Source organism: Ischnura elegans, chromosome 1 (assembly GCF_921293095.1).
Source record: "Ischnura elegans chromosome 1, ioIscEleg1.1, whole genome shotgun sequence".
Classification (NCBI taxonomy): Eukaryota; Metazoa; Arthropoda; class Insecta; order Odonata; family Coenagrionidae; genus Ischnura; species Ischnura elegans.
Genome location: NC_060246.1, coordinates 56,228,100 through 56,516,457, shown reverse-complemented (window position 1 = coordinate 56,516,457; position 288,358 = coordinate 56,228,100). Strand labels below are relative to the sequence as shown.

The 288,358-nt window shown below is 38.6% G+C and overlaps 1 protein-coding gene across 1 annotated transcript; it reads left to right on the top strand.

Moving 5' to 3' along the window:
- Positions 1–145,207: 145,207 nt before the first annotated feature.
- Positions 145,208–286,702, top strand: LOC124160947. The gene is made up of 2 exons (XM_046537088.1): positions 145,208–145,865; positions 284,246–286,702. The coding sequence occupies exons 1-2, from the start codon at positions 145,801–145,803 to the stop codon at positions 285,546–285,548; spliced, it is 1,368 nt and encodes a 455-aa protein (XP_046393044.1). The 5' UTR covers positions 145,208–145,800; the 3' UTR covers positions 285,549–286,702.
- Positions 286,703–288,358: the final 1,656 nt, after the last annotated feature.

Genomic DNA, 288,358 nt, shown 5'->3' with positions numbered 1-288,358 from the left:
AAAGTACACCCAGAATGAAGTGAAACTGCTAATATTACATGAATTCTACGTGAATATTCCCGGGAGCGCGTTTGAAGCAGAGCGTCGAAAATTGCTATTACATGGTACTCATATGTTGGCAGAGGACAAATAAGTGTACTAAAAGAGACATCATACTTAATTGCCTGAAAAGAAATAACTTGGAATTAATAAATGAATGGGGGGAAAGAATGGGATAGCAAGGTAGGTAGTTATTCATAATAATGTTGAGAATTGATATTGGTTGCAGATCGGGGCTTTTACTTTCGGTTAGGGTAATTTTTGACCAAATTAGTAATGTGATTGTATTTTCATCCATTTTGTATGGTTTGTCAGAATAAAACGATGCAGATATTTAGTGGGGTTAGTGCTTGATTGCTTGAGTATATTAGTTGAATTGGAGAGACTTGTGCAATGGTATGAATATTGCGTAAGAGACAGAAATGAATGTGAGAAAAAAGTTTTTCTCTCACAGTTGGTATTGATTCAGTGCCAATCCAAATTGAGTTCTCTTTATTTTTTCTGGTCCTCGAAGCGAATTATAGCCAAAACCTGAGTGACTCTGCCCAAGACCGAGCATAGTTAGAGAGTGCTTTGTTTATTGATAAGTCACTTCACCATTCATAACGAGACGCTTGCAAGGAACACTTCAAGGAGAGATTTTTTAATGACAAGATTAACTATTATTTCATCTGTGAATGTATATTTATAAAAATGCAAATTTTAACCGTTGTGATTCAAATTTTAATAATGCAGGTTCGTTTGTTAATGATATAACACTATCTTTAAAGAAAAATCTTATTTTTCAATATCATTGAAACATGAAGGAAATATTTTCATTGACAACGGAGAATAGTAAATGGCATGCAAATTGTTCATCGGTGTTGCTGTTGCTGTTCATCCTGTTAGACGGTAATATGTAATATATTTTTCTTCATATGTGCATAAATATTACGAAACATATTTTAAGTAGATACATTAACAAGTGACCAGAAGATAATTGAAAATCTTTATCGAATTTCTCTGGATATTGTGGATGAAAATTAGACCATAACTTTTATTACAATATTTTTTTACGTATGGATCCTTTCCTTGTACCTATTTTTAATTTTATTAATTTCCGTAGTTTAAGAGTACTCAAAAATTTCTCAAAGTGCCACTCTTTTTAAAAACGTTTATGATGTGTAAATAAAGAAGAATGTTGGAGGCTACACTGTTTATCCTGATTGTACTTTTGTGTTTACAAAGATTAATATTGACGTCATAACTAGTCCTCTGCATCTACTTTAAGCATACTAATTTATTTGGTAAATTTTAAGCGTCGCACTTTCTTTTGCATTAACTGAAAGCTAAAGATTTGGAGGTTTTTAAATTGGTGACTTGGACCGATCTCTGTTCATTATCTGTAATGAAAACGTGGTCAAGAACCGATTTCCTCGACTAATCATCGGCGATTACAATCTTGCCGAAAATCACGTGCCGGATTCTTGACGAGAATCACCCATCTTGCTCTTGAAATCGGTGTTAAGACGCAGTTTCGTTAAAATTGGATGGGCCTTTGAAATTTAATGACGCCTAAATACACAGTCAAATTTATTTACCCTAAACACCACTATGCTGCACCACTGCAAAGCAGAGGCCTGAGGCTCATGCATTTGAATTAATTAGGTTGAACTTTAAATCCCATTTTAAAAACTAATTTTTGTACATAATAGTTAATTTCAAAATGGATGTCATTAATTTTTAGAAACTTAAGTCTTGATGAATGAAATCGATTCAAATCCATGGGAAAAATCAGAGGTAGAAAGGAATTATTAATTAATTAATTTCCATACGACCGAAAAGAGCAAATATTGGCCTTTTATACCGGGATTCATTAAATATTTCAACAATTACACGGGCTCGGACAACCATGAATTTTTATTAATGCCACAAAAATTCATCTTATTTAATATTGTTGCCGTACGTGATTTTTTATGCTGTTATAATAATTAATAATAATAATTAACTCATTTATTGCTCTAGGAGTTTCAACTCCTTTGGAACATAGAAATTGTTAAAGTGGTGAGCAGTAGAACCTACAATTAACATAGTACACTGGAATTAACATAGTAAAATTGGAAAAGAATAATTTCTTTTTCTAACAGAAAAACGAACATTAAACATACCAAGAAATAAATAACCCAACCTTAAAAAAGGAAAGTTAGCTTAACAAATGAAACAAGAACTAGATTACTACTTCTAACACAACAATAGGTATTAATCACATCAATGAGCAGATAAATGATTGCAAGATATTATAACAAGTTAGTTCCATTTTACAGGTGGTAAGATATCAAAAAGAGTTAGATGGAAGAAGGAACGAATAAAAATATGTTTAACTTATCACCATATAAACATGTATATCACTACAGTAGCTTCTTGTTGTATTCAGCCGTACATCATATCGGCAGTTTAGGTAGCCAAAAAAACTTAACTATCCTATTAATAGCCCGATGCATGCAAATGACCCAGCTAATTACTGCTTGATTAAAAAGCATCTAATGATATGGAGTGTAAATATTATTTTAATTTCCAAATGCGACCTACAAGAATAAAGGTATTTCAATCTACTCCCGTTAACATTTAGCCTCCCATTTCGAACGATTTTAATGGAAGAAGCTGGGCCGGGAACCTAAAATAACCTAAACGTTATGCTACTACTAAATTTTAATTCAATTTGATGGTGATGTGTTTGAAACTAAGAAATGTATTAAACCATGTAATAACTCGCCAATGTAAGTTTTTTGTTAAATTAGTTGCTTGTAGAACTGATTGAAATTGCATATCAAATTTCAAGAAATCGATTGCATCAAGTTGGTTGTACCATTTAGCAACTAGTGGAATGTTACCTTCAAATTCTGTACCTTAAATTTTCATCAAATGATCCAGAAGGTAAGATGGCATTGGGAATGGTGCAAAAAGAGGGAAAAAATACATTCAAAAATAACGAGAGGACTCAATAAAATCAATAGAGAATGAGGAATAAAATGAGGGCATAAAAATAAGTTGAAAGTTTGTGATTAAATACCAGGGCGGGGCAGTGGCACGAACGGGAGGTAAAGTGGAGAATGTGCACTGCGTAAGTGAAAAACTATGGAATTACAGATGCCTCTGGTACATTTCGTGAAGTTTTTCATGATATGAGAGAGAAGGTCAAGAAAAAGTTCCATATTCAGGTGTAATAAAATCACTGTAGATTTTTAATATTCTGTTATGCTTTAAGATATTGTAGGGCAATGGCGTTCATAAAAATAACGTAGAAATCGCAGGAACTAAAGCAATTTTAAGGGTGTAACATTTGAACTCGCCTTGATTGCATCTAAGTGAAAAACATGCGTAGAAAAGAGTCGTATCGTGTTTTACTGGAGTGGAAATTACAAGGGACCACCATAGGTAAAAAATAATGCTACATTATGGGATTACATATTCCATACTAGCTCTCTCACTTTAAAACCGTTTAGCTGCATAGCGCGCGTGTCAAAATCTATGTAGGTAAATGAAAGAAAGTCGAAAATCGTGTTAGTTACACCATTTATTACTCGAGTTCGGCTGTACCGGTTTTAATGATATTTGGTGTTTTAGATTTGTACTAGCCCCTGATAACAGAATAAACATTAAAAAATAGTAAACGTTCACGAAAAGAATTGATCATGATATTAGGGATTATTTTTTTAGGAGCTGGTAGCACTGCAAAAGCTATCAAGCTGGACGAAAAAACTAGTAATATATAAAAAAGAAAATTATCATAAAATAATTCTGCGTGCTATTTTATGAGATTACACCTCTTGTATAACTCTTGTAACTTTGAAGAAGGATTTGGTTCTTTCCCGGCGAATGCTGTTGATGAAATCTTCTCGGGAAATCAGCCGGGTGATGATGGCCATTGTTGCCAACGTTTCGATGGCCTTCTCTGCCATCGTCTTCAGGGCGAATCTTGTAACTTACATAGCGTTTAGCTACATTATGCTCGGGTATTTTCACTTTCACCATCAAGAGAGAGCTTGGTGGGAGTAATAAACGCGATGCTTAGTCTTGATTCAGGATATTAGGCCATGCATGGTGTTCTCTTTTGCGGTATTAGGGTTGGTGCGTTCCCTTCCCGCCGTATGCCATGGTACAAGCCCACGCACGAGGGGACGGAGGGCGTGGAGAGGTGAAAATCGAGGGAGACTTTCCTGCTTTCCTCCCACAACCTAGAGAGGGAAACGGAGAGAAAGAAACGACACTTCCACTTCGCCCAACTCCGGCGGGGGTGGCTCAGTGTGCGTCTGCGGGGGAGTGCGCGAATGGGGGAAAATGAGAGTGTGGGACGAGTCTTAACGCCGAGGCACGAAAAGAGGAGGAAAGTGAATTACGTCGAGCAGAGTCGCAGGTTTTTGTACCCTCGAGAGGGGAGTGGAGAGAGAGAGAGAGAGAGAGAGAGAGTGTGCGGTGGGGAGATTGTGGATGGGACATGTCTGGAAGGGATGTTGAGAGGGGTGTGAGGCGGGTCAGGGAGGAGTGTGCTGTATGGCGACGACCATACAGGAAACACAATGGGCCCGAAAGGTAGCTTGTGCGTGGGAGTTAAAGAGGAAATACATATATATACAAGAGCGCGCAAGAAGCCTTCGCAGTAACCAACCGAAAGCCGTGGCCAAAACTGATTGTGAGACTCCAACTTCCGCATTATAATAGAAAATGGAAACCCTTAGCAAAGTAAGAATTCAGCGACTGTTTTTTTAAAGACATTCTGATACCTCTTCTTCTTCGCAACTATTCACCTTAATCTAAATAAAAATTTTCAATCGATATAAATGAAATAAAAATTGGAAATTGTAGCAGTTAAAGTAAATAATTATGATTAAATTTCACGAAAATCCTGATACCCTTTCCCTTCTTTAGCATTCAATTTTATTGAAATAAAAATTTCCAATCGAAACTTTAAAAAAATCATGAAAACGAATGGTATCATCGTTGTTAGCCAATCAGACCCATCAGAAGAGTGCGCGATTTAGGGTTTTGTTATTTACATTTTGGTTCCATGCACAGAAGCTGGTTCGCACTCTTTTTACATGTATTTCCTTCGAGCGTCCAAGGGTGTGGGCGGAGTGCATTCACGGGGGTGAGTGTGTGTATATATGAGTGCGGGAACAAAGAATAAAAAAGGATAAGGAAATGGTGGTTAGGGCAGAGAGAGAGTGAGAAGAAATAAGAGAGGAGGAGGGAGATGCTGTAGAACACTCAGGAAAAGGTAGAGTGACGGTGGTCGGGGAAGAGAGAGGGGCGTAACCAAGGACGAAATCGTATTATTGTCATCGTCATCATGTTTTTATATTCTTTTCTCCCCTCTCCATGCACTCTCTCTCTCCCGTTTGTTTGTGCCACCGGCTGTCGAGTTATTACCTCTGAAAGAGTTTCCTTGCCGTCTGCTGCGCTCTCCGGCGCGGCTTTTGTTTGCAAAACAGAGTTAAGAGTGGCGGCACCGCGGCACTGGGGGCGGGGAATGGAGAGCGTGTTGACGGCGGGGTGAGAGAATGGAATGGGGGAACAGAGGTGGAGTCGGTTTTCTGGTTGGTCGAGGGAGTGTTATGTTGGAGGGTCAAGAATCGCATGCGATAAGCATGCACAGATGGGTCTGCAGAGGGAGAGAGATGATGGAAGAGGTGGGTGTAAGGCGTCGGGGCGTCGGCTTCGTTTTTCCCGCGCCACAATGTTTGCGATACCGCGCGGCCTCTCTCTTCTTTCTGCAATATTCTCTCGAGGGGGTCCCCGCCGAAGTTGGACATGGAGCCGGAGACTTCCCCCTGTTCCGCGCATCTGTCCCGCCTCGCCTCGTGTTCTTCATTTTTTTTGTGCGGTTCTCGTGGTCTGGTTCAGAATGGTTTCCAAAAAACAGCAACATCCGGAATCTCTATCCTACTGTTTGAGCATTAAAAGTTTTAAAGACCGTGTTATCATCACGCGAGCTCTGGCTGAGTTTTAGCGGTTATGTGTGGATGGTCTCCTGGACTGCAGAACGTGCAGTTCGCTGAACTCGCCAGCAATAAAAACTCTCTCATTTTACTAATGTACAAAGGTAGGGTTTCGCAGTCTTTTAAATTGCGAAAAATTACGGTGTCGCAAGATAAAGTCTGAGGACTCCTGAAAATTAAAAAAATAATGGCAGAGGAATAATAGATGTTTTAAGTTTGGCAATAAAAATATATTTTAAGCCTCTAGTAAATTGCAGCACCTTTAAATATGCTTCATTCATTTCTTTCGTAACAATTACACCAAATCGATGTATATTTCAAATATCACTCACTCTTTTTTGATGAAATAGTTTGGTTTCATGTTTCAAGATGCTTAAAACTTGGCCACTGCCAACTTTACGTAATTATCCTATATAAAACGAATCATATGTAAATTCATCGTCACGGAGAGTTGTTTAGGAACGTAGCCGTTTCCAGATCGATTTTTGATTGGTTTGTGAATGTTCATATGTTTTAGATTTTCTCTCGGAAAGAGAGATATGTCCAAATTTATAAGTAATCCTCATAAACGCCGAATGAAAAACCAATATACCTTACCAATATTAATGCCTTAATAAAAGATTTAATCGTGTAATTAGGGATAAATTTGTTGATAAGCCTCACTGTGAATGCACGTGCCCACAAGGCGCTACGGATGTTTATGTCTTAACTGTCTGTAACCTTTTGCGTAATATCATTTCATTTGTACAGAAACCCATTCCCACAAGAAATGCTCCTCTAGGCTCCATCACCATACTTAAGTCCGTTCACATTCTAAACTTTGACGCGAAAATTCCTAATTCCGTTAGAGCTTCATTATGCAAAGAGGGAAAGAAGATTCCCTCCGTATACTCATTAAAATCTGCGGAGCTAGGAGAGGATACAGACAGCTTGCTGTTGACGTTCGTGAAAGCGCCTAGAAAATCGCGAGATTCATTATTTGAGGAGTAATTTGTTTCTGAGAATACCCTTTCCCATTGAACACTATCCTAGTTTGCCGTTAATTAAATGCTCTTATAAAAATTAAGTTGCTCTCGCGCTGCTACTTCTCTTTATGACCTACTGCAAATATAATTTTATCAAAAGTCATGTTCTGCGTATTTTCTGCATCTCCAATTACCGCTGCCGTCCCCTCCAATTAACCTAAGGTATCATTTTTATGAGAAATTTTAAAAATGATGAATCAGGAACGGATCAAAATTCTTTTTTATGAGGCTGGTTTGAGGTCTTGCGATCTCGCAAAGATGCACAAATATATTGGAAGAAAAACGTCCCTAAATAATGTTAGCAAATCGTTTTCGTTGCTATGCTTGATTGATGATATGCGTCACTGCATATCATTACCTCCCCATGACTATCGGTATATTGAGGAACTTGATATATTAAGGAGGCTAATATGCCATCATTGAAATAGATAGGATAATAACGATAATTGATGCATTAAAGGCCATTTGAAAGGGGAAAAAAGGTGTTTCATAGTAAGAATAGGCAATCAAAAATATCGCACCTATCGCATATATACGGTGCTACGCTCAGTTGTTTATATGCGTCATTAAATATCTTTACTTTTATAAAAATATCAAACTATGTGAGCTTTGATGTAATCTAACTAATCTATCTAACATCTCGCTAATATGCCAACATTGATCATCCAGGAGATAGGATAATAACAAGAAGTGATGCATTAGAGACCATTTGAAAGTGGAAATTAGAAGTCTAGTTGAAAGAATAGGCAATCTAAAATATTGCTGCAAACAAGCATTTAGTTTTAATCTAATTGGTTAAATGTTATTGAAATATCAGATGATGTATCACGTGAAATATTTTTCCTAACACCCGAACGAATGTTCCGAAACGTATGGAACGAATCAGAGAGAGGGTGGGTAGGTAACTGGCGTCGACAAGCCGCAAGAATTATTGTGCGACGGGGATTTAGCGGGACGCGGAGTGGATGCGTTTCACGCGCCCAGGGCTCGTTAGATTCCAGCGCGTTGAGGAGCGCACGTTGTTTGCACGAGAGAAATGGAGTTGTTAAGCGATCTCCTTTGAAGACAACTATGGCAGCAGCGAGGGTTTGAACTTGGCAAGGCGAGAGAAGTCTTGGAGAGAGTTGATGACACCCCAAAGACGGGGGAAGGGTGAGGAGGGAGGGAGGGGTATTGACTGCGTGCGAGAGCTTTTAATGGCGTGTCTAATGGAGCTAGCAACTGGTGGCATGGGAGGAAGGGAGACTGCCGTCGGTGGCGAAAGTTGTAGGGGCTCTTATGGTCACCTTTCGTGGAATATTTGATTTATGGCTCCCTCTCTCACCCCCTCGCGGCGGCGTAGGAGAAGACTTCGGCGGAGCGGAACTATTCAAATACTACATGGTATGCTTATCGAAATGGTTCCTCTCCTTTAAATTAAGGGCGATAATAGAAATTTAGATTCGCAAAATTTTTACGTAAACTTATCCGATCGACTTGTATCTTTACGCAACGGAATTCAGGTTGAAAACTTTCACTGCCATCTTGAAACCGTCAGCTCTTATGCGGTGAACTCTTGCCAATCTTTACCTCTTTGTCTAAAATTCAAAATATTTACCCTATCATATTCTAAATTGTAAAATCTGTATGTTTTAGATACAGGAAAAAAGTTGAAAAATCCCCATTCCATATGCTCTGAATGCTTTAAGTTTGTAACGAAAATTTTCAACGAGTGATTCATCATGAAGTATGAAAAAACCCCATTAGTCGAGAGAGATGCACTTTTGCATCTCTTTCAACTGATATGCACTCTTAAAGTACATGTTATGTGCTCTTGAAAATTTTAGAAATTTTCAGCTATACCAGAAATTCCATTTGAAGAGCAGTATTTCGCATTTAGCATAAATTACTTAATATTATGTAGCCAGAAAGCACATTTTAAGGCGCCCCATTGAAAATGAAATGAAAGCTGTGATATAAATTTATTTACATTGCTTTCATTGCTTAGAGTTTGACTCTTTACTGCTACCTACTCTGTCTAGGAAGTGAAATGCTCTCAGGAAGTAGAATAAAAGGTGAACAAGTACTCTTTATCCTGCCTTTAAAATATTCTGAAGACCAAATGCGTAAAGATTTCAGTTTTGGAATGTCAAGTCAATAGACAAAAAGAAAGTGCCATCCAATGGAATTTTGTAGTTACTTTTTTTTAGTAACTTTGAAGAAGGAAAATAAATTTTATACCCTTCCATGAGCGAATTTATGATGAGTTTTAGCCTAATTTGGTCACATTTCATAATTATAGTATTAATGAATTTTAGAGATTGACGTATTTTCATTTTGAAGCAATTATTTTTTAATTTTGAAAATATTCTGAATGAAAGCCATTGTGGGATGCCGTGCGGAAATATCCACTTTAAGGAGAATAAGCTGAGAGCGTTGAACTGCGACCCGGAACTTCGCTATAGGCCCACAGCTCTTTCATATCAATTTCTCATTTGCGTTCACATAGTTTTAATGATCGTAATCAGATATTCGTTTTTAATCGAACTTTAAATATCGATCCTCGCATCGAAATCAAATTCAACTCGGCCGTTATATTTTTTTATCTTATTTGCATGGTAATATCCTTTTACGGGAAAAATAAGGGGGGGGGGGACATGCAAAAGACTAAAACTGCAATAAAGTCGTGAATTTAGATGAATATAATACACTATACACCTAGGCAAATTCTGGGTGCCGTTAAGTTTCGATTTCCCGAAACAGGAAAATGTAAATCTTAGGGCTTCCTATATTTAACTAAAGATGGCCAGCATGGAAATAGTTGTTATTTAGTATCAGAGCAATCAAATGAAATTATTGCATAATGTTAACTCATTGTTTACAATTCTGCCTCTTGATATTTTCTCCACGTCTCCTGGATATCCCTTCGACACGTTAGTCGTTTAAATCTGCTTCCGATTTGAGAAGACAATGAGGTTATCTATATTAATTCCTTCTTAGATTTTGCCTTTATTTTCTCTCTAACAAATCGCATTAACACACAACCATTACCTAGTTTGACATTGCATTAACTATGATAACTATAAGTTAAGTAGGATCATTCAGCTTTTATTCTGGAGTTAAATGAATGGGTAATTGACCTGTTCCCTCTTCTGACATTTGTTTTATACGTGCCCAAAACTTTTCTTTCCTTTAAGGTGAAAATTATATGGTTCATGCGAAATGGGCTACTACTTTTGATAATGATATGAATTGATAGAAATTTTAAGGCAATCTTTTATGAGTGATGAGTCAAATACATCTTTCGTACGATTCCTAGTCATTTTTACACGAATTATAGAACACTTTATTCTTAGTGAAATAAATCAGTTCTTGGTGGTGGGAGACCACACTGAAATTATGAACAAGTTTTTGCGAGTCTTAAGACAGTCGTGCGTGTCCAACACTTTAACAAGGGAAGTAATAAATTTTCTTTAGGACTGGGACACGGGAAGCAAAACGATAACGTGTCGCAATGTCACAGGATGGAATTCCGAGTTTCAACTCCCAATGGATGAATTGTGATTTCCGGTCCCTTTCCCAGCAAATTTTAATGACATTTTCCCACGAATTCTTTCTTATCCTTGACGTATCTTTAAGAGGGATTCCTAATTGCTTCCTGTAGTACTTTTACTTCTCTATAACAGAATATTTTTCCGTATTGCCTAACCGATTCTCTGAACGTTTTCAAAACCCTGTAAACGTTCTTCTAGCGTATCAATAAAATATTGAAGCCACTTTTAATCAACCGATGGGAAAATGACGTTTCATTCATGTATTCAGTTGAAAATTTTACATTGAGAATTTTAGAAAACGTTTAACGAAATGTAGAAGAATGGTTTTTAACATTTGAATTATTACGAAAACAACATTTTAGAAGGTTGATCTAGTAAAATTTGGGACATAAAAGTAAGTGACGCCCACACATTTGTAAAATTTTTGTCTTAAGGTGGTTAGAGCGGCATTGGCTGAAGTTAATTGATGCACCAGTCCATCTATTTTTTACGTAAAAGATTCACCAAAAAATTAAACAAAATAAAAAACAATTGGGGATGAAATTTGAATGCGATTTTGCACATCAGTATAGTGCAAACGTGAAACATGATTTTTTGAAAGACATTTACTGCAGTCAACTTGACTAGTTTCAACACTGCTTCGAACATTCGCACACTGAACGGTTGACGACACACCTTGACTAAATTTTAATCTAAGCGATAAGTACTAACTAAATATATTTATTTAAAAATATATATTTTTTTTAGATCACGAGATGTGGGTCAATTGTAAATATTATTTATTTTTTCCAAACTTTGCCTACGTTTCGGACATTATATTTGTCCATCCTCAGGGCTATAAAAATGATAATGTATGATACAAAATTAGTTAAATACAGGCAATTTTACAGTTGTTATACATTAAAATACATGGAAATACATATTCAAAATTTACCTTTAAGTCTGATGTTGTTTTTATTTATTTACAATTTGGTTGCTTGGATTTCTTTCTTTGTTGGTTATGTCATTTATTAAATTATTTGAAATTATTATTATTTATTAAATTAATTTTGTATCATACATTATCATTTTTATAGCCCTGAGGATGGACAAATATAATGTCCGAAACGTAGGCAAAGTTTGGAAAAAATAAATAATATTTACAATTGACCCACATCTCGTGATCTAAAAAAAAATATATATATATATAATAAGGGGTCGTGAAGCATAAAGTTTGAGTTTTTATTTAAAAACAAAAGATATTTAAGGCGTATTTTAATGCCAGGGAAGTAAAAATTTTTGCGCAATATAAGCGAAGTCGGCGTAGTGGTTTTCATTTTGCGATATTGGTAGCAGAGGTCCCAGAGACCATTTTGTTCATTTCAAGCTGTTTTTGCAAATATCTTTCTTATTTTATCATCAACTTATATTTTTCCCGTACTTTATTTAAATTCGTCTAAATATTTTGCTCCTAATGAATGCCCTCTCAACAACGTTTTCTTACAAACAGCTTCATTAGCTCGAAAAAACTGTTTGCTTTCGTAAAAGCCGATGTTAAATTATCCTAATTTTACCGTCAAATATATCAATAACAGCACACGGTATTCTTGGATCATTGAAAGAGCGTCTTTCAAAGAATATCTGACTAAACTTTCATCAAATTCTTATTACTAATACCGTGGCGCTGTAACTACCTGAATGTTGTTACTCTAAAAAAATGGCACTGTAGGTGATAGGGATTACGTGAGGAATCACTTCACAATGAATCCATTTTCTCTGTTCTTAAACCTACCTGTCAGAAGTCTTCAACAATATTCTACCCAGGGTGAGGAGGAAAAGAGTGTAGTTAAAATGGGAAAATAAAAATTTGAAATTGAAATGATATCCCATGAATGGTATATAGACAAAATCAAATCGCAGTAAGTGCTATAAATGACATATTTGAGTAAAAACTGAGTGAACTTGTTAAGATAAATATGAATATTCAATTTTAATATAAATTATGTGGGACTTACGAGTAAATATACCAATTTCCCGCTGAGGCATGCATTTTGGATTTTGACCCTCAAGTCTCATCCAAAGGTCTGTTTAGTGAAAATGCTCATTTGATCATACTTAACCAAATTGCATGAAAACAGAATCCAGCTTCTATTTCTTGTCGTTGTTGTTTCTGCGGCCTCGTCCACCGCGAACAATTGCATGCACAAGGGGACTACATAGAGGACGCCCGATTCTATCCCACTGAAGTTTGATTTTTGTCGCCTTTTCGATAGCATTTTAGTCGGCTTTCAAAATGTCCGCAGCGCGGTGATGAGTTTAATGCGATCCGCTTTTTTTCAGTATTAAGTAGAATAATGTTTTTTTATTGCGAGAAATGCGAGGAAATGAAGAGAAATGAATTTGATAAATAATATCATAATGAATATAAATTTTTGTTGGCAACACAAATCATTCCTTATTTTCCCCGTGAAACTCGGGTCAATTTGTCCGGCGGCGACGTGAGTGGCGACTTCTGAAAACAAATTTAAATGCGCGATGGGCGACAACATATTATGAGGCCGACTTGAGGATCCTCTATTGCAATATTCGTGTGCATGCAGTTCCACAGTGTAGTAAACAAGTAATCATCACTCTGATGCCTTGATCTTGTGCTCACAACTCTCTTCCGTCGGTCGCTCGGCGCGCCACTTTCTGCTTGCATTTCCTGCCGAGCCACTGACCTGCGAATGGGACCGGAATTGTCCGCGGGTGCGACCGCAAAGCTCATTCAAACACCACCACGCCTATCAGGGCTCCCAGCCAAGATGACGCAAAACCTGCTGGGGAAATGGATTTCTTAAAAAAAATAAAAAATAAAAAAAAACACTGTGAGATGGGACGCGCAGGAAGCATGGGAAGAAGTTGCGAGTGTGCGAGAAATAAAAGAGAGGCATAGGAAAACAGCTTTGCATGGAAGGGTAGGAGAAATTGCTCCTCGATTGAATAGCATTTGAGAAATTGTGTACTGCAATCTTCGAGTGAATGCAATCAGTGAGGATCGCAGACATTACTTCCAAATTTGAGGCATTTCCATCAGCAATTCATTTCGCATCGTCCGCCAAGGGAAGCTCGAAGTTAACGGTTATCGCGGATGGGGTGAATTCGATCCCTGAAAACTTGAGTTGGGTGATTACATGCTTTTACGTAGGGCACATGTGCTATTTTGGTCAAAATTCCTCCTTTTTAAGAAAGAGCTTTCAGAGATGGTCCGTGATTATGGCTGGTTGAAAAGAAATGGAGAAGCGATTATGTGGGCGGTGATTGGGTAATTAATCGGGAATGAGGCATACTTTGGGAACGATTTTTATCTTTTGAAGTAATTACAGAATTAAGCTTTGCACTAAAATTTGATGCAATTGCCAAAATTGCAGGTTTTATAATCTTTGAAAAAGTATGCTTTGGAAATTATGAGGATAACGTCAAAAGTTACTTCTTCACTCGGATCGGTTTGTGTGAAAAATATAGACGGATGTTTACAAATATCAAAATATGCCACTTATTTTCACAATTTTGCCATACGTTTTGGGCAGTCACCTCCTCTTTGAACTTACTCAGCTAACTTAACAAGCATTTTTCATAATGATAGACAGATAATAATCTCATAAACAGGCGATTGACTTTAATTACAGGTATATTTTCTCTCAAATTAATAACTGGCTTTATTATATGGCTGATAATAACCACAGCTGAACTTGAATGTATTTCTAAATAAAAGTTATATTATCAAAAAACTTACAAGGGTACAGTGTCTTGGGTTTAAGATTAGGTCCGAGAAAATTTTTATGCTCCCTTTTTAAAATCACTTGGCTATTCACTTGCGTTAGGTTTGCTACCAAGAGTATATATTTACGGCACAACTAAAATTCCTTGCCAAAACCAATTCAAAAAATTTAATTGCATAAAATCGGTGGCAAAATTTTGAAGGACGTTTTGCCATTGATTGTAGATAAATGAGACGGTGCAATGAGCCGTTGCATAAGTATGCGTGAAAATCTCTATTCTAGTCTCCAATGCGCATCGGGTGTTGAAGGTATCATGACTTGGAGATCCTCCCGTTAAGGAGATACGGTGAGATGATAAGGATGGGGGGCGGGATGTAGCTGCCTGGGAAATGAGAAAAGCACACGGTGGGCCTTAGTCCGGGTCAAAGGGCTAGGAATACAGCTTTTGTGCGGGACCAATACCTATCGTGGGAAATTCACAGAGCAGATTCAGCAGATGGGTTTCGCAACTGAATCTTCGCCAAAGAATTTCAATGAAGTCCTTAAGGATTTACAATCGGCCAGAAAACTGAATAGATTGCATCCAAAATTTATTTTATTAACTGAATTTGTTTATATATGTATTTGGGAATAAGTAACTTAATTGGGAAGGTAGCCGGGGTATTCTTTATACCGGCCTCGGTGGCGACAGGGTTAAGATCTCGCCTGCCAAACCGATGGTCGAGGGTTTGAGTTCCACCTAGGCATGAGTGTTTGTAATAGTGTTGTCTTATTATATTAAACTGATCGTAATCGAGGGAAACTGTGATGATTACAGACATTATTATTATGTATTATGAATAAATTCTACTAGTTAGATCCGGCGAAATAGTAATTTGTTTTCTGCCATGTTACGATAATTTTCTAGTTGGTTATTCAATCGTTGAAAAATAAACGTGAATCGACGTCGCAGTATATACCTATTTTATTTACGGTACCCAGCCACAAAAAAAACAGCCCAAACAACTCTAATTTCGTCACTTTTTTTATTTAAGTCACGCGCTGTAATTCATATTCCGTCAAGAATTCCAATAGGTCGAAATCGTCTTCTTTTAACTCGGAAAGCCTACTAACCTGGTTCATGCGAGTAATTATCACTCTGCCAGTGTTGCTTAGGGGGAATTGTTCCCTCGACTCATTTTAGGACAGCCACGAGGGGCCGCAGAGAACAGAGTCTTTCAGCTGACCGTGACTGCAATCCGCAAGAACCTTGCACGGCGTTTAGAGCAAAGCGCGTCGCTTGATTTATTACTGATATATTTTATTCCAGGTAAACGGTGGTTTTGACCTAAATAAATGTGCAAGCTGTGGTGTTTAGGACTATAAATGTATAATTTACACACAAAAACATAATAATTTGCCAATTTGAGAATAATATTTGTTTTAGTGTTTGGAGCTCTGGGGGGATATGTTCAAACAATATACCTGATTATTTTAACATGTTTACTACCCGCAAATAACTGTTAGAAGTTTAATATAGTATTCGAGAAGAAAAATACAATGAGACACGCCATAAAATTATGGATCAAGTTTGATCAATCAACTATACGAGTTGTCAATAGATAAAAGTGGTAAGCGAAATGTGAACAATATGATGGGAATGATATAGAGTAGTAATCAAATATCGTAAAACGGGCAATATATGCTGTAGAAAATTCCAGAATTAGTTTCATTAATAATTTTTTTAGATATTTGTCAACCTTTGGTGTTCAAGTTTACGGATAAAACGAAAGCTAATACCGAATAAAAGTGAAACACATTTTTCATCAATATGCAACCAAGCTTACGTAATATCGAGGTACATATAATGGATAGGTAAAAAGCACCTACCGAATTTTGTCGTGGAACGTGCTTTGAAGTTGTGGATTGACCACTGTTAACGGGACACCATGATCAGAAGTAATGTTAACGTTTCCAAAATGACAGCTCTTGTACTGATTAGAATCAAATCAATCACGCAACATAGTTATATTGCGTGACTAAGTATATTTGTGAAGTGGTGCATTTGTGTTAACATTCAATCAATGTCCAAAACTGTGAAGATTTAATCAAATATATCTGATTGAGAGAAATTCCATTAAATTAAATTATTTGGCATGTTCCCAGAAAAATATCGTCGTATTGGGTGTATTTACCTCCTCTTTAATATAAGACTCAAGAAAGAGCACAAAAACAAGGAAAAAGCAGTCAAATTGGAATTACAAAGGCTTAAGCTCGGCCGTAAATCTATTAAATCAAATTATACCCCACGATCATGGGGATTTGAAACCCTCAAAAATGACTCAATACACGGGAAGAAATTTTAATTATACGGATTCTTCACGGAAAAATGCCAAATATCTGTGAGGTTGGGGAGAAATGAATTATCAATAGCGTGATTTGAATGCGATGGAACAACAATGTGGACTTTGTTCGAGGATGACGTCACTGAGGATTCGAAGGGGTGAAACTTGGTGGTGGGAGTGGTCGGAAAGGGATACAGTAAATACGCTGGTTCCCCCGAAACAGGAAAACCCGATAAGCGATTGGTTATATGCTGGATTGAAACAAAAAATATCATATCATAAGTATCTATCGGTATGGGTTCTTATCGCGACGCCAAAAATCCGGAGCGTGACCCAGTGGAAAGTCAGAGGACTAACTTGACTCACATAGTTTTGTCTGAAAACTTGCAGAAATAGACAGTTTTACTGCAGAAATACTGCAAATATGGAAGTAATGAGAGTCTCAGTGATCAAGCGCTATTGGTTCCTTAATTAGTTTTTCCACATGAATTAAAATTTCAACTTTGTAAATTTTATCCAATCTAATTTCCAATCATGTATTTTATAATTCCACAAAAACGGGCAAACGCCTTTGTGTTTGGAATACTTTCATTACCAATGTGGTTTATACTCCTCATAGTGCTGTGAATTACATCTCCCAATTATTCATGTCCAGAGGAATGGTAATATTAAGCTCAAAATATTTTCTCAACTGTTCCTCGATTGGTGAAAGTAATTTTAGTTTACCACCATTTTTATGGAAATCCGAGAGTGTACTACACGCTGTATTAATTTCTCAGATAACATCCAAAAGGAAATGTTAGCAGTAGTCTTCATAGAAATAAAAGATGAAGGAAAGTACGGAATGATATTTGTCTCTCAAGTTGAAAACGGTTAAAGGGGAAATGACCATTCAGAAGAGGAGGTGTAAACTGAGGCACATCATTTCTAGTAGATCGATCGAAGAGAAGTGTAGCATTGAAATAATGATATAAAATTGTGAATAAATACATGTAAATATCTTGGAAACCCAAATTAAAAGAGAATGTTTCTAGGGACTAGCGCGCCCACTCTTCTTTGTCTGGTGAACTGAAGAGGGTGCCTTAGAAGAAGAAAGCGAACCCATTGAGTTATTTATGTGATGGTTTGAATAAAGGTTAGTTGCTAGGAAATAAGAGAGTAGGTAAATAATGATTCCATGGATTGAGAGGAATAGTGAAAGGAACAAAATAGGGTAAAATATAATGCAAACTCATATTCCATTGCTGGTGTATCCCAGACAGAAGCTGATTATAAATGACTTATTTTTTTGAGTCAATTAGAGATCAATTATTTTCCAGGAAAAAGTACGAGATTATACATATAATTTCACTGCGTTTCCAATTATTGAGGTTCACTTTAGTTTGCGGCGCTTTACATTGATGCGTTGAACCATATAACTGTTTTTGAAAAAGCCTTTCTTTATTCGAGACATTGGTAATTCTCGTTCTTGTCCATACGAAATAATTCTAATAATTTATCTTGTAAAGGGAGTAATGCCAATATAAAACGGCTATAAGCTGAAAAAGTATCTCCTTATGTTTAAAGCGCTGGATAAAAAAGGTTGCTGTAAGCAATTATGTTTTTAAAGTTATTATTATTTGGCCTGTGGCTGGTGTAAATTAAAAATTTGTAGAACATAGAAACCAGAGTTATCATCTTACTTATGCCATTAATCAATATAAATTCTTTCTGACTGTATGTAACTCTAGTAACCGTTTCCAAATGCTAGCCTTTCTTTACATCTTTCGTTTAAACCTTTTTTCTGTTGATGATGTTTGCTATCTTCCACTCTCTTCCTATTTGTAAACGCTAAAACAACAACAAATATCCTACACAAAATATCTAAAAGATACCAGTCAATATTTTGTTCCTCTTAAAATGCTCTGTACCCAAGTGCGTTTGAATTTGTTCAACCTACCAATTTTAACGAAGATGCTTCTATTCATTTTTCCATGCCTTCTCCTTCGTCTATTTAGCTTAAATTTCCTTAACTCAGTGTTACATAGTTCACTCCACACAATAGGTAAGGCGGTTTTAAAATATTTTACACCCGCACTTTGAGAAATAATTCTAGGAGCGTCGTGTGGGAAACCTCCCTTATTGCAGCATCATCATATATCTCATGATACCAACTTTTTTACACCAGCCGTAATTTCCCAGAAGACCACACGGTACTTGAGGAGCACCTTTAATATTTAACCGCCGGAGAAAAACTTATATATTTCACGGAAGCTGGTAATACTGCGGGGAGATATGATAAAAAACACTACGATTACCTGAGGACGAGGTGGCTAAAAAAACGCTGTTTTTAGGGGAGAGGTGTCATAACTAGAAATTTCAGTAGATTTATTTAGAGAGGTTATGGAGAAAGAAAAATGGAGGAGTTGCTTCAGTTTATCGTCCTTGTTTCGTTAGTGGTTATTCAGCTAACTGTATTGCAGCTTTGGAATATTGAAGTCTTTATTCTTATTAACCTTTTCAATAATGTTGTAAATATATGCGAAAGGAATTATTAAATAACTTTAAAAATGTCTCTAGACATTAGTAAAATCTTATCGCCATTCAAAGCAATTTTGTTTTCATTAAATATTGACGCTACGAGTTGCGACTGAAATAACCGATTTATAATTATTGTGTAAGCCATTTTTATCAACTTTAATGAAGACATTTATTGGTAACATTTTGTCAGATCTAACAATTTCACAAATTGCTTAGCGTGAACTAATGCTTTGTTATATTTTCACTAAGGATGATCTTACTAAGTGAATCTGATTATAAATCTTTCAAGATTATAAACATTAAAATACCATTCCCATTATCATAGACATAATCACGGTTCAAACTACCCATTTTTCGGGGAACAACTGATTAAAATAAATTCTCTTGGGAAATAAAAGTAACCCCTCCTCCATCGGACAGAAGGGATTTCAATGAAAATATGAGGAAATATTTTTTCAATTTCCACTAGGTCGCTGATCCTCTCTCACGTAATTAAACAAGCTCATAAGTCAGTATTTCACAAAGCGCGAGGCCATTAAGAGCAATTAACGCCGGAAAACCGCCAAACAGTGGGGTTGAATTCACTTATTCACTTGGTACAATCCCTTTCTAGGGCCTGAAATGAACCAAAATTTTGTTTACATCTCTCTTTTGTGCACCTCATCAGCATTTTATTATGCAAATATGAAGTGCGCACTCATAAGCTTTTTGTTTATGGTTTGAACGAATAAGTATTTCAAAGGATGTTTTTTTGATTTTCAGAATTATCCCGGAGAGATAACGTAAGTAGCCATAGAAACATTTGACAGAGCATCTTCTATGGCTAGTTTGTGTTTTCTTCTTAGGCATGCATGCACCTATTTAAATACTCCATTTCATTAGATAAGTAACTATCCGTTAAGTTGCCAGAGATCTAAAATTGGACTGAAAATATTTATTTTTTTACACGATTTAGGTTTCCATTTCATTGAATAGATTATTTTGAGCCGGAACATGTTAAAACATGTTGATCTCAAAAGGGCCAATTGGGAAATTTTTTCAATGTTATTATTGAATTTTACGAGGGAAATAGTTATATCATCAACGAGGTCTCTATACAAGTCTTGATTACATAGTGAAGAAAACTGAGGACATGACTCGCCAAGTAAACTGGCCAAGCGTTGAAAGATAACCCTGGGGATCAGTCATTTAGCTGTCTTCTGTGACTTTTTAGGCTAACTTTTGACCTCTGGATGAGGAATTACCTCATTTTTCATCTATCACATTATCATTATTACTATCAACTTTTTTATATCAAAGTACTGTTATTATAAACTTTTCAAGCTGCGTGATGCCCTCTTTTTGTACATACAGAATAATTTGATTTATTCAAAGGTACAGATGCGTGTGAATTGACATAAAATACTCGAATAGACAACCTGCGCAATACCAAAACTCCCTTACGAAGCAAATTTCGGTCCACGTGCCTTTGTCTTATTATTGTATATCCGGCATCAGTAGACTGCAATGCACCTGGCGGTGGTCTCCTACGGCGTTAGTCACACGGCGCCAGTAAAATAAGGTTAATATAATATTAATAAGGTTAAATAAGGTTAATGCCAGCCAATTGGAGAGCAATGATGCATACTGTAATGGATGCTTAATGTAGCTGAAAGTGGTCAAAAATGCACGAGGAATAGTGAAAAAACTTGACGTGATACAAGAAAAATAACCACAGTTTTGAAATTAGAATGCCTATTTTACCCCAGAGAATCTCAAAAATTGAAGTGAAATGAAAATAAATTTAAAAGTTTTCCCCAATGTAATAAATGAACGTGACGAAGTTTACCCACCTTCGTGTAGGCATTATGAATAATATCTTTACATCTCTCCGCGGGGAATCGCGCGAGTAAAAATCCATCACAGCCCACCGTGGCGGTGAAATATCAATACGTTCTCCCATAAGCCCCCAATTTTCTTCCGCCATTATTAAGTCGTCCCGCCCTCCTCCTCCGCTCCATTCATGCTCTGACAAGCGTCCATCACCTTCAACAAACCGACTCGAGCAGCAACACCCACCCATGCGAGCGGCCGCCAGCCACCGAGGACCCGTTATGACGCCCTCGGACGATGGAATGATCCGTCCATCCGCGGGGTAGGCCCCCCCTCCGGTGCGACTCTTGCCCCTTTTGGACACGCATAAAGGCTTTTGCGATACCCTTATAAGGACAACATCGGATCGGATAATACGCTCTAATGGCCGGGGCGAACGGACAAGAGAGAGAAAGAATAAAGCAATCGCTGGAGAAGGACCCGTTACGTGGCCCGGAAACGAAAAATAATGAACTTTTCTCGAAACATTTTCTCTCTCCTCTCATGCGAATGATGAGATGAAGAGGGAGAAGTGCTTCTTCCTCTTCTTGCTCGCTTGCCCCCATGACCGTGGAGCGAGGACAAAAAAAAATCAGAATAAATGAGCATCGACTTGTTCGTATCGTGGACGTTGCATGTGGTTCGGGACGAGCAAAAAAATATTTGTATTATGAAATGCGCCATCGCGAGACGGAATGAGTGATCTTCGTACGGCATTCCGGCAATTTTCCGTGTGAAAAGGTTTTAATAGACCGGGAGTCGAATCGTAGACCTTTCGCTCCATGGGGTCACGGTCAAATCACCTTGTACGCGTCTACAGTTGCTTTACCAGCTGGGAGATTCCATCGCGGCTGCAATTGTCAATTAAAATTCTTTGCGTCATGTCTCACACAAATACCATCACCTGCTGTAAAAGAGAGGATTAATATATATTGTATTTGCATTGTAAACCAGGGTTATTTATGCATAACAAATGAGGGTACAATTGAATCATGGGAGTTCAATTATCATGGAAAAGGTCGGCTACATCAAGAAATATAATTACTCAAATGGAATTAAAAGTATTAAAGTACCAAAAGTTAATCGACTTTGAGATGTGAAATTTTTGACCAAATTACTTTTAATTACAAATATTTTTAAATTAATTAGGTTTCCTTGAGTATCACACGTATAATCGCGTCCTTATCCACTATTTGGGCAGATAAATTCAAAATATGAACCTTTCCACCGAATACCATTTAATTTAACTTCTGTTACAGAATGGAATAATATTTCATTTGAATATTATATATTTTACTTTTAATAGCTAAATGTGACAAAATAATGATATCCTGGTTAATTATGCCTTATCCTTTCATTGTAAGTACTGTCAGTTCTGATTGAACTTGAAATCTAAATAGAATAATTCCTTTGGTAAATCGGCGCATTCCACTATCTTCACAAGAAAGAATAGTATTTGAACCGAGCATTACCAACTTTTGTTTTCTTTCGTTTGTTTGATGGTCGTTATGCCTACTGTTATCAAGCTCATAGGAGAGTAAATGAGTTTTTTTTCTTAAAAATGACACTATTCCCTCCGGAATGACGGCAGTAATTCCGTCACGGTGGACATCGAGAATGATTGTATGTTTCAATGCATGCATGCATCGTATAAAATGGTATTAATTTAATTCTAATTTTAAACATTTAATTTAAATATCCCTTTCACTTCTTGATTCGACACAATATCTGCAAGCGTTCTCTATATATCCCTCACATCATTTTCCACCCCATATATCACACATCCCCACGTATCACATCAAATCTCATTGTTTCTATTTCACTCCAGCCATTTCAGTCTTAAAAATTTTTCCACTCGGCAATATACGTTCGTCTGGCACACATGAGTTGTCTCTGATTTGTTTTTCATTTCCAATGCCTGCAAATTTCAAGGAATTGAATGCCTTAATAAACTTCATGATCCGCATTTATAGAAGAATATATGGTTATTAAGGTATTGAAAAAATTGAGATCGATAAAAATCAAGATAAAAAATCCGAAATTTTCCCGGCAAATGAAGTCGATACATTTCTTTTGGGTGAAAAGCTAGAACTGTATAACCATTCTTATCGATATTTCGATGGCCAACTTGGCCATCGAAACTCATCCCCGACAATCGAGACTCATCCAGGCCTGAGGAAAATGCAGGTCTCGCCTAACGAAACTTCGGCATCCTTACCCGGAAGCAAGCCCGATACAATTTATCGAAATCAAATTTGGCGGAAATTTTCTGGTTTTTCGCAGTGATAATGAAACCGTGGCACCGTACCTATGCCCTTCAAGAAGTTAACCTGGCGGTCGCTTACGGGTCGATTTCAGGAGGTGGGGTCTTGGCTGGTGGGAGTGGGAGGTATTTAAAGGATCTTCTTACTTATCCCCCGTTTCTATCGCTCACCTCGGTGCTCAAGCATGGCATGGTAGCGTGCTCAGAAGGATAATCCCCAGCTGGAGAAGGGAAACGAACGGTCGCTTGAAGGGAAGATTTGGGGAGAAGAATATGGGGCTTGGAGGGCAGGTGGGAAGGATTACGAGACCTCATGTTCAGGGTACACAAAAAGGGGAAATTGTTTAAGGGCAGATGAAACCTTTTGAAACTCCGAGAGGAAAAGATACCTCAGAAAAAGCATAAGCATTTTTTTTTTTCAAATTTAAGAAGTATAGAGCGGGATGTACGGAAGAAATGTAGGGACGATGTCCTTTCAACTTGCCCTCATTTTAATTTTAAACGTAAATCTCACAAATTTTTAGTAAGTACCTTTTGGACCCCATGGGCTGGTTGGAGCACGTTCAATTTCCCCGAGGCGCATAGCCACGATGAAAAAGTGTGCACCTAAATTAATGACTGGAAATTTCATCAAATGGTAAAATAAAACGGATAAAAATAATCTTTAAGAGTTAAATCCCTTAAAAATATTAAATTATGTAATTAAATAAGTTTATTGGTTTATCATGAATCTCATACACCGAAAACGTAGGTGAACTTACAAATCTCTTAAGCATTTTGTATGAACCTCAAGGAACACATGATGTATATAAATTTAAATTTAAAATAACATGAAACTCGTACAATATTTAGACTGATTCTGATGTTGTTTTTTTTTAATTTAATGGCCAATAATTTTAATAGTGGCCTCATCAAATAATCATTGATTAAATTTTTAGTACTTGCTTGGTTATTGGTTGATGTATTGTAATTATCAATGTGTATGTCTAATTCAACAGGGGAATATATTTTTAGTTTCCGTAAATAGTTTTAAATTTAGATATTTTAATAAGAAGAAAAGTCGTTGTTTATCCATGAATTTACATTTGGGTGGGCTTACCGTCAAAAAAGGGACATTGAAAGCGATTGTAAAAGTCAAGTTCGAAAGTTACGCCGTAATTTGCACGGTAGGTGACATTTGTGGGAAGTGCTTTAAGGATTGACGTCATAAGTGGCCACATGCGGTAGAAGACGAGGCGGCAACGTGACATTAAGTGTGAGTATGACGCCGGGACCTCAGAATGGGAGGAAGGGGTCGGTCGCCCCGCGTAGTATGATGATCCACTCGACTCTTTTAACGGCCGCTGTCTCCCCTGCGCGGGCGTGGCTTTACGAGGTTTCCCGTTAATCGTCACCGAACACCGCCGGGAAAGCGGATGGGGACGCTCTACCATTCGGAAGGATATGCAGCGGCGTTTTAGTGGATACTTTTAGAAGGGCGTGGCGGAAGAAAAGACATTGGGATGAGCCGTGGCGGTGAAATGTGGGCATCAACGTCTGCCGACGCTGAAAAATGAAATGCTGCTGAACGAATGGGCGATCGAGGAAGTGGCGGAGTTATGGACGGTACGGAAGTGAAAAGATGACTGTGAAAAAATAATTTCTCAAGTGAAAAAAAAATTTAAACTCAAAGTTTTACCTACATCATGTATCCGAAAGGAAATTACCCCATGTTCTTTAAAAATGCTTTGACGGGTACACAATTTCTTTAATGCCTCATCATCTTTTCAGTGATGGTCAAAAAGTAACATTTCAGTTCTAATTTATATCTTTTACGTTAGTTTGATGGTTTCTGGCGATACTTTATGGAATTTACTCATTTTGAATGAAAAATTGGACTTTTTTTCCACAGAATATTTTTATTAGTACACTACCATGGTTTCGACGCTCCACGTCATCCTCAGGTGAAGAGTATATCGGTCCATCATCTTATATACCCGACATATTCCGATCTCCACTGCATATTTATATCACATTCTATTATTTTATATTCCTATTGCGTTCATTTTATTCATCTACCATAGAGTATCAACGCATCAACTACCATAGAGTAAGTATATGGAATATACTTACTCTATGGCTCTACTATCCTATTTCGTTAAGTCGTAATCACAGAATACCACAGTTTGGGTTTCACGAGGTTATGTTTGTAAAGTTGTATTACGACTTGAATTGATTTTTATTTTTATCGTAATCGTGACGTACAATATTTGAACCCTAAATGCTCTCAACAGTAAGAGTACCATTTTTAGCATATGGGGCAAATTGTAGCCCCAAACTATTGTGAGATTTAATTTTTTGGTCTTGAATGACGACCTGATGTGCCGAGTAAGTATCGAAAAGAGTGATAACACGGTGTGACCCCGAGGATAATTGAAAGTTGCAGAGTATACTTCCAGGTAAAATGTAGTTGCAGGTTGGACCTACCTATAAACTACTAGCTGACCTGGCAAACGTTGTTTTGCCATGCAAGTTATTTCTAATGAATATTTTGGTGGTCAAATAAAAAATAACTGATTTATTTAATGTGTGTGGGGATGTAGTATTAAAAAGGAATGTAGCGCTGTGAACGATTACGACCTGTAAACATAACAAAACTCTAAAGATTCATGTTTTGAATGCATTGTACTTTTATTATCTTAATTCATTAATTTCAATTTACATCTCTCTTACAAATTATGACAATTAGAAAAATAAACATTATAAGTCTCTTTGCCCAATGGAGTGTACGATATTTTTAGTGAGTCCATCGTTAGCCAGCACAAACAAACTGGATGGTTTGCCCGCGTGATGGTATGCCACGTATATTTTTCCGTATAAAAAACACGGTGAACCCAAAATCTAAGCCGCAAACATACATCGTTTGACCTTGAGACTTATTGACTGTCATTGCGAATGTAAGTCTAATAGGAAAATGAACCCGTTTGAATTCTATTGGTACATCTGTAGGAATTATAGGGATTCGTGATAGTAATACATCTTTTCCTTGGAACTTTCCATTCAAAATGCTGGCTTTGGCAACGTTTTTGGTTAAGTTTTTAATGAATAATCGCGTGCCATTGCAAAGCCGTGGTGGATTCAAATTACGAAGAAAAATAACAGGAGATCCAATCTTCAGTTGTAAACGGTGTGATGACATGCCTGGCAAATCCAATGGGTGAAAAAACTCTGCTAGATAATTTACAGCTTCGCTGGCATCGCGAAATGTATCGATAGAAGAGATGTCAAACTACATCAACAATACTGACGGTCGTCAAGGGAACAGTAAGCGAAGAACGCCGAAATTTCAGCTCTTTGAATTTTATTCTAAATTCACCGTAAATCACGTGGAAAACGATATTCGAATGCAAGGATATGATTATGCATTTCTTTTTATTTCCAGTGGTATGTGTCTCAACTTAATTTGACCATTGTCACTAATTTAAAAATGCAAAAGAAAAAAGGTCTGCAGTTATTAAAAACGAAATTTACATGTATTTATTAAGGAAACGACTCGGAGCCTATTCCAGGGCCTTATAGTTTTTAACATATTCTCAGCCCTATTTAAAATATACGTCAAATTTCATAGGAATCGGTCCAACTATTTCCGAGGAGTTTGTCTACAAAAAACCGTGACACGAGAATTTTATATATTAGAAGATTGCATGATATTATGCTCTTACCTGGCAAGATATTATGCTCCGAGCATGGTGTTTACTGGATTTTACAAAGATTATTTGCAGGCTCATCTACGCCCTAGTGAAATTCACAGGCTGAACATCATGCTGCATTGTATAAGTTTATATTTTGAAACCTAAAATTCCAGACGAATTTTATTGCAAGTGGGATAAAAATAACAGTGCACACATAGCTGGAAGATATTAGATAGTATTGGATACTTTTCAGTACGCAGACAGTTGTTATTGGCAATTAACGAACAAAATTATCTTCCGATCTAATCATATCCCGTTTTGTGTTTAAAATAGTGTGAAACGTAATTAGTCTGTGTTTCCTCACCGAGTCACTATCTTGCTTTCCTACACATTACTTCATTATCTTACTTTAATGATTAATAAATGAGATAAACGGATACGTATGCACTTCACTTATCCATGAAAACGATTAAAACTTTTTTGTTATAAAGTATAGCTTAAGCTATCTTAATTACATTTATTCACTTTAGTTAGTATTTATTTAAACAATGATTTAAGTCATAATGGTCAAATTAGATTTTCGAAAAAATGTCTTGGATACATGCTCTGAGTAAACCTGTAAATGTAATTTTCACCATCACTCATTACAAATCAAAGGGATGGCTTGAGGAAGTCCACCACTAAAGTATTTAATCAGCTATTTTTTCTCTGATAAAGTCAATGACTTTTATATTATCAATTCCATTGTCTCGTTATCTTTTTCGTGATTCCAGCGAACAACTCTTTTTCCATCGCTTTCGTTAATGCCTCCTCATTGCTCTTTCTACGAATCCATTTTTTCTCCATCGTTCTTTTGTGCCTTCACATTTCCAAACACTCTCGCTCTACATTTGTATGCTCGTTTCAACGTGCTTGCGAGCTAGCAAAGGAGAAAAATGCTGCAGTTGTAGGTTCTGATGAATGGTTTCCTAGCTTTCACCCTACCATAATAATGGCACAGCATTAAATGGAAAAAAGCAGGAAAATTTCCTTTTGAAGTTTGATTGAAGTTGGAAAGAGCCGAAAACAGGAAGTAGAGGATTTTTTGCCATTGAGAATATTTCAATTTTTTATTGGGCAAACAAGAATTTTAGGACATTGTGACAGAGAAATTTGTTGGAAAAAAGGCATTAATAAATAGGAACGACCTTATAGAAGGTTGTTGTGCATGAGAGCTGAAAAAGGTAGGCAAAAAGTCTGATCTGGATTGTGGAGCACTACAGTGCAGACACGTGGACTCCGAAAATTGGGGATGAGAAAAGGGTCTTTCGTGAAATATGGTCAGAGGATAAAGGAGAAAGTGAGACAGATGGAGATGGAAAGGAAAAAGGAAGGATTTGACGCGGTGGCTGAAGAGAGAATGCATAATAATGGAGAAAATAAGGACACGCCCAGGGTGTGGATGGAACGTATTATATCGTGAGAGAGAAGGCTAATAAGAACGTGAATGGGAAGAATATGTATCAAGCATGGAAGAAGGGTAGGGAGAGATAAGGCTGAACGGATATGATAGCATACAATGGATCTGATTATAGTGTAATAAAGTTATAGTTCATTAAAGTTATAGTATAAAGTATAGAGATGAAAAGTATAAAGTTAAAAGTAAGTATAAGATGAAAAGTATATAAAGTTCAAGGAGGAAAGTTGGCCTGCCGGGTATAGCATTAATATAATGTTCCATCCAACCGAAATCGAAAGTTTACCGTTAATGGTGGTGTTTATCACGAAATTTAAAGAAGCATTTATTGGACGCTGACTTCCTTTTTATTCCGCGCTGGCATTGATTTTCAGTTGATGTAAATGAGAAAATATACGAGCATCATCCTCTCATTCATTAATAATGGTAATTTAAAACAAATTATTTCGCACCGCAGAATTTTAATTGCTGATGATAATAGGCGCTTCCTGTTTTACTTCAAGCAGTTTTCTTTTGAGGGAATTCGAGATCGAGCCGTGTTCGCCCTCAGTGAGGTAATATAAGGGAGTCGGTGCTTTCAATGAAACCGTGATTCCAAAATATTATGCAGAAAATTTCTAAATAGACGGAAAAAAGGTGGAATCTTCGATAGAATCGAAATAATAAGCATAATAAATTGGCAGTCGTGCTCGGAATTTTAAAGCATCAAATGCTCTTTTTTATCAGAGGGTAATCTCAATTTACTGGAAAATTTCCACGCAATCACGCTGGGCTGCTTATGGAATCTAATTTGAATTATATAGTAATTGAGAGTCATACATTATGTATGTGGGTGATCGAGCTAGATTTCTCTTCGCTTATGTTGTAAATGCAGAGCAAACAATAGATCGACCGCCCGACCTTTCCTGGTTCTCCAAATCCGGAGGATCCATTCTCATGCCTTGAGTGCATACTTCCTTGCCTCTAGGGAGCGTGGAGGACGTAGGGGTGGAGATACGTAATTTGAAAGATTGGTTTAGTGCGACGGAATAGCTCGGATCCCATGATTAACGGTGCATGAAATACGCATTATCTCCATGTAGGGAATTTTGAGATCGAGCCGTGATTGCCCGCAGTGAGGTAATATAAGGCAGTGAGTGCGCGCCCGTTCCGTCAGAACGTAGGTATAACTTTCCATTCATCCGCCGCCGTTAATTCTTCAGCCGCAGCTTTCCCATGGATGCACATCACTGAAACGCGAGACGACAGTAGTCCATCAAAGCATCCAGAAGAGGTAAAGACTGCATTGTGAGCGAGGGAAGACGAAGAAGAGATTCATAAAGGTAGGAATGATTTTCTTCCCCTCCTTTCCTCCACTGGATGACATCCGCTGGTTCAAGAACGAGTTGTTGCGGGCAAAAACATACCCACTCGAGAAACGAGAGAGAGAGGGATAGAGGAGGGAAATCCTACTATAGCGAACAGTTGGGTCGTAAATCACAGTCGCTGTTGTGATTTACCAAATCGGGCGGGTGTTGGGAAGCAGGTATAGTGTACGAAGTTTCTCTCTCTTTCTTCCTAAACGGTAACCTTTAAGGAGCGAAGAATCCTCTTGCCTGGGTCGGCACAAATAAATTAAAATTCACATGGTCGTAAATAAATCATGTAAAGATCAGGAATATTTCTCGTAAGCTTCGCAATTTTATTGCTCCTCCTTCCTCCTCCTTCTCCGTGGAAGTGGTTACGCGGAGCGATAAATTCACCCCATCAGCGTTTTTTTTAACGTGAAATATTCGAAAAATGGCCCATTCGAAGGAGGAGGGACGGCATCTAAGCGCACAATATAACGTCGATTGCGAAAATATTACCACTGCTCTCACGGAAAATCGGGTTATAAATAAAGATAACGAAGAGTAAATGTTTTGGAGATGGCGAGGAGATCGACGCTGCGGGTTCTTTTTGTGTTATTTCAAGGTATAAGTACACTTGTATGGATCTCAATAACACTACGCTCAGAAGGGGAATAAATTACTTCGTCGTGCCATTTCTTGGTATTAATTTCTCAAGCGTTCTTAGCAAAGCGGGTGGTTTTAGGCACCAGTAAAGTTTACCTGACGAAGGTATTTCTTTTATTGAAATTCTTACAAATATTGGGTTGAAACTTGGTTAATAATTTATTCAATCGACAGTTGTAGCAATTTTATGTGCAATATTTGAGGTGGTGGATTAATATATTAATATGCATTAAGGAATTTTTGATTTTAGGCATCTTTGAGTATAAACGTTGGTATTTGGAATAGCATCTACATTTCTCAGGAAATAATCGATTTTTAGGACAAACTAAATATTCACTTGTTTTACTCTATTATGAAGTAGAGAGATGCAAATTATTTCATCAGTAACTATAGAAATATGTCATTAAGAAGAAAGGCAGGAAATTTGCTCTACATGATTTTTTTTAACGTTGTGGAATTTTGATAGCATCACATTGATTTCACTGACGATTGTATGAAATTAGAATAGTCTTGCTATGCTTCCAAGTTTATACTTTTACTGGAAAATTCGCCGAGGGATTATTTTAGGGACATGACGTTTTTATTTTTTATCTAAGGAAGTTTGAATTTTTTTTTAAACCTGTATCATTTAGTAATGAAATCGCGTGCTGAAAAATTTATTTGCAGTCATTATTATTTATACAAGTATGCTCTTATTTTTTTGGACACCTATCCTAAAAATAATGAAAGAGATACGAGTTTATCGATTACCTTCCTAGTTAAGTTCATTTATGACAGTGAGACTAAAACCTGGGGCAGTGGCCAAATTTTCCCCACTCAAAGGGCTCTGGTAGCCAAGGTAGCTGTGCTGTCATATGTGACTTGCGTCGAATTGGAGCTGCGGTGCTGCAAAATCCACTTCACAGGCTCATCTACGGCCTGAGTGAGATTAAAAGGTTGAACCAAAGGGACTGCATATAGGAGGCCAAATTCCATCCCACAAAAGGTTGATTTCCATTGCCACTTCGGTCGAATGGATTGAGCATCAAACAGAAAAGAAATCTTCTCTTACTGGCTCTCGTAATTTTGTAACTGTCATCTTATCTTCCGTCGCGATACACCATTACATTTTACAATATTTCTTGGAGTTTAGGTCAATGTAAAACAAGTTATAGCCAACGTTTCGATTTATTTAAAATCATCCTCAGGGCTATGAAAGAGAAAACATGAACAATATAAAATACAAATATAACAACGATATACAATATTTTTACATAAAAATGTTACGATCGAGTTTTTATTCAGTAATATAATTTAAAGTAAACACATATATATACACACACATATCTTAACTTTGTACATATTTATTGATGTTGTGTTACTAAGGTATTGCTACACCTAGTTACCATTAATTTTGATTTTTTGGTGGCTATAAGTTGTTTTAAATTGACCTAAACTCCAAGAAATATTATAAAATGTATTAAACAAGGTCAAAAATAGAAGAGGAAAAAAAATAATAGTGATACACTATTATTGATATATCGGCTTAAAATTCATAAACAATTTCAGCTCTTAAATTATATTAAGGCGGAAGGCACGAGAAAAGAAACTGAATATCATCCTTTGATATCAATGAATAGCTATGCTTCATTTCTCTATGTAGCGTTTATTTAAAATATTTTTATTTTAACAATATACAAGGAAAGCAAATAGATACATATTGAATCTTGAGCCATTTACATATTTGTCCGACAGACACTCTCCCAAAATCTGATTTGATCGCCTCATTATCTATTTCAGCCAAAATGAGCGGCTAATACTATTTAGTGATCTCTAAAAGCTATTTATTTCATTAAATAATAACCGTTATAATTGGTACCAAGCAGCGCATATGATGTTTGAATATTGAAAAAATAATTATGATGAATGTCTTCTCCAGCAATCTATTCTGATAGTTTGATTTTATTTCATGAGGGGAATTTCTACCGTTAAATGGGATAAGATGCATAATAGAAGCAGTCATATGCATTTACGCTCGAGTGGGGTGTAAGGAAATATTTATTTTAGAAAAAGTTAATTTGTGCAATGTTTTATTGGATCAATCAAAGTAATTGGTTAGCGCACGATCTAACGGCGACTCGGAACACGTGCCACTAGCATTTTCATCCCCATATCCCATTTAAAACAATTGTTTCCTTCAATGTAGCTGTCGATCTGAAAAAATCAAATCTATTGCTCGGTGTTAATACTTGATGTCAATCCAAAAATTAGAGAATCATTTTTACAATTTTTAACGAATTAACTGTTTTGAATCAAAATTATTAAAATGTTAGCAATTTTATAACGCTTGTTCGTGTTACGTACTAGGTTAATGGAGTTTTTGCTGAATAATTATCGTAAAGCAGTTCTTTCATAAAAATAGTGTATATATGGATGATTAAATAATTAAATAAATTTCCGTAGTAAAGGCAACTCGAGTCTTAATCAGTCACATTGGTCTGGCCACTCATTAAAAGGAACAAATAGTACAGATCCTGGACAGTAAAGCCTTGTTCCTCTCGTTAGGGAAACTACCTTACCGTTAATAGTATATAATGGTGGAGAATATATTGAGAATTTAACATGTGTTGTGGACTAGAAAAAGAATACATAAACGATACCTTCTTGCTTATTTCGCTTATTTGTCAGCCAACGTTTATAACTCCTACCCTCAGCGCCAGGAGGAATAAGAAAGTAAACTCACGATCCCTAATTAAGGCCTAAATTATCCTCACTCGCGTGAACACTTATACAAGATCGAACCATGAAATGGCGCTAAATTCACCCCCTCCCTTCCATGCGCCTATATCAATTAGACGGCGAAGAGAAACCAGCACAATTAACTCGAAGCGACTCCTCGTAATGGGTCGGTCGTCATTAAACAGAATAACGTTTGCGAAAGAGTTTTCGCTGTACGAGAGGATAAAGGATGGGAGTATTTGGCGTATGAATCGTTCGCGAAGTGGGGGCAACCCGCCCCGAGGGTTCGCTTACACGTCTCCGCCTATATTCTACAATGGGAAGAGAGGGAGAGAATGGCTTACAGTCGAAGGCGGAGGTGCCAGCAGAGGCCACAAGTTACACGGGCTGTGGCGCCCGTGAATCTTGCCTCTCAGCTTCATCTTACGACAGAAATATCTAGACGCGCGGGTGCTGGAAGCAAACCATAAAGAGAGTTGGAAGGCGCCGGGTGAAGGTTGAATTGAAAGAATGCAAGTGTGTATACGGCGCCATACTTCGAAGTTTGGAGCGCCAGACTCGTGCGCTAAGGAGGATGCATCGGCTTGAGAAGTCAGTAGTGTTGTTAAGTTCCGGATGTCCAAAATCAATAACTCCCCTGGAGAAAATACGCAGCATTCGTAAATGCTTGGGTATGCTTTGCTTAAGGCGAAAGGTGATTGCCCGGTAAACGCGTTTTCTAATTTAAGCGGTGATAATGATATTGATAATTGGTTATCGTAACCCAAAATGGACATAATCTCTCAAAGCATCATTAAAAATTTATTTTGTTCTGAAATTTAAAGTTAAATTTTTTAAACAGGCGGATACAAACCGCGTATACGTTTTTTAACCTATAAAATAAAAACTATTTAAAACTGACTGAGCATGATGTTTTAAGTGAATTATAAGAAATTTTGCCCGTTCTGCAATTGAAAAAAATTGCTATTTTACTTTCGAATGGGCTAAAGTATATTATTTTACAATTCATCTTATATCAGGGTCAATTTCATCATGAGATGGACAAAAAATACTGAAACCTAGGCGTCGCAAATATAGAATTAAAAGTGAAATTTGCAAACATCATATTCTTAAGTTTATAGGAAAAAATCTATTTTAAAACAAAATGTTTTCAATTTTAAGATATTCAAGCTCAATAACTCGCTTAAACCATTAAATAATTAATGCTGTAGCCAATTAATAAATTATACCTACATTTTGGGTGTTAAACAAGGGAATTACAAACTAACGGTATAAATATTCGTTTAAAAGTTAGCCGTTAACCAGGCATTAATCGTTCCCATATCACTGGGAAGGATGGGTCTTCTAAAGCCGCAAGTCAACCGGCGCTTTCTCTGGGATTGAACTTAGCAACCGCACTGGTACTGAAGATTCTCGTAAAGCGAGTTAGAGGGCGCCAGATGAATGTACGGGAAGGAGTAAAACTGCACATACGACGACGACGGTTCGAGGCGTGAGCTTGGTGCAAGGATAAGGCGCTGCGGTGTCGGGAACTCGATGATCCTCAATAGGGATAAAGCTAACGGTCGGCGATTGTTAAGGCACAGCTCGGCGCGTCTAGTCGCAAGGAGAGTCTCCCGTTAAAGTGGATTTACCGCAGCCGATGAAGGAGGGGACGGCGTAAGAGAAATTGGCGGTGCGGGACAAATGACTCCAGAACGTGTTGCGATAGAGTCCATTGGGATTCATTCCCCTTCCTGTTTGCGGAAGGGCGGGTGGAAAAAATCAACAGATCATAGATTGGTGCGAAGAGTAAGATAGCGATTGCTTACTTTTGTAACCTTTTCTTCTAACCGTTACTATTTCAATGACATTACTTCTGATTCAGTGCAATGACATGCCCATTGTGATAAGAAAAGTAACTTGGTTATCGATAATTTCCACGCTTTGCTCAATGCCACGTTTTGGGTAATCTTTATACGCTATCGTTTCGTTTTCAAAAATGCATCCATTAATTTTAATGCATGCGTTATGGATGAATTCACCACTTCCTCTTTCCACATTGCTAACAAGCTTGGACATCCGCGATAACAAACAGCATACTTTAACGTCATCAGGGAAGTTTTGGTAAAATATTTTATTTTTTCATAATATATGAAAAGGAAGGAAGTTGTTCCTTTGCAGAACAATGCATCGTCTTCACGTGATACCATAACTATCGAAGAGTTTGGAATTAGAAGTAAAAGTAAATGGACCTGTTATTCCAACTAATTGCTTTTTTATTTCGTGCTCTTAGATGATAAAAATGTTGTAAAGTAGCAATAACCAAGCCCAGTTACTTTTAATTATCAATTTACTCATCTCTGCAACAAATTCAGTGTTCTTGGCACCTTAGGCCTTTCAGAGAGCCCACATGGTCGGAGTGGGGTGGTTGGAAACCTTGGGAAAGTGTGGTTAGAGATATTCCCTTCGTTCGCGAACAGCATGCTGGGGGCAACGAGAGGATTTAATTACAAACTCGAATTTAATTACTAACCACAAAGCTCCCATAATTGAGCCTTGTTGCTCCCTAATAAATGCTACGGAGCCAGACGAATAGAAATTTGAGGATTACACCTTCGAAGAATTCACAAAGATACGTACTCCATTCCCACAAGCTCCGTTGCAAGAGCTCGGATTTATGTTTTTATTGGTGGTCAAAGCTACTGTTAATTATTATTTATGCTGTAAAACAAGTTTCATCGTTGTTACTCTAAAAGGATTCATATGTTTCCATCGTGTGAAGTTTCTGTTTCCATGTTTGAAGAATACATACTCAAGCGTGGAATAATATCCGCACTCACTTCCACATCAACTACAGCGATAAAAAGTCCACTCAGTTACGAGCTCATCAAAATTATTTGGAATTTATAGTAACTCATTAATTCTCAAATTGTATTGCCTTTTATTTTTTGAATTATTAATTTGAATTTCCGGCTCGGTATATTCCTTTTTTCTTACCCAACACCACAGCAAAGTTTCTTATTCATTGCTGGCCCCTGTACGATAAAAAAAATTACCATCCTTTTTCTTCAGGCATACGAAGACGTTACCTCTCAGAAATTGAGACCAATATTACATCATATTCTTATTTTGCGTCCAAAAATCTTGTTGAATAAAACTGATATGTAAACACCCTATTAATGTTATTGTTGTCGTATTCACATGCGTATTATTTTGGGACATCATATCATTGAAAAAACATTGATAAATTGATTTTTTATTGAACTTTGTAGGGTGGGGGAATAAACTTAATATTAAGATCAATTAACTTGCAACTCGGTAACATGATAATAAATACCATTCTGTTTCAGAGAAGATAAGGTAAGAGGTCTGCTCGAGATGGTCAACAACTCCAAACATCAGTCATGCTGCTCTTCTTCTTTATTTTATCCATGATTATAAGGCATATTGACTCTCGGGTCTACAGTTTCAAGAAATTTTCCCTACCTTCTCGGTTTATTATTTCTCTCTGTTGAAGGGTAAGACGGGTTCTTACATCTGAAAGGGAAAATCTCCGAGTTTACGTAGACGTTAAATAGGGATGAAAGAACCCATAATTTATCTGACGCAATAGTGACGAAAGTGGTAACCTGCCATGCGTATATTTTTTATCACACCTTCTGGTAATGACGCGCCATATGTTTATGTTGTCATGATATATCCCTAATGACAGTAGCTCGCGGCAGCGAAAGCGAGAAAATTCTCCCGTCAGTGATGACCTTTGATCTCCCACAAAAGAGTTGAATGATTTCAGACAACGAAGTGTAAATACGCCTACCTTTTTCTTGGTGGAAAGATACAGGTATTTGTCTTTTTAAAGGTGATATTTATCTCAATTTTATATGTACTTGATAGTGTAAACGAGGTATTTGAACCATCAAGCTTTTTCATTTTTGCACCGATTAAGTCAAATAAGAAATATGATAATGTTGGTGGTGGTTCTCGGGTATTGCTGTGTAGGTAACATTTTCACTCATTGAAAAAAGAAGCCGTGAAAATCCTCAGACGAAAAAAAAAGAAATATGATACATCAAAGAGCATGAAAACGAAATCATGTTGTTGATGCCTTGACGGGAATGTTCTCTGCTGCCTTAGGTACAGTTTTATGATACTCCGCGAAATAAAGGTTAAGGTCCTTATAAAAGAGAAAATCAATGAACGAAAGAAAATTTTAAGGTAGCAGCTGGGGTTAGAAAATAGTTTTAAGACTCTTACACACAAACACACAGGTATTTTGGGGGAGTATTTCAAATAAAGGTTAAAAAAATGCGCATTAGTATCCCAATTTACACCTTTTTTGAGAAACTACGCTTATGGGCCAGCAAAAGCTGCTGAGGTAGATTAAAAACAGCTTTCCATAGCTCCGATATTTTATAACCAATGCTGAAAATTAATTTGATGGCTTACTTGTCGGAATATTGCGTATTCATGATTAAAGAACGAAATTTGTATGCTCCACAGATATTTTATTTGTTATCTAAAATTGCGTAACACCACACTGTGCCATATTCATGTCTCATAAATAAAAGGCGCTACAAATCTACTTCAGAACTCTGCATGATTTCAAAAAAAACTTCCATTGGAAACAAAAAGTTTGTTCTTTCATCATAAATGTTAACAAATGAACCTGATTGAGCGAGGAGGCGTGATTAACTTCTGCTGTAGACGCTACCATCACTCGGGTGATGAGGGCGAAGGAGGGGGAGGGGAGGGGAGGAGGAGGGGTGTGGGGGAAATGCACCCTTTGGCATTCCGTGCGGAGAGACGGGCGCCTGTGATCCGTGATTAAGCGCGTGGATTACCGGCGTTGTGGGACGATGAAGGATGCACGGGGGTGGGGTCCAAACATGCCTCTCGGGTTTCACGCTATGCGTGGTCACCGCCCTGCGGGAGAGAGGAGGGGGAGGAGATTGCATGCATGCACTGGGATGGATGCTAAAACGCCGGCGTGAGAAGTGGAAGGGGCGCTGGGGATGATGATATAACGGTCGTCGATTCAGAACCGCAAAGAGACACCCAAGGCAGAGAGCGATGTGGGGGAGGATTGGAGGGGAAGGAGGGGGTGGGGTGAGGAATGAGGGGAAGGGGGTGTATTTGCTGCGATGGGATCGAAACGATCATCGGCAGCCCAAACGCCGCCGGTGGCTGCAGGAGGCTGAGGGAGAAAAAATTAAATTGTTAATCAGGATGGTAGTTAAGGATATAAAATGAGTATTTGAGATAAGAAGATAGCAATTCCGATGTAGCTTAATGCGAGAGGAAAACATTAGTAGCATTATGTAATGCTAAAATGTGACGATTTTTACTCAACCGTTGTCATTCTGTTGGTAATTTTTTTTGGAAATAACACGTATGTATCCAGGTAGTTTTCATGAGGAGTGTAATTTTCTATTTTGTTATGCTTCCCATTGCACATTTGCTGAGGCAAACACGTAAAATACGTACACGCATTCAAATATGGTCGTATGATTAGATAATTTGGAGGTGTGAAAAAGCGTTTGAACTATGAATAGGATTAAATTTGGTAGGGTAAACCAATCTTCATATTGACCCAAAACGTACAGTGCATGTAATATTTGCACTAGGATAACTTTAAGATATTCAAGGTGCCAAAGAAGCAATGAATAATTAAAAGGCTATTTAGCGCGGTACCTACTTACTTTGCTTGGCACTATACGATTAACTCAACGTTTGCGTGTTTTTCTTTTCAATTTATTATTAGATACTCAGCAAACTATTTTCCTGTGAACAGCGCAAAAAGCTGTAAATTTATTCCAGAAACAGGTGCGTATTCAACTGGTTAAAACTTAATTCTTCTGTTTTTATTAATGGAGTCCTCAAAGACAAAAAAAATGGCAGCTGCAAAATGGTAAGTAATAAAAGAAACAAGCAGTTTATGTATTTAATTTCTAACTTTTTCTTTTCACTTTGCTCAAGGGAAAAGAAAAAATAATATAGATACAAAGCAACGGAGAATTTATCAGGGATAATTAGAAGGGTCACAAATTGAAGAGGGAAAGGTCGTTGGTAGTGATACAACAGGATAAATATAAATGTAGGTAGTCTTTAGTCTGATTACCAAAAATTGTCAAGACAGAATAGTTTTTATCATTAAAAGGAGAATAACGAACCTTTATCCATGCTTCTATAATTCACTAATTAAGTGTTTTTTTGGATAATTGTAATGGCTCTAGAAAATGACGGCGTTACTCACAGAACTCATTTAAGCTCGAGTTGTTGCATTGAATGAGGATGTATACAACTTTAAAGTTTTTTATTCTTATTAATAAATTTTCATTTCCACAAAGTTGAATCTTAAACTCTATTTTAATGAAATCACTTATTTAATTAAACACGCATCAGATGGGTCTCACATCACGGGCCGTCTCACGTACACGAAAAATTGATACTATTTTAAAACGTTAAAAAATAATATACGCTCTCTGAGAAATTTCCACGACTGTTGGAGAGGAAAGAAAAAATGGAAAAAAGACAAAAGTTCTGTTAATTAATTTGAGATGAAATGAATGCGATCCTTTAACAAGAGCGAGTGAAAATTTATAAAATAAATCATTTTTTTCCTCACATTTTTATTTTATTTGAATAAATAGCTTAATATAGCCGATAAAAATATACACAGTTAGTGACGTATATCATGGATGTGATAATATTGAACTTATGACGATTGCAAATAATATTTTTAATTCTTTGCTAACCATAAGGAGCAGCTAAAGACGATATGTATTATTTTCATAATGTGATTTTTTGATGGTATCTCTGAATAAAAAATAGGTATGATGAATTTTAGATTCGGATATACGTTTCAAATATGCTTTTTAAAGAACCACAAAGGATGTGTTATCAAGATTTAGATAAATTAATCACCAACTATGCTCCTTTCGGTCATATTTTGCATCAATGGCCTTTCAATGCTAGCGGAATTCTAGGTGGTTAGTTAATTTAACGTGCTTGCTACTTTTCTCATCATCCTCTGTCAGATAAGTTGTGGCATGCATTTTGTAGCGTTTTCAAGATAAGCATTGCATTCCGCTTTCAACTGATCAATATTCATAATACTCAATTTTTCTCCGGTGATAGATTCCTTTTTTATTTATGAAACATGTTAAAGCAAGTTTAGAGGTAGTTACGATGGATAATAGCACAGAGTCACATCACTGAAGACGCAACGCTGCATATGATTGAACAGAATATAATGCAAAACAGGCAGGTTCATAAATTTGGGACGGAAAGAAGAATTATGGCGCGTGGCTCATCAGCCCGAAGTCATTTGGTGAAAATAACAATTTTGAATGGAAATGCTATTAGTTGGAGTCTTCATCTCATTTTTCCCTCTTTTCAAGTGCTGAATTACTCCGTGTTCCATTTTAACTGTGCCATAGGCTTTATTGTATCTCAAAGGTGTTGCATTGACTGCAAATCCAAAAAGCACGAGTTGTTGGATTTGAATGAGGATGGATGCAACCTCAAAGATTTTTCTCCTTGTTAAGAAAAATTTCAATTCGATGAATTTGAGCTTTAAAATTGATTTTTACATAATCACTAATTTTATTAAATACATATCATATGGGTCTCATGTACACGAAAGGCCAGAGGGCAACCTTCAAAACTTCCGTCAACAAAATAGTCGACGGATTAGAGAGTACTGACAATAATTACAGTTCAAAAAGTTGTTAGATATCACTTAATTTTCCCTATCATTTAAGAGTGATAAACTTAATCTGAAAATATGGCTTCCCCGGTTATATTCCAGATTTAAGGTATGACATTCACCTTCAGATCGCGCAATGGCTCGAGTGAACTAATGTGGTGAAAGCGGAGAACCTTGTTATTTTTACTCGCAGCTGTTAATTTGCCTGGTGAAAGTGCTGCCTTTGCTCTTGTACCCCAATATCATGAAAACTTTTCGTTCGAAAGAACTTAAATAATGAGGTTTTTATCTAATTTATCTCTAACCTTGTCAACTTCTTCGTCGACGTTGAAACAAAATTATCCAAGTGGCATGAAAGTCAACTCTGAGAAACGACCTCCTATAAATTTGTGAGTAAAGAACGGGAGAACTCGAGAGAGGTACCATCATTTGATTCAATCACAAATTTACCATAAGGAACAAAATTTATGAAAACATTTTCCCTGTATCTCACTATATTTTGCTTTTTCAATATTTATTGCCGGCCACGGTGGCGGTGGGGTAAAGTCCTCGCCTGCCAAACCGTAGATCGTGGGTTCGAATCCCGCCTGGGTAGGTGATCCCTATCCATGGCATGGATGTTTGTATTGTACTTCGTTAATGTTGGAAACCCTCGTTGTAAAAGGCCGTTATGTGCTGTTTAATGGGAAATTGATAATAAATAAATAAATTTCGTAAATGCATACTTTACAAGGGTTGGTAACGATTTTACTAATTTAAATCGAAATTATATTGGATGATAAATTTGTATTTCGTCTGAGACTTATCTTCACTTTCCACAATGTACGGTATTAATTACTAACCTGTTACTTATTGTTGATTAAACCTGATAAGGTGCAGTTAATTTATGATATTCTTGGGAAATTGAATAAAAAAGCTCTTGTCAGCCTTCACAACGTTTGATGTTTTGTAATAAGGTAGTCGATGTTTTGAGATACGACTAGCATTTCATCATTAGTACATATTTTTCCCACTTTATCAGCATTAAAAGTCTTATGATGCTTTTCAATATATTTGTGTAGTCACAGAACATCACCCGGTGTAAAGCCAGGGAAATTTTGTTTGCGTCTTGAAATGGCTGGTGCATCCACTAAATCTACGCATCATCAAAATGGAAGTAATTTTGCATAAACTGAATCTGTTCAATTATTGGCGTTTCTCAGATCAACCATGGAAATGACGTACATTTATAAAGTTGATAAAGTTTTAAACTTTATCACGCCATCCAGATAGACGTCCTGCCGCAACTTTGTTGAACAAAGGCGCGGTTACATTCTCTGAAGGGTTTCTGGAGGAATGGCCTGCCGATTGTAATCTTTTATGTGGTGAACGTTTACAGTGTTACGGGAAAAGATGATCACAGTATTTTTTCACATGCTCTCATTTTCTTTAAGATCCAATATAATACTTTAATATAACTTGGTTCAATTTATGAACTGAAAAATCTCCCAATAGACTCAATAATTTAATAAATGAGAATAGTCTTCTGGGTATCATTTTGCGATACCACCAAGCGAGCCACTTCTCATAGTTCTGTCAATAGGCCTTGATGTACCAGTATGGATATGAAAGGAAATTCAAATGGGCAAGCAAGCTATTTGTGCGTTTAAACTCTGCCTAATTAATGCGCTATTGAAGCCTGCCTAATTATAGTCCATGGTGCAAGGGAAAATATATCAAATCTTGTTCTGATCAGTCTGTCTTCGTTCTGAATTTTTTTATTGAGCACAACAATTTAATCATGATCAATGATTTCTTCTGTATCACTCAGAACCACGTCTATTCCCAGAGCTTGAGCAACTTAAATCTGTCACCAGGGGCGCAGCTAGGAATCAAGGCTAGGGGGGTTTTAGGCCCAAAACACTGGGATGTCTGAGGGTGTGGAATACCCGCCAGGGTAAGCGGGAGGTGCGGGGGCCCTCCCCTAGAAAATTTTTCAGATAAATGGTTCAAAATGATGAGTTTTAGGGCCTTCTGAGGGCTATTTTATTAACATTTACATTATTATACAGGTAATATTAATCCATTAAGTGAAATGGATTAAACTTCAAAATTTCTCTGAGCTCTGGGGGAGGTTTTATCTCCCAAAACCCCCCCCCCTTACGCTGCGCCACTGCCCGTCACCGACATACTAACCAACCAACTACACCAACATACTCTTGGCTACTGATGCAGTCCTCCAGAAAGTGGTTCGGGCTATGTGTTCCATCGTAGTGGATTTTTAAAAGTAACTAATTATACTCTAGTCATCAGTATATTTAATTTTGCATTTAAATAGGTCTGTTAACCTAAGATGGCAAATACAAGTGCAGTTATAGACGCTTCTCTGACCTTTTCATCCGATAATCTTCGATGCAGTAGTCTTTTTCTTAATGAAGCTGATGGTTTCTGGCGATACTTTATGGAATTTATTCATTTTGAATGAAAGACAAAGTTTAATTTTTCAGTCCTTTTCCTCTTGCGAATTCTGTTCAATGTAACAAGGCTAGTGTATTGAATTATCTATTTAATTTAAGTAATTTTAAAGAAAACATACGAATTTTCCTTTTAAAATCGACGATAAAATGGCATTCAGTTTATTTATTGGTCGTCTATCAAAAATGAAGTTTTTACTCCTGATAGTTTCTGAAGTGTTTGGCCACAATAATTCCAAAAAGGGAGGAAATATATAATGGAGGAAAACGTGGTGCATATTGCGGTATTTTTGAAAAATCCAGTTGGTTTCGTAAGCGTATCTCAATTAACGTGTTAAGCCTGATGAAGAGGGATAAGTATGTATTTTTTGCCTTACAATGACCCTTGCATTAGCGCGTTAAGTCGAAGGTTTTTTTTTAACCTTTAGGCAGTTCTTTCTGCTGGGCTGGGAGAAGAGGATATAAAATAAAGTGACTCCTCGCGGCTTCCGAAACGCAATTTTTTTATCAAGGCTCCATGCTTCCCGGATTCCGGTGCGTGCCGTTGGTTGCTATGAGAAAAAACAGTTTATCATCCCGCCTAGCAGGCGTCTGCTGGTCGAAACGGTGCCCATTGCAATTTTCCCGACTACATAAAGAGGACTGTCTGCTCATGAGTCCTCGGTATGCGTACTATAATATATACTTCTTATTTTATGCGTGTCATAATTGATAAATGGACTTGAAAAATAGTAAATATGATGGAAATTAAGTGTAAGTCCAGGGGCGTAGCCTGGATTTTAAAATAGGGGTGGTTTGCCGGGTATTTCGGGGCCCTTCCAAGGTGTATGGAAAAAGAGGTGAAAGAGTCGGAGAAAGAGACCTTTTGTTACAGTCAAGATGAAAGCCATGCGCCGTACCTAGGAAGAAAACTTAGTCGAATAATGGAGACTTAAGAGTGATAAAAATGATAAGGAAATTCCATCTTCAAAGTAATTTCTTCTACGTCTGTGCACTCCATATTAATAATTATAATTTTCGACGTTTAGAATCAAAGTTTCTGTTGCGCTTAAGCTTGTCACTATTGAAGCGTTCCTTAATTGGGATCTGGAGTCGTGGTGGTACTTGTGACGAGGATACTGATTGCATGCCTAACTGCTTTAGCTGGGTAATGGTCGATCAGGGAAGCGACGCATCTAGCGGCGTTATGAGATCCATAAATCAAGGAATTTGCTCAACACGTGCTGCATATTCAGTCGTATTGGATCCTTGCATGGTTATATGAGTCCATATTAATAAGTGTTGTCTGAAGCAAGGTTGGATCCACATAAAATGCACGTACATTCATTCGATTAGGTATTAGTTTTGTTAAAAACTATTCACTGCTTTACAGTTTCGTGTACTTACTAATAATCATTATTCAAAGCCACCAAAAATCAAGCATAGCCAACTGCGACTATAATAGTGAAATAATAAATAATTTCCTTGAAATGCACCCCCAGAGAAATGTTAAATAACAGAGGCTGTGGAATGGCTACCTACTCTACAAATTTGTCTTTTCCTCCGTCGACACGCAAATAAAGGTCTCCTTTATTAAAGTAATTAGTATTTTTAAAAGTAGAATAAGACCTTACAATATTTGCACAGAATGTATATAAGTGCGACGCGTTTCCTTTTTGAAATAACATCATCAATTGCCTATGAATGTCAAAATTTAACGTTATGCTTTTTCTAAAAAATTCTGCTCAATTTTATGGACCTTTCATAAAAGTTTTGACTTTATGACCTTTTGAAATCATTCATGATTTCAAAATACCATTCATGAAAATCATAAATCAATAGAAATTTGATGAATTTTAAAAGCATGATGCGTAAATAGCATCAAAACTGCGAAGCTTCTCTGCAATTAACGTATGATATAAAACTAGATGGATTACTAGGTATCTGCTTAATTTAAGGATTTATTATAGTATTTACTTGCGAGCACTTCTTTCAGCATTCTCATTCCTTAGTAAAATTAAAACTCCCTTGCACAATTTCTCAGCAAAGACGGTTAAGGACGTGTCTGGTTAAGGACGATGGATTTAGATAATTCGGGGGGTTGAATACAGAAAAGTGGAGGCGAAAACTCTTTAAACGTTTCATATTCTGCCTTCACCCAAATTCTCCCTTGCATTCTCTGTTTTACCTACACCGCACATCGAGGGGAAGCTAAAGAGGAAAGGATGGAGTGGAGGTCTCGGGTTTTAGACCCAAGGAAGAGCGTGCTCTTGAATAATAAGATGGCAGAGTGTGGATGAGGCGTGGTGTCGGAAGGAAACTAACGTTCGCTTTAAGACCTGAGACAGGAGACGCGAGTGGAGGTTATGAGGAAGAACCCATCCACTCGTGAATTCTGGAGGAAGTGAAAAAAATATACTTAAATCTTCTCATTTTATCGTCTAATTTCCTTTTCTTTGCATTTATTGTTTGGAAATTATTCTGATACCCATCTTTATTTTTGTTATTCTTAGATTTCCGTTCCTTGGGTCTATGTCATTGTTTTTTTTACCTCTCTTCCCTCTCTCCTAAAGAAACGGAGCGTTCCATTATGTTGCCACTCCTCCTATTCCCTTGTCACTCCCTCTTCTCTTTTAGGATTTCTTTTTTCGAGAAAACGAAAGCACACTCAGGTGGATGCACTTCAAAAGGAAGACGCCTCATTCGGTGGCGTTGGAATGTAATTTTGCGAGCACACGGCTTGCCGAAGGGGGGAAGCGCTTTGCAATATGCGATCTGCTTGAACTCCTTATGTCTATACGCCTCCCCTCAAAAGATGGGAAAAAGAGGAAAACGGAAAATTTTTAATACGGGAGAGTTCGGTTGCTGTTGCATCATTGTTGCGCGCACTCGCAGCAAACTTGCGCTAGTAATTTATTCTCTCATACAAATGGTTGTGTAATTTTATATAAAAAATTGAGTACTGCATGAGTAGAGGGATCCATATACAGTGGAATTCAATTTGTCCCCCTAAATTTGTCATTTTTATTTTTCTCTCACATAGGTTCATCCTTCCAAATAATTTTCCTCCTTTGTATTAGCCATCCTTGCGTGTAAGCGGACACACTGCTTTTCAATAATGCTTTCTTGAGCGTTATCGACGAATGGATGGATTGGTATCGAGCCATTTTAAGATTTATCATGATGAAACGGAGCGGAAATGAAATAATCTGTGTGAAAAATACTGGCTGTTTTCCCGGAACTGTCATGATTTCCATGTAGAAATACCGCGTGAATAAGTGATTCTCCCGTTTTTTAAGATAATTAATATGCATCAGATTGAGGATATCTATTAATTACAACATACAAGCATTTTTAATATCATAATAAGTTTCCTTACCTCCAGTTGATAGCACTTCAAAATTATTTGAAACTTAAGACAAAAAAGTGTGTACCACCAAGTACACACTTTTTTTTTTTTCATATTATAGCCTTCAATCAAAAGAGATACGTTTTAATTGTATTTTCGATTTCCGTTTAAAGAAGTGGGGATTTGGAGTGTACTCTTCGATTTTTTGGGTAACAGGCCGTAAAAATTACTCATCGGACTATCTAGCAGTAATCAGATGGGCACGAACGCCAGGTTTTCCTCCAACTTTCTCCCCGGAAAAGTTTTCTTCCTCCACGTTCCTCCCTCTCCTCCGATGCGATGCTACCCCCATTAACCTGCCCATCTTATTCTTGATGACGGAAATGACTCGAGATGTCAGTCATCTTCCCAAATAACAGCCTCTCTTAACTACCTCTACCATCAATCAAATTCTCCCCATCCGAGAATCGTGTGCTCCCCCCATGCCCGCGAGTGTTCAGAACTGGACTTCCTCCTGAGAGAAAAAAATATTGATTTCAGAGACTAGAGATTGCCGAGCGTTTATTTTTACATATGGAAACTAGCCTGAAGCCCGATACATCAATCGAATATTAAAGACAAGACGAAAAAGCATTTCCCAAATCGCCAACCGCACAAGGCGAACATGAAACTTAACTAAATCGTGTGCACCCGAGGCCAGCGAAAAGAAGGAAGGAAAAAAATCACCATCACTCAGTTTATGTGTATACTAGCTGGCAATCTGGCGTTGCTCGGGGAGGATGCTACCCAATAAAGTAGGATTTTTAGGAAAGGAACCAAGCAAGTATGGTGACTGTGTATCGATTTCCGTATACCGCGCTTGTGATCAGCTGCTAACCCACTCCACAACATTGATCGTTATGTGTGTACTTTACGTGCGTAGACCAAAAATTTCAGGTGGGCGTATACCCCAGTAAAATGGTTTGCACCGAGTGGATTAATTGGTGAGTGTATTATCCTTTGAATTGTTTTCCCTTTGATAGTGTCAAGAGGTGCGCATACCCTCCAGGATTTCCAAGCACTGAAGTTGTGTGACGTGGCGTAAGAAACTGTAATGAGAAAAAGACGTAAATGGCACGTCAAACGCATCCAGAAGTAGCACAACGGGGTTTGGGAGCATGAGATATACGTATGTACCAGCTTTAGTCACACTCCGTGAAGCCGTATGTAAATGCATAGCGGACAAACAAACAGGCTAATTCTTTTACACATATAGATATATACGCATTGTTTCCCCTTTGATAGTGTCAAGAGGTGTGCCTACCCGTCAGGATTTCCAAACAGAGAAATTTTATGATGCGGTGTAACAAACTGCAATGAGAAAACGACTCAAATGAGGTGATGAACACAACTAGTAGTAGCTCTACGGCATTTGGGAGCATAATATGCATCTACCTATATATCTTGGTTGCAATCCGTGCAGCCGTATGGAAATGTATAGCGGATAGACAAACAGACATCCTCTTTTACATATGTATATAGATATGCATTTTTTTCTTCGAGAAGAAGCCAACTTAATGGGCATCGGTCGTGTTTAGCTATGACCGGACCCAAGATAAGCCCGGGCACGGATGTTGAGGGGGAGTAGTGGGGTGTACTGGAGGATTTGACCCCTGAGGGGGAACCGGTCACTGCCCACCCAGCGAGAAAGACGAGACGACACCTAACACCGGCCCACTCCTTCGACCACTCCCCCGCATAAATATTTGCCTTCCACCCCTCCGTCCCTTCCCTTGCCTTCCCCGTTGTTCCGTTCGCTTCACGGCGAGTTTCCCTACATTTCCTTCATATCCAGAAGAGAGAGAGAGAGAGAAAAGCATGAATTTTACCACCGGGAAATTTCTGCCTCAAGATATCAAATTTATACGAATATTATCTGCTCCCCTGGAGAAATCGATAAGAATGATAAATGGAGGTGATTTAAGGAGAACAGTAGCATCCGTTGTGTTAGGAATTCCTCGTGCAAAAATAACATAAGCTGCCCTAAATTGCATGTAGGTATTTAGTCCGTTCCAGTCGACTCAAAACTTTAAGAATGCAATTTAAGTTCATTGGAGGAAAAATGAATTCAAAACATTTGTAAATAATGTTTTCCATTGTTAGTTTAGAGAAATTAAGAGATAATAAGAAATTTTACTCTGGATACATCTTTGTAAAATTGTAGATTGAAAAATAGCTTAGGCAAAAATGTCATCAGGTTAATATGATACATTACGTAACCTAACCTCATATGTTATTACTGGTAGGCTCTTACGGTTAACGTATATTTTGAAGCTCATTTACATAAGCCTGTGCCAAACATAGTGTAAAAATAAGTTGTAAGAATGATTCAATATGGGTTTGGCCTTGTCTAGCCTAAATAATAAAAATAGCTGCTCAAGGTAGGCTTATAAAACTATATACACAATAAATGAAACTTCAAAATGAAATATAGTCTGGTATTCCTATTATTGTTTCCAATATCATTGGTCATTATTTTTTATTCAACGAATCATCTACCATTTAAATCAAGAATCACACCATCCAGTGTCTTTGGTAGCCTTAGAAATATTTGTTTATCTGCAGTTTAAGTCACCCGACATCATGCGAGAATGCGTAATAGTTGACTGTCTTGTTTTTTCAACTTTAATATTATTTTTTAAATACGTGGGATACAAGCTAAAAAGGTTGACGTGTCTAATTTATTTCGCAAAGATTTCATGTAAATAATTAAAGGGCTTACGAGTGATTTTACTAAAGAATCTTATATAGATAATATGCTAAAATACTTTTCGATGGAAATGACCTCATCGTAGCTAATTTTCTTTCGCGGATAAAGAGCTCTTGAATCCTGGACGGAAAAACTGTTTTCAGCAATGCCATTATTTTCTTTAGTTAATACCAAGTTTATGACGCTTCCAAAGTCAAGATATGTTATGAAAATAAAAATACCTTTGACTGTAACTTATGGAGAATGAACAATGAAATGCTTGCATTGAATAAATTGTATTCCTATGCATTAAATTTATGCTTATGAACAACTAAAAATGCCTCTTCTGTAGGTTGTATTTTTGAAACAATAACTAAGAATATGGAGAGGCGTGGCCACTGCACAATCTCATTTGCACCCTGTTAATCGTGATGATAGAGAAACAAAATATTTTTCCTTTCCTCTTCCTGAAGACCTTATAAGTTATTTTGTATTTTCATGGTTTTGTTTTTTCTGATCAAACTATTGTACCCAATATTTTTTGGCCATTTTATGCGTTAAAAAGCGGTGCCAATAATTTTTAATGGCAATTGCTGGGGTAGCTTGGCTATTAATTTAGTTGCTTGAATACTATATATTATGACTCATGATGTATTTTGGCGTTACGATATATGAATAACCCCAGACTTCAACCAATCACAAGCATTGCATCGAAAGGGATGTTAAGTATATTTTTCCCTTCACCAATTTTAATGACCAATACAGCAATAACTTTTTTCGATTCCTGTTTCTTCGGCACTTGATGAAAGCTAATTGAAGAAATACTCAAGATCTGAATTCAACAGTACGACGCAAAGCCGTCAGTGTGATACAATTTGATGCCTCGCAATTCCACGGGACTCCGTTATGAGTGCCATCATGCATCTTATGCTCCTGCGAGACGATTCGGAATTTGATTACGCCGAGGACGCATCTCGCTGCGCGTCGCTACATTTCGTGGTAGCCAATGAAACTGGTGAATCCAAGTGTTCCCCGAATGATTCATGGCTTTCTATGAAATTTCTTGCGAATTGATGGCCTTGGGATTTTGGACATTTCCAGCATTGTTCTCGCTTGTGTTTAATTCTCTGTCATTTCACTCATTGTTGCGGTCCCTTGGTTTCAGCACGTAATTTTCAGGAATAATACTGGTAATTAAGGAATTTATTTACACTTCATAGCTTTAATATAATAGATGAGCGCAGTCGACTCAATTTAGTTTGGGGTAAAACTTGAAAAATAATGCCAAATAATGAAGGTGAACACTTGATTACACTATGATGAACTTCTCCCCAAACTATGGATACCCAGGACGCATAATAAAAGATGCACTGTTGTATGTTCCACAGAAGTTCACTTAACCGACCCATTTCGACATTTCACTATGTCATTTTCAAAAGAGACCTTTGAAAATGACGTAGTGTAATGTCGAAACCTGGGTCAATTAAGTAAACTTTTGTGGAGCATATGACAGTATATCTTTTATTATGTTTTCTGTCACCAAGTTTCACCAAATATCGCCATCCAGCCTTAAATTGAGATGGATACCTATCCCACTTACTAGAGTAAATTAAGATAATTTGACGTTTCAAACCTTTTTATTTTAAATTTAGGGCCTCAAGTAAGTTTCCCTCCCCTTTTAGAGCCTTATCATGCAAGCTCTCAAAATGATTCGATGAGCTTAGTTGCTGTTTAGCCATTTCTAAATATTTATTCCAGTGGGATGGACATCTTGTTATTAATTAGCTGGAATTTTTCACAACGGAACTTAAACTCACGAATGCATTCTCTTTAACCACCGAATGGTTGATCCTACGGTTGTTATACCCACGCGATGCAAAATTAAGCTCAAATCCCGAAGCATGACCGATGCGTCCTACTGGTGCCAATCGCTAACGGTCAACCTTCTGAAATTCCTCTCTTCACCGACACGCTCGCTATCAGTAGGTACGATATCAAAAAATCCGTTTCAAAGGCAGTATAGCCTTCGGTTCGACACGAGGGACTAATTCCACGCATTCCACTCTCCACCATCGCATCGGTGCAAAAAAAAAAAATTCGGTAGAATCTTCATAGCGTTTCGGGGCATGCTCTAAATTTTACTCGCATTACAATGTATTCAGCGGCGGAGGCATCCTTTTTCAGTGTCCCCTCCAGAACGGCCTTTCGCTTCCATTCGTCGAGCTTCCAAATTGGGAGAACGGTTTAGCCATCCACCACCCAACCCCCACTCCTCCCTGTCGCCATTCCGCACCCTTCCTGCATTTCCCATCCACAGCTAGCACCTGCAATACATGTGTATACGATTCGACGAGCTCTCTCTCGCCGCTTATTGAGTTATCGTCGTAAATCCTCGCTGTGTCCTCCACGTGGTCCATCCCTAGACGGATGTAAAACGGACTGTCGCTCTCGGACGTAAAAGCAGAAATTCCGATATCCTCCTCACCGAATTTTGCATTTTGGTGAGTTTTGACTTCCTCTTTTCTCATTTTGAGGGCTTAGCAATTTCAATGCATCAGTCGGCTTTTTCAAGCTTTGACTCGGTTGTCTTTGCCTTAAATTTTGCACTACCGAAAAATAAAGATGGCTAACTACGGCTCTAGCAAGATATCTAACGTGCATGCAATTCATGGTTACAAGTTTTTGTCTCACAGCCATACTTTGACCAAATGCGTGGCCAGAGTCGGGATGAGTTTTAATTCTCCTCCTAAAATGTGGGGGACAGTTGCCTATATTGTATCGTCTCCTAATTTGTACCACCTCGTTAAAATGAAGAGACGTAGAATCTTGAAACTTCTGCCGTGCGCAGCTTCAACAAGGTCGTACTAGACCCCAAAATACCTGTCGCCGGCATAGTCAGTGGGAGAACGATCGGCGTGTGAGAGAGTTAAATACTTTGCTGTTTTAAACTATTTTTTCTCCTCGTGGCCGAGGGAATAACAACTACATGGTTAGTGGAAACAAACTGTATTACTTATTAGCTGAATACACGCATATAAACCTCAGTTTTCAAAAATACATGATTCTGCACTCTTACGGTTAGTTTGGAAGGAATTGACGTAAACAAAATGGCGGTGTTGCTTATATCACTATCAGTTTCCTATAATGCACCAGTATAGTTTAGGACACCTTACTAAGTACTATTAAATGATGATATAGCTGTTTTTTTGGTAAAGATATTTTAGGGTATATGCTATCGTTATTGCTATTAAATTTTAATGAGCTATTTATCGTGAGTAACTGATTGGCACTAGAGTTTGAGTCCAAAAGGAAAATATTGGAAGTGGAGCTTAGATGAACTACATTAAGCCGTAGCAGCATGTTCATTATATCTGCAATTTCCCAAGGTAAAATAATGAGTAGCTTGTACTACAGCTCTAAGACCTGGACAGGAAGCGTGTGGGTGGACTAGTCGTCTCTATAAGGAAGAACTCAGATCAGCGAAGGAGGGGAAGGCCAAACCTGCAAAATTGCTCGTAAAAAGGATAGGATGATTTAAAGGATATGACAACAAAGAACCCAAGAGATGGATCTGCGGTAGAATGTCATTGTAAACTGTGCGAGGAAGATAAAATGGAGGAGATGATAAGGTGTATAATATACAAAATATAGATTCATGCTAATAGCGCAGGGTGGGAAAAGGAGCGAAAACGTTTTTCTGTAATATCTGTAAATACATGTGTCGACTAGGAAGGTACGGTAAAATGCTTATATTAATTACACTGAACTGAACCGAAACGAATTTATTTAACTGTGACTACATAATTGATAAGAGTAAATGTGTGGTCCTATTTAGTAAACTACTGGTAAAATTTAGGAGACCAGTTTCCTAATTTGTACCACTTGCAGGTATTTATAAATTCAGAAATATTTTGCTTTTAACAGTGTGAATTTTAACATTTTACTATTTAATTCTATGCATGAAATCACACCGAAACAAGATAAAATAGTATCAATCACTGAATACCTTATTATTAGAGCTACATAAAATAAAATGTAAAAAGTGATACAATATAGAAAACTATCCCCTATTCAAAGGGGGGAAAATACTGTTGATTTATTCCCTTACAAATCCAGTTTGCGTTGAAGACATTTCAAGAGCTATGTGCGCTGAAAATTGATGATTAATTAAATGTATGTGTGCGGTCAATTACTTTTCTTTTGAATTTGATTTGTTTATAAGCGCTGGAATTCCATTTGGATATTCAATAAATCAATGGCCTTCGACAAATAAACCAGTGTAATTATCTAGTGAAATGATTTGTATAGTAATGGGACCTGCAAAATTAAATACTAAGAGCAACTACTTTAAGGAATAGACTCCATTGTTATTATATGGTATAATAATTATTCGGAACCGACTTACAAGGAAAATCCCTCAGGTATCACCACCAAATCTCGTTCAAATTTTGCTAGGTGATAGGAAAATAATATCCATGAGGTGTAATTTTTGTTTTAGCCGCCAACGCTAAGTAATTTTCGAGGTATTAGCGACGGAGAGTGCTACGCAAACGCATAAAATGCAACCCCCAGCCCACCAATACACCGTCAGTGCTCTTCATCCTAGCAATGGAGTATAATAGGCTATTGTTGCACTGCGGGTTGCACAAATTTAGATGATTCCCTGTTACCGTCGCTGATATCTCGAAAATAATTGAGCGTTGGCTGCGTAAACAAAAACTAAACCTCATGGATATTTATTTCCTATCGCCTAGCAAAATTCAAAGAGATCTGGTTTTGATACTTCAGAGACTTCCCTTGTTAGACCATCTCCCTAAAGCTGGTAAATCCTACTGAAGATCTTTTCTGGTTACGTAACTGACTGTGACCCTTGGTTTTATACCACAACTGTGTCTCGATTGCTCATATCTATTCTCTCAGGAATCACTTCTCCTCCCTTAAACTCGCAGGTTATTCATAGCTACGAAAGTACCCTATCAAACCACTCTAATCGTCTCTTGGAATTAAGATCTCGGTCATTTCCTTGGGAATTGAAGAGGAACGTAGAAAGAAAAAATAGGGCAAAGTTTGTTCGAGAGGTTGAATGATTGATCCCTGAGAAAGATTATTGATTAAACTGATCACCCTTTCGAAACCATCTGCTCGAATGCGAAAGAAAAAAGGCGCTTATTCTACACTCATATTTGGTGTTGGGGAACGATTTGTCAATTTCCTGAGGTATGCTCATTTAGTACCTAATTTATGCTCATAGCGTTGAAACAAGATACTCTCGAAATGAATTTAAGGGGAAAATATCATATTTTCTCTCTCACATTCGTAATGGATCTCCTGTTCACTACCAGATTGTTAAAATGGTATTCCAAGATTTGATGGAAATACAGCAAATTAAAAAAAACGAGAGTTGATCTTCGATGCTTTAGCTACGGCGTGGATGACATTTTATGGATCATTTTATTTAGTGACAGTGACACTATTAGTCCAAAAAACCATGGGTCGATCCTTAAATAAGAACACAAACATTGTAAAACCAACCATCTAGTTAATGAGTGATACATTTCCATCAATATAGAATGCGACACTGTATCTAAGTAAATTTCTCAAGAAACGTCTCTGAGGGACCTTCAGCTAAATCCTTCGCAGGTATACGCCTTTCCCAGTGGAATGGATTCTCGCGATCAAGATATTGTTAATACACTAGTTTGACTAGCATTGCCTCAATTCTGTAATCAACAATCTTTAATTTAGAAATGGATTCTTTCTATTTAAACGAGCGTTTTCAAATTTAAAACGATCGTCTTCCATCAATATAACGAATGTAACAAACAAAATACTTGCAATGCAAGCCTACGTGCTGATTATATGCGATTTTATTTCACACACGCCTCGGAAAACTAAATTCCCTTGAAATGAATTAGCTAGTATACAAATTATTTTCGTAGAGAAGCTCATTATCCATCAAATCTGCTATGGACCGGAAAGCACGCCGAACCGCAAGCATACAATATTGGAGATTCTTTGGAATTTCATTAACCTGTGTATAAATAATCGTTTCCTCGGAAAATATACTCTCCTGCTCTCTATTTTCTCTTCATTTTAGTCTCAATTGTTCGTGCCTTCGGTTCGTTTTTTGTACTGTTCTTAAATACCTCTTCCTCAGTGCCGAGGTAATTTTGGGTACCACTGAATTCGGAAAAAATGTAGAGACGCTGCACCTGGGAGGGGAAAAAAGCGCAGAATGTATCTATTGTCCATTCGTATGCGCAGTAAAATCATAGACGGATATATACATCGTTCTTCTCCTTGTTCACGAAACCAATTGACGTGTATAAACGTCGTAAGCAGCTAAAGGGTTGAGATGTGATATTATTTTTCATTCGGACGACCATTAATTGAGGTTTATCTCAGTAAGATTAAATAGACTCAACCGTCATATACATTCATTTATATTAGTTTTGCTTTATATGTAGTTAAGAAAAGAACCAAACATTTGCTTAAGAAGAAAATTACTTAAGGTTTAGTGCTACAGAACACCATTCATTCACCAAAACGTATGAAGGTGCTCCCCAATGCAGTGTTGGCAATGGATTTTGTACAATAATTATCACCGACTGCGGAGATGAAGTTAAGAAAAAAGGAATAATTTTCCAACAAGTTGTTTACTCAGAATCTTGGCTGGTGTATATTTTTTTCTGAATGAGAATTGACGCCCGTTTCCGCTTGTGGTTTTCATTTTCAAAGATGCAGTCAAAAGTAAATATTACGAGAACTGCAGTAGAGAACAAGAGAGAGTTAAAAAGAGGTAAAGGTGGGTAAAAGCTTCGTCGAAGAGACGATGGATGCACAGTAAATAGAAGAGATCAAATATTTACTCGATGGCACACACTAGTTAAACATATTATGTAAATAACATATGAATATATGAATGGATAACGCGAAAACATTTCTCAGTTACAGAAGAATAGGCTTTAACATAATTTGGTGCAATCCTTATAAATGCACTTCCAATACCCTTTCATACTTTGATATGATAATTCTGTAAAGTTGAGTTATTTTATTTAATGAAAATCCACATATCATTACAGTCACAATAGGAACAGTATTTTGAGGAAATTGAATGGTGATTTCATAACGCTTAATATTTAAACGAATAGACCTTTCCTACAGCACTGCGGCATTTCATGTTGTTCTTGAAACACCTTGCTTTCGACGAAAACAAGCTAAGCAATGCCTTTACGCACTGGTTCAGGTACTCTGCAGATACCTATAAAAACATTTATCTACCAAGGCGCCAATACTTGACTGCTATTACCACGTGAAAGTAATACAACTTATTGATTCCTTGATAAATAGTGGAGTGTATAATTAAATTCGAAGACAGGAGTATTTAAAGAATTAGTACTCGTATCTTTTCAATATTACCATGATTTACTATGAATTGTAACTGAAATCGGCTATCACCGCATGTATGCACTTTTCAGCGTACATTAAAACACTGTCGAAGCCTAACGCACTAAAATTCTTGTATGTATTGATCCTGGCGAAAAAAATTAAACCCCGAAGCCCATCATGTCAGACCGTGTCGAAACTTCTCTGTTTACTCAAACATCAGGTAAATCATATCAAACAGACCAAATTACTCAGAATTTTTAAAGAATTTTGAGCTGAATTTCGTGACAGCTAGAATGCCTTTGAATCCTGATAGGTGGGACTGAAAGGGTTAACCGGCTAACTTTGGCTTGTGATGCTTTCTGCGAACTCTTGAACTGTACGTCTAAATTATTAGACACACCTTACTCATGTCTCAGGTTTCCTTGGCGAAACAAACCGCGGAGGCCGTTCTGGGTAGCTGTGGCGCAGCTATTCTCTTCTCTGAAAATCCTTGAATTAAACCAAAGATAGCAGCATTTTGTAAGGGTCGCGTTTCATCGCTATCACGATTTAATCTGAATAATACCAACAACTACTACCTCTGGCCTCTAATAATTTTACGACGAATTTCAAGCTCTCCGTGGGAAATCCTTTGACACAGGTTTCCTGTGTGCGGAAAGTTTCCACACCGATACAATAAAACGTCCTGGGGTCCAACTTAGTGGGAGAGATTGTAATACGTCGGCGAACAACGGGAGAGCAGTTCTCAAAAGTGAGATGAGTGAACGGGTTGAGATGAGAAGTACGCTCACGTTGACTGCTACCTCGACGAAACGCAGCGCTGAAACAAGAGGGCGTGAGAGAGAAGACGGACTGAAGAAGATGGATGAAGAGATGCGTAGAAGGAAAGAAAGCGGAAGGAGTGGAGGGGTGAAGGAGGTGAGGATAGGGTGGGGCAGTGATGAAAAGCGTAAGCAAACATTCAGAAAGTGAAAAGAAAGAGTTGGTGATGAAAGACTGCGAGGAAAGAAGCCGGAAGAGGGGAGACAGGACGCGGAAGAGATGAAGGTGGGAGTGGATAAGTTTATGTTCACCTGAGGAAACTTTGAAGGCTTGGCGTATAGCGAATTACCCGGGAGACGTCGAAGATGAACGCCAGGAAGGAGATAAAAAAAATAAAATAAAAATTCACAAGTAAGGAAAGAAAGGGATAGGGACATATAATAGAAAAAAAGACAAGGGCAACGGTGCTGTCGAATATGGAAAAATCCAGAAATCAGAGTGTAATAATTCGGCTTTATATTAATATATATTATTATAATTACGTGTATACTATATAAAAAAAAAGGATGTCTGTTTGTTTGTCCGCTTTGCATTTCAATACGGCTACACTTAATGCCACCAAAATTACCACATAGGTACATCTCATAATGCCAAACTCTCTTTTTCTGCTTTTAGTGGAGTCCGACGTGTAGTTTGCGTCATATCCTCATTACTTTTGTTACGTCACGTCATACAACTTGTGCGGCTGGACATCCTTTCGGGTAGGCACACTTTTTAACACGCTCAAAAGGAAAACCCAACTATAATAAAAGTATTCTCGCGTAAGTAATAATCCTCTCGGTGTAAACCTTTTTGCTGAGGTATGCGTTCACACGACGTTTTTGGTCTACGCTCGTTCGGACACACAACGATCAATGCTGTGGAGCGAGATCCCGTGCGCGGCACGTGAATTCCAAATTTCAAGTTTCCCACTTCTCTAGGAACTATCCTTCCTGAGCAACGCCGGGTGGCCTGATAGTTAAGCGATATAACTCAGGTATTTACCCTACGATAGATGTTAATTTAGAACAGTTTGCAATTTCTTCCTAATTTGGTTCGATTGAATTCTGTGTTAATTAGAAGAGGAATAGTTATTATTCTGTGCCCCGAAACAGCAATTTAAATTAGACTTCCGTAGAAAGATGGTTTTGATGTGGGTGTTCCTTTCTGCATCTATTTACGGAACTTGAATGTTATCGTTGGAAATTCTGCTGCTAGCCTTTTTCATGGTTTGCCCCTACGCATTTTTCAGTGTAATATACGAGAAGAATTCTTGACTTTTAGTTTGAATCAATGGAAACAAATATAGTAGTATAATAGAGCCGTACAGTTTGTGTATTGCGTATGAATCTTCAGAGATTGAGTGTACTTAATGACATTTTGTAGGGATAGAGTTGGTATAAATTTCGTTTTAGCTCTAAGCTTACATATGTCTTTCAAGGTTTCGGTTATTCAGACCCACACGGTTAGAAGTAAATATTGCAGATTATTTCATTCAAACGACAATGAATTGCAATGCTGCTACCTCAAAATATTTTATTGAAAAAATATTTTCTATGTAATAATAAGCAAAACCAAGCTCATTAAGTTACTTAATATCTGAAATCTGAGCTGTATTAATTATGGAATAGGCCTCAATGTCCGCGAATTCGATGAACATAAAGGAAGGGAATCAAGGAAGATACGAAATTGCTTCGTAAAGTTAGAGTAGTGGATTCAAAGTTTCTTGAATAGGAAGGCCTGGAAGACTAGAGAAATAAGGGAATAAAAAGTCGGAAGGAGAAATTGAAAACGGACGAAAAATAGAGATGAGAAGTGGGACCGTGAACGCTTGAAAAAAGGGGAGAAAGTTGGAAAGTAGGAGGGGATGGGGCGTGCGGCATTGGCAGGGTAAACAGAAGAGGGAAGGGAAAGTGACAGAGGCTGGAGGAAGACGTCGAGAGGGCTTTTGGGTGAAGTTGGAAGATGAGAGCACAATACGGAAAGGGATGGAAGGAAAGAAATGAAATGACGGGGGAGGGTGAACAATTGGGACGCGACTTCGGGATGCCGAGTTGGGGCTTTTTTGACCACAGTGCGTCCAGGATCACGTGATACGGGGGAGAGATAGGGCTGAGGCATTTAATCAAATTTCCCAATTCGCGTTAATATTTTTAGAAAATTGGCATGCATAATATATTTAACATGAAATAGAAATGTTTAGAAATTTACAGGAAAGAAACTTCAGGTTCTCCATCTGCCTTTAGGTTATGCAAAAGTATTTCCTGTACCGATATTTTAAAGTCGAGTAACACACAATTTTAAAAGATAGTTTAGAGAGAGAATAACTGACTTGAATCCATACGTACTTTGGCCTATGCCAGATAATTGATCAACTTTGTATTTTGGTTCTAAATTATTTTACTCGATATTTTGTCGCAATTCTCATTAAACTGGAGATTAGACGTTTACACAGTTTAGATGCGTTTGTTTCTTAGTGTAGCTTCTGCATCCGGGGAAAATGAGGTGATCTGTAAATTTATTTGATAAACGAGCTCCTATGATACAAGGAACCCGGATGTTGAGCGAATTAGGCTGGGAGCCGCTGGAGACTCGGAGGCTGCGCGCTAGGCTTAGACTGCTTGAACAATTGAGAGTATATCTTTTAGAGCGACGTAGAGAACATCAGAACATTCCACTATAATTCCAGGTCCGATAGAAGCGAAAAATTAAAAGAGGTTTTGCCGAACGGATATATATGGGAATTTGTTTTTCCCTCGAACCATAAAGGATTTCAATAAATTCTAGTCGTAATTTTGCTTTTTATACGTGAACGGCGGGTGTCCTAACACCCCCTGACACACACCTCTTTAGGCGGCTTGCGGGGTAGTATGTAGATGTAGATGAAGGAAATGACATTGACCTAGCTCTAAGAGTGCAGCCCTGAGGAGGATGCGACCTAGTCGGCGGAGCAAAATATGCGAGTGACTCAGATTTAGCTGCATATTTTCTTGCCCGTATCGATGTCTTTTCCAGACTTCACCTCTCAATTTTGCGTTGCATTCAGGGGCGGATTCAGCATCAAATTTCTGACGGTCAGAATTAGCCTGCTCTTGAGGAAAGGCCCCAAGGGGACCAAGGCTTAAAGTTCCATCCAACGACGGAGTGCTGCGCTTGAAATGTCCTCCACACAGAATTCATGCAGGGATCAGGCAGTCTCTGTCAATTCTCTGATATCGCCGGGGTTTGAACCCGAGGACACGAGGTGGGAGGCAACACTCTAGCCACCACACCAACCTGATCACCCAGGAATAGAGGGGAAGTCGATATGGCGACCGCTCTTCCCCTCCCCTCTCTCCAACTCCCTCCCCCACTCCACAGGACCCCCCTCCCCTCCCATTCCCCTCGGCTCTCAGCGAACGTTAATCTTTCAAAACAATTCGGTGTCGCCAGCTTGGACAGCGAGATGTCGTGGATATGCGCGCTTAGCCGCATGCACTGGTAGCCTCTGCCTACCTTTCTCTCCCCATGTTACTTTCGAGAACACGTGCGCACTATTCATTAAGGCGCGCTCTGTTTTTCCGTGCTGATTACCAGCGAGGACGATGAATTTTCATCCATGCAGACAGGTATCGCAATGGAATAGCTGTTTCCCCACAGCGATGGTATTCATTTTCCGTAGACAAAATATCATATTTTTGACGAAAAAATTCTTCCATTGGCTCCCTAATGAGGGGCTCGTTAAGAAAAGTTGCCCCACATAAATCCATCGTTTCCCTATGGAAAAAAAAACATAATATACCTACTTGTTTTGACTCGGAAAGGTGAGTCCATTGCAGACCATATTCTACGCGCTCTCAAAATATGATCGTTGCCGTAGGTTCAAAGTTGCTGGAAAAGGTACAATATATAGAGATATCTTAAAGAGAATATAATAATATGATTACATTGCACCTAAAAGTCTTTGGATCATTTTTTGTATTCTTCTTCTGATAAAATTGCTAATATTAACCCATAACTCCCCAAACTGTATTCAGGGCCTTTAACTTCGGTTGTTTCGTATTTTCCGATCTATTTTGGCTAAATTAATATGAATTTTTGGAATAAAAATATTTTCATCTCATTATATGATTTTCATAATGCTGCTTATGCGCCACGCTCGGAGCACTCCGGTAAAAAAATACAAAAAAAAGTAATTTTTTTAAAACTTAGGTTGCATCTTTTATTTTTTATCTTGATTTGCACACTCGACTACTTCGCCGGAAGTTATGCCAAACAGCATTAGTCAGAAAAATACAATTATATGAATGAAAATGTTGGTGAAAATGACAAAATGAGAACTGGAGAGACTTTAAAAAAGTCAGTAAATCGAAGAAAAAATTATTCTGAAGTAGAAACTTGTACTGAGAATTAGGATTCAATAATGTTGCGTTAACGCAACTCTGGGGATTAATGGGTTAATAATTCCATTTAAATCAATGCAAAAAATTATTTGAATTGTGAAAAATATTTAGTTAGCATAATGCCAGCTTTAAGATAAGCAAAATTTACAGCAACCCACACCTATATATGTGGGAAAAGCGTTAACTTAATTTTTAACAGTGTTATGCCATGGTCATTAAAAAAAAAATATTTATAAAAATGGCAGGATACGAATGATATAAGGGAAGGTTTATAGGCATTTAGAATTTTGGTGGACAAAATGGATAGTACTTAACTGGTTTTCATTACGAAGAAAAGGTAAATGGACATGGAATGATTACCAAGCCATTTAATTTATATTGCATCGGGATGGATGGAGGACGATGTGATTTTCAAATGATTCGGCGGAAGAGAAAATAGGTAAGCCTCTGGGCGTGGGAATGGTCTATATGTGGGAAAAGCTTTCTGAGAGTGAAAAGAGTAGAACGCTACGCCGCCAGTCGCTCTAAATAATAATGAGGAGAGTAGCATAGAAGCTGAACGAGCTCTTCCGTGTTATTTTTCATTCGGGAAGCATGCGCCAAATGCACTGGCTCTTCTGCTCGTAATTGTTTGAAAATTGTCCAAAGGCAAGGTAAAATCAATTCCAATCCAGTGAATTCAGTTTAGGTTAGCAAATTCCTGTGTGTTGGCCCATCTAACCTGATGTGGAACCTGATTTTAATGAAATCTAAAAGTCAAAAGTGCAGTATCATTCGTCACACTCATTTTGGTTGCATAACACTAAAGGCAGGAATCAAATATTTAGTTTACCCAGATTTTTTCCAACAGCATATTTTAAAATTTTTTCCCATGTTTATACTCTAATTTTTGAGGATATTAAATTAATGGCACTGATTTGTTATTTTTTATACCTTCGGCCCGCATAAATGTGGAAAATATATAATTTGGCCCTTAAGTCGAAAAGTTTTGAGAACCCTAGGTTAGCGCAATGGATTGGTAATGTAAAAATATAAATTATTTTCATTTATAAATTTAAATTACATACATTAGCCGGAAAGACCATTATTTTCTGGATGGTTTGAGTGCTTAAATAGGGCTTCACTTATGCCCAAATGTAAGCGAATACAAAACTTACTTTTTATCGACATGATAGTCGATTTGATCGTTGAAGGTGACCTTTATGTAGTGAACGGATTTCTGTGGGATTCCGACGAAACTTTTTCTGGTAAAAAATGTTTGCAATGAAGTCTGGCAAATAATTCCTCGCAGCTGCAATAAGCTCAAGATGTGATGAAAAACTTTTCCCAAGGAGAAAGTTAAACTTTTGGAAAAAGATGTAACTCTGAAAAGGGCCGTATAAGGAAGGGTAAAAGAAGAATTTACCAACTCTCTGTTTGGCAGGGTATTGGAGGTAGTACCAGCTTCTATTCCAAAAGTTTCCGGTACAGATATTTTTCGTGTCAAAATAAAAATAATCTTTTTTTCCCTACTAAAAACGAAGGCCAGCCAACTTAATTTTCAATAAAGTTTTTCTTTGATGATACAACGGCTTTTGATGATTATTTTATGCACTCATAAAGGTTGTCAAAGATGATTTAAAAAAAATTATTTCTCGAAAAATTAACCCTAAATTTTCTCCTGACTTTGCTTTTTTGGAATCATATAATTATGTCCATTACTTCGGCTTCCGATGAAATTCTGGTGCATTACTTTGGATTAAATGTATATTATATGGACTTCTTAAACTTCCCAGGAATATCCATCAATTATCGTATTAATAAGTCAAACTTGCGTCGAATTATTCGTGAGCATACGTTTTTTCAGTATCAAAACATGACTCTCATATTCACATGAAATGTTGGTTATCCAGTTCTCCTTGTAAAAAACTTAAATTATTTAGTTTTAAATGCCTTCATAGCCTATAATAGACTCAAATGTAATTTTTAACCTCATCTAGCGACAATTACAGAGTTTAAAGCGAATTCGGGTTCAAATTCTGTCGCTGGGCGTGGATCGATATTTTACGACGTTACCCTTATATGATGATGGCAGAGTTCGTCTTCCAAAATGTTTTCCTTATTATATACAAAAATATTATAAAGTTTTTATCTAAAAAAGAGCCAAATAGTGATAGTTAATTCATTTTTAGATAAGGTTTCTATAAAAAGATACCAAACAAAATGAACAAAAAACTGAATCTAGATATAAACGACAAATTACAATTTGAACGCGTGAAAATAGTTTAAATAAATATGATATTGAGAGCCTAAAACTTCTTAATGCACGATGAGGGATTCTTTCTAGCATGATAGCAACTCGTTGCGTTGGAGAAGATTTAAAGAGGAAGTAAGTGATCCCTTCCAAGTCCCTTTATTCGGCCGATCTTATTTCCAATTCCTTTGGTCAAGTCAATTTAAATCAGTTTTCATTTTTCTTATTTGGTATTAGGAATATGGAGTCCAAATTACATAATTATATGGTTTGATTTTTACTGTTTTTGTTTTATTTTTATAGTTTTATCGTGTTTGTATGCTCAATTGGTCGTTTTGCATTGTTGTTATGCGAGTAATTATGCTTAAAATAAATAAATAGGTATTCGGGTTTGAACGAAAATAGAGCGCACATCGTATTGACTTCTGTGTTGTTATTTAGCCTTTTTATTTTTTTAATTAAGTTATAAGAAGTTACATTAAGTTCCCATCCGTGACGCCTATTCCTGTGTTCTAAATTTCCCTAACGTAAGGTAAGATTTTCAAAATATTTTATTTAACTGAACTATTCCAAATTCTTGTTTTAGAGAATGCAATGTGGACATACCGAACGACCACCTTCATTGAGCTACGTAATTTAATGGAACAGAATGATCGAAAGTGCTGCGGCTTCTCGGGAAACTCAACCACACTATTGAATTCCAGAGAAGAGTGAGAACGCATGGAAATTTATTGCCGTGACGAAATCATTTTTCACCAGCTTCCGAAATGAAAACTGATTTCAGATGTTCCCAGAAAACACGTCGAATTCCATCTCACTGCTGCCATTCACCGGGGCGAGGTTATTCCACTGCGCGGAAATTTAATTCACTCCAAATTGTTGAGAAAGAAAAAAGTCAGCGGTCTAAGATGTTTCCGTGGGCAATCGGTGGTTTTATAGATTGGCACAAAGGAATTCGTTCCTGCACAAAAAAAGGCACACGTGTGTGGTTTTGAGGAAGAGAATGCCCAAAATTAATATCTGATGTTCACCAGTGGGCGAAAACTCGATATCGGAAGGTATTATCGGTGAAGATATGAAAACGTTTATTTTTGTTCTATAGTCCTAAGAGTGAAGCCCTTCATTGCCTAGATATCGCGTCGTCGGTCAAGCATTCAGTGAAGCGGAAAAAATAGAAAGATTTTTCCCAGGAACTTATGATTATTATTGGTCAAAATCTCATGTAATACGCTACTCTTAAGGCCTGGTTACACGGTACATTAGAATGTACAAGATTCTGTACATTTTTCTGAATGGTTTTCTGAACAGATTCTTGTACATTCTCATGGACAAGATCCACGAGTAGGTGGTTACACGGTACATTTTTTCGGACATTTTTTCGTACATTTTAAATGCGCAACAAATTATTTCAACTTCAAATATAAACCAATGGGGAAGATGCAAACTTTTTTAAAAGCACTAGAACAATAAGATACTTACCTCAAATGCACTTGCCGAAAATTTCGCGGATGAATGATGTTTTATAGCTGAGATATGAGTCATTAAAAATAATCTTCATCGACTGTTTGAAAACACGTGACGGAGCGTGCGCACGTTACATCACGGCACGGTATCCACTGATGACAGGCCTAGGAAGTGGATAGAAAAACTGTCTATGTGGGGACTCAAACGCATATTTGGCGAATATAATTGCTGTTTTAACGTCAAACTTCGGATTGTGAATATTTTGGGTTGCAAAGGCGTTGTTGAAATAAATAAAGGCGATTGTTTGGGGAGCTTTGGAAAGGTTAAATCCAAATAAGTTGATTGCAGATTTAGATCTATGTTACATACCTACATCATTTCCTTAATTCAGTAAGTGTATTGCAGCATGGACCTTCAATAGAAAAACGTGTGAAAACCATATAAATAGTGTATCCTATAAAACCATATAATGTGCTCCGTCGTCTAGTACCTCTATTTACTCGCCGGAGAAGTTTTTTGCTTGTGTTCGAAAGGGCAAAAATAAGAGGAATAAGTGGATAATGATTCACAGAATGGAGTCAAATACATTATCTATATTGTCAACTGGATATCCTCAACGTAAGTACACTCTTAAATCATGGTTACCGCAGGATTTTATCAAGTTACTTATTTCACTTTGTAAACAACTCTATAAATGTACCTATCATTCTACCCATTGTAGGATCAAATTATAAGGAAAGTGGCTGTTTACGAGAATAAATACTGATTACGTTTAAACCACGGAGAAAAATAAGGAATGTAATGGGCGGCCGGCCTCTCGTCGAAAGGAGCCCCTAACAAGGATTATTCACGAAGTGTCTTTCGCCGATATCGTTCAAATTTTGTTGGGTAGTAGTGTTCCATAATAAAAGCACATTTTAAAATTTTCTCGTGCCCTTAAGCCTTGTGATATAAAAAACAGGACATAATAAAGGCAGCTGAATTTTAGTCTTGAAAGCGAGTGTGTCGTGAATTCCCTCCATCCTTTTCCTTTGAATCGGCGCACGCTACAAGAATATACTAGAAATATGAGGGCTTTTGCAAGGTAAATTCAATATTTATTACTGCGATGCCCATAGCGTTCGCTGCATGTCATCGCAACACCTAAAATTTCGACTCGTTTTGCAGTCGGTCTTGATTCAAAAACAGGAACTCGTGTAAATACAGCGTAAATAGTACTTGAAACTTATTCCTTTGCCCATCACATGCTTTTTATGACCTTTTAACGATCATTTGGATCTCATTCTTGGACAATTCTCGCGGTTCATACATTAATGGCCTTTCCATCTGATCCTTCCTTTTACCCATCCCCTTTTCTTGTGTTCCATTCTTTCGCTACCCATATCCAATCAGTGAGATGTCCAAGTCAAACAAGATCATATCAAATCCAAATAACTATCGGGGCCGTACGTAAACAAAGAAGTCGCCTATACAAGCCAGATGAAATGAATGTGTCGTTTTTGTAGTCTGCCACCAGGTGACTCTGAGTTCAAATTGTATGATTGTCTGAACGAAATTAGAGCAGGCGTTCAGAAATTCATACATTCTTACATTTTGCGTGGTTACTCGGTGCATTTTCGCGTTCATTCTGAGATTCAGACATTCTCACATTTTCTTGTACATTCTCATGTACCGTGTAACCAGGCCTTTAAGCGTATTTTTAAAAATCTGAAGGTCGCTCATCGTATACTGCGTAGTTGCATTCACAGTCTCATTTGCGAATGCCTCTAAAAGGAAAATTTTAGCGCGTGAAATTGTTATTTATCCACACAAGTGTGTATATGTAGTGCGTGAGAAGAGAATTAACCTTCATTCCATTCAAGTAAATAATGTATTTGGGGATGATCCATTTTGCAAAAGCATTTTTTGAATAACTGCCACCATCTCAGAAGGTCTTTATGCGGGGGAGAAAATTCCTAAAAATGGATAATTATTCTTTATAAAGCAATTACACTCTTACAGCCTTGACATTCCAACTTTGAAGGGGTACGAAATATTGTATTTCTCAGTAGAAATTCTGTGAGTAATAAGAGTGTTTATCATGACAAAGCAATGGAATAGTACTTCATACAATACCTTGAAGGCATTTGGTAAAATGAAGTGTATCGTCTCATTAATATTATAACGGTTATAAAATATAAAATTATATGTAATACCTATCACGTTTGATTGTCGGTCTCGTTTGAATTTTAAACAGCTTTAATGAGCTATAAGAGTTATTTAACAAGTAGAGCTAATTTTAGTCATGATTTGGGGACGTACTTATGTTAAAAGGTTTGTTACGTGGATTAAGAACATGAAATGGAGCTTTTAAAAGTAAATTTTATTGTAATATGGGAAAATCTTATTTCGGGTGAATAGCTCATAGCAAGGTAATTTATTCAATAATAAACTTCTCAACTGTTATTTATCATTATTGGAATATTATAATAGCTTTACAGTTGGTGACTTATATCCTTGTATTCTGCTGCCGGATTTTTCAACATTACGACATTTGTGTACTTGAAAACAGATTATGAAATACCTCACCACCTCACATCAGAGTACTCAAGTCCACGAAACATTAAAAAGAAATTACTCAAACTACTCCGGGAACCCTACCATTTATTAAGTAGATATAGCACGGTATTGCAGGAATGAAAATTTTGAACACAAACAGGAAAGTCTTATTTTCTCTTTATAATCATTTTTCTCAAACACTTATGTTTAACCTTCTTTTCTTCTGTGGTTGGTTTTTATTGATATATTCATTACTTTCTCATCGCCATTTTTTTCATTCGGGAAGGAATATTAAACAGACCCAAAGATTTGCAATAATGATGATGCAAGGTTGTATCCACAAGCTAAAATTTCTTATCATTATCAAATAATCAAGGAATAGTCTATACTCTTTTATGTATCTTTGCTTTAGTCAAACTTTGACAGAAACGGGTGGCAGCATTTTTATTCTCGAGAAAAAATTCGTTCGCTTACCTTTAGTTAATACCATTGTCAATATTATCACAGCCAGAGTCCAGTGGTATAGCATAAAGTCTTAAAAAGAACAAACAAGTGGTATTCATTTGTACCGCGAATAAATGAAAAATTGCGAGCTTAAGGAGGTTATTCTAAGCAATATCATTTTTAGTAAGTTTAACTGTTGGGGAGAAAGTAGAGGAAGAGAAATACGAAGAATCTGACGAGGCTCTTTGCTTGAGCTAACTGGAACATACTTCGCTTGAACTAAATGGGAAAGCTCGGTAAAGGTTAAGCGTTGGTATAAAATTGCCCACGATACATAAAGTAGTTTGCTTTAATGTACTCCCACGGCAAAAATATGCTGAGGTAAATTTTTCTTCTCATAACTTCATATTTCCTTGCACGATGGGGAATCGGCCGGCGGAAAACCGCAACCGTAAATTTGGTAATTTATCTTAATGTTCATTTAATCCGTACTCACGATCTGGAAATCCTATATCTCACAAGTCGTCGTATGTACGTGGCCATTAAAGGATTTGAGATTCGATATTCCAGGTGAGAGATTGGCTTTTATTTTGCAAAATAATATGGAAATATCGTACATTAATGGATACATTAAGCTGCCGCGTAAAAAGCGTCGTTAGATATGTGAAAGGTTGGTGAATTAATGCGGCTAAGGATATAGTTAACTATGGCACTTAAATCTGAGCGACCCCTTAGATGTGGAAAGGTAATATGCAAAAGTGGTCTACATAATTAGTCCAATATCCATTTATTTGACCTATTATTTTGGATATGATGTAGTTATGTAGCAATAAATAACACACCTTAATATTCTACGCAAGACAATAGTTTCCTATCGTGTTAACGGAAGCGTTAGTAGATATTTATTGGATTGGCATAGCGCAATGGGACGTTAATATAGATTTCCAACCATAATATTTTTTCATACGTGCTAGATGCGTATCTAAATGATTTTAAGGAGAATGTGACACCTTTTCCCGTGAGTCTGAGAGGCCTTGGCAGAAAAGGAGACTCACAGTCAGAAAAGCCTAATTTACATCCTCATTCCTGAATTTACTGCAAAACGACGTTCATTTTACCATTACATCATGATCTGGGAATTGAAATCATCTACACAATCACTTTAATCAATCATTTTAATCAATTGACGACGCGATGAAATTAATTAAAAATTTTCCATTTGCCGACGATTTCTGTTTGTGTTAACTTTATCGATTATTTGAAATGATTATATTAAAGGACGGTTGGGCTCCCATGGAAATTTATTGCTCACTCGAACGTTGCTTAATAAATCAGAATACACATCCGTTGAATTTAACGAGGGGCTCGTATTATTGCCTCGAATAAGATTGAAAATTATTGAATGACCACGAATTTTAAAAATTAAGCAATACATTACTTGCAAAATTTTCGAAGAGAAAACGCCTTGAGGATTTGAACCGATCATAAATTTCTCACCCATGTTCGAATTTGTAGCTTCAGCGTGTTTTCATGCTGTTAACCTTTTCCATCTTGGGCAAAGGGGAAATGAGCTCAGCTGGAAACCAGTTCCCATTGAGAAATACGCACAACACAAATGAAAATGCGCATTGCGATACGCAGTACAAATATGTTATTTGCGATCCTCAAAGATGTTCCAGAGGTGTTCACCAGCATCTGAGGGATCCCATTTGATTTCCAAAGATGCGTCAGCATTATAACCGGTTTTTAAATAATAGGCATGACACGATTTTCAGGAGAAAAGCGATTAACCGTTTCCCTTTTATGGTTTGACGTAATTTCAATGCAAAGGGCGTAACACAGGATTCCCATGTACTCACTTACCAGGAAATCTATCTCACTTTTCATTCAGCCAACTCAATGGGTAAAGGGAACTTGGATACGTATCCCAACTTTCACTCTCCCTACATTCATTCCATCAATTTGTCCAGGTGTCTAAAGAAAAAAATTTAAAATAACTGAGCAAAATTTCACGAGCCTGAATTATGAGGCTTCCAAGCGTTTTAGTTAGGGAGTAGCTTATGCTCTTAGAGGTAGGGAATGCCACCAAATTACGTACGTATACAAGTGTATATTTTACTGTAACAATATGTTTAATGTGTCAACGATCCTTTCTCCTTATTTATCACTGTGAAGAATTTAATGCAGCTTTTAAATTTAACGTGATAACATTAAAATAATTTGGAGCATGCTCGATCACCGGATGTCTCCATAGCCCATCCTGATAGAGTTAAAGGAAGAATCAAAAGCATTATCTTCCCATTTTTTATTTCTGAGGTTTATTAGTTTATTTATGTAAAATATTGGCTTTTTTATAACAATTTCTAAGAAAAAGGCCGAAAAATTTGTTGAAGCCATTCACCTCTCCATTGACATATTACTTGCGCAACGCGGTCACCTCGGATCGCAGATGACGTTGATAACTTTTCGAGAAGGAAGGAAATTATATGATTTTTTAATGTCAAAATTTAATGGACATTATATATCTAAAAATCCATGTTTCCTTTCACCTCGCGCGAATTAAGAGTGCGCCTTTCAAACCAGAACAACAAACACTCCCATGCTGCTAATGGGAATCATCAAGTCTTTTGTAGCATTATGTATTATCTGCATAGTGAAACTATGGGGTGAAAAATCGTCCCAAGGTTCCTAGAAGTTGAAGATAATGAGACACGTATTCCCCGAAATTATGAATCCATTTCTTTTTTAGGTTTAACCAGTACCTCCGCCAGTTTCCAGCCCACGCATTAATATACGCCGGTTTCCTGAGATTAATTGCCCTTAATTATTTATTCACAAAAATTTTGTTCAGAAGTTAGGGTGAACTCATCATGCTTAAAGATAATTTTGGTACGTGGTAAAATTGAAAACGGCTTAAAATTACCCGGTTAATTTCCATTAGATTTATTACTTTTGACTCATGCTAACTTATATAAAGCAATTTTAATAATGTTTATTTATATTCCTTTGATCCGAAGAGATTACGAAAACAGCGGTAGGATATTTGAAATCGATTAATGGGAACTAATCATGTGTAATACTGGTTTTGAATAGTTTTAAAATACATTTTATCTAAGTTATTTAAGAGTATGAAACGTAATGACTAATGAATTTTTATGCTCCATTTTGGATATATGTACCAGAGGCACTTAAATTTTCGGTCAAAGCGTAGGAAAAATTTTCCCGTAAGTGAACGGAATGTGAATAAAAAGTATTTTTACGAATCAATCGAGGATATCTCACGCAGTAGGTCTCAGCATTGTTCGTAAATGCCATTGCTCCGTTCTCTTAAACCTGAATAAACGACAATTTTCTTTCGTCGCGAAAAGTGATCACTAGAGCGATCGATCGCTTTCCGCGACGGGAAAAATGATCGCTCCAGGGATCATTTTTCTGAATCACACGGTCCCTCCCGCCGTCGCTTTTCGCATCACTTTCGATATCATAGATCGTTGTCATAGGACCCGCATCACGAAAATATATAGCGTGTTTGTTTATCTATGTCGTTCCCACGAGTGTCAAACGTTGCGCTGGAATCGCTCCAAACGGGCATGCGTTCTGATTGGCTGATATGGGGTTTTAGTGACGGTTTTAGCAACGGGAAAAGTGACTGGACGAGTGATGAAAAATAATGGTGGGAATCCTCATCGCGATCGAGATCGCGAAAAACAATTGCCGGCGACGATCATTTGCGAGTGATCTTTCTAGTGATCGCGATAGTGATCACAAGGGAATGACGGAAAAAATGATCGTGTGATTCAGGCTTTAGGAGAAACGAGCAGTGCCAGACTATCGTAGACACACGTGTTCAAGCCAGTATATTCGCATTTGAGATGCGATTGAAGGTGCTTGGGAAAAGATGGAGCTACGGTGAGGCGTTAAGAATGAGTGTATGGGGGGAGAGAGAGGTGGTATTGCAGGGGGAAGGGTCGATAGAATCTGTAGTGTTACGAGTGGAGAAGGATGCCTGGTGATGACTTCAACTTTATTCAGAAAGACACGAGGGGTAGCGGGATTTTCTTGGCTTTTGTCTCCAATTGTTTCCTTAAACCTTCGCCCACATAGAGGAGAACAGAATAATTTAGTGATATTCCTTAGCTCCCATTTTGCGAGCTTTAAGACACAATTGATGTGAACACAGCACCGTGAATAATATATTTCTTTTGTGTGGCTCATCATCAGGGATCGGTAAACGGCGGGTCGTATCCTGCCCATTAAACTAGTGGTGGGTACTTAATTTTAATTTTTACCGGAATTTGAAGTATTTCACATTGAAAAGTTATCAAAATAAGGAGAAAAAATTGTACAAATTGTTGCCAGGTGTTAAATCAGATCCTTCCATTTTTCTCCTGGAGACCTTCCCTTCGGCAAAAAAACGTCAAAGATTTACAAGCTAAAAACTAGCACATGGATTCATTTTTCTGGTGAAAAGATGAGAATGCATGTATGGAGTGTGTATAGCTTCCAGAACTAGCCCATTGACATAGCCTATATTTTCATATATTTTCTCGGAAAGTGGTAGCATTTTCACCCCACATAGCTTTTGCCAATTTGGAATTTGTCCCGCAGCCACTTCTCGAATTCAAAATGTATTCTATAGACATTATTGGATTTCCAAACTCTGTTCTTTCAGCCTAGCGAAGAGCATTGATCTTAATGTAAACAAGCATTTAATACGGTATTAGATTCAAAATTTTTTATTCGAATTGGGGTGGAAGTAGTAATGGCATATCATTTGTGATACAAAATGCACATAATTGCTTATGGACTAAAATATTTGTTTCCATCGATGAAAGCATTTTATGTGACTTTTTCCGTCATCATCAAGAGGTATCTCATGAGGAAAGTTTTATTCATTTGAAATTACCCCAATATTTTTACTCATATTTTCAGCGATAAAATATTGCGTCAATATTGGTTACCGTAATTTAAATATTCATTAAATTAAACTTCATGACGAGATCACAAACTTCCTCAGACTTACCCCGGTGAAAACGAAATCTTATTCCTTTCAAATAGATCCTTCATCACGAATGGGAAATGAGTGCTTTTTGTTCGCAGATCACATTATTTTCGTGTTTCGTTTTGTATCAATCTGAATTTGCATTTTTTGTATCTAAACCGAAAGCAGTCTTACAGTATTTCACGGAAAACTTTGAATTTATTTACCTAGCCACTGCAAATTGAAGCGACTTATTTTAAGCGTCTTGAATTCTGATATAGAATGAATATCATATCAAGTATACTTCGATAAATTAGGTGAGTTTATAATCCGCATTATTAAGTAAAATTTCACCTTGCTGAAGACCAGCAAGGAATTTATTTCACCTTAATAAGGTGTTTAGTTATTACCTTATATTGAAGCTAGGGAGAAGGATTTAGATGAAAGCTTCTAGTTATTTTATCGCCGTAGAGGCTTTCCGTGGAAAAATGGAAGGAGTTTCTGAAAAAATAGGAAAATGGTTCTTGAATTTTTATATTTTTTCAAGCAAGACGTTTTCCCTAAGTATACACCCGCCAGGAACAGTAGCTATCTTGGATCCTACGTATAGGAGATATCTCGTTACTCTTTTCCTCTGCTCCGACATCAAACGATCGTCCATAGCTCAGCGAGGAAAGACTGGGATGCAAGAAAATCCTTGAGCGTTCAAAGTAGGGTTTCATTTCTCTTAGCCTGTCACGAGATTAGTCGTGGATTTAATATTACAATCGAATCTCTGGATAGGCTTAAGTATTCTTCTGTCCTGGATCTGCATAAATAAAAAAATCAAGACCGGCTCAATACATGGCAGTGTTTTGCGCTTGCATGGCGGAAAAATTTCTTCCTCCAGCAGTGCTTACGTCGGGATTTGGTACATATTTCCTTTCGAATAATCTCCCATTGGGGATTCAAGTATCTCGGTTAGGAATAAAATATTAAAAAAATTGTGCATCAATTTTGCTTACAAGGCATACTTGAGAAGATGTGAAGGGATTGCATGATGGGGCTACTCAATATTACTCTCATTAAAAGGTAAATTCACGAACGTAATAGATAGAAGGGCATATTAATTTTAAATAAAGGTAGAAACGAATGTTTTTGAGGATTACCACCACTCTGAAAGTTTATATAGATCTTCTGAAAAAAATATGCGGAGGAAGGGGTCATTTTGACCGGGCATGAAATTCCATTATTCGACGGTAGAATTTTCGTTATACTTACCAATAAACTTAGTGTAAAAGAAGAAGCAAAATGTGTGTCAATTAGAAGACGAGCATTAAGTCTGCACAGGAAAGGAAAATGTAGCTACAGATCTGAAAAACTGCTTAGTAGGCTTTGCCAGACAGAAGCTATTAACTCACTTTTTGCATGTTGGGGCGTGGTGCGGCTCTATCCTTCGATAAATGGCCGTAACAGCTTAGTGATGATTTACCTAAAGACTCAGAGCTACTGTTTCGGATCTTGTTTACCCTTTATTTTACAGTAAGAGAGAATAATCAGGTCAGACCTCCCGGTATAAATATGGGCATGAATGAGATAGAATGATCCATTCCTTGGTAGGGAATTGGATATGACAATACTTAGCATTGTTTTTACGAATTTCTGCTTGGCGGAGGATGTGGATGCAAAATGATTTAATAATTTAGTTGATACAATGATTTGAATGGGATACCTGCACTAGTATTAGCGTTGAAGGCGTCAAGGCTTGACTGATAGATAGATGATGATGTAACTGTGTATCACGGTTATGCAGGTGAAAACTACATTTTTGGAAGTATTTAGAAAGTCAGAAAATTAAAAAAATCCTGTAAATTTAGAGAAATAAAAAATATATTATGGTTAAATTGGAAGCTGTTAACAAAATGGATCATTAGTCAGTTCAAATATTCAGCCGGATTTGGTCAAGTGAGGCGTTTACTGCAAAATCGTAGGCATGGCTGCCACCAGTACATCTAATTGCAATTTTTACTTTAGACTTTCAGATCTCACAGGAACGCACTGAAAAAGTGAGAATTCACCGCAAAGGGTTTTAATCAGACTTCAGTATGCTAATATCGTTCCTCCTATGAAAATGCCAAGTCATGTAGGAATATCATTTCTGAAAAACGTGACAGATAACTTTTCAGGCTACAGGATGTTTGGGGAAGTCGCTTTTAAGTTAAAATATTCCATTATTTATCTATTTTATCCCAGTAAAACATTTATTTGACCATTTGTTAGGAAAATTAATTTTTTTATTGGCTTAAAATGTATTAATACTTTTGCTACTATAATAGTAATAGTAATACTGTATATTGTAATATAATAATTACTTTTATAAAACTACCTCGTTTAAAAGCTACGTCTAAAATTTTAAAGCTATACTTAAAATAAACCAAAAAGTGGAATGCCGTTGTATTCGTATTTTAGTACAGCGACAATATCGATGCTTTTCGTCGATAAATATTACCACCGCAGGTTTATTACATCAGAATGATAATTTGGTTTAAAAATGGAGGAGAGGCCTCATACAGTATTGAATGATTACTAATGAAAGTTCGCCTTCATATTGTGAATTCTTATGGCCTTGCAGGTAAGGTTGTATTACACATGAAAGGGGAAAGAACAGTTACCAAGTGGAACTTTGTGAAACAAAGCTATGTGTAGCCAACATAAAAAAGAAAAGACCAGTTTTTGAAAACATTCGAGGTGTACAAGGAACAGGTTGTCAGCTAGGGCTAGCATTAAAATGCAAATAATCACTTTTTATTTCTCAATTTCCACAATTAAGTATTATTTTTATTATACAAAGTAATGAAAACAGTAATAAAAATTATGTCTTGGAACATTTTACGTCTTTTGCTCTAATTTTGGTGCACTGAGAAAATTTTCAGCAGGTCGTAGAAGGCCTTCTTGGAATTTTTTTCAGAATGATTGTACCAACGAGGTGTTGCAGCCTGCGCTTAATGAATAGTGTATTCGTGCATTAGAATGCACATATGTTAGCCGGGATCTAGTTATGTTTGCAGAAGAATAAGCAATGTCACGCCTGAAATGATGAAGGCAAGTGACATCCATTCAATGGCAAGCGTTGCGTTCAAGGGATATGATGTCGTCAAATAAATCATGGCTGCAGTCCCTTCCCCTTTAGATAGTACATCATTTTTCTGACACTCGAGAAACAAAGAGAGAATGAAACTCTCGAGGCGAAGCGAGCGTCGAGTATGAAAATGAAGTAACTGTGCGTGTCTTTTTTGATACGTCCACAATGGACTCTTGGCATGCGACACCATCCACAGAATTGAATTCTTAATCTCATAATCTTCCCTGCCAAGATATGCTTTATTGCTCCAGTTGCGTGGTAGGAAACAATTTCACACCTGAGAATTCTATTGTTTGTTCCTAAATCATTGACCTGCAAACAGACGGCCAAATTCATGAGTAATCAGAATAAGAATGCCGTCTCATTTTAAAATATTATAAAAATCAGAGCGATACAAAATTAAACGAATCTCTTTTTCTAAATAAATATATGAACAGAAGTAGCTCGCTTTAGTCGTCTATTTATGAATATAACTGAAAATATTTTAACAAACATAGAACTATTGTACAATCCGAGAGAGAAACAATTGTGAGAACCATTTTGTATCAACAATGTAATCAAGTAGTTCATTGAGCACATAAGCCGGGATACCCTCATTAATAGATGATGCACTCCCCTTGATAATGCCATCATGTTGGTGTTCTCTCGCAGGATACTGGCGAGTTGTCATGCTGGGGATATTATTGTCAATCTCGTGCTTCCTCTAAAGCCATGCGATGACAGCTCGATTGAGTTAAAAGTGTGAACCAAATTGATTCAACTTCAGATTAAAGCAAATTAGCCTGACAACGATACTATATTGATCATCTACAGGCGTGAGATTATAAAAGCTCAGTCCAGTAAGTTTGGAAATTAGGATTTTAGTCTGAGAATCAATCCGCCTCCTAATTCCAGTCTGAGCATATCCTGCGATCATTCCTAACATCTTTTGCTCAATTCCATTTCCACCATATCAATATAGAAGAAACCGATTCACGCTTTTTCCGGTAGTAAAATATTAATGCTTAATTTTTTTTGCATGATAATAGCGAAGTATTAAGGACAAATACGATGTGGATTCACGTAGCCTCCAAGGAGGTAGATCTCCAGATACTATCTACGATTCACGTATTTGAAAATCACATTCTTTTATCGCAAATAAAAACATTTTAAAGCCATATATATGACTACGAAAAACCTTCAAATCCTCAAACCTCAAATTTTGTGACCCACTTGTATCATGATAACGTTACTTCCGTTGACATATTTTACATGTATTTCATTTTCTTTTTCTTTAAAAAAATTAAGTAATTTGTCTCCTAAGGAATTACTCTGAACCCAAAGTGATATTTGGCTGTGGAAACAATATAGTCAGGGTCTATTGTGGAGAATAAAAAGGGCAGCTTTCGGAAATCTTCGGATAAATGGCCACTCTTCAATTCAAATAATTTATGGAACAAAGAGAAAATCATTTGCAATTATTAAGACAAAGATTAGATATAGATTTATTTTAGGCAAAGCATATAGGGGTGCGTAGGTGAACATCCTTAACTTTGGCCTGTTGACACTAACATTATTTCTTTCTCATGATCATAGGAGGTAACAAAACCTTGTCATTTATTACTTCTCAACAAATCACACTATAATTATAAACTATTCAAAACACGCCATGACATCAGAAAGCATGTTTAGTAAAATATTCGACTCCTATTACGGGTGGAATAAAATTTCGATGGACATAAGATTTCGAGAAGATTCTATGAATGCTAAGCTACTACACCTTTTTTTGATTGATGTCTAGGTAGTTTGATTAATACTGAAGACACATTAAAGCGTAGATTTTTTTCATGAAACTTCTGAAGAGTACAATCGCAGTAAATAGTGCCCGAATACGACTAAAGTGAAGCACCTATTGAAAGGAAACTATCCTGGCGAGCACACGTGGATAGACAAACTGCTAATCCCACACTAGTTATCCGATCCCATCTCTCAAGGCCCATCTGTCGGTGATGGAATTGGCTTCCACGTTGGAAGCTCGTGAACGTGTAACATTTCTCCCGAAATACATCACTGGAAAATCATCGAGATCACTTCTTTGAACCCTCCTCCTCGTCGGAAATATTCTTTTTCTTCGGCTCGTAGTCGCCGCGGCGGCACGAGTGAGCTGTTTCTCTGGAATCGTCGAGATGCGATCGGTGAAAGGCAAACCTCGGCGCGGCGAGTATCGGATTACTGACGCTTGAGCACTTGGCATCGATTGAGCGTTTCTCAGTATTCGATGGGCGTAAAATCATCGTCATTCGTCAGGAACAGTCAAAAATCCTTTGATTGATTTGACGGAACTCTCCGATCGATTCTCCCATCCGCGTTTCATTCTACACGTAAGTACTGTGGGCGCAGAAATTATGTTAATGTACCTGGGCCGACCGTAGGTGTACAATGAAACGCGGATAAGAGAATAGAGATAGCATTCCGTCGAGTTTGATTATGGATACCTAAGTGAATAACGAGGAAAGACGAAGAAAAATTATTACACTAGACCTCGATTGTTTTAATTGGAATTTTTTAAATTGTAAATTTTAACATTAAGAAACGTGTTTATTCCTTTTCTCAAGATTGAAACAAAGAAGTGCCCGGGTACAATCTATTGATCAGTTTGATGGAACTCTCCGTTCCATTCTGCTACCTTCGTTTCATTTTAAACCTGCTGACGGCGCAGAAATTCACCCTCGATTTTGAAGATGAATAAATGAATTACGAAGAGATACGAAGAAAAATTATTGCACTACACATTTTCTTATCCTCATTGGAATTTTTTGCATTGGCATTGGTATCCAGTGTAAAGTGACGCATAAAGAAACTCGAGTTTATTGCTTTTCTCTAAATTGAAACAAAGAAGTGCCCGGGCAATGTTAGAGCATTTGTGTAATGCGCCTACTTTGGCAATTGTAAGCAAGTAATTTACTTACAATTAAATTTTAAAAGCTTTCGCCAACTAAGATTTACTATGAAGTCTTTCAATTTTTTTATCGTTTTTATGAAAAAAGGTATTAAAAAAGACTACTCTGGTATTATAAGGACATTAAATAAATGTTTGGACGAAAATATGCGAATACTATAGTCTGAAACAATTAATCTCGAAAGGAATGGGGATGCGAAATCGTATCTTGATACTCGTTCAAAGCTCTCGTTTAATTAAGATCAAAGATCAATTGTTTCAGACACTTCTAATCGCACATTTTCGTCCAGTCTTAATTATTTTATGTCCTTGAAAATCCTGTTTTCCACAAAAAATGTCGAAAAGGATGAATACCCAAGAAAAACTGTTTTAATGGTAACTGCAAAGTATATCAAAAAAAATGTTTGCGTTACCATATCTCAGTAACTAAGGAGTTGCAACCAGTGGTGCCGTGGTACCGGTGCTGGTTAAATAAAGACATATTAGTCAAATAACACTTCTATCAATTTTGTGGGCTTCAAAATGTCTAATGTATACTAATGTAATTTTAACAAAAAATGTTATTTAATATAAATAATAACTTGTACAAAACAGGCAGTTATATTTCACCTCTAAAAAAGATAAGGATAGTGCGTTCAGGCACTGCTAATTTTGCCATGACGTCAATGGTTGCAACCATATTTTTTATGGACAAAAATGCTTAAAATTGTATCGTCTACCACCTCCTGAAGTATTGCAGATTCCACTGAAACACTCTGTATGTAATATATTATTTAATATTACCGGATAGGATTTTGAAGATATAACTTATTCACTCACAAATAGCATTTTTTGGAATAAATAAATAAATAAAGTATAATCCACAAAAAACCGTAGCAGTAGTTATTTAGTGGCAGATGTCCACGACTCTTTCAGCACATAGTTAAAACCAAATAATAGAACAATCAAATTTAATCAAAGTACAAAGTATGTTCTCTGAGGTATTGACACACCTTACGAGAATGTGTGTCATGCACTGAATGAGAGTTTTTTTGCCCCCATGAACATGAACTTCAAGAAAAACTAATATTTTTCTATGTTACCAAATTTTAGGCAAATATTTGCATCAACATCTATTCCAACTCTAATTAGTAATCGTCCTCTTGAAATTTGAAATTTTTAACTTCTGTCAACGATTACCGTGACTGTGACATTAATTATTTACTTTTTGCTTGGTTATTTTCATTTCATTCCCTTGGTCTAACCCTCGAACTCTGTACGATCCCAGTTTTTGTAATGCACGAAAACCCTGGATTGAAACCCTCCTATACTCTCCCGCGGAACCCTCTTCCACGCCCCATAAACTCCTACCTCACTCCCGTTGAAAGAAAGGGGGCGCCTATTCCCCCTCCGAAACAAACCACGCGACCCCACACTTTCAGCCATGGTAATTCGATTTGACGCCGTCTCCTTTGCCGTCACTTTTAACATCTCTCCCGACACGGGTGGTCCAGACGTTGGCCCTTGCATGCCCTCCCCCCGTTGCAACCCTCCCTGGAGACAAGAAACACCCCTAATGACTCCCCACCGTTTCCGCCCGTTTTCCTCCACCCCACACAGGGGATTCGTCATGGGAGACGTATTTTTTGTTTGTACCTCCAAATCCTCGTCTATTCCCATCTCGGAGAGAGAGAGGGTCACCCTCCTTCCCCCTTTTTGTTTGAACTCCTATCTCTCTTTAATGTTCTTCTCCCAGAGCTGTCTCACTCTCACTCTCTCTCTCTCTCTCTCCGCATTTAAATTCTTCTCGTTTGTGATGGTGTCGAGGCCGCTTTTGGAACTCATCCCGTCGCTGTTGATTTGATCGTGAGCGCTCGATTAGGGAGCCAGGTGGCAGGACGGATGGGCCGCTCGGAAATGTCTTTCCTTTCACGCGCGATAAGAATTGGAATGGGCGTATCAACATCGGATGAAAAAAGATCGGGCTCTCAACTCAGTGTATATAGGGGAACAGATACACTGAGTCTAATCAAAGGCAGGAAATCTCTGTTTGCACATATTTATACAGCCATTAGCTAGTAAGAAAAATAGCCGGTGCTCTGCGTTGGTATTGATATTTAAGTGATAAATGTGATTGCTACATCTATTTTATTAGTTTGTCTCGAAACGAGGATTTATTGATGGGTGATGTGTGTGAACATCTTTTTGGGCGGATGCATCACTATAAAAGGCGCCAGGGTGAACAAATGTGTTTATAAATGTGAAAAGAACATAAAGAATCATTCTAGTGCATGCTTGAACCTCGGATTTGCCACGAAATACATTCAAATGATCCATAGACGATAGGTTAGCTGCACTTCATAATAAAATTTCGGATAGTGACCGCTATACTGTCGTGATCGATATTATTCCCATGTGATTCGACGAATCAATGCGGCAAAGACATCATAATTATTTTGCCGCTCTTATTAGTTTTGTCTCACTCCTTGCAAATTCAATAATCGTTAAATTATTTGTTCTATTTTCCTTTGCTGTTAAAAAGAGAAATTCAATTTGATTATGTGCCACTTTTTCTTTCAAAATAGTTTTGTTTGCACTATTGAACCGCTTACTAGAGCAAGATCGTTATAGCTTAAGGACTGTGGACTTCCGTTAAGTTGAAGAAGATAGTAAAGAGGCAAAATTGAATAATTAGCCAACCCGATTCCCGATGGATATTATTCGGTTCTTTCCCTTAGTTGTTATGTAACAAAGAGCATATTTGAGGATTATCATCGTATATTTTCTCTTGCTTCCTGGGTGATAATGTTTACCCGTTTCTCAATTCCTTCTCGCAGCGGCAACCGACGTCTTCTATTTCGCACCCTCTTCTTGTCTCTACCCCCGCTGTAAAGTCGAAAACCTTCCCTGTTTTTTTGTTTGTGCTCTCCTATGTGGGAGGTGATCTCGACCCCTCGGGCGAAAGTGCCCACCCATACTCTCTCAGCGGTGGCGGTGGTTGTCCCGCCCTGATGCAGGGTCCTCCGTGTTCATGTGCGGGCGAGGACGACGCTTATCGCGATATCCGATGATCGGTGGCTCGTAACCCAGTCACGCGGTGCGCCTTCCATGCCTCCGTAGCCTCGCTATAAGATGCAGCCGCGAGATAGTCCTATCTCCCGATGAATATTCATGCAATGGGTTCGCCCCTTTCCTGCATCCCCCCGAGGCAAGGAGTAAATGCCCAAGTTGTAACATCTCAAGCATTGATAAAGTGCAACACGACGTTTACCTTTGCTTAAGCTTTCCACCTGCGGTATCACCCGAGTGCTCTCTCGCCAGATCAACGGCCTGCGATACATTAACGGGGTGCTCACTTTAAGTGGGGTCGTCGTTGGATTGCAGCCGTGATTGGGCGTTGGAGCATGACGCAAAGGGTGACGCGGAACAACGTTATGAATGAGTTCATTTGGAGTGAATTTCATGTCATAAGTGGAAGTAATTTTGATGGTAATGAAAGGCATAATTTTCATAAGCTCCTGTGTTTTTATCTGAGATGGCAATTGATTATTCCTTTTCACACGCTTCCCACACACTGATTCTTTCCCTACAATTTCCAAGATAAAAGAATAATTGAAAATACTTGCTATATGCGCTACATTTACTGGGAAGGAAAACTAAAGATTTTCAATATTTAATCTGTGTGACTCTAAATATGGAAAAAGTATCGAATTATAGGTACTTAAAAAAATATTGGCATAAAGTCACAAGCCTCCAAAGAATGCCGGAAAGCGTTGATAAAAAGATACTCGTGATGCTATCGAAAAAGTGAGATATTAGAGGAATCAAATTCAAAGAAAATAAATTCAGCTACATGCATGGACAACTTTTAAAAATATTTAAAAGTATCCCTAAGATAATCAGTCATTAGAAAGCAAGTTTCACAAATTTGCTAAAAATTAATACGTAATTTTACCAGTTAAACTCCAATTTCACTTTTCCTGAGTTTATAAAATATCAATTAGCTATCAACAATATCAATAGCGTTAGAATAAGAACCCCTTTAAGAAGCCATGGAAATTACTTGTGAACAAAATTTCAGAAATCTCTCGAGTGGTTATGATCTTTATTCCATTTATAGCACAATGGCGTACTACAATAAAGGACGCGAATGCAGACATGAATTAATTCTGGAGTTATTAATTTCTTCCCGTGGAATACGAGAGACTGCATTATGAAATAGGGATCTATTCCGGGAACCTTGAATTAGTGAAGTTTCATCTTCAGGGATTTCCCGCTTGGCAGAAATCTCGCGAACTCCCAGGAACCTTGTGATCTAAGAATCCAGACGTCTGATATCGTCGATTCAATCGGCAAATCAAAATTTTCATCCGAGAGAAAGAGAAGGAGACATGACGTCACGTCTAGGTATAACGCCTCTCATCAACATGTCAGAGAAATGTATACGATTCATCTCATCGCCATATGTTTTGAGGCGTGTCATATTCATCTCATCGCCATTTCCATCATTTTACGGGATCAAACACATCAGGCCCAAGCATCGCACCACCTTTCCCCGCTTCGATTTTGGAGGGCAATTACCAACGAGATGTCACTCACCCTCACTCACCTTCTTGACTTGCCCCTCCACCATCTTCCCGCTCCTTCAACCTGCCCCTGCCCCTCCTCCTCCTTGTTCCCTCTAAACTGTTCCATTTGGTCTAACTTTACCTGAGTGCCTGCCATCCCCTTCCCTGTCTCCAGTCACGTAGGCTACGGAAACGTATTTGAACACCCATAGGAAATTGTTTCAGGACCAATACGGATTCAATGGATTTTCATCTGCGACATAAAGTTTATGCGGAGAGAACACAGCGATTATCGGCGCATCGCAGCGTCGATTGAAGCTTCCTAAATTCAATTTTAATAATTTTAAAACACGGAAATTCTTATCTGTGAGTGGCCTTTGTGCCTATGAAATGTAATAACCCTCGGAATAAAAAAGCAAGCCTGCGTTAAAACATCTTGTTCAAGATCCTTCTAAAGGCCCCATCTCAAACATTACAAACTAACAAATTATCTTGGCATAAGTTAACCTAGTGTCATCCAGATTCTCACGTGAAATCTATTAACCAACACTCGTACCGTGTACCAATCCTAAAATCGACTAGAGATAACTTTCGATGCTTCGAATGACTGTAGAAAGACTTGACTCTTTATCTCTCAACTGACTCTTTTTGGAGGAATTTGTGATTTTCTCATCTAATGACTATTCCAAGTGAACCTGCTGCTTTAAGCGTTCCGAACCAGCAGATGATCTCCTCGAGTTTGCAACTAGTTGCACTAAGTTAGTTTACGAAATATTCCTTACACCCCAAAGCATTTTTTTGCAACGTGCCTAGTTCTCATCTTATCAGAGCGTCAAAATTAGTCATTTCTCTACACACAATGTAAAGAATATCACAAAGAAAACCTCCCCAGGTAATATAACCACCGAGGTAAGAATTTCTGCATTGAATTGTCTCTGTGTTTGCAATTTCTCTCCATCATATTCTTATTTTCAAGCTTCATGTAAATTCATGTACCTATCACCCACCTTGCATTGCTCTACACAAGTGACATTGATGATCACACTTAAGTTTGACCGCATTTACCTAGAAAATAACATAGCCTGTTCATCGATACCATCAAAGACCATAATATTTCTACGACATTGGTGCCTAAATAAACATGCGACATTACACAAACCTCAATAAACGTTGTGTCTGACTGGATATGTTTTTTATTGATCGGTTTAGTGATTTGTCTAGATTCGTCATTACTTCTTTTCGACTATGAATTATTTCATGATATATAGTAGTTTGCTAAATCATTGAAAAATATCATTGTGAAAAGTTGCCATAGAGCAATCGCGATGAAAATCTTCCCATTGGCGTATAATGAGGTTACAGGCTACGGATCAAATAGCTGACCAAGAATTTCATTTTTCACTTACGGTATTTCATCAATATGCTGCTGCTGCACATAATAAATGGGTGAAACTGAATCACCACAAGGTTAATGGATTTAATCTACACGCAGAATGAGTACATTGTATCCAAAAGGCAATGAAGTTGCTGCGCCATATCAATAATTGGTTCTGCTGTAAAATGACAAAGTTCCTTTATGGAATAAATCACAAACTGCACGCGGCCAGAATAATGCAAGTAAGATGCGATAGCTTCTATTTCGTTGTACGTCAAAAGACTCTTTGTCCAGAAAAGAAAAAATCCATTCTGTTCTCATTCCAGCAGTTTGCTTGCAAATGATGTCAAGAAGAAGTCATGTTTGTTTTATTTTTTGAGTTGTAGATCAATCTGTTTTGCAAAATTTGAAAAAAAAACTTAAAACTTATAATGGAACAGTGCACACACACTTGCGTTACACAAGACTAAATATAAGTGGTATCTGCGGGCATCCTTTCGAATGCTACTAAGCGGGAAAATGCATCGCCTCACATAGTGCCTTTAGTTTGTTAGTGTGAATCCTACTTCACTCTCACGAAATGCAAGACACTTTTGTTAAGAGGCTTAGGTAGACTTAGGATAAATATGACTAATCCTTTAACTTACCAGAGCATTTTTGTTTCTCAGATTTCATTTCCTGAAAATGAACAATTTATTTCCTGGATGAAGTGTTTGCTCGTCACACCAGTTTCTTATTTTCTTGGAACCTATGAACCTAATTGAGAATACTAAGGAAAATTTACATGCAAAATTAAAATTTTTATAATATTTATAGTTATTTTTACTATTTATAATGGCTGAGACATTAAATTTACACAAGGATTTTCATCCAGCAAAGGGATATCCCCTTCAATTTCCATCCCTCCAGAAAATATCGTGTTTCATTTTCTTTCAAATTTTCTTGTGAAATCCATCAGAGTTACCTTGAGCCAAACTTGATGGATTCTCGTGCTTAATACCCCCTGAGTTTTTATCTCTTCATCAGACTATACTTCATTAAATTTTCTGAGTGAGACAAGCCTGGATTTATCGTTAATGAACCCAAATATTGAGTTTTCCCCCTTCAAGGAGAGTTTTCCCTCTTTCTCTCCGTCAGCAAACATCCCTTCTGTTTAAGGCTGTTTTCTTCGCCAGACTCGTCTTTATCCTCTTAATTTTCCTCTCTTATATAAGTCTATGAGAGCACCTTATTAATTCCATTTGAATTCCCACTCAATACCTTCTTTATTGACACGGCTACTGTTTTCCAGCATTCATTCCAGCCATTAAAGTTACACAAGGAGTAAATCTCTTCATCATTAATGCTCATGAAAATATCTCGTGCCAAAACTGATTGCAGAATAGAGAAAGGAGGTTATAGAGAGCTGGAGGTGGCTCACACAGCTTTGGCTAATCAGGGGGTGAATATTACCATTCGAGATAGCGTTAAGGACATTTACTTAACTCCACCTCGTTGTATGTGCTTCTATATAGCTGCTAGATACTATAAAAAATATATGTGCTCCAAATGTATAATTGTTAACACTCATACATCTTTTCATCGGCATTATTCGTTAATATTTATGCCCATTTGTATTTTAAGTTGCGTTAGTAGGTCCCAGTATCAACCAAACCACTGGTATTAGACTTGGCACTTTTACCTAAGGGGAGCCCATTCAAGGTATTACTTTTGAATACAATTCAGCTGTTCCGAAATGCGAATGCATAATGAGAACCAATGGACGTGTGACGTAGTTCCAGAGCAAACTACTCATGACTCCGAAAAAATTTTCACCCTGGGAGCAACATCCACAGCAACGCATTTGTGTGCATTAGCGAATTTTCTTCATATTTTTGTCAAATACGCTAGTCCATTCGAAAGAATAATCGACCCATCCTTTCAAACAGCATTGCATAAATTTGCTAATTTCGGGTAGCTCATCTCTTACATTATTCCATGAAAGCCGAATATTAATTTCCCGTGTCCCATATGTTTCAGCGCCAATTGCACCCTCGTATTTGTAATTATTAGCTTAAATCATTTTCACGCGTTACTGGTATATTGAATTCTTCTGTTTCTCTTTCATCCTGTCACTCTTTATCCTTGACCCGATTTCTTTTTCACAGTCCTGGCTGGCGCCCGAATAATCCATGCCGCATGCTGCAGCGGAAATTACGTATGAAAACAATAGCAGGAGCATTTACGACAGAGAAAAAAGGGAACGTAGTCCTCGCAGGACCTGTACCTCGTTCCGTCACTTCTGATCTCTCACACTCCCTTTTTTTTCTTCTTTTCCTAATTCCTCTGCTCTTCCCAATATCCGCGCGCGCCCCTGGAGCCAGTACCGAAATGCCTTGATCACGCCAAAGAAAAGTTAGCTGGAAGACCGATAACGAAGGATCTTGGTATTTCTCGATGAACTTAAAGGGGATGTTTCGGTGAGCCATTTTCTTAGCCTGCACGAGAAATGCTACGTTATGGTAGCACGAGAGTTTCATATTAGTATCAAACACTTTTTTCGTGTAAGTGCCATTTCAGGACGCTCATTCATCATTGTAGCAAAGGGTCTGAGGTTTCAATTTTACAGGGAAAAAATGCGAAAATATCGTACTGCCTACTAATTTAAATTTCACAAACTTTGCTACACTTTTTTCAACTGACTTGCAGTCATATCAGATACTAATGGTCCAGATCGATAATATATCTCCCAAAAGTATTGGGAGGGGAAGGAGAGAGAAGGATAGATTTTGATATATTGCCTGGAATTGAAATTTTTCTTGGATTGTATTTTGTAATTGAAGTTAGTTTCTGCTGATGACTACAAGCCAGTTGAAACTCGTGTAGTTTAGTTTGTGAAAATAAATAAGTAGGCAGTACGATCTCTTATGTATCTTTTCAATATGTTGTTCTACGATATCTCTCCGACAAAAAGTGACTTCTTTCCAAGGAAAGTTATTTTTTGCTCTTTCGGCAAAATGTATCGTTCTGATCGTGAAAATGTGACGGTAGTACGCGATTATGGGTGGAGGGTGCTTCTAATAAATGGTCTAGTAAAGTTATTCCAGTGCCGTAAGAAGTGACGTGCTTCGCTTTGTGATGAGAGATGCTATATTCATGACGCTGAAACACTTTTAACCTACGGATGCAGTCTTTAGTCCAGCGGCCAGTGATCAAAGAGGTAAATTATTACACTATGCGTCTCCAGTTGGTTCGTGGCTGTACAATTAATTTATTTTTTAGCGCACCTGAGAGATACCTACTTCATCTCAACACCCGTTTATTTATCGTCATGGATTACAACTCATGGGTAGAAAAGATGGAGAAGTCTTCAAACACTATGATACATTATGTAGACTTCTCGCTTATTTTCCTAAATGTGTACATATTCATCTAAAAAAATATGATCATACCAGGAACAAAGTTTATCTGACATAAAATTATAAAGTGAAAAAATGGGTAAAGCGATAAATAAGTCATCAGAGGCACAGGGTGAATTGTAAAGTATGGCATGAATTATTGACCCTCGATGAGATTGAGACGTACATTTTTTGTCTTGATCGATAATGACTATGATTTAAAGCTGTAAATAACCTGCATCGACAGCACATCGACATGTGGCATTATCTCGGAACCGATTGAGAAAGCCAAATTTTTTCCACGGCATCACCGGAAGTTAAGCACTAGAGAGGCATCGGTTGACCCTCCTTACCCTCCAAAACGAAATGGCTGGGCATTGGCAGCCGTGAATGGCAGTTTTAATGGCCGATTTGGAGAATCGCGGGCCGACGTGAAAGAGTTTTCGTCCAATATCGAACGAATGAGCTTACCAGAAAGAAAACTCGAAATAAAAGACGAATCGAATCGGCTGTGCCGCGTTTTTACATCACTTTCCCCTTGTCTGCTTTACTTTAAACAGCCCGAGGCGTGGAAAGGAGAGGGTAACATCTTCCATGGTATGGCGAGACCGCAGCAGACCAACTGAGCCGACCTTCCAGGAAATGCAGCAGCACCACTTTTTGGGCTGTTTCGTTTTCACCCGAGGCAGGGGTTGGGGCGGGGGGTGGTGGTTGACGGCGAAAGGCATGCGGAATGGGGGCGGGAGGGTGGTTTGGATTGGCGGGGAAGCAGTCCACCCCATTTGCGAGAGTTTAGGCAAGAGCGGCGGCGTCCGGGCTATGGAAGAGGCATCTGAATTTTCGAGTGGCCGTCTGTTTAGTTTTCCGCGCGGTCCAGTACAACAGCGACCTCATCCCCCCATGTTCTTTCCGTCGGAATACCATCTCGCCTTGTTACGCGTCATTTCCTTTTCGGCCTTCCTCTTTTGCAAAAGAAAATCACACCCATGGTCGTACTTCAAACACAACCCATTTTTACAGAGTAGGGAGTCATTTTCTGTGTGGGGTTAACCACGTTGGGGTTCGTCGAAGGAATGTGGCAGGTCCGACATTACTGAGGCATTTTCCACGGGTAGTTCCTGCTTAAGTGGGGTATGATTCACATTGATCTTCACCTTGGTTCATGTCATAGACTTAAATCGATGGCCTTCAATATCGATATGAGAATTAGTAATGCGTAAGACTAACTGAGCTCCTGAAGGCTGAAAAGGCTGCTAAAATGCCCTTACTCGTTCCATGGCCACCTGTAACTGACATTTCTAAATATTAACAAAGGTTTGCTGCATGCCATTACCGCATCATATATTCGCAGTGTAGATCATGGGTGAGAACCCATTTCATACCTTTGGACTACATATTCGAAATTGTATTAATTGGAAGAAAATATTTGAATATTTTCACGATTTTTTCGGCGTATAGTAATGACAATAAAATATTGTTATAAATTAATATCTTATTATTAAAATAATAGCTATAAAATAAATATTATTTTTAATTACTCAAACGCAGCCCATATTTGAATAATAATTTATCATATGTTTAAGAGTGTCAAGAAGATTCTTTCGTGTTGTTAACTACTTAACTGTATCTTTATGCTTAGTGATGGAATGTAATCGTACAGTACGGCTAAATACGCCTATTGAATATTACTTCGGCCAATGGATTTTCAACCACATTAGTTTCTCCATCGACCACCAACAATCGATCAATTATCAATAGTCATCGATCATCGGTGATGGGATGCACAGCATTCAATGTATCATTGACAAAGAGCAGTCGATACTATATTCGAGCAAAGATAATCTACTATTAACTCAAAATATAGTGTTAAGTAATTTAGACTGGATTTTTGGAAGTTCCCATTATGTATGCCTACGTCAAAACATTGGTAAATTTTATGTTCAACAAGTTGCTATCGTTGCCCTTTTAGAAAGCAATGGGCATCGTTTTGAATAAAACCAATTGCATTACTTATTACACCTTGAGCATGCCTACTTAGTCTAAATCAATGACTTTTGTGGAGGAAGTTCGATAGTTTTACGGTTAATCCTTGACAGTTCTACTTACGTTTAAGTCTGAGGTCGTTAGCATTGTCTTTTATTTTGATACGAATTAAAAATGAGCGTTGCATTCGACATCAAATGTCACTATTGTAATTCACCATGTAATGCATCCTTGACTAAGAGCAGTCGATACTATATTTGAGAATAGATAATCTACTATTAACTCAAAATACAGTGTTAAGGAATATTAGACTGGATTTTTTGGAAGCTTCATGTATGTCAGCGTCAAAACAATGATAAATTTCATATTCAACAAGTTGCAGTATTTGCCCTTTAAGAGAGTAACTATAACCAAAACTTCGAACATGTTTCATCGAACCCTCGAACGATCCAAACTTCAGCTGCAAGCCTGATGCTCTCTCTGTGGAATTTTCCTCACCTTTGTTATCCTTATTCGTATGATATAACAGTTCCCCCCCCCCACCTTCCCTGTGCGTTTCCGAGTATCCGAGTTAGCCAGCCTGTGGCTGGAAGATAAGGGCGTTTTGCATTATAGTCGAGGGAGATAGAGACATTCCACCCCTTTCTCGCGAGAAATGGAAATCAGAACATTCTCAAAAACGCCTTCGTCACCTGCCCTCTGCCTGGATTAACATCTCCTTTGCGTACGGAGAGTTCCCGGTTGGTGCGGCTTTTCTCCGTTTTGGGCACACTGTATCACTGTGCGTGTGGCTTCTCTATTTTCGCAAGCTTACCACGATGCTTGAGGTGGCTATAGCCGCAATGGAGCCGGAATTCTTGAATGCTGGCAGCGCCGTCAGCATGTGTGCGGGAAAATTCAAAGGTGTTTCCGTGTGAACCGAGATAGAGGTGGGATAGCCTCACGTGCGAGATGATGGCAAAGAAAAATACCTCGAAGATAGTCGGCTGAAAAGAAGCTTTCATAATCTTTAAAGAGGATACAGCATCATGACTATCTGCTGATTATTAAAAATGCTAATGCAACCTCATATATTTTTTTCCAGGAAAAGTTCCGAATTGATATACTCAAAGGCGCCGATATTTTCTGCGAATCAGTGGTTCATTGTTAGTGCGTGTAAATGAAATAAAGAGTCACCGTGGGAATTTCGTGATAAATAGCTTACTTTGAATATGAAAAGAGGTTACAGAAGAACAATTTATTTTAAAACATCTCACCATTAAATCGGAAAGGTGAAAAAATAAATCATGATGTAATGAAGACAGCAATATACTTATTTTAAATGCACCGGCATATCAATATCATATGGTGCTAGTTGAATTCGCTTCGAAATTTACTCAAGTCATCAATAATTCTCGGTGAGTATGGGCGCTATAAATGATATTTCCAATGGGTTACATTTTAGGCGTTACTGTGTGGCACACACTATGTATAGTTCCCTACAGAACTGGATTGGTAGAAGTAATACGAAATCTGCATGCATTATTAAGTTATACTTCTTTTCAAACAAATCTAATGGCAAAATGGGTGGAAATTGCGTTGACATGGATTTTTTTGAGAGTGGGATTTGGTTGTATATTTCTCAACTGCATTAAAAGGCTCATGGGGAGGCAATTTAATTCACTGCCAGACTGATATTAAAGAGCATATAGTCGGCACTTAATGTGTGTTCCCCCTTCGGAAACCTAATGACATCGTAAAATTGGAAGTTTTATGAAAACTCATTCAAAATGTTTTACGCCAAACCATGAGCCAACGTTTAGGCGTACGACCGCGGAAACCGATTTGAGAAATGACATGACCCGCTGTAAATGGGTGAGCGTCGTTCACAGAGGACTGGCGACGTGACATCATTTGAATCCAAATTGCATCCCGCGGCTCATCTGTGGACACTTGCGCCGGAGCAACGGTAAATGGCCATCGTATTAGAGCCTTCCCATTAACACCATTCCCGCTCCGCCTAACTTCCCTAAATGATCCTTATTCCTCTGTGCAGTTGCATTCCAGGAAAATATGCTTGCTACATGGTGATGACTGTATCTGCCCACTCACAGAATATGATATTTGAATAAGTGCATCTTCCGCAACATCAGTGCTGACCAATGCACAGAAATCATGGAATTGACATATTTTTATAGCAGTATACGTACGTCATAATGTCTTCGCGACATGGGAGGAGAAAAATTGGAACTCTACTTGCGAAGTTTTAGTTTTAAGGTTATAATAAAAGGTTATATAAATGAATTATAATAGTGCATCTATTTGCGAAGATTTGTATGAATGATTAAAAATGACATCGGAGGTCCTAAAATATTGATATTTTCGTTTTTTTTACGAATTTGAAGAAGTGGACTTTATTGCAGATATGTACATGTAGATTTAGGTGGCCTAGTAAAAAAATGTTTTCTGAGCAATCAGTAAAAAGATGCACATTTCAAAATCATGCAGGGGCTTTCAATATCATCAATTTCCTGGTTTGAAGCTCGACAAAATCAGCTAATATCGGGAGATTTTTTTATTTTTGGAACATGAATACCGCTTGTATCGCTGTTTCAACCTCACTTTAAATTAACAAAAATTTTTTCTGCTGCGTTTTCAGTTGATGGAGAACTATTTACTTAAGCTACTTTACACCACTTACAAGTGCAATTATAATAATGGGTTTAGTGTCCACAAAATTTGCAAAATGAAATTAGCTTTCTCTGATCGAGAATCCATTCTTTCCCAGCTGTTTATCGAGTAGTAGGTAGGGCTTTAGGACTTTTGGGAGGCCATAATGCTCCAACTGTTCATTTTTCATGAACGCACATCAGGGGAAAAAACTTATTCGGAGGATTCTCTTCTTCCATTGACTTCAGAACGATCACAACATTTTCTAATCGAACTTGGCATGGCTATGGTGTTGATGGACAGTGGAAACGGAAGTAAACTTTTTTTTAATACGTCCTGAGAGGGACACGCTCCTGACCTCTCGTGCCACACTCTCTGACATGTCTACGCCCCACTCGCAAACACCAAAGGTGGAGAAAGCACTAGCCTATCAGTCACACGCTCGACTCTAAGCACGCCTCCTTCGACCTTCTTCCCGACACAGTAACCAGGAAAGCAAAGATTTGAAGTGGGAATAGAAGAAGAATATTTACCAGTGGAAGAGAGTGCCTTGAAGGACTCTTCCTGAAACCTGTCAAATGAAACGCCCTCTTCGAGTCTTTTCCAGCGCTAGGCGTGCCTCGCCGAACTTCTTACTCCTCATCAGTGGGGCTCTTCACCGCAGGCGAGAATTTATCGCTCAACGTCCACCTCATCCTACTCCCTCTAACATTCGCCCATGTAGGCCGGTGACCGAAGGGTTTCTTGGGGGGAAAATCGTATAGTAACAAGTTTTGAGAATTTTTGCAAATGATTAATCAACTTCAAAGGGCAAATTCAAAATATTGGGATATTTCACCGATTTCTCTTTAAATTTTGACAGTGTTTAAGAAATGAATTGCAAAAAGTTCTCAATCTATCAGTCTTTCGATACGAAAAGTCGATGGACTGCCGAACAAACATGAACAACCTTCTAAAACCTCTGACCCATAAGGGGTGAATGGCGGTCATCCCCTCAAAGAATGTTACTTTTTTACGTTTTCGTGCGATTCTACTCGAAATCAGATATTTGGAACGATTTTACACGAAATCCGTAAAATCAAGTGAAACATTGGAAGGATACGAAATTGAAACAAAAAATTATTTTCTACAAATTAGCCTTATATTTTTTCTGAAGGAGATGTTCAAGAGGGTTATGAGTTCAAGAGGATGTAAAATCGGAAATTTTTGAAAACCTTGTTACCATGACATCAAATAAGCGTTGGAACATGGAACTGATACCTTTTAGTATAGATTTGTAAAGGTCAGATTCATATTACGAGTACGCAAAAACAATTTGGAGTTTGTTGGTGCTTCAATTCTATAAAATACTTTTTTTCAGCAATTTCAGGTTAGATCATGCATAACTCGTAACTCATTTTTATGTATCCAGAAATATAAATATAAGAAATAAAATTCTTTCTGCCTAAGATTATATGCACAAATATATTAAACCAGTCTTAAGCGTTTAGGTGCAGTAAATCTCGTCACGAGGCACAGGGTGAACTAACTCTAACAGTGAAAAACACTTTAAGATCGCATATAGTGATGCATAAAGTTTATCCCTTCATGATGAAAAACTGAACATATATCTCTCTGATATTTTCCCTTCATATATCCTTAATTTACTTCAGTGATACAATTTTCATGAAGCAATAATGGGCATGGATTAAGTGTAATCAATTGTTTGCTATTTATATTTGCTATGTTTGAATACAAAGAAGCTGAATGAATCAAATCTTTTAATCGATTCGCATTATGATTTTATCATCTCAAGTCACATTCAAACCCAACTGCTTAAACCCACCAGACACCCTCTAATAAAAACAGCAGTGCATGGTAAATCAGGGAAATTACCATGTCCCCCTAATCTGACTATGTTAGAATCACAAGCCAGTGACTGAATCCGGGGTATGTTCTACCATCGCATATCACACCCAACTTAGAGGACTCATCTCTGTGTGAATTACTAAGTGATTATTTTTTTTAATGTTTCAATAGCTAATATATTTTGTCTCCTTAAAAATACCTCATCCCATCGTTTTCAAATCAATATACCCCCTCAAATAATTTAAGGATAACAGTCCGTATGGAAGCTAATAGTGACAGCCTGCGGGGAAGGCCGAGGAGCTCGCCTCCAACATCGCAATTTCCATTCCACATACATTTTTCTGTTCCTGCGCGCTGATTGTCATTGCAAACCTCTTTCTTCGCCCATTATCATCGCACCCCCCGCGACCTCAATGCCAAAAAGAATTTCAGAAGGCGATATTCAAGGACTGAACCGCAGAAAGAAAATTCCTCCCATGAACGATCGGCCACGAGTGGCACCGATGCTCCCACAGCAGCCGAGCGATTCCGCAAAGAGAGATTGAGAACTGGGGTAAACACTGCGGATGTTGAGGTGTGCCTTGGAAAGGTGAGAGCAATTTTCTAGGGAAGCTCAAATTGTTGATGATATTCCCAAGACTTTAGGGTTAAACGGAGGAGAAGAGAGTCATGGTTGGAAGGTAATGACGTAGGACGTGCGGCTGTTGTGGTTCACCCCATTTCAGCTCAGTCCGTGGGTAAAAGGAGGAGGAAGCAACCAGAGTGAGAATGAAGAATATGGAGAAGCTTGGTGCTATGATTAACCTACTTGAGAGGAATGGTACCTGGGGGTGGGTGCGATTTTTAGTCCTCACTGTGACCCACCCGTGCAATGCTGCTGTGATTACCACTCAAGCCTCTTTACTGTACCAACAATGAGCCCATTTGTCAGTAAAGAAAAATACTCCATGAATATGAAAAAAATAAATCAAATAATATGTGGATGGTAATAGTAATATAAAATACTATTTATAGATATAGTGAGGAGAGCATTGATTTTTCCAAACTTTCAGCATCAGAGCAAACCAAACTAAACTAACTAAAAGCGTAGATAAATTTAAGCCGATAAAAACATGATAAACCAGATTGATTGCTCGATTGCGATGCAAATTACTTGAAATTTATAGAAATTTTATGAAATTTAGAAAGAGCAGTTACATGTGCGAGGAACTTTCTGTTTATCGTGGGTGCTATTAAGCGACAAGTTAAGGCAGAGACAGCAAAGAGAGCTAGTTCATGATTCAGGGGATCCACACTACCTCTAAAAAAACATCATTAGGGAGGTAATTTGATGTGAAAAAGTGGCAATTAACACTGTTTTTGTCATTAGTGGACTTGAAATTAGGCTAATGAGTGCATGGAGATGTGCATGCGAGACTCTCTAGATAAGGCCCCAGTCTTTCCCTCCCAGCTAATCAAATTTTATCTACAGCTAAATATAAAAACATATGTGATTCACGAAAGAAAAAAACGAATAACTTATGAAATTAAAAAAATTAGAGTTGATAACCCAATAATAAAACACTTTACACTAATAAATTAATAAATTTGTGTATATAATCCGGGGAACTAATCATTGCAATCCAACCAAATAGAAACAATTTTAGTAGGATAAATGATGTATTTGGGTTTGTACATATTTAATTTCTTTGCTCAGTTGTAAGTTCATTTACTCCGTTTCTTGCCTTGATTTCCATTAACTTGTACTTTTCAGTGAAAATAACGCACCCCTTCCCTTTTCGGTCATAATACGTTTAAGGAAAAATGCTAAATTTCGCAGTAGATTTGCACATTCTCGTATTAAAACCATATGGTATTAGCGGTACTCGCTGGAAAGAAGTTATTGTTTAGCAGGTAGTTATTTAAGAGTGAGACATTTTGTCTGGAAAGCGATGCCTTTGTAAAGAGTTTAAAAATATTATAAAAACAATACTTAATGCAATTTCCGCTGTTCAAGGTCACTGAACCATTCGCTCTCATTGTTCCATAAGAAATTTTCACTGCGAATAAATAAAGTCCCTTGAATTAAAGCATTTACTAGATTCAACTCGAATAGTGAACGATAGAAGAGTTTAACATTAACGGATTTCTATTATCGTTGGTTTAATATCCTTTCGGAGGACCATCCTTGATAAGTCAGTGTTTTACGTAGCGTAAAATTTTTCCCAATCAATTGGAAATTTATTGCTTTTATTCTCATCATACATAAGACAAGGTGTATCGCAAAAAGTGAATCATCATTTTTCGTTTAGCTCTTTACTTCGCTTTAATTTCCATGTGTCGAGCATATTCAAGCCTCCTGGGACAAACCAAAAGCTCCTTTGCTCCTTTTTTCTTCAAGTATTTTAATATACTCTACCGAAGTACAGCGTTTCGGAAGGCTATGTGGGATTCCCACCGGGAGAATGTTGATATTGCACAACGATCACCCGTTGGGAAACCCGCATAGCCTTCCAAGACTCCTTTTTGGTTACTTAAAGTTACTTCACTGAAAGTCAATAGTTTTCGTATCCTGTGAGAAAGTTTGCCAATTATAATGAATTAGTTAAAGTATACAGGAGAAATATTGAAATGTGACTGTTATCGTTTGGTGCATTTGATAAGAACTTATCTGTATTTCCATAGGTTTATAAATTTGAGATTGAATTTGACTTCCAAATTATAATTTGGATGAATATTGAACTCATGGGAATTGTGTATGTTAAAATGACAAAAATAGATCATCACCTAAGATATTACTCGAATCATGGGATTGTTATTTGACCCAGCTCGCGCCTTGAACTTCATTTTTAAGGATTGACGCACTTTTCAGCTTTTTCGCCAACTGTTTTCAACTGCCTAATCATTATGTGTTCAAAGAGCCACTTGAAAATAAGCTTCGAAGAACGTAGTCCCGAATAGTACGTACAAAGTATTGTGATGTGGTATTACTCCCTTTGCTTTCAGGCTGCCCTCTTGGCGCCCAATGACCCCGGATGGGCTCCCTTAACGGCACTACCAGACGGACGGTATCGTTCAGGAGTTTTTGCTTCAGAGAAGTGAGAGAGAAAAACCTCTTGGCTACGAGTCTTACGGCGGCACCCCGAACCAAGGATAATTCACGGAACAAACTCATCTGATTTCTTATCCCTTTTTTGGCCAAACGAGAGACCTCAATCCGTTTGCGAGAGTTTCTTTCTTGAGTACGGAAATCCTCGCTGCCCACTATGTGAAAATGTAAGGAGGATTAAAAAAAAACGTTGAATGGAAAAGTATGGAGTTTCTTTCTTTTGTTTTTCTCGACTTGGACGTCTCGGGAGGATTGCGATGTAGCACGGTTCGTAATGCAGGAAAAAGGGAAATTTATAGCCCTTCCATTAAGAAGAGGTGGGCCGAGTCCTTAAGAATCAGCACCGGTGGGAGTGACCCATTAGGGCACTGATGCAAGTCTCGTCCGTGATGTCCGCTTTTCATTCGGGGTTTGCGCAACTAGGGCCCAATAGCTACGTCAGGGCCTGAATCGCATAGACCTGTCTGCGGTCCGCAAATCAGACCGCAAAACGACGCTAGAAGCTTGGGTTTGCAAAATAACTAGAGTGCTAAGGTTGTTATGGTGTAGTTAAAAAAATAAGCAGGTAGCTTGTGGCATAAAATTTTAATGGTAGAAAGGGTATTTTGAAATTTTGAGGAAGCTGGCAACAGGAAATTTTCAATATTCAAGGGATACGATTTACGCAAAATGGCATCAAAGAAACTTAGAGATGAGATCGCCATGCGACATATTTTATGTTGTCATTAAAAAAATCGCTGGTAAGATAGACAAAAACATTTTTATGTCTTATAATTCTGCTATTTTATTGTGACGTAGGAATAAGAATGATCGTGTAACGTAGTATTAGAGTCCCCTAGCGGTAGAGCTTTATCCGTCGACACGTATTATCTCCAAAGTTCGTGATGGGGAAATAAATTTATTTGCCTATGAGCAAAATTATGTGTATCGATCGATCAAATACAGATGTGGCCCAACTTTCAGAACTGTAAAATTGCTGAGACTTTTTACGGTATTTCTCAGCATTTCCTCATGATTTTCATGACAAATATAATAGGCACATAAAATTTTTCGTATGTGAAAGATCGCCTTACCCCTGAAGCCCGCATCAAAAACTTTTATCGCTTTTATATTTGCTCTCACATAAAAATTATTTATCTCGTATTAAGGTGCAAGATACTATTCTTTTAATACCTCTGTTATCACGAATGTCACTCTATTGTAGAAGTTAAACTTTGCTCCTAAAAACCTCAGTCTGACGATGAATCGCGGAGATAAACTGGGTCACTTTAGGGTTATTTTTCCATCGTGTGCCCCGATAACAACCTGACGATGAACTGCGAGCACCTGAAATACGTGGACGTTTCTGAAAATCGCATTTGAACGAATCACGTCGCTCAAATGCAGCGCAAATAGGGGTCATACTATTCAAAGGGTCCGTGAAATATACGCGCATTATCTGAAAAAAAAATAATAAGGGAAATTTCCGTGGCAGCGTTCGAGTCTGATGTGGGTGAACGGCGCCGGTCGAAAAGGAAAAAAAAGCGAGTCGGAGGAAGCGTGGGGAGATACGCCGAAATTGCATTAAAACCGCCTTGAAAATATTCTTCTACCTCGTGGCTCGCTGGAGACATTATTATTTCGAAATGGCGTGGAGTTAAGAGCCCGTGTGTGTGTATGTATGTGCTGCCAGGCCAATGCCATGGCGTCAGCAAAGGAAGCGAGGGAGACGAAGCGAGGCGGATATAATGGTGAATGGGGGAGGGAAAATGGGGAATACGAGCTCCATAAGTAGGCTTCGGCAAACAAAAGGTTTTTACGGAATTCGCTCCTCTTTATTTTTTTTTTGCCAGGGGAGGAAGTATGTAATTGAGGAATGGTGGGCGCCCAGTCGTTGTTTGTACGCTAGCGCGAAGGATAGAGACGAGCGGCGTCGGAGTGAGAGCGAAATCCACGCATAATGTATCGAAATTAAAGTGACGATTCTCGTGAAAAAATTTGCATAGGTGTACATTAGTAAAAAAATCCTAATAATTCAAATGCTACCTACAACTGTGGTATTTTCCAAAAAAAGTCAACATAAATGCTGATTAGTTTGCTATTCCCTTTTTTTAAAAACATATTTTTGCTCTTGTTTGATTCGAATTTTATCTGAATTAAGTGAATGAATAAGTTAATCAATAAACTCCTGCATAACTGTTAACATCATCCATGGGGCCATACAATTACCATTAATTCATGAAAATTGTAAGTCATTTACTTATAATTTCTATAAAAATATGATTTAATATATAATAAAATAATTATATAGTCATATTTTCCACCAAAAAATTACGTTTCGTCAAAACATGCCGAATTAATATCCTTCTTTGCAATAAATAAGGCCAGCAATAGAAGCTGATGCCAAAAGGACGTCCAATGCGATAATACAGCTGAAGTCCTGCTCTAGTTATTGAGAGCCAAGTGTTTTTGAATTTTTAAACATTGATTGCCGATAGAATTAGTTTTCAGAGGGATAAATTTCAAATTTTTAGTAAGTATTAAGATATAATTATACATTAGGTATCAAGTAACGACGTCAACTGAATTAAAGTAAAAAGCCAACACAAAATAGAGCGCCCTATTATTTTCAAGTATCTAATTATCGGGTGATATCGGGAATTGATACTCGAATAAGTCAGTACGCCTTAAATTTCGGCGGAATGTGGTACTTAAAGCATCCAATTTATTGCAGGCGCGATGTTGATGAAATTATGATACGGTATTGGCGAAGAAGAATTCATGTATTTCAATTTTGCTAGTATGGCTTCCTTCTACGTGATCGATGAGAGCGTCCCTAACGATGGGAGCGAGCTGGGACAAAGTACTATACTCCTCCTCATCAGCGCCAATCAAATAAACTGCCGGTTGCTGTCTCCAATAATCTGAAAGATCAAAAGTTATATTATAGTAAAGTAATATCATTAAATAGCTAATTATTACGTTTTATAATTTTTTCAGTGAAATCGAAATATTTTGAATGTTTAGAATTTTTTCTATTTCTTGACCGATCCTCATTTTCCACCGAATGGTGGCTTGTAAAAATCCATCTTGGGGCGTATCAGAACTGGCATTGTCTTCACGGATGAGAGTTGATATTTTACAAATTTCGTCAACGATTAAAATTGCTAAAAAGAGCGCCTATCATGTATATTTCCGTTAATGAATAGACTTTATTCGCGAGAAAAAATAATAATTCGATCCCTTAGTGGTTATATCCTTATTATTCCGGAGAGAAGAGACGTGAATGTACCGAGAGAACAAGAGATGGAGAATGATGAACGGGTACAAAAAAAGGCACCTGTGTGTGCATGTGGATTTTGCCCTTGACTAATGCGCTAGAAAATTGGACCCTCATTATTGAGAGGCGGGAGGAACGGTTGTCTCTCCAAAATGAGAGAGAGAGAGAGAGAGGCTGAGGAATTTCCCGAGAGATTGTGCGCTATTTCCAATCCTCTCTTTATCCCTCTCTTTCCCTCTCAGTCCATGGCGACCGCGTCGCGGGGCAACGAGGTCGGAAAGTGGGGGATGATGGGAAGGCGGCGTGGGAAGATTCGATCCGCGTAATAGAAGATGCTCTATCTCCGCGGACAGGTTACATGCACAGAAGCCCAAGTCGTCTTTTCCTCCCGATAATAACGCTTGAGCGAGCCTCATTTTCCAGCGACTAATGTTGGCTTGTGAAAATCACTCTTGCGGCGTATCAGAACTAGAATGATCTTCCCGGATGAGAGTTTTTCAAATTAATCTTTGGAGGGAGATATTAAAATCACCTGAGAGGGAATTTACAAATGATGAAAGCTCAAAGTGCAGGACGTCAGTTTTTAATTAAACCTCGTGTACTTGCCTGAATTGAATAGGTTTTTTGCATTCTCGCCGTCATCTACTAACTATGGAGTCTAGGTATTCATCATTAATTTATATTTAAACTCTACATTCCTCATCCAGGCAAATTGAAATCCAAATTCCTTATGCCACCTTATTTGTAAAGAAGCTCATGGGTATTTTTCTTAGTGAAGTCTTTGCGTAATCGTGAAATTATGTTATTTCCTTAAGGCCGTTTTACACGGTAGGTACACGGAATTGTGCAGGTTAGAGCTGCATTAATTTCTAAAATGGCGGGGAATTGCCACAATGCATGAACGAAATTAGAACAGGGGCTATTTTGCCGTCTCGCATCCACGCATTCTCGCATGTGTTCTAGCAATTCACCGCTTTACACGACGCAATTTTGATTGCGCCTTCGCACGTGCGTCAGACTGCGCAATTCCGTGCCCCGTGTAAAACGGCCTTTACATATTTTTGATATTTTTCTGTTTGCTGCACCTTTTAACGTGAAAATCCAACAAATACTCCCTCACGTTGCAGAAACTCGAGTATAGTGACTGAGGCACTTCTCTTGCTTCATCAAAAGTATTACGGAGACACCCTGGACTTAATACAATTGACATATTTTCGTGGAACTTTCCCACCCATTTCAAATAACTATATTTTTAATACATTCATTCACTCTAATGCTTTGCTTTTTTATCTAAAAATCATCCTGGACGTTCTCATTCTAATTGGTTAACATTTTAGGGTGATTTCATAAGAAAAGACAGACAAGCTGTTCGCTGTGCACCTAGGCATATAGATAGTTGTTCTGTAAATGCTTACCTCTAATTAGCGGCCAGTATCTGCCCTCGTGTATTTTTGAAACCACTAGCAAATATATTTAAATATATATCGAATAATTTCATTAATAGTTAGTGTGGAAAATCGCTTTAAATATATATCGAATAAATTCATTAACAGTTAGAGTGGAAAAACGCTTTTATATGGAATCAAATAGAATTAAATAGAAAGAATTTCAAAGGACAATTAGGCTGGAAAAGAAGCGAATCATATGAATTCCATTCAGTATGACATCTGAAGTCTACATACCACATCCTCTACTTAGAATTGATAATTAATTATCTAAACAGTTAATATCACATGAAACGTTGTAGCTGAAAAGAAATCAGACTTGATTCCTACTTGAAATTAACAAAATACAGAGGAAATATGTGCGAATCGTAAAAACCTGCTACAAGCGAACAGATAACGTAACATAGATTTTTAACAAATTAGGCTGGGCGTTCTGAGAGAAACAAAAAATTAACGAGAGAAGCAGTGGTATAGGCTTTTGTCAATTCCATGAACAATAATAGACACTATTGAATTCTTTATCGAACTCAGTACGTGAATTTTCTTTTCTTTTTCTTGTCTTTTTTGCTAACGGATGATGTCCAGACACCACCCGCTGCACGCATATTGAGGCAGCCTGCGGGGTTGTACGTACATTTAGATGTATACATTATGCAAATTGTTAATTTTACCCAGTCTGTACGATTACGAATACCTATTTCATTCGCTTAACCAATCCCATTAATATATTCAATTTATGCTTCACTATGTCCCGCTGTATTCGAGTGTTTTATCTAGTTTATATGTAAAACTATTCACCATGCCTCGTTGCGCTCTTTTGAAATTGAGCTAACTCTTCTCTTCATTATCAGTCCAGCATACCACACGATGCGAATACGGAATGTTGCACTAATGAGATTATGTGATTCCCTCTCGCAATTTACCGATTGTTCTTTATGCATTTTATTTCGGAATTAAAATCTTACCTCACAGTATCCCATCTACTGGTGGCCTAAATTCTTCATGCCTATTTGAATGAACATCAATCAATTCGATATGTTTTAATTCCTCCAGTTGGTTATTGCCCTTCTCGTGTGCCCTCTTACATTAAACGTGTTTCATCGTATTTTTTGTTATTTTTCAAAATAAACCGTTGAAGGGAATATCGATTCCACCTACGCTGATTTTATTAGATTTCGGAGGCAAAGCTAAAATTGAAGCTAAATAAATAAACGCTACGACTTTTTTCAGCTCTTTTTATAGCTTTCGATGGAGTGATTGCTGAAACTCAGTTAGGGAATGGTGCAGCATTCATTTTTTTCTCTTTTTGGTGGTTGCAGTTCATATAAAAGTGAAATATTCATTTATCAATCTGTGAAATTAATTTGACAATGAAGATTCATTGACTTTGACAATAGCCATGTAAAATCAATCTTCAAGTAAGGCACTCAAAAAATGTCTATAAATCCCTGAATTCCTTCGTAAAAAATGAGGTAAAGATAATCTTACCCCCATTTACTTTATTGTTTACACTAATTACATTGTGTAGGTGAGATGTGGATTCCATTCCTTCAATGTCCATATAGCAACTTACATCTCATTCACGATTTTTAAGAAAAAAAAATTTTCATACATTTTCAATGGTTGGTAATCAAACATTTTTTCGTATTTTCAAATTCATGTATTATTTGGTAAAATTCATAATTTACCAGAAAATCAAACGGAATAGAAATAATAATCTTCCGCCAAAGTGGTATAAATTTTCCTGTCTGGATTACTTTGAGACTGAGTGACAAGTCTAATGATAGCTTTCCTGAAAATGTGAGCCGTTAGAAAAACACACCATAAATACATAGGAAAACGACGATTAGCCTGCAATACTCCTTCATATCAATCCAATGTATCCACATAGTACTCATATTTATTGGCTCAATTTAGAGTATTTTTAAATTAAGCAAAGCATTACATTCCTGCATATTTCGAAACATGCATATTTCGAAGAAAATGTTAACACCAATTGTGGGTTGATCATGCTCACTGAATTTTCTAAAATAATACATTGATAATTTTTAAACCTGAGTGTTGATTTAGTGCGTAGAGCAAGTGACTGCTTTAAATTGGTGTCCCGCGTTCAAATTCCGGATGCAGCATTTGGCAGCAAAAATTCTTTAGGTGAGAGTTGACACACAAAGACGAACTGGCACTCTTGCAAGACAGACCTTTGGCTTTTTATGGGCTGAGCTCAACCCTCAACTGTGTAAAAAAACCTTTGGTTTGATATATTTGTTGAATTGAGAAGCTTTTGACCTATCAACCAATCAGCATGCATTATCGAACATGAAGTCAATATTGCTTCATCGGGGTCATCACGTTCCTATCTCACTTACTTATCTTACCGTATATCTACCTCCGATTATTTAAACTGATGTGGAATAAATATAAATTAATTGTTATGAAAATCTGTAATGAAAATAAATTTTGTAATGTTAGCTTGATGTATACAGTCATAAATACTGCAAATTTAATGGAGAAGCTCTCTGTACAATAGGCTTTATGTATGATAAAATGGATGAGACGGTAGGTTATCTCCCTTTAGGCTGATTTTAAACATATCATGACAGCTTGGAATATGCAAAATCCCCGTGTGAAATGGAAGCGTCCGGTAATAACCCAATGCAAGTAATTTGCATATTCAAGGGAAACCCATTCGAAACGCATTCCCATTAACGTCCCGTGGAAAACATTTTTCTGGCGCTCGGTTGCTTAGACTGGACGAGTTTTGATCAATGGAAAAGGAATTGCAAAGCATTCCCCGTGGCATTGCGCGGCCTTGCTCGAACTAAAATTAAATTTTAGATCCGTTAATCACGGGAAGGAGTCATGCAATGCACGTTTCGACTTTCGATAAAATCTGATTTCCTTTTCTCCTAACAAAATGACGTTTTAATGCCCGCCTCACTGCCGCGCTAAATTCGCCCCCCCCCGCCGTGAGCTAATGGAATTTATGGTTTATAGCAGTGGTGGGCAATTTGCCACCAGAGTTGGTTCCCTAAGTGCTCTTTGCCGCGGTGTTGGAAGAGCAGATCTCGACCGGGTACAACCTCTTGAATACGTCAACCTCCCTTGCACTCTTCAACGCAACGATTCGGTTGCATTAGCTTCCGAGAAAAAACACCGCTCTTACCCTTGTCGTAAGACAGTTTTCGCGGTCATGGCTTGTTTGAAAAACGTCAACCTTCGCAACGAGATTGGTGTTTTCATTTTTAACTTTTCAAATTATTTTCTCGGAACTACATATTCTTCCATGATGCTGTAGATATTATGAAGGGCATGTAGGACCTATATATGATACAGCTGATTACTTTAAATCCTCAAATGAAATGTTAAGACTTGCCAAAGACTGTCTTTTCTCACAAGAAAAAATCGAATATTTATTTTGATGATATTAATTTAAAACACTCATGTATTATTTACTGCATTAATATTTTTTATTGGCATACATTTTGTTAATTGATAGTGGCTCAATTCTGGTCCTATGACCTTGGAGACCACCTAAAGCTCCTTCTGATTATTATTTCTTGTATTCTGATATAAAAACAATATGTATAAGTAAATAAATTATTATTATTATGTTAAGATAATGTCACTGACGTTTACTAATTTTTTTTCCATTAATTTCAATGTTTACATGAGATGTAGATTCCATTCCATCAACATCCTCGTAGCAGCTTGGATCACATGGCATAGAAAACGTTAAGCATTTAATTTTTGCTCAAAATACTACCTTTGACCCCATTTTACTAAATTGTTCCATATATTTTCTCAATAAAACGATCAAAATGGGCATCTAGTAAAAAAAACTGTATGATAACATTGGGGAAAAAGTTATAAAAGTATACAATACACAGAAATATTCTGTAGATTGAATGGACAATTCTATTAATCAGTGTTATGCCAAAGGTTTTTAGTGAACTTTATTTCAAATGAGCATAACACCATTTCTCTCAATTTCCACTTGCTTTAACCCATCTGATTTAGTTTTTCGCTATAACAGTGTCCTAATACACCTAATATAGACTATTCCGTCAGTAGTCTGAAACTGATGTGATAGGAAAGGTTTTCAATGCCCGCATTAATGATTTGCAATTTCTCATATGGATAAGCGGCGATGATTTTGAATATTTCATGAAAAGTTAGCGTTGGTCGAGAAAATCTTGTCCAGCAACATCCTGTGGCTAACCTCCCGCGCACATCAAATCCCCTCCCCTCTTGGCACCTCAACCGCATGTCATTAACACGTTAACAGCCGATGATTTTTCTCTCTCTCCTCCCTCACGTAACCGGTTCGCGTATTTTGCATCAACGGTAAATGATTACGAGTGCCATTCATACCTAAGGAGGGCAAGTTCTCATGCTCGGAAAAGCCTTAAAACATGATCTCTTTTTCCTTAGCCGTTTGCATAATATTTCCATTTATATCGGTTTATATTATAATTAATACGAACCTTCACAGCATGCAGTTATATAAGTTACGAACTGAATATATGTAAATTTTATCTTTCTCAAGCCATTCATTTTATTCCCAAATTTACCTTTTTGCTTGAATTTGACAGATCGTGGGAGAATTAATTGTCACTGATACTAAAACTGCGTAAGTAGATGTATAAAAGCATTTCTTTATAATACTCATTTTATCGAAACAGGACGCAGGACGTAAGTAGCAAAAAAGAACTTCTGCATCCCTTCTGAGTTTAATGATGTTTAATGACCTTTTATCTATATTACTGAAACATATATGAGACTAAACTCAAGCTTAACTCCTGTATATTTTCCTGGAATATTTTTTTAACTTAACCATTGGGAGAATGCGATAATTCCAATATATTTAACTCCCAGTATCAGGTATTCAGAATTAAATAGTGGCTACAGAATGTAAAAATGTGTACATTTCGTTTTGTTGGCGTCAATGGGACCACAGAAGACTATAACTGGAGGTTTACAGAGGGCTTGCTGAAGTCCAAGGACTTAGTATATAATATAAAATAATTTGGTTTAAATTCACACTTTATTTATAAACAAAGCCAATTTTCAACGTAGTGTCAGTGCCATGATGCCTAAAGTAAAAATGGCTCCGTTTCTATTATGAGGCTTGGGTTAGTTATAAATTTAGCAATGGAATAAAATGAAGCCATATTTCATTACAGATGAGACAGGTTTCCATAAATTTAAGCCTGAAGCTATTAGTAAGTAAGAGATATTTTCTATAGTAAAATGTTATCTAGAATAAATTAGTGTTCAGGCAGTAATATCTTGTGCTTGAATAAAAATACCTATCTTCAAGAACCTTCACATAGAATTTTAGTCACAATGTTTGATAATCCGCTAAGTTAACGTCTGTATTAATTTGAGCATCAAACAATGTGATAAAAATTTTACTTCTTCACTGCGCACGGTATATAAGAATAACCTAGGATACCCCTTGCTGTCTAAATGTAACCAATGATATTTTTCAAAGATCATCGTTATCTATCTACACCTAAACTATTTCATACCTGGAGAAGAATAAACTAAATAATAAGAATAAAAGGTTTCAGCTAAAAAGGACGGATTATTTCCGTCAGATCTCCAGTTGAAACAAGATAATATACCGGAAATAATCTCTCAGCTGAAAGAAAAAAGTACACAAAATCATGATTGATTACCGTGACTTGCGTCGGATGCATCTGCCTGCAAATCCACGTTTCCATTAGCATCGGGATCACTCCTCGCAGTTTCACTCAGCACACTTTTCATGCCACGCTGCTTGCTCCTAATAGCACTCTCACTCATCCATCATGCGGCCAAACACACTCCTTTGTCTAATCTTTCTACTTATCTTTCTTTGAGCACAGCGAAATTAAAAACTTTTTTTTTCATTTCCTTTGTGATTGTCTCCACATACCCAGAGCGAGTTAGTTCCTCTCCGCTTACTGCACATGCTGCTGTGTTGAAGGTATCCCGCCTATGCTGTACACGTGCGAGCACTGATTTGAGGAATGCTGATTGTATCCTCTTTTCATCCGAGCACTTTCGTACTATCCGTGGAGTGGAAACTAATCAAACAGCCAAGCCCTGATCTCATTCGACTAGGTCGCGATCAGAGACTTTTAATTTTCACCGTTGCACCAAGAAATGTTGTGCGGTAGGGTATGAGAGAAGTGGGCAAGTTATGGATGGCGAAGTTGGGGAGGAAATACCCTCTACGCGGAACAGCAAGGGTCGCCGAGGGGCAAATTAACTTCAGGGAGGCGATCCAAATGGCCGGAAGTAACTACTTCCTCGAAGAAGGAGACTTGGGTAAGGTACTTCCATAATGGTGGAGAGTAACTCAGAAATCCGGTGCAAACTTATCCGAAGAAATCTAATGATATAAACAAGTGTCGTTAGGCTCAACCAAAAATTAGCAAACATTCTGATTATTTTTCCCTTTCTTCTTTTGAAAAATCTTCATTTTATCAATTTTTTTCATTTTATCAATTCAGTGAGAACAGATCTAAAAATCAATCACTAACATCCAAATCGACAATGGCTCCAAGAGGGGGTCATAGTATGCCAATTTTTTTCGGATAATTGATATAATAAAAGACAATGTTTTATGCTGTTAGGGATGTGAAAGTATTTTCCATTATATTGTAAGTCCCTTTTCTCTAAGAATATTTTTTTCGAGCATGCCAAAGTAATGTTATTTGATTTGTGTAAATTCTACGGGATGGAACGGAAACTGATGCCCCATTTAGGTGTTGGGCAATATTCAGTTATTTTAAATTTAATGCGAAACTCCACAGCATCAAATTCTGTTAGATACGATCGGAATGGATATAAATTATATATTTTTCAAGGCATAAATTTGCTGTCATGTCGAATCATCGAGAGCCACTTCGTATATGTGTGTTATTCTACCCAAATTCAAAGACGTGTCTGCCCCCTGTGTCATCAATATCTACCAAACATATCATAACATATCTGGCATATCGTCTGCATTCAATCAAGAGACGAAAACCCCGAAGGATTTCTTTAGGCAATGAAATGGTTTGAAAGACATTGAAATGATGTGAAACTGAAAATTTACAAAAGCGTCTTCGTATTAGATGTCATATCTCTGGATAAAAGGAAATCAAAAGAGCATTCAGTGATTCATTTTAAAGGTTTTAAATTGAAAAAGATATTTAGGGAAATTTTTTTAACGAAATTTCAACAATAAAATAAGGTTTAATACAATAACAAATTTTAAAATCGATTTTTGACAATATAGCTGGACGTTCGATTTTCCTAATTATTTATATGTTGTATACATTACAATTCATCTATTAGTTGAAAAAAAAATGGTAGGATAATATTCCCTTGAAGGAGGAATATTTTTTTGAGTGAACGCGTAACGTTGGCTTTCCTCCCTAGCGGCCCCCGCTTCACGTGCCGAGTGTTCAGTAACTGGCTATTCTGATCTCCTATTTACGCTTCATTCTCCTTTTTTTCGTTAGCGCGTAACATTTTTGAGGTCACCTTGAAAATGTTACGCGGAAACGAATCCATGGTTGGACAAAGTAAATCACCATGTGGAAAAAGCAAAATTTTCATCCCTCCAACCCCTACGATAAAGTATTTCCACCAAATAACGCCCGATACAATTACTTGCAAAAAAGTCATATTTAAATCTCATTTGGCATCCCCATAGTTATAGGTGCTGATTTTCCCTTTGGACAAAATTCTTTCCAAATAGGAATTGGGAAAAAATATTTAATTGGTAGCGAATAAAGTATTTATGTCGGATGAGCTTTTTCAATTTTCATTACTCTTACATGTGCGTAGTAGAATAGCGATTGCCATTATAATATGATCTACTTATGCCCTTTTGCTCCGATAGTATTTTTAGCGAAAGCCTCACAGTAACACATCCTACACGTGTATGGCTAATATAGAAGTATTTTCCCTTGCCCATTGCTTGAAAAGAACTTCATCTATTCATTTAGGTACATCTAGTTTTCTCTGAGTTTTCTGCAGTGATTGTTGTCATGCAATCTGTACTGCCTCTTTCTTAAGCGATATCATCACCTATTTCATCCTGTTCTCGCGGCATAGCTTATATGCACTCACCCAGTACGGATAATTCTAACGGAGGGTGATAGGGCCATCTCGATAGGTTTTGAGCAAATGTTCTCTGATATACAAATTTACTTGCTCCAACACATTCTCGAGTTTCTTAAAATGTAATTATGGTGGATAATGGAAACGCATATGCTGTGTGTGCCAGCCAAAACACCCTCAAGAGGCCTCTAAGTCCCGAATTAGGAACAACCTATATTTCAATTGGTATTTCCTTCCTAAAAGGCTTCGGGAGTACACTGAACTTTGGTGGCCATGGTGCTCAGTGCAGGTAAAGATCTTTCTCAGATCATAAATAATTTTAGACGACGAAAATGTTATAGGAAAGCAAAAGGAAAATGGCATGAAGTTACAAGGCGAGGTATTTTTCCCCGAGAACGGCCACTAATGGCTCTATGGTCGACTGTTGTCTGCTAATATAAAATAAAATAATGCGCTAAATTGTCGGCTCCCTGAAGATTCTTTAAGTAGACAACGGAGTAAGTGGGGAAATTGTAGACGGCGAAGTTGGTGGGGAATTATCCCAGGCAGAGAAGGCGAAGGGCCGCTAACGAAACATTCACTCTAGGGACGCGATCCTAATGGTAGGAGGTAGGCAGTATTTTCTAGAAGAAAGATCATTGGAGAATAGACCGCGAGGCCGGAAGAGAGGGGGGGAGAGTGGTCGGCTGGCGTAGTGTGTAGCGGAAAAAGTAATTGGTGCGATGGGGAGTGGGGTGAAGGGAATTGTCGATGGGGGAGAGGTTGGGAGGATTTTCCAGAATGTCAGGCGTCCTATTTTCTTCACCTTTTGTGTTCTATTGTGACAGATACATCCGCACCTTTCTCATTTATCGAATGAGGGTGAATTGGAGTCAAACGTGTTCCACGTGGCGAATTGCCATCCGCAGAACACAGCGTGATGACCTGATTACTGAAATATAACAGTCATTTGTAGCTAATTTTGGATAACTATCACTTTGGTGGAAGTGTAATTCATTAAATCTGAGGTGATGATTTACGAGTAAAAAACGGCACAAGTCCACTACGTGGCAATTTGGAATGAACAGTTTTCATGTATTCTTGACGCCAAGTTGATCTGTTTCTTCAATTTTTCCGTCATGAATGGCTGATTCACATAGTAAACTTCATATTAGTAAAATTTGAATTAGCTGTATATGGCAGCTTTGAAGGGAAACAGAAAAATTGTTAGGTATAAATCCTGACTGAATGGACTGGTTCTGTTTCTGAAATCGTGTTTAGAATCAGAACAAACGAAATGCAATTTACTTCTAATCGTTAATTATTCTTGGGTCCATTTACAAGCTACGACATTAAAAATAATTAACACTAGATTTGCTACCTTGCTAAGGACTTAAGTTTACTGTCATAGTCAGTTGTCAACAATTCTTATATTGGCTCGACGTAGGTCTCCACTGAATTCTCCTTTCAGCTAAGCTTTTCCCGCCTAGGTATTTACCCTTTTTCGCATCCTTCTTTACCACTTCAATTTAATATAATCAATGTTTTCCTAATCCGTACTCTTTCCTTTTAACGACTGTCATCATCATGCCATCAATCCTCAAGACATTGCTGACTAAGTAGTTCCGCCTTCCATGATTTTCATCGTTCATTTATGCGGCTCAAAAAGCAAATTTATCAATAACCTCTAGCGCTATACTTGAGTCGTTCATCGCATTCTTAATAACCACAATCTATCCCAAAGAAACTTTTAAACAAAAGGAGGAAAATTAATTATCATTCCCTAATTTCCTATCGAGTAAAATGACCATCCTCTAAAATGTAACCATTGCAATTTAGAATTAGCGGAGAAGTAATCATTAGTAGTAATTGGATTAATTTATGATTGCTAGCCGTGAGAAATAAGATTTTTGGTTGTAGCCTCCATGCAAATCAGAAATGATTGGTGAAATAGGTTTTAAACATAGTTTAATGTTAACTCTAATTTTATTTTAAGTCAAATCCATGCTATGACGAGAAAATATTTAAGCATGAATTTTCTTTTTTGCGCTTAATATGTCAATATTTTCCCAGAATTCAATATCTTAATAAATTTTAAATGACATCATTTCCAAGTTTTGAATCGAAGGGATGAAGTACTATTCAGTGCTAAGGGAGTAAAACATACGTCCATAATTATCTCTCGTAAATAAGTCGGTATAAGAGGCAAATGAATAAAATTTAATTGATAGAATCTATTTCAAGCGTCAGGTAATCAATTTATGGTGGTTTAATTCCTACAAGACCTTGATTAATATCCTTAAAGGATTATATATTCTTTACGCAACGTCCCGTCGTACTTCGATATTCAAGAGGACGAGGAAATATCTGAAAAAATGGTGCATCCATTTAATTCTAGCATATGGTGAGTGGGAAAAAAAAACATTTTGCTAATATCATGGCCAACTCTCTAACTATTCTTATTTCCAACAAGCTCTCAGAGTCCGCTGGCTCTAATTCAATACGGCACTGACTCTCGCAAGCATTGAACTTCCGTGCTACAGATATTTCGAGGATGGCCATGGAGCCAGGATAAAAACAATGCAAATAATCCCCTTTTCCTGTATGTGCGCCGTTGCAGAGTCATAAAACACTCCTGAGAATCCAACGAGGAAGCCACTGGTCATCCGAGCGGAATGCATTATTATTACGTTTCCGCATCGAAATCCTCTCACTTTTCGAGGAGAATCGAACCGTCCTTCCGTTATTGATATCCTACTCGTATTTCCCTCCACTCGTATCCTGGAATAAAACGTATCCTTGGGGTATCTTGGAATAAAATGTGAGCTCTGACCGGAATCGTCTGTAGTCATGAATTTATATGACATCCAAAATAAAAAAAAACTGGCGTTATCATTCAATAGGGAGATATCAATATAACGTATCTCTTCTTTCCCTCTCGTATAGGATCCACTCACAAAAAATTAACGGTATTCAAGAGAGATATGCCGTCGATCTCAGATGCATGCATACGAAGGAAAATAAAATGCAGGGATCAGTGGCGTAGCTAGGAATTTCGTTTGGGGGGTGGTCCAAAACCAAGGGGGATAATTTTTTAAAAACAGGGTACTAAGTATTGGGTTTTAAAGTAATTTCAATACTATTCACAATCGAAAAAATTCATTTATCAAAGACATATTTTGTAAATTCATGATTTTTCTACATCTCTATTTTTCTTTTATGAAGGAAAATAATTGTGTTTTTATATTTTCGGGGAGAGGATGGTTCGGATCCCTCGGACCCCACCCCTGGCTACGCCACTGGCAGGGATGTATTTCCTTAGATCTTGAGGATAGAATTAAATATGAATTGGAATAGAATCGAATTTAAAAAAAAAAGTTAAAAAGAGTTAAGAGTTACAAAAATTAATAAATACTCGTGTGATACAGTGGTGTGATCATTGTTAGTGTCAATAATATCCACGTTCGGATGAACGTGAATCATTTAAATTTTTTTAAGGAAATCAGTATTACACTTCGCTTTTCAGTTGTGTCTAAATCATCACGTAAAATAATTAGTGTAACAAGTTATCGATGGTTTAGAAGGGGAAAGGATACGTAGAATAGTTTCTTAAAGTATTTCGTAGTTGATGCATAGTAAGATAAAAATCCTTGTCATAGATTTAACAATGCAAAAATATATTCAAATTTATGCATTAAAATTTCACTGGGAACCCTAGGAAGCCCTGTAGTTGGAAAGCAAACAAAAAACCGTGTATAAATTAGAAACTACCCAAATTTTGGATTCTGAAGGTAATACTCGGCAGCCAATCACTTATAAATCCAGGTTTTACTTTCTTCTATTTACTTCAGGGTTTACTTTGACCGTGGGCAATCGGTAAAAGTTATCTTGAGAAGTATAACATAATTGCATTCAAAATCATTGACTGACACTGAACGGGAATTGAATTTATGCTTTGGAAAATTAATTTAATGTTTTTAGGTGTATTTTATAAAATAGATATTAATTATGTCATTTAATTGTAATTTTCGATGAAATCGGCAATTACATTAGCTTTAGATAATAAATTAACATGGCTTTTCACATATATTCAAAGTTTGCAGCGGTATTTTGTCATCATGAACTTGAGTCATCTTTTTGTGGAAATCAAGTGATACACGTGCCATATATTTTTCAGAAAGAACCCTAAAAGTAGGCTTTCCAGAACGTTGCAAGCAAAATGAATCGACTAGGTCCCACACCTGTGTCCTGACAAGACCGCCTGGACGAGATCTGGATCTTTTCTGCCTTAAATTTTCGCCATGCGGTGGAAAAACGAGTTCCCTCGTGTCTCTCGGCCCGTGGGACAGCCTGCGGTGGATACCACCTAGTGGTTTGACACGTCGCCCTACAAAGAAATGACGGCGATCGCCTCATCCCCTTGCCCGGGAGATGACATCACGCGAGGAATGCCGAATACCGTTGCGGTATCCCCCGAAGGTGTCCCGGGCGGACAGAGTGTGAGAATGTGCGGGGTGAGTCAGATCGAATTAAGGAGGTGATGGTCGGTGGTTTGGGGATATTACGAGCCGTCAGTCGCACCCCTTCCATTTCCCTCTCCGCCCTCGATTACCACTCAACTTCCGGCCTCTATTTTGTACCGATTTTTTTATCTAGCCAGTGAAGAGAGAACCTACTAACCTTCAACGATATTTAATTTTGCAACGGTCTGAAAATACGTGATTACACAGACCTCTAAAAAGCAGATCGTTATTTTCATTATCCAATTGCTTAAAAAGCGTTGCAAGAACGACAGGATAACAAATAAAAATGCTAGCGAAACACGGTCATGTAAAAAAAGGGAAATCTTGAACGTAAGCCGGATTTATCCAACCACCATCATCAGCTGAAGACTAAGACATATTGGTCGAATCATAAAGCCACCGAAACAATCAACATATCCCTTATAAGGGTCTCTTTGTTATGTACCTGTGTTTTGATAGCAATTTTAATTTATTAGATACTTGCATACATGAAAAAGTAAGGATTTTGCTACATATTCCATTTTTATTTGTATATATGATGTATACTAGTCTTTCAATGTTGCACGTTTTTTGTTACGATTTTTATCAGGGCATTATTTAAATTTAATTCGAAGTCTTTTTTAATCTGTCTGTAACTGATGGCATGTCGTGATATGAGTTAGGGTATACTTTAAAGGAGATCACTCTCGTTGTAATATCATGAATTTATTCATTTTTAGTACTTCCACCGAGAAAATGATTTGAGAAGAGTTGAACGTCGTAAAGGTCGATGAAAGCTCATCCACTTTCAATAAACCATAAGGTGGATTACATAACGTCGCATCTACAATTATGAATTCCCAAAACATACTCAGTGTGTTAGAACGTAGGTTTCCGCGTCGATGGTTTGATCTCTGCATTTCTTCAGGGTTTTCTTCCGCGTCAGCTTGTTTGTGGACAACAGTTTCGCTGGCTATCCTGCCAGCATCTTCAGGTCGAAGGTCAGCGAAACTATTGTCCATAAACAAGCTGACGCGGAAGAAAACCCTGAAGAAATGCAGAGATCACATACTCAGAGTATTCAAATATTTGACATCGTAGCTATTAAATATTATTTTTAATTGGGAATGACATACTCAAACATTCACGGTAGCGGGTGTCGTATGATCACCTAATCTCGTTCCGCTGTTCAACATAAGCACGTATGTATGATCGTGTAATGTGGTCGATATAAAAAGGGCAGATAAAGAAGATAATAATATCTAGTCAGGAAATTTTTTACAGAATGCTAAATCACTTGAGGTGCTAAAATTAGTGCGAAGTCTATTCATTTCTTGAGCCAGAGTTGTAAATTGTCACAATGATATGTAATGGCATTTGATACTATGATTTAAAAGTTACTATTCGACTTATAGTAAGTACATCCCTTCTCAGCCACCTACCTTCGTGAATTCATTTCCATTCATTAGTAATGAGCTGTAAATGAGTTAAGAATTTTTTATAATTTAAATTACACCCTTCAATTTCACATTTTCATCTTTCAATTCAACGTTTCGACGCATTAAAAGGCGTTGAAATGATTCATCAAATTATCTTTTGAAAAGGTGACATTGAGTTCTTCTAGAGTGATCATTTGCAATGGTTGCATTATTATTCATCAAAGTATTTTTGAATTTTATTGGGTTTGGTATATGAATAAGATTTCCTCAACAGGAAATCAGTGTCAAATACCTCTCCATTGAAATTCGGTCATTTTCCATTACCGTGAGAGGGTCTTCTACCATCGTGCAAGGATTGTATAATAATTTATGCATACAATCACTGAAGTTATTTTTATCAGCCTCATTACTGCATTGAAGGTTGACGTATGGCTGTAATGTGAGTCCCTATGAAATACACGTTAGTTGTAGCAACTAAAAAGTCGCCCGTGCGCGGGGCCACAGTCAATTCTTTGTGTTTCATTTGAACTTCCACAATTCAACTAAATAGTTGCTTTTTAAAAGTTGCCAGTGCGCGAGGGCCCTAATAGAATGAAAAATTCGTCTCTTTCCTTTTGGAAATTTAAGTAATTTTACCTTTGAGCAAAACTCCGTATGCAGATAAATCTCTCTAGCCTTAACACACGTGGAGCCAATACACGAGTATGCTTACGAGAACAGCGCGTCAGCTGCGTGGACCGTAGGTTAGGCACCACTGCTCTAGAAAGTCATATCGCATACCCTGGACATGTGCTGGACCTGAATCCGTCAAGTTGAGAGCTTACTTGCGGGAACAAACACGAGATGCTCATTGCACATATCCTCCTGTGTGACGCGGACCTAATAAAGCTCTTCTTCTCTCCGATTGGGCGTTGTTTCCTGACCGCATCCCCCACCAGCTGATTGATCAAGTCTGCTGGGATCCCCCTTGAGGCGAGCGAGCCCCGAGTTCCCGTATGTTTGAATGATAACACTAATGGTCCAGCCCATGGGAGCCGCGATGACAAACCAACAATGAATCATGCAAACTTCGGGTTAGCGAGAACTATGATCCCGGAAAAGGTGTAACACCCAATGGAATCTGTTCCCATCAAAAGAAATCTCTCTGTTTTCCTAACTGCCTATTTGTGAAAAATAATTAGGCGGATTATCGCCGATTCATTTCCTGCGCCTCATTATTTCCATTGTAGTTTTAGGATTACCATCATGCTTCCCCTGCGCATGAGAAAGTAGCCTTTGGTATTCATATCGTATAATGAGAGTTCTACGCGGTTTTAGCGCACGATCAATTTGTTTTAATTTCTGCAGCGTAAACGAAAAAATGGGGTTTAAAGAGGCTTATTTTGCTGTTTTCCTGGTCAAGATATACGCCAGTATTTTTTTCAAGGCAAGGGATTAAAAGAGGCTTATTTGCTGTTTTCCTGGTCAAATTATATGTCAATATTTTTTTCAAGGCAATTGATGAGAATATTTTTCAGATGGCATTTCTATCATCGCCATCGTCAATATTCATGCAGGGTGTTTATTAATTTCATCATGTAATTTACATTAAGTTAAAGGTAACGTACCCCTCAGCGAAAAGCTCGGGAGCAAAGACACCCGCACACCACAACGTTTACAACCATACTCCTCCCATATTCTCTCTCCTGCGCCGTGAGCAACAATTGATCCATTATATTTTTGCTGTTTATTACCGCCTGCTTCATTGTATTTCTCCCATCAATTAACATTCAACCCAAAATAACTCAAAATTAAGTGTTACAACGTTCATTCACTAAAGATTCATACCTTCTTCACTGGCACACACCTGGACTCATCAGACAGCGGTTCAAATAACAGTGATGAAATTTATGGATGATATTTAGGCTAAATATGAGATAACTGAATGTTAATTGATTATTATTATCCTTTATTTTATCTACAAATAAACTCCACAAAGAAGAAGGTAGACTACACAAATAGTTAAACAGACGAAAAATCCACTGATAGAGAATTATTTACAGAGTTTTTACCTAGTCGTATTTACAAAAGCTTGCTTGTTTACCTAAGCTTGCTCACAAATCATAGACTTCGATTTAGAACGGGTAAAAGGAATTTTTTAAACAATTCGAAACTTGAAATTAAAGTGTAAGGTGTGGAAAAAAATCAATTTATTCCGTACGCAGTACTGAAAACATGGATTGAGTAACATGTATCTGTGATGTTTATTCTGGCTCGAGAACTTCAGCATTATCTTTGAAGTTTTTTGGCCGCTTGAAAGTCCTTTCAAATATGCATCAATCAAACGTATTATAACGTCTTTCAAGGTTGATTTCGCCATTTCATCGTTTTTTTTCATCCTCATTATTTATTATAGCGAAAAATTGAATAAAATAGAATAGAATTGTCTTAAGGAATAAGGAGTAAACGTATGGCATAAAAAATCCCTCAATAACATACACTGAGAAAATACCAAAACGCCCTTTCAACTGAGTCACATAAAGCATGATTACTCACTTTCAGTTTTTATTCTACAATACACACCCTATGTGGGACTTAACGTATTTTTTACGTTATTTTCGGTTACGTGCGAAACTGATAAGTTTCATTCACTAAAAAGTCCCACCTTCTTCACTTGTACACTCCTAGACTCATCAGACAGTGATGCATATAACAAATATGACACATTGAGAGGGAAAAAAGGAGTAGACGGTATGGTGGTGTAGTAGACGGTGGGGATTCCCGCGTCAGGTAGCAAATTAATGCGTCGACTCCTAATATCCTTCCCCTTCCCGTGCCTAATGTCCTCCGACTCCACCGTATCCATCGCTTCGAATAACTTTAAAAGTTTACGCGACCCACGCGCCCTCGGCAAACACGAGCATTTTCTCCGCCAAGGATATTCAATCATCTTTCCGTGTCCCAGGAGGCAAACTACCGGAGGGCAAACATCCCGCCTCACCGCTAAACCCATCCCCCATTTCGGCTCTCAGCTAATCCCTATCCCATCGCACACACATCTCCATTCATCTTCCCAGCTCATCAATCCACCCTCAGCCTACCTTTAGGCTCGTATTATGCTCTACCATATAATGACATTTAAAAAAAATCGAACACATGCGTGAAATACGCAGGAAATATTAACTGATAAAGCTGAGACATCGAGATTTTGATGTAAATGGCGGTAGCAAAATTTTACTCTGCAGGTTATTTGTATCCATGGCTCTAGAAGATTTTCAATTGAGCGGTGTCGAAGAGTTCTTCTGTCATGATGATTGCACTTCAAATAGAGCTGATTCATTGTAAAAGTGGGTAATGCTAAATGTGATATCATTTATCAAATACTTAGTAAGTTATTGCCATCAACAATAAAATTTTGTGGTAATAACCCTCCTCCTCCCTCAATATGCGACTGAAAAGAAACGTGTGAAAATTATTGGGGAATTTCTGTGTTTATCTGAGAAGAAGTATCGATTGGGATGGACACTGTTGGCTTCAATTAGTACAAATAAGCTCAAATTCTCATTAACCCTCATATGGATTTACAAAATTAGTTACGTCGTTGGATTCTCGGCGCCGCAGCGGCGCCGCGTCATTTTTTGCTATTATCTTTCAAAGTTAGCCAGAATTTACAAGTTTTCCGATTGATAATGGTAAATACATCTATTATCTTTATTTCTTACCGTGTTTTGCTAGATTTAAACCCTTATTGTTGAAGTTATAACAAAAAATCTTGAACGCTGCATTCTTTTCCATTTCTTGCCGTAATGCTCTTTATTTCAGTTCCCTTTGTTTGTTATTTTTGAATGAAAGTTTTAATTTCATGTGTTATTGTTGTTTGAAATATTTTTCTGATATGCAGAGCTCGACAAACTCCGCTTTTTAATGTTTATATTGTTTATAATTTTATGTATCTAAATACTAAAAATGATGACCGAATAAAATTCGTTTATGCCCATATTACATAATTTTGCTTCACTACGTCCACCCATTTGTTATATCTTTGCAGTGTATATAGAAGGATAAGTTATTAAACGTTAATAATGGAACAGGTGTAGGTTAAGTGAGAAGAGACGAGTGTTACTTTCGTGATTTTTACTAGATTCTGGCGATCAAGACAAATCTTACGAATATTCTGGGAGCTTATGTCCTGCATTAAAAAAATCAAGTCTTATGGGTTTTGAAATATAAATAATATGGGATGACAAGCGACGTGTCAAAGAACCCTACGCTTCTTTGGAGTTGAAGCTAGAAGAGTCGGTACTCTTTTCCTACCACGGAGCCCTATTCCCCCACTGGGGACGTGTAGCCCAAGGAAAAGGTTTCCTTAGATATGGACGGGTAAATGTTTTGCGTGGGAGTGCATCAGATTAGGTTTTACTCCTGGATTGGTGGGAAATCCAAAAAAAATAAATTCTTAGAAGTATGTGTTATTGGTGGTAGGGGAGAAGGAGCAGCTGCCTTTTTTTCGTCCAGCTCTGCGTGAGAAACCGATGAAAGAATGCTTTGGGGTGACAAAAATACCCTCACTTTGGAAGGACTTCCCTTACATTTTCTTTCCGTTTTCTTTCTTAGCGTTTCACTGACCCAAACATTGAGACTGTCCATACCTTCCCACTAAGCTCCCTTATTCGCCATTCACCACCTTCTTCCCCCCACCCACAGAACTTGATTGAACTTCTCTCCACCCTAATGACCCACCGAGCTAGACCTTCTCGGAATGAAGGGAGGGCCACCGCGGGGCGTTTTGACAAGGCTTTTGTTCCCTGTCCCTCATGCAGCGATGGAAGGAAGAAGAAAAAGCATGCTTTTGTATCTAATTGCCTCCTTGCACTCCCAACCTTTTCCGCAATAAGGATTTTCTACTACTACCTGTCCTAACGATCTGGGTATTCCCCGATCCTTGGCAGTCGACACACTACCACCACTTCACCTCAAAACAACCTCTTGGCATTCCTTCTCCTTTCTCCTCCTCACTCACCCCTTTACGTTAGTAACACCCCCAATGCATAAAACATCTGTGCATTTCAGTACACAAAGAAACGAGAAATATGTTCACAAATTTTCACCTCACGGTAAATTGTCTTTTCACCTATTCATAATGAAACGATTTTTACCATGTGAAGTCTAAACTCATCGTCAGGAAAGAGAAATTATTTTCTATCACACAATTAGTTGGGTAGTTATCTGGATTTCACCCCAATGGTAAACTGTCACGTCATCAGTAACTGTATTAACGCTTGCAATTTTGTATAGACTATCTTAGACGCAAAGGGATTTTTTTTCGAATGAAAGGTACAAGACATATAACAATAACTGTGCGATGTGTTCTTCACGGTAGTCGGTGAAATTTCTGAATCTCCTGGCAAGTTACAGTTACTCATTCAGCGAGAAATATTCACACAACGGTGAGGAAGCATTATTCTACGAATTCGGATAATGCATTGTGTTAAATTTTTCTTAGAATTGCGGCTTGGAGTATTTCTAAACAGAGTCACCCTAGGATGTACCCAAAGGCGACTATCACCACGGGAGGTACGCGGGCGCGGAGCGGAGAAGGTGCCCAAGCAAAACTAAGTCGGAAGCCACGGAAAAAACAAGGAAAACTTGGCTAGCCATGAGTTTCTATGAATAATTCTTGCGAAAAGATGAAGTTTTGTCAATGAACATTACAACGAAGCAAACATAATGATTCTTAGCTAAAAGAGGAAGCACAATTGGTATTGTAATATTTTCCTTTTGTTAAACAATTTCACTTGGTTTATAAGTTAAAAAAATAAATAATAGGATTATAAATGTATTATTGCATTTCATATGAAACATAATTGCTTTGACATTAGCGTTGAGAGTGCAGACCCTTACGTAGCGACGAGGAAATTCTCGGCCCAAGCAAAATTAAGTCGGAGGCCCATGAAAAAACAACTTCGACTAGCCATGAGTTTTTATGAATAATTCTCGTAAAAAGATGAAGTTTTGTCAATGAACATCATAACGAGGCAAATAGATTGATTCTTAGCTAAAATAGAAAGCAAAATTGGTATGGTAATATTTTCCTTTTGTTTAACAATTTTATTTTGTTTATAATGTTTAGAAATATAAATAATATGATTATAAATATATTATTGCATTTCATACGAAACATAATTGCTTTGACATTAACATTGAGAGTGCAGTCAACGACGTAGCGACGAGGAAATACTGAGCGCCGCAGCGGCGCCGAAAATCCAACGACGTAACTTTTTCCATTAGAGGCCAATAAAATGTAAACTATAGACACTACGCTAACAAAATTTTATATTTAGACGCACAAAGCAGAAAAAATAGACTACTGAAAATTTCAAAATGATTCATTGGAATGGAAAATTTTTACACCACTTTTAAAACCACGAGCGCCGCTAAGGCGCAGCGAATCCATATGAGGGTTAACTGCACGTGTGTAACTTTAGAACTTAAGTGACCCCCCCCCATTTCATAACAAGTTTATTTATTACAAGCTCAAGAAAGTTCTGCAAAATACATTAACTCTTTCTTTACTGGTTATGAATAGATCTAAAGATAGCAGGACGAGAAACTGATGTATTTCCTTCAAAGACATATACATTTTGCTCCAGCCACATGAAAAAAGGATTTTTACTTCCCTCCCTAATATGTGCAGCAAAAGTTTTCAAATATATCGCCATTAAATATAATATTTTATATGGAGCAATAATATTTTCTTGTAATCCAATTTATTGCCGACGGAAACTTAACATGAATATATTGTTAAAAATGAACTTTATTTTCTGTTACCCGCAATTGGTTTGAGAACACCCTCTAATCACTCATCTTCCTGAATGAGCTAGTTCAAAAAGCAATGCAGCACATTTATTTTCACGGTCAATAGGGTAGTTTCCTTCATTGAGTAAAACGAAAGGATTTAATTGCAATTCGTTACCTACCATTAGTGTATTCATAATATACAAATTATTTGGTTTTAGAAATCCCAGTTTTGACGAATATTAATGGTCAATTTCAACCCCATTTGAGAGCTCAGGGAAACATCTCTTAATAATCACCCATTAAAATTGCCTATGGTCGGAAAGTTTTCTTCGCCTAATAGGGTATTAATAACCCTTATTTAAGCCAAGCGCAACCAGCTAGCAGGGTACTCTGCTACCTGCTAGCAGCCTGCATCGTAGCGGTTCCCATAGCCTCGCACCAAGGTGGCCTCACACGGCGGCAGCTGTAACCAGAATGACGTCACACGGCCTTTTCCCAGCATTCATACTTGGCCGTCGCGTTTTCGTGCGCTTGAAAATTTTCATTTTATCGCGCAAAATAGATATCGTCATTTAAAAATCTAAAAACGTGAAATACCCACTCAGGGAGTAATGTAATCTTTCGATTTAGGCAATAAATAAAATTAGGAAACCACCCTATTATGAAAAAGGCCATTCGGGCTTCCAGCCGGGTGGTCTCCCTCCATTCTGCCGACGTTTCGGAACACAAGTCGGGTTCCATCATCAGGGCTAACCCTTATCCCTGATGATGGAAGCCTAATATTTAGCCCTGATGATGGAACCCGACTCGTGTTCCGAAACGTTGGCAGAATGGAGGAAGACCACCCGGCTGGAAGTCCGAATAACCTTTCTTGAATATATTCGCCGGGAAAGCATTAGATTTTACTTCACCCTATCATGGTTGAAAAAAATTGGCATTTCTTGTGGAACATTTTCAAACATTTAAGCTTCGTCTCATTTGATTGCATGTACTTTCAATCGATGATCACGCTATACGGAGCTGTTAAAAGAGCGTTTGTAATGGAGGTGCTTTCCAAGCAACGAGCAGTGATGGAGTTTCTTTTGGCGGAAAACCAGGGTATCTCAGATATTCATAGCTGCTCACAGCATATCTACGGTGATCTGGTAGAGGAAAAAAGCACGGCAAGTTGTTGAGTATCGATGTTTTCATCATCGCCGCTAATTTGATGATGAAGAAGTCATTGATGCAGTACCACATTGGCCCCTACATCGACCAGTAAAATGGTATCGTACAGGATTACAGGCCCTCCCATCAAGGTATCGTCAAGTCGAAGCCTTGAATGGTGAGCACGTTAAAAAATAGTGTAGTGTAACTAAAGGATTGGGGAATAAAATGGTGTATTTTAATGCTGCATGAAACAACCCCTGTTTCAGAAAAAAATGTGTTGCATTACTTCTTTAACTCCACACGTACAATTCCTTTCTTACAACTATCTCGCCTTCCTTCCGCTTTAAATTATTTGCGATTTGTATCTATTCGATTAATTTTGTGTAGCAAAAACGTTTTCAACCATGCCGAAGAGGATATTAATCCTTAAAAAATATTCGTAAAATATATACGGTTTCGAAAATATTAAGCATGTCTCCGTAAAAACGTATACCTGCCTGATGGTGGTGGTGGTAGTGGTGGGGCTTGAAACATGCTGTCATCACAACCCACTGCCAAGTGCCATAATCACTTCCTACCTTCATACTCCATTCCACCCTCGAACTAAGTCCTCCCTTCGTGTTCTCCTTCCCAATTACCCCAAAGGCCTTCTTTCTTTCTCAGACCGCGCGTAGACACCCTCCGGATGTTCGTAGGGATACGTGAACCCCATCATTACCTACCCTGTTCAGTAGAAAGGGCGGAGACTCGACCAACTAACCCCTCCTAACGGCGACAATGCATCATCTCCCTCTTAAACCTTGCAGACGTGCGTAAATATATGTATGAACACACGCTCCCCTTCGCACTTTCCCCATATCGATGGCTAAGTTCTAACAACACGTATCTCGAATTCGGCCGGTTTGAGACAGGTATCTTAAACAGTGTAATAACATTACAAAAATAAAATATAAGCAAAATACAACTCTTTGTATGAAAAGGAATGCTTTATTTCAGTTTTATGAACTTTTGGTTTTCGATTTTAGTGTACAACTACAAAAAATTAATCCTTTTTTTTTGCTCTCCTGAAAAGTTGCTATTTTTGAGATACGTGTTGTTAGAACTTAGCCATCGATATGTTGTCTTTCTAGACCATATCTCGTTCCTCGATTACCTTGAATTAGACGCAATAAAAAATAAGTAAACAGATGAGCTGAGATCTTTTGAGGTTAACTAGCTTACTTAATAATAATCTGTCTTGCCTTCTCACGGAGTGATCGAAAAATTCTATGTGCAAATGATCTTTCTGGTCAGTAAAGTGGGTATTTTTCTCCCTTTCTCAGATCAGTTGGTTAAAAGTTTCGCGGTTAATATATCCAGTCATGCTCTTTTAGGTGTATGTGCGTCAATGTTTAAAAACATGCTTCAACATTATCAGGCGGTAACAGGTAACATTCTAAGTTCACAGTCTGCGATAAGGGTTTTGTTGGAAAACAGAGAAACCTCGGGCACCTTAGATGCAGGGCTCTCCCTCTATCCCTCCCCACTGGATATCTTTGATCATTTGAATGCGAACAAATAAATAAATTTGATATGTAATAAAGATGCCATTAAGCTGCCGAAGTCTACAGCTGCGAAAACGAAGCAGCATGTTTATTGGGCGTTGACTCTGGCATTCACTGGAACCGTATTTATTGTAAAATGGCCCAAAAATGTGTTAATGCTTCTCATTTCATATCCAATAATAGAGTCTACTGATAGATTCTTTAAGAATATTTAACCTAATATTTCTATGCATTGTCCATAAAATAAAAATATTCATTTACTTCCCTCTTATTTATAATTAGATTGTCTCGGCTGCCTTAGCACTGTAACATCGAATACAGTCGGTTAGGGGACTCAAAGAAGTCCGGTATTCATGGATCTATGTTTTTAATACCGTAATATTTCGAAGGTGGTATAGCTCTGCAGAGTTTAAAGTAGTTAAAAACGCGGAGTGAACCGTATTATTTGTATCGGAGGCCTTTAGATCAGAGCTGCCGTTCCTCCTTTCTCATAGGGTCCGAGAACTTTGACTGCCACAAACAAATTAATTCCAAGAAATTCCCGGGAGGAAAACCCTGTAACCTCTGTGGTGCCCGTAATCCCAGTGAAAATCAAGAGCTTCCCTCTCCCTACCCGCCAGGCATAAATGTTTACAAAGTTAATTGCGACTCGAGAGAAAATGGAAATTACATCCTCTAGGGATGATCAATTAGTCAAAAATTAATGATAGTCTTCCTTGCGATTTTGTTGCCACATTATAATTAAGCTCATTGTCTAGGTTTAATTGTGGCTAGTTAGAGAAAATAATTGTATATGCATGGGAAAGAAGAAAGGGTTTAAAAAAAACCCTAGCTTAGCCTTGCCTCTCCCAAGAGGTTAACTCCTCTGATCTCCAATTGGATGGAGTGGATATATCGCTTGAAGTGGTCACCATCTGGTGCTCCAATAAAACCTGGATTCGCAGCAAAATCCACTTCCAAAGAAATTAAGTTCTCACGGATTTATTCGAGTAATTAAACCCAATTTGGCCTTAGCTGCCATTCATGAGCCTTAATTCAAAACAGCCTTCATATTACCGTCAGAGGATAAACAGAAATAAATTCCTTCTTTGTGAAATGGATTAAGGCAATGCACGTAAACATCCATCGAAGAATATTTTTATAAAATTTATGAACTCTTAAATTCTATTGAAGTATAAAATTCAATGTACCTACTTGCTGAAAATACTCATTAAAGTTCATTGAACGCGGTGTAGGTTGAATCATGGGCCACAATGTGTCCATTATTTTTATCTACCCTCTTATCAAAGTTTCTATTACGGATTAAGGGAGATATCTACCGACAAGGTTCCGTTGGGGAGTAAGGACTTTATTTATTAAGGAACAAATTTTTTGTGATTGATTGACGATGATTGGGAGTTTGAAAAAAAAGAGAAAGGACGTACCTGCGATCATCGAAGACAACGCAAGAATATGGAAGATGAAGGAGAATTTTTCATTTCTAGAATTACATTTTGATGCTATAAACAACTTCGATGAATCGGCAATTGAGATTGATCACAGGTGGCAACAAGGCGGAAAATTGAATTTTAAATTACTGAAACCTTTTGATGAAGGTGGTTTCGATATATGCCTTATGGGACTTCAAATGTCTTCAAATGTCAAGGTTGTGGGGATGACTCAGGATGGTAAGGATTTGTACCGTCGATAGATGATTCAAGTTATTGGTAAAAGTGTGTCGAATACAATATTGCGGAATTAAAGTGCAAAATTAAATTAGCATTGCCATTGAAATTACATTATGAGAAGGAAGGATATTAAGAAAATTAATTCTCGGTCTATCTTTTATTTAATGTCAAAGTGGCCAATATAAATCAGAAGCCCAGTGAAGTTCATGTAAAGAGGGGGTTAATGGCCAGGTTAAAAATGATAATACTAGTAATTATAATAATAACTATAAAATTTTTGAACTTACAAAAATTAAAAAATGAACAATTATAGATTGTAAAATTCACTGAAAAATTAAAATTGGAATATGTATACACCCTGAGAATATCCTGTTTTGGGTTTACCTTCATTGGGCTGGTGCTAGTGCATATTATTCCTTCTTTAAGTGATTGGATCATTTTTGCTTTTATCATAGTGTGCTAAAAATACTAAGAGTTAAAACTTAGCCAACGACAGTGACAGGCATCAGCGCAAATATAAATATCACACATCATACCATGTAGGTTTTTCCATCTCATCACTCTTCTTAGACATAATCCATTGGTTTAAATTGCGGAGACATATAGCCCTGGAGTTCTTCTGATACAGTTTAACCGGGATGGACACGAACAACTTGCTGCAAGTTATGCGTAAGTAAGAATGAAGGCTTCATTGTGCGTAGCAAGGTTTTCGGGTTGACCTTCGCGTCGTTTCATCTTCATGACCACAGTTTCGCCGGCGATGCAGCTGGCGTCTTCAAGTTCGAAATGTTTGATGCATCACCGATCCCTGTATCCCCTGCATGTTATCCCTGCATCAAACACTTCGAACCTGAAGACGCCAGCTGCAACGCCGGCGAAACTGTCGTCATGAAGATGAGACGACGCGGAGGTCAACCCGAAAACCTTGCTACGCATGCTGTACCACCCCACGAAAGTCTCCATCAACACTTGAAGGCTTCATTGTATGGCGTTGGTTTTTTCCTGTTTAAATATACTTAATTTTTGTACATAATGACAGGTAAAATAACAAAGAATATTCTTTGATCGAACATATTTCTAAATTAAAGTGGACAGGAGGATACACTCATTGTCAGCGTAAATATACCCGAGTAATTCCCCGATTGGGAGTCCTGGTGAGTGACTCCCAGGAATTCTTCAGAATACATTTTTCAGAATATTTGGCATAAAATTGAGAGCGATACATTTCAGTGGTCGTTTTAAATCTTCATTGGGAGCGAACTACCCTGAGGAATAATTATTTGCTCCTTAATTCTATGTACTATAATAAGCGGAGGGCTATTGTGAGCACATTTTTAATTTTCAATCTCTTAATAATTATAGCAAGGGATAATATTGAACATTTTCATATGTAAGTGGCGCTATGAAAATTTGTGGAAATTTTTTTTTTCAAATATTTCCCTGCAATAAGAGAATATGCTGGTAAAATGTAAAACTAGTTTGGAAAGCGAAAGAACTCGTGTTTCGGCTTATTATTTTCTGGGCTATGAAGTATAATTTTTTGAAGTTAATGGCCTCACGAGGGTGGTGAGTATAATCTTAATGCTTTATTCTTGAGCCGTAACGGTGGATAGAGGTTGCAAAACCTGCAATTCTTTTACATATACCGAGATTGCGAATGGCGAACATGGCAAATTCAAGCAATAAACAATGCTCTTACTCTTGAGTCGCCCATAAAGAGAGCTCCATTAGGGGGTATAAGGATGGGGAAACAAGATTATGACATCAAGGACAAAGAAGGAAATTAAACTTGAAGAGCGTGAAAGCCAAAGGGTAACGAGAGAAGTTGAAATCACCCAGTTTACCTCGTGGCTCTTCGCATTCTCTTCACCCCAAACCCTTAAGGCTAACTATTCCATGGCCATTTGTTCCGAATGGCTGTCTCTTTCAATAATTCTTATGAAGTTAATATCAAAGCGCTAGCATAATTTGAAAGGTAAGACATAATTTATATATCTGGTTAAAAAAACCTTGAGTATTGGTCAAATGTTTCGAAGAAAATCCTGCGGATATAATCCCATCCTCTTTCATTGCACTATGATCAAGCTCGAGCCTTGGAAAAGATTTTTTTCCTCATGATCCTCGGTCCATTGGCTCGTTAATTGAGTGTAAAATGATAATAATTAAATCAGAAAAACATTCCTTTCAACATAATATCTCTAGCTGAAACAATTGCGTTTTAGGATTTCTCGACAATTTTTTTTATTTCATAACAACGCTAAACTAATTTCCTACCTTAAGTACCTACTCACTTTGTCGTGTCACCAATGTAGCCATATTCCAGCCGTCTGGAAAGAATAACCAACCACATATTTCATGGCTCTTGAGCAAGTGAGCAGTGAAGCGTACACTACGGGAAATTGGATGCTATAAGAAAACATTTAAGCCCATTGTGAACTGACAAAAAGTCGTAGAGCTCTACCTAGCGGGAATTTCCCGAGGATCGCTTGAAAATGCATGGTATATTGCATGCCGTTTGTATAGAAAAAAATTATTTATTAAATGAGAAGTAATATTAAATAGTGGACACTATTTCGAAAAAAAAACATGTGAAACAAAATTTAATTTATGACTGGTATTGGGCAAAATAATTTGTTCTCTTGTTAAATTAGTGTTTACATTCTGTTGGTCAAGTTCCATCACGCTGGCCTCTGTAAATTTCAATATATCATTCCACTCATTGCAGAATTATTATTCTTACGGATTACGTTTTCATTGATAAAGTTATATTCTATATCATGTTATTCATTTACATTAACCCCGCAATTCCGCAATTCCAGTAATGTTAATTTGCAAGATGAAAAGGAGTTTTTCTATCAAAGCCAGGGGACGCAATTTATAAGTATTTAATTAAAAGACTTGCTTTAATTGAATACTGTGGACATTAGTCACGTTCAATGAATTTTTCCTAATGCTCTTCTGCTGGTCGTAAAGTATGGATTCAGCTGTAAATAACTATTATTCAAATGGCGTGATACCAAACGCAGAATATTAATTTGATCTTGCCTTCAAAAATTTACTTTTTATTTAGACCAGGGTACGCAGCTTTATACTTTTTCGATGTATTTAACTGTAAATATTTTTTTGAGCTGGCTTTTTTTGGCTATTTCTCTAAGCTGCATATAGTTTTCTATTGTTTTATGTGGGATATTTGGTCGCCCTCATCATTGTTTATTTATCTCTCAATATTTACTCACTGGCTGGAATTTTACCTATAAATGCATCAAATTCTTGATTTAGATTAGGAGTTTTCGCACGCTTATTTGCGTGCAAATTAACTACCAATATCATTCGCAGAACCGTCAGAGTATGGCAAAATGCGTAGCACACGAGTTATTACGCTCCGTCAATTAATTAGTTCTAACTTCGCAATTTTGTACTTAATTATTTAACGGGATTTCATTGCCATTAATATTCACTCATCGTGATAAAAATGCCCCACCCTCCAGCAGCGTCCCATTATCAACCGCCGTTTTCGTTCGAGAGGTCTCCTTAGCAAAGTGCTTTGCCGAGATAAATGCGTCTATATGGTCTCCTCGCTCCCTTGCCCACCTCTCTTTAAGTGGCGGATGTCACGATCCAAGGACTCGTAATGATCGGTCGGGTCGAAAATATTTCGATAAAGCCATCTCGGTAACGGTATTGCCGTTTCGTGTCTTCTGAAGACGATCTTTATGAGAGAGGTGGGGATGAGGGGAAAGAGATGGAAATGGCAGAGGAACAAAAATATATTGGGTGCTCTCGACATCAAGTGCTACAAAGTGAGTGATACGAGGCTTTTGAAAGCATTAATTTTTTATACCTTAACTGCTTTATTCCAGTTTAGGCCTTAATAAATCATGGTATTAAATTAATGTATTCATTTATTGTTCAAAGTTTAGAACATAATATTAAATTACAAAGTGTGCGTTGACAATGGACATAGAGTTAACAAAGGAATAATATAAGAGTATCAAAAACACTGAATTTATTCTTTTAACACTAAATGAACATAAAGACGTATCCATAAGTGAATTAATCAATTAACTCAGATGACAATAGACATAGGGATAACAGAAGAATCATATACTTTGAAATATGAAAAAAATAATTTTATCTTCGAGCATTAAATGCGCATTAACGGGTTCATAAACAAATAAATCAAACAATTCACTTGACAATAGAGTTGGGGGTAGCAAAATATTTATACAACTAAATAAAAAGCTTAATTTCTTCTTCTGTCACCAGATAAACATAAAACGTATCAATAAATAAGTAAATCAATCATCTCCAATAAAAATTAACTCGGCTAGCATTTACGGGTCACTGGAAAATATGTAAGTGATGGTTTTCCATTTAAATATTTCAAGTTTAACAGCATAATATTATAATATGTAATAAAAATTTAATAATTTAACATAACTTTTTAGAAACATTATTCCCAGTTATTCTCATTAGAATCAATTCATAATTTAATCGAGCACAACATATGGGTATCAAATCAAGTCAGCAGAATAAGAAGTTTAATCTAATGTCTTACGAAATGTTTCTAACGTTATTATTGGTAATGTCAAAAAATATGAAAGAAATATTACCCTGGAAATATCTTTCTGAAATTATTTTATCTTACAGAAGTAAATTTGAGCCCCACTTAGCCGGATTGATGGGTTAAGGCCGTTCTGAATGATCAATTTTTCCGGTAATTTTATTAATCACAGCTTCTAAGATAAGATTTGTAAAAAATACGCACACAAATTGGATCTTTCTAGATTAAATTTAATTAATTATGATTTGCCTCAGATATGTTTTAAAACACCTTAAAAAGTCATTGCAAATTTTTGCTACAATCTAGTCCTTTCCTGTTATTTTTCTTCACAACGGTTGAGGACAGCCGTGTCTCGCCATTTTTGTAGCAGAAGAATATCAAGGGTTCTATTGGAATTTGGCTGATTGACGAATCGTTTCGAAATCTAAGAAGCAAATTACCCTGTTAAGAAAATTACCATACAGTACCTATTTTTAGTGCACACATCATAAAAAAAAACTTTTTTCAAATTAAAAAACTCGCTCTGATTACTATACACAGTGAATAAATATTAACTGGAATGATTTCAACACGGATTCTGCTGTTACTCGGCTGACGTCACATGCAATCGTTGCATCTGCAAAGCCATCTTCGTTCGCGGGCTCAGCTGTTTTCTCACCCTATCGACGGCGATGTCTTCATCCGTTTGCTCCTATTTGAAGTCGTCTCCTTGCATCCATTCTGTGACGTCATTTTCCTCAATACCTTCACAGCCTTGCACTTTTTTTTTCATCAGTTCCGTTAAATTTTTAAAATCCTCCTCCTCACAACCATCATCTGATAAAACTCAATCGTACATTTTCTTTCCATACTTTTTGAAAACTAATCAATTTCATTTTTTCTCCTACTGCTATTAACACTATTAGAGAGCTACAGTACACCACTTCTTTTGTGGTTCTCATAGAACTCGGGAAAAATCTTATGGCCCTTCTAGTTGTTCATTTTTGATTTTTCGTCGACCGTTCCGGTTAATCCAGATTTTGAGCTGGGTCCAGTTGGCCAAGGTCTACTGTACTGCATTGTATTGTTGGAAAGAAGTAAACTTTACTTGTATCAGGGAGATATATTACAGTAAGCAATGCATTATTTTTCAATAGTGAAGTATTGACTTTATCCAAGCTCCGCACGAATATGAAGTTGGCTTCATTAAAATCATTCAAATTATAATTTATTCATTAGCAGGTTTTATGTGTTCTACACATTTACGTTCATAGTTGTTTTTACACATATTAAGTTTGAAAAGGAGTTCTATTGAGATTGTGCAACTATATTTCAAAGGAGAAGAAAGATGCATGATAACTCAAGCTTTAATCCGGAAAATGAGTGAGAAAAGGAAAGGTAAACTAAATATATCGGGTGCTCTCGATGTTAAGTGTTAGTGGTATTACCATGGACAACAAAAGTTACAAAATATATTCGCCGAGTAATTGCAGCAGTGAAAAGGATTATTCTGGCTCTTTGACTTTGAATTTCGTATTTTTTGTTTCAATTTTGATTTGGCGAAATCTTGCAAGGCTGGACTTTTTTATAAAATTATTGGGCAAGAACTCATATTTCTTCTGAGAGGAATTTTATATATATGTAGGTTTTCCTTTATGGATGAAAAGAGAATGCTCAGCTCAAACATGCACCACATTCATGCAGGATGAACATGCTACTTTTTTTATGTAGAGTATAGTTCGGTAAATGTACGCGAAAACCCAACCATTACAAAATCGATTTGATATCGATAACATCATTATACACAAATGGAAGATATAGCCCGAGTATATTTTTACCTATAAATTTGTCCAAGTAAAACCAGTGAATAATCTCAAGGGCTTTTGGTCTTAGGTGAACGAACACCCTATTTTATCTGCATAACATTTGCAACTCATGGCTATGAAGCAAGGCATTCTGTAATATGAGAAAATATTTGCAAGTGGTGGGAGCTCTCACCTCAGAGTAAACATAACAACAGCGATTTCCGGCTTCTCCGCATGGGACCGAGAATGAAAAGGCAAAAATCTGAGTTTACGTAATGGGTATGACTGGCTTACTGCAACCACAGCGTTATTTTTTATGCCGGATATTTCCAATAAAATTTTTATTTCCATAAAATTTGATGCATAGGAAGAAAACGTACCATGATCGTAAACTCTGTTTACAAGTATTACATTCATCAACAAGTATTCAATAACTTTTTCTTTTTCCCAATGATAATAACTGTTAAACTTGGGTTTAAGTTGTTGACTTCCAGTTTTGAATGCTGTGCAGGCACCCTGAATTCTCTTACAAATATTTATTCTTCGGCTGCCACTAATCAGAAAGCTCACAATGTTGATGACGACGAGGCTGAGTGATCTCTGGAATGGAGCATCGGGGGTGGTGTACCGCACAGGGATAAAACAGGCACGAAAGAAATGCACGAGAAAGAGTGCAGAAGGATCATTTACGGGAGAGCGCTTTCCTCGCTCCTGAGACTCGACCTGGTCGACGAGAAATTTTTGCTCAAACTTGAGTGTTACTCCCTTTCCTTTTGCTGTTCACAATCCCACCCAGTCCCTCATTTTTTCTCCCACGCTTGAGTCACTCACTTCCTGCTACCCTCCCGCTCTCCTCACCCCCGTAAGACCCAACAACGGCCCCCATTCCCCCCCCCCCCTATTCGACGCTCCTCCGTGTCCTTCGGGCGGAACCGTCTTCCAGTCGGCCACCCTGACCTCGTCCCAAGCTCCCTCCTCCTCCTCCTCCTTGCAACACCGCAAACAGAAGGTGCCAATGTGATGTGACGAACCAAATCAACTATCTAACTATTAACAAATAAAAGAAAACTATGTACTTATCCGCCAATTTATTCTCGCGGTACAACTAATTCAGTGACGCTGACACGGGTTTGGGGGGCCCGAGCCCCGACAAAAATTCGTTATGTGCGTGAGGAAAACATGTGTCAGGCTTGTTGATTTTCCCCGGAGTGTGCAGGTACCAAGATGCGAGTTGTCAGGGTTCTACTGTTGATCATATGACTCTTCTAAAATGCTGAAAAACTAAAATCTCACTGCTTATAAAATTTCCCGGGGCATGATCCCTGGTTTGCCCCCCCCCCCAATATTTTTTGTAAGTCAGCATCCCTGAACTAGTTTCGACGCAGCGGCGTCATCATCAGGTACTGTGTGCTAGTATCTGATGATGACGCCGCGGCGTTGAAACTAATTGTACCGCGAGAATAAATTGGTGGACAAGTACATAGTTTTCTTTCATCTATTAGAATGAACTTCCACAAAGTTGAGCCGGAGACTATAGAGATTATCTAACTATTCCAAAATTGTTGGAGCTGGGTTCTTTTATGGTTAAGAAGAAGCTTTAGTCCTAATCGATCAGTACTTTTCGTAGCGTATTACTGGTTTTAATACAACTGTATCATGTTGAAATTTTCAGGAAATATAGTGAAGGCCATTGCCAACATGTCCGCTTGATCTATTCACTCGATGTCCTGTGAGCCGCTTCTAATTTGCGAGACAGGGGGTAAGTATGGATGTATTAATCAGTTACTACGCTAACGTTTCGTTCCCATCACTAACTAATACCTTTGTTTGTATGGTAGCATGTTCTTGTCCTTAGTACTCTCCTTATTTCTGGTCTGACCGCATCTCGCTGTCCTTTGTGCTTGGACTGTGTCCTCAGTTCAACAATGTTTATTTCGCGTGATGAACAATACATAAAATATAACAGATAACTGGATAACAAAATAACAATATATATCTCGCGAAGCTGCTTAGGCTTGCGCCTCTTCAGCACTACTGGGGTTGAACACTGGTACGGAAGTAGTATTTGCCCGGCATTTACCCTAAGGACGACGGGAAACCCGTCCTGAGCGCGCGTGCTTTATAGGCTAGGATGAGTACTGCATTCCGAGTGTGGATTCACCCCTTGCCACATACAAAGCCATGGTGGTGGCTTGCACGATACCTCGTATATGTAGATGAAGTATTTCTCCCCATCTTCCACTTCACTACATGAAGATGCTACCACAAATCAGGGTGCAGTTATGTGGCAGAGATCAGCTCTCTTCAGGAATGCACCATTTATACCATACAGTAAAGCCACAAATGAAAGTTTTAAATTTCAATTCCGGTCGATTGTCACGCACAACATCAATTTATTCCATTAGAAGCAAGCACTGTAAGAAAAGTATGAATAAATGAATTATGATTCAATTAAAAGTGCATCACGATGCTGTTGATTTTAAATCCAAACCGCTGTTACGTGACTTAAATTAGGCGTGAAAATGTTATTCAAACACTAATAGTTTACCAAGGATGTAAGTGGCCACGAAATCTGATCGAATTATAGATTTTGACAGCAAAGCGCGAGAATGAGGTTGGTTGAAGAGGTAGAAAATCCAAAGATCATCGGCGTAATTTCCCTCAAGTAACATCCAATCGCTTTGCTCCAGTACTTCTGTATCCTCATTCCCCCTCACGTCACAAAAATGCTTTACATATACTTGCCTGCCCCTCTTCCCGTCAAGAAAAAAAAATGACAGGCGAGTGGCACCGAATTTCGCCCGCTACCGTCTTCGTCCCTCATTGGCCTTCCTTCTCATTCTCCCTTCCTCCTTCCTCTCATCCCTCTCCACCCCCCCCACCCATCTACGCCCACCTCCTCTTAGGAAAAAAATGAAAACAATTTGCCACGCCGTCGATCCGACAAAGAGCGCTTTATTTTGACATCGCTTCGATTTTTATCTCGCTCCCCATCTCGGCCCATTCACTCATTCATTCATTTCTCGCTGACTTCCAGTCTTTCCTTCCTATTCTTTGTCCGTCTTCTCTACCTCCCTCCCTATCCACCCTCCCCCTCGAACACAACACCGAAAAGGCCTTTAGGGGTTGTGAGCGAGGCATAAGTGCGTATGTGCGTATATAAATATATATACAAGCACTCTGGCCCTAACTCTGGCATGGTGCGCATTACAAGCTTTCATTTTTTTCTTCCCCTCCTTTCCGTTGCGTGTTTGTTTTCTTTCTCCCCCTCTTCCGCTTCGAGAAGGGAGAAATATTGTCCAGGGGTTCTCTAACCCGTAAGCATGAATTTCTAACTCTTCCTTACTCGGTGTTCTCTCCTAAGGGGTCAATTTGCGTCAGCCTCCTGTGCTCTCTTACATTACATCATATGCTGAAATTCACAAATATCTACGATGAATTCATTTTTTACTTTATTGCCAAGGGTAAAATGAAACTTTAGCAGGGGCTGTAATAGGATTTTCTTCTAGGGTAACTGGAGATTTAGAAGCCTGTAGACAGGAAAGAAATAACTGGAGAATTCAGTGTTTTAGGAATTATTTAGGAGAAGAAAATAGTTAAAAGGGGACGTCAGGCTTCGTACAGCTACGTCCAGTGGGCAGGAAATGGATTTCAATTGAAGATGATGAAAAGCCTGTTATCTGTGATCACCTGGCCGTAACATATGCATATTTTGAGGGGGCCTTAACTTGAGGATTATATTGAAGTCATCCGAGGCGGAGAATTCGACTTTTATTTCCGGGTCAAATCCAGATCACATGTTAGGGCAGCAACTCAGGGTTTATAAACTTTCTGAAACCACACTTATAGCATGTGCAACAGTGTACCCTTTATTTCAAATGTCTTATTAATTTCACTATAATGAATGACACGATGAACAAAAATACATTCACCGGCAGGAATGGACGACAGATTAGGAAACTAGGAATTCAGGGTCGTAATAGCAATGGATTGAGAGAACAGGCCTGTTAATTTGATAATGCTAATAGACTTTGTGCTTCTTAAACTTATTTTTTTCGCATGAAATAAGACACAATTAAAAAAAAATCATTGACATGCATACAATTTTTATCGTCAGTTCAACATATTCTATGACAATGCACCTCTTAGTATTCTTATTGCATGGTCCGATAAATTCACCTTCTTTCGAGCACTATTTACTGGTGGATGTCTGGTAGGATATTATGCTCTTGTTGATAGATACACTTGAGAATTTCCCGCCATCCAGACAGCAGACCCTCTTAACTTTTCGCTCCCTCCCACCCTCACCTGGTTTCTCCCCCACCCTCTTTCGTTGCGTCACAAAAGCATGTCAACCCCCTGCCTTGCAGCATATTGTTTCCCCCACGTTTGTCCTTCTCCCCCTCCTCGACCTCTCCCGCTTCCACACACCCAACACTGGCGCCTTCTCTCCACCCGTGCCAGCTTCACCCTCCCCACTCCTCGAGCACTTCACATCTTCATCCCCAAGTGTAACTAAGGTTGTACCGACCATGTCATGACGGACACCTCATGACGCCAGTAGTACAACATTCTCCCCCTCACCATCCTCCTGTAATCCTCCCCAGATTTTTTTTTGTCCTAGTCCACTCAAACGGGTAACATCAATATCACAAATGTAATGTGAGGTGCTTCTCCTGGCTCTCCTGAACTTGTATATTCGGGTATTGTCTTTCTTTTCACGAAACTGTTTACGGTATGTGCTGACATTTGAACAGAGATTTCCATTAAAAATGTGGGCTCATAAGTTTATGAATATTTCCTAAAAAATCTTTTCTATACTTGCAATTCTGGATATTCTCGCAAAGCCAAGTTATGATTAAATTTTGAAGCGATTTTCCTCTATAAAATCACCAATTCTGGATCCTACTTTTTATTCATAATGACAAGGATCTTTCTCTTAACCCATGCAAGGATGCAAATTTTGACATAATTCATGTTAACTGCAACTCCCTGCATGATAGCCTGAGATCCACCGCAAGAGTTTGACCGGGTTAATTTCTTTCGCCAAAATTCATGATAATATAAACATCGTGGCAATGCAAAAACTTTCTCTCACACATTAATTAATTAGAGCCGTGAATAGAAAAGCTACCTCCAAATCCACGGCGCTCTCTGTTAATCCGACCGTAAATTCACGATGACATTCAAACTAAGTATTTTTAATTATGTAAACAAAGTGCAGTTGAAGAAGCTTTATCGTTTTCTGGAGTTTAAGGGAGTAGGTAGCATTTATAGCAATTCACCATGGAAAATACTGTAGAGTTCCGCTCAAAACTTATCCATGCTGAAGTTAACTTATAAATTCTGTCCGTCTTCTTCTCCTCGCTTATGGATGGGCTGTGAGCCCATCTCCTCTAGTGCAGAATGCCAATCCTCTTACGTATCCCAGGATAAAAATTTGAGGATTCCCTAACTTCTTGTGAAAGAAAGCATATCGATGGCTAAGTTTTAACAACGCGTTTCTCAAAAATAGCAGATTTTCAGGAGAGCAAAAAAACGATTGATATTTGTTACTTGCACACTGAAATTAAAAACCAAAAGTTCATAAAATTGAAAAAAAGCATTCATTTGCAAACAAAGAGTCGTTCATTGCCTGTATTTTTATTTTTTTTAATGTTATTACGCTTTGTTTAAGATACCTGTCTCAAACCGGCCGAATTTGAGATACGTGTTGTTAGAAATTAGCCATCGACATAACGTATGAAATAAAAGGTGCAATTTTTCACCAAATAAAATTTCACTTGAATCCCAGTCTCAGTCAATTAATAAATCATCTTCGAGCGGCTCATATCTTCAAGCTTGAAGATTATTTAATGATATGAGGACCTAAGCTAGTTTGTTTTGTTCTACGAATAATTGTGTCATATTATTGCAATTTACCTGGTAGACCTGTCTGAAAGGTACATGCATGATTTTTCGCGAAATGCGACGTTGATGAAAGAGAGCACATTCCAATTGGCCCCCATTTGCCCGTGAGCGGCGTAATCCGAACCTCTTTCGCCCCCATCTCCCTGAGCTGCTGCACTTATGCTATGAGCCGTGCGAGCCCTTTTCGAGGCCCCCCAGGTAGAATCTTCTCCCCATTTTCACTCTTCCCTATCCCTTCTTCCCCACATATCCCCTCCTTCTTCGTCCTTCGCGTGCCTAACATCCTCATCCCCCCACAATCTCATCGCTCGCCCATAAAAACAAATCCATTTTTTCTTCTTTTTCTCTTTCTTTCCCTTCCCCGTACTATAGTATACCTACACTCCATCAATTTTCCCAGCCAAAATCTGTCCCAAATTTACCTTAAATTTAACCTAACTTTCGAGATAACAAAAATTTTCGTTTACTCACGTTCCAATGAGTAGCAATTTCAGCAAAGGTTTTGTTGGGCAGACTGATAGGATGAATTACAGCACTTCATTGGCATCGGTTTTTTTAAAGCAGGGCTCTACGAGAAGTCGGCCGATGGCGTGATGCGAGGGGATAAATAAGTGTAGGAGATGGGGAACTTTGAAGGGGTGTCCCTAAGACATGCGCACTAAATGATTTTGGTTCGGAGTCATTAACTTTCTATGGCGGAAAACCTCCGCCCTTGGCTCTACTTGCAGTAAACTCTTATTCCTCCATTTTCTGAGAGGAACTAGGCCCCCCTGCGCAGTCGGCTGCTGATTGTGAGTTTCGGCCAACTTTCCGCGCAGGAATTGTACCGACCTCATTATATTCAGTCAAGCAAATTGGCATAATAGATCAGGCATCTATGCGTATTATAGCTTGAGTATTGTAATGCGGTAACCATCAGAGATAATCATGGGGCTCTCCCATTGCGAGGTAAGTAATTGGAGGAAACAATTACGCCCAATGAAAGAACTCTGCTTCCTCGTTCCTTGGAAACTAAGAGTGAAGGCTAAAAGAGAACTTCAGATCAGATAATTTACAAAGGTTTTCTTTCTAATTTAAATTTGACAAGCAGAGTACATCTCTTTTCCACCCCACTCTCTATATCATAGCTCGCCTATGAAAATAAATTCTTCTTTTCCCTTCTCTGTCTTCCCCCCGAACCCCCCGGACTATCGCCTACCTACCCCCTCCACATACGAGGCCCCTTTACTTGCCTCATCCTTCCATGCACTATGCATTCCCATTGTCTTTCGTCTCGGAGCAAAGCGAATGTGAGGAAACGCGTTGAGGCAGTCCAAATTCATTTAATTGCCTTCAATGCACTCGGAAACTTGTTCGGCACGCCGTAACAGACGCAACCGTAATTAAAGTCGTTGAACACATCCTCGAGAGGGGGCTGTTTCTTAAGGCTTATCTCTTTCACTTCCATATCCGACCATTTGGAGGGAACGAGCAAATTCTTTGAATTGAATCGTTGCAACCGATCCTTGACCGTATCTGACGGAGAAAAATACTTAGTTTTATGATGTGTATTTTGTGATTCGATGTTATAAAAACTTGCATTTTCTCCAGTTAAATCCGTTTTTAACTTCCATGTGACTGAGGTGAGAAAGATTGGCGAGAGTGTGGTATTTGATGTATCGATAGCTGTCTGTAATCGTGTACGACAGAGCATTTTTTGTTTTTTCCAAGTAAACCCTTCCATTTTAATCGTCCTTTGTCCTAAAAGAGGTATTTACCAATTATGACTAGTGGCAATTTGGTCCTTTTCTTGGCCTATCTAATCCATATTTATCTCCAGTCTATTATTGGTCTATCTTATACAAAAAGCTCTTATTATTTTTCTGAGAGAAATAACTACCTCTATAAAATTAGGGTGTATTCAAGTAAAGAAAAATACACTTCATATTTTTTAATGAAGAATAAAATGAGTACCGTGTAGACACGAAAAAATAGAATTGGTGAGCGTAATTCTTGAAATACACCACTTATTTTGCAATTTTTATTTTCATTTAGATTACTCATTATTTTCCCAGTATTGCTCTTGCTCAAAGAACCAATATGTCTCAAGATTAATAGATGGATTATTGTACGATACATGTAGTAGTCTAATTGGGTGTATCTAAATAATTGAAACCACCACAAAATGCCTACGTTCTGCGGAGACTTTCATGACTTGCTCTTAGAATTGCATCGTTTTATCTTTTGAGAATTTCCCTGGTAAAATACCAAGCGTCGTTCACGGCTTGGGCGGGGATTTCTACTAATCTTTTCAATTTACTGAATTATATACACAGATGCTTATTTTCGGCAGAGAAAAAAGGCTGTTTACCAACGCAAAAAGGAATTATGTTAAATTAGTTTATTATAATTAATTTTTCCTGTCTTTCATTGGCCTATTTGATGAAAAAACGCTCTTGTATCACCTCAGGAAGAAGTAACTACCTCTTTAAAACAAAAGAAAATAAATGTGAATAAAACTTGAACGTCTATGCTGTGGAGAAAATTTAAAACCATGCTGTCAAAGTTCTGAATTGACGATGAAAATGAACTGATTGGATACATAAATATTTCGGTGCTTCTAATTAAACTAAAACTTTACATTTTGATAGCCAGTCAAGTACTTACCAGAAAGAATTCGTATGAGCATCGGACGTGCATAAATAAATGTGATAATCCTCTCAAGGTAATGAGTGCCTTGCCTACATATTAGGATTCGTGATTTCTTTGAGAATTACAGGTGTAGAATGATAAAACTAGCTTTGAAGAGCATCCCCGAATGGCATTAGATCATGAAAGGCAGGGTACGATCTTCAAACCACGTCGTCCTCAGTCCATTTAACTGGTATTATAGCTAAGGTATCTTTGCATGTGTAACTATGATTCAGCTTTGAAAGTGAAAAATGAAAAAAATGGGAAACAAAAGGGAGTCCCCTATTACGAGGTAATTAAAGGTATCTATAGAAAGGAATTTTGCATCTATCAAATCCACTTTATTCCATTTATCCTCGTTTCTCATAAAATAAGAGTGAATAATAAAGAGTGAGATGAGTGTTTTATTTATTGTCCTTCCGGAGTTTAGCTGGGTTCTTTGTGTGGCCAACTTCATTCTTACCCGTTTGTATATCTAAATTTAGTCCAAATGAGTTACTCAGGTCAACTCCTCAAGACATAAGGTGGTATGTAGAGTAGACCCCCGGTATGTCGGCCAATTTCTTACGTATTTGTAATATCATGAATGAAGTATTATCTCGTCTTAAATATAGTATCATTCAGCATGTCATCTCACGGTGTCAGGGACATCATGGACATGCCTGCTATATTCTGAAATGATGAATGTTCTTTCATGTAATATATACTAATGACTTTCTTTTCTTTATTCTATGAGACCTATGTCTGTCTTCTTTATTCGTCCAATGCATCACATATTCCTGGCGTTCCACATGGCCCATTTAGTGTCTGTTACCAATTTATTAACCCAACCTACCCAGCCATGCCCTTCAAATTTTAACCCACTGCTCCTCTTCGTCATCTCCATATTCTCTATACCGCCATGTACACCCTCTCCCTCTCACCTGGCCCTCCCAGCCTTATTTCCCAATTTATTACCCCACCCCCGTAAACTTTCCTTATCCACCCAAGCGACTACCCTCGTGTCCCCTCCACACCTTGCCCTTCCTCCACCTGTCATCTTCTGATCTCTCCCTCCTTTGTCTCTTTCGAGACACTCCCCGCCCCCTCCGAAACTCTTCACAACACCGACTTGTGTCCCCCCTCAGCTGATCGTGCACCGCCCTCTCCTGGACCTCAAGTGAGCACACACCCCATCCCTCAACGTCGTCTTCTGAGAGACACCCATGCCCTCTCTCCACCCCCCTCCCCTCCTCCTCCTCCTCACCCCACAATTCCCCACTTTAACACACCGTCTCACCTCACCAATCCTATCTCACTCTTCTTCTCCCCCTCTCCATCTTCTTACTCTTACGGTTGATCCCCCCCACCAACAACTCTCCCGCCCCACCTTACCGAAAGCTCCCTCTACAACAGTCTCCTTCTCCTCCTCTTCCGTCTCCTCTCTTACAGGAGTGAGAGGGGGGAGTGGTGGTGGTGGTTTGGGGGGGGGGGAGGAGGAGCCGATGGTGGTTGGGGGGAGCGAACGTGGCATCCTCGCCGTCTTCTTAACAGCCCCGCAGTGTCGGGCCGTTTTGGCGTGACCCTTGTACGTGGCCTTCTTCTTTTTCCACTCCTCTTTTCTTCCTCTCCATCCACTGCCCTTAACACACTCTACGCTCTGTGGAGCTTTTTTTCTTTTCGCCAAAGCAGTCCTGCTCCGTCCGCCGTCGTGAGACGACCATCGAACGTACCCCTTGCGAGAAGCGAGCCACGCACCGAAACGCGCCATCGCCGCCGCCTCTCCTTGCGCCGACACGCCAACCACCGTCGCACGGCCTCCGCCGCCGCCGCCACCCCTTTCCCCTCGCAGCAGCACGGACCGGCAACCAACCAACCAACCACCCTCCTCCGTCCACCCCTCCCCCTCCTCCTCCTTCCGCCACTCACCCACCCCTCCCTCCATTCCTCTCTTTTACCGAAGCAGCGGCCTTCGTCTGCTCGCAGACGGAACGTGAGTCCTGAGGCACATAGCTGTGGGAGAGAGGAGATAGGCGCCGAAACGCATACGCGAGTGTCAAAAGCTCTTCGAGATTAACCGAGGTCCGACGAAATAGGCAAACATACAAAAGTCATCTGTGAGTTGCTGTCGCATTTGACGCAGAGTTTTGATTTTTCCCGCCCTCTGTCCCATACCACCCCTTCCCTTCAGTCCGACGCCCGTCACCGCGAGCCCGCCAAAGAGGGCGCGGGAGTTGTGAAGTGTTGACGTCGGGAGGTCGCGTGCTCTCCGGCCCGCTTCCATTGTTTTGACAGCGCTCGATCGGGTGACATCGAGGATAAGGAGGACGCTATTCGAGTGATCTTTGATCTGCCATTTAGGCTCTATCAGTCCGGACATATCTCCAAAACTTTTTCCACCCCAAGGACGCTGTGGGAGAGACTCGAGCCCTGAGTCGAACTCGAACAAGTCTGTCCACGAGGTGCGGTGAGAAATTCGTCTCGTCCGACTGAGAAACGAAGTTGGGAGTTCCCTAGAGAAATCCTGCGCAGGACAGACAGCCGGGGCGAGGACGAAGGGAAGAAGATGCCGGTGGACGTCTTGGAGAGGTGGAGAGGAGGCAAGGGAGACTCGCCGCCCGCAACGCTGAGGTAAGCGTGCGCTTCATCCCTCTCTCTTGTTTTTCGGGTGCGGTGGTTTTCGTCGGCGCACGTGGGGGGGTTGCAGGGCGCCTTTTGCCCCCTCACCCTCGTGTTCCCTCACCCTGTTGGTTCCGATCGATATGTCCTGTGGGAGAGTTAGGGTGTGTGGGTGGGATTTGGAGGGGTTTTATTCGGGAGGGAAAGAGCAATAGAGAAAGGGGATTTTATACAAGGGCCTGCTGCCGGTGGTGGGGACGACGGCGTACCTACTACGGGGGAGGGTTTGCCGGGAGACGGTGAGGGCGGTGGGGGTTAAGAGGGTGCGCTCTGCTCTCTGGTGTGCGTGTGTCCCTGGCCGCCAATGTGGCGGTTCCATTGATCCCCGTGGCCTCTGCCAATATGGCATGTCTGTGTTTACGTTGGGCTCGGTTCATTATGCTTGGGGTCTGCGGCGGAAATTTTATCACTCGACCCCACCCCCCGTAAATTTCAAGTTCATGTGCTCTATCCATTCAGAGGGTTGGAGTTAACATCCCCATCCCACACTCTCTCTCCTCTTCCCTTGTGGTGATTTACGCGATTTTTCGCCCCGCTGCTCTCAATGACATCTCCAACCCTTACCCCACCCTCGACGCGAAAATTAACGTCCGCATAAACCGTCTTGATTAATTCAAATCGACACTTCAGTGGTTACGTGGGGTCGTGGTGAATGGATTCATACGATGTTTTTGCCGGTGCGCATGTCCATCACGTCCAGTTTTCGTGTTCCTGCGCTTTTTATTACCTTATCCTATTTTGTAATTTTTACTCATACATCCACTATTTGATGCTTTAATGTACTCATTCATCTCGTGAATAACTTCATTACAATGGTAAAGAGGGTTTTGATTCGTCTTCCGTATCACTTTATGTTTCGTATTTTGCTGTGATTATGTAGCCTTTATTGAAGATAATGTGATTTTGACTTTGAAATCATCGTCAGAAGAATAATATTTCATGAAAAATTGTGTGCAATAAATATTAATAATACTGAATACAAATCCATGTAACTAAGCTAAGCAGTGATTGAATGTATGTTGCAGACTTCATTGTCAACATTATGAGGTTCTAATTGGCAATTACTTCAGTTTGACAGATGCATTTATGGTTCGACTTGTAGGATCGTTATTGCTGGCTATGGGTGACGCTAGTAACTGGCCTGATAAATTAATTATTTATCAGTTTCCATGTCATACTGAAAGACTCAATTATATACCCACTTTTATTTTCATCTGGTTGCTTTTTTGGCTTTTAAAAATTTCAGATTTTTAACAAGATTGGCTCCTTTTTCATGCTACAGTATTTAATTTTTCATTTTCTGCACTTTTCAATAAAATTGTTGCAGTTTCATTATTTCATTTCAAGACAATTAGAAGTAGACAGAAACGATTTTTTTTGACAAAGATAGTTGTCACGCAGTAGGTTTTGGCCGAAGAACAGCTCTGATTATACCTGAAATACCATGAGATACACGGCTATATTTCACTAGCTTAATCATTTTTGTCTTCACGCTCCATCCTGTAGTGGATGGTGTAATGTATGGTTTTCTGAGATTACTTGTAGAAATTTTAAAACAGGAGAAACACCATGTACGTAACAAACTGTGTCGCAGCGTTGCATGAAACTGCGAATACTTATCGACGAATATAATGCGAGCATTCCTCAACAGATTTGATGATTACGATCATTCTGTTTCTTAAGTTAACAGAAAATTCATATTTATTGGAATTAAATTTTTAAATCTTGGTCTTAGTGGTTCTTTTTATTCATGAAAATATATTAAGGCCAACATTAAAATGGTAGAGATTTTTCTGTGTATCTGGAAAATATGCTTCAATTTATTTTGAAGCTTTATCACAAAATTGAAAAAAGACTTTTTTGCCATCATTTTTAATTTAGAGCTTATAATTTCGGAAAAATTACAAAACTTTTGACAAATTTCAAAAAATTAAATTATGAAATTCAAATAAATTACATTACGAAATTGCAAGTTACAAAATCTGTCATCTGATTAATATTATGAAAATCAACAATCGCAGCTGCTTTCATGGAAAACTTAAAGCTGGGTCTATGACTATACTTAAAAAAATAAATATCTACTATTTAATTGGTTCAAATGGAAAAGTGCTTTGTTTTGACAATTATACTTAAAGTTCGACTAATAGGCTCGTTATTACTGTTTAGGGCTAGCAACTGCCTTAATAAAATCAATAATTTATTAATATCCATGTGAGACAGTTCGAAACGATTATATTCTCGATTTTATTTTTATCTGGATGCGTATACTGAGCGTTCAGATGTTTTTCGTCAACGGAAATGCACGAGGGCAATGTTACGTATATCGTTATATCACCTCGTTGACAAAAATAATCACTTTCACAGCGTGCGCGTGGAAAGAATAGGCAATTTGGAAGAACTTGACCCTCACTGAGAAGTTTCTGGCCTTGGGGAACGCCGAAATTTCGCACGGTGCGATAGTGAAAGCCTGCGACGTGGGAATTGCGGATTTATTCAGGGAGGGCGAGATGTGCTCTGGCGTCATTCCAGCGCTCATTTGGCGTGCGCCGTGCGTCCTCTCGAGTGGTCTCTGCATTCTCTTGAGTGCGTGGGAGCGAAAGCAAACTGGATTGAGAGACGGCTCACACGCAACTAGTGATGCAAAATACCCAGCTATTCACGTCTGCGAGTAAATCATTTGGACATATACCCAGTTGTTAGTTGAAAATTGATGTCAGCAAAATAATGTTGATTCGAATCTCCTATCCCTTGTCAATAGGCTAGTGCTCGTTATCACCGAGACTTGTCTATTTTCCGAAATTTCAGAAACATATTTGCAACAGCTTTAAAAAAAAAACTTATAAATTTCATCGCTATAAAGACAATCAATTATCTTTAAAATTAATTTGCGAAAAATTTATCACAAATAATTTAAAATAATCTTTTTAATGCTATTTTGCATAGTAAATAAATAAAATAAGTAATATGTATCCTCTTTTTGGGACATTGTGTAAGCATGTACTATATATTGAATATTTTCTGGGTCCACATTCATTCAAGTGCAAGGATAGGAGCAAGAATAGGAGGCCCTTAAATGATTGATAAACATCCCTGGCAATGCATGTCGCCTGTGCCAAAAACTGCCCCTAACTGTTCCCATCGGTCGAGTGTTCAGACATGGGCGTGGCCAAATATTCTCCCGTGGCCACTTCCTGCCAACCTGATGCATTCCTCTGGCCCTCCTTCCTCTCCCCTCAGACTATCCAAGAGTTTCCAGAATTATTCTCCTCTTCTTTTGCTCTATTTTCACGCGCTGTTTCGAAGGACGGTTCCTCGAATTCTGATGGCTGGCACATGTTTTCTTTCGAGGCATGGCGGAAAAAAGAGAGAGAAGTCTGCAGAAGTCGCCACGCATTGAAATCGCCTTATTTTACGAATTCCTTGGAATAATAATACCTTTATTGGGTGGCTCCCAAATATTGGCACTGTTGTTTTTGTTTCGAAGGGGGTTATGACGCCTCCCTTTAGATTTGGAAATCTATACCACATGAAGAGATTCAAAATACTTTTCGTCTTACGTAGCTGATGGACAAATTTCAATGATCGGCTATTATGTTATAGATTAATTTTATAAATTATAATTTATAAATTAAAAAATAGATTAAACCATAACAATTCTGATTTGTTTGAGTAGCATCCATTCATTTTAGCACTTATTTCTTGATTTAGGACCATCGAGAGTTTATTATTAGTATTTGGCACATTTTTCATCGCAGTATATTCATGCCAGAATTTCAAATGACTGATATTATTACAACTATCTAATGCATATCATTTTTTGGCAGGAATGTAATGGTAATAATATAATAAAATTTTAATTAAAGCATAGGGAATATACGTTATTATTTCCGTATCATTCGATCATACGCGAACAAAAATCCTTTTGTTTTAATAATTAAAAGATTATTATCTTACACAACTTAATTCACAACTAGGTTGTTTCACAACTAGATCATAATTTTCGCCTGAAGATGATGGTAATTCATCGAAACCCGGGTCGCGCTCTGTAAAAAAGAAATTATATGAGTAATTAAGTAATATCCAAGGAAACTTATAATGGAATACCACCATTTTAATCATGAGTTAGTGCATCTTGTTAATAGAATTGAATTTTTAAGTCACTTGTGTGTCTGAATGTTAATTTTTTTGTATCTGTTGAGTTTCAACCAAATCGTCTGGTTCTTCTGGAATGATATTTGTTGCATAGGCATAAAAGCCGGTATCGCTTATTACAATGTATCCACTTTGCAAAGCGGATACATTGTAATAATCGATAATTGCAGTGATTGCAATCATAATCGGAGCCCATAATAGCTAGCGCAAGTGTCAATCCCTTGATAAGCGAAGTAGACGGAGGAAGTCCTAAAGAGCCGTGTCATAAAAGTGACTCAAGTGGGGTCAGATCCGCCCTCCGTGCTCAATGAGTGAGGGTGGTTGCTTGGAATACATTCCCCGATGATGCGTATTACGGCGACACGCATGACCCGCTGCGAGTAAAAGTGAGATAGTGCGGCTTCGTGACCATACCTATGGGATGGCATTTTGCGTCAGTGGGGCGGGAAGGGAGTTAAAAATAGGAGCCCATTCAATTTCCTCTTGCAGAGTTATTCCCTGCCCGTCTCTCGTTCTCTCTCCATTTAACCGGCCGAGATTCCTTCCATCTTCCCAGCTATTAAATGTTCCCATAGTCTCTCGCGCACTCACCCACGCTGCACTTTCCCTTCCTTTCTTTCGTGGACGCAACATTAAGTCTTCGTCTATGTATTCGTATTCCCTCCACCGCGCGACCTTGGAGTCTTCTCACGTCCGGAGGGCAGACGACCGGCTCGCCCAAGCGAGTGCGGCTTAACAAGATATGGTGGGTTCTCAGACGGTGGTTGGTGCACTGTTTTCGCTTTCGTTACATCTACGACGCCCAACCAACCTATTACGGCTATATACATGTTAAAGTAGGCCTCTGGCTGCATCATAATGATGTAGGGAAGCAAAATTTCCTAGAGAAGATAATAATTGGTTGAGGTACTAGATTTTTTATACCATCTTCGTCATCCATCAGATGTTTTTTTTTTTTTTTTGAGACCACTTGCCATTCTTGATTCTTTCACTAAGTATTTACTTTTGTTCATTGCAATGACATTAAATTAATCAGTCTTAGAACTACTTTCGGAATTATGGTAGTTAAAGTAAGTCATTGATTGTAACATGTTGAAATCACCTCACTTTTGAAGGATTTAATATGTTCGTATAACGTGGCCAGGGAAATTGCTAGTAGTTATTTTGACTAATTGGCAGGGAGTGGAAGACTTATATATATATATATTGATATATCTTGAATTATCTTAATTATATTAGAATTTAAATAAAAATATAAGTTGGATTCACCTATTTGTGGATGTGAATCTCCGAGAGGAAAATGTATTTTTAGGCGAAATGTTATCCCATTAGTGCTGATTAGAATTTCCATAAAGTACGATTAGACCCTTAATTCATTTAGGAAACCATATAGTACCCCTGTAGTACCCCTGATAGTACCCATGATACTTCTTATTCCATCTATTTCCCCACCGTAGACGTTCATTTCGTTATCGGTAATTCGGTGGCTTCCACCCATACGATTTTGACAGCCAAGTCCTGTGATTCAGAAGGATTAGAGTTCTTATCAATCGATTGGCACTAAGTGTGTACGATTTTATGCAACAACCAATTACTTACACATACCTGTCTTTTCGACGATATATTACTTGCTTAAATATTATCTGCGTTTGCTATTGACTTGAAATAATGAGAGCGAGTTGACTAGACCCTAGTTAACACTTTATGTTCCTCTAATTTGAAAATTACACCTTATTTTTCTCTCGTATGTGAAATTGTTACATTTGAGATGCAGGTTCATGGGTAAGCTTTGAAAAGAGTCTACCCTCTACCAACTGAAAGTTGAACACAAGTAAACAAGTTATACGTCTAAAAAAATGCAAATTACGACCGGCTGAGTGGTGGCAATGTTTCCTCCCAACTTGCATCAGTCAACAAGAAGGTGCATTTTCCTCCGAGTCTGTGTGTGGAAAACGCGAGCTTTGGAGTTGACGGTCGCTAGACGGGTGTCTGACGGGAATGACTTTAAGTCCGCCGGGTAAAGAAGGACGCTGCTTTCTGGCAGGAAGCCTCGGGTGCCGCTGGAGCGGGGACGGGGGCAGTAATAGGTGGTTGGATGGGTTGGCGGAGTGGGTGGCAGTCGAGTATGTGAGTAACAACACTTCTGCAAGTGCTCATTGAAGGTCAGCCATCCGTGGCAGGCTGCTTCTTGAGGGGAGCCCCCACGGGAATGGGAGTAAACAGTCGACAGTCGTTTGGGCGGTGCAGCTGGAGCGAGGCAAGCGTCGGTGGTCGGGGAGATTTTGCGTTTCACTGCCCGCGCAGCCACTTCACCATCGTGCTCCATCCCAAGGTGCGCCGAGATACGATGTATAGAACCTTACCGTGCTTTAAGTGCATTGACGTAATCCGACCATCATCAACCCATCTGCACGAGTATAAGCGGAGGAGTGATTTATTTTAATGGTTATAGGGACGCTGACAAATATGGTCGGGAAATATGCCCTTAAAAATTTTTATGCGCAAAATATATGCTACTCGCGTTTCCAAGATGTACTGCCATAAAATTTAATCGTATATTGCTCTACAATTTATCACTTGATGCATCGTTCGTGTCAAGTTGAGAGTGGAGCAATGAAAATCACTCGAGCTATCCACTTAGCTGTTCAATTTTGAAAACATATCGTGATTGAGTCCAATTGGAACAAGCATATCAATAAAAATATCTCTCCCTGCAAATTTATTTGATTGTGATACGATTATCTTAATGTTGTAATCAATTCAGCTCTCCCATAAGTACCGATTGTTCTAATGCAAAATGCACATATTCGCTTCAGTGCTCTGGCTTTCTAGGATATATGCTAGTATTGAAGTAGTCTAGATGACCTCTAAGGCAGCCGAAATTCTCTAAATTGTTTTTATTTCATTTCTCATTTCCACATATCCCGAAAACGGCTCCAAATTACCTTTATATCGAAGAACCAAATAACTATCAACCGTGCAAGCACGAACAGTCTCGCTATTGATAGAGGAATCTTACATAGGCAGGACTAGAACCCGCGTCCTTCGGAATAGCTGGCAAGGACTTTTCCCCGCTGCCACCGTGGCCTGCTAATTAAGTCTCTGCTTATTCTTTGACTTGGAAATGTGTCATTTATAGAGTATTTACTGTACGACGTCCTGGATACGCTTTGAGGATTATGTTCCTTCAAGAAAAAAATACATAAGCATCATTTCATTGTTCGGGCCTCTCCGAGCATGGCTTTAACTCTATCGATGACTTTCATTAATTACTTTTGTGAGTTTCAAGGTGAACGAATGAAATAGCAGTGACAGTAGGAACTGGTAAGCTTTATCAATAAAGAATTTATCAGGTGATGTACATTTTATATCGGCTGATACTGAAGGGTAATAACTTGAAGTTATCAAATTATTAGTAGGTTGGCATTTGGAGAGTGGGATGGTCGGAGAGAAACCCGGCGTCGGAATTGCCCTGATCTGAAAGGATATCACGACTTATCGTCTCATCCGAAGGACGAAGCAGTGAAATACAATTCCACTCGAGCAGGGAAGGGAAAAACCTCTGCCACCGCTGGAATTTGAACTCATACCCACAGACCAACCATCCAGAAAGAATCCATTTTCACAGCAATGTTTTCAATATTGCGTAAATGTTGTTTTAAGCTATTATCTTCGCACCCGGGCACTGATATTCAGAAATATCTCGCTCTCTTGCAATCATTCGAAGTCACTTGTATAGACAATATTTGCGCTGAAATGATTTCATAAATGCTATCCTGCAGCTACTACGCTTGAGGTAGGATGACTGGAAATATAAATCGAAAGGTAGAGATAGATGGATGGGGCTTATTTTTCTTGCAGTCGGTGAAGATTCACTTTTTGCCGAAGTGCCGAGGGAAATGGTCTCAAAAATACCAGTCTGAGAGCATTACGAGCGACCTTAGCCACTCGATGCGCGCCCGCATGCATGCCCATAAGCCCGCAAGGTATCGAATTGCTCTGAGACCGGCTGAGAGAGGAGCATAAAACTGAAATAGCGTCATCCTGGCTTTTATTTAAGTCGTGGTGGTTTCGGTCTGGCATTTACTGCCTTCGGCCATGTATGTGTATACTCTTTGCCTCCTCTCAGTGTGTGCATTCTTCCCAAAATATCCACCACTAGAGTGGGGAGGGATTGAAGATAATCTCGAAGGAAAAGATCCAATGGAAATGCATGAACGCTGATCATAATCATGCAACCCCGCCACTTTCGGGGATGAATCACTTTAAGGAAGAATATCTCGGAGAACTTTTTAGATTCCGTCAGTATCTCTTACTTTTATCTGGAAAATATAACTCGTGATGTCAGTGAGACTGGATAAATGGCTGAGGAAAAGATGATTCCCCGGGAAAAGATTCAAAGGAAAAATTACCATGCATGAGATTGGAATGAAAAAAACCACACATGAGGTTGAAAAAAATGTATGAAACTTATTTTTGCCCGATTGTGAAAAATAGCTCTAATATAATTACATCTTGGATTGTGGGGCAATGAAATTTAGGAAATGAAATGAAATACCACCATCTGCGTGAAGGAATGAAACCTGAAATATTGACGAATTGGATGGATGAGGCAGATACTTTGTGGAGATCCATTATGAGATATGAAGTGAAACACTTTGCACTTTCCACATAAAAATCTATTACACTAAAGTCGACATGTTTCGCTGCACTGCAGCATTATCAAGACTAACCCAAGAAATTAACCATACCAATATATATACACAAATTGCACCCTCGAAACATTTGAGAAATGGGGGTCCACCCCACCTTCCACCCCCATTTCTCAAATGTTTGGAGTGTGCAATTTGTGTATATTAATCGGTATGGTTAATTTCTTGGTTTAGTCTTGATAATGCTGCAGTGCAGCGAAACATGTCGACTCTAGTGTAATAAATTTTTATGTGGAAAGTGCAAAGTGTTTCACTTCATATCTGAAATATTGAGCTAAATTGAGAGGAGCTAAATTTGTGAATTCAGATACGATTGATAATTAATCGAATTGGCAATTTATTCTATATCACTTCTGTGATACTTCGTATTTTTTCTCTTTTGTTTAGGAGCGAAGTAACTCGTGGAAAATATTTTGAATCTCTTCTTTCCAGTCGTCTCCTTTTTGAAATAGGAGCTATTCCTACGAGCTATTACCAAACAGCAACTACGGAAAAGCTTGAGTGCTCTGGGGAAGTCACGATTCTGTGAGAGGAAAATAAGATAGGAACTTAAAAAGGTCAGGATTTAAGACTTCTTTTCGAAATGTCAAGGTAAGAAGCAAATTTTGAGGCGATCATCGTGAATCACGTCGCGCGATATTTCGTAAAAACAGGATGAACGTGATTTATAAATCTCATGACGTGTTTCGACCGAATAACCATCCATATTGATTTCTACGGAAAAAATAAAGTGAAAAAAGAAATCGAAAAACCCAGAAAACGAAGCTTCGAAACTTTCCTTGTTATTTGTATCATATGGGCTCTAATGAAGAACTTTTTTTTGTGAAAACAAAGCAGAAATTATGTTTATTGTTGGAATTCACGTGCATCTTAACTCTAAATTTTTACCATTGATTTATTTTACTGATTCGGTTGTTTCTAAGCTGAAATATTGTTACGCTTATTTGTGCTACGGATCTTATGATGTCACAAGAAGCATTTTTTTTAAACTAATCGGAGTTATTTGCCGATGAGCACCGAAATCTCTTAGACTGCTTTTGCAAATTTTATGGTTCTGAAATATACAATCCATATTCCTCCTATAATTCTGTACGAAGAAATTTAAACGATTCCGCATGTTATTTGAAAATTATAATTTCAAAACCTCGGCCTAGAAATTTGTTTCGAAGGTATGATTTCCTTGAGTCGTAATATTACGTTTTATACTGTTTTGTCATGCTTATTTACATTGTAATTAATTTCCTGTAGAACATGAATTATAGTAAATTACTTTTTTATCAATAAACACCCAATAATGTTTGTTTTGGAAGTAATCCGTACTTTATCCAGTCTAAGGAGGGTAAACCATAATATAATCGGGGATGACTATGAAGATAAAACAAGAGTATTTTGCCACAGAAAAAGTGTAATTTTAATGAGAAAAAAATACTCAGCAATGGCAACGCTTCTCGTTACATTTCGGCCATAGTATCACTATACACCCACTCATGCTCGTATAAGCGTTAATGTAACTACCGCTTGGATTTTACATTGTTTATGTGATTTAGTCCAAATTTAACTCTTGTGATTTTCATCATTTTTCCTAATTTTTTTACTGCCATTTCAAAGAAAATACTTATTGCTTTCAGTTTAATTACCGATTAAATTTTGCAGAAGAAATTTGTGTGGAAAATTGGAGGAGCAATGCCAATACTTTTGTACGCAGTCACTTAACCGTTAAGATAGCCTTGAATTCCATCCCATTGCATAAACTTTTCTCAATCAAAGAGTAGTCATCATACCGGAAAATAGAATCTGTGTAATTGACTTAATTACCTACATTATCTTTCAAAAATACAGGTTTGATTTTTTCTAAGATTACCTGTGTTTTTACGTGAATATGGCAATTATTTTGTGAAGGGATCCCAGAACAATTTCCAACAGAGTTCAATGCTCTCGTGCCATAATTAAAGGTACCGTAATTTCAGATCTTCCGAGTCAAATAATTGGTGCCTTAGCGCCATCTGGAAACTCTGTTTGCATTTATGGGGCTCAATTTTCTCAGGCTAGTTTGCATTTTATTTTAACTCTTCTAATTGGCCCGGGCTATCGCATCACGAGGAAGTAGTTTCCAGTTTTATGACGACGCGACCTTGATCTCTTTCCAGTCGTGATTTCCGTAAACATCGCTGGAATGAGACTCCTTTCACGAGGAAAGAAATGGAAATGTCTTCGCCGCGCGCATAAATTACCTTCGTTTTGCAACAGCCTTACGTAACGGTTCTCTTCGAGGCCAGCGTTTATAGACCTCAAAACGCTTGTTTGACGGATTTTAAGTCCGTGAATCAACTAGTAATAACGCATGATAACAAAAATACAGATTCTATCCTTGGGTGAAATTGGGGTGTTTCTGTGGCTACAGGAATAACTTTCAATGCACTTACAACGTGCAATTTAACGCTTACGTTCACAGCTATAGCCTAATAGCTATGCGAACTCATTGTTGCAACCTAACATCAATGAAGAGTATTGAAATCGTATTTTAACCGTTATTTTAACCTTGCGTATTATGTTAAGGAAATAAACGTTCAACTTTAGGCTTTATTTCAGTGAAGTATTAAGGGCATGCATATGCTGCTTAGATCGTGGGAATTTTGGGCTTCTTCTAGAGGCTTTACTGCTAAACGTCAGTTTAGTCTTTCCATGCCAACCCACGAACTCAATTGGCGTGATATTTTTGGCCCTCGTGATATCTTCTTGTTGGCATAAACCCTCAATTACATAATTTATGCTACATTTTGACTTCATACATAAAACAATTCTCAGTGGAAACAGGCTAGATGTAACTCTATGGCACAGTATTTCAGAATGTCATCTCGCCAATAAATTTATTTGTCATATCATGATATTAGGGGAAGAACCGGAATGAGTTCGTATGCATTATACTAACACACATATAGACCGACCAAACCTTTAAGTCAGGAAATATTACCATTAGATGGGGAAAATTGATCGCAATAGCCACATTAGTAGATTGCATTAGGAAAAAAGGTCCTTCAATTTTTTTTATCTAACCGCTTGCGATAGTTATTGCGTCATCAACCCTTAAGTTGTTTTCCATTTTCCACTCCATCTCCTGCCCCGTGGCCCAAATTGCTCTCTTGTGATTTATGATCAACCAATGCCCCACGGCACGCGAACCATTTAAACTCAAATCGGAAGCCGTGGAAAATGTATCACGCCCGACCGCGAGTGGTCAACCTGTTACGCATCGGAAACCCACGAAATGCGGCCTAACTGGCGTAATTCCACCATGAGGACGGCACGTCTTTCCATTTATCCTCACCAGAAGATGGCTGAAATTCGATTAATGCTTTTCGCAGCCAATCTGTGGATGACCACACGGTAGGAGGTTGTGTCAGGAAAAAAATAACCTTTTCGTGAGGGAAGAAAGGAAATCATTCTATTATCTGGACTGCGATGGGAACTTTACGGACGTCCTCCCACCATTGAATTCGGAAAAACTTCCAGAAGCCACCCACGAGGGCGTGCGTCCGTCCCGAAAGTCTTTTCACGAGAGCGTATCACACTCGCTTCACATTCGCTCGCTCGTTTTACGCAAAAGGAATTTCAATCAATTTTCGATTAACCGCGCCCGCTCCTTGCTTTCCCGCTCTTACCGTCTTACCCGGAGTCGCGCTCTCCCGCCCTCGGATTTCGTCTCGCCTCGCTCATGTCCTCTTCCACCATATCTTTTCCACATCGACTGCTCTTATTTCTCTCCACTCCCTCCCGGCATTCTGGCCGCGAAAAGCCGAGAAAGATTGAGGGAGAAAGTGAAATGAAAATCTCGCATTTTGGATGGGAAAGGTCTTGGGAGAATTTGAAGGACGAAGAGTTTACGTCGGAAAATCGTGCCCAATCAAAAGAGTGCATCTCGACCATTCTCTATGTGCAGGGAATGTATTATACGATATATGGAACAGAGCGGACGTGGATCCGTACGTTTTTGAAAATGTTCACTTCAGTTACGTGGTTTTTCAGCTAGTAGCAAACTCAACTTCTTCAGTTTTAATTCTAAAGTAAAGATTCGGCAAGCAGTACCAGTGTATAAGAATTCTATGAAAAATACTATCATGAGGTTATAAAATTAACATTAAAGGACGTAGATCAACTTCAACTCATTACCTTCCGGTGATCTCATATAAGATCACCAAAAAATTAACGGATATCAGGCAAAGCTCGTATGTCAATTAATTTAAAGCGAAAACTTTTAAAATCTCATGTGGATATCAGAGAAATATACATAAAAGATATAGCATGGAGGTTAGATATGCAAATATTCAGACAGATAGCAACCATTTATTTAATTATCTGTTAATTTGTAAGTGATCTCATATGGGTTAAGGTCACCTGGTTGATAATTTTTCCTATCAGCAGAACTGGACGTCTCAAATACCCTCAAACACGCCTTCGATGTTCGAATTTCGAGTCGTCTTGCTCTATCATCTTCCACCTATCAACAGCTCCTGTTTCTCCGCTCTTTCTCTTCGCTCTCTGGCCGTGGAAAGGCGAGGAAAATGAAAGGTAGAAGGAGAAAGTGAGAAGAATAAGATTTTGCCGTGGATGGGGGCGGTCTGGAGGACTTTGTGAAGGACGAAAAGGGTTTTCCACGGAATCGCGGCTATTGAGAGGGGTCCATCCCGGTCATTCTCTCTTCGCGGTGGCTGATGGGTGGGGTCGGGGGAGGGACGAAGAATGCGAGGTGGACGGGGGACAACGACTGTAATTGGCGTCTCGAATTCCTCTGCTCGGCCGCACTCTTGTGTGATCGGGGATGTTACAGTGTTTCGGTCTCAGACGCTGCCATTGTGTGAGTGTGGGACCACTCCTTTGAAGGATGCGACCTTGGATTACCTCACTCTCTTTGTAGCCATATTCCACCGCTCTCGTCTGCCACGCCCCCCCTACCCAACCCTTCTCAAGACTCTCACCCCTTCCGCCAGAAATCAACTTACCCCCTCTGAGCCCCCCCTGAGTGATGCATCTCTTTCCATCGCATTTATCGCTTAGTAATCTATCACGCTCGTGTTCTCTTGGGTTTCCCACCTGATATGCCGATGGACCAATGTTTTGATGACTCAGGCTGACATCATCTTCAGGGTGAATCATCAGCTTCATTCACACTGAAGACGATGGCAGACTACGTCATTAGAGTTCGGGTCACAAATTAGACTAATATTCCCGGGTTGGGTCACAATGTCCTTGATGGGTACCAGGCAAACCTGAGTTTTTGTACGCTCAGATTCTATTCAATGGATTTTTGCAGTTTCAAAACGTGCCGATCAATCATTTTTGTGTCCTTGTCGCATCTGCCATCATTGGGATTTCTGTTCATTGGGGTGATCCATACTTATCTGGTTTTGCGTACGTTATGAAAAGATTATGATTCGCTGCTAGAATGCTGGGAGGATTCATCAACATGATTATAAGGCTCCTCCGTAATCTTTAATTACTTATGAACCACCAACGTTATCATATATTTATTCACCTAAATCATATCACTCCTTTTTTTGAACACTGATAACAGGTCTTTAAATGCTCGAGAAAAGATTTAACCAATTCTCAATAACTCCTAACTCAGTGTAGCCAATAACTCTCTTTCTATTCATTTAAGTAAATACGCATTTGAGTCATCACGAACGAAATTTAAGATATTATGACCTAAACATAAAATATTAATTTTATAGCGGTTTTGTTGGTGATTGCTTGCAATAGAGAATTAATGGACGAAAAAATAACATCAATAGCATCAATTTCCGGCTTTATAATGAACGAAATATTCTAAGTTTTGATTTCAATGAAGCGGACAAAAATATGTACTACATGTGAGTATATTTACGTTCAGCTACTTGATATTTTTATATTGCCAATCGAATTTCTATATTTGTTATGGAAAATAACAAATTAAGGTCATCAATACGTCAGTAAAAAATACAATGTTGCGGACATAAAACAGAAATCAAAGGTAGAACAATCTTCTTAAAGATGGCACGGTTCATTAGTGAGAGAATATTTCTTACAAAAATACCCTTGCCTCGTACCTTACTGCAGTTAAGCCTTAAAACAGGTGGGCGATGTAGCGACTCTCTGATGAGTTTAGGATTCAATAACCAATGGATTTTTCAGGGCTGAAGCTGAGGGGGATTTTACACACCCCACCTTCCTTCCCATTTGTGAACTCGTGTCACCTATACAATAAAAGTTTTCAGCGTGGCATTTCGTGAGGGAAATTGAAAATTGCTCAATGAAACGATGCTTTTAAACTCAAAAATGGAAACCCCGCGCGACATCTGCTCGTGGGAAATCGACACTCTTTAGGTCTCACGAAATCGATCCATTCCTCAAAAGATTCATTTATGCTCCTTTTGGTCCTCTTGCACACAACTTGCATGCGGCCGTGCGCTCGATCCGCGCACTTCATTTACTCGGGAGCGCTATTTCTCATGCCTCACTCTCTCCGGGCCCTCCCACTCCGACTGAGACCTCCGCATCCACTTTCGTCGCTTCCGCAGACACATTTCCACGCCTCTCCTACCATTCTCTCTCTCGCCACCAATCCAATTTTTATTTCCATTACGTCCCAACCCCCGACGCTCTTTGTCCGAGATTCACCCCCACAACTTCCTCCCCCTTCACTTTTCATCCTGTACCTACGAGATCTTCGTCTCCTTTTAACACTTTTCTCTCTCTGGCCATTTTCATTCTTTCGTTCCCCTTCCGAGGCGAAGCACATCAAACAGGTTCTTTTAATTTTCCCACCGAGTACATTAGCCCCTCCACATTCTCCCCTTTCGTCTCCTCGCCTTGCAGCGTGTGAGTGTGAGCATACATACGTATTTCTCTTTCCTTGCCGACGCATTTCTCTTCAGCGTGTCTTCCTCCCTTTTGAGAGACCTTATCTCAAGGTGCGCGTCCGGTTCAGTTAGTCCAACACGGACCCTTCTTTTTCATTGAATTGCCCTCGAGAGTAATTATATACGAGAGATATCACAGTGGGGGCAGTTATAAAAAAACCTGAGGCCAATTTTGGAATCCTTAAATCAGCATCACCATGGCAAACGGGAAAAGATAGCTAATGAAATTCTCATCAACAGTTTTTATCAAAATCCTTACACTTCGGGGGCTTCTAATTCTCATGCTTTTAATCTTTTTCGGGGATTTTAAAGCAAATCGGAATAAAAATACCAATGCACATAAGCGACATTAAAAGAATGCTATAATTGGTATAGATCAATCACATCCATCACGAGATCACGGATTGTGCCAGAATTTTGGTAATAATTATTTTTAAAAATAATATTGTTGGCCGTACTATGCACATAAGCCGAAATTCCATCTTATATATATTTGTTATGAGTGCTAATTATGGCTAGAAGGTTAAATGTACATTTACCATGAGAGCAGCAAAAAGTGCTTGGAAGAGTTTTTACTTGGATTGGTGTCTTACTAAAAAAAAGGTGTGCTATTGGATAAATTTTTATAATCTTGATACAACTTTTTCTTAAGCGTTAAATATGATAGAGGTAAGATTATAAATCAGAATGAACAACCTAAACGCAAAATCTGCCGTGGTAGTTATGAATTCAGACCCATAAGAGACACGCGGTCTGTGATATCGCTGCCTTAATTGTTTTCGCAAGCATGGAAGCCGAAAATGGCTCGCAATTAGATTTACTTTGTGGCGTGGCCTTTTTGAGTTCTCCAGTTGCGATCCCACTCTTCTCTGAGTGCTTCTATCCACCCTTCTCTTTACTCTTCGTGCGCCCTCTTACGGCTCATCCCGACCGTGAGTGTCGAGTGATTTGTCTCCCTCATGAGGAGATCATTGTTTCGAGTGAGCAGCAGTGGAGAATTCAACGCCTGCAGAGCTTTGTGTGGACGAATCGATTTACGTGGAGACTAGCAAGGTTCTCGTTAGCGGCGGGTGGCATAATTTACCGTGGAAAAAATTGGTTTGTAAATGCACACAGCTGTCTACGTTCTACACTGGGTTAATAAACTAATATATTTTCATTACTTAGTAGCTAGAAAAAAAATTTTGAGCATGTTTTGCTGTTTTTCAGAAGTTGACTGGTGGCCGTAAAATACTTTTCATTTGATATAATATTCTGACATACATCAGGCAATATTCTTGTAAATCTCACAAGTAATCCATTTTGTTCCACTAAGAAACTATTTTTGAAATTCCAAATGAGAATGTCCTTGGCTAATGATGATCAAAATCGGTTGGGATAACGCTGTGGACACATTCAAACTTAATTTGCCTGGCACAGGTTTTAAAGGCTTAAAAGTTCCCTGAATTATTTCCCCAATGTAACTCAATATTAATTATGAGAATATTTTGAAAATCACATCACATGTTAATCAAGTAGATCAGTATTTGTTTCCTGAAAGATAATCGGCAACCAACCATCCTACCTGTGGGCTGCATTCTCAAATTTTCATGATAACGGGGCATTAAGACATTTCTCTGAAAATATTTTAAGCAATTTTTACGCGGTATATCATGCAATGAATTTCTTTACCGAAATTGACATCTTTCAATGTGTCAAAATAATGAGAACTCTTTATTGTGCGGATCACACGAAATGATCGCAGAGCTGCGGTTTTCCGACCCTCGGTTGAAAGCGACGGAAATAGTTGAAAATCGAATATTGCGCAGTTGGCAAATGGTGAAAAAAATCGCCTTTAATGGATGAATATTACTTTTATCGTGAGTTTCATCCGCCTTGAAACAATTTTCGAACGTCGAATGCTTTCAATCTCACCAAAGGGAACCTGAACCATTTTCACTTTGCCCGTCATCCGGCGTGTCTCGCTACTGCCCTACCTGAGAACTTAGATATTTCCGTCGTATCAAGTTCAGAAAGGATTCTCGGGTCTTCCACCGCGTAATTTGCTGCATGTCTCCTGATGTTTCGAAGAACGACTTGCTCTTCATCCTCGGGGGATCTTGTGAATCTTAGGGTATCTTCATTCATGAGCCTTTAAAATCTGTACCAGCCAAACTGAGTTTGAATGTATCCAGCCCTTTTCTTGCAATAGATTTTGATCACTATCAGCCATTATGAGGGGCATTCACATTTTAAATTTCAAAAATTGATCCTTCGGAAAATAAATGAATTGAATCAACACTGAGTTTTGAAAGAAGACTGCGTGAGGTATGTCAGGATATTTTTATCCGATGAAAGCTATTTTACGGGTAACAGTCAACTTCTGAAAAGCGGCAAAACATGCCCTTCAAATTATTTTTTCTTTCTGTACTGTCCTATTGTTTGGCCTTACTACCTCTTCCTTTCTCCCTTTGCCAATCCTCCCTATTCTAGATCTCCTTCGCTATTGCCTTACGGTTTCCCTCCTTCTTCTATCCCCCTCTCTCCATCTCCCCGCTTTATTCGCCAAACCACTCTTTTCTTTAGAAGGCGAAGGAATGAGTTGAGACGCTCCCTCCCCCCACTTTTTGTCCCTGCCACGACGGCGGAGAGGCCGGACGTGGATGGCTTTTTATCCGTTAAGTCTTTCCCGACTCGATTGGAGAAGACGCAGTTCCATCGTTTCGAAGTCCTTAGAAAGAACTCAAAGGAACGCAAAATCCAAAGACTTGAAAGTGAATGGAATAAAAACTTCAAGACTTAATCTTATTTAATCTTCGATTTTTTTGTAAGACTAAGAAGCATAATGCCTAGGGTAGGCCTGCGAGCGCGAACCGCAAGTTGTACGCTGAATTATTGATAGAGGGTATTATTCGTTTTTTTTCTGACGTTCTGGCGCGACGCTGTAGTTTCATTCCCCGAGATAGCCCGGAGAGATTTGATGGCTATCTCTCCATCTGAATCGAAGGCGAGTGCTTAGGTGTCGGGAATCTTAGTGTCTTTTGACGGCTGGCTTCCTGACGGCTGTGTGGATGTTATTGCCCACCGATTCCTCGCCATAACGACTAATTGTTACGAGAAAGGCTGGTACTTTTAAAATGGCTCCGAGGAGTAAAGGAATGCTCTGATGATCGCCGCGTGATAAATTCAGTCCAGGGAGGGATGAATCTTTTCCCGCCGTTGTAAAAAGCCGAAGGGGTCTTTATAACTCGTGTGATGCACTCTTTCTATCTCTCACTCTCTGTTACGAAAAGGTACATTTTTTTTCTTACCACACGTTGAGGGAAAACCATTGATGCCCAACTGCCTGATCATGAGCTTCATGAGGCATGGGGAGGTATGTAAAAAAAAGTTTCACCCCATCGATGCCGCGTGAAAGAATGGCGGTCATTAAGGAGCGCGCGAGGATACCTATACCTAGAAAAAAAACTGAGGGGTATTTTAAACTAACCTCTTTATTGCGCGAGTTTTCGTTTTTTTTAGGATTAAGCGTACAAAGAAAACATTAAAGTCAAAACATTTTAAATTTTGGTATTTGAGGTACTTAGTAATTTGAGATAAGGTTACATTTTTCACCAGTAATAGAGGAGAATGACTACAGTGAGCAATTATTTGAGTGATGAATTTACTCTTTAATGTCTAAGATTGACTATTGCGAGTATTTTGTGGCCTAAAAACTTAATACAATAGTAAATATTTCTCTTTTTCATGGCCAAGTTGGCCGTATGATTGAAATTCTTTACCGTTTTGCGTTGTTCCACGTCAAAGTTGCATCTTTATGTGAGCCAACGTGTTCTCCCTGCTGTATGGCCATAAATAAAATTCCGCATTCACTCACCAATGGATACCAGTTTCTAGTCCCGTAGGGATGTTTCACTCCCCACAATCTTCTTTTCTCTCACGAGTAATTGGTCAGGAGAGCCCATGAGCATTTCACTCGGCGTCTGTTGAGTGAGCGAAGAGCAAGGTATGACAAGCCGAGGTGAGCGCACGGAACCGCGATGGACAAGAAATATAATCCCCTCAAAAAGCACCTCTGTTTATGCGTTGTCATGGATGCTCTTCCTTATTCGCGTAGGCCTTATCAACATTTTCAGCTCTCATTTTTAAAACTCTCTTGCAGCAAGGTGATCGATGCATGCATTATGCGGTCGCTGTACTTCCGTCGAGGAGAAAGGAGGAAAAAAATGACAGGAGCCGCGCGTGATGAGTCACAGAGGTTAATGCAAATATGTGCCTCTTAGAAACGAAAAACGAACGCAAAAGAAAACTGCGAGAGGAAGGAAGCCGTGTTATGTGTGGGGACGCGTCCAGAAAAGGCAAACAAGGACTGGTTCCCCCTTTTTATGCATTAACTCTATATGAAAGTAGGGATGGACACACTATTGTACAATTTGTATGCACAAAGTCGTTCAGGTCAGCGAATCCTTTGTCTCAGGGAATATATTTTCTGCAATATATTGCGAAAATAATCGCATTATAATTTTTATTGTAAATAGAACACAAAATATTTCTTTGATAAAAATTGAAACATCGCTCAAAATCAAAATATTTTGGATGACTAGAATGTTTAAGTAAATTGCCATGCATCTCTCTGCTCCTACCACACTCCGATTGCATGGAGGAAAGTAAGTTGAGGATCACATACATTTTTTAAAGAACTAAACACCCTAAATGATGTAACGAAAGTATTTTTTAATGTTAATTGAATAAACATCAATAGCTCAAAAAAGTTTTTGAAACCACAGGAAGAAATACGAGTGATTACTAAGTAAACTACAGCCGTGTAACTGGCCTCTATGATTAAAAACCGGCGGCTAAATGACTCAAGGACTGCTGTTAACTGGCTTTGGTTAGATTTCTGGGTTAGCTATCAACTGTCATTTCCATTCTAAAAGACAAGAAGGGCTTATAATAACCAGTTTAACGCTCTCTTAGTGGAAAATACTTTTATTTGGATAGCACAGTGGTTTTTAACCCGCTATAAGCGTTAGTCACCCATTACTAATGTCTATTTCTCCATGAAAGCCCTGTTTTATAAACTGTGCACATGAAATATGTTGCTTGAAAGTAATTACGTCTTTTCTCGAAGAAACTCCTCTGCGTGACCTGAAGTTGTTACTACCAAATTTTGGGTGAGAAAAATTTTGAATTTGTTATCTTTATGATTGGGCCCAAATGCTCCCATGAATCTGAGCTGATCGTTATGATGCGGATCCAATGTTACGTGTTCAATGGTGTGAGTCGCGTACCTTCTTTTTCTTTGAGGACATAAATGCCCCACAGAGAGGACAGCGCCGGAACCAGTTTGTCCGCCCTATCTTTGTCACGAAGTCACTGCCGCCTAATGTCTCCGTGTCCGCCCCATTCACTCCGGCATTTCGAGACACCGCTTGAATACCTTGACCGTAAATATCCCAATCCCTCCCGCCGTGAACTGGTCCTCGACCGCCACACTTACGATTTTTTTCCTTTATTACTTCGGACGTGGTTCAAGGAAACGTCGTGCGACTAATTAAAACGGGCCATTTAAACCCCGTAAACTGTCTTATTCCGTGGGCATAGTGGTCATCGTGGGGTAAATCACTGGAACGATGCGGCTACCCGGCAGCGGACCATATTGGCTGCTTAAACCTACCTACCGTCTGCTCCTACTCCTTCCATCTGCAACCTCTCCTCACACCAGCACTTCCTCCCAGACCACTCATGAATTCCCTGCTTTCCTTCAACTCATCTTTATTTATCCCTTTTTTTCATCCTCGCACTCGGTTGGTATCGAGCCAGAACACGGGACATTTGAGGTCATTAGCTCCATTGAGGATTATTTGCGGATCGGCGTGAGATGCGGTGTCGTCATTTGAGCAATACAAGGATGAAGCGACGTGATATCTGTTGTATGACTTAATTTCTGGTACAAATTGACTCGTGACGCACTCGAGGGACAGTTTAATAAGTTCAAATTCCTACTTTCATCCAATTTAACCACATTCTAAATCCGAACGAGCTTTTAGAATGCGTTGACAAAAGAAAAAAAACTTTGTTTATGTCCACAGTTAAAAAAAAAACTGTGGACATTTTTTTCATTTATCATTGCAATATGTTCCACCACATCTCGCCGAACATCGTTGAATACATTTTGGAATGCGGTCTAATTGAATTAGGTTCAATAAATAAACGATGTGATTTTATAAAGTTTATTATAGAATTAATTTTTGGTAACGTGTTAACCTAGTGGGTGGAGCACTTGGATCCAGATTGAAAGATGCCAGATTCAAATCCCGCACGAAGGCTTCGGACACCCCTAAATACAATCCTTGGGTATTTTCGCAATGCGTTGTGACCCAGGATATCTGTGGATTAGTCCAGGGTACCCCCTACCTTCACCTAACTTAAAATAGCCTTCAGGTCAAATACATGAGTGAGTGAATCTATTTTTATAAACCATTTAACTTATGTGTTATAAAATTTAGCGATAGATTGATGAAAAATTATCGATTATTTTTGCTGAGTGATTTATCTTTTGTGCTCATATGCACTAAATTGCTTCTCTCCTCATTTTTTAGAATTATTTTTTAGTTTCCTTTCTTTTCTCTTTCCACCTCGCTCCTCCTTCTTTCTCATCTTATTTTCCTTACACAGCGTTCCTTATTCTATCCACGGTTCTCGACCTGCCACGGATTGGACTTCGAGCTATTTTTATATCCGTCTTTTTATATTTCTATATCCAACGGCGCGTTAAACGACTACACACGCGACCTGAGTCTTCTTTTCCACGAGAATGACTTCGTCCATTCATCAACCCTGACCGGTATTTTTTCTTTGCGTCATTTTTGAACGGAGTTACTCTTGGTCCTGTATGAATATTAGTTGTAAGAAATTTAAAAAAATCATTGTTTTTTTCTTCGAATCAAACATTGCCTGATGATTTAAACGAGGACGCAGTGGGGAAAGATGCTGGCCACTTTTAGGCTGTGCCAAATGAAAAGTTGATTCAATATTTTAATATCAGTTAAACGTTATCATTAATAAAAAATATGCTAAGCTAATGGGAATTAGGGATTTAACGACGAAACCATCAGAGTAAGAATAAATTTCTAAATCTTAGATTTTAATATTTTCTGAGTAATTTATGGGACTGAGAATTCGAGCAGGTTGCTGGAAGAAATTTTTTGGCATCAGCGGTTGTGCCTTTTCTCATATAAAATCCTTTGTGTAACCTATAGTTAATATTAGGAAGAGAGAAATTTTTAGATGAGAAAAACTTTATTCGAAATATTAATGTCTGGGCCCAAATGCTCGTATGAATCTGAGCTGATCGTTATATTGCGGATACTATGTTGCGTGTTCAATGGGGTGAGTTGTGTATCTTCATTTTCTTTGAAGACATAAACGCCCCGCACAAAGGACAGCACCGGAACCAGATTGCCCATCCTTACTTTGTCACCAATCACTGCCGCCTAATTTCTGTGTGTCCAGGCTTTTCACTCCGACTTTCTATGGCAACATTACCATTATCAGCGGTATGTCATCTTTGTCTTGGTTGATCCCCATTGGGAGTCTTAAGCTTAAGAACTATAGCCCTCTCTACCCAACCTCACCACCATAATCGTTGGGAAGTGATGATTGATCATGACAAACAATTTTACCTACACGATTCCACCAATTTTCAAAGTATACAGAAAATATTCGGTGCGTGTTTCCAAGGTTTTAGACATAGAAGAAGTTACTAAGTGTAGTCATGCATGCGAAATGTATCTCTTACTCATCGGTCTCCAATTAACATTCCACTCTCTACCCGTTTGCATGAGTGCTAGATTTCTGCTACTTCGCGTCACTTTCCATATGCTCTTCCTCATACCTCGTCATCCCTTTAGAGGAGTCTTTTAGTAGCGGGAGTGTCCAGAAGCCATGTCCGACCCTTTCCTCTCTGCCTCGCCATCCTGTCGCCTTTGTGCAGCTTCCCCTGTAAACGCACGCAGAAATGCGCCCCAACCACTCCCTGCTCCATCCTCCCTTGGACCATAAAATCCCATGCGGTTCCATCTCCTCATCCTTCTTACGACTCCTCCTCTCTCCCATCGAACATCTCTCCTGTCTGCTCTTTTGCACTCCGCTCCCACACCCTTCCTACCTCAATCTCTCAGATGAACGTCAAATTTTCTTCTCTTATCCTTCTCTTTTCCAGTTCATTCAGCCATGCCTCGTCTTATTTCATAAGGTATCATTCGTTCAATGCTTACGGAATGGTATCAAACACTTCGCTGCGTAAATGCTTGCCAAAATTTTCCCGTACCTCAAAAACAAAAACTCCATATTACAGAAAATACTAAGGTTAATGTTTTAACCATGATAAAAACTACAAATGGTAATTTTCATACTTAACTGCAAAACTCAATACCGACCATGGCTATAATGACCTTCTATGGAAATAACGTTGAACGTCGTAACCAAGGTCGGTAGTTGAGTTTTTTTTTTCAAATTTTGCGTACGGATAAACATGAAATACGGTCTACTTAATACTTTCTAAAAATTCCAGGGTGATAGTAAATGTGTTGGGTTTGAAATGAGTCCCGGAAAAATAGCTTTGGGGGGGAATATATCAGTCTAAATAATATAATTATAGCTTTATAATAAATATAATTATAAATGTAATTTATGATATATATGTAAAGGAAATCTTATGTCTCAAGCGGGTATCATGGGAGTGAAATAACCGATGCATCTTCATTTCTTCAGTGGGGAAAAATTGAAGCATGACGACTAAACTCGACAGAGACGGATATCTGTACTCAACACATTAGAGACAAAGACAAATTTGGAAATTTTGCAGATGCCAAAAATCATTGAGTGAAAACGTGTGTCTTAGCCATACCATATTTTTCCTAATGATATACTGACTTGGGCCAACTTAACCTCCCTATTGCATTTCACCTTCGCTATTTATGTCTTTATTTCCCTTTACATTCACTTATATCTATATTAATTTTTAAATGTGACTTTTATGTTTCTTGATCACCGATATTATTCTCAATTAAGCTTTTATTTTCGTAGGATACACAAAAACCGTCCATATTCAAGCCATTGAAATGCATCAAAACATATGCGTGCATCAGCTTTGTAGATAATGATATTGAATTTCAGCTAACCTTTAGGGTAGCAGTAAGAGCGGTGGTAATTTATCGCGGATCTATCCCAAAGTAAATGATGCCATTGTACAGGAAAGGTTACTAACTTCCATCGAAATTGATTGGTGGTGAATGTAAATAGCAACTCCTATTTGTTTGGGAAATCTGGTTAACTTGAAAGCATGAGGGAAGCACTTCTGGATCCCAACTTTATCCATCGGTCGGGGCATAAAAAGTACGAATCTTTTATTGCCTATCGTTAAGGGTAGGCTAATTCCGGCATCGAGGTTTCATTCAATTTTACGCACCACATAAAGCTCCCTATGTCCGACCGAGTTGTGTGTAGTAAAAAAAACTCCCTCGCAGGCTATGAATGCAAATTGTTCACCTTTATATCCAGCTAGCCAGAAAAACCAAACAAATCAATTAGGTGCTGTACCGGCTAAAATTTGTGGAGTTTTGATGCTGCAGTCCACAGTGTTGTAGGGCTATACGTAGTTGCAGTTATTCAGAGGATAATTTAGATCTGGATCTTGCATTTTTTGCATACCCAATTGGAGTTCCACATTTTAAATGTAATTAATATGTACTTTAATTTTGAGGATGTAAACGCCGAATTCTTTATATTATCATACTATTGCCAGTTTGTCTTCAGTTTTTACTATTTTCTTAATACCTACCTACTCTCTTTCACTACTCCTTGAAAACTTATGTCATTAATGAAACAGATAGGGATATTCATTAGCAATGTTTACCAAAACGCATGAAGATGAAACAAATCTCCTTCATGTAAAGTTTGCTTCAAAACAACTGTGAACCAATGTTATTAAAGATATGGTTAAAATTCTCTCTACGCTTGACGTTATGCTTATGCCAGCTATGCAGAGGGAACAAATTTCTCCCCAGAAGACATCTCCAACCTTACGTGCACGAGGCTCTCGACCGCGAAAAGAAAAGGGAGAAAAATGGACCAGCCAGCACTGAGGCATCCCTTTTAAAGGGTGGTTGGCTTTTGATATAGAATTCCCTCGCCTCTCGAGGTCTGCTGTTTACACGGCTGCACTGACTTCTCTCCCACCAGCCAGACCACTGCTTGCTGCAGCCAGTCCACCTAACCCTCCTGTTCGCAGAAACCTCAGCCCATTTGGGACACATCTCCTCGTCCTTTCCGAGTCATTTTCCCGAGTTTTCTCGTCTGAGTCTGGGAGTGGCTGCTTGTTTAATAAACAATATTTGATTTCCGCTGGGGAAAGCAGCCGCAAACACTATGAAGACCCCTATGTCGTAATCCGTTTTCCTTCACGGTTGTTTTCGCAGCATTACATAGCTCTCGGCAGTGCCTCCACAGTGCTTCGCAGTGCTCCATATCCGGCTCAATTTAAGGGTGGCATTTTTTGTGTGCAACATGCGCAATAGAATTGAAAATTTCAGGCATATATGCTTTGTGAAATTTGCTTGTATGGAAAAAATTGGCATTCTATAAAATACTAAGTTTAATGTTTCCAATTTTATGTGCGGAATTTTTTTTGATACCGCCTACTCTATACTCTCTGAAAAGTCCAGTTTTATTAAAAAATTCCACTTTTTCAAATACAAAATGCATGAATGTAAAATTTCAGTCACTAAAGCTCACTTCGAACTCATTCCTCTTCTCACATCTCTTCCTCCCCTTCTTACTTAAACAAGCATCCTCTTCACCCTAGGTGGGTGACGGTAAAATAGACAATACTAGGTATTAAAGCAAGTGCAATTAATTTTTTTAGGAACTAGGAATTTCAGGAATTACATTTTCAGGAATTTTAATGCCTGCTTCAGGAAATTTGTTTTACAAATATGAATGTATAAATTTTAAATCTCAGGTCTTCATGAAAAATATTTCTCACGACTCAAAATAGAAATGCCATAAAAGACGTATTCAGCTAAATAGCGGCCACAAAGACGGTTTCGTTGTAGCAAAAATTCACTTATTTCTAAAGGTTATGAATAAACCTAATCTTTGATTGGATATGGAATTTCCATGCAAAGACGTAACTCGGATATTTATTTCCTCCTGGACTGCTTTTTTGTTTTTTTTTTTTGCTTTCTTTCCCTGCGCTCAATCGCTAAGTTTTGAAACTGGTTTCGAAGATTTAATTTCATGCTGTATCATGATTTACGATTTTCTCTTCTTCTTGGAGTTTCTGACCGCAGTTTCTTGTAGTTACCCATTTCCGTTTCTTGTGAATGAACTCCACCATCGCTTAATTTTTCTTTTTGTCAAGTATCCTACGTCTCATCGGGGAACTATATTTGCTTTTAGGTTCGGTGTGCAACTCACCGGAAATGTAAAAATTCTCATCGGACCTGCCTTTCCATCGCCTTTGACTAAATTTCAAGATACCCTATTTCACATCATCAGAAATAATTATCTATATTAATAATAATAAGAATAAATTATCTACAAGGGAGATAGGAGCGATTAGTTAAAAACTTCTCCGGTGTGAAAGTGTGTCTCCGCCTTAACTAGGAAGTTAAACGCTATATTTCAACTGTTTAAAAAATAGAGGGAATAGATGCCTTATAGATGCTTTATAGATTAATGCCTTGTAAGCTGATAACGTGTGCGCTGAAAACAGTTGTCTTAAACGAAGTGCATCATACCCAAAGCAGAATATATTTCCTGGTAAGCTATAAACCTGATGTCAATTAAATATAACGATAAATGCAGTGGAAGCTCTATGGGGGGGGGGGGCTAAGGGGGCTCTAGTTCCCCCCTTGGGTATCCAATTTACACCAGATAGAATGGTAATTTTTTTCCGATCCCCACTGCTGCTAGAATTTTAACCCCCACTTAGCCCCCCTTGTCCCTGTCCAGGTGCCGCCACTGCAAATAGGTATAATGCTGGATGGAATGGTAGAAAACGGATAGTCCTGGATATCATAAAAGCTAGATTGTAATGAAAACATAAAGCTGGCATAGGATTCTAATAATAATGATTTCGTTCAGACTAACTTCTGATGTCGTATTACTCCCTCGTACCCGCGATATGAGCCTTCTGACAGTGTAGTATTTAAGTTTAATTGAATGGTGCCGACACATTTCGTTTACACTCGTATACTTAATTCTTCCTCTTTCCATCTTCTTCTGTCTCGCCTTCCACGAATCTAGGCCCATGCTCAAACGTTCACACACTTCCCATTTGGATTAGTTTGATTCTCAAAGGTTTAAGTTCAATTGCGTCTCTCCTGAGGAGAAAACTCGGAGGTCGTTAATGAATAATGAATGGTGGAAACGGAGAGTGATTCTTTAATGCCTCGCACCGCACTGCTCTCATCCAGTCCTCCACTAATGGAAGCAGTTTGTAATACCAGCAACTCCGTGTCGTCTCCCCGTGATTACTTATTCAAGAGCGTGCTCGAATACCTTCCGCTTGAGACAGTTAGCAAAAAATCCCTATATGGGGAATTTTATAGCTGATGCACCACTTAGAAATAATTTGCGTCATATTCTACTTGGCCACTGCTCTTTTGAGTGCTGCACTTCATAAAATTTCAATTTAGATTAAATTTAGCTTAATGTCACTGATAAACACTTCATTAACTACGGTTTTTATCTGGCAAAAATTTATGAAAATACTAGCAAATAAAACATCGATTGCTCTAATGATTTCAGGAAACTGTTTCTGGATACGTTTAGCCTTATGTATACTCTTTATGACTTGATTGCCCTCCATTTATTCATGAAGAGGCTATTTTGCCCTCTCTATTCTTTATAAGTCTTCTTTCAAATTTTATTGTAGGATTGTTATTATTCGGGCATTATTTATATCTTAAGATATTTCATAAAGTATATTTCAAAGGAGAAAACGAAGGATTAATATAAATCTTTCTTCTACTCATCTTAAAAGAATTCTTTTTTGTTTGAAAATGATAATGAAAAATAAAGTTATCATTACATTTTGTATTGATTTAGAATTCAAAACATGAATTTGGGAAGTAAGCATCGGAAACGTCATTGAAAAACACAGCATTTGAATCATCAAATTTGGTTCGGTAATGGATATTGGTCACAAGTTCTGATCACGAGAAATAACGAATGATTCGTTAAAACGTATATTTAAAGCAACTCAGAAACTCGCGGAGGAGTAATCTAACTGTTGTACTCATATATGGGTTGACTTGTTTCATAGTTTAATCCTACTATCTTTGTATTATAGAGTTCATAGGTGAGTTCATTGTTGGTACTATTAGACTCTGGGTGGCATTGTGGTTTTCGTAGTATAATTCCTTTTTCTCTTTTTCTGATTGCTCATTCTTCACCTTGGCAATTATTTTTCAAGGGTGTGTCCACACTTTATACTATCCAATTCTGACGTGTATCGAGAATCATACTTTAGTGATATATGGGCACAATACTTTAGGTATCAGTACCTTCTCTTTCGTTTGAAAGGCCAGTGGACTTGGATAAAGACCAATTCTTGTCGGACGAGTGTTTGTTTAAAATATTTTACTGGCAGGGGTGTGATTGAAAAATGTTCACTTCTGAGTCCATAAACCTAATTGCTTAAGGTTAATCATTTAAACTGCGCATTTTCAACATGTTTTGGATTGCTTGTCCATGGTTAAAGAGTTGGACAAAACGGCTTGAAGCCGTCCTTCTTACCACGAAATTGTAAACTCAGATCCCACTGAAACAATTATTGATTTCTCTTCTAAATAAAATTTGTTTGAATTTACAGCTTTGCGGCAATGCCTGATTCAATCAGCCTTTATCTCATTGTTATCCGCTTACATATATTATAAGCTCTGTACGTACATTTTATAATTCAGTAATATTTACAAAGCTTAAGGCCAAGGGAATATCAGGAAATCCGAATAAAAATGTTGAATATCATTTCAATTGATGACTATAGATAAGGAAATATAATTTCAAGCTTGTGTGTTCGTCCCAAAAACAAATGGGGAATCCCCATGGCATCAGGTTCAGGTTCAAACTACAACCACAATAGATGAGTTTACCAAGTGATAGGGTTTTAATGGCGGCAAAATTTATCTAGATTTTATTAATACCTTGCCAGATCCTTCATTCCGTCGCTAAACAAAATAAGCCGCTTGCTGATTTGGATCATACTTCTAATAGCAGTTTTAGCTAATAACACCTTGTCCGTTCAGGATGACTGGTAGTGCCGTGTTAAACCAATGCAGTGAATCGTTGACTATCGCCCTAAGTACCGCTACATAAGGGTGCGGATCGATCCGTGTATCCACGGAATCTCGATGGCCGAAGTCACACATCGAACGAGCAATCCGTGCGAGTCCTTTCGCACCCTCGCTATCGCCTCGTCCTTTTTTCGCACCCTTAGGCTCCCCACCTGTCCATGTTCTATAACCCTCCATCCAATAACATACTCTTTCCTTCTCAAGAGAGCCAATATCATGCCCCACCCATTCCCGATCTCAACTCCCTGATCCCAGCCCTACTCGCACCGATTCCCCCACTCACTTTCCGTGTTGCCTTTTCAACACCCTCCTTCTCTCTCCAGCCTATCCACATTTATTGGTTTGTTCTCGCCCGTCTCTTACGAGTCTATTTCCCTTCTTGCTATATAGCTGCGGCCGTATCACCACTAGGTACCTTTCCTTCGCTTTCTCCTCCAATTCCCTCTCGCTGGACATTTTCCGGCCATTGGCTCCGGCAGTAGTCCGCCATTTCACGCACCGGGCGCCCCGGATTAAATGTTCCTTAATGCGGGGCGTGGACGATTCAAAGTGCGCAGTTCCGTTTGCGTTCCTTGCGGATTTGAGTTCACGACTTCTGTTCTCTCGAAGGGCAAATCTGGAAGTCTTGATGATGTTCTTCGGATTACTGAGCGTGGTTGGAGGGAGACGTGCCTGATGAGCTAATCTGCTCCTGTCCAGTAATTTCCCCTGTGACTTGGGAAAATCTCTGCGTGCCTATTCTCCTAACTTTAGAGCTCTGAACATTGGTGGACAGGATGGAAATGCCGCAAAGGATTTGACCCGTTGAAATAAAAAAATCAATGCCTTTATCACAATTTTGCGGTCGGAAAATGCTCCAGGATAATATTCGCTGGAAGAATCCAGCCAAGCCACGCTTGTCACGAGTGACGTAGCGATGGAGGGTCCAGGGGGTCCCCCACCGAAATATAAAAGCACATTTAATTTGCTTCATGATAGAAAACAAAATATTTGAAAAATCATGGATTTAAAAAAGATTTCTTTGAAAATGAAGCTTTTTCGATGGTGAAAAGTTTTGAAATTATCTTAAAACCTTCTACTTGGTACCCTGCTTTTAAAAAAATTCCCCCCCAGATTTAGGACCCCCCCTAATGGAAACCCTGGCTACGACACTGCTTGTTTAATGTTTTAATTGCTTTAAGAAAATAACTGAGATGCAGCCCTGGGTCCCTATAGATGCCTTCTTCTTTGTTTTCATTGACGTTATCCATAAAATTGGATAATTATATTTTTCAAATGCCATTCTTGCTACGTTTCACGAAGGACTCCAAAATACATGAATGTGCATATTATATACCTTGTACGTGTTTAGGAAAGCAAGGGCGCCTTCCACAGTTCCAGAATCGTCAAGCGATTCTGGAGTGGTCATTTTCCACTGTCACGCCTATTTATTCTCCGCTTCAACCATCACCGTTCTTCCCAGGCTCCTGAAATTCTAGTGTTTCACTTTTACCAAAGTCTCCATCGTTTTATCGCACCGAGCGGAGGTGGTGAAGCTCACCACCCGAAAATCTCTGTCTGTCTCTCTTTCTTCCCTTTGCTGTCCAAAGTGCTTCTCGTCTTGGCACTCTATCAACCCCCTGCCACTCACCATCCCCTTCTCCACATCCACTCTCGTGCCGCCCTAACCCGTCACCCTCTCTCTCTTTCTCAATCCGTGCCAATCCTGATCCCCTCGCCTCAACGCGCTCAAAGATCTCTCACATAGTGATGGCAAGCGAACGTGGCAATCGGGAAGTTCGGTTCGGAGGGAGCTGTTGGGAAAATGGATATGACGAGCTGTGGAAGTGATCAATATTTACTCCTGAGGCATTTGATTTTCCAGTCGCTCATCGGAAGAGGTGCATTTCGTGTTTCAAAGATCAAAGTACCTACCCAAGCGTTCTTGATCCCTTTATTCTGAGTATTCTATTTATTTTCCGGCGTAAAATTTACAGTTTTATGAACTGGATTTGTCGATCTTTTTCACTTTTAGTGGTGAATAGGATTAGTTTTTTCCCAATAAGATATAATGCTTATTTTTAAAGTTTCATTCGTCCAAACGATACACTATTATACTTAGGTTTGAGGATAGCTCGCTAATGTTGGCATTTCTATCCGTCAGCTTCCTTGGTTATCGAATCTGAGAAATTATTCCACTCACTCATGTCCACTTATTTGCAACTGGTACTTAAATTTTTTCGGAATATTTTGTGGATGGGCATATTTTATAAGGAAGATTCTGATACCATTAGTTACCTAAGCAATGGAAGGGGTCTTTATTTCTTTTGTCTTGAATCGGTGGCAAAATAAAATATTTTATTTTTCACATGCTGGAAAATATACTTTGTTTTATAGCGATGGAGTAAAATACCAATCAGTAATTAGGAATAACTTTACAAAACTGCAATTTATCGCTATTCATGTCAGTGGAAAAAAGCTTCCTTGACACTCTACTCTCAAAAAAATTAGTTTCCAACGGGGCGCAAGCATGTATTATGGTCCAAATAATCTTACTTAAATGCGTATTTAGTGTATTTTTTTCACAACATATTGCTTTCAGAGGTCTTTCCCTCCGTGAAATATTTTTCTTTGTCATCCTCTGGTTGCTCCTCTTGTTACGCTCCCCTCTTCAACCAATTTTTCATCCACCACATTGTCCCTCATCCCCTCAAATCCACCACCGTCTGCTTTAAAATCACCCGTTATCTCCTAAACCCAACGTAGCCCAAATTTTGCTGCTTCTCCGACCCCCTAGGGCGTTCCACATTTCCCTGCCCTCTTTCCTTCCCACCCACATCCCACGTTTCGTTTCCATGTCGTCCTGGGAGATGCATCGCCCCTTCTCTCTCTTCTCCATCCTCTTTAGTCCCCCTGTCTTTTTTTCCACTCTTTATCGTCCCTTGTACGTGCCACGAACTGTCATCCCCTACAGACTTCCATGACCCTAAAAATCCCCCTTCTGCCTCTTAACCAACAGCGTCAGAATCTTCCTCGTAAATAAAAATGTCCGTCCACAGCGCTACGAAGAAATTAGGTAGGTACCAGGTGAAAATATGAAGAATGCATAAATAACATTACCTCAGACATATATTTGTAAGTTTGAACTGCATAGTGCATCGATCTAGGTTTCAGCAAAAGACTCAGATTGTTATGTAGTAGGAAAAATTTACAAAAGATCCTACACCGAAATAGTTGGATTACTTTTACCTCGATGTTAGTGAGATTTTCGTATCCCTTTGTATCAGCTCATTTTTAATTCGCACAATCTTTGTTAGAGGTTTTGTAAGTGGTTTATTTTTCATTCCTCCTTTTCTATTAGATCCGCTAGTAGAGCATTATGGTTTGACTATCGGGGTGAGGTTTGTCTCCCCTGTGATCAAGATAAATCACAGCATTAAGCAATTCCAACTAGTGTATTTTACACGCAGACCTCCGTGTTATTTTTGTATTCAGCGCGCGAACTTTTAAATGAACCAACGCATTTCTGTGATTCAGAAAATATACATTTGGTTTGTTTTAGAATTGGGCAAGTCTTATTACCACAGTTCACCACTTAGCCTGGGAATATATGATTTAGGATTTAGTAGTAGAAGGAATGCAATACAATTAGAACATGCCAAGTAATGGCAGTGTTAAAGGTCATAGAGAGAGAGACAGTCTTAATTATAGAAAAGAGATTAAGGCACAAGAGCGATAGTGATATTAGAATTCAAAAAAATCTTTATTTCGCAATAGTTAGCAAAAGTTAACTCAAAATATTTTCGCAGATTGTTCGCAAATGGATGTGACCCAGTGTCAGAAAACGAAAGATAACCAAGCGTGATAAGCAATGAGCCACAGGAATTCCTCATCCCGCATAGCAATCTTGACCACAACCCAAATCAAGGAAGCATTTTCTATTCACTCGAATATCTTCCTTCTCTCATATAGTCATTTCTGCAGGCAATTCTTCACCCATCCGTTCATATTCATGCTAGGTAAATGGCGTGCATAGTATTATGACTTACCTTCTTCTACAACAATGTCAACGCATTCGTAGTGTGTTTAAGTTTTTATATTACGTAGAGGGAATGTTCGTATTATTTTCTATCTATGATATTTTCAGTTGGTGTAAGATGCCAACACTAAAGAAAGAAGGCAAATGGTATGAGACGGGTGTAATGGGGGCACAGGTCATGGAAAAAACAGTATAAAGTTGCCAAAATCGCATATTTTATTTTTTTCGTAGTGTTCTACCACCTAAATATTCTTTTTTCATAAAATTAGCCGAAAGGTATTTTAATACTGCTTCGAAACATTTTTTCTTTGTGGCCCTCTCAAAAATATTTTATGAAAACTAGCGATTGAAATTTTCAAATCGACGCCATTTCTCCTTTTGCCACTGAAAAGTTGTGGAAAAATTCAGTATCTGCTCCATTAAGATATCCCTCAAATGTCGCAAACTGCATTGAAAAATATGCTTTTTACCCCGAGATATTAGAAAAACAGTGGAAATCGAATTTTCGAGCTAGCCGGCCCTGGTGGGTCTCTAGCGGGCTGGAAGTGTGGGGAGATTAGTTCTTTTTGATACCAAATCCTATGCCCCAAGTCCGGGAAAAATCCCGGAGGGGGGACTTTTCACCCATTCATTCGGCTGTCGTTTATGTCCATCTGGCCATCGGAATATAGGAATGTTATTTTGTAAATTAGCAGGAGTGACTAGTATAATTCATTTTTTCCTATTTTCATATTTATCCTCCATATTTATCATACACTTGTGAAGCTAGTGAATATAAACGTAACATTTAAAATGTTGGAAATGTAGGAATTAGCCAATGGTTCACCCTTAAATTCTCTTAACTGAGTTTCCCATTCATATTTATTTATTGCTCTCCGTAGTTCTTCTTAGGTTTATTGCCTCAATGGTCTCCGAAGCCACTGAGACAAGAAATCATACCTGAAGAAATGAAATTCTGAATTGGATTTGGTACACTCTTGATGTCAGATGGCTTTTTTTACCTTATGATTTTTTGTTCATGATACCCTAATAGAGTTGAGATATTTATGATGTCCGCATTTCCGTTTTTGACACTCCTGTTTTTCATGCTCAATTCAAGCCAGTCAAGATGTAATCTCTAGCAAATAATGTGTAGAGATAGCGTATGCCCTAAGCTCATTTCTCGCTGCCTCGTCTTATTGCTGCGATAGCGTGCTGCATGGCCTCTTGCAGTTCTTTTACCTCGGAGCACTTCAATACTCCGAGGATTTCGAGGTGCATTCCGTCCGTCCCCTTATCCGAGGCGGCAAGTGCGTGCAGCGGTTTTCCTTCAATTCTTTTACTACTTTGCAAGTTTCCATTCCATAGGTCCCTTCATTTTTTGTGTCCTTCCTCGTTTTTTCCCCGCAGGAGCGAAAGTTATACGAGATGAAATCGAAATTTTGGAGTATAATAATTTGTGCAAGTATTTACTTATATTTTCTGGCAAATTTCTACTACATGAATCATTGATACTAATGTTTAATACTGCGAGTTAAAGTAAGTTTCATCATAAGATTTCATCATCATGTATAAGTCCGATATTTCCATGCAGACGAAAATGGACCTCTAAAAGAACTTTTACGAGTCGAATGACTAGGTACCTTTTCTGGTAATCTTTACAAGTTCTCTCCCGTAATCAAGAAATTAGCCAAAAATCGCCGTTTCTTTGTCTTGAATATTACAATTTTTACCCGACTGCTCAGAACCCTGAATGTGCTTCCTCTGCCGTGTAAACCTAGTGCCGCTCTCTGAGGTAATATATATAAGTGCGTGCAATTTGGCTGCACAAAAGCAGGAGTACGAGGCCAAATTTGAAACTCCAACTTCTGAGTTTTTTGGGAAATGGAAAAATAGCAACAAATATACTCATATTTCATTTCAATTTGGACTCATCTCCTTCTTTTTGAGCAACTCAATGGAAATAAAGTTTTGAAAACCAAAATTAGCAACATCAAAATAGACGCTATCGTCGCGGTTGGCCAATCAGATCCAATCAAACAGACCCATCAACGTGTGATTATTGATTTTAAGCTCGTGCGCAGTTGGGGATTATCCATCCTGTTTATGTTTACTCTAGGGTCCCAACACTTCTTGGAAACTGGCGTAGGGATGGGCATGATGTGGGAGGAAATTCTATCGTGTCCCTTCTCGCCCGGAACTATATCCCCCCTTCTCCCTGCTCTCTCTCAGCCACACAAAGGTATGATGAAATCCGTCCCATACCTTCCCCGCATCGCATCTCGCATTCTCATCTCGCATGAAGTCGCCGTAAAAAGTTGCCAAAACCGCCAAAAATCCCGAAAGGGAATGAGGGGCGGGAGGGGGTGGATGGGGCGAAGACATTCTTCACGCTTTAACCAGTTCCCCTCCCTCCTCCGCCTCTCTCGCTCTCTCCGTCCACCAATCTTCCAACCGTTCGTCCTCTTCCCACACTCTTTTCATCCTTCTCCTCTCCACATCCTCTTCTTTCCTCCTCCTCCTCCCATATTCTTGAATAAGAGGGAACGGGTCCTTTGGCATCAAGATGTCGCCAAAATGAAAAGCGATTCGCATTCCTCGGGAGCGGACGGCCAGCCCCGCGTGCGTGTTCCTTTGCATGCGCGCGCGTTGAGTGGTGGCAAGTTGACAGGCGTGAGGGAATGACCGCGCGTAAACCCGTTCAAGTGCAAACGGAAAGGTTGGAGTGAAAATTGTTTTTTTTTTTGGTGGGAGTCAGTCTGTGCACGTTCAGTTATTGTTCGAGCTTTTGTTTGGCACGATTAAATCCAAGAAATTTTCGAATATGCACAGCTTCCAGGTTTGACGACTTTTTTATTGGAATGGATGGAGTGTATCTGATGATAGCAATTCAACCCTCACATAAACATACCCTGGGCAATGCATGGTCGGAGAATCTTGCTTCCTTTTAGCATCCAGTCCCTTCCAAAGACTAGCAGTGATTAGTTAAGCACCATGCATCTTTATCATTGTTATTTCAAAGATCATTTGGATAGGGTCCTAAAGAGATTCGCATTTTATTGATTGGCTGATATGATGAAATCGCTCATCTATCTTCAATTCTCAGAATTTATTTTGGTATGTCCTCCTCAGATATATTCCAAAAATAGCTCGTACATTTTGATACTATCGCGGAAATAACTTTGTGTTGTTTCCGCGGTGTTTTAAGAGTTTTCGCTCACGTTCAGGACACCGAACGCGACTTAGTTCTAATAGATTCTCTCGATCCTGTAATATGGATTCGTCTCCTGTGAGAATTCTTCTACCAGAGACCGCTCTATCCACCTTAATTATATCTATATTAAAAATTTATGCAGCACTAATAACATTATTATAAGAAACTTTGACCTTATTTAATACGTATTTATTCCCACAATATCGAATTTTTCTTGATGCTGCATTAAATATGTAGATATCTATCACTAGCTTCCGCAATACAAATATATCTTGAGCGAGGAAAAGAATTTAAATACACGGAAAAAGAAACGTATTTGTTAAACGACAGGGATTCATAGTAAACATACACTTTTCGTGCAACAGAACTCATTTCCGCTCTGCTTTTGAATAAATATTGCATCCGCCTTGGACGTGAAAGAACACATTTAGAGAAACATTCCTGAGACTTCTTTCGTTGGGATCTGTATGCTTCTGTATTCTTGCGCCATCGTGCGACTCGTGAGAGGAGTCCAACGGGAAATAAAAACAGACTCGACCCCCACCTGCAATGAAAGCGTCGTTTCACACTCCGTTGGACGTATTATGCGTCCACCACAACCGCCGACCTCCGCGGTGATGATTCCTGCGGAAGCAATGTCTTTCCCCATTCCTCTTCGCGGTCTCCGTTGGCGATATTTCCCCACGGCCCACACCTTGTGCCACAGCCCAAGTAGATACGTTTTCCCTCTCCTCTCCCTCAACCACCACTATCTCATACACCTTTAACTCCGTCCATTGCTTCTCCCAGGGGTTTCCATGACCTTTCGGATCACAAGTAAAAACATGTGCCATATCATACCACTAGAGAAAAATACGATGCGATCTCGGTAGTCCGACACATATGGAGCCGTGGCATAGGTACTACCTGGCTTATCGAAAATGCCGGATTATTTTTGAACGTACTGGAAACACACACAATGCGCAAAAGGCTAATTAAATTTAATAGTAAATAAAGGTGTAATTTTGCAATTCAATTCGTATAGTCACGCCGGCTCTCCTTTGCTCAGCTCAGCTCTGCTTTGGGTGTGAGCCAAGGTACATACATGCATAATTACAAAACATATTCGTACCATGTATTGAAAAATCTTTCTTTTAAATCTGACGAAATTGTGTTAGCCGAAGGGAAATCTCCAGTCCTGCACGCCGGATTACTGTGCGTGTCGGTTTACCGTGTGGCCGAGTTACAGAGATTGTACTGTAGTTGTAAATGAGGAAATTTTAGTGCAATTTATACCTATCCTAGCTAATTATTCGAGCTCTCAAACCCTTGGCTAATCATAATTTATTTCATACAATTCAGCGAAAGATATATTTGTACAATTCACGTAAGTATGTCATTTTGCTCAATCATAATTCATTCTTTGATATTGCAGATAATGTTTTAAGCACATGATATCCAAGAACTTCGGCAAATATATTTGACCAATTTGATGAGAGATTGTTTGTTTTGTTTTAATCAAAGGCGACAAAATGTACAGATCGAAAAATTGTTAGCGCTCGGGAAAAAGAAAAATTTATTCTTTAAGAAACATTGAAATATTTAGGAAAATGCACTGGATCCTAAACAATTCTCATACTTAGAAAATCATTAAAATTTGTCATGGCTTTGCCCAAACCGCCGTGCCGGGAACGAGTAAGTTATTGTAAAACTTATACAGTTCGTGATATTTCATGAGATAAAATAAAATGAAGCCGGCCAGTCATTAGGTATGTAATAAAAAAATCTAAGTATCCATTAATGAAAATAGGCAAGAGAAATCTGCACAAACTATATAAACATTTTTTCTGCCTCGGTGGTGGTGGTTAATGTCCTTGCCTGCCAAAAAAGAGGTCGCTGGTTCAAGTCTCGCCGGGGAAGGTGGCCCCTATCCAGGGCATAGCTGTCCATGGAGGTGTAATTGCTGATTTTGTTGACACCTCGATGTAAAATGGACAATGTGCGCTGAAATCGGTGGTATGGGAATAAAATAATAAAAATAATCCTATAGTAATACATGGAGCAAACTGAGTGAATGTTTTCCATCCTCACCCTCTCTACTTCAATTGGCCTTACGTGATTTTTCCACGCCCACGCCCTCCCGCCCTCCTCTTCACCTCCCTCCACTTGTTCCGTGCGTGCGCGGCCCCACCTTCTTCTTCACCCTCCCGTCACAGCTCCTGTTCCTCTACCCTGCGGCACTCCATTTGAAAAGCTACCTGTACTCTCTCGCTTGGCGTGAAAAAGTGCCTGAGTCATCGGGGTGGATCCTCACGAGAAGGAGATTCGGCGTGGTCGAGGGCAGTGGACGAACATATGGGGGAGACAAATGGGCGAAGATAATTCAAGAAGTGTGCTTCCTGCCTCTGTGCGAGGTGGAATTGGGCAAAGGGCGGTGGAAATGTTAGCTTCCACACGCCGGAAGGCACCAACCGCACTGAGTCATTTCGACGATGAACGTCCCTCATGAAATTTGTATCTTTGCATCTTAGTCTTTTTCCACAACTCTGTTTCTGACATCAGTGGTCATCTGACTTTCCTCCGGTTTCATTGGACGATGTCCGGCTTATCCTGTGCTCCCAACAAGGCCTGAAGCTTACATTACGAGGAGCATCATTCTACAATGGACAGGATCACTAGAGGAATATAATAATAATATATGGCGGGTAGTAAAAGACGCAATGGCATCTTAATAAAACAAGGGTTAATTACAGTTGTCAGGTACATCGAATAATTTGAATCACTCATCAGGACTTTGAAAGACTTTTTTATCTGAGCTTTCCCTTAAAACTTTTTACCTTTACACCGTATTTCGGTATCCCTCAAGTTAGTAACTATCTTCCGTGTTTAAAGTTATAAGCTCGTGTATACTTTGTTTACCAGTTTTATGTCTAAGAGATTTTTTATTTGCTTCTCTAGTTAAGCTTTTGATCTAAAAATAGTGAAGCCGAAATAAATTTATTGGATTACAAAGGCATTTTTGAGGAAACGAGAGAACTAGTCGCGAGTGAGGCTGAAAAAGAGATTCCAAAAATATTACTAGATTTCGCAATAATTAGAAACAAAATAACGTAATGACTACTTACCCCTGAGAGTATTCTTTTCTCATCTGTCAAAGGTAGAAAGCTTTCCGTTGCCGTTACATACTCACTCCTTAAATGGAAATCCGCCCCAGAGTAATAATACTCGACTCCAGAAAAATGTTGTAATGCTTACTTACCAAAACTTTCGAATATGCAGAAAAATATACTCATAAACTTTTTCATAAACATAGTTTCATCTAGGAAATGCTCTCAATGGATGCTAACATAATGTAGCCCACCGTTTAAAAAAATAATGCAGCTCCATTCGCAAAAGCATCAGTACAAAAAAATTCGCACCGTGGAACCGGATAATCGTGACGCAAGGCATGCTATATAAACCGATAAAAGTCGAGAATGCGAGATTCTGCCGGAAACTCCGCTTCCTCAAAAGGAGTACTTTGAACTTTTATCTTCTTTCGTCTAACAATAGAGTTGTTCACCAATTTTTTTTTACTGTCTTAAATGAAAGTGCACACCGAGGGGATACCGGCGGCAGTTTCAGCGCTTTTCTATCCAAAAATTTAATCCCAAAAAGGCTAAGCGAAAAGTGTGGAATCCGAGGGCCGGCTCAAACGCTCCGAAAGCGCACGATGGTTGCCGAAGGCATGCTGACGTCACACACAGCGAACTTCTCGCGGAACCAGTCAACCCCGTCGAAAAACCTGTGATCCTGGGTCAGAGAAGAAACAACGAGGGTGAAAATAGAGGACACTAGGAAGAAGGCGTATATACTAAATTACTTTCTACCGCTTTGTAATTCTACCACAATAAGAAATACGGGAAAACGTTTTATTGCTGTGCCTCTTAATTCTCGTGTGCGAAGGAAATGGTTAACTGCAGCAATGCGAGATGACCAAAAACATCAACGGCAAGACATCTTATTATTGCTGTGAAGATTATTTTAATGCTAGTGTTAAATTTATACTAAATGCCAGCATCACAACGTCAGTTAACGTGATTTGTTGTTTTACTTGCTGTCTTCCAAAATAAGTCGAACGGACGAAAATAATTTTAATTTAAGTTATTTGAAGGGAAATTATTTACAAAAGATTAAGAACAATATTTATGCTACTATTCAATGAGCACCGAAGTTAATTGATGCTAACTTAGTCTTAGATTTAATTCACCAGAGATTACCATACAGTAACCAAACATAATGTTTATTGATGAAATATTCTCGAGCACATTCTCAGCCGAGAGTTTTGGAGTTGGTGAAAACAATAATATAACTGACTAAATAATGAAGTTACCCCAAGACGTACTAAGGAATACCTAATGATCCAATGTACGTCATTGATTTGCCCTTTGGAATATTTAAGATTGCCACCAAGAGACATTTTCATCACCATTAAATTAAATTAAATGACAACTTAAAGAGATTAGGAGACCAATTACAAATCAGTAAGACAAGAGTTCCTTCTACTATCCACGCAACTTTACCTCTTATTTCAGATTGCTTAAAAATTTAATATTTCTTCCGAAGCATAACAAATTTGATCTACTTTTGTCTTTTCAAGCCAATTACAGCAATGTACAGTATATAATTGAATGTTTTGAAATTCAAATTTAAAAGCCCCCTGATCCAATAAATCAAGCTTTGACATGGAGTGAGTATATAAAAAATGTAATGCCATCAAGTATTTAGTACCTTGTGAACCATATGAATTAAATTTTGTTTCCTCTGGGTATGGCGGAGGAATAAGTGACAAAAATTATTTTTCCTGTGGTTTCTTCTGATTTTGTGCTCAGGATAAACTCATCCTTTCATAGAGTATATATTACTCTCTTTTAAGTTGGATATAGCTAACTGCTGAATCGCCGTATTCTTTTCTGGCAGCGCTGAAATAGTTTTCAACCCTTAGACCCAAAGCACAAGCCGATTTTGGACGGCCGTCAACATTCCAATTGTGAACAATGGAAGGGCATGGGAGATTGCACACTGACCGACCGCGCACCGGCACTGGTAACAAGTCTGTTAGCTACCGGCCAATGCCACTGCGGATCCCCTGCGCCAGCTCAACAACCAAGCAACTCATCTTTTGATGTTTTGACCTATGAAAATCCGGCGTGTGTGCAAGCAGCGCTTCACCGGTAAATTATCGGCCGGTATTTTACCGGCCGTCCAAAATCGGTGCGTGGGCCTTGCAGTAACATTCACAAGAATAAATATTGACAATAATTCGCCATTCCATATCATGATTCAGACAAATCTGAGACGAACGAAGGTGATTATTTTACGGTATTAGTTCCCTAATGTCACCTAAGTTTTTATAGGCTATAAATTATCAAAAGCCTTTAAAACTAAAAAAACGAGCATTGCGTGACATGGATTTATGATATAACGAGTCGATGGGCGCTTGAATTCATCAAGCGGGTTTTGGAGAGGAGTGGGAACATATTTGTGTCACGTGCGTTCAAGTATTGGGTAAGTAAGTTGCTTAAAAAGGGAAAGAAAACACTTACAATATCGTTTTAATAGATGAAATAGACGGAGGATACGCTCTTTTGCTCTCAACAATACTTAAGATATAATATGAAATGTACCCCTGGAGAACCATTCAGCGTTTACTAGGGGATAATTCGAATAAAAATGGAAGCCAAGGTTGAGTAAATCGTAACAAAATTAAGTATTTGATGCAAAATATACTCATAAGTACGATTAACATATTTAACAGTGCTATCATAATTAATACGCATTGACTCCTAACTTGCCTGCTTGACTCCTTGAATTTCCGGAGCGCTAAAAATGTCATTACTGCGTATTTAGATTTTTTTCTTATCTTAACCTCTTTTTATTCATGATAAAAATGAGCATCAGAGCACTCATTTTAGGCACAGTAGTAGAATTAGCCCTCACAAAACCACAATCCGAAGGCATATCTCACCACGGCATCCACAAATTCAAGCACGGCTCGGATAACGGCGTTCACCGAAAGCGTGCAGTCAGCGAAGTAGCTGTGTGTGACGTCAGAGCCATTCGAGCCTGACTTCCCGCCGAAACTGGCCGTTTCAAAGGCGCACAAATTTCAACGGAGCACTAAAGAAAATGTAATGCTCCTATTGAAGAAATTTTTTCACCAATGTGAATTATTAGCCAAACCTCACCGTTATCATGTACTTAAATGGGTATTTTCGTTTGAGGTTAACACCCCTATTCCCCAAGACTCCGCGCAATACCCCTTGTCTTTCTCCTCCCTCTTCTTCCCCTTCGCCCGTTTCATGTCTCTTAAACCGTGCGTTCAACTTCCCTTTTTCATGGCTTTCGGCGCGTCGGGATGAAGCTTTTATTGCACGAGGGACGTTCGCTTAATCTCCCTCTTCCTTAATGCTCATTCTTCTCCCCACCTCCACCCTTGTCATTCCCCCCTCCTCCCCTACCATTTTATCCCCGCGTGTAACTGTAGGTTAACTGCCCCCTTCGCCCCTTTTTGGATCCCATCCCTTCCTCATGCACACACCACGCCGCGCCGCGCCTCCTTACAGCATCCAAGAGTGTCAATGGCTCCTCCCTCGATTGGGTCCCCTTCCCCAACCCTACCTCTTCCCCCCCTCTCTCTCTCTCTGCTCGTAGCTTGGGTGGAAGTACCGTAAGGAGTCCAGTCCAGTCTCAGTTCCCTCAGTTCATCGTCTTTCGATCGCCTCTCCGTCCTCGCACTCTTCTCTTTTCCTATCACACTCAGATGTTCTCTCGCCTCCATGCACGCAGTCAGTAGGAGGGGGGCTTTGGAGGGGTTATTATTTTTTTTGTGGCGACTACCCGTGATACACCTCTTGAGGAGACCACTAGCCACAGGCGGATTTAGGGGGGGCGCACGGGGTCACGTGCCGTTCCCCCTCCCAACGCTTAGAAAAAATTAAATAGACAAGGTTTTTAATACTGTTATCATTAAGTGAATTCTGTTTTGTGTATAACGGAGCCTCGATAATTTAATTCATATTAAAATAAAGTGAATATTTCGCACAATACTTGTTGTATGTTGTTTTCAATCTCAAATCTGAGATAACCGCTGACCTGTCAGGACCTTGAGCAGCCCCACAGAAAAAATCTCGGATCTGGCCTAACCACTTGCCCATTCTCTGGCTCTATATTTTTCTATATTTTCGCATTTCAAAATGTCTGCAAATGAAGAACGATGAATTAACGCACATTATAATGCAAACTAAATTCATGCATGGGTTAATGAAACGTATGGTTTTACGATGCACGCGAATTGACAACAAAACGTCAGAATGGGTAACCCGAATGCCTCGCAAACAACCCCTGTAGCAAATTTTACTACCCTACTGCACTAATTTAGATACGTGCCTGCTCTGCTCGTCTTTCCTTCGTTCTCCCTACACTATAAATCACCTGCTCATGTTTACACAACATATTTTATTCACTCTCCGCTGAATGAACACGAGGCTTGGCTGCATAAGATGCACGTAAACGCGCATGTGTTTGGCTGTAAAAATTTACTTTAGGGACTGCATTAAGCCCAGCTTACGCGGATGAGTGAACGCATATCCACGTGATGGCATTGGTTAAAATTCTGATCATTTTCAATGCATTCACACGCGTGGATTTAGAGAGTATGGTAAATAAATTGAAAAATGAAAATTGTGGACTAATTCTAGGAAATAACAACATAGTAGCCAAAAGTAAGCTTCTATGAATTCACCAACAAATGAACACAAGGTGCGAAAACTCCTTGGATAAATCAGTGTTAAGGAGAATGATTTATATCTGTAGTTTACGAGAACCACCTCGTAGTTAACTTCAAGATAAAATGAGTCCGATTCGTCTCTTATGCACTCAAATCTCGTTTTCCGATACCACCTGCCCAACTATTTATCTATTACTATTGCAGTACTACGGTAATGTCACAGAATGACACGATAGTTAACCACCGATCATGCAACACCTCCAAACAACACGATCAAGTTTGACTGCATTTCACCATAGAGTAAGTATATACTTACTCTATGATTTCACCCAATGGTCCTTAAAAGCCATAAGTCAATTCAGAATGGTTCCGGAGGCCTGAAATGTTGAGCACTTATTCATTGACCCTACCCGAATTTATTTATTTCCCTCTCGAATTTCTGCCAATACTTTTCCTCGAATCGCCTCTTCGACTTTCTCATCTGAAACACCACAAAAGCCTTTCCTCTTTTGTTTTTAACCTTTTTTCAATTCCCTCGGATGAGAAGGGTTCTCTGGTCCGTTCTCAGAAAACCAAACCTATCCGTTTACCCTCGATCATCTTCTCTTTTCTATTCCCGAAGGGGAAATGGTTCGTATTCAGCGTGGGTCTTTACTGCGGATCCAATCGTATCAGTCGAGTCGCAGGCCCTTTTTATTTTCAACAATCTGTCCCCTCCTCTCTTTATCTTTCACTTTCTTTGGTTACCCCGAAGACGGTCGATTTCCTTTGTTTTATTCTTTCTTCGATAGGTACTGGAGACGACTCCATATAAGGATCAATGCCATTCGATAGATGGTGTCGTATTCAGTGACTGATGAAACGGAGGCGAAATTTATGGGGTTCTGCTCACCCTCTGTAGGCGTGCCATTGCTATTATTCATTGATTGGAACTCTTGAAAATGGATAGGTTAGTTTTTTTCGATTTTAAAAAGTTTTTTTTTCAGCTCGCTATTTTTAATAGCAAATGCAGAAAAATATCAGTAGAATTAATAACAGTTTTCAAAATGTACATCTTTAGGCCGACTGATTTTTCAAAATATTTACTTGGTTGCATTATTCCTATTTGAATGCAAGATTTATTTAATCAATATGTTAAAGGTTATATGCTAATCAGCATAACCAATACACATCTAGTTTTTTCAATATCTCATTTTGCTGTTGGAATCTAAAGTTTTGTAGCTAGTTTTTTTTCACTCTACGGTTCTCAGTTGATTAGGGAGAGAAAGAATTCAAACGGCGGATAAAAATTCAGAAAGCCTTAAGGGTCAAGGCATTTTTTTGTGTCATAAAATACGCTGTTATTTCCCTTTATATCCTCATAATAAATCGCACAAGGTGCGGAAGGAGATTGTCTTCGTAAAGTATCTCTTCACTACTTCCCATCACTCAAAATAAAAGTTGCCACACCTTTCAGATGTTTGTGCTCGATTTTTTTGCTCCGTCGACCCTATTTTTTACTCGTTTTAATGATTTCTCTCTCGTTTTCATTCTTCTCTCTGTCGGTCAACTGAAACCTCTTTCCGGATTCTTCTCTTTCGACTAGAAGTATTTATTAGTATCATTTAGTCCGATGGCTTTCTCCGATCGTGGCTCGTCTCACGCTCGGTGTTACTTTATTAATGCATTGTGGCGTTATTCCTTTTCTCAAGTCTAAAGCCAAATACTCTAAATAATAACACCAATCACTGAGCCCATCTAATGGAATGTCTATGAATATATCGTGTGTATAGGCCTGAGAATTATTTGTTCGGTGGACCAAGAGAACTACGAAACGGGATGCGACTTTAAAAGATTAATTATTGTTAAATTAATTATTAAATTAAATGTTTAACTAATCGATAAAAGTAAAAAAGTGAATTTTTATATTTATATTTACTTGATTATAAATAAAATTACTGTAAAAGTGAACCTTTGTGCTTCGTCAATTATTTAAATATTTATGAGTGAAGAAAGAAAATTTGGATACTGCACGTCAGCTCTTCGGTAATGGTGTTATAGACGCAATGACACAGTTTTACTTCATTAGAATGCGATGTATCATTTCAGTATCTTCAACCTACTGAAAATTAACGTAGGATTGTGAGTCTAGATTACATTAGCTAGTGAGAGGACTGTGAATGATAACATATATTCCGGATTTCAATTTCAGTTTTGGTAGTTTTTTGAGGCTTTCAATATTTCTATCATGTCATAGATATTTCATTGAAGTAACCTACTTTAAATTTATCACGTAAGTATAGTATTAATGAAAGTGAGACGATTTTGGGATGGCCATTTCGCCAAAAAATTTAATATTTCATTTTTTATTAACCAATACATTAAGTTCCTCCTGCAGTAAGAATGTTCTTGTTACTATACTTAAAGATATTCTTCTTAATCTACTCCCCATTAGAGTTTTTGCTCATTTAATTGTTCAGAGCTACTCATTGAGTGATGAACGGAATCGATCAATTGAGTGTAAACAATTGCATTCCACGTCAGACCAGTGCGCAAAATCATGGAGTAGAAAAGACGCGATAGCTCGTCCGGCGGAAGCCGGTGAACTCGTGAATTTATCGGAAAAATTGTAAAGGTTGCCCAGTTTTCATAGCGATTAGTTAGAAAAGAAAGTGACGGATCAAAAAACAGAAAATAATATGTGTGTCTTTAACTTCAAAAATAACACAATAGATTTAAATTAAATACTGGAAACTTGATCATTGCTGTGCTCGGGAGGTATCGTGGTTGCGTACACTAAAATTTTGCTGTCAATGCAAACGTTAAACGCTCTTCGGCACGTCCCCTTTGGGCAGCGGCGCCTATATCCCTGTGAGATTTAATCCTTTGTACTCTCAAGAGGGAAAATAAGGAAAAGGGATGGGAGTGTACTCACTCTAAGGCCATGAAAGCCTAGAAGGGCATGTTTCTTTTAGTGAAACCTTGAGAGCCTCTACTCTTCCTGCAGAAATGAAAAAATATTTTAATAACTAAGAACATTCCGTTCCATTGATTTCTCTGTTTATAATTGGAAAACCATGCGTTCAATTAAGTCAGCTAGTTGTGTATTTCGTTTTCACAGTGCTGAAAGTTACATTCATCGTCAGCTATAACGTTACATTATGAAATGCAACTCGGTACATCTAAAAATGAAGTTTCAGAGTACTGATGAGAGAGAGAGAGCCCCTGAGAGACTGAGAGAGAGCCCCTGTGCTAATGCTCTCCTCAGCACATGCATTGAGGGTGGTGCCACAAAAGGAAATATATTTTTCATTTATATGGCGCTGAAAGTAAAATTCAATGTTCGTTATAGCCATTCATTATGAAATGTAACTTATCGAAAAATGAGTGTCAGAGGGCAGATGTGCTTGTGCGCTCCTCAGGAAATGTATTGTAAGTGATCCTCAAAAAGGGAAATAATTCCGCGGGGGTGCTGAAGCCTCCCAAAGCTTTTCCCCCATGGATATGTACTTGGTGGTGTAGGAAACATTCAGTTTTTTTGTTCCCGTCTCTGTTTTGGATTTTCCAGTGTTCCTTCCAGCCTTGTCTTCCGGACAGCTTCCCAAGCATTCTATTGCCTTCGAGAACGGGGGAAACCTTATCCTCGCCACTCGCTACCTCCGAAAGCCCTCCATTCTCCCTCTCGGCACCACGCCTACCCTGGTGCCGGCTCCCCAATATTACATATTCTTTCCCCTCCACATTCCACAGAAGTTTCTTCATAGGAGGGAATTTTTCCTGCTTCATAGCTACCTTCCCGCTAAGAATGCAGTCGCAGGAACTATCCATCACTCCCCCTACCTCGCTTACCCACCCATCTTCATCTTACCTTTGCAATTTCTTCTTCCTCGCTACTTTTTTGTTGGCATATTTCTCCGCCGGCAATCATGTAGAAACTCCCATACTTTTCTTGAGTCTAAATTGCATTCTTCGCACTTCATGGCTTGACCTTAGATTACTTACTTGATAAATCATTAATTCTTCTTGTGGAGTTGATTTTTAATCCATTTATATCACAAAGGAACTTGCAAAAGGCACTCATGGCTCTCTTATTGACGTTTAAGACGATTTTCATCCAATTATCATATAGTTAAATGAGGTCTGCTGATTTTTCCAATATTTTATATTAGGCAGCTATTTGAATACATTCCTATTATATTAATAATTTCGGCAAGAAATATTAATATTTCCCGCGTTTAGATGTGTAGACTTTTGAAAAAATGAATTTCCATCAATTTTCTGGAATGTGTAATGTAAATTTATAATACTTAGTGCATAACTTGTATCATGAAGCGCAAGGTAAGCTATAGGATGAATGTAGTTACAATAATAGTCTTTAGAGAAAACAATTTCTTGTGATTATTTCATGAGCCGCGGGTTGCAGGAAAAAGGGAGAGTTATTTAATGTAAATAAATTTTACAAGTATTCTCATTAGGAATTCATAGAAAATTTTGGTCCAGATTATTATCAATGGAATACTTTTTTGCTTGCCGAAATCACTATTAGCATGTATTTACTTAGTCATCAGTCTGAAAATCTAATTGACGATATTTTGGAAACAACGCTGGAATAGTGATTACAGATTGACCTTCACGGAGTCATCAATAAATGCTCTCGAATGGCGAATGTTCCAGCGAAAAGATACCTGGTCCAAAATCCTATGTAATATCACCGAATGCATTTAGTACCGCATGGTTGAATTCAATTTACGTTCTTTTCAGGGAGCGTGGCTTATGACCAGATCAAGGCAAATGGTTTTTCCTCAGGCGAATTTTCACACTTGCATTCGACAGTTCTCAGTTCCTTATCGTATTCACCTGTTCCTCCTCACCTTCCAGCTTCCCTTTGGCACCTCTGTCGTGCTCATTCGTGGACGTTATCCCCTCCGAGCGTTTCTCCTCGCCAGTTCACACCCGTTATCTTAGCCCTCGATCGTCTCCCGACGATGAGGTGGCGAGGGGAGATGGCTACATTCATGGCAGACGTCAGGAGGCGGACAGGGGAAGGGGCGCGGGGAATATCAGGAAGGAAAAGCGAGGCGTCGAAAAGAATGTACTTCGGATGCCAGATTTGTTTGATAGCGGACAGCTCAAAGTAAATATGAACGGGAGCTTTTATTCTGCGCATGGGATCAAGATGAAAATGGCAAAATCAAGTGATGGGTCTTATTGGTCAGCTAAACCGGTAGCATTTGTTCTCATGTTTTTTATTTTGTTTGGATATTTTATTTCCATTAAATTTCAAGCTTACGAAGGAGAAGTAAAGTGTATCATTAGGTAATCATTGGCTGGGAACTAAATTATGTGTTTACATTATGTGCCAAAAACGGGCTTAAGTTATAGTCAACTCATTTTTACAGTCTCTTTAGTAGAAAAAATACGTGCTTTTCAACTTCTCCATGGAAAACTAACCATTACTTTTTTTACTGTGCTAGGCGGATTTACCGGAAGATCGATATTAATAGATTAAATGCGATGTTCTTCAGTTTGTAAAATTAAATTCCCTTATTTCATTCTTTTTTGTCACTAACTTATGTCAGTGCGTAATTCAATGAAAGCAAAATATATTACTATCGCGTTCTACCTAGGAAAATTTGATACATGTCTAAAAGCAATTAAAAAAATACGCCATGCATGAATCATTTACGAGGATAACTTTAAAGGATCTGTGGAATCCGGGAACAGAATATATACACATGGTCCATGAAAACAGTTCACGCATACCATTTATGAGGAGAAGAGAACTTTTAGCCTCATCGTAGCGAAAGCGGAGAACAATTTTGATCACGCGCCACCGCCGATGTGACCTCCCTCCCATCCATTCCCATCGCGGATAATACTTGCTGCTCCCTCTGCACCCTGTTCCGCCTTCTCTCTGACGCACGAATCTCTTCCCAAATCCCTTTTGGATGTAGACCGCACCCGACCTCTCCCGCCTCCGCAGAACCCTCATGTACTGGGAGTGGTCGGCAAGTCTGGACGGAAAGTTTTTCTTCTTTTTTATTAATGGACAAGGTCCACGGGAAGTAATTACCAGCATAATTGCGTGGGGCTTATGGAGGGAGGGGGAGGGGGGGTTTCTTGCGTGCGGGATCATGGCTGGCTCGGATATTGTTCGGGGCATCTTCCTCAATGCCGGTAAGCGCTTCTTTTTGGGCGCGAGAATATTAAAGGAGAAAGTGGCTGAAGTTTTTGTTACTACTTTGAATACATCCTGCATTAAAGATCGATTAACTATTTCTCCTATCGTAAAATTTAACAAAATAATAAGCTGTGATGCAATGTGGTATTCTTACGTTTGTAGAACTGCTTGATTATATCAAGTTCTACAGAGTAGTAGAAAAAATAGGGAAGTATAAAAAATGTTGCTTGAAAATTGATGCACTATGATGCATTATGTGTAAAATAGATGTGTTTGAAAGAAAAGGTGAACGCATTCAGAACAAATTAATTTGATATCAAAGCAAAAATACTACACTTAAGGAAAGCAATAGTAACTTATTTTCAAGTGTTGTGTAAAGGTACGTTTGTAGTATAATTGTTTTAGAAATGTACACGAGGAAAAGAGAAGGAAAGAAATAGGCAGGTTAATGCAAGATACGAATAAAAATGCCAGGTAAATTGGAATAGGGAGTATAATGCCTGTGAGGGTGTAATGGGGTTGAACGAGGAGTGAGAGTGGAGGAAGGATACAAACTTATCCCCACTGAGTTATTACGTCACGTCACGGAAAGCGTTATCGTCAAGCAGTTTTCGTTTATGTTTCCTCGGGATCGGGACCTGCATTTTTAAAACATTTGTTCCTTTACTCTCGCCCGGTATTTTGCTGCTGTTTTTGACAACTCAAGTCTAATGATACAATTGAATACTCGTTCCATATCAGTCGGGACGGAAATATACGACTAAAGATAGGATAATATTAGTTAAACCATTTCAAATCAGGCCGTAGAATATGAAGCCCCTCTCCCGAATCTTTTTCTTTCAGGGCCTTTCAAACTTCGTACAAGAAAACCATTCTTTCATCTCTATATCTTATAATTTTTAAAATGTTGCTTGTGTACTTTTTTCCAGTTACATCGGAATCAAAAAATGTGTTGGAGCCAATTTCATCTTCATTATAGGGTGTTTGAGAATCAAAAATTAACCATATACTTACCTAAATATGCACTGTTCTTTTAGAATGCGTTTATGGGAAGGCAAATGTGATCTCCTGAATATCACTTCAAAGGAACTCCTGAGAATGGCCATAAGCTATTAAAAGAAAGCTACGGAGTATTTAAAGAACTCCCAAGAAATGTAGTAAATAATGAATACCAAAAGCTGAAAAATCAGCTTTACCTCTCTTTATTGCCGTTAGATTGGGAAATTCTTTTCGATATGGGAAAAATGTATGGTCTTCAGTTACGGTTCTTAGTGATATTAATATTTAGGAATTATCATCGGTTCGGATAAAGTGCTAACGCGCATGACGGTTGGTCACTCGGCAGAAATAACAATGCGGAAGAAATTAATTTTTTTCCTTAATATTTTCGACCCAGTTCAAAATTTTGCAGTGCATTACACCGTCAGAAATACGGATGATAAAGTGGATGAAAAAAACTAGCTCTGCGCATATATCGTGTATGCGTTGATGAATATTTTACTCCTTTCTCTGTTGAAATGAATCACTGACCCGACAAGTACTGGAATTTATGCTGGGGAAGCTAACTGATTTCAATTTTAATGCTTTTGAAAAAAGTAATAGTGATATCCAAGTGAATATGACATCTCATAAAGAAATTACAGAATAATCATGCTTAGATGAAATACAATTTATTAACGTTCGTATTAAGAGTTTGAAATTCAAATTTCAAAATACAATATGATTCTCATGAATGTATCACCCTATAAAACGATGGATTTAAGAGCATTAATTAATAATGTTTCTATGCCTGCTTAAGGTGATATAAGGGAACTTTTTATGATTGCAAGGTTTTAACATATACCTTCCTCTTAACGTTATCTCAGAGCGGAAGACTCTGAGTAACCTTTTCATCTGAACAATCATATTTTCTATTTTTTTTTATCTTAATTGAAACACTGGCCGGAAATTGCTTTAATGTTTTTAATAAACCAGCAGGAGAGCTAATCTCATACTTTCAAAAGTAAGAGGAAACAAATGCTGAAATTATTCACCCATTCATATGAGAGAATCGCGCTTTCCCGTACATGATTACCCTCTTTTAAGCTCTTCCAAAGTGCTAAGCTGCACATATACTCTCACCTCATGAATATTCAAAATGGAAATCGCTGAGTGCGAGGGTGTGGGAAAAAATCTGCGACGCCATACTTTATGCTGAAAGATATCCATTTTTCATTTTCTGGTTAAATCGCACCCTTCTTGTTAAGAAAATGCATGATCTTGGGATTTAAACCATTGAATTCAAATTTCATGCCGGCTATTTTGCAGTCGAAGCATAAGATAGAGGATTTAATTACCAGGTGTCCATATAGATTTTATATCAACCCGGGTTTTTGATTTATTGAGAATCGGTTGTTCAAGAAAAATTTTGTGGTGACATATCTAAAGTCAGTTTCGTCCACACTGCCCAATAACTTTGGCTCTTTGAGCCATTCATAGATTATTTGTTGTGTATTAGTTTCACTTGACTCAAAACCCTTATCCTGGGATGATTGAATGACGTACGGTATGAAGATATTACTTACTAGTGCCCTATTCTATTGTACGATTAGATCTTTGTAAAAAACAGTGATTGATATGGTTTCAGTATTTATGATGCATTCAATAATATTTCGCTGTGGAATTACATATTAAAAAATAATAACCGTTATAAGTTAATTAGAGAAAATATATGGAAACTTTTCTGTGAGCCATCAGTTCAATAAAAATAACAACTCAAGGCCTAAGGTTATTATCGGTGCGTTGATTAATTGCCTCAGAGTGATCAAAAAGACAATTTTAAGACCTTTATGGTAATTGATAAAAAACGGTTGAAGGGACAGTTTTACAACCCGTTCCACGTTAAAGGTTGGGGTTCAATTCCTAAAAGTGAGTTTTAATTACTCTCTTAAATGCCGAAAACACGTTCCGGATATTTTTTAATATCTTTTTCCTTATATTTATGAATATTATATCAGTTGTCGAAGATACAAATTTAACGTGTAAACTTCCGTGATTCTCCCTCTACCCACTACATTTTCTCTTTTCCCAGTATCTCTGTTAGTATAATTAATTACTTTCAAAACCTGGAATCACTTCTAGAAGGAGTTTCCGGTTAAAATGAATATTTTTGCTTCATTTTATGGCTATTATTCCAGCGAATGCTTTCATAATCTTACTTGAAAATGAGAAGAATATGCGCAACAGTTTCTGTTACCTGACATTTTTGGTGTCATATTTTAGAATGTTTTTATTTTTCAAGCATTTAACGGGCTTGGAATATGAGGTATCACGTGCGATGTTAAAGCTAAAAATATAAATTCTGCGAATGTTATGGTAGGCGTGATTTTTTTTCTTTTCTCCGCTTTTCATTAGCATTCGTGCGGGCGTAACCTGGCATTCTAGTTCGTCAATGTGGGCGTGAGGAACATTTTGCACCCTTTTACAACGTTCGGGCTACATTTAAATAGGCCAAATCCTTCATTATGAAGATGAAATTTATAGAATCGACTAGGAAAACATCAAATTTCTCTCTGGATTTGAAATTTTTCTTTTTATTAGGAAAAATTGAATGGCGTTACTCTTTTTCTTGGATAGTTTTGATCTCCATTAGACTTTTTCGCTGAATTTCCCTCATCACACAACTTCATGTATTAACTCTTATATTCTGTTCAAATACCTAGTTTGGCCACTTTTGCAGGATTAATTTGAAAAAGGATGGCAAGAATTTGATTTGTCGCTAGTATTATTGTATTACTCTGAAATATGAATTTTACCACTGAGTGAGCATGCTACGGTGAGAGGAAGCGTCATGCGTGGGAGGATACTTAAAAGTTTAATTTTGAGTCGTGCTTTCTATCTTGGGTGTATTTTTTCGTACTGCTGTAATTAGCTTGATTCGATTCTGAAAACAATGCGCAACACAAATTTTCGTGAGAAAGATAGCATGGAGGTGATAACCTTCCACTAACTTTAGGCTCCAATTGATTTATAAATAATATAATTTTATAAATGCATGAATATTATGATGATTTATTAGACAAATTGTAGTATAAATATTTTAGATGAATAATACATGCATACACAAAATATCATAAATTATTACATACATAATTGTGCAGGAATGTGTGTAAAAAATATGTTTGCCACATATTCATGCAAGACCTAATTCATAAAATCATTATAATATTTAAAAAATATTATTTTACATTATTTATAAACCATTTTAATGCACACATGATTTACTTATGAAAGCCTTATATTTTATTTATTAATATATCCATATTATCATTTATACGTATATAATCATATTGGTTTAGCTCCTTACAAACACTACTTACGTTTGTTGCTATAAAAGAAAATACTTACACATCTTTCGTAACTGAAGTGTCGCGAACATTAATTTTTCTACAACATACGCTTTTAAACAAAGAAAATCCATTACATGTGACGAATGGTTGAAATAAATGAGATACGGAATGCTGTATTACCACAATGGAATTTGAAGAAAATATGCTGAGAGAAGCATTCATTTGTGTCATATAGTGGAGATGGTGACAGTTAAAAAGCTTAGTTAAGTCGACAATTCTTGTTGTCTGAGATTGACTCATAGAAATTCCTCTAATGATAGAAGTTGTTGCACCGAAAAAAACCTTAATTGCGTGAGTTTTCTCGTGGAGTTCCTGAATCTCGTGGAGTTTCAAATACTACGCGATAAATAACAGCAATTCTTCCTTTCTGGTCAGATTAGAGATTTCTTCTTCTTTCAATTTTTTTACATGCGTAATTTCTACCGTGATTTATTCTTCCAATAAAAAGATGGTTTCGTTTGAGCTCTTTATTTGTATTTTTTGTATTGATTTTACTTCTACTGCGCACGGTGACTACTGTGACTGGTGGATTTTTTGGGAAATCTGAATTTTGCCATGGGTACATGAATGTAAGTTCTTCCTCTTTCCTCATGTGAAAAATATTGTTTCCATTATTCGTATGCTCGCTTATGCTGACTCACGATTTGCGCATTGTGAAACTTTGTTCGAATCTAAATGACGAACTCATTGACGAATTCCACGGACAAATGTGTTTTTTCTCTATGATAATAGTGTTTCTATGCGCTAGGGGAGAGGAGTTATTTCATCTTCGGGGTCACCTTTATGGGATTTCTCGCGACGCGTCTTTTCTTCGTGTCTTATTCGCCAACAATGGAATTGTTTCTTCTTCTTGGAACTCTATTTTTTCGTCCCTCCTGACCCCATTGCATTGTTTTTACGCTCTTTCGTTGTTTATGCCATAATTTCATCCCTGAAAGGTTTGGCTATTTTTCAAAAATACGTACTCAGTTTTATTTCTCCTTCATGAATCGTGTGCAATGTGGGAAATATTTCCGTGTCTCATGATCACTCGAGCAACACTAGGATTATTAAAGATTTTTATCACTACCCCAAAGCTTTTTAGGCTTTAGCTTTGCATATCCAGCGATAAATTGCCTTTTCGCTTTAATTATTCTTAGACCCCGCACAATATTTTTATAGAAATAATCTTTTAAGCTTCATATTTAAAGACTATATGAGAGAATGGAAACATTTACCGATAAGAAGCTAATTACTTTTACTCTAATTTTTTGCATTGGACCTATTAAGTCCTCCAATATATTACACCCAACATTAATGACGAAATTTCGTTCAAGCCAGTATTTTTTATAAAATTGGTGTAATGTCACCAAATTAACATAGAACTACCCATTTCGTATTTAAATTTACATATTTCTTAGTTTTAACAGCAATAGAAACTTGGATACAACTATTATCTTAAAATGCAGGGTTCTATAAAATAAAGTTCAGCTATTTCTCGAAGACATAATAGCTAACAGTAAAAGAAGAAAAACATTATTTAGAACTCAAAAGTGCGTATGTTTTGCTGAATTACTTAAGAGGGGCACTTAAATAAGAACATAGCGTTTCGCATTGCTTTGATGTTCAATTGTTTTTTTCTTTTCTTACAATTTACACTACAACACTTGGAACGTAAGGAATTTGGAATGTCACTTCTATAGACGTGTTGCACTGTCAGCGTGGAGTACGTTCCACTGAAAGATGATTGATTTAAAAAGGCCAAAGACTACGCATGAATAATAATACTACGTAACCAGTATTAAGCCCAATGTAACCCCTGATGATTACGCTTTTGACAAAATATCACGAAAATTATGAAAGGATTTTTAACCTATATTAATTATCCATTAATTTCCCACACACATTTAACTCACATAAATTTATACTATTAGTGGACTTTGGAATTTAATTTGTTTTGTATTCACCAGCATACCTTATTGCTTCTATCGTGCATCAATCAGTCAATTTTGGTAGGGGTTAGCTTTGACGTGTTTTCTCCTGTACTTGGAAATTGGGTTTCCTTATTGAGATGAGACAAAAGCGAGTTCTTTATAAGTTCGAAAGATAATATCTTGAAAATATTTGCAACATTATTAGTATAGACTCGCTATCAGAATCCTCATGTACTTCCGTTTCCCTTTCCATTTATTTCTATTCCTCCTTGCTCCGCTCCAGCAAACTACAGCGCTCATAACAAAATATGTCATTTGTTCCTCTGCTTCCAGAATTTCCGGAAGCACGGGTCCTGATCGTCAAACGGCCCATTGCGTCTCGACTTTTTGGTTTCGGTGTTTGACAAAGGAGTCGAGGACCGTGTCGGAAATTGAGCCATAGCATGCCTCCCTTCAACACCACGTTCGGCACACAGTGAAAAGATCCTAACGCCATCTCCTTCCTTCTTTTTAAGCCCATCCACGATTCGTATAAAAGGAACAAAATCCTTCCGATTAATTTATATTGTAATACATGCCACAAATCGTTTACCTCTTGATTATTTCACAATAAAAGTTAGCTCAAAACTCTCTTTTTATCTTATTATGTTTTTTTGGTTCAAAGTCGTTCAAAAGCCGGACGTTTCAATTGATGTACCTTTGCTTCATGAATTCATAATTTTAGAAAATTTGGTAGAAATTGTGCGGAAGAAAAAATTGAATTACGCACTTAATTAGACACTTTATCACTCAAGGAAGATCAGCACAGTTTCCAAAGAAAACTCAGAAATACCCAGTTGATAAGCGTTGAGTGAAAAACTGTTACTGGAAAGAGACATTTATTTGTTTTCCACACGTTCCGTGGTAGAAGGGCCGTAATGGGCTCATAATCATGCCTATATTCGCACCTGGGATAGAGAGGGATCGCGGATAAATAACAATACTTGGAATTAGTGATTCAATAACATTATCGTTACTTTATATCCACTAATATTCATGACGTTAATGACGGAAAACTCGAATATACCAATTTAGTCTATTGACTGAGTTTTATGATGTATTTTCGACGATTTTAGAATGTTTATCTAAAAATTCTTTCGCTAAGTTTGGAAACTAACCTCCCCTATGACCAGAGGATCGTGTTCGTCCAAAAGCAAGGGATCCTCCAATCTCCTTGGCAGGTTTCCCTCCACTTGCGGCCTGAAATGTTCTCCCCTTCTTGGAGCCGAGCCATAATTGTCCTTCAGGCAGAAATCCGTCGACAGCGTTAAGCAGCCATGCGGTCACGGTCCCCATGGAGTAAACGAATGGAGATGGCTCATTTATGGACCATACCCGCTCGTGAAATACAGCCACGACTGAACGTATAGCTGGGTTACATTATTAAATTAAATTATAGGACATATATTATATGAGATTTACGCCTGAATGAATTGTTTATAAGACTTATTTTTATTGATGCTTAGTCGAAATATGAAAAGTATACTTCTTTCAGAATATTTCTCACCCAATTCGTAAATACTGGCGTGGATAGGATTTCTGGGTTGGACTTTTTCAGAAAAAATACTGTAAAAAATAAATAAAATAATGTTTACCATCTTTTCTTACAAGAAGGGAAAATTGATGTTATCCACCATGCATTGTAAGGTAGTGAATTGTTTTGTCATGGACTTATTCTCAATGATTCGTTGGTACCGAAGTGACGGTGCATCTTAAAAAGGGTTCTCAATTTTCTCAGAATCAACACTTCCTCGTGAGACTCGAAAAATTTGCCGATAAAAAGAACATTTCTCGGAAGGATTGCGGCGAGTGTTTGCGATAATATCCAAAAATGCTGAAGGCGGAAACGGTCTGAGAGTAAGAGCGCGCGTTCACCTGTGTCACTTTCTTTACGCTACACTTGCCACGCTGCTGTACCGAAGGGGGCGATACCGTGTCTGGAAAAAAAAAGGAATAGGAAAATTCGAAGAGGGTACGAAAAAAAAGTGTGTGGCAGGGAATGAAATCGCCGCCTTTTCGAATGGATGAAGAGGAACTCTCGTCTTTCAGGCATGTTTTTTTTTCTTGTCCCTCATTCTGCCACCAAGCAAAGGGAATCGAATGCACTAGAGAGGCCGTGATTGTTTTATTTTTGCCATTTCTGCGGAAGAACGAAAACAAAAGCAACTCTCTCTCCGTGGGCATCTTTACTTCCTTGCATCCTCATCATGACCCCCCTCATCATCCTCCTCTTTTTCAAACTCCTCCCCCCTCCAACTCATGTTTTATGAGTTAAGGGAACGACACGCAGGTGCGCTCTCTGGAATACATTCGGAGAAACTGGCCTTTATTACTCCGACGGCGGGGAATGAATTTTCCTCGGTGATTCAGAGTCATTATTGCGATGGAATCGCGAGTGTTCCTTTTTTTTATAATCTTGCCTTTTTTCCCCTGCGCTAATTTTTTTTGTCGTCGCGGTGAGATGCTCTAACATTTCGGAATTATGTCCGTGGTGAGCATTATGGGTGCGTTATAAATGAAAATTACAGATGAGTATGTTTGCCGAAGGGTTTTTTCGATTTAAAACGAGCCAAGTCTATGCTTTTCTCGTCTGTGGCTGCTTTTTTGCAAGAAATTCATCATATCCTGTGTCACCTGTGATGGAAAAATTGAAAAAAAATCTTAATGATTCATTCTTCGAGGCCTAAATTGCATGCTGACCTCATTTGAAAAAAAACTTGAGTAGAGTTGAAAAAAATTGATATGAGTCAAATATAATTAAATAATGAAACAAATACAGGTATATGGATACATTACTGTGAAAATTTTAAGGATGTCAAATACTATTTATTGAAAATCCCATGCATTAGACCTTAATTACAGATTCTATTTTTTCTAAGTTCTCCATCGAATTTTATGTCAATAATGATCAATTTTATGGTTAAACAGCTGATAAAATCTATTTTAAAACTATTCTACCATATTATGAAGCAAAAGCAAGCAAGCTCTTTTTGAAATTTCGCTAAAAATTACATTTTTGGCGTACCAATTTAATTTACTCTTATTACAATTCTTCCTTCCAATATAAAAGTTATAAATGATTATTCTGGACCTGTTTCGATTCATTTTTATAAGGCCTATCAATAGGTGGGTCTGGAAGGATGCAAAAACTGGACTCAGAACTATTTGATTAATCTTCACGTACTTCAGTTTCCATCTCCGGCCGCAAGTGCGAATACTTCAAAATTTCACTCATTTTCAAAAAAATTAATATCACGAATATAGTACTATATTATATCAATACAAATTTATTACTTTGATAGAGCATACATGACGCCGTAAATGCAAACGTACAAATAAATTCACAGATAGGGAAAGAAAGGGATAGGAATATATAATAGAAAAAGGACTGGGACAACGGTGCTGTGGTAGATGGAAATCAGAAGAAAAGCGGCCTGAAGTATGTATACAAGCATATAACTTACTATATTTAAGGCACATATACTTATATATTTTTATATATACTCTAGATATAGTACTTACGACTACTATTACGATTCTCGAATCACCCTGTTTTCCCTCTTATGTTGTGCTTAAAACATTGTGCAAAAGGTTAAAAAAAACAAATTTCCACTTAAAAAAATACATTAAAGTAAGTATCGGGAATCAGACTTATGCCTTAAAGACCACAAATTAGAATACAGGCAGTCCTCAATATTCTCCGGTGACGCACGTGCGATGCGGAGAGCACTGCAATCTCCCACCACCTTCTTTCATAATAAACCCGCATTTGAGCACGCTAAGCGCACCGAACTCTTCGGATCGCCGTGAAACGAATTCCCAGACGCAATCGATGGGAAGGAAGGCAAAAGAGGCGGGCGGGGATGGAAGGAGACGGCTACCACACCGCCCCTGCACGGGAGACATGTATTTAGGCTTATATAGAGCGCCCGTGCGCGATAACTTCGGGGAAGGGGTAGTTCTGGGTGGGTTTAGTGGCTCGGGGTGGTTAAAGTGGCTGAGAGACGCAATTCGCTCCCTCATCCTCCCCGCGCCGAGACCCCTCTTCGTTAGGAATTCCTCCTTGCTTCGGGAGAGAGAGAGCGCCCGTGCTACCCTTTTTCCTTAGCACCCCACCCCACTCCACGCAAGGGAATTCCCGCGCTCCCCATCCCCTTCTCTTACTCATACCTTCCGCCCGATGAGCGCGGCCCTTTCCGCTGCAGACACATGAGACGGGACGAGCCGTGAAGACTTTAAGGGCGTCGCGCGTGCGTTTGCTGCAGTGAGTGTGAGTGAGCCCCAAGGCACGCTTTGCACGTGGGGAGACGTGGAAGTCTTTTGTGCTAAGCCTCCCTACACTTTTTTTCCCTTTGGTCGCCTAAGGATGCCGTCCTGTGTCTATTTATTGTGCGCAAACTTGTTTAATATACCAAGATGTGTGTCGGTGCGCTGTTCAAAGAGTATGAGAATGTAGGTAGAGTGAGTACTCAGTCTGCTGTTGGAATGGGAACTCTTTATTTTTTATTTGCTGTCAAAGGGTTTTGTGATGATTATGGAGAGAGTATTGGGCATTGTGGGTGATTATTGTTGTCCTCTACACATCCCTTCCAAATTGATTTTCTGTCAAAATTAACTCATACCACCATTTAAATGAATGAGATTCTTATTTTTATTTCTGTGAAAATCGTTTCAATTAAACTTTTGAAAGAAACAAATGTAGTTTCAAAAATATGTTCGATTAAGCTGGGTTGAGATTGTGTTTAGTATCCATGAGGAAGAGGAAAAAAATAATTTATTTCTATGCCACCAAAATATTTATCGATTTCTATCATATATGTGTGAAATTAGTAAAGTTTTGTGTCATTTGGTATATTAAGTGGTGAGCAATTTTTGTTGCTACTTTTGTACCTCCACCACGTAATTTGAAGTTGTAAATTTGTTGATTATCGTTCCTGAAAGTATTATTTCAACTGCGGGCCAGAGAAATTGGATATTAAATCATTTGGCTACAAATTGGATTTTTTTAAACAATGAGTTCGGAGGGTAAAAAATTTGCATGGAGGTGAAGGGTGGCAATGCCTTTTTAAAATGGCCGTTGTCAACCAACGTATTTCTTGTCACTCACTCCCGCCAAATTAATGGCGTATGCTGAAGACGCGACTTTTCCGCTATTGCGTGAAAGAATTTTTCTGTAAGTAGAACAATTTATGGCAAAAATTTATGACACAAGCAATAACCGCATCATAAAATTTCAATGGTGGGTCCAAGTAGGGTGAGCGATCAATAATATGGATACGCTGCAGCCATTTGTCATTTTGCGAGCGAGTTGAGAATATTTCCCCTGAAATAAAAGTTTTAACCAGAGCAAGAAGTTATAAAAAGAGTATCTAAGGGTAACTTGGGAATAAAGGAATGTGATGCTCGGCTATCCTGGGAATAATCGCGATTCAATCGGATGAAATGTGATATCGCTAGCGCAAGTGCTTGTCGCCCGCATCTAATGCCTGGGATGGAGTTGTTGAAAGGAAGAGGAGAACGGATCCCACATAATCGTATAAATTTATGGTAGATGAAAAACGAGAAGAACTTATAATAGCTTGTGATGGAATGTTGCGCGATAACATAGGGAAGCATACTGTGGCAATCGCAAAATAAAATTCAGTAAAAAAGATTCCATTCCTTCTCAAGTGCTGGTTATTTCTCTCCCCTAGTCGATAGCTCCAGGGGTATGGAGAATCATTTCAGTCCAGGGAAAAAATAGCAACGTGCGCGGGACATACAACAACCTTTATCACACATGCAGCGTGCTGAGGTGGACAGGGAGAGGAAGATAGGAGAACTGAAGATGAGAAAATTAAAAAGGTGGGAATGCATTGAAAATTTCCGAGGTAACGCCAAGATGGTGGAATATACACGTATCAGAAATCTGAGGCCCTCAGAGTAATAATTAGTAGAGATAACTGGAGCTGGGACGTCGAGAGAATTCCGCTGACTTAAAAACGCAAACAAAATTGCATATAAGCCATGTAATACCAGAAACTATATGGAAACTAAGTTTCTTGTGTATTAAATGATGAATGTTTTATCAAATTAGTAAAGATACTTTTTGAAAACTTCAAAACATAAAATGTATTAAACCTATCACTAAGATGGGATGAAGAATACATTTTAGAAATCCGGCGATGATTTGCTCACCGAGTTTTGGATATAATAGAGTTTATACATTGATCTATTGATACACAAGGAAATGATCTGTGTTAAATTTTGATAAATATGTATAGGGAGATCTTTTAAACACTCAATTAAGGTATATTGAACACTTCGTATTGCAGGCAAGCATCGAAGCAAGGAGATCAGTTCTCTGCCCACTAATATCTTTTCATAAAATTCTGCCTGCCTGGTTATTTAACAATTTTACTATCAAATAAGATCTGCTGTTGACATTTATTAATTATTCTTCCTTCATGTTCCTGTTCCTTCCAGTCGTAGTTCCATTGAATTTTTATAGCATACAACGATCCATGATTGGAATAGATTACATATTCATTTGATTGTTTAGTAAGTAACTTATTTATCACCTCCATTACCCTTGCATGCAAATTTATTTAATTTTCAATTTAATTTTAACCAATTTTTTATTAGATTTATGATATAATATCAAGACTATTTTGCTTAAAAATACTACTTATGGCAACAGTTTTACATCGAGTCGATCTCTGATGTTCCAATTAGCAGTTGATACTGATGTACAGTAGCGAAGGATCAATAAATAGTCGCCTTTTGTTGCTTGGAGACTCAGGTGATGTGTGGGGAAGGGATAAGGTCGGGTCGTAGTGGGGATGTGGGACAATGGCACGGGAGGAGATCGAGAGGGAGATGCGTCAAGAGCTCTTCATTTGTTTGCCTCTTGTACCCATGCGCCGCCGCCGTGTGATGATTGGAGACTCGCTTATTATACGGCCGCTCTTCCTTCTTTTTTTTTATCATGGCTGCGACGTGAGAGGGAATTCTCGAGAACGTTTTGAGAGTGCGTGCGTGAGCAAAAGAGTTCCTCGGCAGACATGAGGCCATTATTTATTTTTTTACAGCGTCCCAGAGGAGTGATAATCAGCTGTCTTACTGGGACCAGATGTATTGATTTATTTGAGATGTAGCTTGGTAATGAGAGTGACGCATCATATTAATGATATTACATCGTTCAGTAACATACATTTTCCTTGTAAGGATATATAAGAGTTTATTCTCATCATTTTATGTAATATTCAAAGGTGTTCTAGTGCCAGGACTTTATTAAAGCCTAGCACGTACTTTTATTCCAAGAGCACAGGGGCAAGAGCTCAATTATAGAAAAAACTCATTCAATCGCACAGAAATAATTAGCATCGTAAAAATTCAGGAAAAAATCACTTATCACCTTTCAAAACTCGGAGAATCCGACCTTTTGGAAATATTTATTTTGCTTTATTGTTGGAAATATCTGCGCATTAGCCTTAGGAGTATCCTTACGGGGTTACCCGCAAGCCTATGTGGAGTGAAAAAAATCAAGAATCAAAACAGTTAGCCTAAGTCATCATTGTCATTCATTGGCATCTTTCAGGTCAAGATAAATATGTATCTGCTCAGATTGTAAGAGCGTAAAATAATCAATGCAAAAAGTGCTCCATTTCTGATGAAAAATATCAATTGAGTTGGAAATTAATATCCGAAGTAGGTGTGATTGAAATCGTATATGATTACTAGCAAGCGTAACTGGTCTAAATCCTTCATAATACCAATTGAAATAAAAATCACCCATTTCAACTCGAATTTATTCTTGGGTTCAATGAAAGGAAATTTTTTCAAAAACTTCTGCCGTAAAAATAATTTAAATTCTCGGAGTGTTCTTTTACGAGAGTTTCTCAATCAACAGTCCGTAATGAGTTGTTTGTAAACACCCGTGGAAATAATCAAGATGACTTGAACGTCGCAGTGGAATGAAACAGTTATATTGGCTTGCATCGGAACGGATTAATTGAACTCGTATGTTCCTCATACACAGAGCGAGAGAGGCACAATGAACTGAGGACTGCAAAGGTTTTGCGCATTCAAACCCCAGATTGAGTCGCTCCAATGTGGCATTCTCATCCTCTTCTGCGATGCTTGTATTCTGTCATCTACCGGAGCGACGTCCACCTTTAATTGGCGTTAGTTCAGCGTGCCGACAAAGTCGCGGCGGACTTCCGTTCACGAAATGCTATATCTTCGTCTTACACCGCAACGTCGTCCATCATGACTGCCTTCGTAGTGATGGATCACCGTCCGCATCGGTACCGCGATGGTCTCCCGACAATACTGCGCCCCACAACGCATCACTACTGCGACGAGTTTTTGTGTTCTAATGGTCGAGAGAACCGGGCGTGCTTTATCCTTAGAATTATCTCGGAGCGAATTAATAATCTCCGGACGGGAGGTAGGGAAAGCTTTTTCCTCATCTTCCTTATTATTTTTTTTTGGTCTCAGTCCGCAGAATATTTTCCTGGTGTAGCACCGAGGAAATATGCTGACTCGGTAGATTTAAAGGTACGTTGCCTGTATCATAAAGCGAGAGGAGGACGATTTTTCTTTTCTGAGTGAATGTGTGCTTTCTCTATCTCTCTCTGATTTAATTCGCTTTTAACCTCGGTAAATAACCTCCGAGATGTTTTCTGTTACTCAGCAACGGAGTGTGCGTTTCAGTGCTAATCTTGTTTAGAGAGCACGCGAGCTCACGAAGGAATGTGTCGAAATTAATCCTTCAAAATTATCTTTGTGTTATCTTCACTTTTTTCACTCCTGGATAGTTGAATTTATCCATAGACTTTATGGATCGGGGAAGGAGATGTTGACATATCAGTATTTGCTGACCTATGTGGCGGAGGATTAAAATTCTCGCCTTGCAAACTAAAGATCGCGGGCCTGACTCAACAAAGGTGGATTTTTCCATCCAGGGGACTTCTAAATCAAATTAGCTAAACTTGAGATGCCATTTCTCCACCGTCTTCTCAGAAAATACTCTCCGTCACTCTGACAAAGTCTCTTCCAGAACCCAGGATCTTCAAGATCAAAGCATTAATTGAGCCATCGTGGGCATTTGTAAATTTGCTTCTAGGTAGGTACACTCAATGCGAAAGTTCCCCATAGAGGGTGTTTTAGATTTTTTTGTGAGACGAATAAAAAAGTCACCTCATCTGGCAAACTTAAAGAACATGAGTCAATTACGGGAGCTCAATTTATTGGCAAGCAGTGTACAGCATGTCCTTCGGTCCCATTCCAGGAAGGAGCCTTTGAAATCTATTTTCAGCGAGCAAACTTTTTGAGTCGTTTTCTGGTGGGAGCGTGGTGCAAAAAGAAGTTTTTCTCACAGCAGTCTTTGATCCGATGAAAAGAATTGCTTCAATCAAATCCTGATTGATGACAAAGTGATTTATTTGGTCTTGCTTCTTGCAGTTATTTTTACTCTATAAATCTCATTACCCCAGTTTAGTGTCCCTCCATTTACTATAAAGCTAGAAAAAATACTGTACGTAATCCATCCTCTAAATGGTTCATCCTTGACCTTCATCGTGATGAATGTTCGTAGGGTGTTACCGGAATCATCATTACTAAGAAGCTCCGTAACTTTTAATACTTTAACTCAAGCCAGAGAAAATATTTGCTAAGTAGTACTATTTGTTGTTCATTTTTTGCAGAAAAAACCAACTTATTGCACATATAGATCCGCACAGATCCTCGTTATACATTATCTCTCGTGGAACTTACTCTTAAATAATGAGTAAATTCTCCATGTTTATTTCTCTTAATTCTAGTCATAATTTTCAATTGAGTAATTCATAATATTTCATTTTCTTGATTATAGTAATAATTTTCGATTATTCTTTGAGAATGGTATTAAAAGACTAGTATGTTTTAAATTGTTTTTTCCTGCCCTCGTTGAAAATAAAATACTTAACTTTCCGTGGGTATTTTGTTAACTCGTTTTTATGATCCTTTTGTTAATGGGACAGGCAATTGTATTTTTTGTCTTTATTCATGCAAGAAAACTGGATTTGTAAAGCATATATGCACCTATAACCTTTGATTAGTGCCTTGCCTGTCCCTCTCATTTCGGATACAACGTACGATTCCACTCAATGTATACTTCACCGAAATATTTTTCGATCATTCTCGGAAATGAAAAATCAATTTCAATCAAACCTTTCCTGTCCCATCTTTTCGGAGAATCATCTCGATATCTACGCCCAAGAATGAGAATTTGAAGCCAGGGACTGGTCGGAGCTAATTCTTGCAATTTAACAGGAAGAAAAATTTCAAGGAAGACTTAAAATCATGTTCAGCTATAGTATTGTTCCTCAATTTAAGTTTGTACCATATTTCAAGTACAAATGACCGGTTTCTCAGACTCTGTCATCAGGGCGGGTGTGAGATTGTTTGTTATAAAAGGCGTGGTATGTGCGTGTTTAATATGTAATAAATCACGGATTTCATAAATTATTGCTGAACTCAGGGTCGTTAATGATGGCTACATGATCATTAATATGACCGTTATGCGTGGCTGCACAGGATAAGAGTTTTAAGTAGGATACAGCACACCGGGGCTGGTACCCTAGAAGGACGGCTGGGGTCATTTGACCACTAAAATGTATTTTGGAATAAAACGCCTCATTTTCATTCAATATTCAGTTTAATCGTATTAATTTTTGAATTAGTTAATTGAAAATATAATTTAACATTATTAAATATTATTTCCGTTTCAAAAGTTAATAACAATAATTTAAAAAAAATCATGAATTACCCCGTATTTAGTAGTCGATTACAATCCTAATCATGAAAATACATGCATTCGATACAAAATGTGTGATTTATATTTAAAAAAAATAGAAACATTGGGTTTGCAAAATTTGCATTCAAATTTTTTTAAATTATTACTTTGTTGTAAATCTCAGACAGTATTTTTTCAGTGCTGTTTCCACAAAAAATTTTTTTGCTCTACTCCCTAATCTACTTACTACCCCGCAAACCACCTAAAATGCGTGTGGCAGGGGGTGTTAGGACTCCAGCCATTTGCACATGAATAAGAATTAGGAAAATGGAAAGGAAATTAGTGCAATTCGATGATATTTGTTTTTTTTTGTGCCCGTGGAGAGAGAAAAATGAAACAGTTATTCGTAAACATCATGAGGCGATGATGAAAAATAATGTCTCTAACAAATCTGAATCTTGGCCGACGGAAAACGGTCATGGGATACGTGATGATTTTCCGGTGTGGGTAATACAATAATCACTGAACAATAAAAGTAATACAAAATTAAAAATTATAATTGCATGAATTTCACGCAAATCAAGCATTGAGAACGTTTTATTTCCCTTTGCTGCCCGTGAAATATCGAAAGATTGAGCACAACGAGTCACTATGCCTAGGTTTTGGAGTACAGGAAGGAGCCCTTGGGACGAAACTGGCATTGAACTGGGTACTTGCTAGTTCACAATGAAGCAAATCATCTAGCATACTAGCCTCTTGCTAATTATATGCTATGCATAGCACAAAAAGTTCCCACGGGCAAGAAAAAAGTAGAAAATAACGCGAAAGCAAGTCGTGGGTCAAATGACCCCCAGCCGTCCCTCTAGGTATAGCATGCCATAAAAATTTAAAACAAAACATTATAGTAGAATTTGCACTAATTTATAAAAAATATAGACCAAAATGAATAATGTGAAAAAGTTTCAAAGTTTAAAAAAATATTTAAATAAGAGAAAAATAAATTTGAATTCTGAAAATGGGTCAAGTGACCCCTACCGTTGCTTTTCTCTAGCATCCCCGTCCCACATGGGTTCGAATTTTGAGTGTTTTTTGTTGCAATATTTAATTCACTCGCAACAGTTACAACACTACCGTGAGCGCGCATCTTCTTACGCTTTCACGTCTTATGATATTGATTAACTAATCTTTATATTTTTTATTTAATGTAGATGAAAACTTTCAAATTGGAGGCTAAGTTTTACTTATTTCTACCAAAATTTACCGTGTATTCTCTATCACTTAACATAATGCTCATTAGCAATGGTAAGAACTAGGCAGAAGGGATTTTTAGTTGAGTTTCGTTTACAAAGCGCAGGCTTCTGTAATAGCAGAGTCGTGTTTTTTTCCTGCTAATCTTGAGGCTATGGGTTCGAATTTTTTTTCACCATCAGAATGAGAATATGAGTACTCACGTATGAAACAAGATAATTGGATGAAACGCAATAGCCGTTTCCTCATAAAACGAAGATGGAAATGTTTCCCGGTGATGGTTGGGTAAAAAACATTCAGAGCGAAAACGGCTTAGGAACATGATATTTTAATGCTCATTTTAACAAGCATACCTTTTAATATTTTATGACAATGTATATGCGAAAATATTTTTTCGAAACCGTTCTCTATTACAGCACACGTTATAGCCACAGTAAATGCGTCGTTTTATGGGTACAACAATGGCTACACTTTAGAGAAAAATAATTAACCGTAATATGATTTAAATAACGTTAATGTCACACTATAATTATCTGAAGGGATTAGCTTGAGATTATCGTCCGTTTCACCTTCACCCTGCGTTGAGCGCATGGAGAACCTTGAATCTCTCTCGGGCGACCTTGCACTCTTCTCTGTATACACCCTCCCCTCCTCCCCCTCCCTCTCCCGCCCTCACACTCTCGGTTCACTCACCCCAACTTGTTTTCTCTGTCCTCGCATCTCCCGCCGTCCACTCCCCAACATTGCGGCCGACTCGCCGCAGAACCCATGAGACCTGAGTGCTAACTGAATGCCCGGATGCTGTCACTCCCGGGCCTTCGAAACGACTGATAGTAATGCTCTATTTCTCACTCTTTATCTTTCCCCTTGATGAGTGTGCATTGATTTCTATCTTCCATCGAGGCCAGCTTAATCAAATGATAAATTCTCCCATTCAATGACACTTCTCCCTTTCAATGACATAGCTACCTCTGTTCTTTTGCAATTTTATCTATTTTATATTGTTTAATTAACCATGCCTATAGTTGGCTATTATATTTTTAGGGTTATATACTCCCTATAGCGTTCCTAATTAGATTTAAATTAGGAAAAAAAATTATTTTACTGCATACATTGCCATAACATATTAACGGATTTGCATGTCATAATGAAAATCAAAGGACATATTATACATTAGCCATTTTGAATCTGGAAGGTTTTTGACCCAGAAACCACCTGAAAACAATCCGTATTCATTTATTCATGAAATTAAAAAACTCCTATTTCGCTCTTTTATACATGGCCTCGCCGAGAGATGAAATCTTCTCTGGTTTGGCGCCGAGTAAAGGTATTTAAGGTAATGTTTCGATGAGAAACTCCCTCGTCGTTATCAGGGTTAAGACTGAGTCAGTCTGTTTGAAGGCAACGTTTCAAAATACGTTGGCCTTAAATAGCCTTACACTGTGCCAAATCAAAGGTGCCATCAATAGTATTGGTCAGGAAAGCTAACGATCTACGATGAATTCTTCTCGGGTTCTCAGCCAGGTTAATTCTTTCGTATGAGCATATGTTTCGAGAGACGACTTGTCTCCCATCTTCAAGGCCGTGTTACTCTTTGAAAGTTCAATTTCACACTGAACCGATACGACCGTTTACCGAGGACAAAAATACGGCGCAGATGTCGTCCGATTGGCCCTAGGTCTGAGAACCTGGCTGATAACCCGAGAAAAACTCATCAATAGTATTTAAGGAGAAATTAAAATCGTTCATTACTATCTAAGAATTTGTTTCCAGAAGATTTCTTCAGACAAATTCTTCTTTTACGATTTTTGCGGCTTATTTATTTTAATAAATTCAACAGATTTAGGCTTCAATTGGTGGAAGTTAGACATATTTAAATAAACAAAAGATCATAGCACTTTTCCACAAGAGTTTTTATGCGTACAACTCGTTTCGTCTCACTGAGCCATCATCTGGTACAAGACATTGCAAGACATGTTTTGCAGTGTCTTGTACCAGATGGCTCAGTGAGCCGAAACGAATTGTACGCATAAAACATTTTGTGGAAAAGTGGTACGATCTTTCATTTATTTAAATTATTTATTTTAAGTGAAACCCTGCCCCATGAGTTGGTTACATAGTTTATACAACCCCTTTTCCTTGTGCATTTTGCTCGTCCGTAATCCCACCTTCTCCAACTACATTCCATCTTGTACGCCAATGTCCTCTCCCGCTTACCTTCGCATTGCCTTGCATGCAAGTACCACCCTCGCCTTGCGCCATGTACTTTCCCACCTCATGGAGACCTAAGCCGCGTGGTTACGTTCCGGTCAATTCATCTGCTTCCACCTTCGCCATCGGAATGCGCCGAGGGAAAAAGTTGGCGGTGGTGGAAAATTGCAATGGTGTCGCCCATTCGCGTGATGGATGACTCGAGGGGAGTCTCTCCCTTCGCGAACTGAGCCGACGGAGTGGGAAATGAGAAATAACGATATCTGACGTTTAACAAATTGGAGGGTAATGGTTTTCTGCTCATTGGGGCAAAGGTCGACCCTCGGAGGAATTCTACCTCTCTCGCCATGCCCGCACGGCGCTTCCCGAGATTTTGGAACAGGTTATTATCATACGCGAAGAGTTCGCCAACCGGTGGCTCGATGGACGTTGTGCCTTCGGAGCACTTTTGCAAGTGAGGTTTTTATGCCTACTCATATCATTGGTTTCATAATCTGCATTTTCCCACTCAATGGTGTAGCATGGCATTTTTCTGGGCAATGCTCCCTTAGTTTAGCTCTTAAAGCATAGCTTTATCTATCTTCCTATTTATTTTTAATATTCTGATGACTCCAATAAATCGCACTTTTTATTTACGTATGGTTACATTTGTTCTTGCATCCTAAATATGCATTTCTTAAACCATCTAGATGTTATTTTGTTGTTGGGTCTTGATTGATATTTATATTTCAAAAATCAAAATCCCCCAAATCTTCATTGGAATGATATTTACTGCTTCCTGTCCTTCCGCTCTTGGGCCGCACACCGTAACTTTATAAAAGAAGTTGGGAGGGCGTCAATGAATTCAAAATACCGGATATTGTACATGGCGTGCAATAATTTAGAGAAATCACTGTCAATGAATCTCACTGAAATGTAAACTAGCTATAAAAACCTTCCTCCTAGAAAATTTTCAATTTACGGCCTTATTTTTAAGTAACAATGTAACATGCTGTGAAGGCATTCATTTTCATTGACGGTTTTCTGCTAGTCACCAACTTTATTAATCATTATGACTCAAGGATATACATTTGTTTACTATTTGTCATATTTCCACATACAGATCTGAGGAATTCATTTCTCATCCATTCTTCGGGAAAAAATATTGTTGTTTATAAAATTTATCACAGACTGCGATATTCTTTGGCTGCAACCCGGTCTAGAAAAGGTAATGTGGTAGGTAAGAAAAGAATTTGGAATATCAAGGGAGTGGTTTTCCAGTTCCAGGAAAATGGAATTTTTGGTCGATATATTTTTATTGTGCTGTGGAGGACGGGCTTGGGGAAATATTTGCTCTCTGATGTATTCGGGATGAGCTAGAGACGAAGGGAAAAGCGTGAGGGAGACAGGGTGGGAAGAAGGAAGTGGAAAGAAGCACATGACGAAAAGGATTCGAAGGAAATCGTGAATAATTAGGCATAAGGGTGAGGAAAAAGGGTTAAGATGTGAGCTGAAATATTTGGAGCCATGAGCCCTCAAGGATAGATTGGAAGGCAGACGAGGGGTTAAGTGATATTAGAATCCACCGTGATAGCTCCATGAATCCATATTTAGATTCGAGAATCCCCCTCTGCTAACTTTCTTTTATGAACTTATTTTTTAATGGTTGCGTGGGAATCCTTTCTATATGGTCACAGAGTAATTTCACCTGAAAATGCTTTCGTATAGTGACTACATTTTGAGAACAGGAGGAATAGATTCAAATTTTAGCATTTGAACTTCCTGGCGTCCAGATTTTGTATCGTAAAGGAAAAAAGCACATATATGTGCCTAGAATTCCGAATGAAGTACATAATTTTGGGTGCCGGAAAGGGTTTTTGTTTCTCACCTCTTTCTACTACATTGTTGACTTTTTTCAAATTAAGGGTAGTATATAAGGGCAGTATTCAAGTGCTATTCAACAGAAAAAAGTGCATTTTCATCACCCACGATGTGGATCAAACTGAAGTGCATCACGAGATGTGCAGATATTAAATTGAAACTCGACTAAAAAACAAAATGATTCATAGAATGATGAATTTGGGAAAATTTGCATAATTTTAAGAACTCTAATCGTTTACCATTTCTTAGTTTGTATTTTAAAATTATAGTCATGGGATATTTATCTCAATTTACTAAGGGGTAGCGTAAGTGTGTTAGTGGTTCAACAACCATAGGTCAACCCTGCGGAGCTATGCTGAATTAATAATGCTGTAGGCCATAAAAGAGCATCAAAAACTGTTTGCCTCGTACCGTTTGTTTTTACCGTCAATATGAGAAAATGGAATTGTGAAACCTTATTTCGATTTTGCTATTATCTGTAAAGTCGCACTAAGCATAAAATCGCTTTTTTTTAAGTTTCCAGCATAACTTAGCGGAATCAAGGGATGAAAGAACAAATTCACTTCATACCTTCCACACCATCGGCCGTGCATTTTCGACGACGGGATCGACTTTTCAGTCATATAATAATAAATTAATAATAGGCAATAAATTTTCAACGTGGAACGTACAAAATGAATTTGGTTTTCCTTTTATTTACTTTGAGAAGGAAAATTTCCTTTTATTTCTGCGATGCCTAGTTTTCGTACGTGACAATTAAGGAAGATATGAAAAATTTTTCTTCAGCATCGCGGTGATGTTCAAAATAGAGAATATCCTCCGAGGAAAATCTTGTAATGGTTTCGAAAATAGAGCGGCCGTACGGGTAATCCAATTACGGTGCTATTTGTGAAAAGCGCGATGTTTCGTAATTTAATTGCACCGTCTCCAGTGAAAGGACACCTGAGACAAAATGAAGAGGGAAGAAAGATCATTGGTACGAAATTCAAAGGGATGATTGGGAGGAAATAGTCATCATTTGGGAAAAGCTGAAATGATGGTTCTGAAATGGAAGAAAAGACATGATAACTGGTTTGTTTTGCAGTAACTACTTTAAACCAGGGAAGTTTACTTTCAGAATAAGCTTTCATATTTGAACTGAGATGAATGAAACACCTTCCGCTGACAAAATAGTTTTTCTATTGAAGTAAGTTTATTAAAGCACAAACTGGTTGCTTAAAAGGTAATCAATTGCTTTTGCGTCCAAAAGTGGTGCTAAAAAAGTTTTGCCTTAGATATGGGACTGATTTTTTATTAATATGAAGTACTATAAAGAGAGTTTAGGTTTTACGGTAGTTTTCGGAAAGAGGGGCAATTGAAACGTTTAATTGAAGTCTCTAATATACGTGAATCCCAATATTTTCAGCAAGATACGCAACCTAGCAGCATTATAAGTTGTTAGAAGGTTTTGCTTACTGGACTAAAACTAATTCAAGCAGTGAAAAAACTAATTCCAGGAAGATGTAAAAAAATTATTTGCAGATCAATGCGAGCTATACTTTTTTTTCACCTATCTCACTTCTTCTAAGATATTTGAAGCGACACTTAATTATAGATTCAAACCATAAAGTGGAAATGGCTGAATTTCGGAAGCCAATCAGTAGTTAGATATATGTAGTAGGTTACTGAAAATTAAGTTTACAATACACTCAAACTAAAAAAAACGTGCTCCTGGCATTAAACTAATAAGTGTTTCTATTCACGGAATAAATTTAATTATTTATTTACATGCACGTCTCCTAAAACAGCCCCGTGTAGGCTATTTAAATTGGGTTCAGTGATACCAGTGGATTAGTTTATTACCCGCGCACACCCAGTTTATTGCTTCAAAGAAACAGAAAATGTATGCTTGCGATCGAGTATGAGATAATAGACGGAGAGGTGGAAGAGATAGAGACGAAAGGAAAAAAAACGAAGCAATGGTGGTGAGCAGTGGAGAGAGCTGCATTGGTTTTAAATTGCTCGGGAGGAAAAGTCCATTACCCATGACGATTGACAAGCAACGTGGTCAAGCGGCCGGTTTTTTCCGAAGTGCAATGAACAAACACCACTAGCACTATCTCCTCTCTCTCTCTCTCTCTCGCAAGAGTCAAAGTTGAGATACGGGTTAGACGTGCAAAACCAGACCCCTAGAACACTACGCACTTAATACGACCACTGGCTCCTCATCCATTTCTCCCACCTCCTCCCCCTATCCACGCTTCTCCGCCAGTTCGCCACAAGGAGGAACGAGAATAATTTTTTTTCCACACGAGATTAGAAAAAAGAAAACACACGCGAGCAAGGAGGTTTATTGGAGTCCACTCTCTCTCTATCGCCAACGCTCTGGCTCGCGTCCATTTTTTTCGCATCGGTCCCATCTCTTTACTCCCCCTATTTTTTTCATCGTTCTTCTTTTTTTTCTGGAGCGAACCAGCTCTTTGCTTGCACGGTGGACTAATACCGGTTTGTATCCCCGAGGGTCAGGGTGAGTAGGAAGGGGATGCAAGCGAGAAAGGTCATTAATTTCTCGGGAGTCTCCCGAGCGCGGTGGGACGGAGGAGAAAAATGGACGGTGGAGTACCAAGATGCGTTGTCGCTCAGAGTAAATGGATTCGACGAGTCCCTGAAGTAAACGCTCAGTTTATCTGTTCACGAAATGACCACAGTATCTCGGGCTCATGCGTTATAAGCCTCTGCATATTAAGGCATGAATCACGTGGTCATTTTTAACGCACAATTCCAGTCATCATTTTCAGCTATGTTTTTCAATAACAGGGAGAATGATTGCTTAAGCCAGGGGTCTCCAAAATCCGGTCCGCGGAGGGCTTTTATCCGGCCCGCGCACTCGTTTCAGTTATCGAGTATCGTATATTTCAGTGATTGGCAAATTTGCTATCCGGCCCGCGGGGATTTTCGGAACTTGGAATGTGGCCCTCGTGGCCTAGTAAATTGGAGGCTCCTGGCTTAAGCTATCATTTTCTGTTCCACTGTGTCACTTGAGGTCACCTTGATGGTGCTTGATATCTGCGCTCCTCTGTTGCCGCGTTAACTACGTTCGTTCCCGTAAAGTTCAATCGCGTCGCCACAATATGCATTTGGTCTCGTGCGCTAATTGGCTCGTACTGTATTTTACAAAGCTACGCATTCAGTGTTGGAAAACCAGAGGGGAGCAACAGATGCAAACAGGGACGGTGATGGCTATGATTGCTTCCATTTCTGAAAATCATGTCGTACAAGAGTCATCGCTTTAGCTGCTTTTGCCACCATTCCTGAACTTGTGCATGAAAAATAATCTTGCGATTCAGGCTTTAGCTACGAGAAACTCATTAATGTTGAACTTTTAAGGCAAGCTATGGAGCCGCTCAAAAATATTGCGCATATTTATCCCTTTATTCCGCATAGAATCAAACGGGACGCATATCTTGAAGAAGAGCGGGAAGAAGAAAAAAGGGGGGTAAAAATATTCCTTGCTCATTTAATAGCGTAATCTGAGATTTTTTCGCAGATTGTCCTCTAAAAACGTACTAGGTATGGGTGAAATTAATCTTATGAGAATCGTTCGTTTTATAGCCGGATATTGCCAATGTTATCTCTAATTTGGAAGCAGTATATAACTGATGGTTATTGATTGTCACAGTAAGAGTAAATTTCAAGCAATAATTTGTTAAAAAGAATTGAATAGCAAAAATGTTTCCTTATTAATGGTTGAATGAATACGCTGCATGTGAGTCCTGTATGCATTTGAAATTGATTTAGGTGTCACTGTGGTGCAAGCAAAGGATCAAGGATTTACAATATTAGTGGAGTGATTTCTGACTTTACAACGTTTAAGCACTTAAAATAATTGGCAGCTTGACACTTCCCTCCTGGATACATACTCTTCTCTTAACAACGAATTTTATCGTTCATCATCAACAGAGAATATGTGCCAATAGTCATGATCATCAGTCTATCATTGGCTGTCTTTTGAGCCATAAAAAACTATAAATAATTTTATGTAAGAAAGACAGATAGAATAAGGAAATCATCGGACCTCATGCTGATTTATTACTAATTTTTACTACTATATTTAATGATTTTCACTGTTTTCATTACAGAATACTTTGAAAAATATATCTGTTTAAATCGGATATGCTGTTTTATTAATTCCCCGAGCATATCAAGTTCTTTCATACCAGTGATAAAACTTCAGGCCATATCCATCCAAGCAAATTTCTTAGACCATCGAGATATCTCTTTTCGTTCACTACATCTCCGTATTTCAACGGATCCTTTGAGTGGATGATCTCATTTTTTAACACTTGCTTCCTTTTCACTGTATCTACAATCTTACAGGAGCTTGATCTCTACTTCAATTTCCATTCCATATTCTCCCACTATGCGTAGCCAACCACCTGTTTGAATTCCCAAGGAAACCTATTGGAGGAAAAGAGGCTGAGTTCGCAGGCGATTCCGATGAAGGGCACGGGTGTTTCCCTCGAGTTCTTATGCGCCGAATGATATATAGGTGTCACTTCCTCCTCTTCTCCCTTAAATTCATCGCTATCTCCCTCCTTCATTCTCTAAAGCTTTACCCTCCATCCTTCTTACTGTCGAGAAACTCTTCGTTATTTTCCACGGAGAGGGAGAAGATATTCGAATCTTTCCCGCACAAATCATTCAGCCCTCCAGGAAACAATCTATCACCTCAATATCTACATCCACACGATCCTGTTCATTTGATAGTGCCCAATTTTGGACTTATTATCGCGTTTCTTGCTTGTATGAATCGCGGAGAATGAAATAAATTATTGCTTTGAGAATTATGAAGGAGTATATGTCACACTGATTTTTTGTGCTGGTTTTTTGACTCTGAAAAGGAGGAATACGTTAATAATTGGACTTCATTCGTGTTTTCTAAAATCAATTCGGAAAAAAAGGAACTGAAGTCTGCTTAACTTATTCACGTTTTCTAAATATACCGTACTGGGTGGTAACAAAAAATCACGAGTTTTCCTTTATTTACGATTAAACTTCTTTAGTGACAATCTATGAGACGTAGCAAACCAAACTATTGAGCCAGTGCTAATAATATAATGCAGAATTATTATGTTCAATTTTATATTAGGTTTCTCTGTACAATGAATGATTATAATTGAGTTCATTTAATCATCGCTGAGAAATCCTAAATATTTCATCCTTCCCAAGCAATTATACTGATAAATTGAGGCATAAATTGACTTCTGTCTCCAAAAATTAAAGTTAATGTAATAATTGTAAATGATTGCAAATGCAATTTCTTTATGTGCTTAACTCCATTATTAATATCTTTACTTCTTTCTTCTAGGTGAGTTTCATTTTCCGGAGGTGAATTTTTCATTGTCTATTGGATCCTATCCGGTGACTGTGAGTATGATACACTCGATTGAGGTGACTCCCTATCTTTAGTTTAAAATTTTGTGATCACCATATTTTTGAAATTTCCTCCACAGACTCTGTAGGCTTAATTGTTCATACGGTATTTTAACTTTAAAATAACTAATATTCACATTAAAAAACTGAGGTAAAACAACGCACCTTTAGCTAACATTTTTCTCAGTCCTGTACTTCTGATTTTAAGAATTTATGTACCTTTTTGTAATCGTTAACTGAAAAATGGGTAGGAATCAGAAAGAGTGGCCTTATCATTTGATTATAGCCACGTAAGTTGATTGAATTTTTGCGTAGCGTGTTTTAAACCAGCGAATCGCGTTTATTGTTGGATAATTATTTGGCGTTCCTCTCATTACTTAATCTATCATTCGTAACCTCTGTACTTGCTATTGAAAAAAATCAATCTCACTAGCTCGCACTTACTAGTGATAGTTAAAAAAGACCATTGTAGCCATCACAAAAATATTTTTACTGCATTTTTATAATGCCTTACTAATGACCGAGAGGTTTGTTACACCAGAGGTTTGTTACAAACTTTAAGTGCCACTAAAAAGTGGTTATGTCGACATCTACCATAATCACTGACTGCAAAGCTCAAGGTTTCGTTAAAGTCAGGGAGAAAAAATTTGATGACAATATACAGGACGCGACTTTCATTTGCTCATTACAGAAGAAGTCATGAAATGGAACACAACGATGGCGAGGAAGAATTTAATAAATACTTGGAAGTGGGCCTGAGCCCGTAGTCTGGCATGGATCCTTGCCAAGACTTCAAAGAAAAAAGTCTGCGTCCGTTTTTTAATCGGAAGAGCGGGGAAATAATTATTTTTATTCTCTGCGGAAAGTGGAAGTGAATGGGGAAGGAACGTGAGTGGGTGGGGGGTGGGGGAGGCGGGTAGCACGGTCCAGTGGTCTGTGATCCCTTTTCTTCCATCCTTCCATCAATGGGAAGCAAGGTCGACTGGAAGGGAGTGAGTGGGCGGTGCCACGCCCAGTGCACGAACTGGAGGCTGGAAACAAAGAAGATAATCCATTTCCAGTCCCGTCCGAGGGGATTACTCTCTATTTCCGAATGGAAATGTCCACATTCAGAGAGGGAAAGGGCTGGTGTGGTGGCTACAGTGTGTGTGGCCTCCCACCGCGTGGCCTCGGGTTCAAATCCCGGCGGTGGCAGAGATTTTTCAGAGACAACCCGATCCCTGCTTAAATGTTGTGTGGAGGAAATTTCAAGTGCAACATTCCGCCCGTCGGATGGGACGTTGAGCCGTGGTCCCCTCGGCGCCTATCGGTAAGAGCAGGCTAATGCCGGCTCCGGGTTTCTCTCCACCCTTCCTTCCATACCCTTTCCTCATGGCCTAAGTGACTTTAGCTGTCGGTAGCCTCCAAACACCATACAATGCCACATTCAGAGAGCTGTTGGATCTTCAAATGAATCGTTCAATGAGTCATTTATTGATACACGCAACAGCGATGACACGATATGAATGAGCCGTTAATCGCGCGCTGCGCCGTAGGTGGTAACTTGCTTAACTTCGAAAAAATGGAGGAAGAGTTCTCGGGTTTCCAGCCGGGTCCAAGGGTTTTTCTGCACCGACGTTTCGAAGGCTAAGTCTGCCATCGTCTTCAGGGTGAATGGATTAGCCAAGATGCGTCCGTCTTATTTACCCATTAGAAAAAATGCCCATATTTGGCTAAATCTGTGACGTCATGCGAACTTAGCCCAAAATCGGAAATACAGAATGTACCCCCTAGTCTTCCACTTTTCTTCAGGGGATTCTCGCCCTTTCTTTTCCAAAGGAAGTCCAGTGGACCCTTTTATTACACAATTTTCGCGACCATTCTGATGGAAATTTATTTTCAATTCCATGACATTAATATACACATAAGTAAAATGGAGATGCTTAGGCTATAGGTTTGTGCGAAAAATACACGTTCTAATAGTGCTGTCTGCGCAAAATTGCTTCTTTTAACTATTGCAAGTTTGGACGTGAGGAGGACATAGGGAAGCAGGTCTAGTCTGCTGACCGTGGCTGGCCGCACCCAACCGCTTCTCGTTTAGGAAAGAGGGCGCGAAGATATTCCGCACCAAAATGTGCCATAGCTGGAAAACTCACTTGGACGTAAAAACGGAATCATTTATGGCCCGGTAAATTATTTTTTTACCCCTAGAAAATTCCCCTAATCTCACGTGGATTTGAAAATGAACTGTTATCGCATTTAGCGCTCTTAAAGGATGAATCATTCACCTCAGAATCTTTTCTCTATTGATCTGATGTCTTAGCTCTTAGATTCTACTTCCCATTGTATATTTTAAGAGATTGGAATTGAAAATCCGAGAAAAATAAACTGATAAGCCACACACTGAGTTTCACCTACCTTAATTCAACCCCGTTGCACTCTTCACAAGGAAACTTTGGCCTTGGCTAGTTTCCCAGGTTCAAAACACTTTTCTATGCACTCTCTCTTACTCCCTTTTCCGTAAGAGTTCCACCGACTTCAAGCAATTCATTCAACACTTGTCACCCCTGTTTCCATCTTGGCCAAGACTCTGTACTTGGCGAGTATCTTCCGGTGCAAATGACTTTTCAGTGTACGCTTTCCTTCTGTATCTCCTCCTCCATAACTCTTTGTCTATGATAGTCAATAGAGCATAAATCATTCCCTATCACCTCTCTCTCTCTCTCTCTCTCTCTCTCTCTCTCTCACTTAAAATGCCGATGGCTCTAATGTTCTAACAAACTTCAAGTATTTGCCAGTTTTAATATTCCATATTCTTTAAATTAAATCAAATCTGTTTCGACGTAACGGAGCTATTTTCAGTAGCATATCAGAAGTATAAAACGAGTAGAAGGACGCAATCTACTATATTTTTTCTGAAGAGGTAGGGTAAAAGTAAACGTCGGAGTAAAAACGTAAGGGGTTGTTGGACAAAATAAGATGATTTGCTTGATTTAAATGACATTAGCTGAGGGTAAAATCTTATTTCTTCCACGAAAGTTTTACATAGGCTAGAGCATACTTGGCAACCTGATTGAGCTGCGTAGACGTAGCGTAAAATCATGATGAACTGGATTGAAAAACTTATATGATGATGGAGGTGTGTAACTTGTGATCAAAGGTGTGTCGTTAAATCCTGACACATAGTTTTTACATTGTAAATGGCAAAAAGTGACGAGGAAAATCATTGAAGAGTATACTAGACAAATCATTAATAACTGTCCACTGCTAGTTTATCTCCATAGCTTCGAGGATAGATGAGAAATATTTCAGCGCACAGTACAACTTTAGAATTACGTCGAAGCATTAAATCACATGGTATTTTTATTGGGTTACACGAAGTGATAGAGTTTATCTCAATTTCACCACTACTGCAACTAATTTAATTCAGGAAACCCACTGTACATACAAGAAAAACGTAATTATTCAATGGCGTCCGTGATGGTAAGGATGGAGTGATACTCTTGTATTTGATTGAGTTGTGGAATTAAGAGTACAAGATATTCACTCAGTAAACGGCTGGGGAATGCTCTGTAACTGCTAGGCTGCCTTAATGGTCTCATAACTTACAGTCATTGACAGATAGCATGGCATCAGCAGCCAAGAGAAGCATTCATTAATTTTTCTTGTCAAATAAAAAATATATGGTCAGTTTTGAGTAAATTTAAATCTACGTACTACTTACATGTATGCGAATGAAATCAGATGGTTAAACTCACGGCGCGGTGGATTCAGACCGCAATGATTGAATCGACAAGTTATTGGATCATATGTTAAGTGAAAGTAAAGTTATAAAGTTTGAAATTTAGAAATAAGTGGCAGTTACCCATAATTCATCATCTTCATGTGTCGTCAATTCAAAGATAGTTTTGACACTGTTCACATCTCAGCTCTCCCATCAGTTAATCTTCTCACCCTTATATAATTCTCTTGTTTTGCATCATTCATCACCTAGTCCATATCTCTAATCCAAGTATTCCTTTGCCGTTCTCCCCTTCCACTTATCCTTCAACGGTTATATTCATCAGATGACTGCGTCTTATGTGGCCACTGGCCAATTAAATTGTCCCGTTTACTTTCCAAGGTTTTCAGAAGACTTCTCTCCTCTTCTTCATCAAAGGTCCACATTACACATATAATTACCTCCGTAAATCTAAAATTTATGGCCGAACCGTAAATTATTTTCCCACCCGATCGAATTTGAAGCAAATTGAAAGATGCTGATTAGGGTTGGAAGTAAGGATATAAATGAGAACAGAAAATTAAAATAATTTTTTATAAAAAATAACTTTTATCGCGGACTAAAAAGAATACAACAAATCTCGAAGTAAATTGCTACATATTTATGCAACGAAAACGTTGGGCGCATGTTCCACCTTAGAATTCGATCAATACTTAACATCATAACATAATTAAACTACGAAACACAATGACCTACAGTTACTTACATTTTATGTAAACAAATTACTCGCTATGACTCTATCATTTTCGTTCCTTAAAATGATCGCAGCGCTACCATTGGCTTTTGGTAGCAACTTTTTGAAATAACAACCATATCTAATTTTAAATTCTGAATAGCAATCGAAATACAGTTAAAAATCATAATTAAAGTGATTGAATCATGAATTTTCATCTGGTTCTGAGTTATCCAGAAAATGTCAGCTTGACAGCTAATCGGAAAATGTGTTAAATTGGGTAGCTAAATACTTAAAAAAAATACTGAGTCGCTAGGTTTATTGAAACCTTATAATAACCCGTTGCAGAGGCTTCCAAGGTGATTAAATTGATGATTGTTTTTTTCGGCTTAATGCCGCGTCGATTCAATACAATTTACTCAATTTGTACTTTGTAGTTGCATATGTAGTTTCCCATCGTTTCATTCCCAACATTGGTGGTTTTACTTATCGGAGGAGGTGGTAAACTGCATATATGATATCATATTGCTGTGCCCAGTGTATTAAACAGTTTAAAAAAATGAATCATTATATATATTTTTTATTTATTTATTATATATATGAGAGATTAGATTATTACTGTGCATTCAGTCATGTGAGTCGACGCGGCATTAACCCGAAAAACGATCATCATTATAATAACCCAATTTATCTTAATGCTTGAGTAACCTGAATACATTTTTTCACATAATTATTTCGATTCAATGCTCAGGAAAATCGAGCTCTCAACGGGCGTTGGTCCCGCTGCTTCACCCTGCACACTATCCATCCCTCTCACATTTGTTATCATACCCTTGGCGCAATACGCCCCTTCGTCGCAGACTCCATTCTTGTCTCCGCAAACTCTCCTCGGTAATTGCTTCGCTTCATAGCACTTGAACCAGAACGTTCTCTCCTTCAAGTGACTCTGTTTGCCTTTTTTTTATCCATCAAGTTGAAAATTTTCTCGCGGACCTCGTTTACCGGACGGAGGCCAACGGGGGAAAAATAGCATGTCCTCCTCCAGTCCCTCATTCTCCTTATTTGTCCCCTGGAATTTCCAGGTTGCTTCACTAGGGAACTTAATTGGTGAAAGATTTCCAACTTTTAAAAAATGCTGCCATTTTTATTTCATTCGGAAAAGTGGAAGGGATAGATTTGAATGGAGTCGGACAAGACATCGCGATCGTATCGATAGCAGATTGTTTTTTCCAGAACCTAATGAATTTAATGCAAATCTACGAATGGCTATAGTGTCTGAAAAGGTAATGCTATTCTTGGACTATACAAAATAGGTAAATCATTATTTGTACTCTGCAGATAAGTGGTATAATCGATAAAGCATATAAACAATATTTAGTGTCGCCCAAGAAGATCGAACGAGTGCCCAAATCTCTACATGATCCTTCATGGTTTACACTTTTTCTTCTGTACAGTATACATGGGTTTTATTGAAATCCTAGGAATTATGAAATAGTGATTACCAAGAACACAATGACGTTGGAACAATGAGCCTAGTTAAAAAATTAATTTTCCCTCACTATTTATTTATTAGGGCCAAGGAGGTTTTACTCATCGTAGGAGATGTGTGTATGATATCATATCGCGGCGCCAAATGCATTAAACAGTATTTGAAAATGCAAAATTATAGTGATGAGAGATTTGAGTCTTACTGTACATTCAGCCACGCTAGTGTAGTATCATTGGCGGTGACCAAATGTTAGCTGGTATAGAATAAGCTCTCTTTGTATCCGACAGAGAGCCCTGAGTCATTTATAATCGCCGAAATAGCCCTCGTTGTCCTCAGCGGCCCCTGTTTGTTCTATCCCTTCGTTTCATTTCGCACATGAGCAAATACGCGGGACGATGGGATGTGAGTACAAACACGCTTTTCGATCGTCTCCTGTCTCCCACTTAGGTTGATTTCCTGCGTCCATTCACCTGGACTCCCTACTCTCCCGTCTCCCTATAAATACCAATTCCCATCCTTAATAACGTTCAAAGTTTTATTATGAACGTAATTAAGGTAAAGAAAGATGTGAAAGAGAAGAAATACGTAGTTGTGAAAAGATTAACTGATAGGAGAATTGAGTTGAGCGCTGTGATGTTTCCGACATCAATTTTACCTTGTAAAAGTGTCTTTTTTCTCTACGTGCAGTTTTTCTCTTCAGCGTGCAAGGTTTCTCTCATTCCTGCATTCCGCATTGAAAAGTGGATGTTTCTACATCTACATCTACATAATACCCTGGGAGCTACCTCTAGGGTGTTTGGCAGGGGGTCAAAAATCACCAACATGCAGCATGCAAGAGGACCGCCACATGCACACCGCACAGTCATAGAAATATTACGCACTCTAGCAAAATATACATGCTTATTCATTGAAAAAATTGCTAATGGTTAGTAATTCCTAGATCAAATACATGCAAGGTTAGAACTGTTTTAGAAAATATTTTATGAAGGGGCTCTGAAGGCCGTTTTACTCGGGGTACGTCATTGCGCTAGTTAGCACTGAAAACATGTTGGAGTTGCGAGAATGCAAGCTTGTAATTACAGCAGGGGCTATTTGGCCGCCTCGAATTCACGCATTATAGCAATTCACTGCTTTACATGACGCAATTTTGCTTACATACGTCAGATTGTGCAATGACATGCCCCGCGTAAAACGACCATAATGCTACGTGGGTACCTAACCATCTCCTCACCGCAATATATCCTTGTCTCCACAAGAATGTCTCTTTTGCAGAAATGAGCGAATTGTTTTTTAATTAAAAAAACCACACCCAGGGTCGTCTGTCAAAGAGTCAAAATATAACGAAAAGATGGCACTATTGGAGCGACGGGCATGAAAGTCGAATACGCTCAAATGAAGAGGCTCCTCAAATATCTCGTCCGTCTGAAGCGATCTCGCTCGATAATCGTATTTTTATTCTTTTGCCGACTCCTCTTCAATTCCACAGAATGCCTTCAAAAAACGGCGGACTTTCCAAAGGATTATTTTCTCATTCATCATCCACTCTGTCTCTCCCTCTGAATCCACTTTCATTCTACGCTTTCCTTAGAACAGCCATTGTGAGCACTCGAACTTCGTCCCTCCGTTCGCTGCGTCCGTCGCCACAAAAGCCAATCCTGCAAGCGTCCACCTACTCCATTCGTTATTTCGAGTACTCTTCACGTCCACTGTGAATTTCCTCTGACATTACGAATTAGATTCCTTTTCTCCGCGGATAAAAATAATTTGGGAGGTTTGGGAGCGTATGGGACTTCAAAATATCCGAATCAAGGTATTTCATCTCGTAATTTACTCATTTCACCCAGCTTCTATCATTGCACTTTGATAGTTGTTATACACGCAACTTATTTTTTTATAAAATAAGTCTTTTAACTCCTAGATGTAGATTATTAGTCGAAAAAAAATTTTTAGTTGAGCGGTCAGACGAAGATGATATGACTACTTTCAATTAGTTTCATGAGATATTCTTAGACAATGGCTAACATACTCGTGAGAGTGAATTTCAGTTGATTTAATTTCACGCAAAGAGTATGTATTTTAAAAGCAGAACATTTCTCTCATTTTTCATTGATTTTCTGTCATGAAAAGTGTAATGTCTTAATGTTACTATGGTTTTTTACTGCAAGATGAAGTAGGGTAAATTTACATTTTTCGTAACATTATTTATTGAGAATTACATACTATTCAAAGGAAATTCATATAGTTATATGTCTCAGTGGAATTACATGTGAAAAACCTGCTTACACTCACCATTAATGCCCAAAATATTCCAAACGCCATCAGATTTGAACTTTACGTTTTTTTCCATTTCATCTGATAATGGTTATTAGATATTTATTTACATCATAGTATATTTGTAATGTACTATGTACCAGAGTAAACTACCACCACCTTTCAAACCATCTTTACTCATTTTAAACGCCGCGCCGCTTCAAATTTATTGAAATCACGTTATAACGGCGAAGAAAAAAAATTCCTAGATACGCAGCGGATGTTCTCTGTGATGCAAACCATTCTTGGTAATTATATTTCGCAATCAGTGCTGCCGAGGGAAATCACAACGTTCCTATAACCCGGTCATGCGTGATATCCTGTGAACTACCAGCGAATGACGACATGCTCTTCGAGCGATTCACGTAAATCTCCCTCGACAGTCGTTCGTGGAAGCGGAGGGGATGCTCACTTCCGGAGCGGGCGGCGGCCTTTGTCCCACACTCGCGCCCCTACTCCGTCTCCGCCTCGTCTGCTCCCGCGCCCGCACCTTCCCCACTCCATCACACACACCTCCGTGGTGGGCTAATGGAACCAGCCGGGAAGATGGTTTCGGGGGAAAAGTATTATATAAATTATATAAATAAAAATATTTCTCCATGATAGTTAAGCATGGTGGTTGAGAATTTCCCTTGGCCGTGGATTTTTTAAATAGCTGGTTGCCATTGATTTTAAGTTGTTATTTAAGGTAGATAGTAAAATCGTTCATTTTTTGACAGTTATAGGCAATTGAAAATAAATGTAATCATTGATCATTAATTCATCTTCTTTCTTTGCAATTCATGAAGTTTAACTATTCCATTATTGAAATATAAGTTTTGGGAGGGTAATATGGCTAGTTGTCTCTGCAGCACTCTCGATTCGCAGTGGATGTTCAGGTCGCGTCCGTGTTTTTCAGATGCTTCCAACCAGCCAAACCTCCTCCTCTCTTTGGGGGTAAGAAAAAAACACTTCCAGGGCGGGTCGGCATAATTGCGATTTAATCGATGAAAAATTATTGCCCTCTTCTCATACTTTTATCACACTGCGTCGCGGAGCGTGCTAGCGGACGAAAACGAGATTGTTGCGTTGCGTGATATTTGATGTTTCTGTCACCCATTGCTGCGTAGAAGGTATTTTTCAGGAGAATCATGGGGGCATAATCCTAAATGTTAAAAATTATCCATCATCTCCTCCAATTTTGAATTGGTATTAGCTTTCAGAATTTTGCAACTTCCATATACTACCCAATTTCTCTTTCCCTGTGAGGAAAGAAAAACATTAAATTCACTGGACCACATAGTTATTTGTTTATTGCTAATGTGAAAAGTTGCAGAATTAAATAAGGTATTTGAGTGATCCACTTTCGATCTAAATTCTACCCTTAAACCGTTTCCCATCAATAAACAAAGCGATTAATAGTGTAGACAATATTACACCCAGGATAAATAGCTGTACTATTCCGCCCATAATCAATTCGTAACATATGAACTTGCGCAAAGTTGGCCAAAATTTATTCTTACCTTTTTGTACTTCAACCGAGGTTCAATGGTTGTAATTTTTGTACTTAATGCCAGTGTATCACATTATCAATTATCACAGCTTCCTCTCCGCACTCGCATCGTTGATTGATGATGTACTTCGTCTACTCATATTTTTTCCCTAGTTAAAATGTAATCATCATCGCAGGAGCAATTTAAATGAATTTTCTGTGAATAAGCCTTTTCATTTCGCATTCACGATTGTTTCCGTTTACATAGGCATTAATCTGATGTTTCATATTTGCCCTTCTATGTTCAAAAATAAGTGTTTTTATTGCTGCATTTATTTTCCAACCGCTTCATGCAATGTCAAGAGTATCGTGGCTCTCTTTATTTCTGTTTTTCCAGGTAATAACATTTTGAACCTCAAAAATTCTGCAATCGAATGCACGCGTTGGTTTCTCTCCGGCGTTTCGGATACGTAAATTATTTTTAGTTAAAATAAAATGCAAAAAACCGACTGACGTGCAAAATGCAATGACTAATGTACTCACTATCTTAAAAAACCTGGATATCGTATTGCCACGGAGGCCTCAATCTGGGAACGCGGACTTGTAAAATAATCGAAAAGTTTTCCGCGGAAGTCGTCAGTGACAGAATGCGAACTATAGAAAAAAGAAAAAAAATATAGGCCCATAGAAAAAATGCAAAAAAAATTGGCGTGCAAAATTCTACACTCCTGACCGGTTACAACGTTTTTAAATGAAATCGAGGATGTACTAAAATCAAATTGTTATTTTAACTGAGTAAAATAATGCATAAATTATGAATTTTGATAGGATGAGGCCAAGTAATAAGTAGGATATAGATCGCCCGGGAACCAAGACAAAAGATGTCTTGAAATATTCCCAATTCTTGCTGAGAGTCGCCCAGTCCTATCCAAGTCTCGACTACTGTCTTTGATATCTCCATGAATTACAAACGTCTATTCCTAGAAATATAACGCAGATTCGGGTCCTTGAATATCCTGGCTCGCTTCGTCGATGTCTTATCCACAAGGCTGTCTGCCCTCTAGCCTGTGGTTGCGCGCATGTTTCGTACCCAGACGAACTGGGTTTCCTCAGCCGGAAACACCACCCTAGTGTCCAGACCGATGGAAATTGTCCTTGAACCATTTCTCGGGTGCTCATTGGAGTGCGACACAGGAAACGCTCCGTCCCCTTCGCCTGCGATTCGTTTTGACTCAACGTGCTCTTTGTTTCGCGTGACAATCCTCGTCTTTCATTCCTCGTCTCTCTCAATCGCATCCTGTCACTGACGACGTCCGCGGAAAACGTTTCAATTGTTTCATGTGTCCCCGTTCCCAGATTGAGGCCTCCGAGGCAATACGATATCCAAGTTTTTAATACAGTGAGCTCTAAGTTTTTTTTGGCTGCCATTTTTTTAAATGTCATCGAGTCTCAAAATATATTGAGTCTCTGATTACCGTGTTAGTTTGCTTTTTACGACGTGTTAATAAAAGAATTCATAGAAATACAAATGAAATAAGTTTATACCGGGCATACTAAGCAGTAAAATTTGTGCTGATGAATTTGGGAATAATTAATACGTACTCGAAGAGCCATAAATTTGGTCGTCTTATAAATGTTGATCGCTATTAAATTTGCAGTTTAGTAAACATTTATACCACATGCTGTAACATTCAAAGGAAAGCTAATTATTGAAGTAAGAAATTATCAAAGAATTATTAACTTTGATTGCCGAGGTTTTTTAATATTATATTATTATTACATATTAAAATTCAGTTATTTGAGGAACAACTTTCTCACGAATAATAATTGTGTATCTTTTCGCACTGGCCTCGGAATTCCAGATCTTACCTTAGAGTAATACCCATTTCATGTGTGCAACTAAAATATCCCCTCATAGGTAAGTGGGGTCCTTTGATCATAAGCTAATGCACACAATCATGTAACCCATTAAAGTTGTCATTTATTTTAATATCAGCATGTGGATAAAACTCTAAGCTGGATCTAATTACTCTTTTTTACTGCCTTGCGTTAAAATCAGTATAGTAATCCATCCGTTTATACATAATGCTCTAGCCTGCGTAAATCGAAGAACCTTGGAAGATTCATTCCAGGCGGCAGATGTGCTCGGCAAGCTAAGAGAATGCTCGCTAAGACGCACTGAGCTAGGAGGACTCGTACCTCACTATCCCCTTTTGCCGAAAGCCAAATGTTTATCGACGCAGGTGAAAGCGTCCGTCATTTTCGATCAGCCCCTCTCGGACCGGTATTGGTAACAGAAGGTGTTTCTCCGCTCCACACGCGCCGTAAAATCGAGGAAAAAACATGTGATCCGCTTTCATGGTAATCTTTTTATCGCTGGCCGATTCAATAATCGCATTACCTTTTTTCCTGATCCAAAACGTATCACGTGTACATCACCGCACCGCGCGGATTAATAAGCTCACTGATTCACTTTGATCCATTTTTATTCGATGGGGCATTGTGTAATCAGCAATTAAAATCATACAAATGAAATGAAATCCGATTGAAAATGTTTTTGGCCCAGTTTTTGGAAGCAATTTTAGCTGCACCCCTTGGGAATGAAATGACCGTGTATTAATTACATTTCATTTTTATTTTACAAATGCATTTCTTGTCAATTTTAGAGCTGTTTGGTTCTTATTTTCCATTAGTCTTGTCATAGATGATCCCTTAAATGTTTTAAGCTTTCAGTTTCTAAGAGCGGATTGCATATTTAATGACGAAAAAGGAAAGTATAGGCTCTCGGATAGAAGCTATTCTTCACATTTTTGAATCTTTACATCTATAGCTAAGGCAAGAGACGCTATGATACGTTTTAATATCTATTTTTGATCAAAATTCAGTGAGTAACAGCACCATGGTAATTTTTAGATATTTTCCATTTCCGTGCTTAATTGTAAAGGGTTGAAAGGGTTCCTCGTCTCTAATATCAAGCTTACCGGCCAATTTTCTGTAAAAAAATCAAGCGTGATAATAAGAAAAGGCCTATTCCTGATTGGCTGATTGGTAATTCAATACTCTTCTTAGCCTTTTAGCTCGTCCTATTACAATTTTTTCTCCGTGATAACTTCGAGGGCATAATTTTCATGCCTCTCCCTCTTGATTAAGCTACCACTGCTTGCATAACCCTGGGGTATCCTTTGGGCGGTGTAACTTCCCTCCCTTGGTTGGTTTCATGGCCATTCACTTCCGTTTGGAGATTCCGGCCAATAGCTTGGCTCGCTCTTTCAGGCGGATTACCCTGCCCTCTCCATGAAGAAGCCACCATATCCTGCGCATTCATCGTTCCTTCGTCGTAATATGTCCCTGGCCGTTCCCAGGCTGCTATATAACCATTAGAGCTGTTAGCTTGCTCATTCTTTTTTTGCACAGAGCTTCAATTTTCTGATCCTTTTCATGGTGAAACACTCCAGATTGAAGTCTCCTTAACAGTTAAGGCGCTTATCCAGAGGATTTCGAGTTATCTCATGTCATCCACATCAATCTTGCCTCTGTCAAATTTTGGCTTTGGTTACATTGTGCATCAATTTGATTCTTAAATAAACGGATTTTAGCCAGTCTTACTTGGACTGAAAAGATAAGTTTAAGCTCCAAAAATTTAATTTGAGTACATATGCATTATAAACAGAAGCACTTATCAAATACCCGAGTATCGGGATAAGTAGTGTTGATAATTGAACATTTATTGAAAAGCTATTTTTTTTAAATCGGTCCAAAATGTGGATATCTGACGATTTTTCTAGGATTAGCTAACATCTCTATTGTTTGCATTCCTTTGAGGAGTTCATAAATATGAACAATAAACAGTTACTGACAATGAGTATGCATGAATTGAGCATCATTAATGTCAGTCCTTGTATCTGCGTGCCCGTTAAATTCAATTGTAGGCTCTTCTTCAGCCCTGCATACATCTATCACTCTTCATCCTATCCTCTCTCTTACTCTCATTTGCTCGTTTAATTAACATCCTTCCGTCTAAAGCGATCACCCACATCTCTCCACTCCTCTTCTTTTGAATTCCATTGTACATTCTATCATGCATTCCATCCAAACTGTCGGTCTTCTTTATTTATGAGTATACTTTTTGTTCTTATGCGGTATTTTTTATAATTTATCGAACGCGTCTCTCTACTTTGAGGTTGTTGAATATAAAAATAGATTCAAACCCTTGATGACGCGATAAAAGGTGAACAAAAATTTGAATAAAAAATAAAAATATGGTAGAAGAATACGAAATTACTTCTGTAATTGATATGAGCTCCTTCTAGAAAGTGAATCCTAAAGCTGATATTCATATCATTCTCCTATTATCTCATCCGTTTATTTATCCACGCCTTACCCACCTCGTTCAGAATTTCTCTCTCTTTCTTGTCGCCTTTCTTTCTACCTTTTTCGTTGTCATTCAAATCCGGAACTGAAAAGCCCGTTCTCAACTTTCTTCATCGAGCTTTACCTTCATATTATGCAACTACGCTATTCATACTGAGCGCACCACAAATATTAGTTTAATATTTGAAACTATATTCATAAGGATGTGGATTTTTTTTATCCGTTGTGTTCCTAAGTTATGATGTGTCGACATTGAGATCCCTCTCTTTTGTAAATACTTAAGAGTATGTCTTTCTCCATTTCCTCTCTCACCCGCACCGACATTACGCAAATATTAGTGCAAAAAATAATTAAACATTCAATGCAGAGTTGATGCATCATTTTAATTTAGAAAAGCATCAGAGCTGTATTCAGTCCTGCTTTGCTCTCGAAATCACTCGATGTTTAGGAAGGCTGTGATTCAAACTAAATTGGGAGAAGACCCACGGCAAAGTTAATTTTCCTCCACTTGCCACCGGTGGATTAAGTGAGCCCCGAGGGTGAGATATTTCGGGAATACATATGAAGTGGGGAATTTTCCAGACTGGTTTTCTCGAAATGGGAAAAGCTACTGAATTTCCTCTTTGTAATTAACTTTTGGATGGGTGATGAGACTTTTTAGGCAGCTAAGAGTTGAAATCGAGGTTTTTCTGTAAAATAAAATATGTTCACGATATTAACCACATGAGTAGACGGAGAAAAAACCACCAAAGCACGGGAAACAACTCGACCCAATTTTAAATTGGAACTCAAATTATTATCTCAATGCTAGCTAATCATGTGCATGTGTTCATTGTCAATAATCCAAGAGAAATTTTGGTTTTTACAATAAAAATGCATTTATTTTGATATGGAAATTAGATTCATGTCTGATCAATATAGGAACACAGGTGGCATTCTATACCTTTAGTAAATTTTTAAAGGCATATTTGTGTCGGTAAATTTGAGCTATTTCCCCTTGAATGTGTTTTCCTCTCCAGTACAGATATATTTTCGAAAAATAGCCCTCGGAAAAACGTTTACATAATTATTTCCGGCGTTCTACCCTCAAAGCGATCAATTTTAATGGCTAGGAGAGGAGGTTGGACAATGGAAAATCGATCGATGGTTCTAGTGAGTTCGGGACGAGGGATAATGATGAGAATTTGAGGTGAACGACATGAGGGGGACTTAATGCACCCTCGGGGCGGGAGTCGCAGATTGAGAGTCAACCCCAGTCGGTCAAGCTGCCCTATGATATCGGGGTGCAGTTTCATATTTACCGTAGAGATTCCCTCCCATCATATGTCCACGCGGAACCCCTCGTTTTCCGAAAGCGACGACCACCTGGTCCAAAATAATTGGACACCGTTCCCTCAAAAATAAAAACAAACTTTGCGTCCATCCCCAATAAATATGTAGTCGGGGAAAACCCCACCATGACCACGAAGCCCTCTCTAGCGCTCTCCTCCCCGTAGACCCATGATATCCCATCTCGACCGTAATTAAAGTTCTCCCTCAGCTCCGGGCTACATCTCTCGCATCTCTCTTGCGCTTTCCTAAGGTCCGAGGCGAGCGGTACAACTTGACCGAACCCTCTCCTTCCCATGCTCTCTCCACCCCCTCATCAACCCCTCCTCCCCCTCAAATCCTTCTTCTTTTTCACTCGTACCTACGCAAACACGAACTTCGAGCCTCGGTGCCTTTCCCAAGATTCTCCACAGTTTCCGTCGCCGGAGGTTCTGATCCTCTCCCTTCTCCACTCTTTTTAACTGCCACCTCCGCGCCGTCGTTTCCTCGTGCCCACGGGCGAACGCACCACGCATGCCACGCCAGCCTCGAAACTTGTGTGTTTGTGTGTGAATATTCGCCGCTTCCTCCCGCCCTCCTATACCCCAGGTCGCGCTTCCCCAGTCCCACCTTTTCCAGTTGTTTCCCACGCATGTACCGCCACACATGCCTGCCTTGTGGTATGATTAGTCGATAGCATCATCGATAAGTTCGATAGATTGAAATGGGCGTGGATGGTTCGATCGATTTATGCCATGTCGCGGCAATTGATCTCTATCGCTTCGATAATGATGGTCGATAGTGCTGCATGGCATTAAATATGTTTTATAGTTTCTATAGTCATTGTTGGCAATCGATTTCGATGGTTTATTGATTGTGGATAGTCTCCATTTAGTGATTATAAAAAGCTCAAGGCCGAGCTATGCATATTTCTCAACACTTTTTCACACCTATAGTCGTAAACCGAAGACAACTATATTTGTAGTGCCAATAAGATTTTTATTTATTCGGACCCCAAAGTTTCCGTTTCGTCGTCAATTTCATTCGACTGCAGTTTATGGAGCTATTCGCCCATTGGACTATGGGCTACCATTTTAACGCTTTCTACATGCTCTTCCCTCCTTCTCGGAACCCCTCTGGTCTTAATTATGTATCAAGTATATCTAGAAATCTTTATTGATGTGTCCATATGCATAGGGAGGTTACGGGAAGATTGCCATGATATCTCTGACAGTCTGATTACTGCGACTTGAACATTGAAGATTACTTCCTATTAAAATCTTGATTAAATATGATATTGAATTTTGCTTGATGATCAAAATAAATCTCGTTGGCCGTGCAACTAATATTATAATTCCAAAGACATTGCTAGAAAATTACTCTTCCTCTGGTTGGATATTATTTAATTCAATGCTAGCGTTTCGGGCGTAGCATATAAAAGTTCTCAAAGAAGGAGTTACAATATAATTAAATCCGTTGGTATTGAGTATTTTTCTCACGAATTTCAATTGCAATTACCATTTAAAAATCATCAAAACAAAAATATTCATTTCAAAACAAATCATTAATGAATAAATAAATAAATAATTTATTTGCGACAATTGTTGTTAGTACTGAAACCTTTTTGCAAATGTATGTTGTTCGAATATGAGTTCTTGAATCAAGTGTTTCGAATTTCTCGTACAATAAAAAAACAATACGCAGATAGTTGCCTTCGAATTAGAGATCAAATGACGCCCTTTCGATTCTCATTCCATGTCTCCCTCCTCCTACGTAACTCCAATTGTTACTCTTCCCTGAGGGGTCCCTAATCGCCCCGGCCTCCCCATAACCACTCCTTCTTTATCATCCCGCTCTTGTTTATCTCTCTTACGTCTCTTCGAGTCCATCTCCGCTTCGGCTATTTTCGCTTCGTCTTCTTTGCTGAGAGAGACCCTTCGCGTGAGATTGGCGTATTCCTCCTCTCGCTTCCCCGTACTCCCTCACATTTCTTCTCTCCGATGATAAATCATCTTACCTCGACCGCCATCTTCTTTTGTTCCTATTCCTCTCCCTTTCATTCCCTCATTGGTCTTTGCGTGTCACTATCGTTCCTTCCCGCCGTTAATGATCTGGGTGTGCCTTTTGCGACCTGCTTCTCCCACGGTATTCGTCCAGGATGGTAATTAAATCTCATTTTGCACGGCCGCCACCGGGCCCTTTACAATTTTTTGCACATGATCCCCAGTTCTCGCTCATTAGCAACCTCTCCCCGAGGTGACGGTAATGACTTTTATGATTCATTCTCCGCGAAGATTCATAGTGAGAATTTTAGCATATACTCAATTTCTACGGCTATAAGTTACAGAAAAAAGCACGAGAAGTTTTTTTTCTAGGTTTATTTTCATTTCAACAAAAATAGTTGTTTTTTCTTTATTTTCTTTAATTATTTACGTGCGTTTTTTATTTGATGATATTTATCTCTGATGAAATTATCTTTTGATTTTATTCCAGGGATGGATATGAATTTGTATTTATTCATTCTTTATTTTATTGAAGCCAATTTTGAAATGTTTAATGTAGGTATTGTTTGTAGCTATAAATTTTAAAATATGAAGGTAGCCATTCCTATCGAAGCTGAGCGTATTTCCGTCGTACCCTAGTTATTACAACGCGACCTTGGTTTAATCAAATTCTTTTATACTCCTATTACTGCCAGCTGTTTATCCAATAAATTATTCATAAAAATGGATTGTTTGATACCAGTACGGCAGGGATCACGCCCTAGCGAGTTGTATTGAAAGATATAACGCTCTGTATGTATTGATGTCTTACGAAAGGTATATATTACATTTGATTCATGTGTGTGCGTGATTGAATAAAAATTTTCTATTCAAACTTTGATGTGCTGTAAGGCAGCTGTCATTACAAATAATTAGCCTTTGATTTATTTAAGAAATGAATTACAAGAAATAAACTGTTCTTGATTTTTCCGTTTGATTCTATTCAATCAAGATTATTCCTGCTAAATTTTCTTGATATATTCTTTAAGTTTTGTGGCTCAACTCGATCATTTCTAGATCTTACATTATGTTTATACATGGATTTCGTTTGTAAATTATAATCGACACGCTGCAGCGCGCTGCGTCAGATAACCCATTATTGCCTCACATCAAAAATCTAAACGTTTTCAGCTCTATTCAGGAATGATTTTAGCGACGTATTATTTTGTGCTGTAAAGTATAATGACGAAATAAGTAGCCGCAACAATAATAATTATTAAGTAGAAAAATTTCTCTTAGTTTAAAATGATAAGCCTTGAAATTTAATTTCTCCAAGAAGCAGCTCATGGTTACAAAGGGTTAAAGGAATGTTACGGGAAAAGTTTAGGTTTTTCTATAAATTTTATCTATTAGGAAATAGGCTCACGCATGAAAACCGAATTTGCCTCAATATACAATCACTTTTTAGTAATTTGTGGGGAATTTTTGTCTGAAAAAATGAACTCACCAAATCCCATTTCCTCACAGTACCATCACTTACTCTGACGCACGTTCTTCTCCTCGCTTAATCCGCGTCTAATCCTTAATATCCTCCAGGGGCTACCACGCCTTGATCCCTCACGTACCTCGACCTATTCCTTTCGAACACTCCTTTACACCCAAACTTTCCCTTCGTTCTATGGCTCATTTTCAGGGTAACTTGTGTGAAAAGTATGAATCCCGAACTCCCAACTCCGTGCGAGTCAAAGTTTGCGCCCGCTTCGATCTCCGTGTTTCTCCGTCTTAATTGCATTATCAAGGTGATTTTATATTGATCTCCCCGCGCTCGTTTACACTCCAATCCTAACAAGCTTACTCGCTACTGAATAAATTGCGTTTTTACCTACCTTCCTCAAGTCCCATTTGTAGCGCGGAGTAAATTTTCCCATGAAATTGGAGTCCTTCTCATTAAGCTGAGCTGTTGTGAAGTGGTCATTATTTTCAATTTTTTATGCCATAATTTTTTCTCATTTTTAGTCCATCATTCACTCCCGGAAAACACGGCTCTGCGGTGTGTTTTTGTTGTTATACGTGTCCCATTCATATTTATATCCGAGTTCCAGGTGTAGGAGTTTCATTCATTTTGAATTACGAAGAGAAATAAACTTGATGGATTATTTCAAACTATTCCCCACTTAAATCCCTTGCTAAAAGATAAATTATGTAAGAGAAATTAAAAATGAATGTAATTACACACGGAATTAAAAAGAACGCCGAGCAAACAAGTAATCAAGATCATAAGTGGCTGTTATAATTTCACTGGGGATGGAAAAAATTAAGTGAAGTATTAGGCATGTTATCACGCTGATTATTTTTATTTAGTTTCACAACTTTAATTAAACTTTGAGAGAAAAAAGGTTTCCGAAAAAGAAAGTCCTTTCTAGCTTCAACAATGGTCACTACGACATGAAAAACTTTATGATGAACACTCTCATAATTTTGTTTGATTACTTCTGCAACCTCTGCGTATAATGGGGGAAAAAGTGTCATAACAAAGTTCGTGCCGCCGTTATCACTCAACGGAAAAATAGGTTTTGTTTTACAATGCGTTGTTATTCTTTGGTCAACGGGTGAAATTCAAGCAAGGAAAACCATCTCCATCCTTTTGTCACCCGAGTACGTGATGGATTAGGGATGTTTTTCCATGGTGTGAAATTACCTTCCTAAATCAAATACGGATATTACGTTTTTTAAATAATTTAATTCTTCAATTAGGAAAATGAAAAATAGCGACGATTTTTTCTATGATTTTCTTGAGTGTTGAGTAAATATTTCGTACGCGATTAAAAAATGAGAAATCGTGGTGATATTACTTTTTGAGGTATTCAGCCTTATTCTTCATCATTTCTAAAGCTTATCGCAATCGTGGCTTTCCGTCTGGAGACTACTGTCCTCAAATTTTAAGACGTGAGTGAAGGAGTGGGCAGCTGGAGTTTGCATTTTCGTAACAGAATTAGAGCGAAACTTCGAAGTAAATGAGGATGAGGGGGAGATATCTATATCTACATACGACCCCGCAAGCTGCCTAAAAAAGGCAGGTATGGCAGGGTTGTTAGGACACCAGCCGTTTACTCATAAAAAGCTAATGCTCGAACAAAATTACGACTAGCATTTATTAAAGTCCTTTATGGTTCTGGGGAAAAACGAATTCTCATATCTATCCTTTCAGCAAATTATCTCTCTTAATTTATCCCTTCTGTCGGAGCGGGAATAGGGTGGCTTCCTATTATTTTTTTATTGCCTAAATCGAAAGATTATTACTCCTGGAGTACGTATTTCACGCTTTTAGATTTTTAAATGACGATATCTATTTTTCGCGATTAAATGAAAAGTGAAAATTTTCAAGCGCGCGAAAACGCGACGGCTAAGTATGAATGCTGGGAAAACTCCATGCGACGTCGTTCTGGTTCCCGCTGCCGCAAGTGAGGTGACCTTGGGGCGAGGATGTGTGCGCCGCTACGATGCATGCTGGTAGCAAAGTAACCTGCTAGCAGGTACCGCTTGGCTTCAATAAGGATTATTTATGCCCTATCAAATGAAGGAAACTCTCCGAAAATAGGCAGTTTTAATAGGTGATTATTAAGACATGTTTCCCTGAGCTCTGTGCCTCATGCATGCATTGGTAATCTCAGACGATGTAAAACTCCTATCTACTCGTATAGAAACTAGGTCCCTCTGACGTCACGTGGAGTGGCATCGCGTGGGCGCCAATCTGGCCGTTTTCAAATGAGGATAGAAATGGACCATTGCCATTCGTCTAAACCGGTATTTCTAAAACAAAATAATTTGCATATTATGAATACACTAATGGTGGGTAACGAATCTCAATCAATGCCTTCTGTTTTCTTCGATGAAGGAAACTACCCTATTATATTTGGGCTCTCAGATTATGTTCTCCGTTCCGCTTTCAAAGATATCGATTCTCAATTATTCAAACAATCTCAGCCTAGCGCGCATCCTCCGAGTCTATGGCGGCTCCCAGCCTAATTCGTTTAACATCTGGGTAACGCTGCCTGTACGCCCGTAGCAGTTTTTGGCGACGTACATAACTGAATATCGGAGAAAAAGAATTTTCGAGAAGTCGAGAGAGTTAGTAGAACGTATATTTTAAAGCATATCGATTCGCACCACCACCACCGCTCTAGCAACTAGCGCGAATTATGCTTGGGGCAGGTGAGCATACCTTCCGACATTCCTTCACAGCCTTGGTTGTTGAAAAAATACCATATTTTGATTTCTCTCGTCTCGTTCCTATGAGTGAATAGCGTCAGAAAGAACAGCAATTTTCTAGCAAAACGTTAGTGGCGGTATGCATTGCTTTGGGTTACTTTTTTCCGTTATAGTACCTATAGCATTTAAGCTATCTGCAATTTTGCTAACGACTTTCACATCTTTTCATTTCGTTTGCACAATTCAAGTTTAAGTCAGCTTATGGCATTCAAACCAGTCCTTGTTTATGAAATTTTAATTATATCTTGCGAGTAGCTTAACTGGCTAAAGCATCCTACCAGAAATCAGGAGATCCGACTTCGAATCCCGGTCGATGGGGTTGTTTTTTTTCAGTGGAATTTCCCCACAGTTTTTGCATTGCGAATGACTCCGCACGGTATAAACCGTGGCTAGTCCAGGTATACTTAGATAACTTACGCATTTTTCATCACCTCATATTATGTGCACTCTTTTTTCCTAAGAGAAAATTAAAATATCTTTTACCAGCTACAATAGTTCTTTTTCGCTGTGTTAATACCTTTTTTCTACCACGATGGTGAAGAGCATGGTCGCTCTCATCGGAGGAAAGAAGAATTCATACATGCGCACTCATTTCTCCTTAAAGGAATTTAAATAACATCTTTTACCTACTACAATAGTAAAATCTGCCTTATTCTTAGAAGTTCATTTTCGCTGTGTGAATAACTTTTCTCATACCACTACGATAAAGGACATGGCACCACTATAACTTGCCCCTTTTCCATTCCGTTCTCAGATCTCCGAAGTGCCTTGGTTCCCTTTGCTTTTCGCTCCTCTCCCTTCATGTATTTTCTTCCTTCTATCCACTCGTATCCCCTTATTTCAACCCTTTCTCGCAATTATCGCTCTTCGCCCACATGTCTGCACGCCATATCCCTTCTCTTATTTTTTCCCCTCTCGGAATTCTTTCTCCTCGGAGGCATTTGGTTTCCCGCCATTAGCAGCCACTCTCCCCTCCGCGGCCTCTTCCCCCTTTGCGCCCGCTCCCTTTGTTTTGTTCTCTCTCCATGGAGATAACGAGTGGTACATAAGGATAAGTACAATGATGGTTGCTCCTAAAAATGCAGCGATGGCATTCTGAGTATCCCCGGTGGAAGAATTTATTGCGCGGAATACTTTTTCTGCCACAATACCGTCAGTATTGGGGAGTATTGAACGATGAATAATAAATAATTAGGCATACCTCGAATTGAAGGTCAGCTATGAGAGTTGCTTAGTGGTTTTTTACGTATCGCATCCATTTCTAAGCTTTTCGATTGTGATTTTTTGTGCTCACTTTTTCTGTAGTAACTTTCCATTTGATAAATTACGTTAATCTAATGTCTGGCACCAGAAATTAGCATGTTTGCGACTCTAATTTATCCAGAATACCATGTTTGTTGGTGTTCTGCAGCAGTTTAAAAACTTGAGAACTCGCATATAGCTTTATGATTTGTTCAATAAAGTCAATTAAGTCTTCCTAGTTATAATATTCTCCCGAAATTATGATTTTTTAAATCATTTTCTTCATTGCATTCAAAGAAATACCTTGTACCTTATGGTAGATGATTAAATTAATCAAATTATTATATTGAAAGGGACTAAATGCTCATTAATATTAAAGCCCATTTTGATAAAATTCAATTGACAATTTTATCTGGCTGCTTTCCTTGCTCATTTCCTATTCACCACCACAAAACCTCTTCAGCATATAGAAGTGGCGTATAAACACCAGAACCATTAGAACCATCAGAACACCCATAGAATATGATCCATTCTTATTAGAAACGGTTAGAGCTTTCCTTGTGTCCCCCATGTTTATGTGTTTTGCTTATTTTCAGTTTTATATTGTTTTTCTCAAGCAGTATTTTTTTACTTCACATTCAAATCCTCAGGCTATACTGAGATACATTTTCCAGCTTCAAGTTGTAATCATTATTAATCGTATCCTCCCATCGTTTTTGTTTCCCTTTTTCCGATGCATTTTCCTTCTTTGTTTTCAATATTACTTGATACATGATTTATTTTGTCTGCTTTCTCAAAATAATAAAATGTGTTGGTTGCCGAAACGTATCCTATCTGCGGGCAGCAAAAATTACTTTCGAAGAGTTGTGCATTTCGAAATTTACGTTGAAGTCGAAATTATTTAAAATTCTAAAGTTGGAATATTCTTAAATGCTACAGTCTCGTAAAGAAAATAATGAAATATAACTTTTACTTTATGATTGTTTGAATTTTAGCGCCGTTACTGCATTTGATTCAGTACCGTCATAACTTGGAAATAAAATTATTTTTATGAGAAATAAGATTATTTGATCAATCACATCCCACTAACATTTTTTAAAAGAAAGTATTACGGTGAAAATTTTATATTATAATCATTGGGGAATAAAGAAATAACTTATGAAGGAGAAGTCAGTAAAATTTGTTCCTTGCATTTGCGCAGTGATAGAATATTTTAAGAAGTAGCCATTGCTTGAAAATCAGTGTTTGTTAAATACTCATTATTTAAAACGTGCCAATTATTTTGAAAGCCTGTCTGGTTGATTAAAGTATTTGATATTGTCATATATTTTTGCACCGTGAACAACATATTCGCACTGGATGGGCAGGGCAGTTTCATTTCAGATGGGCAGATTCACAGATGGGCAGGGCATTTCAAGGGCAGTTTTTAAGATAGCACCCGAAAATGGGTCAACCTCGATGAATGTGTTTCACAAAGAGGAAATCACAGTAGCCAGGGCGTCGCTCAAAAGATTTTATTCACCAGCAACTTCCTTTGTGTGTATGATCTCGGGCAGTTATTTAGCGCTTCCTTCGTGCAAATTACACTTCTTAACTGTCATGGAGCGGAGCAGAAATGAGTCGTAATTAACTTCTATTTTTTAGTTGTTTCTCGTGGGCACTTTTTAGTCGCGTGGTGTTTACTCTTTTTTACTTTAATCAAGGGAGGAGGAAGGACCGACTGGGCCCATCCATCTCCCAAACGCTCTGAACGACCTCTGCGACCCATCTACTGTCTCATCTTTCCTCTCCTAACCATAACCTAAATCCTTGCTTCCTGCGCAGGAAAGAGTGTGGTCCTCTCCGGGTTCGGTCGCGCACATGGAAGAGGGGACGGCGCGTGTTGAATGCGAAGAGATGGGATGGGATTATGTAAAAAAAACTAATTCAGGGGAGCGTGTAACGGTGAGCGGACGCAAAGCAGTCCCTCGCAGTCCTTTTCGCTCGAATCCGTGGAGCGCGCACTTTCTGTGTGCAAAAAAAATATCCGAGAGCTCAAACGGCTGCCGACTCTGTTCCTCTGCTCCGTCTCTTTTGACACAAACAAGGAAGGTTTCAGGGATACATTCGGTCGCATCAAAAGTGCACTTCCGTCTGCTTATTTTTCTCCAATTGGTCCTCCAGAAACCGAAATTACTCTTCGCTTTAGGTCGCTTGTTGCTTGGTTCCCTGAATATTGGAAGTTAGTGGAATGAGCGGAGTAGATTTCGGGAAAGTGGCGTGGTTTCCATTCGTATTCCACCGCAATAATGAGTTTATATGTACTGGTAGACTTTAATTTCACGACAACACACAAAAATGTGGCCCGCCAATTTGGATTGTTGGTTAGTGTTATTGCATTGAAACTGCACGTGTCACATTTAGTCGGTTTTTGGCTCTATTATGGTAGTATTGAGTTTTATATAACTAAGGGTTATATAATAACTGGTAGATATTCATGGTGAATCAAAAACCATCATCAAGACAAACACATACGTGCGGTTTGTCTTGATAATGACGCTATAGCCGATCAAACTAGTCGACAGAAAATTAAAATTTTTGGAACAGTACTTGGCTTTTGATTCACCATGAACATCTCATCGTTCCACCAAGTAACGCCCAAATCAGTTGATTTTATTAATAACTGGTACTTTAGTGAACGATGAGAAATTTGAAGAGAATAAACAGTAGAACCATCCAATTTTTATGTGAATGAAGACGAGTAAGTGATAAATGCAAAAATAGCGGCGAAAAAAAATATGATTGCGCTAAGATAAAATCCAATTTTTTTTGTAACAAGAAATTCTAATTGAAAAAATTTACAGAGAAGACAGTTTTTATACATCCATGAAAGAAGGAAGGGGCCTTTTCCTGATGAAATGCATCAGAAGTATATCCTCATAAGTAGATTGAATCATTTTTAAAGTTGATATCCGCAATAGACACTGTAAAAATATTACACTTGTGTGAGTTGGGCTAACGTAACCTGATGTCAAAACTGGCTGGCGGAAAAATTTATTTTCTGTTAACTTATCGATTGATATTTTTGCCTTAATCTCGCACATCCTTTGCTTCCAGCATCCCTCAAATATTTGGCTCTGCAACCTCATTCGCCTCGCAGGGATGGAAGATTGTTATTGACGCAGGGAAGAAGGGCGGTCGAGGGCTCTGGCTCCTTCGTCCAAGGAAAGATTACAGCTTGGGCCTAGGCTGTAGCCTGGGAGACGAGTGTTGCTGGGATGCGGTTGGAGGAACAGCGATCAGAGAAAAGGAAGGACTTTGGAATCCAGTCTCTCGTTGGATACTCTCGCGTGATTGGGAAATACGGGATGGTCCTCGCAGCTGAGTGAAGATTTGGCATCCGCATACGTGGTTGGGAAGGAATTTTCGCATTCTACAGCGGGATCTTCTTATCCGCCCTCTGTTCATAAAAAAAATTAAGCTAGTAGACAAGGTTTCCTCATGAAGAAAAATAAGGCGTACTTCATAATTCTCCAATCACGTCATGTTTCATCTGCTCAGAGGAGCAAACTGCCGAGTTTAAAAGTAGCATTCATATTCTTCTTTCTCTTTTTATCTTCGGGGAAGACCGTCGCGTAGGTTAGTTTATCCGTTCGAAAAGTGGCTTAAAATTAACAGCTGATTATCATTTACAAGCATTCACCATCTGAAGGCTATTTTTGAAGGATATGGGTATTAATTCATTTGATTCGTTCCCAATAAATCAAATTCTTTTTCTTTATCTAAACTATATAATAATGAATAACGTCTTGTCTGAGAATGAAAAGCAAAATTTTTGGCAGCGTTTCGATATATTTATTCATATATCTATTACGCATTCATATTCTATGTCAAAACCCTTGCCTCTTCTTTTTCTTTTATGTACATTTGAAATCTTTTTACAATTTTAATTTTATTATTGTTTAACATATTGGACAATATTTCTTGCAATTATGTATTAATTTCAATACACTTTTTCACAATAAAATTTTGTTATCACCCATGACACCTATTTCCGTTATATAAAGCTTGTTCTGGGATATATAGGGATCTTTAATAAACCCCCATTAATGATGTAGGACTGAGATTAATAAACATTAATAAATTGGCTTGGGTTGAATTATTGAAGTTGAAAGTTATCATTAATGGCAAAAATTATATTTTTTATATTCATTTTGGCGATCATAGCGATTCCTGTTTTACCTCTCTGGCGCAAAGTTTTCTCTACCTAACAGTGACCTCTTTATCCATCAATCCTCAGTTTCATGTATCTCTTGATTGCTGCTTTTAATGAAAACTGCCAAATAACTGCCAAATATATCACACCGGTAGGAGAAAGATGAAACATCCATTTCCGGAAAACCATTCAAGGAAAAGTTGTTGTAGTGATAAATTTCGAAGTATTTCATGGAGGAAGTGTATGTATGTTGATAACTACCTGATTGAAGGTACTCTGATGACAAAAACAGCTGCGGCTCATTTGATATAGTTCGTGAATTTCATCAACTTCGGAGATGAAAATGATTCATTTTTTATGGGCGTATGATTGCGACCAAAAAACCGTTGCGGCTAGTCATCGGCTCGACATTCCTATTGAATCGAATTACTTGGAACTCTTTCAATTAGAAATTTTCCCATTTCGCTCTTCCCCGAAAATTCTTACACAAAATTGAACCCGCAGGAGAAGAAAAAAAAGAGATCCTTACTTTTGAAATTAACGGCAGTCACGAAACTTAAAAGGCCTCCTCGTTTTCTACGAAAAACCCAACGGTCGCCCGAATGTCGCTAACCCGTGTGATATCACCCATCAAGGAACCGCAAGGTGCATGGGAAAATTTTTCCTGTCACTCCTTACGGGTCTTTCTTTTGACGCTACTTGCCCAGGCACCCATTCAGGAGCAGTTTGCTCGTCACCCTCAATCGGGGAGTGAAGCAAGCGAGCGACGGACCGCGACAAAGATTTTTTTTCTTCCCTCAAACCCCCACTTTGAAGCTCCGACCTCTTCCACTTCCTCGTCCAGCACTTGCGAAAAGAAGGGAGAGGATGAGGGGGGTGGTGGGAATGGGTTGGGGGTCTCTTTGCTCCGCCCGACCCACCCCCTAGCGGTAAATTAGCATATTTGTGGTTTCCGAGTCAAGTGGGACTTGAAAAGAGGTATCTGGAGGAGAGTAGCAGAAAGGGAGTCCCTCCTGCTGTTTGGGGTGGTTGCCCTCTGCGGAAAAGAACATTGCATGTGTGTGCGTGAGAAAAAGACACAGACCTCGGAAGGTCGGAGATAAGGCATTTAAAGGGAATAAGGAAATAAGACGAGTGACGGAAGCAGTTTCCGCACGATGTCGGCTTCTGGTTGATGACCTACCGCAGATTTCTTTCTCTTCGCAGTTGTTTTTAACACCTTCCCAGTGTAAATTTAACCTCGGCAAACCAAAAAGCACCTATAATCCAGTGAATGACGTTAATTATGGACACTCATAACTGCCGTTCAGAGCTAAATCGATACCTCCATTGTAAAAACGCTCAGCAATCGCCCACCGAATCAAATCTGCTCATCTAGTAACCCAACAATACGAAACCGCTCAGCTGGCAGTGTCCGGAGCATAACGCTCACTTCCAATTCTCCAAGCTTGGAGGTGAGTGTTTATTCTCCGGACACTGCCAGCTGAGCGGATTCGTATGGTTGGGCCACTAGATGAGCAGATTTGACTCGGTGGGCGACTGTTGAGCGTTTTTACAGTGGAGGTATCGAAATTTTCACTCCGACTTTGGAAATGCCACGCTTGAATATTTATAAGGGATGAGCAGGTATAACTCTCAACGTAGTGTCGCCTATTACATTTTGAGCTCGTTTTCGATTGGGTTTGCTAGGTAAATTGTAGTATCAAGTTTGAGTATAAGTTTTTGAATTTTCGACAACATTATTTACTTTCTCTTCGTCATATTTCAATGTGTTGCTCCATATACTCGTGCGATTTCTTTTTTTGTCAAACTATTAGTAATTTTATGCATGAATTGTAATTCTTATTGATCAGTCTAGCCTGTTGCATTAGCTTCATACAGCACGCTCGATGTGGGAAGCAAAGGATTTCTCTTTGCTCCGCTCGTATGAGGAAAGTGAAGAAAATCCACATGTGGCTACAAATGATTATTCCAACTAAATGAGTGCGGGTTCGTTTTTATACGTTTTGCACGCTGACTGCGGCATTTACACAAGATATTTTGTTCCCTGTCTATCTTTCACTTGGGCACTTTATCTCACCGTAAGGATCGCTAAGGGGCTTAACTCTACCTGACCAGCCCTCGCGGCAGAAGGTGCCTCCAGTACAAGGGGTCTCTTCTGCACTGGATGGCAGCTAAAATCGTGAACTCCCGCAGCTAAAGGGTTAAAATAATTAACACTGACATTAACTTGCCTGCGCAGTGCTAAGAATCGGAAAATCTCCGCTTGATTACGGTGACTCTCGAATACCGCAAAGTTGCCTTGCATGTAGTGTTGATCATATCCTTCATATATTGGTCATATCTATAACTTTCCGTTCAATAAATTATTCAAGTACGACCGGAGAAACAGTATGCTTTATAGATTAAAATGTGTGAATTCATTTTTTTTTCTGAGATCAACTAAAAAATTCACTCTTCCTCTCTCTCATCGTCTCAAGTCAAAAATTGATTTTATCGCCTCTTAGTTATCACAAGGATCCCTAAAGTAAGTTTGAGGACTTGTTCATCTGCTATTTTGTGGGAAGGGAGAGCCACTGAGGAGATGGCCAATGGAACATTCTTAGCGTGGGAATTTCCTGTTTTGGGTGCAGGTGGTGGATAGGAGGTGGGGTTGGCAATTTTCTGGCAGATCCGATGATGCGATGAAGTAAATGCTTGGCGAAAATAGCAAATCTATGTAGCATAAAAAGCTTTTAGGGCTAAAGGAATGGGAATGAATGAAGCATGTTGAGGTTTTGTTTTTTTTTTCGAAGGAAAAAAGGGGAAAGTTTCGGAGTCCTCGAGTTTCGTAGGGTGTTTATTTGCGTCTCAGACTTGAGTGGTGGACTTGCTCGGATGAGTGAAGAAAGCAAATAATTATGTCCCGTTTACTTTCTCCTTTGCTTTGTGAAGAGCAAACATAAAATTTGAATGCTTGGGAAGGGTGGGGCAGGACGAGGTATGCTGTTACACAACTGTGGCAAACAATTGGGATGCCTAACATTGTAGTGAAAAGAAAAACATGCTACGATGAAATGCTGTATCTCATTTGGAGTAACTTGCTTCTTAATTGCCACATTAAGCTAAGCTCTGCAGGATATAGCAGTATAGCCACTGATGATTGCAACTTAGGGGACGTTAACAGAGTTCCCACTCAACCGTGAAAACCTTATAACCGTGAATAAGCCGTGAATTTCATCCAACGTGAAAAAAACCTGGGAAAAGCCGTGAACTTCGTCCATGAACCTTAAAAATGTCTAAAGTTTGATTGTAGAACTACGACATGATAGGTGAAAAGATAAATCGATATTTCGATCATGATTCAAGGCTGAGTCACGTGCGGACGCCGTCCACCCATTATCTGCACGCGTTAATTTGAAACGCAGTAATTCCTCTGTGTGCCATGACAATACATTGACCTCAAGCCTGTAATTGGAAATGTTTTAAAACCAAAGTGTTTATTAACCCTGGCGAAAAATCAGACTTTTCTTCACTTCACTGCCACCCTGCTCCCTCCATTTTCCCACTAACAACTTTAGCCGGCCCTGAATTTTGCCAACGATAGGCGACGTCATTAGAGGTAACGCTTTCAGTGCTGCGTTTGCATTCTTGGCGTCTATGGCGTTTTTTTTTTTAACTTTTAGTTAACGTGCGGCCTGTGATTGTTACGTGATCAATATTTATATCAAAAATGGCTTTTCAACAGATCGTGAATTAGACGACATTTAAACCGTGAAAACATGGAAAAAACCTAGAATTTTATAGTTTAGTTAGAGTGGGAACCCTGATTAAGCTACACGTCTACTACTCCACTCCTTTGCGAGGTGCATTGATTTATTTTAGGAAGCACGGATGTTCTAAACATCCCTGATACGGAAAATTTTACCGTTGGAGCTTAATATTTCTGCATTACTATTTGATTATTCAACTTAATTTAGCTATTACTAGTTAAAAATTTCTCATTTAGAGACTAGCATGCATTATTCTTCATCAAAGAATGATAATATAAAAAAAAAAAGAAAAAACTTGTGACTGAGTTAGAAGATATTCATCTTTGGCTTGGCATGAAAATTCCGCTTAATGAGCGTCACATCCGTGTTGGCGTCGGAGCCGCAAGAGAAAAAATTAAAGGCCGTGTAATGAAAATGAAAAAGTATCCAGAGAGAGAGATGGCAAGGAGAGGGTAGGAAACATTATTTCGAGTTGAAATGTTTCATCCCCCTCCCGCCCACGTGTTGGGGCGGGAATTCTAGGAACGAGGCGGTGAACACCAAAGTGTGGGTGAGAGACGGTGGGAGAAAAATTCCTGATATGCAAAGGCCATCTGCCGCATAAGGAGTCCTCCCAAGACACTCTTCTCTGCGTGCGTGAGGGGTGTGCCAGGCATTGAAGTCATCATGAAACTTCCTCATCCGTAATCTTATGCGTACCTCCCTCTTCATCCCGCACTGCTTTCGCCTTGTCAACCTCTCGTCGACACTCCTATGTTCTCCACAATGGACTGGGCCACTTTGATTTATGATCGCTACGTTACTGTATCAGGAATTATCTACGAGGGAATGCAAATCTCGCGCACTGCTCCTTTTAATCATCCTGTCTCTCCGTGCGAACGAATGCTCATTATAAAAGAGATTGGATCCATTGCGGTGTAGGTTTGGTTTCTTTGAGACAGATTTCCTCGTCCTTATCGCCATTGTTTTCTCTTTTTGCCCTAATAATCGGCTATATAATATAATTGGCTTGAAATACACAGCTCTAATTGATATAATATTTTTTCATTTCTATTTTGAAGTAATTATTTACAATAGTTTTCTCACCAGACAGACAGACTAAGTAGGTATAGATACCCTATCGTACGAGGTTTATTTTATTGCCTATTAGAAATAAAATTTGTATTAAATTTATCTCAGTTTAAATTTAAAATACCATCCCGTCCATTTGTTTAAAATCATCCTTTAAAAAGAACTTGAAATCCTAGTAGTAACCCTCTGGTAAAAATAGCTTTCAATTTATGTTCCTTATGATATTCGTAATCGTTTAAATACACAAGTGAGGAATCGCTGAACGAAATCCAACAAGCGGATGGATAGTTAGAAGTTACAATTACTCAGATTGAATAATTCAAGGATGGATTTTACTTGTACAGTAGCTTTTAATTTTTTTCTAAAGTTACCCCGCTTTCTAGTCCACTAAGTGCCTAAGAATACCTTCACTAAAAAGGTGTCTTTTTATATTGATACTTCATTTCCGTCATTCCAATTGGTCTGAAGAGGTACTTTCGGAATGAAACCTTGATCCATACAAATTAATGGGTGAATATATTTCAGACCACCTAGCGTACGAGTCCAACAATTTGTCTCGCTCGTAAGATAAACCGTTGCTTTCCGAAGGTAAACGATGCGTGTTTTCGTATGCAAATGCGCCCAGTGTTTATGTTGCCTCTTTCAATAGATCCCCTTCTCTCTCTCTCCCTCTCTCTCTCTCTCTCTTTGAGTGGATCGCAATGGGAGGGAGGGGGTTCGGCCAGACAGTCGAAGGGAGTGTAGGCGACTGTTGCGGAGATTTGACCTCACAGCGGAGACGCGCACTTGCGCCCTTAGACGGCAAAAAATGTAAGCATGCACACACGCACCCAAATGTCCCCTTGGTCGTCGCTCGTCGTGGATTTAACTGCCCCCAAACACACGCGCGCACAAATACAGTCTCAAGTAGGGCTTTCCTCCCGAGTCGCGACTCATCCGACTTCTCCCCTTTGCGCAGATTTAAATATAATTGCCAATCCCATTACCAAGCGAGAGGCGGAGAAGATAGGACAGGAGGGACGTGTCCTAATGAGACTCCAAATCATTTCCTCGGTTTCGACTTTTTTTTAACAGTTTACCACATTACTTTCATATAATTTCCTCGGCTTCAATTTTTTGTGTCAATTTACCTCATAAGATACCCATAAGATTCTGCGGCAATTAAGATCAAATTCTCGGAAAAAAGAGCTTTGAATATAAATTGGAAGAATAAATGAAAGTTAAAGTCAGAGTTAAATAAAAGTTATTTTTCTTTTTTGGTATGAACATTAAACGTTCACCCAGTGGGTCAATTTTCCTTGAAATCGTAGCAGTAACCGTTACTCTTGTGATGAGAGCAGTAGTTTCTTTTAGGTAATAAAGTATGGAATTAATTTTGCGCAAGGAAAAACTGTATACCTATTCTGAAACTCTCTTATAGTTTTCAGTGCAATGAAAGTAGTTTACGATATCCATTGCAAATGCTTCAGGTGGGAAATCAGTTCCAAGGTGATCCAACTATCAACTAACAATATAATTCTGTTTGATGTTTACAGCATAGTGATGGTTATATTGAGAAAGGAAAGCATTGGAAAGTGTAATATCATATCTTCTTTTTCCTTTCTTCCTTTCACTTGCTTTCCCACGTAAGAATCTATTCGGGCTCTTAAGTAATTATGTTTAAAGTTTCACCCGAGGCGCCATGCGTGATTATCAATGGAAGAAGTCATCCCACAAGTTTCTTATACGGGAGCAGTCACCATAAAAGTAATTGGATGATTCCGAATCGCCCTTGAACATCCATTCACCCGCCTTGATGTAGCCTGTGCGAGATAATTAACTATTGCGCAAATGATTAAAGAATCATGCTTTTACTTTGACCAATTTCACCTTACATCCCAATTTTATCTCTTGTACTGATTCAACCCGAGGGTTAGTTGGGATAATAACTTAATGTTTTAATAGCGAATATTTTTTCTTTCAAGACCCTCACGTAGTAAGCCACATTGTGTCTATTTTATGCATTAGAATGCGAAATAATCGCATAAAACAGTTTTTCAATTATTTCCTCCATACATGAACGGTTTATGAGTTAGGGAAAAATTTAAGTATTTTTTTTTCATTCGTGCATACCTCTTCACTATTTCGACCCTCGCTGAATTTCTCGTGATTTATTTTCAAATTTTCGCCACGCTCATTTTTTTTACGTTTCGCCAATTTATTTCCTGGACTCAGTCCAATGTCTTTTCCTCCTCGTCATCTTTCAATGCCTCCAGGTCCCGCTACTTACCAATCTTTGGTATCTCAATTGCAGCATCCCCCATCCCATCATCATTCCAGCCACCATCTCTTACCATCATCCCCTCCACGAGGGCGCTTTTACCCCCCCATACCCTCCGCGACCAATTTCTCTCGTCTCGAGACGTATAAACCAATTTATTCTCCGCATTTTTTTTCCTCTCTCCCACTTCGAATTTTTGCCTCATCTCTCAGACGCTCCTCGAGTAGGACTTAAACTTTACGCTCTTCCCTCAATCCACGTGATAGAGGGCGTAATGGTCGCCTTCTCCGTTTCCTTTTTGCGTCGTCTTCCGCTATCTCCCTTCGTCATCTCATTCCCCTCATCTCGTCTAATGTGCCATTTCATTTGCTTGTATGGACGCGCGTGAAAGGGTACATTCCATCTTTCGTTTCACATTAAGTGATGCAGGACTGCTGCGATAACCGCAAGATGCCCGTCTGTCGGTAAAAAAGGACGCAGCTATTCAATATTTTTCAGTCATTGCGGAAGAATGACACCAAAGGAATTATTTCAGTCGGTCACACGATATATTTTTCATGAGAGGTGAAAACACGTGGTGTAACAGATTCGAGAATTTACTCGTAACTTGACAACATGTGTAGGTTTTTAAGGATATTTAAGCATTATTTTCATGGTACGACATGCACAGTTAAAGTGATGTTTTGTTGATGTTACTTCAATATAGGTACTCAAAAAGCTAATTTTTAAAAATTTAATCGAAGGATATTAGCCTTTTATCTAGAAATTAGCATCATAAGTCCCAATTATGTTGAATGTGGCCAATCAAATATATTTTGCCCTGCTATCATGGAATTTAACAAATGCTTTTCCTCGGTTTTACCAGCCATTGTCCTGCTCACGGAGACCTTTGGTAATAATAGCTCATATTACATCTAATTATTACGGATCCTTCCGCGGTGAGTTGATTGGTGATGGTTTTCCGGGTTTACACCGTGTTGAATCAACGCGGTGTAAACCCGGAAATCCATCACCAACATTTAATTATTTTTTATTAAATTGATACACTCCTATCAACTTTCATTTCTCATCTGCGTGCTAGTATGACTGTGGAGTATGACAATGCAATGGTTATATAAAAGATACAGTGTCCGGCCTGATACGGTGGAAATCTTTGATATTCCGCTTATTAAAAACACTTGTATGTTTCCACACTCTTTTATTTTCACCAACCATGGTTTCGGCAACTTGTGCCATTATCAAGGTTGAAAAGGACATAGCAATTCAATATTTTCCAGTCGTTGCGGAAGAATGACATCAAAGGAATGATTTCAGTCGGTTAAAAATACTGCTTATTATTATGCCGCATTAAAAATACTGCTATGGATATAATACATTCTTCACCTTTCATAGGAAAATATGGAAAAGCCTTAAAGTTTGAGGTATTTTTTTTACTAGAAACACGCTTTTGTACTATGATAATTTATTTTTTGAAGCCAATTGCAGATTAATGATGATCAGGATTAAGATTTGGTGTCAGATCTAAAAATTGTTTTATCTTCTCTGCCTTTGGAATAAATTGATTAAATGACTGATGTTTACCTTAAGGATATTCGCCCATCATAGATCACTCACATCGCATATATTCTATAGGTACTATATTTAGCCACAGATGTCTCATACTCAGTTTTATAATACATAAAGCTTGGTAAACATCCAGGATTTCTCCACAACCAGTTGAATTACTTAACTACAGGATATATAAATGCCTAGTAAAAGGTATGAGTAGCATAAACCCTGCCACATCAAAGTAACCGGGTATTTTGAATAACTAGTAAAGCACTCCAACGAATTTACAACTAGTAAAAAAGTCCTTAACATTGATTTGAGTAAAAGTAGAAATTCAAGATAAAAAACGCTAATTTCTTGGCCTACAGGAGGAAATGATGTTGGATGAAGATGAAGAGGATACGTACTTTGATTATCTTTCTCGTTTTGAGCTGGATAGGTACTTTTCTCTCGGTTACAAGAATAATAATGCATAATTCTTGAGCGTTCGCCCTCTGCGGAGTAGATCCTTGGTAGCGGCTACTATAAACTGCCGGAATGGGTTTCATGACACCAACTTACTGCTTGGAAGCTGGAGGCGCTAGGTGCACGTCCGGTTCCCGCATCCGTGGCTGGAGACTTCACTGGAGATATCACGGTAGCTTGACGTTGAGATTGAGAGAGATTCCTGAGGTTTTTTGGTGAAATGAATTCGTTGAGAGGTGAAAAAAATTGGATGCCGGGAGTAAAGAAGGTAGAATAATGTCTTCCTTCCTCGAAGCCGTCTCAAACAGAACTCAACCTTGTAACTTAAAGAGGGCGCATCACTCTCACTCGAGTGATCATATTTGTTCGTATATGCCTATTTAACTTATTTAAGCATACGCTATTATCCTGAAACATTTCCGGGCATGTTTAAATAATCGTTGTCAATAATTATTCGGGTCAAGTATGAAAATTTTGCTTCTGGAAATGAGCTGCAATAAAGTATGTATTTACATTTACGACAGATATTTTTTTGGCAAATATCAATCAAATCCAATTATATACCAACGCTGAAAGTTTCAAGTTATTCCTTCTTTATTTCATCGATCAATTGCAAGTTTATTAAAATAAATAAACTTTCAGAGGAGGTACTAAATTGCTGAAATGCATAAGTAACGATCAATTACTCTAAGGACCTTGAGTAACAATATCAGAAAAGGATATACTTTGTTGTGCAACGCTGAAAAAAAATTTAAGCTTACATTAGGTATTTTCTTATGTAAAACATGAAAGTAGTATTGTAATTTACTTAATAAACCGGCCTAACATAGGCACTCCAGAGACCGTCAATTATAAAATGAATGTGATGAAAAATTATTGCGGAACTTTACAAGCTGTTTTTACCAAAATTTTAATCAAGATAATAGTGTAATTTTTAAACCAACATTACTTCAAAAATAGCGATCAAATGTGACTATGAGCCGGTGTGCAAATATTTTTAAGTTTTATCGAAATCTGATGTTAGGCTCTTACGTTGGGCGTGAGCGTGCTTCTTTCCTTTCCACAATTCCTCGCTCGGGTCCACTCGCTACTTTTTCCTCCACTTCCCCTTCGTCCCATCCACCTGTGAAATCCCTCGCCCGCTATTTTTTTGTCGCTGCCGCTATTACGCCACTGACGCCGCCCGTGGCCTTCCCTCCCCCCCATCAGATGCGTCCTTGCGTGGTCGTGTCAATGACTGTCCTGCACGCGAATAAACGCCCTGCGGATACGAAAGCAGTAGTTGACTGAACTCACACACAACATCTCCTCCTCCTCCTGTTTCTCCATCGAGAGGCTGAGAACAGTCCGTTTAAAAACTTGGTGGCCCCTTCGCGGACGTTGGGAATGAGCAAGAGTATTTTGAAGAACTGCCGCTACAAGTTAAAATTACAATATTTGCTTGGGACTTGATTCCATTCGAGGTCTATGCTTGACTCAGCTCCGAAGCGCTCCGCCTCCCCTCCGTAGTTCTGTGCATTCAAGGGCCACCTAATTTTTAACGGGATGTCAATATAAATTTCATGGATACCTCAAACTCTAGCTTTAATTTTGCCTACATTTTGAGAGTAAAAATAACTTAATACGTAATGATTTTCGAGATAATTTTTATTTAGATACATTTATTTAGACGGAAGAGTTAAGAAATTGGTATTCCTTTCCTCCCTCTCGGTACAGCAGTGGCAAAGAGATGGTGTGAGGGTCAGGTAACACTCCAAGGAACCAAATATGAACGACTTTGTGATGAAGAAAACATGTAGCTTAGAGAAGAGTGTGAAACGAATAGATGAGAACTTAAAAAATGCTACCAGATAATTATTTATCTCTAATATTATTTTGCATTAATTTGCGCTGGAACATTGTTTTTTATGGAAGAATTAATGAATGAAGCACAAATACAGAGCTGCCATTCAACCCATGAATTACCTACAATTGAACTCGAAAGTTGTGTCTATCGACGTATTAAAAACAAAGAACTACCTTATCTTTCATTACAGTGACTGCGTTTTCATATCAAATGCATGCATACGATACAAATATTATCTAGGGTGACACTTCTTCACTTCCGCTCAGTATTACGTCAACCATATCCCCACCCTGAGAGCGTACTTATTCCACCAGCCATGGAGCCCTTTCCTCCCTCCCTCACCCCTCCTGATCACAGCCGCAATCCCCAACGCAAGATACCTCGGTGTATCTTAAAAATCCGCCTCCATCCTCTCCTTGACCCTCCCACAACAACTCGTTCCATTACATATTCAGCAGCATCCCTCGCAGGACGCAGAGCTCTCTTTAATGACCCTATCAATTTGCATAAGTATAAGAGGCCAAGCGCTCGCGGAAGGCACGGAGCTCTATCATTGCGTCTGCACCCAAGAGCGAGCATTTCCGTCAACATTCCCACGCGCCCTCGCCGAAAATCATCCCGGCGCGCGCCCATCCCTCTTTCACGTGCTCTTGCCGAAATGGAAAATTAAATTAAGGAGGTTCGCTACTTAGTGATTCAAACAAATTAGTTTACATAGATAATTATTATAGTTAAAGTATTCTACCGACTAAAGGCCGCTATACACGGCGAATCATTTCATTCGCATGATCATTCAGCATGATCATGCGCATGATAATTCACCTTACATGACGAAACAATTGGCGAATGAACCGTCATGCGCATGGTTATTCAGTGAAAATAAGAACATGTTCTATGTTTCTCGAATTATCCTGTGAATGATCATGTGATCATTCAGCATGATCATTCGTACATTTACCGTGTATAGTGACCTTAAGTGAGGGTTTACCTAGAGCGTTATGTGCGTCATCTCGACCTACCCCTGTTAGACTTCTCTCTTCAGCTCACAATAATGCTACCCAGCATTCTATCAATAAATCATGTTATCTTCCTTTCCTGGCGTATAGAATTGTGCAAGGTTACTCGGGATTTCCACCGGGTTAAGCTCTCCAACTCCATCTTGCCCGACGTTTCGATGAACACGTTGTCCATCGTCATCATAGCATGTCGATTTTCAAGATTCGACATGTCCTGATGACGATGGACAACCTTCCGCATGATATCTTCCTTCCTGTATTCGCTACGCATCGCTCAGTATCTCCTATATTCAATACTTCCATCTGTTACGCATCTCATCGACAAGTTTCCTATTTTCGCTCAAGATTTCCTGTACTTTTTCGCTCCTCTCCCTAATGTTCAAAAAATATTTTTATAGCCAGTGTAAGGAGTAAAATTATGGCCGCTCATTGTGATATTTACATATAAAAGACCGGTTGCTTGGAAATTAAATTTCGTACGCCAATATTCTTTTAGGTGTCATTTTTTTCTTCCTTTCTTTTTGTAATTTATTCCTTTCCGCAAGCATTTCAAGTTGCCTCTTCATACATATGACACACGAATTAAAAAATTGCGATGACGGAGACTCAGTGCCCTGTTGATTGTTAATCGATCTTGTCTCCCAGAGAATTCCATAGTTTTATTATGGATCCCGACGACTATTTTTTGTTTTCTCTTACTGGAAAGTTTTAAATAAAACTTTTTCCTTCGTTATTCCAGCTTTAATGCTCACTATCGCTGGTATATCAAAATTTCTCTCACCCAAAGTTTTACTTCCCAATGGAAAGAATGGGTGTTCATTCATGAATGCCATTTTAAGGCTCTCTGCGTGTTATTACTTTTATTAAATCGGTTCATTCATTTAGCTGTCATAATATTTTTTTTATGCATGATAGATCTTTGCTCTTCCAAACAAGCTTCTTACCGTTGTTCTTCAATCATTCAATATTTAGTTCTCTTATTAAATAATTCATTTTCAACGATTATTCTGTGAAACATGCTTACACGCCAGGCAAAGGCAAAATGCTTTCAAAGAATCACATATTGTATGAATTTAAAAAGTCTACCGGAAGATGTAGGGAACCATTACCGTTTCGCTATTTGGTGACAAATACTCTTGCTGAGGGATATAAGGGCTAAATTTAAAATCTGATATTTTAGCAGACTCTGCTATCGGTAAGCTCGGCTTTAAAAAAATGATTTTATTGCAATTTTAATTTGAAAACAGTAATTTATTCCAACCAGTGTGAAGTTGGAAGTGGAATGATATTTTTGAAAGGGCTACTTTTTTCTTCTACTGTATCCTATTCCATGGATTCGATATTTCATTTTTGACTTACTCGATTGACTAAGGTTAAACTCTCCTAATGCAATTGTTCAGCATGTAATCAAGTGGGAAAATAAGCGGAATGTATGCAGTATTAAATTAATTTGGACGGTTAATTTCTTTCAACCTCGTGTTTCAAACTACATGGTTGATAATAAACGCTGTAAACTATTAAATTTCGTTCCTTTAATGCAAATGTTATCCGAAATATCGATTTACAGCGTTTGACAGTTTTTGCATCTATTTTATCAGCCATATTCATTCAGTTGAGATTGATCTATTGCTTTTAATTATCTTGTGAAAATATTTTTCGCAGAATAAATGACATTATAAAGCAGTTAAATATCTCTATTCTTATTGCTACTTTAATCTGTTTGATTTTCTTTATTATATTCAGTTGAAACGCGTAACCTCAATTCTCATTTTGTGCCAAGTTGAAAAGAGTAAAAACTAACCTCTATTTCTTTGAAGTGTGATGAATCCGGAGAAAAGGGAATTATTTTGAATGCATAGCATAAATAAAGGCTTACTGCGGAAAGGATTTCTGCGGAAATACTTGTGAAACTTTCCGCGAAGACGCTTCTCCCTCCACTAGCTTTGACAAGACAATGGTCTCAACCGCCCTAACCCTTCACCAGTTCATCCAAGTGGGTCCTCTTAATAGATGTTAACACACAAAAGCACTCTTGGTTCGGAGAAACTCCGGAAAAAGGAGAACACCTAATTACTCGGCTTGCTCGCGAGCTCAGGAACTGTTCCAGTGTGGGTTCCGCTGCCCTCGCCTGCCACCTGCTGCTTAAAAATATTTTTCTCTTCCTCTACAGCATTCTCAAATCCGTTGAAAACATTCAAAGGATAAAGTTCTATTGTTTTCGTTAAAAGCCATGTGATACTTTTGTTTTGCTATGCGAAGGAAGAAATTCTTTGTCTAACAAATTATGAAATCGGCCTGCTTCAAATCTCTCCGTATAGAATTTATTCTCTTCTTTTGTGGGATTCATGTACCAAGGTGGGTTCTTTCGTTTATTTATATTTTATTTTTTAATTACATGTTAGCTTGCATGAAAATCAAGCATTATAAGCGAACATTTACTGATTTCATTCTGAGAAATTAAAATATCCTAGAAGATTCTAAGATTTATCTAAAAATGTGAAAACCTTTTGGAAAAATGTAGCACTACGTGATAAAACAAACTACGGGAGAGATTGAAAACATATTTTATTTGAAAATTTTAATTTTCATCACAAGTTAACTAACATGTGGACAAAAGTTATATTTGGTAATTAAATCGGAATGTGGAAATCGACCGTGGAAAATCATTCAAACGACTGCGATACTATTTGTTCTTGAACTTACGCAGGGTGACCTACTTTGAAGTAATTATTGAGCAGGTCCTGAGAATGATAGCTCTATTATCAGGAAGTTAACGATTTGAGATTGTAATGGTGTGCGTTAGTTATATCTGTTTTAGAGTTTAAGAGAGTTGATGATTGGTGTAAAATGTAGCTTTAGGGGTAAGATTATTTTCTTTGCGTGTTTTAGTCGTAATAAAATAATTTCGATCAGCTTCAAAATTTTCATTTGGAAGTAAACAAATCCAGGACTAAAAGCCCTTTCAACCTCTTGATGAGAGAAAATCTTACAAAATGCTTGCGATCAAATTTTAATGACATTTTCGTGTAATATACCACAATTTGTTTCAAGCAGACTGTTGTTGACTAGCTATAAGCGTTGAAGCGATTGATTGACATCTGTTTAGGAATTCCAAGATATATTTATGTAGCAATGGATTCAAATGCTACATTTTCCGCGGCCTATTATTTACATTTAATTTATTTCAATTCAAACGCGAAATTTAGATAATTCATGTTGCTAAGTGGCACAAACGCCTCATATTTTAGGTTTATTTCTTCAGCCCTCGGCACGAATGTCATTGCTACACTCTTTATATCGGGTTAGCAGTCACAGTAACGACGCGATGTGGTTCCGCGCATGAAGTACGAACAATTAGCCTCGCTACGACGCGGCGTTGAGTTCCACGTTATCTACGGGTTGCAACTCATTGACTTTCTCCATTTCCTGGATGCGCTCGCTTGCGGGGATAGGTGGGCAATTTTGTGTGACCTTTCTAACACCCTGCTGCGAGGGCTCTACGGGCAAAAAAAATTAATTGTCGTAATCCATCTCGTCACAAAAAAGACGGGTATACCTGCTTGCACTCTGGGAGATCGCAATCCCGACAGGTGAGATTCCATGCCTCGATAACCGGAGAGCAATTGAATCGACTACGGTCTCAATTTAGTCCTACCGTGGCCCTTCGTGAAGCCTACATAGAATAGAGCAATCATGTGCAATTCAAGTTTGCGTTATCGCGTGTCGACACCTCATTCCTAAAGGAAACAGATTTGATACGAATCATAGTGGAGGGTCCGATGGAGGTTTTTTTTTGTAAAAAGAGCAGTAATGGGATATTGGTCAATGATTAAATATGGAGGCGAGCATTCTATTTCTGAGATTGGAGTAAAGTCAGTGAAAAATATAGTTGGGGTCATGGGGAAATGCCCAGTTGGTCAATTGCCTGAAGCCATGACAGTTTGGTTGAGAATTCCTGATGGCTGTTATATTTTTATTTGAGTGAGATGAGAGGGTGACCCTGCGTGTGGTTTCACGTAGTCAAGACCAACGGAGCTAAAATTATATGGAGACCAATACATTTTTTCCAGCAATGACGTTTACTAGCAAAATATTTACACTGTAGAATCGCTGACAACAGGAGAGCTTGACAAGGATAATACTTGCATTTAAGTAACTACAAAATCCATAATCTGGTATAATATAGGTCTTGAACAATGAAGGAGCATTATCAATATTTTCCAGCGCAATCACTTCATCTAATGTATATTCTATGATCAGGTTCCCTAAAAGTTTTTTTTCTCGAAAACTGGTGAAGACGGAGCCACTGTTATTTCAATCCCTCGGATACCTCGTAATGCAAAGCGAACGCAATGATTATGGGACCGTATTAAAAATTTTGCATATTTTGTAAGGGTCTGGGGGGGGGGCACGTGCCCCCGTCTCCTCCCCTAGATCCGCCTATGGTTTTAATAATAAAATAATAACCGCAAACGGTAATAAAGTACGCAAAATACTTTCATCCACTCATTTATAAAGGCGTCCGGCGTTGGAAGAACTGAAGAAATGAGGATAGATCACGTGGGGAAGTAGTCTCTAATGCCCATGCCTATGACAAATGGCCACGTAAGATATGAGACCCGAATGGAAGGCTTGGAGAATGAACGAAAATACACGCAAAGATTCGGGACATCTCGTGTTTCGGTTAGCAAAAAAAATTCCAAAATCTTTTTTTTAATGCTAAAAGGCACTATTCCTACGCAGCATTTGTCCTACACGGCATTATTCAGCGAATTTTTATTTCGTAATTTTAACGCAGCGTCCTCCTCATCATGTCTACCTCACGACGTGAAGACTTCAACATTTGGTTGGGCTAGGACCAGGCCTCTGTAAGTTGTGATCGGAAGGTCTGGGCGTGCAAATGTGTACGTAGATCTCATCATACGTGTTTGAGAGAGTGCACTTGTACCCAACTACTCTTCCCAAATGAATGTGCTTGGAGTGTTGAAGGAGTAGGGTCTGCTCCTCGTTCTTTTGTTTCCTCTTCTTCACCAGCCATCCGCCAGAGGACCCCTGCTGCGTGTATCTTTTCTTCTTCCTCTCCGCTGATCACCTTAATTGTCTTTCTCTCTCTCTCTCTCCCTCTCTTAGCCACAAAGGTCGTAGGCGCTTCGGTGTGGAGGGCAGATGGGTCAAACTCTTCCAGCCTTACGCCACCGCTCATCATTCGCAATCATTCGCATCGCCCCATGATCATACAGGAAAACACAGCCGCCCGCCACCTCCGATTGAGGGTTTGGGAGAGCCAGGAATTGTTCCGTCAACGTACCCTTCATTTCGGCGGAATTATGATTTATATCATTGATATTATGAGTTATGATCCAAAACGGTCAGAAAAAATCTGCAGGATTACTTCGAAGAAGATTTTCATTCTCTTCAATCTCCGGACCGGGTAATCTTTCCCGTGAAAAATGAAATTACTTTCATTCGTTGCAAATTTAAGCTGTTTGTAGGTCTGAGTGATTGGAATGTATTCGAAGAACTGCCAACATGTATGGTGGGTCAATTTAGAAAAATGGAGGGGTATTAGGAGGATATTTGACTTAAATTTGGGATAGTATTCAGTAAATCTTTGTCTTGAGGGGGATACGCCATCGTCATGGAGATGGGAGATGGTTGATGGGATGTCACAGAAATTGATCTCTCAGTTTTCTTTTTAATTGGAGGTATGAAATTGGTGGTTAATTTCACTATATTAGAAAGCAGAATAGGTGAGAGAAAGCAAGTATGGGCATGGAAATGGACCGAGAGTAAGATTTCGATAGGTAAGGTTCAAAAGTGAAGACATTGTTATTCCGTTTTTTTTTCAATCGTTATCATAGTTTATTTACGGTGGAATAAAACGTGAAATATATTTAAAAGGTACACCTCACTTCGTTACTAAATAACTGGCTTCATGACAATTATGGTAAAAAGTAGTTCTACTTTATTATGAAGTGGAAGTTTTTCCATTACCCCGGAAACGGATAATAGTATTTTAACTGAACACTATTTTCCAATCACATCAATCGTTTAAATATATGAAGAAAAGAAAGACTGCATGCTGTATGGCTGTATGAAAGACTGCATGCTGCGATTATTTTCTTCTTTCTTTAACTTTTCTCGTAACCTGTACACCCACAACGCTGTTGTGTGCCAAGTGTTCGGTGGCACTATCGTGCCTAAAACTGCGAATTCCAAAGGTGTTTTGATAGTTCTAAACTTTGTCCAGCATTTCCTATGCTATTAAAAATGATTCTCTCTTTCATGAGGACATTTACATACCGCATATTCCTCATATTTTGAAATAAAAATTCATAGTGAAACTGATTCTGATTCTATTTTAATTCAGTTGGTTAATATGGTTTCCTGAAAATAGGAAAATGTTGACAGTATTCCAGTCCCTGACCTGGCGGTAATTCCCGAAAGCTTACCACGCATTAAAAAGTCAGTTTATAATACTAATATACTACAATACTAATATACTAATATACTACTATACTACAATACTACTGCCGCCGACAACAACCATTACAGCTTAGAAGCTAAAAAAATGTACTTAGTATGGCCTTGAGAATCCATTCAATTTATATGATATTCATGTTGTACAATAATTATGTTAATCATCGTCATAAATGATAATTAGTCTACGCTTCACCGTGAAAATCAAGGTTATTTTCAATAAAAAAAGTTATTATGTGGCATCAATGCCTTCTTTATACTGTCATAAATCGAGTGTCTAATCACCATAAAATTATACGTTAACCTATGATACAACTTGATAGATAGAAAGAGGAACTAAATGCGTGGGAATGCCAATTTTACGCTCAACCGATTCCGAAATCAAATCATTTTCCCCGTCATTATCTTTCCTCATTATCGTCATGTGCGTGTGAAGTTAGAATTACGATTTTGATTTACTATTTTTGCGATCAGCTAAAAACTTTTTGACATCTTAATACACTCTTGCGGCTTATCGTCGCTGTGCAATGGCATGTAATTAACGGTCATTCAATGGCGCACATATCCGGTCGTTTTCGATTACTAGCCCTCGGAACGATTTTCCCTCCAATAGGCAACTTCTACTCGCATTAAGCCCCGTTAACCTCAAGCTTCCGTATTTCAGTTATCTCTGTTTGATCTCCGGCAGCCACACAGACCCTCTTGCCTCGTTCCGATCCGCCCGTCTCCGATCTCTGTGATTACGTTCGGAGGCTTTGTTTGGCCGCCAATAATTTTTACACCTCCGTTGCTATAGAAAATCCCATTAATCCGCAGGCCTTTCATCCATGTAATGACTCTTTATATATTTCTTCTAATAGTAGCGTTTGGGAAAAATTGGTAATATTGCGATCGATTGAAGCTTGACTCCTGAAGACAAAAATTTCGTCGTCAAAGATATTTTGTGAGTATAATTTGGAAAATTGTACTGAAACACTTCCGTTCAAAGAATAGTGTGAACTAATTTGATTAAAAATTTGAGTACGCTGTGAGTAAAAATTCAAATATCACGTAATGATTAATCACGGGAAGTTAAAATACGAGAATTTTAGCTAATTGTGAGTTCGAGCATCTTGGCATGCTGAAAGATAATTGTGAGTGCCGTCAAAAAATAATCTCATCTGTATTTAATGATTCGAAAATTCTCAAGCAATATTTAATTAAGATACCCGCTAAAATAAAACTCTTTTAATGCCATTTATAATCGACTGAAGCAAAATTATTAATTTCCTCCCTTTTTTATAAATTTCAATACGAATTTTCTCCTCAGACGTAACAATTATCCTCTTATGGAGTAATGTTTTTACGTGTTTTTGTAATGCTGTAAAGTGATGTAAAATTAGTAATTCGTAATTATTCCTGTATGGGCTTGGGTAAATAGAAGGAATAGTGATAATTTAGAAGTTGGAATACTGAAACGTGTGTCACTTCTATCGGAATTTTGCTGAAGATTTAATAAGATTTTCATGTGCTGTGAAGGAATTACAAAACTTTAATTCGTTTAGGTAATAATGTATATGATGGCTAGGTATGGATAAAATTTACTGATGGATAGATTAAAAAATATTTTTGGTCTGCATTTTTTTCAAGTAATTCAATCGAATTCCTGAGACAAAGTTCAGAGTTTGAATGTGCAAATTTCTATGTGCTCTGAATGGAATGAACTTCGTTCTCCTACACGTCCCTTGGGCCGCTCATTCCCGAAATGAGTGGTGCAGTCCCCTCCTATTAGCATTCCCAATTCGTTCCGCACATCAACCTGTGCCGATTCCAGCCTCCGACTCCCAAACCAACTCCTCCCCCATCTGACCCCCTCGCTCACCTGCTCTCCGAAATAATCTCCGCCGCCCCTTCGACGTCAAAACAACGACGCGAATACCGTTTCACGTGGCATTGAGAGGACGCTTCCTCAAGGATACCATGAAGTTAACATTCTCTGTTTGGCTGAAATCAATCCGAAATAATGCGTAATTTCCACAAAAAAAATCATTCACCTTGACCGGGATTCGAACCCGTATCCTTCGATATCCATATGCCATTTGCCAGAAGCTACCGAGGACATCTGGAAATATGGGAAAGTTCCGGAAAAAAATTGGGAGATTCAGTTCGAATCCCGGTAAAGGCAAATTATATTTCTCTGTGAAATTTTTACACATTTTTTGCGTTGAGGGTGACTCTGTATAATTGTCAGCGTGACTGATCCGGGTATACTTAAATTCGTAAGTCAGAATCCAGAACCATCCAAGAATCCATTTCCGCCAAAGTACCGTAATCAGTTTGATGGCCGCTTCGAAGTTGTACTCTCGATGGAAATTTATACTCAAAACGTTCCAAACTAGGTATATTTCACTAAAACCACACAATAATGTATATAACTGATGAATTACTCTCGGAAAATTCTTGAGTGCATTTTTTTCTCTAAAATGAATACTTTGTGCAGTACATTTAATATTCCAGTTGTCACAGATGGCCTTATAAACTTGAATGAACGGCGCACTATGAAACAACCGAATACAGCTTTGTGATTTCAACTCACTCATGCTCTCAAATTACATTCATATTGGCAATTTTAGAGACTCTTGCAAGAAATGAAAAAATAACAGTTTTTTTAGAGTTTTGCAGGTATGAACTCCAAATTAGGGAAGTTCTCTGAAGTATTAGTGAGTACGCCACTTGATATCTGAAAATATAATTTTTAGTAAAATTAATAAAGCATTTAACATATGTTTTTGAAAATGGAGTGCAAAGAGATTTTAATTTATGTGCAGATAGCCCGTTTCTACATGAAATTCTCAACCAATGGTCATTGAATTTTAACTTGGATCTGGAATATCTCATGTTACCCTCCTTCAATCAAAAAAATGTAATATATATTTAATAGCTCCAGCGTATTGCTACGTCTTCTGAATATATCAGAAAGGCAAACATCACACGCAAGCAGCATTCCAACTCCCTCGATTCATATTCAAAACACCTTGATTTTTTTATGCTTCTTTGGATTCACAAAAACGCCTCAGTGTTTTTAGCGCGGAACATTCGGTAATCTCATTGGTGGGAGAGGATTAACAGATTCCATTGGCGACATGCGCAGTGAACAAAGAAGAGGAATGTGAATTAGTGAGTGTGCTAGACAACGCGGATTTAACCTGAACAACCCCTCGCCAGCACTCCTAGTTCTCTGCTCCCCTTCTCTTGTTTTTCTGCTTCTCCTTCCTTCTCATCGCCGCTTCTTCTTTTTCTTCCTTCATCTTCCCTCTCCTTTCGCCTCTTCCATTCTCACCTGGACATCCGCGAAACCACCGACTTCCACTCGCCAATTTTGGTGGCGTAATGATGGCTAAAAGTGGGAATCGCCTGCCCAAACAGGGATTTTCGATTTTTGTGCCCCTACCACTGAGGGAGGTCTGAGGGCGTGTCCCGAAGGGGGGAGTGGAAATGTAAGTGGGAGGTCGAGGCGCTTGATGCGGCGAGCATGACGTTGGAACGTGGTGATATAATGGAAGGTACAACTAGAGTGACTGTTTTGGGCTGAAAAAAAATAAATTAATCCGGAATTTCTTGGAAGCTCCGTGTTATTAATCTGGGACAGCATTCGAGTTGGAGGAGGAAGACGTGTTTGGAATGAGTTCTTGAAATAATGAGTGCCATAAAAAGTGGCTAATGGAGACTCCAGATGAGCCACTGCATGATGGGTTGTGTGACAGTGTGGTGGGAAAAGAGGATATTGGTGGGCCGAAAGAAACTGAAAGAAAAACTGTGGCCGACTGGATACTGGCTTCCGACTGCTCGTAGAAATTTGAAGTGTAGCCGTGGTGGAATAAGTTTTGTATTGCCAACAAAAGTTTCTCAGAACCAGGCATGGAAATAAATATGTATACTAATAAATCCTTTCCTCAACATCCACGTTGAGCATGGTTGGTCCACAATTTAGCTGATTTAAATCGTTATCTAATGATTTAGTCATTAAAATATGATTTTGATTCGAGACTTCAATGACAGATATATTTTTCTATCGTTTTAGATGTTTAATGGCTATTTATTGTGGTTGGTCTATTCCAGAGTGTGTTAAGCATCAATCTTAATTAAGTATTTTCAGCCTACAAAGAGGTTTATCGGAATGAAGGTTTTACTTTTGCCCAACTCGCTACGTGCTTGAAAATTCTTGATCCTGGTCTCTTGGGCAAGTTCAATGTAAATGTTAACGGGGCGAAAAGGTGTTAAGATTTTAGTGTCAAAAAAAAGTTAATCGAGTTTCACTCATCCTTCTTCGATCTCCAAACGATTCACCCCTTTCCGACCGGTTCATCTCTTTCTCAAAGGGTAGAATTACCTCGACTTCGATCGCCTCCCCAAATAACCGACCAGTCATTCATGGAAGAGGATAGAGATGAGACTTATTCCCATTTGTGGAGGCACGTTCATTTCTCACAACGGCCTCTAGACTTCCGGTTGCGAACCTCTCACTTCGTCTGTAGACCTTTTGTCCCAAATATGGAGAAACTATTTTGTTTTTCTCACACAGCAGTGGACGTGAGGGGGGTCTTCGGATTGTCTCTGGAAGGATGGGTGCCCCAAGCTCTTTTCATTGCGAGGCCGAGCAAGGAAAAAAAAGAATGACTTCGCATTTTCTCTTGGGAGCACTGATAGATTATTCTACCGTTTTCGCGCCACAATAAACCTTGCTGGAGGTGATGCGGCGCAACACTAGCGTGAAATTTGCGCTGAATTTGATCGCATTTTCACAGTTAATGTAGGCGGCGGAGTGGATTCCGAGGGACAGCGTCTCCTCTAGTTTCAGTTGGTCTTCGCGGTCATGGAGTTTATATTGCTACCGGAGGCCCCCGCTAGTCTTCACTCTCGCGACTCCATAGATTCCCGCCGGTTGAGGTAAATAGTGGTTCTCCAGTCGCTAGGATACTTGTCAATATACGCATTAGCCCGCGAGAGATAAGCTACGCGCGAGTTTAATCGTTTATTGCTAAAAAATTAAGCTCATGTCAGCTATCTAAAAGATTGTTTTTATTAAAATTAGGCTTGTATATAGTTGACATGAGCTTAATTTTTGAGCAATAAACGATTACATTCGCCGAGCAGCGTGTCTCTTGCGGCCTAATACGTATATTGACAAGTATCCTAGCAACTGGAACGCCACTATTTACGGCAAACGGCGGGAATCAATGGAATCGCGGAGTGGGGAATCCTGCAAACAATATTTATGATCGCGATCAACTTACCACTGATTCATTTGTCATTAAGAGTTCACCTACTTCCTAGATATACATTACGGAAATTTCCGTGTCTATAACTTTATCTCTAACTAAAAGACTTGGAAGTACTGTACTTCATTATTTTTCAAAGGAGAACTCCAGGAATAGTCGTTTGTTCATGTGATTTTGGTGGTTTCAGCTGCAAGTAACTTCTTACAATTTTTTCCATTTCGTTCATTTTCGGGAAGGTTAGGTTTATTACATGCATCTCATTAATGTTATCCTCCAATAAATTATACCGTAATCAAGATTCAGATTATATTTCACTCCTACCATCTATTAAATACTAATCAATTATGTAACTAAATTCAATAAACTTTTCACAAAAATTCAATCTGGTTAAAAGTTACGTATGCCTCATATTGAACTCGGAACCTACTTGACAACTCATGAAAACATAAAATGATTTTTGGAGTAAAGTAAACAGTAATAAAGCCTTTTTTGATGTGTGAAAACAAAATAATCTTTAATTTTTATAATATCTTTTAATCAATAGTTGATTATTTCTAGCAATCCACGTTATGAATGAGCTACAATTAGGAAATTTAGCATCATAGACACGTATGTGCCGAGTTTTCTTTATCATCATCAACTATGGGACTAAAGGAGGTATTGTATTTTATTATGTTTCAAAGGAAAACCCCAATTAGAGTCGTTTATTCGAGTGATTCTGACCAATACAGTCGTAAGTAGCTGCTAAAAATATCTTTTCATTTATTTCATTTCAGATACGTACACGCCGATAATTCCTTATGACTTCCTGTTTTTGTTTTCGAGTCCAATCTTACGAATGCAATGAGCGTTTCTTTTCTTCCCTCTCTTCATACCACTGCCCGTCGAATCCTCAATTATTCCATTGCCGTGGAGATTTTGCACATCCTCCTCACGGGGACCGACCATCGCGCTGCGGAACACGAGTGTCCTTCCGCTTGCTAATTCTCCCTCTTCCCTCCTGCGTCTCGTGCTCTTCTTGGCCACCCTCATCTCCTCCCTCAGTCCCCGCACTCCACTCTCCTAATTACCATACGCGAAACGAGCCGTCTCCCCAGCCGAGACTTCCTCCTCCCTACACCCCTTATTGCACTCCACATGATTGCCTCCTTCCTCGTCCACTCTCGACCCCTCTCGCTTGCTTGTCGCATGCCCATACCTTTCCTCCCTTACCCTCACAAACTACCCTCGTGCGTCTCCATAGCACCCAATCCTCGCAGTAGTAGTAGTACGCCCGCGTGCGGAAGAGTGCGTTCGCTTGTGCCTCCGGGATGTGCGTCGATCGCTTTGGCCAATAGGGTCGTATGGTAAGGTATTTGGAGGAGGAGAGTGGTAGCTGAGGTCATTTGCGAAATCAAGAATGAGTAAGGGTGGAGATAAATCTGACGCCGGAGTTAGCCTTTAAAGGACGGCTTTAAATCCCAAATGTATCTCTGCATGGCCGGGCATTGAAATAGCATAGGTTCAAAATATAAGCAGCTCTACAGTAAACTCTCGAGCGATGAAACTCATTATAAGCTGATTTTAAACGAAGTGTGTCTCAGTATAGAATAAAGTAAAATAACTTAGTTTTATTCCACACTTTATTTTAAATAGCACGACCCGGCTTTCAGCATTAGATGCTGAAACCCGGGCGATTACCATAGTGTTTCCAATGCTATCACCTGATGATAGCATTAGATGCTGAAACCCGGGCGATTACCATAGTGTTTCCAATGCTATCACCTGATGATAGCATTAGATGCTGAAACCGTCGTGCTATTTAAAATAAAGTGTGGAATAAAACAAAGTTATTTTATTTTATTCTATAATGAAGCAATTCCACAAAATCACAAAATAATGCCTGAGACCGTGTCTTATATTAAAATGTGTCTCAGTGGTCCCCAAAGGGTCCGCAAGGCCATAAACGAAAACTTTAGGTGGTCCCTTTTGGGACTGCCAGGAAGATTAAGGTTTAAGAAAGGCGCCATGGGGTCCAAAACTCAACGTTCCATGCTGCAAACGGAGTGCTGTGCTTGAAGTGCCCTCCTCAAAGCACGTTGCCAACGATACAGAAAAATATCTCAACCACTGCCGTGATCCGGACGCCCAGAGAGGAAAGCCAACACTCTAGCCACCAGACCAATCCGTTCCTCTTTGGCCAATAAGTCTACCTTCGTCAGTAACATTAGATTTTTGGTCCCAATAAGACAAAATGGGAAATAATTGGAAATATGCGAGTAGTACCTCTTGATCTCGGGTTAAGAATCATGTCGAGTGCGGCAATTCCTGAACTAGGCAATACAGCAATGCATTCTCCAACAAATTCTCATTTTTCCGATCCTCTTGTGAATTTTCTATTGGGAATGCTTAGCTTGATCTAAAAAGGAAAAGATAATGAGGAACGTTGATGATAACTGAGCCACAATTAGGAGAGGAGTGAAAATAAATGTGTCAGTAAACAGTCCCATAAGCACATTGAAATTAATTTACCCCTATTAATATGTCAATTTAATTAATGTATGTATCCAAACTTCCCATAAGAGCCCTCACCAAAGGCATTTATACATTTATAATAAATATTATACACGTAAATAAATCATGCAATATTTGATATTTACACGCCACCGGGTCGGAAGACGGTGGGCGGCGACGGCTGACGAAAAGGTATTCGGCGCCCACGTTGATTACTATAGTGTTTCACTGCTAAATAAACAAAAAAACAAAAGCTGAAACTCAGAGGCTATGACATTAGGACGACTTCTTGACTTTAAGAACGATATTATTACGTGAGTTTCATGATATCGCTACCTGTCGGCAGATTTCTGAATTAACTGGCCTCGACAGCTCTGTCACCGAAACTATTCAACTCGACTCGAATTTTTGAGTACTCGCACATCCCTAGTAAATAAGTTTTCAGGCATTCACTTGAGGAAATGTGTGACTGTTTCTATCACAAAAAGGACTGGCAAATTTCCACGTTTCACTTTATTCCACCGACCCAGTTTTGAGTTTATTATGCTTAAGCCTTTTCTTGTATTTTTTTATTTTATTCTCAAACCACCGGATACAGCTCTTATTGGCCAATTTACACCGGGGTGTTCAACAAATGTAACGAGTAAACGGTCACAAACGACCATGCCCTGGACCGGTGAAACCTACCCAGGCGGGACTCGAACCCGCGACCTCTTGTTTGGCAGGCGAGAACGTTACCCCGCCGCCACCGAGGCCGGCAAATAATATTATGTATGTATGTATGACATTGTGCCCAGGAAAAAAAATTACTCCTTGGTTGCCAAGCGTTTCGTATCACCATCATCACTACTTGAAAATTTGCTGCGTAGAGTTTAGTTGAATTCTCGAGCGATCCTTATGGAAAAACCTTTCTGCGCTTTGCCGGATTTTTTTATTACTTCCAAAAACTAGCCGTAGGTGAATTTTGCACAGCATCCACTAAGGTACAGGAAGTGTGACATTGTGCTAAAGAAAAAAAAATTGTCAACACCTCGAGTGGAGCAAAAGCCTCCTGACCTCGCGTCGAGCGATTTTGCCTATAATTCCGCTTTCGCCAACTTGTGGACTATCATAAAAAAATATCTTAAACTGGCGCATTAAAATTCACTCTATCGACCCAAGTTTAAGCAAGCTGTCAGCCTGTGTACATGTCAAATGGCTCACGCCCGCATTGATAGGTGCACACTATTATGAGTGCATTTGACTCAATTGAAGAAAAAATTTATAATGAAGCGATAAGGCTATGCGGGTTGACTCACTATTAAAAATTAATTAAGCCATCTCATCCACTCTATATGGCCTCCAAAATACCTCACTTGAGTATCACGGCTGAAATGCATAGATTCCTACCTCGATGTTTGTAAATATTATTGTAGTTATAAATCTGGAAAAAGCCTGCGTGAAAAAAGTAGTATGAAATTATCTAACATATTTAAAGATATGTTGGGGTATTTTCCGTTCAAAATACTTCCTCAGGTTATCACAAAATTACTGGAAACACCTTTTTTGATGCATCTCTTGTTCTGCGAATAAATTTCTTTTAACTCCGTTGATTTCTGAATTTAGTTTTCTTAATATTATCATGCTAAAAATATGCATAACTTATCATCCGCTGTCTGCTAAAAACGGAGTATCGATATTTCAATTTTAGTAACGAATTAATTCCTCGTGAGATTGAAATGCAGTGTTAAAATCACTAGAACGAAATTCAATGCAGATGTGTTTTTAATGTAATTCAGGTGCTAACAGCATTACAGTCAATAAACTATGACTTTCTCCCAAAGATTCGAATATCCAATTATCACGTCAGGCTCATTATTTGATGTGCAGTGATGAATTTTTCTGCTTCATCAATTTGAAGAAAACAAAATCTAAAATTTACAATTCTACTTTAGTTGTTTCATGAAGCATTTTAATCACAAACCGAAGCAAATTTTCCAATGAGGAATCATTCATCGGGAAATCTATCTGGGGTAATTTATGAATTTGAATCGTGACCGATTTCAAAAGCTGCCGAATGCTCTCGGCTTCGTGTTTTCCATCTGAATTAGTGGATGCGTGGGATGACTGATGCGCTGGAAATTTTCCAAACTTATTTTCATCAGTGAAAGCCGATTAAAATTTGCTGCGCACTGGTATTGATGACTAGAAAACCTTAATTTTTAATTTTGTTCCTCTTTAGCGTCACATAGTAATGGGACCAGAAAAAGGCCATTTTTTTCTTTTTAATTGACGTATATGTTATCCACGTGACGATGCTTACTGCAAAAGATGCTTAAAAATAATACATAACCTATCGTAAATTTGCTTGGTTTGAAACCTTAGCTTTATATAACAGTGTTGGTTTTTCGACCACCCCATTTCTTCTTCCAATTATTTATCAGATCTAGTATAAACCTAGCTATCATATGTCATTTATAATGTGATTTTTCACCAAGCAAGGACGTCAAATAATTTATTCTTTGCTTCAACTATGATCAGTACCTCATTTGTCTTTTGACATAAATAATTCCCTCTGAAATCATCCGCGGGTTACTGGGAATAAAAATGTTTCCCTTCCGGGATCGGCAACGTTTCTGTCCGGAATATTTCATTAGTAGACGCGGAGTACAGCTCGAGAGCATAAATATATCACTTTGGACTTGCACTCTGTTCTGATACTTTTGTTGAAATTTTAGGAAGTCTTATTTTGCTGACAAAAAGTCTCATTAAGTTTTTCTTCGTTGAAGACCTTAAATTACTCAAGTGAGTTATAGCGAGACTTGGAATAATTTTCCACTGATAGTAATTTGTTCTTAAAAATGAAATCGTAGCGATTGAAGACACTCATCCTCTATGGACAGACAGATGGTGTTTAAATAACGAATTTTTTAAAGTAAGAAAGGCAAATTAGAGCTTCCCTTTTAACCCAAAGAATGATGGAACTTATAACTTTCTAAATCATTTCCACTTATTTGTAGAATTTAATTGTCTTAATTTTTACGAGAAGGATATTTTTTTATTTGAAATTCATTATTTCATTTCACGAAGATAGCGAGATATTAATATTAAATAAATTCTTTTCTTGGTAAAAATTTTAAAATTCAATATAAGTTATCGCTTAATATGATCTTTACGTAAGATTCGCGTCCGCAAGGATCCCATCGGAGCTCAGTTGGCGTGACTAAAATTTCTGAATCCATTTCCCGTTTCTCACCTTCCGTCATCTTAATCAAACAATCTTAATTATTAGGAGAGAGATGATAACGGTTTCAGCTTTTTATCCAAATGTTTTGGCTGCTGCTTCCGTGCTGATTTAGCGTGTCTACCATTAGGTCACGAGTTTTTGCCGATGTTTTGAGGTGATTAACCATTCGCTTAAAACTGTGCCTGCTCCTCATAGTTTGAATTTTTTTCAGTTTTCCTAGAAAAAAATATGAAATTAGGGCTAAGCTAAAACAGCCTCCTTAGTCTTTATCATAGTTCCAATTCATTATTAGAAACCTCTTTCGATTACCGTTTATTTGAAGTTTTTTTAAGAATCATATAACATACAATGAAAATATTGGATAACTGTATTTTTATATTTAAACTAGAGGCTAATGCGTCAAACATATAAGATGATAAATTTTAAAGTTGATGTTTTTTGGACAACTTACAAAAATAGCTCGTTACAAAGCCTCTCTTCTCCAATAAGTAACTAATAACACAAAACAGCTATAATTGAGTATTTTTGGCCCTCTTCCTAATTAATTTTGTGTAATTAATATATATTTTATGTTATTCTATATTAGTAACTAAATAATGTATATAATATACCTGTATATTATATGAATATTATTAAACATAATATATATATGCAGTATAATTTACCTAGCATTTAGTGAGATATTTATCACCAGCATTTTTCATTTTCCAACTGCATAAAATAGTGATTAGTTAATTACTAAGAGTTTATTACGTAAGCTCCGATTCTTCGAAAATTTCTCAAAACCTTTGTGAAGATATCTGTGAACTACCTTCGGATCAGGAACTCGAACGGTGCCCATTCACGTTTTGATCACCAACTCGGCCATCATCCTCAGGGCTTATTATGCACTATCAGCCCTGGAGACGATTTCCGAGTCGATCGTCTAATACCTGACGCGGTGGCAGCCACGAAAGCTTATCATACCGTCCATTCCATTCTTTTCATGCCGCCCATATCCTAGTCTCACAATCTTATCTATTATCTTTTTGCTCTTCTCGGTCCAATTCTCTATTCCTTGGACAGAGATCCTTACCAGCCTGACGTTACACATCTTGCAATTCGCGAGAGTGAATCATGGATTATTTGAAGAATCCCGGGAGTTCTACTTCCTCAATTACTACAAAATGAGGTTTATTCAAGTTGCGGTTCTTCCCTTGCGAGCAGTTAGAAAGCACTGTGGCATGAACATTCGAACTTCAGTGTTTCACTCGGTTTAACTCGCGGAAGTAAATCCTTCGAGCGTGCACAATTCGAAATTAGGCTCCTATTAAGTAAGCGGAGTGAGGGGGGAATGATAGTGGTGTTAATTCTTTTTGCCCGGGATCTTACACCTTAGGCTCTGGTGGTTTCGTTTTGACCTCTTTTATAATTTTTTTCGTTCAGCACTCTTACCGCGGGCGCAAATTAACGGTATCGCTGTGAAGAATGGGAAAGGTATGCTTGTGCATCTCGAGAACCATTCATTAACCCGATGTTATTTTTCGTTCCAACATCGGTGGTCGGAATCCCTTGCACCCAAGGCAAACAAATGCCCCCGCTAGGGACGGCGCTGGAGGGGCGTTGGAGGTCAGTGGGCAGGGAACTCGTGTGATGACGGGCGGGGCTCCGAGGCTTGCTTGGCTTCCTCTTAATGATCGGCCCTAATGTGAGTGTCCTGCCACGCTAAGATCCTCGCATATGAGTGAGTCAAATCTGCCCAATTCCGTATCACCTCATACATCATGTTGAGAGGAAGTGAAGTTAGGATAACGATTTGTCTCTCGAAGACCTTAGGCTTGTAGTAACCAGAAGGGAAATAGCGGCATAAATTAAGAGGCCATTAATTAATTATCTTCACATAAAAGGTGATACATCTGAGTGGGGAAATTGTTAATCTGTCCAATTTTCTATGCAGTTTCAGCTTATGTCCATGCTATTCAATAAGCTGTTATGATGGATTATTTATACTAATCTTTTCAATGATGTCTGTTTTTTTGCTTGGTGTAATGAATTATCAACTCCAGCGGTTGAGCATCCGTACCATATATTTTCGTGCTGGAAAATGAAGTGTATTACTTGTTGCCATTTTGAAATATATATTTTCTCCATGTAATTAATTTGATGCATTTTAATGATTTAAGCTTTCGTAAGTGGAGGCAGCAACAGAATATTCATTCGAAAAATTCCGTGCCCATTTTATTGATCATGTGAATGGGGCCAAGAGTGCTATTCATCTAGGCCTATTTTATATACCTTGTAATGAAACCCCATACATTTTCAGGACTAGGAGGTAGGAAAAAGGATAAATAATTCATCTACATCTACATAACACCCCGCAAGCTGGCTAAAATGTATTCCAGCATCAAACAGCACATCAAATAAAGCACATTTTAAAAGCATAAAATATAGTAACTGTTGATAAGTTGTGTATTCGTAGTTCTCCCATGCTTAATCGATATCTGTTAAATAATAATTCATGGAAATTAGAATAAATAGCTAAAAGATGAGTTAATGTAAAATCCTCTCTTACTGTCTACTCGTAATTATTTCTTCAATTTTCGTTTGAACAGTTAGTATTATTCTACATATTTGGACGCCAAAACTGCATAATTTTAAATACATGGATTATGACTGAGTAACTGCATAAATGATCGCGAAACTTGAGGGTCCAAATTCAAAATTGATTATTACGTTATTGATCAAGGTGTAAATTATCCGTGATACGCTGCCCGAATAAGTTTTTAATAATTTTTCGTTTTCTTTTCTTATTTTCCAGATTCCCGAGGATGGCAATCTCGCTGATTCTCTTGGCATTCGCCCTGGCGGCCGCCGATGCCGCCGCCCTGCCCAAGGAGTCCCCGGCCAAAGGCATCGCCGCCGCCACCCTGCCGACTCCCCCGGCGTCCGTAACCGCGACGCCCGCCAAGGAAACATCCACGATCGCCGCCGTCCTCTCCGTCACATCCCACGCTCCCCCCCTGGTGCAGGGCCGGAAGAGCCTCAAGCAGAGGAAGCCGACCGGGAAGAAGAAGTCCCCCAACCACGCCCTGCTCACCAAGTTCGGACTGTCCCGCTGGGAGGGCGAGGACGCCCGCATGGGCGCTGCCTACACCTCCGAGTCTTGGAGGGACTCCGCGGCGACCGACGAGGACCACTCCGGGAGCGGATACCCCCGCATCCCCGTGAAGGTGAAGAAGGGAGGCGGCGGAAAGAGGAGGAGCAGCGACGAGGGGGAGTCGGACATGTACTACGTCCGTCTACCACCCATTCACCAGTACTACTCCCCGTTCCTTCACGGACACCCGGAGGCTGAAGATGAGACCAGTGCAAGGTACGGAGCCACCATCCGCAAGCACCACCACCACCATCACCGGCAGGAGGAGAACGAGGCAATATCCGCCCGAACCAACGACGACGGACCCTCGCAGATCATCAACATCCGACCCCTTCCGTACGACCACGACGCCTCCGCAACGACCCACCACCGACACCACACCGTCCGAAGGCTTCCCCTCAGCTTCCAGACCAACGGCAAGCCAGGCCCTGTGTATCATTGGAATCTTCCGATCCTTAGGGGTGAGGATGAGGGCAAGAGGGGCTGGAAGAAGGTGTATGGGACCAAGTCGGGGGCGACACAGTCCGCGCATGCAATCGCGCACAAATCACATCCGAAAAGCAAGCCCACAGGCGAGTCTCCAACGGCTCCTTCACCGACAGCAACCTCTTCTACGTCCACGACAGCGTTTCCCTTGATCGAGAGCGACGTGTTCCACGTGGTGAAGACCGTGAGGGGTAGGGTTCACCCCATGGCGGTTCCCCCGCTGAGGCCAAGGGTACCAGGAAGCCACCACAGGAAACCATACCACAGAAAACCCCTTTCATCGCACTCTGCGACGGCTTTCCCGGTCACGTCGTATTATTCCCGTAAGGGTACGAAGGGAGAGCCCTCACCGTCTGGTTCAAGGGACCTCGAGCATCACACAGCAGAGCAGAAGTCATTCTTCCAGGGCAACGGGAAACCTCATGGGTTTTATGTAATCAACGGGAGCAAGAAGTACTATCACAGGCTCCTGCCTTGAGAGAACTGATCACGTTTGCTTCTCGGTGTAAAAAAAACTTTATTGTGAAACGACTGGGCGGCCCATGCGTTTATGTATTTCCAAAATTGTTTCGTAATCATTCACCTCACGATGGTTTTCCATCCGTTATTAGAAATTTAGAGGACGATACCGCAGGAAAAAGTTTTTGTGACTTCTTTTTTAACACCAGCCATACGTCCTAAGTGAATATTTTTCGATCAATTTAGTACTTATAAAGGTACCAATTTCCGATTCGATAAATGGAATTCAGGGTATGGTGCGAGTGTTTGTAATGGTATAGTGGGGGGTCCACGCGAGAATCTGAGAGCCTGTGAGAATAAAATTCACGCCTTTGATGTGCTCACAGGCAGTAGACGAGAGTTTTTAAAGGAAGTGGCGCATTGTAAATTGTCTCCAGCCCAAATTTTGCTATATTCCCAGTTTCATGACCATTTATCAGAAGCTGTAGATCTTCAATTGTCCCTCCACACGGTGTAATGTGTTTGTTATTTTGCAATCATTGGTGTGTGGGTCCATGTGCTTTTTCGCATGTAACTCCCTGTATATCTGAGTTGGGCCCCTCCCTCAAAAGAACTCCAGAGCCCTACATGAAGAGAAACTGCCGAAAGGGTGAGAATGGAGATCTTGATTTCTTGTGGACAATCAATCAGAAGGCGTGATCAGTCAATTTTGCGGAAAAGATTGCAAATTGATGACTGTAAAATGTCAGTGCAAATTATATCGCCATCTTCTCCTGCGATCCTCTTCAAAATGTCATCAATCAAAGACGATTTAATGAAATAGTCATTATGATTATATGAGAATTTTCCTGCATCAAAAAGTTTTCTATTTTAGCGAGTGTTATCAGGAGTAGAGAGAGAAAAGAGGTATTTGATTTAAAGAGTAAAACGCTTAAAATAAAATAGAGAAGTGTGCTACTTCGCTAAATTGTGTCTAGTATGTAAAGATTGTTGTATTAAAAGAGATATCCGGAATAATTTTTACCTTTAACTCTTGTTAATTTTATACGAAATTTCTTATCATAATTTGAAGAGAACGGAATGTGCTTGTAAATCAAAGTTTTGATACATTTGCCTAAAAATGTCTTTTGTACGCATAACACTACATTTATATAAATAAATAATTTAACATAATTTTTCCGAGTATTATTTAATGGTTTTGCATGCATCCTGTGAATATTTTGATGTAATGATTCATTTGTTGCTGAACATATTGTCAACGAATTATTTTTTCTGCAATAAAACTCTGGAAGTTGTTTCCAGCTCAAATAAAAGGTGCTTAAAATTTGATGTCATGGGTAAGAAATAGAATTTTTTTTGCAAATGGTAGCTTAAAAGACATGATTGCTCCGAAATATGATTGCACAACAGGACTTGAAAATTTACATCTTCATCGCGTGATATCTTTCTGTATAAAGTGACTCCCGAAGCCTATGCATTCCCCAGCACTGAGATTGCAGTGAAAGTGATGATTCATATACCATTTCACTCTGTCGACCGCATGCTTTAAAATTTAATGCACATAATTACAAGAAAGTGATCATCTTGACATTCTCATCCCCATGTATTTTCTGCGGTTTGATAATACGCTAAAATACACAACTGTAGTTTGAAGCTATAAAATATCTGTTATTACGCCACGCACCATTTCATGGTTTGTTTACGTTGTGTAACTATCCCTTCGCTCTCTGGAACACGAAATCGATTTGACTATGCGGGTTCACGTGAGCTCCTATTCCCTCTGTGTCTGCGGCTCAGTCAAAATGTCATCGTCACTCCTCCTCTATTTTACTTGCCCCACCTTTATGTGAGCCGGGTCTATTCTTTCATGCTGCCATCTGCCGAACCTAGATTCATTATTCCTCGAAAGTAAGCCAGTTCATCGTTGCATTTGCTTAAGTGAGTGCTCAGGCGGTACGTGGTGGAGGACTTCGGCAGCTGGTGACTTCTTCCCTGACGATAGCCTGGTGTCTAGTAAGTATCTTGTTTTACTCTATATCCATTTGCAATCGCTTGGATAGTTCCAGCCCTGATGACTAAATTGCACGGATAGTCAATTGCTACGGTTTATAGAGTGTCAAAGCTACAGGTGTCATGTTTTGGATTTTAGGTTTCCACAGTGATTAGATGCACTATTACAATCCATTTTCGGGTGTACACCTGCGTGCTTAATATTTAAACTCGACGTTACGTTCCTTCTACTGGTTCGACGACGTTCCCAGTAGGAGGAACGAAACGTCGAAAGTTAAATATCAAACACGCAGACGTAAACCCGAAAATGGATTGTAATACTACAGGTGTTATTTTTTATGGATGAATTCGGAAGGATTTTTTTACTGGATGTAGGTATTGGTCTGAGAATTTTTTATTCGTCAACGCAATTACTTTGATGGTGGATATTTTCATTACGAGTACAGAGTTTTCTGTGAATACGTGAGACTAATTCGACTCGAAGAAAAACTATACTTCTCTCATGGTGAGCGCAAATGGCCAAGTGCTATAGTACTGGGGACGCTTCAATTATGGAATCGTTCAACATTACTTGGGCAGTGTCTCAGATTGTTTTTTGCTTTGAGTCGGTGCCCTGTGTCTGAGTAATCGTTTATCTTGTCAGGACGCATTTGCAGAGGAGTAAATCAAATGGGCATACCCCTTACGAAGGATTTGTAACGAATGTAGGTTTTGCATAGATTGCTCACCCAACAGAGGCAGTATTTCATGGGTCTGCAAATATTTAATGATCCATTCAGAAATCATTAAGTACCAATCACTATAACTCATCAAATATTT

What these genes read in the sequence shown, in the direction of transcription:
- LOC124160947 (XM_046537088.1), top strand. Translation starts at nt 145,801, where the DNA reads ATGCCGGTGGACGTCTTGGAGAGGTGGAGAGGAGGCAAGGGAGACTCG. An exon ending in TCGCCGCCCGCAACGCTGAG is followed by an intron (nt 145,866 to 284,245) that starts GTAAGCGTGCGC and finishes CTTATTTTCCAG; the next exon opens with ATTCCCGAGGATGGCAATCT.